The sequence below is a fragment of the Amblyomma maculatum genome, chromosome 2, assembly GCF_055883805.1.
Source record: "Amblyomma maculatum isolate TAMU_Amacu chromosome 2, ASM5588380v1, whole genome shotgun sequence".
NCBI lineage: Eukaryota > Metazoa > Arthropoda > Arachnida > Ixodida > Ixodidae > Amblyomma > Amblyomma maculatum.
Window position 1 is genome coordinate 212,876,020 of NC_139345.1, and position 288,358 is coordinate 213,164,377.

Sequence of the window (288,358 nt, forward strand, 5' to 3'; positions counted from 1 at the left end):
ATGCGTCGGCAGCGCCACAATCAGGTTGAGCTAGACGAAGAATCCCGCCAGTTGGCCGTAATCAACACCCACAAAGGGTTGTTTTGTTTCAATCGCTTGCCTTTTGGAATTGCTTCTGCACCGGCCATATTCCAGAGGCGTATCGAAACTGTTCTGCAAGGCTTGCCCGGGGTACAAGCATACCTCGATGACGTTCTGATTGCGGAAAACCACGATGGCGAAAGCAATCACCTCAGGGCGGTTCTTCAGCGCTTTCGTGAGCATCGCATCAAGCTGCGTGCTGACAAGTGTCGATTTCACGAGACGTCTGTCACTTATCTCGGTCACCGTATTGATGCGGACGGACTGCATCCGACTGAAAAAGCTGTTGATGCCATCAAATCAGCCCCCTCCCCCCAAAATGTGAGCGAGCTGCGCTCGTTTCTGGGCATGGTAACGTTCTAGAACAAGTTTTTGCCTGACATGGCTACGTTGCTAGCCCCCCTGTACCGGTTGCTCGAAAAGGGTGTTAAGTGGGTCTGGAGTTCTAAGGAAGAAGATGCATTTTCCTTAGCGAAGGAGGCGCTGTCCACGGGCCCGGTGCTCACGCACTTCGACCCGAAACAAGAGCTATTTTTAGAATGCGATGCATCACCCTATGGTGTTGGGGCCACGCTTTCCCATCGCATAGATGGCGAACATCGTCCGATCGGATTTCGCTCGCGCTCGTTAAACGCCGCTGAAAGGAATTATTCTGACATTGAGCGGGAGGCCCTGGCTTTAGTTTTCGGTGTGCAGCGTTTTCGAGACTATCTACTCGGGCGGGAGTTCACGCTCATTACAGACCATAAGCCCTTGTTGGGTCTCCTAAAGCATGACAGGCAAACGTCCGTCATGGCAGCTGCTCGAATACAGAGATGGGCCATTCTGCTTGGCGCATACAAGTATAAGTTACAGGACAAGCCTGGTAAGCACATGCTCGTCGCGGATGCCTTACGCCGCCTACCGCTACCATCTCAGCAGCTTCCCGAGGATTCGGAGGACGAGGCAGAGTACGTGTTGACCTTGGACGCCTGGGACCAGCCTGCCGTGCCCCTAAAGGAGTTGCAAGTGCTCACGCAAGCAGACGCAGTGCTCTCGAAGGTCTGTAGGTGTGTCTTGGAGGGTTGGCCGAGGCACTTGGTTATGGAAGGGAGGGAGATGGCGGAATACTCGAAAAGGCGACACGAGCTGTCCGTTAGTCAGAACCTGCTATACTGGGGCCACCGTGTTGTGATTCCGGTAGCAGCCAGAGGAAGATTTTTGAAGTTATTACACGCAGCACACCAAGCGGCTTCTTCCATGAAGACCGTTGCGCGGTCTACTTTCTGGTGGCCCAGTCTCGACACAGATATTAAACGGGTGGCTGCTCGGTGTCAAACCTGCGTTCAAGCGCTTCCAATGCCGCCTACCCACGCACCTGTTAGCTGGCCAGAGACTCAGGAAAGATGGTCGCGGTTGCACATTGATTTTGCGGGTCCTATTCAAAACAAGATGATCCTGGTCATCGTAGACTCGCATAGCAAGTGGATCGAGGCCATACCCCTATCCAACGCCACTTCCTGCACCACAGTCAAGGCCCTCCGGACAATTTTCAGTCAGTTTGGTCTACCCCGCACAGTTGTCTCTGACAATGGGACGCCTTTTATCGGTTGGGAATTTGCCCAATTTATGGAGCGGAACGGCGTGACACACATTCGAACACCGCCGTATCACCCACAAAGCAATGGTTTGGCTCAACGCGCTGTACGAACCATTAAAGATGGACTTAAAAAGGTTCTCAGAAGGGGATATAACGAAGGCCCTGGCAAGAATATTGTGCAGCTATAGAAGCACGCCGCTACCCTCAGGGCGCTCGCCATCCGAAATGTTGCTCGGGTACAGATTGCGCGCGAGACTAGATATGTGCTTCCCGCCCAGTTGCAAGACAGTCGACCAGGCCCAGTCACGGGAAGACGCCGGCTGGAGCTTTGCCCCAGGAGATCCGGTATACATCCGCAACTATAGCAGCGGCGAGAAATAGCAACGCCGGCCGCTGGCGTTTGCAACAGAGACTCAGCTGTTTACAGTCCTTTAGCTGTTTCGCAAATTTTAGCAGGTCCAGAACTGCGCAAAGGTCTGCCGCATGCTTCCTTATTCGCTTCAGATGTATTTCGTTTAGGTTGTCATTGCAAAATTTCTTTCCGCGTCCTTAGCGGCGTGTCCCCGCAGTCACTGTCTTTTATAACCTCAAACTTCCACATTTTGCCCGATAATAGTAGCTCTAGCTTGTTGCTCTTCAAAAGCCCAACGTCCTTCTAGTGGCGTACCTTCGTTCGTTCCTTGTCGAGCGAATGGCTCGGCGTCGGTTATAGATCCCCTCTCGAGAGGCGATCTCGAAAGGCCCTTAATATATTTCAAGATACAATGTTCGGATTCCTGGTTCACCAGTCAGCACATGACATTCTGCTTCAACTCAGCCTCGAGGTACTCACACCTCTCGAGCACACTCACAGTGTGAAGGTGGTTGTAGTTTTATATTTGAAGGGTGCCTTCGATAACGGGAAACACAGCGTGATCCTCGCTCCCCTAAGCAAGAAACACTGCGGATAAAACACCTTTAATTGCATAAAACAAATCTAAATAGACCACAAAGGCTTTATCCTCATTCAGGTTAAGGAGCACGGTCCTTACACTATGGGTACGCGACGAACGCCACAAGGTGCAGTGTTCTCCCCATTACTCTTTCATTTGGCAACACTTCGTCTCCCTGCCCAACTGCCTAAGGTTGAAGGTGTACAGCATGGGCTGTATGCCGGCGAAATCATCCTTTGGGCAACAGAGGGCAACATTGGCCAACTGGAGGACCACCTGTAAACAGCGGCGGGCATAGTGGACCGCTATGCTACGCACTGCAGTCTCCAGTGCTCTCCTCAAAAATCAGAGTTTGTGGATCTCCTCCCCTTGCCGAGATGCAAGACCCGGGTACTTCTCCCTCTGGCTTGTGGACCCCTACACGAAGCCACAGAGGTTGGAGTCCTCGGTCTTTTTATTCGCGAAAATTGTCCTGCTGGCACAATCCTAGCCAAGCTTCTCAAAATTGGCGACCAAGTGGACCGCATGATCCGCTGCGTCTCCAAGAAGCGGGGGGGGGGGGCTCAGAAGAAAGGATGGGTTGAGACTCGCCCACGATTTTGTGACGAGTAGAATTCTTTATTCGACTTCATACCTGCACTTTCGCAAGCATGATGAAGACATCCTGGACGTTACTCTCCACAAGATGGCCAAGAGGGCGCTCGATCTCCCGATCTCTAATCCTTGCATTGCGGGTGGTGAATGCCTATCGGGAGCTATGCAAGGCGCGCCTCACTAATCAATACAGGCGTATTGGCCAGATCGTGTTCTGTCGTCGCCTTCTGAATCGGCTACATATACATTACGACCATTACATTGAGGAAAAGGTACGAGTGCCCGAGCTATGGAGAGGCGCCCTTCGTGTTTGACCCCTTCCTACCAAACAGGGCAGAGAAGACCACAATGGACGGTGTCAGGCGCGGATGACTGCCCTACACCGCCATCATGCTCCAAACGCACTGTTTTCTATGTGGGCGTTGCGGGCCTGCACCCTTTCACGGGAGGGTGGTACACGGCTGCAGTCGTTCCTGAGGAAAGACAAAACGGCCTCACTTTTACGGTACCTAGCTCAACCCACGTGGAGGAGGTAGCATTCGCACTGGCTGCCTCCTCCCACCCTCAATCTAAATTTATCTTATCTGACTCGCGAGGGGCCTACCGGAAGTATGAACTGGGCTGGATAATGCCCACAGCCCAACGCACACTTCAGAGAGCAGCTCGGGATCAGGATCCTATAATTCGATTTCTCATTTGTACTCCAAGCCACCAGGGCCTGCCAGGAACGAGGCCGCCAACTCGGCCGCCCGCGCACTCACTAACCGGACCCCCGACATAGGCCCTACCGATATGGATGAGGACACATATCACCTCTTAACGTTTCAAGACATCTCTGCTTAGGAATCGGGACTGCATCACAGTACCCAGCTCCTCTCAAGGGGCCAGAGAAAGCGGGCGAAAGTAGTTCTTAGACTATTTACTAAGACTTCACTGTGCCCGGAAGTACTCACACAATTCTACCCTTCCTTTTCTTGTCTCTGCCTTTTCTGTGGAGAGGTGGCTGACACCTTTGACATGGTCTGTGCATGCCAGCTAAATCCTTATTTTTCACCCATAACTATTTCCCCTGCCCAAGAGGAATGAGAGGCGTCGCTGATCAGCTGCCTGGACCTACCGGCTCAACAAGCACTCGACCAGTGAGGTCTAGTGGCACCCAAACCAATGGGGTCCTGTAGATAGGGTACTCCATCTAGTATTGTAAGGGAAGCGGGCCACTAGAGGCGGCTTCCCAAGGAAACTCTCTTTAAATATAACAACTGCCTTTCCCCAGAATCACCCGTCATAGCTTTCCTCACCTCAGTTATTTCCCCCGGCATCACCCTTCCACCAGTGGCTTGGAGTATTGGTGGCACAAGATCGCAAAAAGAAAACGAGCATTTTCCTTTGTCAAGTGAATGTTATTTTTCAATGCAACATGAGCTTCCTGGTTTATGTGCACGAACGCATTGGCACAGGTGCCAGGCTGCGTCAAATAGACCCGAAGATGTAGCTTGTGCAGAAAAAGCAATGAATTACGGCCGCGCAAGGAAACTACAGGTGGAAACCGGTGAAGAGCTAGATGTGTGACTATAGATGAGAAACGGTGAGGGGAGCGTGAAGGAGAACAGCGGAAATTGGTTGCTGCTTCGGCTACGGCTTCGCCTGCCGGTGATACCGAACCGATGGACTGTGAGTAAACATCGGCTTGCCTACCCCACGCTTAGTGGGCTCGGCGGTACCACAGAAATGGAGTGCCCTAACTGTCTTCACTTCGCTGCGCAGTTCACCCCACTTTCCTGGTACTGGCTGCTTTCTGTTCTCGGAGTGCTGTCCAGCTGCACACATCCACAGTCAACGCTTTGTCTGTGCTCCCGTCAGCGCATGCATTTGCGGGTGCGAAACACCACTTGCCAGATCATGCTCAGGGAGCCAAGTGCGAGCCATTGCCTGCAAGCGCGGATACTTGGTTTCCGCCGCAGTATCTACAAAGTCCCTGGCCTTCATCACCGCTATCTGAGACAATCGTTGCGCCCTCCCCTGGATTCGGCCATATAACGCCCGACCGAACCATCGCGGCGCTTAGTGGGCTCAGCGGCACCACAGGAATGAAGCGCCCTAACTATCTTCACTTCGTTACGCAGATAATGAACTGTCACAGCCTCTACGCTAAGCGCTCTAGTGATCACTGTCTCTTTGTGCTGCCGGGCCCACGGCGATCTTTATCAATATTCTATCGGTGTTCCTACATGCTGCTGAAACTACTTCTGCTGGCCCGAGATGTAGAAATTAAACCTCGTCTTGACCCTGCTGATAACTCAACTGAAATATTCGCCGCGCTTACAGCTTTACAATGCGGGCAGACAACTATACTTGAGCAACAAGGCTCTGTCAAGTCAGTCCGTGAGAAAGCTTTCGCGTACCTAACCACTAGGCTTTCGAAGAGTGAGTGTGACTTCCAGTCTATTTCCAAAGTGGTACCGTATTGCTCAGCTCATGTATCTTCTCTGGCTGCTTGCATTGACGACCTCGAAAACATGTCCCGTCGAAGCAGTTTAGAGTTCTGTGGGCTTAAAGATGCAGAAAACGAAACTTGGAGTGAATCCCAAAATCTGGTAACAGATCTTTGTCTAGAGCGGCTCAGCGTAACCCTTGAAAATGAGGCTATTGAGCGAGCGCATCGTATAGGCACATTCAGAGACGGAAAACAGCGCCCGATCATAGTCAAATTCTTGCATTTCAAAGACAAAGAACGCATTTTATTTTCAGTCTACAAGCTAAAATCCACCGATTACGCAGTTAGTGAAGATTTATCTACTAACACCCGTCTCGCCTGTAAACGCCTTATTGAATTTGCCAAAGGTAACCGCATGTCTTACAAGCTGCCTCACAATAGGTTAATTTCTAATGGTAAAAGCTACATCTTTAACCACGCAGCCGGGAAAGTTCTTGAACGTACGTCATAGCAGCTACCAGTTCTCCCCAGCAAACCCAAAAATGATCTGTCCCTTCTTGACCCTAACATTCGCAGTATTGTACCCAAACGTGAATCCTTGTGTAATCTTATCAGTTCATCATCTAGTAACATCGTTTTGCTAACTCAATCATGGTTAAGTTCCTCTATATCTGATTCCTAAATCATGTCCGATTTTCCCGAGTTTTATATTCGGGAAGGACAGACTTGATGGCTGCCGTGGCGGGGGTGTTCTGATTGCTTCCAAACGCTCTCTAAATTGTTCCATTATCAACATAGTCATCTCGTTGGAAATGATTTGGGTGTGCTGTCATGCTTCGTCCCCCCGCGTACTCATATATATATGCTATCGACCACTTGATATGGACAGTTGCTTCATAACACTGTTTCACGATTCGCATGAATCGCTTATCTCTTATTACCCCAACACCCCTAGTTTGCTTCTCGGCGATTTCAATTTTCAGTCCATAGATTGGAGCGATATGGCCCAAACACTAACGAAAAGTGACGCATCTAGCAAATTCCTGAACACATGCCTAACTTTCGGCCTGACTCGAATTGTTTCTCATGCAACCCGCACTACTAATCATTCAGCTAGCATTCTCGACTTTGTTTTTGACTACTCACCCTGACGAAATCTGCGCTCTTTTATATATTACGAGCCTTAGTGACCACGTTGTAGTTCATACCACTTTCTCTGCCAACTTTCCCAAAATTACCCAATCCAAAAAAGTACTGACACTGTACGACAAAGGTGACTGCATTAGCATGAATCGTGACCTCCTTGCATTCTATAACGACTTCGCTTCTGCCTATCCCTCACGTTCTACTGAGTCGAACTGGTCTCTCTTTAGATCAGAAATGTTGCGCTTGATAAGACTTTACCTCCCTAACATCAGTATAACAGAACGAACACGCTCGCCTTGGTTTAATACAATACTAAAACGTTTAAATCGCCTTTTCTGTTCTGCCAAGTTATCTAATACTAAATGTACATGCAACAAATTCCATACCATTGCTAAGCAGTACTTCGATCGCACCGCCGAAACTAAACGCCAGTTCTTTTCCAATACTCTCCCTGAAATGTTACGAGCCAACCCAAATCGCTTCTGGAAAACAAATAACCCTGATACAAATACTATTTCGCTATGTCACAGCGGTGGCTCATCAGTAGGCATATCTGACGTGTCGCATGTATTAAACTACACATTCTGTTCAGTTTTTACTAACGAAGAGACTCATGATGTTCGCAACCTTCCACCATTTCCACATCCACCAATGAACAGCATCACACTCAACTCGTATGATATTGTTAATATTATTGACTCCCTAAAATGTTCATCTTTCTGTGGTACCTTGAAATCATTTAGAAATTTTTGAAAAATATTAAACGTGTTTCCAGTCTTAATCTTTCACTCAGCAGTCTTTTGATACTGGTTCCGTTCCACTTGACTGGTGAATTTGGAAGGTCATTCCAGTCTTCAAGAAAGGTGATCGATCATCTACAGGTAATTATCGACCCATTTCGTTAACTAGTGTATGCTCTAAAATCACGGAACACATCATATACTCTATTGTCGCTACATTTCTAACTTCAGTCAACGTCTTCCATCCAAACCAGCATGGATTTCGGAAAGGTCACTCATGTGAAACCCAACTAGCTTTGTTCCTGCGCGATATTCATTCCAATCTTGACCACAATAATCCAACTGATGCATCGTTCTTGGACTTTGAAAAAGCATTCGATAAAGTACCCCATTCCTGCCTCGTATTCAAATACTGTCCGTTTTAAATCTTCACCCGCTTGTCTTCAACTGAATCCGAAGCTTTTCAACAGACAGCGTGCAATTTGGTTTCGCTAACGGCTTCTCATCGACTTACTCGCATGTTCTTTCAGTTGTACCTCAAGGCACAACCTGGGCCCATTACTTTTCTTAATATATATTAACGACTTGACTTGCACAGTAATTTCTATCATACGCCTTTTCGTGGATGACTGTGTACTCTACCGCCCTATAACTAACACCGACGACACTTCGGTCCTTCAAACTGACCTCAATAGCATACAGAAATGGTGCTCAACGTGGCTAATGTCTTTAAATACTACAAAGACAGTGCTACTTTCTTTTCATCGCCGCCGAAATTATTCTCCGCCGGCTTATAAAATCAGCGATTCGGCCGTTACTTCCACTAACTCTTTTAAATACCTTGGTATTAACCTCACTAGCGATTTATCATGGACGTACAACGTCAACCATATAATAAATTCATCTAATCGAACAATTAATACCTTCGTCGTATATCTGTGCATGGCTCCTTCTTCCTTAAAACTATTAACTTACAAACAACTTGTGCGACCTAAACTTGAATACGCTGACGCAATCTTTGATCCTCATCAAACTAACCTTATCACAGTTCTTGAACCTTTCAAACTACTGAAGATATTCTAGCATATCGGCATTAAAGCTTCAAATTCAAATTCCTTCAATCGCTTCCCGTCGCCACATTTCACGCCTCTGCACTTATCACAAGATTTTTTCTAGTTCACCTCTTGACGGCAAGCTCATCCAACATCCCATATAGGCCCTTCTAACAGCGTCATCCCGCGTCGTGCCCGCACTACTGCATCCAAAGTCTCTTTTCGTGTACACAGCTCGCGATTTGAATGACCTTCCCATCAGCCTTGCGCTAATCTCCGACCCTGCTCATTTAAAGACTGCTATCGAAGAAGTCTCATCACCTTTGTAAACACCTTGACTGCCGTTCAAGTGCCCACGTAACGCCCCACCTGGGGGCCCTTGAGGTTCTATTAAATAAACAAACAAGTTCGTCTGCGACAAACATGTTCCATAGAGGCTTTGAAAACCCTCCGTTTAGCCACATGTGCATCGTGTGCGTAGACTGAGCGGGCGGTGCCCAAGTGATGGCCACCGCCAATTCAGTCCTCGCATTGGCCAATGATAGCGAAGACGAATCTTTGGCCGAACAATAAAACTTTATTACCAGCAAACGAACTGTGTGCTATAGCCATGCTGAACAGAGCTTGCGCCCGTGTAACTAGGTTTAACAGCTCCCCTGTGTTTTATAGTAGCAGCTCTCTGCAGGTCTATTTACACCACCAGGAGTGTACAAAGAGAGCAAGTGACCCGGCAAGACGTTTATTGCTAGATGAAAGATGCATGCGCCGAAATGTTCGTCAAGAAGCTGTAATTTCAAATAGTTATCATCAGTACGGAATTTTCGCTGCTCAGTGAACACTGTCGCTTCCTCCTGTGCTACACGGTAGCTACTTTAGCAGCGGAATATTATACAATACATCATTACTTTCCAGAAACAAGTGGATGGTCTCTTGGGCTAAAAGCTACACAAATGCTTGACGAGGCCCAAGATACCTTTTACGAGACAGCAGCATGATGAAAGCAGTGGAAAGCTTACTGTCAACATTAAAGAGAAGAATGTGACAGATTATAACAATAGCTATTTCAAATAATGTAGTCATGCAATGAACTAAAGGAAACCCTTTCAAGGACAATGTAAATCATATCAAATGCAAGAAAACCAAAACAGATTGATGATAACTTCACAAAAAAGAGAATGCATTCCCTCAGCATATCCGTGTTTGTTGAGTGTTGTTGCTTTCTGCTTCTGCTTTATAAGATTTTGCTGTATTCAGCGGAAAGCCGATTTGGTTAAACACGTTATTCCGCAAAACTTGGTGTATGCAGCTTATTTCTGCACATGACCGTTCCCCTGTCCACCATTCGCTAACAAAAGCCCTCAAGGGCTCGCGAAAACATATCTAATACCGTTCAAACTTTTCCGCCGAAGCGAATATCCAGCATGATATTCCTGGTACAAGCCGCTTTTCGCGCGAAATCTTGAAAATTATGCTTCACTTTTCCTTTGGTTAAAAAGGCAAAGCGGGCGCTTTTTTAATCGACCATACAGTGTCTCATGGGTAATAAATTAAGTGCATATCGGATGTATATTATCTAAGGCGGATGTCGGAATGCTACGGCGTGCAGTAGCTCGAGCAGCGGCGCCCCCACGTCGGCGCCCTGTGCGTCGCAGTAGCCGTCCAAGTCGTCCAGTTCGACATCGTACGCCGCCATACAGAGGCCAGGAAATTCGCCCAGCACTCGAGAGATCTGCGAACAAGCACCGCCCAAATGAGTGGAAAATACGTTGTTGAGCACTAATGTAGCCAAATTACATATTCGAGCGATACACTTTCATCATCATCAGCCTGACTATGCCCACTGCAGGGCGAAGGCCTCTCCCATATTTCTCCACTTAACCCGGTTCTGTGCTAGCTGCATCCACTTGGCCCCTGCGAACTTCTTATACTCATCAGCCCATCTAATTTTCGGCCGCCCCCTGCTACGCTTTCCTTCCCTTGGAATTCAGTTTGTTACCCTCAGCGACCATCGGTTATCCTCTCTTCGCACTACATGTCCTGCCCATGCCCATTTCTTCTTCTTAATTTCCACTAGAATGTCAGTAACTTGAGTTATTACTCTGACCCACTCTGCACGCTTCCTATCTCTTAATGTTACCCCTACCATTTTTCGTTCCATAGCCCCCTTGGTTGTCCTCAACTTAAGCAGAACTCTCTTGGTTAGCCTCCACGTTTCAGCCCCATAGGTGAGTACAGGTAAGATGCAACTGTTGTATAATTTCCTCTTGAGCGATACCGGTAAGCTGCTAGTCATAATCTGCGAGTGCTTGCCAAATGCGCTCCATCCCAATTTTATTCTTCTTGTTATTTCCATTTCATGGTCCGGGTCTGCGGTTACTACTTGTCCTAAGTAGCCATATTCGCCTACTACTTTCAGTGCTTCGCTACCTAACGTAAACTGCTGTTCCTTCCCGAGGCTGTTAAACATTACCTTAGTCTTCTGCATATTGATTTTTGAGCCTACCTCTCTAATTTTCTTGTCTAGGTCATCAATCATTATTTGCAGTTCATCCCCTGAGTTACTTAGCAAGGCAATGTCATCAGCAAATAGCAGATTACTTAGGTATTCTCCATCTACCCTTATCCCTAACTGCTCCCATTCCAAGTCTCTGAATACTTCCTCTAAGCAAGCTGTGAATAGTACTGGGGAGATCGTTTTTCCTTGCCTAACACCTGTATTTATGGGAATTTTGTTACTTTCGTTATGCAGAACTATGGTTGCTGTGCAGCCACTATATATATCTTCCAGCACTTTCACGTACGGCTCGTCTACCCCCTGATTTAGCAATGCCTGCATCACCGCCGAGGTTTCTACTGAGTGAAATGCTTTTTCGTAATCAATGAATGCTATGTATAAGGGCTGGTTATATTCCGAGCATTTTTCTAACACCTGATTGATGGTATGGATATGATCGATAGTAGAGTACCGTTTCCGAAAACCTGCTTGATCTTTTACTTGATTGCAGTCTAAGGTCGTCCTGATTCTATTAGCAATTACCTTATACGTAACAGACAGTAAGCTGATTGGTCTAATTTTTAAGGTCCTTAGAGTCCCCTTTCTTATGAATGAGGACAATGTTTGCATTCTTCCATGGTTCCGGCACCGTCGATGACACCAGGCACTGCGTATATAGGGTGGCCAGCTTTTCTAGCACGATACCCCCCCCCCCCCCCCCCCGTCCTTTAATAAATCTGTAGTTATCTGATCCTCTCCAGCAGATTTCCCCCTTTTCATAGTTTCTAATGCTTTATTGACCTGGTCCTTCCTCACTCGTGGAATGTCTGACCGTTTTTCCCTATCGTCAATCTCATTACGGTCCTGACTACTTTGGCTGCTGTAGAGATCTGTATAGAACTCCTCGGCTACTTTGACTATCTTGTCCATATTTGTGATGACGCTGCCCGCCTTGTTCTTTATCGCATACATCTGGTTTTTGCCTATGCCCAATTTCTTCTTTACCGATTTAAGGCTTCCCTCGTTCATTACAGCATGCTCAAATGTCTCCATGTTATACTTCCTTATATCGGTTACCTGGCGCTTATTGATTAGCTTTGATATTTCGGCCAATTCTATCTGGTCTGTTGGATTGGAAGCTTTCATGCTATGGCGTTTTTTAATCAAATCTTTCGTCTCCTTAGACAGCTTACCAGTATCCTCTCTAACTATCCTACCGCCTACTTCTACCGCGCACTCAGTAATGATATCTCTGAAATTATTGTTCATTGCTTCTAGGGTAATGTCGCCTTCCTCGGTTAGAGCTGAATATCTATTCTGTAGCGAGATCCTGAACTTTTCTGCCCTCCCCCTCACCTGTAATTCGTTGATGGGTTTCTTTCTTACTAATCTGTTGCGTTCCTTCCTCAGATTTAGGCTAATTCGGGACCTCACCATCCTGTGGTCACTGCATTGCACTTTCCCAATTACCTCTACATCTTGCAAAATGGCGGGGGTTAAACACAGTATGAAGTCAATTTCATTTTTAGCCTCCCTTTAGGACTTTTTCATGTCCAGTTCCGGTTCTTCCGTTTGCTGAAGAAGGTATTCATGATTCTTAAGTTATTGCGCTCTGCAAACTCAACTAGTAACTCCCCTCTGCGATTCTTAGAGCCAATGCCACAGTAACCCACTGCCTGGTCTCCCGCTTGCTTTTTCCCTACCTTGGCATTGAAGTTACCCATTAGTACAGTATTCTGTGCCTTTACCTTTCGCGTTGCCGATTCTACATCTTCTTAGAAGCTTTCAACTGCCTGGTCATCATAACTACATATGGATGCATAGGCCTGTACAACCTTCAGTTTATAGCGCTTATTAAGTCTAATTACGATGCCTGCCACCCTCTCATTAATACTATAGAATTCATCTATATTACCCGCTATATACTTATTGACAAGGAAACCTACTCCTAGTTCTCGCCTCTCCGGTAAACCTCAATAACACAGTACGTGCCCATACTTGAGTACAGTATGTGCGTCATTCGTCCTCCTACCCTCACTAAGCCCTATGATTCCCATTTCATACCCTCTAGTTCCTCTAACAGCACTGCTAAACTAGCTTCACTAGCTAGTAGCTAGGGTTCTAGCGTTAAACGCTGCTAGGGTCAGGTTCTAATGGCGGCCTGTCCAGCGGAGCCAGAAGTTTTAGCACTCCCTGCTGCGTCACATGTCTGACCGCCGCTGTGGTCAGTTGTTCCGCACACTTTCAATGTTTCCTAAATGGATGAAACTAACCTATTTACAAAGAACTATTCAAGTTGACATTTCTGCGTGTTTGAATGTGACATTTTGATTAGTGGCGGAAAGCTAAAAACCAGTGGCTGCCGGTGTCAGAATTCTGCAAGCATGGGGACACTCAATTCATGTTGAAATTAAAATGCAGTAATATTAGAAGGAGTGCCGCTGCTGCAGCTTTTCTCATTGAAGGCTGGCGAGCTCTTGACAAACGGCAGCTTTGAATTATGGCTCACCTACACCCTGACGCTGCCCTGCTTGACTGCTGGGGTTTCGATAGTCAAAATTGTTTTTCGTGATCTATGAAAGCAGTTATACGGGTTGGGTACATTCCGAGTGCGTTAAAGGGCTCGCGGTGTAAAAAATTGCATAAATGTTGAGCGTTTCTGGCAGGTAACACGGCCGATCACTAACTGATCGTCGACGTCACGAGAACACATGACATGGCTGCCAACTCGGGCTTCTACTTTCAGATGGGTTGGTTGAAAATTGAACCTTCCAGGATCGCGATGAGTGAGACTCTAAGGAGCATTATCAGGAAAAAACGAGCGGAAATGCCTCTCAACGCCAGGGTCCTGCTCCCAAACGAGTCCATGCTCAATTACGTCGAATAAATGAAGTGCCTGTTTCTCCGCGCTGATTACGACATAACAGAAGATAAGAAAGTAAATTTCTTGATGCAAGGTGTAAAAGAGAGTCTGGTCTTGAGAGGAACGCACCCAGAACAATGGCCGAATTTGAAACAGAAGCGTGCTTCATCGAACGCGCCCTCAACGATCGAACTCGGCAGTACGATCCCCTTGAACGCCGCTCCCTGGCCCGCCAAGCCTACGAACGACCTTCGAGCCCCAGGAAATGCGACGCCTGGAAGACGTCCACCAACAACTTCCCGCTGGGCTTGCATTGCGGTGAGGCCGGCTACGTTTTACGGCACTGTCCGTAGAGATACCTCAGCCTACGTGGCTTCGCCATCGACGCCCCACGACCCCGTTCTGGCGAAAGACCTTTTATTTTTTATCTTTTAATAATCCTCTCAGAATTTGACAAAAAAATGTAAAGAAGAAGAGAGGAAGCCCGGACCAGCAAAGCTTTACCAGGCTTAATGCAATTTAAGATAAAAGAAACGAAGCTAAACGCCCAAAATAAAAGAAGAAACGTAATTACAGGAAACAAACATGGATGTAATATATATATATATATATATATATATATATATATATATATATATATATATATATATATATATATATATATATATATATGCGCCCAAATGTCTAAGTGACACCGCTGCTACGCACGACGACAACACGACCAGGCTCCAAGATGACACCGCCGCCAAGCGAAGTGAGGGTGTGCCCCGACCGCGACCTCATCTCACGATGAAGTAGATATCGAACCCTAAAGCCAACATGCAACACGAGGACACGAACAAGTGGACTCTTTGTTGATGGTCGTATGGTTACCGCCTTAGTGGACACCGGAGCCGACTATTCATCAGCAGAGCGTTCTCCGCCAAGCTTAATAAAGTGACGACTACTTGGAATGGCCCACTAATCGGCATCGCTGGTGGTAACCTTATTACGCCGTCCGGGCGATGCACCGCAAGAGTACTTATCCTACGAGCTTCGTGGTCCTACAGAATTACTTGCGAGACCTTATCCTAGGTATGGATTTTCTCAGTGAACATCAGGTGATAATCAACATTCGCTCCAAGCTCATCAACCTCTCGACGGACAAGGCCTTACCTACTGAAACGACATCGACGCATCACATCGCACTAAACATCCTCGACGGACGCTTGACCGTGCCGCCCCGATCAAGCGTCGTTAAAAGAAATACCCAATTGCTCTCGGAACGAGGGAGTCGCATCGCGAGAGGTATCCCCCACATTCGAGATGTATATGCTCAAGTATTCGTAATGAGCTTCACCGAACGGCATGCCATAGCGAGGACACGACGATCTTTTGCTCGACGAGCTAGCAGACATCCGAGACGTCTTTGACCTCCCCGACGAACCTGCGGAAGACTGACCTGACTAAGGCGAGCATGCCACTTTTGTAATCAACTAACCCTATTCCGAACTAGACAAAACCAGATACGCACCCTTCTTGAAAACTACAGCGAGTGTTTTTCATCAGCATTGAAGGTGCGTCAAACTCGACTGGCCAAGCACCATAATATAACTGACTAGCACACTCGAGCTCTTGGTCAAATCCTCTGCCGTGTATTCCCATGAGAATGCCAGGCCATTCAGGATCAAGTTGAAGAAATTCTTCGTGGTAACGTCATCCAGGCATCGAAGAATTCCTGTGTGGCACCAGTCGTTCTAGTGAAAAAGAACGATGGCACACTTCGCTTCTGCGTCGATTACAGCCGCTTGAACAGCATAACGAATGAGGATGTTTACCCTCTCCCCGCGAAATAAAACAAAGCAAAGTAACACTGCCTCTCTGTTGTTTAAGCAATATTTTCATCCAGATTGATGGGAGTGAGCTCACCGCTGTTTATGCTCTATTAGCTGTTTTCTATTCGTGCCGCCTTTTTAAGAGACTTTGATGTTATAAATTCTATTTGGTTTTGTGTCAACATATTTATGATCTACATTGGGAAGTCATTGGTAGAAGAGGTGCCTGAAATGCAATGCACAATAATGCTTGTGCAAAGAATATTCATGCCTGCAAATTACCATCGCAATAACTATCTTGAATGCACCTATTCTAGCTTGGGATCCATATGCTGCTACATACATGCTTTGTAATGAATCTCCGAAATAATATCAAACAATACTGTAGTACTGCTTTATGCGTATTGACCTTGTTCTGGTCTATCCGCTAAACCCCAACCCATAGTATGTGTCCGTCGTTAAGTATACTATACGCTTCATTCGTCTTTCTTACCTCACGATTTCATTTGACATCGTATACCATATCTGCTTTTTCTACAACAGCACGGTTAGACTAGCCTCATTAGCTGGGGTTCTAGTGTTAACGTTGCGAAGGTCCGTTTCCAATGGTGGCTTGTCGGGCGCCAGAGATGTTTAGCACCCTCCTCTGCTTTTAAAGTCTGACCCCCACCATGGTCAACTGCTCCGTATCAGCTGGGGACTTGGGACGGGGGATTGATTTCCCTCTTCCTCGCTCTTCGTGTTTACCTGTTTATCCCTTTTTCAATATTTTCAACTCGTTTCAACTCGTTCCCTGCCCGTCCCTTTCTTGTTTGAATTGATCTTCCACGGAGTTCAACAGATAGAGTCGGTACATGTTTGTAACGGAGGACGGCTTTAAAGGCCTCTTTTCCTTGAGTTCGTGCGTTGATACGCACACCTAAACGGCCGAAACGTTGGAGCTTCTTATCCGCCTTCGTCTACGTCAATCGGGCGCTCTTCACTGTAGCTTTACGCGATCGTTTTGGAAGCCTATATGTTCGATATCTTTCGTGGCAGCCGTCGATTGCGCCTGTTGAGCTTCGGCTGCTCACGTCCGGTAAAAGGCAGAGAAAATGCTCACCTTCTCAGCGACCGTGTTCCTGTCGTCGAACGTGTAGAACACGTAGTCGGTCTTCACGAACCGGGACAGGCACTCGTCGTTCGTCTGCGCCTTGGTCTCGCGCAGGAGGGCGCACACCTGAGCCGCGCCACATTGGCAGATGAAGCTCCTTTCATCTCACTAGTCTTGGATAATCTGAAGACAACCACGCACAGCGCATAGAGCGCTCGTCGTCGCCGCTCTTTGGCAGCTAATTAACATACATGACAGGAAGCTAACGCCTATCGGCGAAGCCCTGAACTACCAAAGTCCTGCTGCCTCCCAAAGTAGACTTCTTTAGTACCGCAGCAGACGATACACCCTTAAAACCTTAAACGCAAATCATTGATGCAGGAAGAGCCGGAGAAGTTTGCACGTCATTCACGCTTTATCATGGACCTGATGAGCTGCGATCACTTCGACCTGCTTACATGGAAGAAATGATAAGACAAAAAAACGGAGCACCCAATAGATAACCTGCTATCTTTTGTGTACTGAACTCGAATGAAAAAAAAAGTACGCTCTGTTTTATGAACGTTCTAATAGACGATATTTTCAATTCAACCCGCATAACTGCCGACTAGCATAACATTTGAATAAAGCGGCATTGCGGAATAAAGCCTACCTCTGATTTCTCTTTTATACGAGCAGCATGACTGATCTTGTCACCGGTGTGGCAGAAGGGCCTCTATAGTGCATCTAAAGACTGAGGGTGGCAGTCAGCAGTTCCTTACGGGCTCGGCCCCGTCCTACAATCGATGGGAAGGCGCATACAACAATAGAGCACGGTGTATGACTATATTGGCGCCAGACACAGCGAAATCATGCGTAGATAATCTCAGAACTTTGGAGTCTCATTACTGCTGCTTCATGCCGTCTGCGATGCGGAGCGGAGCGGCAGACGACTCGAAATGGTGTGATCTTTTTATTTTTTTTTTGTGGCATTTCAAGCTGTGTTTACCCGCTTTTTTTGTGCTGCACTGATATGCGTGAACGTTGTGTTGTTGGCATAAATGTGATGATATAATGTGCGGGCCCAGCTATGCGCTTCTTGACCATGATGTGTTGAGTACTGTTGCGGCACACTCGCGAATTTCAGCCGGATCCAGACGCCGTCTGGATGCGGCCATGAAGAGGTGGTTTGCACATCACTGCAATATGTGCTACTGGACTTGCGTTGATGAAATGTCGCTTCTTAAAAGCTGCGTCAAAATATGCTCGTCGGGAACAGCGGCGCGGGGATATTTGCAGAGCAGATACACCAGGCAGTCATGTTTCTCGCACTTAAAAGCATACCAGCCGCCGCACCGAACCATCTCGCAACAGCACAACCACGGCATTTCCGCGCTTTGACGAGCCCGTTGCCGGCGTCATCAGGGCCAATATCTGATGGCGCTAGTAGGCATCATCACGTAAACAGTTTTTACACTGCGCGCATGGGCGAATAATAATAACACTTGAAACAAGACGACGGCAAGAACTGGTAATCTGGTCGTTATTTCTTGGCGTTATCATTAACACTTTGTTTAAAAGATGTAGACGACGCCATGGCTGGAAATTTAAAGCTGGGCGATGTGGTGTGAAAGTGTATTGCAATGTTACAGCGCCATTTTTAAAAACGAAAGCTTTTACTACTCCCCTCCCTAGCTTCTTCGCCGTATGCGCTTGTTTGACCCTGAACCGATGAGAACCCACGTGACAGCTCTTGAAAATAAAACAAGCGCTGGCCTGAGCTAGTGTGCTCGCGCATGGGCTCGAGCAGATGCTTCCATAAGGGGCGGGAATGGCTGCTCTTGGCCCTACGGGGCTGAGAATGGTAGGTCCTCGCCATTTACGGTGGAGGCTAGCCTATTACCGGTGGTTGTACCTGCTGTAGGCCGTCATTGCATCCGCCACATCTGCGGTGGCGGACGACGGCTGTTGTGACGCGCGTCTTCTCTCCTTTTTATTTCTTTCTTCTCTATATTCTCTTCTGAAACAGGGACAATGCTGCACTGACAACTGACTAATTGTGCACCAACATCCTCTTCCTTCTCCACTTTTAAGCACACACACCACTTCTTCTTTGACGGTCCTCCCATTGATCTAAAAAGTATTTCTCTTTCTTTGATAGGAGGAAAGAAGGCATGCTGAGGCAATCATCGCTAGCTAAAGATATCTCCCAGGCTTCCAAAATTTCTCTCGTTAATCTGTCCTTGTTCTTCCTCAAAACTGCTACTTTATTAAATTCTGCTGGAGACAATTCTTTTACACATAAAGTGCAGTCTTTGCAGTGTGACGCAAGGTTAATCCCGGACTTATCCAAAATCGTAGAGGCATGTTCTCTTATCCTATCATTTATACATCTTCCGGTCTGGCTCATGTTTGGGACTAGCCTTGCGTTACACTGCAATGACTGCACTTTATGTGAAAAAGAATGGTCTCCAACAGAACTTAATAAAGTAGCAGTTTTGAGCGAGAACAAGGACAGATTAGCGAGAAAGATTTTGGAAGCCTGGAAGATGTCTTTAGCTGGTGGTGATTGCGTCAGCATGCCTTCTGTTCTCCTACTGAAGAAAGAGAAAGACATTTTAGATCAATGGGAGGACCGTCAAAGAAGAGTGGTTTCATGATAGAAAAACAGCGCAAAAGACGTGCACGGAGGAGAAGAACGGACAGGACGAGCACGTGCACGTCTTTTGCGCTGTTTTTCTATCATGTCACCATACCAACTCGCCCAGATGTCTCTTCTTTTAAAGAGTGGTTTGTGTGCTTAGGAGTGGAGAAGGAAGAGAATGTTGGTGTTCCTCTTCTGTCAGCACGAGGCAGCGGTGGTGGCTCAGTTACAGAGCCAATAGCAGGTTCGTGCGTTTTCTTTTCCTACTTCCATCATTCGCAACAACACAGGTATATTGAAATAAGCCTATTTTACGAAACGTTTAATTTTTAAGCAAGTAAGAGCTTCTTACCGTCCAAATCACTTAATTCCCAAACACAGCGTCCCCTGTTCTAACAGCGATGCAGACCACACAGCTGGAAAGTTTAGTGGTAGGCTGTCTCGTCTGACAAAGAACCGTTTAGTAACTTTATGTCGCCAAGATAACTCCTCGTTGCATAATCGGTAACGAATCTGACACGGGTATAGTGATGTGCAGCTCCAACTCGAGCATTTTCTATTCTCTTCAGCTGCAACGGCAGATTAGTACCTTGATCCGCTGTGTTGAATATTTTCAGCCGAAAGCCTTTCATGGCTCATACTGTCGTCGACAAAAGCTGCCCGCGCGAGCGGCGCACCTGATTGGTCGACAGAGAAGTGACGCCACCAGCCACCAGAAGTCTTACGCCCAGTGACCATTGAATCGTTACTTAAAAATAAATAAATAAACCTTGTATTCCACCGGGAATTCGACAACCTTTCTCCCTTGGATCCCTAGCGCAGCGTTTTACCACTGAGTTAGCTTTGGCTTCAGGTGATGACATCATTTGACAGCTACAGTGCAACCGAACTAACTAGCACCGACAGTATGAGCACTTAAGGCTTTCGCCCTAATACATATGTTACTATTAAAGTACGTAATCGCTGAGGATAGAGAGAAGCTATCTCGACTGAAGTTAGCTGAAAGGGACAGGTATAAGCTGACCTGCATTGATAACCACGCTACAATCATAATGAGAATGGTCAGTTTTAAAAGCTAAAAAAAATGCAGCAATCGTCGGCCGCACGCAAAGTACCTGCATAGCAAATACCATGGATTCCAGAGCATATATATTACTTTAATAGGTGCATCCTTTTTAATAAGAACGTCCCTGGTTTCAATGCATTTGCCTGCACATGAACCCCTTTACATCCAATATTGTCATCGATAAATGCGTCTTTCTGCTCCCATGAAAGGATCAAAGCAGCAGGAAAATCAATGTATGCTCAATGAGAGCCTCAACAGAGCCGGAAAAGCAATTTCTGCTTGGAAAAGCTATTGGATGCAGTCGTCAGTCTCGCCATGCAAAGTAGCGAGAATTGCTTTCCCTTGAGCTAGCAGTGTCTTTCGCTGAGATCACCATGCGATGGGGTTCACTAGCGGAAACGTGTGACAGCTGAAGGCAGCTCCCCTGAATTCTGAGCAGATCGAAGCTGCCCTGTCGAGCGATCTGAAGATTCAAGAAGCCAGAATTCGTACTCCTACTGTGGCAAATTTCAATTATGACCATGAAAATTGAAACTTATTGGGGCACAAACCAAGTCTGATACCGAAAACATGCCACTGGTTGAATTTATTGCTCTCAATGAAGCAGAGGCAGTGACCGGTATTGAATCACGGTGCTGACAACAATCACATCAACTGCACATAGTCTGTGCATGAAACTCTACTATAAGCGGAGAAGTCCAAAAAAAAAAAAATGTGTCACTCCCCTTACATGCGTTATTCGTTTTTGCATCAGCATGCAGTGTATCTGCCCAATATCGATTAATCGGTTCAGCGGTGCTTGTTGTTGACGCACCTCTTGCAGGCTGGCGTAGTCGTAGCCGGTGATCCAGACGAGGTTCTTGTATAGCGTGTCCACGAAATTCTTGATGGCACCCAGACTGAGCGTGAAACACCAATGGCGCGCCGTGCCCCCCAGTTTCTGCTGGAGGGACCACACGCGCCACAGCTGCTGGTGCTGCGGTGTAATCGGCGCCATCTACAGCCTGGTCACTGCAGCAGGACTTCTCGCACAGCGTCCCCCCGCAAAACGTTCGAATCTGGCCTAAATTTTGCCAGCTCTGCTTGCTTTCTTTTGGAATAAACACCCTTGGCGACTGTCTTGCTTTCGCATTACACGGCATCTTCGTTTTTTTCTGATTTTGACTACAATGTTGTCCGTGTTTGTTCCCTCACACACTCAGCTCTCTTCTGGTCTTTTACATTATAACGCGGTGTATTACACCCTTATTAAGCGCAACTAGCTCTACCGAAACCTTACTGCACAGGCTATAACGGTAACTACAATCAGGGTGCACTCCTACGCTGACAGGCGTGCGCCGTAGAGGAGAGCTCCACATAATTTCACTACCTAGTGTTATCGGCGCGGATTTAAACCGCAGAGTACGTGGGTGCTTTGCTTCCATCGAAAGTGGGATGTCGCCAACCGGATTATCATAAAATCTATACGGTACCATACGAACAGGATGCACTTGCTGGTTGGATGATGGTTAGGGAGTTTAACGTCCCAGAGTGACTCACGCTGTAAGGAGGGTACCGTACTGAAGGTCGGCGGGTAATTTTAACAGCCTAGAGTTCTTCGACGTGTCCTGACATCGCATCACAGTACACGGGCGTCTTGCATTTTGTCTCCATCGAAGCCGGGGTACCATGACCCGTTTGAACACGTGTATCTCCAGGCATGGTGGGCCCTTTACGCACTGAGCCCCTGCAAAATGCCCCGGTGTATTTGTACTCTGCTTTTCTAATACAAGCAAAGCCGCATTACCGCTAAAGTTCTGCCAGTTGGACTGTCAGCTTGCAGCTATGGTGGTCTAACAAGGCTGGTTCGTTGGTTAGCTGGCGCGTCAATATTTTGATGTTACTACTCTAAAAACGTGACTCAGTGCGAGTAAAAAAAGGTCCATAAAAACGACATCGCCACCGTAGGTTAAAGCATGTTAAATACTAAAATGTTTTGCGGGCTACGGTAAACGATATACGTGTTGGTATTAGGAAATATTCTAAACGAAGGTTAACTACAAAAGAAGTGAACGCTCGCTGTGGAACCCTACATTCGCGAGCTATCGTATCAAATCAAGAAGATCGCATGAAGAAAATGGGATTTACCGCATAAAATTTCCCGGTCTGAAAATACCACTCCTACATGTGCCAATGCATCTCGCTCACTTGCCTACCTCCGCCAGACTGCTCATGTCCGCAAACTTGTTTACGCCTACGCCCTCAACTCGAATTGAGTCTTCAATCCATACCAAAAAAAACACACACACACACACACACACACACACACAAAAACATACACAAAGATAGAATCAGTACATAACAGAGCTTCCAGGTTTATCTCCAAGACCTATATTAGCCAATAGAGAATATCTGAAATGAAAAATCAACACCTTCTCCCGCCCGTAGAAACTCGGCGCTCAGGCTCACTTTTCTGTCTGTTGCATGGGTATGTATACACCGATAAGCATTGGCCGCTGCCGCTTAGCACTCTACTACGCACATTTGGGTGCCTACGCACTCAGGTCCATTTCTCAGGCAAATTTGGACACACAAACGTCTTCAATTCATCCGCTCTCCATCGCATCATATCATCGGGAATGACCTTATTAGCTGGTCTTGATTCATTCCGTGAACATGTGCTCAGGTTGTACAGCTGAACTTATCATTCTGCATTATTGCAGTGTGTTACTCCTTCGTTTTATATATATCTTATATATTGTGCCCCACTGTAGTGCTGGTGCTCGGCTACTGTGCCCAAGGATGCGTGATCGAATGCCGGCCACGGCGGCCGCTTTTCGATGAACGCGGATATGAAGGCGCACGTGTGGTGTGCGACATCAGCGCACCTTAAAGAACCCTCCAATATGGCATCTCTCATAAGCTCAATCGCTTTGGGACGTTAAGCACCGTATATTTTGGATGCATCGGCATGAACTACATTCCATGGCAACCTTGTATAAAATATGCTAACCTTCGGAGTTCTGTTATGTTTTGAAAGTGTGCACTGCATGCTCTTTGAACATTGCTATCGACACTTATATCGCAATATAGCCCTCTCGCATAATACTCTTTGGTGCGTGTAAGGTTCTATATATATATATATATATATGTATATATATATATATATATATATATATATATATATATATATATATATATATATATATATATATATATATATATAGGGAGGAAGTTGAAGCTCGAATCGGTCCGGTATGCCATAAACGTAAAGGAAATGACACTGACACAAGATGGAAAAAACAAAACATTAATCAACGTTTCGCCCGGGGTCCGGCCTTTGTCAAGGAATGTAGAAAAAAGCTGTCGGTTCCCGTTTCTTATATACATGCACAATCGAAGAACATGTGATCAGCCACTATGAACAAATAAACATCAAAATATCAAAACAAGATTCCACACGCGTGATGTAATGGTGGTGCAAGGTATATAGACAGAATGACACGTATTGCGCTTAGGTCATGCATCTTAGTATGTTGCACAAAGGAAGGAAGTTATATCACTTAAAAGGTTGTTGTCACTATCAGCGCACAAAACAAAATATCACGAGGTTAGAAAGGGTGGAGTACATGTCACAGTTAATCCTGCAATATTCAGGAGGAGGATGGGGGGATTCATCTACTGAAATATTCTCATTGGTAGCGACAGTAGCAGGCGACACTACCAATGAGAATTACAGTTCAGTAGATGAATCCCCCCATCCTCCTCCTGAATATTGCAGGATTAACTGTGACATGTACTCCACCCTTTCTAACCTCGTGATATTTTGTTTTGTGCGCTGATAGTGACAACAATCTTTTAAGTGATATACCTTCCTTCCTTTGTGCAACATATTGCCGCGAAACCTACAAAACAGTATTTGTTGTTTTTTAACAGCCGCCGGCATACAGGCTTATCACTCTGATTTTGGACCGCGTATCAGTTCCGTAATCTTTGTTTGTTACTGCTCGATGTCGCGAGTCACACCTTTATCAGTTTTGTTGTAGCGCAAGACGCACCGAGATCTGTCTCGAAGGTTCCGGCCACTCGGGTGTCTTTCCACAATGTTCCAGCCCCTGCTGGTAGCTGTTTGCGACGTTATCTAGATTGTTCTGTGCAGCCTTTAAATTGAGCGTCGCCGAGTGTGACGGGCATTCTTTGTTCGACGACCGACGAGCGCGTTTGTTGCTATCGCCGCCGCCGAGTTTCTTAGCTCTTTTGCAGGCGCAAGTCAGCCCAAATAAAGAGTTTCTCTAGTGCAATCATCGACCCTTCATTTGTGTCGTCGACCTCGTCACCACTACGTGACATCTGGTGGAGGTGCTGCCTTTTATCCTTCAAGCGAAGACCCAAGCCGTGTTCCTGTCGCCCTGAAAGACCAGCCTACAGGTCACCGAGCCAGCCGCCGACTTCAAGGCCTACAGCCAGAGCACGGTCTGCTACCTGACCCCATTCAATTTCGGAAGGCATCGACGCAGACAATGGCCCAGCCTACAGCACCGGTTGTTTTCGTCCAACCCCGTGAGCCCCCCTGCTTCCATGGACGACCGGATGAAGATGCGGGAGATTGGATGGACCTTTTCGACCGTGTGGCAGATTTCAATGGCTGGAACGAAACTGCGAAACTCAGGCAGGTCTACTTTGTTCTTCAAGGACATGCCCGAATTTGGTTTGAAAATCACGAGACTTCTTTCAAGGATTGGGAGATTTTCAAAGCACAGTTCTTGATGGCCTTTACAAGTTCTGTCAGAAAAGAAAGAGCTCAGGCCCTCCTCCAATCAACAATTCAACTACCAAACGAGCCCGTCCTGGCCTACGTAGAGGAGATGAAACGCCTGTTTCGCCGCGCCGACCCTAACATGACCGAAGATGACAGAGTGAAATTCTTAATGCGAGGCATTAAAGAATCGCTTTTTGCGGGGCTTGTCCGGAACCCGCCGAAAACTGTGGAAGAATTTGAGAGAGAACCATCGACCATTGAGAAGACGTTGGATACCCGGATGCACCACTACGAGCGACCACTTCAACCAAACTACTCATGCCACTACCCCAGCACATCTGCAAGTGGAGAGAACCTTCGGGACCTAATCCGGGAGATCGTGCGAGAGGAGCTCCGCCGAATGCTGCCATCATCGCAACAACCCCAGGTGTCAACGCTCGCGGACGTCGTCCGTGAAGAAGTTCAGCAGGCGCTGGGCGTTCCTGAAGCGACGGCTGCGACTGTTCCAGCACAAGAAGCAACAGCGATGAACTACGCTGGTGCATTACGTCGCCCTCCGCCCCGACGTGATGACTTTCCCAGCCCTCGCCGCTACCGTCCTGTTCCTGAAAACCGCCCCTTGGCCCCCGCCCGCCAAGCCTACCAACGACCCCCAAACCCCAGAAAGTGCGACGCCTGGCGGACTGCAAACAACCGGCCATTATGCTTCCACTGCGGTGAGGCCGGCCACATTCTGCGCCACTGCCCGTACCGACGAATCGGTCTCCGCGGATTTGCAGTCGACGCCCCACGACCACGCCCAGGTGAACGACCGCAAGAAATCGACAACTATCTGCGCAGCGGTGAGATTGCGTCACCAAGCCGTCGGTTCAGATCTCCATCACCATACAGGGCCCGCTTTGCGTCGCCAGGCCGTAACTACGATGAGAGTATGCGCGGAAGGTCCCCAAGCCCGCGCAGGGGAAACTAAAGGCAGCAACCTTTGGAGGTGAGGTTGCTCAACGGCGAAAAGACGAAGATCCTCCGCCGCCGACGACCACTAACGACGACGCAGCCATTTCACCGCCGCTCTACACGTCATCGACGACAACACGACCAAAGTGCAAGCAGACACCGCCGCCCAGCGAAGTAACAACGGTATGCCCCGGCCATGACCTGAAGAAACGACGCAGCCGAGATCGGACACCAAGGCCCACGTGCAATGCGAGGACGCGAACAAGTGACCTTGAAGTTGATATCGACGGTCGCAGAGTCACTGCCCTAGTAGACACCGGAGCTGACTATTCAGTTATTAGTGGACCGTTAGCCTCTCAGCTCAGAAAAGTTACCACCGCTTGGGATGGCCCGCTGATTCGCACCGCAGGTGGCAACCTGATTACTCCATCAGGGCGATGCACTGCAAGAATAACCGTAAATGGGCGTACTTACCCCACCAGCTTTGTGGTCTTGCAGCAGTGCTCCCGCGACGTGATTTTAGGCATGGACTTCCTAAATGAAAATAGGGCTATCATCGACCTCCGATCCAAGCTCATCAAGCTCTCTGCAGACAAATCCATACCTGCTACGACGACTTCGACGCAACACGTCGCTCTAAACGTCCTCGACGGAGAATTGACCGTGCCGCCCCGATCAAGCGTCGCCGTCAGCGTAGGTAGCACAGACATTGAAACCGCTGAAGGCATCGTCGAAGGAAATATCCAATTGCTCTTGGAACGAGGTATCGGCATCGCAAGAGGCATCGCGAAATTCCGGAGAGGACAAGCTCAGGTGCTGGTAACAAACTTGACTGAAGAATACCGGCATCTAAACAAGGGCACGACCATCGCTTTTCTCGACGAATTAGCGGACCTCAAAGACGTATTCGCCCTCCACGACCAACCACTGGAAGACGCACCGGACCAATTCCGTCAGCCCACATTTGACATCAACCCAGTATTGACCCACAGCAGGAAAAACCAGATTCGCAGTCTTCTTCGAAACTACAGGGAGTGCTTCTCGTCATCATCGAAGGTACGACAAACACCACTGACCAAGCACCGCATTATAACGGACGAACACGACCGACCTCTGCGCCAAAGCCCTTATCGTGTATCGCCGCGAGAACGGCAGGCCATTCGCGATCAAGTTGAGGAAATGCTGCGTGATGACGTAATCCAGCCATCGAACAGCCCCTGGGCGGCACCGGTCGTTTTGGTCAAGAAGAAAGACAGCACACTTCGCTTCTGCGTTGATTACCGCCGCTTGAATAGCATAACGAAGAAGGATGTCTACCCGCTTCCCCGCATCGACGACACTCTCGACCGACTCTGCAATGCAAGGTACTTCTCATCAATGGACCTGAAGAGCGGATATTGGCAAATTGAGGTCGACGAAAGAGATCGCGAGAAGACCGCATTCATCACACCGGACGGCCTTTATGAGTTCAAGGTGATGCCATTTGGCCTCTGCTCCGCACCAGCCACGTTTCAACGAGTAATGGACACAGTCCTGGCAGGGTTGAAGGGGCAAATTTTTTAGGTATATTTGGACGACGTTGTTGTCTTCTCGTCAAACTTTGAAGACCACCTAAAACGGCTACAGACAGTGTTGGAAGCCATCAAGTCATCGGGACTAACGCTAAAAGCAGAGAAGTGTCACTTCGCCTACGAAGAACTCCGGTTCCTAGGTCACATCGTTAGCAAGGACGGTATTCGCCCAAACCCGGAGAAAACAGCTGCAATCGCACAATTCCCACCGCCTACCGACAAGAAAGCTGTGCGCCGATTCCTTGGGCTGTGCGCTTATTATCGACGATTTGTCAGAAACTTTTCGCGGATCGCCGAACCGTTGACGCAGCTTACAAAGGCTGACGTACCTTTTAAATGGGAAGCGCCGCAAGGAGAAGCCTTCGACGAACTCAAGCGCCGCCTGCAATGCCCTCCCGTACTTGGCCACTTTGATGAAAACGCCGAGACCGAAATTCACACCGACGCGAGCAGTGTGGGCCTAGGAGCCGTTCTCGTCCAGAAGAGTGCCGGACAGGAGAAAGTAATCGCCTACGCGAGCAGGTCACTCACAAAAGCCGAAGTCAATTACTCGACGACCGAGAAGGCTACTTCTAAGTTTTGTCCATACCTATACGGCCGACCATTCAAAGTGGTAAGCGACCATCACGCGCTCTGCTGGCTGGCTAATTTGAAAGATCCTTCCAGCCGCCTTGCCAGATGGAGCCTACGACTTCAAGAATTTGACATGACTGTAGTCTATAAGTCGGGCCGAAAGCATTCCGACGCAGACTGCTTATCCCGCGCTCCCGTCGATGCTCCCCCGAAGGACGATGACGACGACGCCTTTTTGGGACCGGTAAGCGCCAGCAGTTTCGCAGAACAACAGCGATCAGACCCTGAGCTGAAAGGGCTAGCCGATTACTTGGAAGGAAAGGCCGCTTCCCCACCTGGTGTGTTCAGGCGACATTTATCATCCTTCACGTTAAGGAATGGCCTCCTCGTGAAGAAGAACTTCGCGCCTAACAAGATCGCGCAGCTTCTCGTAGTGCCTAAAACCCTTCGGCAAGAAATTCTACAGGCGTTACACGATGAGCCCACAGCAGGCCACCTCGGATTTGCGCGCACGTTGCGTCGAATCCAGGAGAAGTATTACTGGCCGCGACTGCCTGCCGAAGTTGCCCACTACGTGAAGACGTGTCGTGAGTGCCAACGACGCAAGACGCCGCCGAACAGACCAGCAGGACTACTAAACCCGATTACGCCCCCAATCCTGCCCTTTCAACAAATTGGGATGGATCTCCTCGGCCCCTTTCCATTTTCGTCTATGGGTAACAAGTGGATCATCGTGGCCACTGACTACCTTACCCGTTACGCCGAAGCAAGAGCACTACCAAATGGTACCGCGGCAGAAGTCGCCAAATTTTTTGTCGAACAAATTCTCTTGCGACACGGCGCCCCAGAAGTGCTCATCACGGACAGGGGAACGGCGTTTACGGCAGAGTTGACGCAAGCCATCCTGGAATACAGTCACACAAGCCATCGACGAACAACTGCGTACCATCCCCAGACCAATGGCCTTACGGAGCGCCTGAACAAAACGATCGCGGACATGATCGCTATGTACGTCGACGCTGAACACAAGACCTGGGACGCCATTTTGCCGTACGTGATCTTCGCGTATAACACGGCAGTCCAGGAGACGACCAGAGCGACCCCGTTTAAGCTTGTGTACGGCAGGGAGCCCACGACGACGCTCGACGCAATGCTGCCGCACGTAACCAGCGAAGACAACCTTGACGTCGCCGCCTACCTGCAGCATGCAGAGGAAGCCCGACGACTCGCACGGCTGCGTATTAAAGACCAACAGCGCACCGACAGCCGACGATACAATTTACGACGACGCCACGCAGAGTACAATCCAGGAGACCAAGTGTGGGTTTGGACACCAATTCGCCGTCGCGGATTAAGTGAAAAGTTATTGCGTCGATACTTTGGGCCATACAAAATCCTTCGCCGAATCGGACCACTGGACTATGAAGTCATTCCCGACGGAACGTCAGCATCACAACGTCGACGCGCACGCCCAGAAATTGTACATGTTGTACGACTGAAGCCATATTACGCGTGTTAAAGAATCTGTGGTGTTTAAACTTTGCAGTGTTTATATTTAAGTTTCTTTGTTTTGCAACATCGAGGCGATGTTCCGGCCACTCGGGTGTCTTTCCACAATGTTCCAGCCCGTGCTGGTAGCTGTTTGCGACGTTATCTAGATTGTTCTGTGCAGCCTTTAAATTGAGCGTCGCCGAGTGTGACGGGCATTCTTTGTTCGACGACCGACGAGCGCGTTTGTTGCTATCGCCGCCGCCGAGTTTCTTAGCTCTTTTGCAGGCGCAAGTCAGCCCAAATAAAGAGTTTCTCTAGTGCAATCATCGACCCTTCATTTGTGTCGTCGACCTCGTCACCACTACGTGACAATATTAAGATGCATGATCTAAGTGCAACACGTGTCATTCTTTCTATATACCTTGCACCGCCATTACATCACGCATGTGGAATCTTTTCATATTTTGAAGTTTATTTGTTGATAGCGGCTGGTCACGTGTTCTTCGATTGTGCATGTATATAAGAAATGGGAACCGACAGCTTCTTTCTGCATTCCTTGACAAAGGCCGGACCCCGGCCGAAACGTCGGATTAAAGTTTTGATTTTTCCACCGTGTGTCACCTACTCTACGTGTATATATATATATATATATATATATATATATATATATATATATATATATATATATATATATATATATATATATATATATATATATATAGACATGGATTGCTTGTTACTAATGGGCCAGAGTTAAATTCAAACAGGGGGTCACACAACTTTCCCGATAGATAATCGGGAAAGTTGTGTGACCCCCTGTTTGAATATATATATATATATATATATATATATATATATATATATATATATATATAGGTCGTGGGTTCGGATCCCACCATCGGCACGTTGTTTTTTCTTCTACTTTGTGTCTAATTATCTTTCCCCTAAACAGATTACATTACTAATTTCTGTGGTTATCGAAGTAAACATTAAAAAAAAAAATAACATAAACATACCATCCCCAACGCTTTCCTTGGCCTCGCCGACTGTTGGCTTCTTTCCTTCATGTATTATAACGAGCACCCTCATTTCCCCTTGATTGATCTGCTTGTAGCTTACGGGGGTCTCGGTTCTGGCAGTCTTGAAGCCATAGGTAGCGTAAGAGGGTTCTAGCACAGCTTTCGCCCTCGCCCTTGATCACGTTCTACGTGACGCTGGCGGTAACAAAGGACGTCCCACGTCCGCCGCTATGGCTTAGGGCGGCGCTGGTGAACACTCTCAAGGTTCGTATACAGACAACATAAATACCCGAGAAAGTAGCAGGGGGGACAGCGGCCGATGTAGCTCAGTTGGTAGAGCACCGGACGCGATATTCGGAGGTCGTGGGTTCGGATCCCACCATCGGCACGTTGCTTTTTCTTCTACTTTGTGTCTAATTATCTTTCCCCTAAACAGATTACATTACTAATTTCTGTGGTTATCGAAGTAAACATTAAAAAAAAATAACATAAACATACCATCCCCAACGCTTTCCTTGGCCTCGCCGACTGTTGGCTTCTTTCCTTCATGTATTATAACGAGCACCCTCATTTCCCCTTGATTGATCTGCTTGTAGCTTACGGGGGTCTCGGTTCTGGCAGTCTTGAAGCCATAGGTAGCGTAAGAGGGTTCTAGCACAGCTTTCGCCCTCGCCCTTGATCACGTTCTACGTGACGCTGGCGGTAACAAAGGACGTCCCACGTCCGCCGCTATGGCTTAGGGCGGCGCTGGTGAACACTCTCAAGGTTCGTATACAGACAACATAAATACCCAAGAAAGTAGCAGGGGGGACAGCGGCCGATGTAGCTCAGTTGGTAGAGCACCGGACGCGTTATTCGGAGGTCGTGGGTTCGGATCCCACCATCGGCACGTTGTTTTTTCTTCTACTTTGTGTCTAATTATCTTTCCCCTAAACAGATTACATTACTAATTTCTGTGGTTATCGAAGTAAACATTAAAAAAAAAATAACATAAACATACCATCCCCAACGCTTTCCTTGGCCTCGCCGACTGTTGGCTTCTTTCCTTCATGTATTATAACGAGCACCCTCATTTCCCCTTGATTGATCTGCTTGTAGCTTACGGGGGTCTCGGTTCTGGCAGTCTTGAAGCCATAGGTAGCGTAAGAGGGTTCTAGCACAGCTTTCGCCCTCGCCCTTGATCACGTTTTACGTGACGCTGGCGGTAACAAAGGACGTCCCACGTCCGCCGCTATGGCTTAGGGCGGCGCTGGTGAACACTCTCAAGGTTCGTATACAGACAACATAAATACCCAAGAAAGTAGCAGGGGGGACAGCGGCCGATGTAGCTCAGTTGGTAGAGCACCGGACGCGTTATTCGGAGGTCGTGGGTTCGGATCCCACCATCGGCACGTTGTTTTTTCTTCTACTTTGTGTCTAATTATCTTTCCCCTAACCAGATTACATTACTAATTTCTGTGGTTATCGAAGTAAACATTAAAAAAAAAATAACATAAACATACCATCCCCAACGCTTTCCTTGGCCTCGTCGACTGTTGGCTTCTTTCCTTCATATATATATATATATATATATATATATATATATATATATATATATATATATGGGAGGAATAAGGACTATTTTATCTTCAACTACGAAGTTTCTGAGATAGCTGGCAAAAATGTCACGTGACTAACGCATTCGTGCGCTACGGTTGTGGTGCTCTCAACCGTGGATTGAGTGAACCAAATCACCTGCAGCCCTGTCTCGACGGCCCAGTTCCAACATTAGGCTGATAAATTGGCGATGGCCGCAGCCCACTCCGCCAGGTCACCGCGCACGCTGGAACTTGCAGAGTCACGTGCGGCGACTGTCTGAAGCGGACGAAGAAACCATCGCAGACATATCGGCCTGCTGCTGCAACAGGGTCGCGGAGACAAGACCGCAAGCAGTTGATGTCGTTCACAAAAACCCAGGTTGAGAGCAGCACAATCGTGGCGCACGAGTGCGCCAGTCATGTGATATTTTTTTTTGTATTTCGCGGCTTTTTTTTAGAGCCTGGAAAAACGATACACGTGACGCTTTCTTCATCGGACATATATGGAATGGGGGTTTCAGAAGGCGCTCTTTAACTTTACATATCATATTTATTGTCTAAAGGCAGTAGTTAGTAAGTTAAAAAAGTTATCCTAATTGCTAATCAGTTTATTGCAATATAGAGAATTGCCTGCTGTAAAGTGGTTCCTCCAGCCTACTTCAAACGTTTCATTTTTTAACCCTCGGCTAAAGTTAGCTTAAACACCTTGTATATATATATATATATATATATATATATATATATACAAGCAGATCAATTAAGGGGAAATGAGGGTGCTCGTTATAATACATGAAGGAAAGCCAACAGTCGGCGAGGCCAAGGAAAGCGTTGGGGATGTTCCTTTATGTCTTTTTTTTTTTAATGTTTACTGTGATAATCACAGAAATTAGTAATGTAATCTTGTTTTTAGGGGAAAGATAATTAAACGCAAAGTAGAAGAAAAAACAACGTGCCGATGGTGGGAACCGAACCCACGACCTCCGAATATCACGTCCGGTGCTCTTCCAACTGAGCTACATCGGCCGCTGTCCCCCCTGCTACTTGCTTGGGTATTTATGTTGTCTGTATACGAACCTTGCGAGTGTTCACCGGCGCCACCCTAAATACAACATAAATACCCAAGCAAGTAGCAGGGGGGACAGCGGCCGATGTAGCTCAGTTGGAAGAGCACCGGACGTGATATTCGGAGGTCGTGGGTTCGGTTCCCACCATCGGCACGTTGTTTTTTCTTCTACTTTGCGTTTAATTATATTTCCCCTAAAACAAGATTACATTACTAATTTCTGTGATTATCACAGTAAACATAAAAAAAAAGACATAAAGGAACATCCCCAACGCTTTCCTTGGCCTCGCCGACTGTTGGCTTTCTTTCCTTCATGTATTATAACGAGCACCCTCATTTCCCCTTAATTGATCTGCTTGTAGCTTACGGGGGTCTCGGTTCTGGCAGTCTTGAAGCCATAGGTAGTATAAGAGGGTTCTAGCACACCTTTCGCCCTCGCTCTTGATCACGTTCTACGTGACGCTGGCGGTAACAAAGGACGTTCCACGTCCGCCGCCTTGGCTGAGGGTGGCGCTGGTGAACACTCTCAAGGTTCGTATACACACAACCAATACCCAAGAAAGTAGCAGGGGGGACAGCTGCCGATGTAGCTCAGTTGGAAGAGCACCGGACGCGTTATTCGGAGGTCGTGGGTTCGGTTCCCACCATCGGCACGTGGTTTTTTCTTCTACTTTGTGTTTAATTATCTTTCCCCTAAACAGATTACATTACTAATCTCTGTGATTATCCAAGTAAACATTAAAAAAAAAAAGATATAAAGTACCATCCCCAACGCTTTCCTTGGCCTCGCCGACTGTTGGCTTCTTTCCTTCACATATAATATATATATATATATATATATATATATATATATATATATATATATATTTTTTTTTTTTTTTCATTTTTGAGCCCCCGCTCGAACAAACGTCTTTATTCCAGCCATAATCTGGAACGCTGCGCGTGATCTTGCGAACACCGGTGAATGATGACGATGCTGCGTATGTACAGTTGAAAGAGGTGAAAGTTCTAGCACCGCGCTCACAAATCCCCCCGGCAAGTAGTAAGCGGCCACCCTGGTCGCTGTTTAGATGGAAGCGGGTCGGCGGGTGTACGGCTTTATTATTTATATCATTATTATTCTTGGTTCACAGGAAGGGAAAGGCGCAGTATCTGTCAAACTTGCTCTGTGGACACCTGAACCGGGCCGTAAGGGAAGGGAGGGAGGTGGGAGTGAAAGTAGAAAGAGAGAAAGAGAGTCGCAAAACATGAACGTCTTCTGAGCGCTGACGCCGATCGGCGACTGTATGCGATGGGACAACGCGGTATTCTATGGGAGATGTTTGCTGGAGCACGGTGTAGGGACCGATATAACGGTGGAGGAACTTGTCGCACAATCCAGGCGTGCGGATCGGCGTCCAGAGTAGCACTTCACCGGTTGAGAAGGAGGCAGTGCGGTGGTGCTGGTCATAGCGGTGCTGGTCGTAGTGGTGCTTCCGTTCTTATCGGGCGGCTTCAGTGTTGCGACGAGCAATTTGCCGGTAATGGGCCATACGTGTAGAAAACTGGTCGCCCAACGATGCAGATGGGGAGGCAGGAGCAGAGAAGGTGGTGTCGAATAGTGTTGTTAGTTGACGGCCATAAACTAAGTAGAATGGGCTGTAACCAGTGGTGCGTTGAACGGCAGAATTATAGGCATAGGTAACGAAAGGCAACATGGTGTCCCAGTTCTTATGGTCAGGATTGAAGTATACATGGATATCATGTCGGACAAGGTGCGGTGAAAGCGTTCGATGAGGCCATTGGCATGAGGATAATAACTAGAAGATGTGTTGCGGACGGTGTTGGCAGCGTGAAGTACTTCCGCCAGGACTTGGGAAATAAATGTCTTCCCACGGTCGCTAATCAAGATACGGGGAGCACCATGACGCAAGACGATCGCTCGCAGGAAAAACTTGGCAACTTCATAAGCGGCACCGAAGCAAAGAGGGGCTTTTTCAGCGTAGCGCGTCAAATGGTAAATGGCATTTACAATTCATCGATGACCAGCGGCCGTGAGAAGTAGGGGGCCGAAAAACTTCAGAAGCAGCACTGGAGCAAATAGGAGGTGTTTAAGCGTAGCGGGTCAGATCGTCAATGGCGGTTACAAACCATCGATGACCAGCGGCCGTGAGAGGTAGGGGGCCGATAATTCAATGGCGACAGAATCGAAAGGCACGGATGGGCAAGGAAGAGGTTGCAGGGGGCCGGCAGGAAGAAATCTTGACCGCTTACGATGGTGGCAAGGCGCACATGATGATATGTATTTGGCGACGCTGGTAGAAAGCCCGGGCCAAAAGTAGCGGCTTTATATACAGTCGTGCGTCTTGTGGTGTCCTAAATTTCAGGCAGTGGCATCGCCATGGTAAGCCTCCAACACTCGATGATGGAGAGAGCGAGGAACAACGGGAACCCACCGATGACCAGTCGTGTGGTATACAGAGCGGTAACGCGTCCCGTGTTGAATCCGGAAAAGGCAGAGCTGACGAAGCAGGCGACTGTTGGGTGCCGGTGATTGACCGCGGAGGCGAGTGATAATTCTGCTGAAGTAAGGATCAGCCTGCTGCAATGCCAGGAAGTTACTGCTCAGGTCCAGCGGAGAGACCTCGATGGGTGCAACATCTAGAGGATCACCAGAAGGCTGACGTGAGGGGCAGGGTGTAGTGGCCGCATGGAAGTTTTTTGCAGTAGAAGACAGCGGGAAACGAGAGCATAGAAGGTAGTAGTAGTAAGGTAGTAAGTGCTTTATTTTCCGTTTGCAAAGTACAGTTGTAAACGGACAGGTTCGAGGAAAAAAAGCTGCGGAAACAGCTTGACAGGTCCTAAAACCCGTTCGTTGGCAGCAGCAGCCGTGCGGAATGGCAATGCTTTCAATACAATAAAGCACAAGCATGAAGAAAGAAACAAAAATAACTAACAAAAAAGGTGAATCTGCAAAGCTACATAGGTTAGTAAAAAAGTAAAAAAAAAATAAAATAAAAAATACAGCAGCATGAAAATAATCTCACACAGTCACAAAAGAGGTACAATTGGCAAGGAACATATATAGTGCTGATTTACAATGACTAACCCAATGGTTGACAATATAAATACACACTCAATATTGGTAGCAAAAATAATTGTATAGAGTAGATAATGAAACATGTAAAACATCAATATTTTCCGAGATTAGTGCATTGAGTAAGGCAGGTAGGGTGTGAGCAATCATTTGCTTACCGTAATTAGTTCGCGTGTGTGTTACATACCAGTATTCCGGACATCGCGTTTGGTAGTGAAGTAGATTTTGCTTAAGATTGGCTGTTGAACGGATGGCAAACTTATTCAATTTGCATTCTTTAATGTATGCGTGTACTAACATGTAGTTGTATAAATTATGCACTTTCAATATGTTAAGCTCTTGGAACAAAGGTTCACTTGGGAAATCCCAGTTCACATTGCATATCGCGCGCAGAAATTTTTTCTGAAGGACAAATAACCGACCTACATTTGTAGCAGACGTGGTACCCCAGACAAGACAGCAGTAATTAAGGTGGCTCATAAAGAGAGATTTATATATAAGCAATTTTACATTACGGGGAAGATACCTAAGGGAAAAAATTAGTCCAACTACCTGGGATAGTTTGTTTACAAGTGATGATGAATGGCTGTTCCATGACATGTCATGGTCGAAAAAAATTCCTAAGCTTTTTACTGAATTCACTAGTTCAATTTTATCCATATTAAGTGTGATGTCTGCAGGTAGTGTAGCATTTCTGTTCTTGGCTTGGAATAATATGGCTTTTGTTTTAGTTGCATTTATTATGAGACCGTTTTTGATCGACCATACATGTAGTTTTTCTAGTGCTTTATTAGCAATTCTTATTAAGTCTGAGGTATCATGAGAACAAAACAGGAGTGTGGTATCATCAGCATAGATGATGTATTTGGTGTCATGATCAATATTAACAATATCATTAACATAAATATTGAAGAGGAGGGGTCCAAGTATACTACCCTGCGGCACTCCTATTCTTATGTTTTTTATTTGAGAGGATATGTTATTGACATGTGTATATTGAGCTCTACAGCCCAGATATGACCTAATTATTTCATGAGCAACGCCACGTATACCATAGTAAGTTAACTTTTTAAGTAGATGTTCATGATTAATGCAGTCAAAAGCTTTTGTAAAATCTATTAGTACACCGAGTGTAAGTAGACGATGTTCAATGTTCCTAAGGATAAATTCTTTTTGTTCCAAGAGGGTAAGCTGAGTAGACAGGTGTTTGCGGAACGCGTACTGGCAGTGAGTTAAGAGGCAATTATCCTCAAGAAATGCAGAGAGACGTTTAAATATTATCTTTTCGAGACCTTTTGAAAAAACTGGCAGAATTGATATGGGCCTATAATTTGTTATTAGGGTCCTGTCACCACGCTTGAATAACGGGATTACTTTAGCGACTTGCATTTTCTGCGGGAAGATTCCGGCATTTAGGCATAAGTTGTAAACATATGTCAACACTGGAGCAATGATATCTAGGATATACTTAATTGGCATTATCTGCAGGCTGTCTACGTCCAGACTACGACTATTGCTAAGTTCAGAGAAGAGACAAGTTAATTCGGATTCATTGGTTGGGTGCATAAATATAGTATCCGGAATGCTTGTTTGTATGAAATCGCAGGCGGTCATACATACGGGAATGTCATTAGTGCTGGTTAAAAATTCATTAAAGGAGTCAGGCAGTGACTCATCGCTTGTCTGTACACCATTTTTAACAATCTGCACAGGTAGTTGGGAACTCGGCGTATGGTTCCGTAAGACATTAAGTTGTTTCCAAGTCTTCTGACTGTCGCCTTCACATGACTTAAACAGGTCGGTATGATAGTTGGTTTTAGCGCTGCGCAGTTCGTTTGTGAGGCGATTGCGAAAGCGTTTGAACTCAGTCCAGTCATCTGGATTACGTGATTTGATAAATTTATCGTATAGCCTGTGTTTAGTTTTTATTTTTTCAAATAGTTGCATTGTAATCCATGGCTTGCGAATCCTGGAAGGTCTCTTTCGCTTAATACTACAGGGGAAGTGTCTATGATAACAAGTGGAGAAGATTTTTAGGAAAATTTCATAAGCAATATCGGGATTTTGTACAGCATAGACATCCGTCCAGTCTGTGCTTTCCATTTCGTCGCGGAAACTGTCCAGCCCATTCTGCGTAATTACTTGTTTGAAAGTGTCATTAGTGGTTGATCGATAGCTTTTGCGGTTTAGACATAAAAATATGGGCATGTGATCACTAAGACCACACGAAAAAACTCCCGATTTAATGCTACCTAATGCAGCACTTGTAATGAACAGATCGATACATGTGGACGTATTACTAGTAGTTCTGGTAGGTGTTGTTATGACATTGAAACAACCATGTGTCTGTATAACTGCCTCAAAACTGCGTTTTGACGGGCTGTCGACCATCATATTGATATTGAAATCGCCACCCAACACAACTTCATAACTGAATTCACACCTATACAAAAAGAGCCGTTCAAGAAACCGAAAAAATGTGTCTAGGTTTCCACTTGGTGGCCGGTAAAAAAACAGAATAAATAGTTCGAGCACACACAACTGATAGAACTTCATAGTCAGCAGTAGTGCAACAAAATTCGTTAATGGGCTCTACATTTATGCTTTCACGAACAAGCAAACTGACGCCGCCTCCGCGCGACGTTTCTCGACTTCTAGTAAAACACTGATAACCAGGGAGCTGCCAAACAGCTGAGTGCTGATCATACCATGTTTCGGACAGCATGATAAAGTCAAACTGAAATGATAAGCCGCTGAAAAAAAGGTCGAGCATGTCATGTTTGTTTCGTACTGATTGGCAGTTTAAATGAATGCATCGAGTAGATTTTTTATGTTCTGGCCCAACAAAATAAAAAAAGTCAGAAGGCGATAACGAGTCTGCAGAAGCCATGCCTAAATCTGCACAACCTACGCATAGCACGTGGGTATCAGTCTACCAATTTTTCGAGATCGGTCTTAGCCTTGATCACGTGAACATCTGCATGTTCTTTCCTGGCCAAAATTTTTCCATGGCGATGCCACACAAATCGGAAATTGTTTTGAAGTGCCCATTCTTTTGTAGTCTTAAGCAGCAACCTATTTTGCGTGGTTAGGTTCTCAGATATAAACATGTCCTTGTCGACCGCTGATACAGCCTTCCTTTTCTCAAGCCATTTGTCTCGTGTCGATTGTTGCGTGAAGCGAACAATCACACCGGGAGTCTTATCTTTTTGTGAAGGAAGACGGTGAACGGCAGAGACATTCTGCTCGTTAAGAGGTTCAAGGTCTAGTTTTTTGGCTAGGTCGTTTACTCTAGTCATGAGGCATTCCTTCTCCTGTTTCGCCATCCCGTGAATTTCGATGTTCAGCTTTCGACTATTGTATTCAAGGTCATTTACTGCAGCAGACAGTCTCTTCAGTTCAGCGTTACTTCCAACTTGTTCGAGCTTTGAAGTTCTTTTGTTGAGAGTCTTAATTTCGCCAGTGTGCTCCGCTATGGTTGCGAGTACCGTATCGTACTGGGCGGACATGTGCTTTATCAGAGCCTCCATATCATTAACAGTGGTTTTCAGAGGAAGGAGCTCATTGAGTTTTCTGTTCATGTCAAGCAGAAGCGCTGTGACAGTACCATTATCAGAGTCATTAGAATTGGGTGCAGTTGTCTTGCCTTTGCGGCATGTTACGCATTTCCAGGACTTCCTATAGTCATCTCCTTTAGATTTATATGTAGAGTCTGACACACCAGAACAAGAACCCAGGTGGTACTCTCCCGAACATTCACTACATGTTATTGACCGGCAGTCAGCTTCTATAGATTCTTCACACTTTTTGCAATCCATGGTAACGGATGTTCAACAATTTGAATAGCAACTAAAGCAACCTATGGGTTATTATGCACAAAAATAGCAACCTAACATGGGCTAAAAAGTAACAAAAAGGGCATCAAATCGCAACAAACAAAAAATTGCAAAAAAAGGGGGGGGGGGGGCAGCAGCAGCAGCGAGGTACATGCCAAAGGAAAATATTTTGATAAGCGCAAGGCGGCAGTCACCAACCTGCAAAAATCCAAGAGCACACTGTGAAGGCGTCCGCGATCCGCCGCTGCTGCTGCCAAATGAAGGAGGAATCCGCAGCCGTTTCTTCTTTTAAGCTTGTCGGTGGCGCCCCGGTAGCCGAGAGATGATGACGCAACACGTGGAAGCTGTCATGATCGCCAGCAGCGATTAGATGGTCGGGCCTCTGAAGCGATGAAAACCGGTGGTATCTTGCGCAGCAGGAGGGCGCCAGGTCCAGTTTGCGCAACTGCAAAAATCCAAGAGCACACTGTGAAGGCGTCCGCGATCCGCCGCTGCTGCTGCCAAATGAAGGAGGAATCCGCAGCCGTTTCTTCTTTTAAGCTTGTCGGTGGCGCCCCGGTAGCCGAGAGATGATGACGCAACACGTGGAAGCTGTCATGATCGCCAGCAGCGATTAGATGGTCGGGCCTCTGAAGCGATGAAAACCGGTGGTATCTTGCGCAGCAGGAGGGCGCCGGGTCCAGTTTGCGCAACTGCAAAAATCCAAGAGCACACTGTGAAGGCGTCCGCGATCCGCCGCTGCTGCTGCCAAATGAAGGAGGAATCCGCAGCCGTTTCTTCTTTTAAGCTTGTCGGTGGCGCCCCGGTAGCCGAGAGATGATGACGCAACACGTGGAAGCTGTCATGATCGCCAGCAGCGATTAGATGGTCGGGCCTCTGAAGCGATGAAAACCGGTGGTATCTTGCGCAGCAGGAGGGCGCCGGGTCCAGTTTGCGCAACTGAAAAAATCCAAGAGCACACTGTGAAGGCGTCCGCGATCCGCCGCTGCTGCTGCCAAATGAAGGAGGAATCCGCAGCCGTTTCTTCTTTTAAGCTTGTCGGTGGCGCCCCGGTAGCCGAGAGATGATGACGCAACACGTGGAAGCTGTCATGATCGCCAGCAGCGATTAGGTGGTCGGGCCTCTGAAGCGATGAAAACCGGTGGTATCTTGCGCAGCAGGAGGGCGCCGGGTCTAGTTTGCGCAACTGCAAAAATCCAAGAGCACACTGTGAAGGCGTCCGCGATCCGCCGCTGCTGCTGCCAAATGAAGGAGGAATCCGCAGCCGTTTCTTCTTTTAAGCTTGTCGGTGGCGCCCCGGTAGCCGAGAGATGATGACGCAACACGTGGAAGCTGTCATGATCGCCAGCAGCGATTAGATGGTCGGGCCTCTGAAGCGATGAAAACCGGTGGTATCTTGCGCAGCAGGAGGGCGCCGGGTCCAGTTTGCGCAACCTCAAAAATCCAAGAGCACACTGTGAAGGCGTCCGCGATCCGCCGCTGCTGCTGCCAAATGAAGGAGGAATCCGCAGCCGTTTCTTCTTTTAAGCTTGTCGGTGGCGCCCCGGTAGCCGAGAGATGATGACGCAACACGTGGAAGCTGTCATGATCGCCAGCAGCGATTAGATGGTCGGGCCTCTGAAGCGATGAAAACCGGTGGTATCTTGCGCAGCAGGAGGGCGCCGGGTCCAGTTTGCGCAACTGCAAAAATCCAAGAGCACACTGTGAAGGCGTCCGCGATCCGCCGCTGCTGCTGCCAAATGAAAATGAGAGGTGTTTTCTACCGGATTTGTACATGATGGTGAAGGTGTACTCTTGAAAACGTAGCACCCAGCGGCCGAGCCGACCTGATAAGTTCTTTAAAGACGACATCCAACAGAGCGTATGATGGACGGTGACGATTGTGAAGTAACGGCCATACAAATGGATCGAAATTTTTGGACAGACCAAACAACAGCAATGCATTTTTGTTCCGTAATGCCGTAGTTACGCTCAGCTGCTGCGAGAGAACGCCTAGCATATGCCACAACCTGCTGTTCGAACGCAGCATTGCGTTGCAAAAGGTGAGCACCGATGCCTTGTCCACTGGCGTCAGTATGAAGAATAGTGGGAGCTGTCTCATCAAAATGTCGAATAACAGGAGTTGAAGTGAGTGCTTGCTTGAGGGATTGGAAGGCCTGTTCACATTCATTGGACCATAAGAAAAGCGCGTCAGGTTCCAGGAGGTTGTGTAAAGGGGCCGCAATAGAAGCAAAGTTTCGTATAAAACGTCGGAAGTACGACGCCAACCCGAGGAAGCTGCGCACTTCTTACTGGCGTTTGGGCTGAGGAAATTTTATTTACTGCTGCAATTTTGTCGGGATCGGGCTGCATGCCCGTCTTCCTAACTACATGGCCGAGGACGTTGATGGTTTTGCTGGCGAAGTGGCATTTTTTAGTGTTGAGCTGGAGACCAGCTCGTGCCAGACATGTGAGAAGTTCTGTAATGCGGTGCAGGTGCTAGGCGAAATCCAACGAAAAGCTGATAATATCGTCTAGATAACACAAGCCCGTCTTCCATTTCATTCGTCGAAGCACTGTGTCGATCATGCGCTCGAATGTGGCTAGAGCAGTACATAAAAAAGAGGCATTGCATTAAATTCATAAAGACCATCGGGAGTTGCAAATGCAGTCTGGTCTTTGTCGGATTCATGCATGGGAATTTGCCATTATCCCGAGCGCAAGTCGAGACTTGAGAAATACTCTGCTTCCTGAAGGCAGTTCAGTGTGTCGCCCATGCGTGGTAGCGGGCACATATCTTTGCGGATAATCTTAGTAAGGGCTCGGTAATCCACGCAGAACCGCACAGAACCATCTTTTTTTCCTGACGAGAACAGGAGAGGACCGGGGGCTGTTTGATGGCCGGAAGATGTTTCGCGCGAGCATGTCGGCAACTTGGTCCTCAATGATTTTGCGTTCTGGTGAGGAAACGCGATATGGGAGGCGACGAACAATGATTGATCCCTAAGTCTCTATGCGGTGGGAGGTGACACATGTTTGGCCTAAATTTGACTTGCACACATCAAAAGAGTCTTTGTGTTTCAAAAGGACTGCGAGCAATGCCGCCGACCCTTCAGAAGTTAAGTCAGTGCTGATGGTTGCCGTGAGTGCCGAGGAAGGTCGCTGAGGTAGAGCATCAGATAGTGGAGAAGCACAGCAACGCATGGCGAGGGGAACAGAATCTCCTTTAAAAAGAAAGTCAACAGTACCTCCTTTCGGTAAAAATAAAGGCTGGGTACGAGTGTTCATCGCCGCGACAACCGCGCAACCGCGGTTGAAACAGGTGAGGCAGGAGGCGCGTTATGCCATCGGAGGTCCACCGTGGTGCTGGCATCACTATAGCATCACTGTCAAGTGTATAATCCAGGTTGACATTGGTGAAGTGCTCACGACCATGCAGGGCTCAAAACGTAGTCAAGGGCAGCGAGCACACGTCGTGGAGAGGAGGCAGATTCTGGTTCGAACTCAGTGTCCGCAATGTGAATGAGGCGGTCACGACAAGAGATAAGGGCAGGCACCGACGATAAAAAGTCCCAGCCTAAATGTTCATGAACGCATGACGGAATCACCACAAACTCAATATGATGCCGCTGGTCATCGATGAGAACTCGCTCTCTGCTTGCCCTATGGGTGTGATGGTGGTACCGTTGGCACCACGGAGAGGGGGACCGATGTACGGAGTTATTACTATGCGGAAACGATAACACAAGTTGCTATTATTGACGGAATAAGCGGCACCCGAATCGATGAGGGCTTCAACTTATACTGCTTCGATCAGTGCTTTCAGCATGTTAGACGGGTGTCCGGGAGGAAGTCCAGAGTTCGTTTGTGAAGCAGCTTTTCCTTCAAAAACTGCTTCTGTTAGTTTTCTGCGCTAGGAAGGAACGATTGGGAGAGCCGTCGAAGTAGGGACGGGCGGCGTAAAGGCAATGGGGAGCGTCGTCGGGTAGAACGAGAGAATCGGGAATTATCCTGGGAATCCTGCTGCGAAGGAGAGCGACGGAAGGAATCTGAGTATAGGATCCTAGAACTTCACGCTGGCGCAGGCGGCCATTCTCGAGTGGAGCATATCCACGCTGTTCGTCTTGTTGGCGCCGGCGACAGACGCGGTAGATGTGACCGCGGATTCCGCAGTAATATACTGGACGGGAAGGACGTCAGGATTGTCGATAACGGGGCGGTTGAAAGCATGGGGCTTCTGGAGCCACATGACCACACACAGGAGCAGGATAAGGAGAATAGACTGGAGCAGGTGGCTACGAAGCCATTTCAGCGTACGTGCGTACGTGGGTAAGCGGCAGGCGGTAGTCGACGCGGCTGGTGCCACGGCGCAGGTGAAGGCGGCCAATTCGTCCTTGACGACGGTGGGCAAATCTGAAGTGGCTGCGAGAGGTTCGAGCTTCCAGTTAGTAGGCTTGCTTGATTGGCAAGCTCCTCTCTTATAATGGCACGGATAATAGTGCGCAGGTTGCTGTCAACAAAATTGCCGTCATTGATGTTGTCTTGCTGCAGGCGGCACGAGTGAAGTTCGTCCAGGCGTTGGCAGGTGGTGGTTATGTCCGACACAGTGAAGGGGTTCTGAACCAGCAAGGCGCTGAATGCGACAATTCCGATGCCCTTAACAACATGGCGAACGCGTTCAGCTTTCGTCAGAGCAGCGTCAACTCGGTGGCAAAAGGCTAAAACGTCCTCGATATATGAGATGCAGGACTCACCAGGCTGCTGAAGACGGGCGGCGAGCTTCCTCTTAGCCAGCTCAGAACGACCAGATGGCGTGCCGAACATTTTCCGCAGCTGCTGGATGAATGTTGACCAATTAGGTATGTGGTCCCCGTGATTGAAAAACCACGTTTTTGCGACGTCAGTCAAGAAGAAAACAACGTTCAGTAGCTTGTGGGAGTCATCCCAGCGGTTGAAAGAACTCACTCTGGTGTAATTATCAAGCCAGTGTTGGACATCGTCGCCGCGATGGCCGGCATAGAGCTGGGGATCGCGCTGGCGGCTGGTGATGATCCAGGTAGAGGTACTGACAACAGCAGGGGCAGACGCCGCGGGCGGGCGGGTTCCGTTGCCCTCGTTAGTACCGAAGGGGTGTGAGGGCAAGAGAAGGCCGGAACGGAGCACCTGGCGGAACAGTAGACAGGTCGAAAGCGAGAGGCTTGGGATACTAAGGGCGCCTCCGCCACTGTGAAACGTCTGTATTTCAGCCACAATCTGGAACGCTGCGCGTGATCTTGTGAACACCGGTGAATGATGACGATGCTGCATATGTACAGGTGAAAGTTCTGGCACTGCGCTCGCAATATATATAGCGGGTCTCCCAGCTAACTTGAGCCGAGGGCTAAAAAAATTATATTTGAGGTAGGTCAGTGAAACCAGTTGCATACAACTGCCAGCCTCCTTGTGCACCGTAGGCAATGTTTTGTTATCACTTAATTAGCTAACTACGTTTTTTTCTAACTTACCAAATTTTCCCCTTAGACCAAAAATGTCAATTGGATAGTTGTAGAGCACATTCAGAAACCCCAATTCCATTAATTGAGATAAAGAAAGTCTCACATGCATCTTTTTTTTAAGGCTCGAAAGAAAGCCCGCGAAATGCAAATACCACGAGACTAGCGCATTTGAGCGCCACGATTGTGGTGCGCGCAGCCGGGGTTTGAGCGAACAAAATCAACTGGAGGTGACACACGGTTGGGAAACGGTAAACTTTATTCTGACGTTTCGGCAGGGGTCCGGCCTTTGCATTTCTGCATTCTTTGACAAATGTCCGGCCACGGCCGATACGTCGGATTAAATTTACCGTTTTTCTATTGTGCGTCATCTCCTTTACGTTTATATATATATATATATATATATATATATATATATATATATATATATATATATTGCCGCGAAACCTTCAAAACAGTATTTGTTGTTTTTTAACAGCCGCCGGCATACAGGCTTATCACTCTGATTCTGGACCGCGTATCAATTCCGTAATCTTTGTTTGTTAATGCTCGATGCCGCGAGTCACACCTTTATCAGTTTTGTTGTAGCACAAGATGCACCGAGATCTGTCTCGAAAGTTCCGGCCACTCGGGTGTCTTTCCACAATGTTCCAGCCCGTGCTGGTAGCTGCTTGCGACGTTATCTAGATTGTTCTGTGCAGCCTTTAAATTGAGCGTTGCCGAGTGTGACGGGTATTCTTTGTTCGACGATCGACGAGCACGTTTGTTTCTATCGCCGCCGCCGAGTTGCTTAGTTCTTTTGCGGGCGCAAGTCAGCCCAAATAAAGAGTTTCTTTAGTGCAGTCATCGACCCTTCATTTGTGTCGTCGACCTCGTCACCACTACGTGACATCTGGTGGAGGTGCTGCCTTTTATCCTTCAAGCGAATACCCAAGCCGTGTTCCTGTCGCCCTGGAAGACCAGCCTACAGGTCACCGAGCCAGCCGCCGACTTCAAGGCTTACAGCCAGAGCACGGTCTGCTACCTGACCCCATTCGATTTCGGAAGACATCGACGCTGAGAATGTCCCAGCCTACAGCACCGGTTGTTTTCGTTCAACCCCGTGAGCCCCCTGCTTCCATGGACGACCGGACGAAGATGCAGAAGACTGGATGGACCTTTTCGACCGTGTTGCAGAATTCAATGGCTGGAACGACGCCGCGAAACTCAGGCAAGTCTACTTTGTTCTTCAAGGACATGCCCGAGTTTGGTTCGAAAATCATGAGGCAGCTATGAAGGATTGGGAGATTTTCAAGGAAGCGTTTCTGACTGCCTTTTCAAGCGTCGTCCGAAAAGAAAGAGCCCAGGACCTCCTTCAGTCAAGACTTCAACTTCCTAACGAGCCTGTGCTGGCGTACGTTGAAGAGATGAAGCGCCTCTTTCGCCGTGCTAACCCTAACATGACTGAAGGTGAGAAAGTCAAATTTTTAATGCGAGGCGTCAAAGAATCGCTTTTTGCAAATCTTGTCCGAAATCCGCCAACAACAGTGGCGGAATTTGAAACGGAAGCGTCTGCCATCGAGAAGACGTACACCCGGATGCGCCACTACGAGCGACCACTTCAACCAGATTACTCATGCCACTACCCCAGCGCATCTGCAAGCGGAGAGAACCTTCGGGACATCATTCGGGAGATCGTGCGAGAAGAGCTCCGCAGAATGCAGCCATCATCGCAACAACCCCAGGTGGCGACGCTCGCGGACGTCGTCCGTGAAGAAGTCCAGCAGGCGCTGGGCGTTCCTGAAGCGACGGCTGCGACTGTTCCAGCACAAGAAGCAACAGCGATGAACTACGCCGGTGCATTACGTCGCCCTCAGCCCCGACGTGATGACTTTCCGAGCCCTCGCCGCTACCGGCCTGTTCCTGAAAACCGCAACTTGGCTCCCGCCCGCCAAGCCTACCAACGACCAACAAGCCCCAGGAAGTGCGACGCATGGAGGACAGCGAACAACCGGCCATTATGCTTCCACTGCGGTGAGGCCGGCCACATTCTGCGGCACTGCCCGTACCGACGAATCGGTCTCCGCGGATTTGCAGTCGACGCTCCACGACCACGCCCAGGTGAACGCCCGCAAGAAATCGACAACTATCTGCGTAGCGGTGAGATTGCGCCACCAAGCCGTCGATTCAGGTCTCCATCGCCGTACAGGGCCCGCTTTGCGTCGCCAGGACGTAACTATGATGATAGTGTGCGCGGAAGGTCCCCAAGCCCCCGCAGGGGAAACTAAAGGCAGCAACCTTTGGAGGTGAGGTTGCTCAACGGCGAAAAGACGAAGATCCTCCGCCGACGACGACCACTAACGACGACGCAGCTATTTCATTGCCGCTCCACACGACGACATCGACGACAACACGACCAGAGTGCAAGCCGACACCGCCACCCAGCGAAAAATAACGGTATGCCCCGGCCATGGAACGGATCGGAAGAAACGACGGAGCCGAGATCGGACACCAAAGCCGACGATACGACTTAAGACGAGGCCACGCAGACTACAACACAGGAGACCAAGTGTGGATTTGGATACCAATTCGCCGTCGCGGACTAAGTGAAAAGCTGTTGCATCGATACTTTGGGACATACAAAATCATTCGCCGCGTCGGACCACTGGACTATGAAGTCATTCCCGACGGAACGTCAGCATCACAACGGCGACGCGCACGCCCAGAAATTGTACATGTTGTACAACTGAAGCCATATTACGCGCGTTAAAGAATCTGTGGTGTTTAAACTTTGCAGTGTTTATGTTTGAGTTTCTTTGTTTTGGAACATCGAGGCGATGTTTTTTTAAGGGGGGAGTAATGCCGTGAAACCTTCAAAACAGTGTTGTTTTTTAACAGCCGCCGGCATACAGGCTTATCACTCTGATTCTGGACCGCGTATCAATTCCGTAATCTTTGTTTGTTAATGCTCGATGCCGCGAGTCACACCTTTATCAGTTTTGTTGTAGCACAAGATGCACCGAGATCTGTCTCGAAGGTTCCGGCCACTCGGGTGTCTTTCCACAATGTTCCAGCCCGTGCTGGTAGCTGCTTGCGACGTTATCTAGATTGTTCTGTGCAGCCTTTAAATTGAGCGTTGCCGAGTGTGACGGGTATTCTTTGTTCGACGATCGACGAGCACGTTTGTTTCTATCGCCGCCGCCGAGTTGCTTAGTTGTTTTGCGGGCGCAAGTCAGCCCAAATAAAGAGTTTCTTTAGTGCAGTCATCGACCCTTCATTTGTGTCGTCGACCTCGTCACCACTACGTGACAATATATATATATATATATATATTGCTGTAATCGACACACAAAGAAAACTCAAAGGAATGCTATCTATACAAAAACGTAAGACTTTTTATGGATTTTCATAGACAACAGGAAACGAAAATTTTTACCAACAGAATGTTTAGATAGTCTATAAATATACTGTTGATGAAATGCGTTTAAATTTTATTCTATATATTTTATTCAGGCAAAATGAACCGCCACAAAACCAACCGCGCCACCAACCACCCCAACCAACCAAACTGACACTACTGATAAGCGTTGTTGCAGCTCTCGTCATACCAAAAGTATAAAAGCGCGTGTACGCACCTTTCACAACGACCCAAGTACATATCAGTAAGCAGCGTTTACCAGCATATTTTCCTAGCGTGTAAATGACACTCTCTCCTTGCATCATCTACGCAGCAGGCTATCATTTATCCATTCCTTGGCAGGGCTAAATAGTTAAAATAGTTGGCCCCTCTTGTGTGGGCCTCCTCACCAGAAAGATGTCGCCCTCGACGGCCTCCTTGTGTGGTTGGTACGGGTTGGGAAAGCGCACCGAGTGCAGTTGCGCCGAGACACGCAGCTGCTGCGTCTCGAAGATCACTTTCTCCACAAGTCTGCAATGACACACATCACTCGCTCAAACAGCCTAGCGTGTGCATAGGCTTCGGGCTATTGGCGGTCACAGGGCCTCAAGCAATGGAGCCAAGCGTTCGTTGGATCGTTTCACCAAGATTGAAAGCATACACATTAAGCACGAATCCACCCAAACCGGATTAAATGACTTGTAACACCCAGAAATGTGGCACAACAAACACACACCCAAGCGAAGAGACACAACACACGCGCACACTACCAACTGTAATATGGATCAGAACACACTTTCTCTTCACCACTCCTCATCTTCTACACCCAAGTACATCTTCTCATCATCCTCTTCTTTGTCAAGGGGATATTGGCACTTTCTTCCCCATAGAACATAAACATCGTCCAAGCATGGCAGTCACAAATTCTACACTCACTTGCTTCCCCACACCTCTGCTTTGCCCAGAAGCTAATACCACGCTAGACAGTCACAAAGTCCACTACATAGTCACATAGTCACACACTAATAACCACCACCACACATGTGCAGTAAGACATGTCCATCCACAACACATCACTTGGGAAGTCCCTATGTATTGAAAAACTAAAACCTGTCAACATGTCCATCCAAAATACATCACTTATTAAGTCCCTATGTATTGAAGAAACTGTAACCTGCCAACATGTCTACGAAGCAACGAAGTCCGTGTACTTGAGCGAAAAAAGAATCTTTAAACTACCATGGCCACAATATGTGAGAGGTGTCTAAGAATAACAGCTCTAGGCTCGATAATAAACTCGATTCTTTGCATTACTCAAGAAGATTCCTCAATAAAAGCAAATTCTTTTCTACGTAAAGTCAGCGAAGCTTCACTAATACGTCTGTCTTCTTTCTTCTGTATTCAGAACGCCTCTAAAATTTCGCGCGCCATCTTACCCCGACTCTTCCCTTCACAAGTGATGTGTTGTGGATGGACATGTCCTACTGCACATGTGTGGTGGTGGTTATTAGTGTGTGACTATGTGACTATGTGGTGGACTTTGTGACTGCCCAGTGTAGTATTAGCTTCTGGGCAAAGCAGAGGTGTGGAGAAGCAAGTGAGTGTAGAATTTGTGACTGCCATGCTTGGACGATGTTTATGTTCTATGGGGAAGAAAGTGCCAATATCCCCTTGGCAAAGGAGAGGATGATGAGAAGATGTACTTGAGTGTAGAATAAGAGGAGTGGTGAAGAGTAAGTGTGTTGCGGTGCATCAGCTTGATATATTCTGGCAACATTTTGAAGGAGCAGCGCTGCAAGGAACAGAGTGAACACGTCAAAAGAAAAGCGTATCGGATCGCTACCTTTCCATCCTTCTGAATGCTGGCTTTGCTACATTGTGATACCATACATACTCACGACGTTGTAGCCAAGCGCAGCCTATCATCGTACGGAAACAAACAAGGCACGTGGCGGCAGTTTGCGTTCTGTAATTATGAAATTCAATCTACCATAACAGCAGTGACAATGGCTGCCGTCTAAACATCCCATATTAACCTTCGATCCTGCGCTACCGTGCTTACTGCACGGCGGTAAAACATTACACAAACCATACAAAGAACAGGAGAAGTAACATTGGAAACCAAGTAAAAAATTTAGCTTTTATTTAAACATGGGTTCAAAAATATGTAAAGCAAAACGTATCACATAGGGCCGGGCTCAGCATGAAGTTTCTGGACCCCGAAAGACACATTTGCCTTCCATTCCAAACAGCACTCATAACACAATAATAAAATAATGAGAATGCAGAATGAAAAAAAAAAAGATACTGAAAGCAAACGCAAATATGAAAAGTTGTGGAGAAAATATTAGGCACCACGCTTCGGCATTTGAAAGTTTCTCATGCATTACGCAAAGAAAATACGACGGTTCTGTAGTTTCACGCGCAAATGCAACAGTGGCATGAGGTAACAAATGTTTACGAAGTGCTTCCTAATTTTCGTTCGCTAAGGCGCAACAAAAGTTTGATAGCTATAACGCGTTTTCCAATGCTATGCTCGGGACTGCGGAATTGCATTTCAGAAAAAAAATCAGTGCCTAATGCCCAAACACAATGAGTGAACATGGAAAAGGGACGATGTGAAGAAGAATCAAGGCCATAAAAAAGCAATTTTGTTTGACAGAAAACCAAGACATCGAGAAATTTATTCCATAGCAGTGATGCGTAATTCTCAGAAGCAATTTTCCACGGGAAACAGTCAACTTCAAGCTTGAGTGAATAAAGAGCTAATTAAATTTCTTACCTCCCGTGGCAATTTGCGCTTGAAAGCCAAGAAAACAAACATCTGATGAGACAAAAAGCCTTTCGGGTACAGAAGGAACTTTTTTTCCCCCGGGGACAGCAGCCTAAAAAAAAAGCGATCAATTCTAAACAATAAGTTCTAGCATTGCGTGCACCCAGTTAGGCGATCAGGCAAGAAGGTTCCTAATGGCTGCAGACGTTACATGTATGCACTGAAAAAAAAAAGATAATTACCACTGAAATTGCCTAATTGAATAAAAATGCCGAAAAGCTATCTCCACTGGCAACAGCAAATATCAGTGCAGACATATGAGGAGACTAGCACAAAGCGCGTGAGCTGGTGCCTTCCTCCTGGGACGCGTATGAAAACAGGCTCACCGAATAATGTAGCAGAAAAAAAAAGATGGGCAACATGAAGCACACAACCTTGTGGATACCAGCACACGAGGGAATCGACGGCAATGAGGCTGCCGAGAGGATAGCCCGAGGGCATACTTTCCGGGCACCTGCGCCAGCTGCCCCAGAGCCATCAAGCCCTCTCACATAGGGGGAACTAACACAATACGTAAAATTAGAAAGAAAACGATACGCAGAACCGCACAAAGACCTCAGCAGACAGGAGGCAGTAACCTGGAGGAACATACAGGCTAGGACATTCCCAAACCTAGCAAAGTAGCACAAACATGCGGTGAAGTCTCGGACATCCTTCACGCAATATGGAACTACAAAGAGCAATTACAGAAATATAAAGCTCGAGCACTCAGCCAAGCGGAGTGGGAGGCAGAGCTGGCCCACGCGGGTCTCTCTGAGCAGCGCAGCCTGCTCACCAGGGCACGGGAGGCAACCCAAGCCAATGGTATCTTGAAGAAAACAACCCACTCTATTCCGTTAAAGAAATAAAGTTTACTCTCTCTCTCTCTATCTGGGCTCGGAAACATTTAACGCAGGTACTTTCCTGACAATGCACTAACGATGCGTCGTTCGAACGTATACGTAGAATCATGCAAATGACAAAAGCAACGAGTCCTTAAAACTGTATACCTGCTCTAATACGCCCTTTTGTTCTGTAGCAACCCCAAGCGCTCTTGACTGCGGGCTCGACATGATTAAGACGACAAACGAAAAAAACGAGATTTTTCGCACAAAAAGACAAATTCCAAAACACGATATTTTCCGCCCAGAAAGACACAAGACTGGGTTTCATACATAGCCTTCAGGACTGCCACATCAAGGCAGAAATATTCTGCAGGCCTGGAGCGCGACAAAGCAGGCATACAACGACGTCGAGTCGGAGCAAAGTAAACGCAAACACAGCGTTCAGATCGACCACTCAAGCGAAGAACCCGCGCAGGCATCTTTTCATTCTCAGTCGCACTTGGAAATATTTGGAGGCTGACGCGAAGGTGCCACCGCTCACGTATCCATTAGCCGAGCTCACCATGGAGGAGCAATTGGCGACCGATGCGAGCGTCCTATGAGCTCCGCAATTGTTCCGAACATTTCAACGGTTCAACGCCGACATCCGTTGCCATTATGGCACGAAGTGCTCAACAACCGATTGACAAAACCTGTGGGAGTATCAACCAGTGAGACAAGTTTGTGCCTACTACGGACCTTTTACTTCGTGGCCGAGGTCTGGAACTAAGCCTCACGGCTGCGAGCGCCTAGGGTGCTCCCTATACTCCCTACCGTGGCTGTGCCACGTTCATAGCCGACATTTCTTTGCTGCGAAGATGCACTAAACAGTCACCGGTACAGACATCACGGCCGCGGAGGTCGGCGACGGCACATGGGCGGCGCTGGAGATGCAGCATCGATACCCCAAACGCCGGTCCAGGAATCGGCCACCAACCAAGCGCAGAAACGCGGACGTCCGCCTCCGCCTACCAACAAACGACCACTTCCTTGCCTGCCAAGCGAAGCCTACAAAATTGTGCTTCGTCCGCAGGGCACCATTGATCTCAACGCCGTCGGACCTGCCAACTTGGCACTCGCCCTCTCCGACGCTGCCGAAATTGACAAGCACCTTGCAGTTACGGTTGATCAAGTCCGTATCCATCCAACAAACAACTCAGTAACGGTGAGTACACCGGACACTGACCGGGCGCGTCTATGCGCCAAAATTAAGGGCATTACACTCGACTCTGTCACCACCACGGTCGGCACCCTCGGCCTCACTCGGCGTGCAACACGATGCTTGCACCGTCTGCTGTTGAGTGCATCTCTCGCCGAAAACAAAACTTGCCGCTTTGAAAGCGAAACTCATGAAAGAAATACGCAGAGGCGTACTTTCCACTGGCGTATGCTTACGGAACGCAGCATTAATTCGGCCTTTCTCGATCTCAATTGCCATACGTTCTTTTTTTTTTATACGCCGCTAGAATCGTGGATTCAGAGCTCCGTCAAAACTCCGTTAGGGCACCGTGGAAAACCAGTGTCTTCGGGGTTGACAAGGCCATGTGATCCGGAGTTCGTTCCCATGGGGAGTTAAAAAGCGGATGGCACGCCGTTAGTGCTCCTTTTCGTGTATTTCATGTTTAGTGTGTAATTATACCTTCAACGCCGATACCTACAACGTCGGATTTCCTGAACAATGGGCAATCAGTTATATGGTGTTAATGTAAAAGCAAGAGCTCAAAAGGCTCGAAGTATTTTTACACTAACGGTCTTGCTATCGTAAAAAATGTTGTTCCGCATCGATGTTAAACCACAACCACGAGAAGCGAGTGAAAGGCCAACCTAAATTGAAACGTTTCGTTGCGCGTCCGAGTTGCCCTCAATACTTCTGCAACATCAACGTTGCATAACTCTCACACAACTAAAATTGATGTACGAAAAGAATTGAATTGGAACTAAGACGGCAGATTGGGGATGTCGGTATAGCATGTTAGTAATAAACACTTGCAATGAATGAGGGTGAAAAGACGTGCGTTCCGTCGTTCTTTTTCTCGTGTCCTCAACCACTGCGCGCTTTTCATTCCTCACATAACTGCAACTTTTTTCTTTGGACCGATTCGTTAATTCACAAACGCACATACTATTGATAGCGTAAGCAAGTCTGCTCTAAAATATCCACCATATTCGTTTCCAGAATAAAATGCTTCTGAAATGGTGATGGTTTATTATTGCATGTCACGGACGCAATTCTTTTCCGAGAGGTGTCTTGCGCAAACGCCCTTGAATTCTGACACGAAATTGGCGCATATTTTGAAGTGAGAAGCTTCACTACACTAGTCAACCCCGCGCTTCGCGTGAGCCGGCGTATGTCGGAGCACAAGTGACGTCACGCATGGCACAAAGGAAGGGAAAGGCGCAGTATCTGTCACACTCGTTTCTGTAGACACCTCACCCACACCGTAGGGGAAGGGAGGAGGCTGTGAGTGAAAGTGGAAATAGAGAAAGAGGTGCCGTGCTACGGAGTAATTTCTACCACCTGGGGATCTTAACGTGCGCTAGAAAACGGGAGAGTTCCTGGCTCTATGGAGCTGGGATAGTAGGTCAACGCCGCTTTCGGCGGGGGCTAGCCAGCCACCGAATTTTTCTGTTGTAGGCCGTCATTGCACCCGCCACCGCTTCGGTGGCGGACGACGGCTGTTGTTGAGGCGCGCGTCTTTCTCTCCCTCTTTTTCTTTCTTCTCTATTTTCTCTTCTGTCCGTACGAGGCAGCGGAGGTGGCTCAGCTACAGAGCCAGTAGCAGACCCTGCATTTTTTTTGCTTCTTCCTGCAGCCACAACAACATCGCACAGCGCACGGACACCTCTTAGTTTCGCCGTCATCGAAACGCAGCCGCCGCGGTCGGGTTAGAACCCAGGTACTCCGGCACAGTAGTGAAATTAGTTCTTGTCTAGGACGCCGCTAGGGGGCCATCGTGAGCGGATGCCTGCAACGACAGCTCCTGCTAACGGTGCGTGCTGTTCCTACCCATTATCTCCTACGGTCACTTATCTGCTCGGAAAGAGACATAAACGCCCAAGGAAGACAAGGAAGCCTACCTTGAGGAAGTCGCCCATTCTGGGCGACATTCGGCTATATATGCGAAGATTGGACTAAGGCGCTCAGCCGCCGAGCTACGCCTAACCCAACTCCGATCCCTTGCCGACAGTGACGATGACACTGGCCGTTACCATGGGAGTAACGGTTGAAGGTCGCACCGTAGTCGCAGAAGAGCTCGAGTCTGGCGACTGGACGCCAGTTATATACAAAGCCTATGCCTCAAGACCAGCCACGTCAACGAGCTTACCTCACCACTCCGGCAGCGCTACAAGCGAGGCACTTCACCTGAACGCTCAGCAAGCGTTCCATGGAGGTGCGATTACAACCGGCAGCAGCAAGAAGGGGGCCCGCCTTCCGCCTGCGACCAAGGAGGCCTACATCACAGTGCAGCGCAGCAAACAGCTGCCATCACTCCCGCCCAATGCTGCTCGAGTAATCGTTCGACCGCGCGGTGAACTGCGACTTCGAGATATTCCAACACCTCGACTCTGGAAAGCAGTGCAGATCGAGCTCAAAATCACACTACCAGAGGACTTCTGCCTGCGCATTCACCCGACCAACAATACGTTCACCGTGGCAACGACCCACATCCCAACACTCGAGACACTCACGACGTTGACCTTCCTTACCATTGGAGAGTGAGCCTACCCATGCGTGGCCTACGTGGCACTCCCACCGGGGGCTACCAGAGGTGTCATCACAAACGCCTATGACGACGAGAGCCCAACGCAACTATATCAAGATCTGGTCAGATGAAATCCAGAGCACATCATACTAGCCGCCCGGCGCATGGGCAAGACGCATTCATTCTAATCATCTTTGACGCAACCACACTGCTGCATTCCATCAAATACATGGGAGCCATCCACCGCTGCACCCCATTCCGCGGCAGCCCGGACGCCTGCACCAACTGTAGAACGCCGGGTCACCGTCACGACGTATGCCCAAGCCCCAAGAACAATCTCTGTCCCCGCTGTGGAACGCAGCATCCGCAAGACCAGCGTTGTACACCCAAGTGCATTCTGTGCGAGGGTCCTCACCTTACCGGCACGGGATCGCGTAAAGGACGCAGCCTTCACCAGCCACGCAAGCAATCAAGCCAGCAACGAACGCAGCTACAAGAATCGGACGCACCCAAGGACCACTTTCCCCAGTTGTGCGAACTCAACCAGCCCAACCAGCATAAGCAGGCCTAGACAGCGCCGATAAAACAAGCTTGGAAGTCTGCCTCTTCACCCTATCAAACATCCATGACACCGACTACCCGTCTACAACACGCTTCAGCGAAATCTCAGGAGGAGGCAGCGGCAGCGAAAGCGGAAGCTACAGCAGCGCGAGCAGAAGCCGCCGCCCTTCGTCAACACATCGCCAGACCGGAAGCCCAGATAAGTGCCATTGCCACTGGATCTAAACTTCCTTCTCCCACAACTACCGCATCTCAGTCTTCCCCACCTAACGTATCCACCGCCGATACCTTGTCCAAAATCTCAAACACTAATTCCCCTCCTGATTCACAAGCAATGGAAGCTGACACGGAACCCGCTACAAATACTACGCCTTGTATAACGACCCCTCACTCAACCCCCAAATCACTAGATGGCTGGACAACCCTACTTGAGTCGTTTGCTGCTCGATTTGAGGCAAAATTACAGGAAGCCATAACTCACATCAATCAGGAATGTGCAACATTCAAAGATGCAGAAATCCGCATAATGCAAGACAACGCTGTTCTTAATCATAAATAAGATGTCCTAATCCAAGAATTCTCTGATACTCAACACTTACGCAACCCGTATTCCAAAGCGCACAAAAACCCAAAGCAGCAGGAGGATAGGAAAATGCTCTCCCTGCTATAGCTCATGAATGCCACCCCTCCGTTTTGAATACCCCTCCGATATGTTCTCATGATGGCATATCGAAACCGTAATCTTATTGTTTAGCAGTGAAACTGCTGGGGCTTTGGCTAGAAGCGTCATGTAGTCCATGAACTGCTGTCCTGCGCCAAGGGATCCGACATCCTTGCTCTACAGGAACCCTCCAACCCCCTCACCTTCTTCGCCTATACACCTATTCTGCCTACATCTCCTGCTCCCTCTCGAGTAGCCTCTTTAGTTAGTCACTCTCTCGCCACCACCTCACATACCCTAGCGATTACCGACATTGATAATCTTCTAATTGTACTTGTGCCACAACACACTCGAGCGAAAAGTTTTTTCATCCTAAATGTATACAGTCATCCTAAGTGCCCTAAAAACAACTATGAACGGCTGTTTACACTTGCGAAGCGCGTAGCTAACAGGTATCCCTTACTCGTTGTTGGAGACTTTAACGCTTACCTGCATACGACACACCTAAAGGACGTCGCTTCTGGTTAGCCGCGCAACAAACCGGTCTCTCTCTTCTCACTGACCCTACCTTTCCTAGCCGCACGGGAACCAGTGTCTGTAGAGACACTACACCAGACCTTATTTTCGCACATTGTCTCCTTCAAGCGACTTTGTGCAATACACAAGAGAATCTAGGAAGTGACCATTATATCATTTAAATTCTTCTAAACATTCAGCTGCCCTGTAGGCCTCCCAGAGGTTCAACTTTCACGAAGTGGGATTCTTTCCGAAAGTGTAGACCAGCCCGCGCCTACGCCCCCATTATTGACATAACTGAATGGTCCAAACAACTACAAAGCGATGTCAAATCAGTAACTTGTCCCCTACCAGATGACTGCCCAAGTGACATGATTGATTCCCGCCTCCTGCATTTATGGGTGGCTAAAGGCAGCCTAGAACGACGCTGGAAACGGCAGCGTTGGAACCGGACACTGAAACGCCGCCTCGCCCGTCTAAACAAAGAGAGACGCACGCAGCGACTCTTTCTCGGCAGAATTGGAATCGAGGTGCAGCGGTGGCGTAGCGGTAGAACATCCGCCTCGCATGCAAGAGGACCGGGGCTCAAATCCTGGTGCCGCGCAATTCTCCACCGGATTAAAAAAATATCCGCGTGTCGATGGAATTGCATAAACAGGTTTCGGGTGCGACCTGATGCCGGTGAACACCTCCGGCAACGCACTCCCTCACCAGAACGGTCAATTACTGCACCAGAACGGCCACCCTGGTGCAGTAATTGACCGCAACCTCTCATAAGTTTCATAAACCCCCGACCCTCAGTCACCAGCGGCTGCGGAACAACTGACCACGGCGGCTGTCAGATCTGTGACGCAGCAGGGGGTGCTTACAATTCCTGGCTCCGCTGGACAGGCCGCCATTGGAAACTGACCCTGGCAACGTTTAACGCTAGAACCCTAGCTAGTGAAGCTAGTTTAGCACAGCTGTTAGAGGAACTATAGGATATAAATAGGGATGTCATAGGGCTTAGTGAGGTTCAGAGGCCGAATGAGGCATACACTGTACTGAAGGATGGGCATGTATACTGTGCTATGGAGGTTTACCGGAGAGGCGACAACTATAGGAGTAGGTTTCCTTGTCAATAAGTAAATAGCGGGTAATATAGATGGACTCTATAGTATTAATGAGAGGTTGGCAGGCATCGTAATTAGGCTTAATAAGCGGTATAAACTGAAGGTTGTAGAGGCTTATGCACCTACATGTAGTTATGAAGGCCAGGCAGTTGAAAGCTTCTACGAAGATGTAGAATCGGCAATGCGAAAAGTAAAGCCGCAGTATACTGTACTAATGGCGACTTAAATGCCAAGGTAGGGAAAAGGCAGGCAGGAGACCAGGCAATAGGTGACTATGGCACTGGTTCTAGGAAAAGCAGGTCGGAGGTAGTAGTTGCGTTTGCAGAGCACAATAACTTAATAATCATGAATACCTTCTTCAGCAAATGGAAGAACCGGAAATGGACATGAAAACGTTCTAACGGGGAGACTAAAAATGAAATTGACTTCATACTCTGTTCAACCCCTGCCGTTATGCAAGATGTAGAGGTAATCGGGAAAGTGCGATGCAGTGACCACAGGGTGGTGAGGTCCCGAATTAGCCTAAATTTGAAGAAGAAACGCAGCAGATTAGTTCAAAAACAACCCATCAACGAATTAGCGGTGAGGGGGAGGGCAGAAGAGTTCAGGATCTCGTTACAGAATAGATATTCAGCTCTAACCGAGGATGGCGACATTACCCTAGAAGCAATGAAAAATAATTTTATAGATATTACTGAGTGCGTGGTGGAAGTAGGCGGTAGGATAGTTAGAGAGGGTACCGGTAAGCTGTCTAAGACGACGAAATATTTGATTAAGAAACGCCAGAGTATGAAAACTTCCAATCCCACAGAGGAGATAAAATTGGCCGAGATATCGAAGCTAATCAATAAGCGCAAGGTGGCTGATATAAGGAAGTATAACATGGAGAAAATTGAGCATGCTGTAAAGAACGGGAGAAGCCCTAAGGCGGTAAAGAAGAAATTGGGCATAGGCAAAAACCAGATGTATGTGATAAGGGATAAGGCGGGCGACGTCATCACGAATATGGACAAGATAGTCAAAGTAGCCGAGGAGTTTTATACAGATCTCTACAGTAACCAAAGTAGTAAGGACTGTAATGAAATTGGGGGTAGGGAAAAACAGTCAGACGTTCCACCAGTGACGAAGGACGAGGTCAAGAAAGCATTAGAAACTATGAAAAGGGGGAAATCAGCTGGAGAGGATCAGATAACTACAGATTTGTTGAAGGACGGTGGGGATATCGTGCTAGAAAAACTGGCCACCCTGTATACGCAGTGCCTGGTGTCATCGACGGTACCGGAAACATGAAAGAATGCAAACATTATCCTCATTCATAAGAAAGGGGACTCTATGAACCTTAAAATTACAGACCAATCAGCTTACTGTCTGTTACGTATAAGGTATTTACTAAGGTAATCGCTAATAGAATCAGGACAACCTCAGACTGCAATCAAGCGAAGGATCAAGCACGTTCTCGGAAACGGTACTCTACTATCAATCATATGCATACTATCAATCAGGTGATATAAAAATGCTCGGAATATAACCAGCCCTTATAGACAGCATTCATTGATTACGAAAAAGCATTTGACTCAGTTGAAACCTCGGCGGTTGTACAGGCATTGCGAAATCAGGGGTAGACGAGCCGTACGTGAAAGTCCTGGAAGATATATATAGTGGCTGCACAGCAACCATAGTTCTGCGTAAAGAAGGTAACCAAATTCCCATAAAGAAAGGTGTTAGGCAAGGAGACACAATCTCCCCTGTACCATTCACAGCTTGCTTAGAGGAAGTATTCAGACTTGGAATGGGAGCAGTTAGGGATAAGGGTAGGTGGAGAATACCTCAGTAATCTGCGATTTGTTGTTGATATTGCCTTGCTAAGCAACTCGGGGGATGAACTGCAAATAATGATTGATGACCTAGACAGGAAAAGTAAAATGGTAGGCTTGAAAATCAATATGCAGAAGAATAAGGTAATGTTCAACAGCCTCGGGAAGGAACAGCAGTTTACATTAGGTAGCGAAGTACTGGACGTAGCAGGCAAATATGACTACTTAGGACAGGTAGTAACCGCAGATCCGGACCATGAAAAGGAAATAACACGAAGAATAAGATTGGGATGGAGCGCATTTGGCAAGCACTCGCAGATTATGACTAGCAGCTTACCGGTATCGCTCAAGAGGAAAGTATACAACAGTTGCATCTTACATGTACTCACCTATGAGGCTAAAACGGGAGGCTAACCAATAGGATTCTACTTAAGTTGAGGACAACCCCGAGGGCTATGGAACGAAACATGGTAGGGGTAATATTAAGAGATAGGAAGCGTGCAGAGTGGGTCAGAGAAATAACTCAAGTTGCCGACATTCTAGTGGAAATTAAGAAGAAGAAATGGGCATGGGAAGGACATGCAGTGCGAAGAGAGGATAGCCGATGGTCGCTTAGGGTAACAAACAAGGATTCCAAGGGAAGGAAAGCAGAGCAGGGGGCGGCCGAAAGTTAGATGGGCGGATGAGGTTAAGAAGTTCGCAGGGGCCAAGTGGGTGCAGCTAGCACAGAACCGAGGTTATTTGAGAAGCCTTTGCCCTGCAGTGGGTGTAGCCAGGCTGATGACGATGATGATTATGATGCAACAAGATACTGAAAATATGAATGTATCGCAGACTTGGAACCTTTTTAGGCACTTTTTAGACTCTGGTAAGACTAAGAAAACCGAACGAGACAACAGGACTATACCATAAATACTTGCGATAGACCTCCACTGGAACTTGAACAACTACGAGATCACTACTTCCCCAAGTACCCTTCTATAATGCAGCACGACTATTCAGGGGCCCCTAACCACTTCCTCGACCAACCCATCATAGTATCAGAGGTGCAGGTTGAGCTTCAGAGGCTTAACACCTCTTCAGCCCCCGGTCCAAATGGAGTACATAATAAGGCACACCAGAATCTCGATTCCCAATCTATTTCCGCCCTGCTGGCAACGGGGGACTCTTCCGTCGCAATGGAAAGAGGCTAAAGTTATGTTTATACCGAAACCTGGGAATACTCTGCTAATTTCAAACCTTAGGCCCATCTCTCTCACCTCTTCGGTCGGCAAATGATGGAGCATGTACTCCAGACCAGAATTTGTCAATATCTAGAAGGCAAAAATCTTATGCCCACCTGCAGGTTTGGATTTTATCGTGGCCTTTCTACACAGGATGCCTTCTTGCAGCTAAAACATCACATTCTCGACTGTCAAACATATGACTCCAAAGCCATCCTAGGTGTGGATCTTACCAAAGCATTTGATAATGTTACACATTCAGCAATGCTTCATAATCGTACATCCCTGGGAGTCGGCGCCAAGTTGTATAATTACGTCCGAGACTTCCTCAGCCAGCGCACAGCCACACTTACCTTAGGCGGCCACTGCCTTCCGGAGATCACGCTAGGTGCACGAGGCATGCCTCAGGGCGCCGTCCTCTCCCCCATACTATTCAACATAGCACTTCTCCACCTACCCGAAAAATTAGCCCAAATTCCCGACATTCATTTCAGCCTCTACGCCAACGACATCACTGTCTGGGCTAACCGCGGCAGTGATGCCGAAATAGGGGGACACCTACGATTGGCACTAAACACCATCGACACCTATGTAAGGGAACGTGGCCTAACTTGCTCCCTTTCAAATTCAGAACTCGTTCTCTACCTCCCCAAGCAGTACGATTTAGACAGTCCGCCTATTTCCCTCAAGCTAAATACCCATTTGATCCCACTAGTATCCAAAATCCGTGTGCTGGGTCTAGTTATTCACTCCCATGGTGCGCACGGAGAAGTCATAAAGACTCTCCATACACAATGTCAACAGACCACCCGACTGATTCGCCGCATAGCCAACCGTCGGGCTGGCTTACGGGAGCAAAACACACTTCGTCTCACCCAGGCTTACATTATAAGCCGCGCCACATATGCCCTCCCACACCTCCCCCTCAAACAAAAGGAGAGAGACCGAATGAACGCGCTCCTATGAAGTTGCACGAAAACGGCTCTACGACTTCGCCCCCGCGCATCTAATGTCCGACTCCTTAAACTCAGTGTAGACAACACTTTTGAGGAACTTAGAGAGGCTACATTAACGGCACAAATAGCCGCCTAGCCAACTCAGTAGCTGACCGCACTTTATTATCCCACTTCAACCTAAGCCCAGTTACACACCACATTGACGGTGTACTCTTTTCTCCTAACCCCCGTTCTAATCTCATCATACCTCCAATCCCTAAAACCATGCACCCTGAGCGAGACCAGGGCCGCAGAAGAGTCAGGGCGCATGCCCTTCACAGACAATATAGCGAGGACCAAGAGGTGGTCTACGTGGACGCAGCAGAATATACGTCAGGCTCCCGTATGGTCGTGGCTGTAGCCGAAAATCAAGCAAAGCTGCTTACTTCCAGCTCTATAATCACCAATTCTACCACAGAGGCAGATGAGGCAACCATCGCACTTGCTCTCATCTACATCTGCCACAAAAATTATCTCCGTCTCCAAATCTGCGATTCTAAATTATGCCAACGGCTATATATCCCGCACCACTGCTCGCATATTACGCTTCTGGTAGCCCCGGCACACCATAAGCCTCATCAAGACGCCAGCATATGCCGGCCTCCCTGGCAACGAAGAGGTCAATTCCCCAGCCCAATGCCTTACATTCCGGGCTAGTGAAACGGAGCCCTCTCTACAGGCCGGGGAGCGCCTTCTCTGTTTCCGTGATATTCTCTTGCACTACCGGGACAAACGAAGGGAATATACACCCCCAGCCCCCTCTCTCACCATAGCGCAGGCCGTACACTGGCGAAGCTTGCAGACTCGGACTGCTCTTACACTTCTACATGCCCGATACCCAGACCAGATTTCCTCATCATGCAGACTCTGCGGCAAACCAGGACACTTCCTACATCCTCCTTACGCCCCACCGGAGTGGCGCAGTGGTTACGTGGCTCGACTACTGGTCCTAAGGACGCGGGATCGAATCCCGACCTCGGCGGCCACTTTTCGATGGAGGCGACAAGCAAGGTGCCCGTGTGCTGTGCTATGTCAGTGCACGTTAAAGACCCCAGGTGGTCGAAATTTCTGGAGTCCTCCACTATGGCGTCTCTCATAGCCTGAGTCGCTTTGGGACGTTAAACCTCACAAACCAAACCAAACATCCTTCTTACATGCCCCACCTTTCCTCATCCCCCATCACCGAACGTCGCAGTGTCCTACTGGGAGTCTCTCATGAAAAGCACTTCAAGTGAAGACCAACGGAAGATTATCTCCTGTGCTATGAGGAGAATTGCTCTTCAAGGACTTTCTTTTGACTTATAAGGGTGTCTCCCATGTATATAGTAAGGGAGCACCCAAGTGCCAAGCAGGGGGCTCTGCCCCCACTGTTTGTTCAATGGCAATAAAATGTTTCTACCACCGCCACCTTATCTAGAGTTCTGATTTATTTATTTATTTATAGGAAGGGAAAGGCGCGGTAACTGTCTCGCTTGTTTTCTGTGGAAACCGCAACCGCGCCGTAAGGGAAGGGAGGAAGGTGGGAGTGAAAGTGGAAAGAGAGAAAGAGGAGCCGTAGTGGAGGGCTACGGAGTAATTTCGACCACCTAGGGACCTTTAACGTGCGCTGACATCGCACAGCCCACGGACGCCTCTTCGTTTCGCCTCCATCGAAACCCAGCCGCCGCGGTCGGGATCGAACCCGGGTACTCCAGCACGGTAGTGAGATTAGTTTTTGTCTAGTGTTCTCACCATCTGCAGTCCAACATTTGAACGCGCGCCAAAGAACGCCACGCTATAGGAGCGATGGTGTACCGTTCAAACTGACCCTTACCGGAGAGCGTGTGACAGATACTGTGCCTTTCGTAATTGCAAGTAGCCCTGCGACAAACCCCGATAAGAGGCAAACGATGTGAGGCGAAAGATAGGAGAGGAAGGGTAGGCTCTCGCCATTCTCCTCTTAAGAGACATCAAAAAGAGGCCATAATTTCGACGTTCGCTGCAAGCGCGTGTTTATCGCGGAGGCCGGCTACCGATTGCCAGAGAATCGGCGTGCACATCCAACATGGAAGCAGACGAGAGTGATACTGCCGACACAGAAGGGCTACCACGGGAATTGGCTGAAAAGGAGCGAAGAATGAAAGGCTGAAAGCTCACCCGAACAACGAGAAGAACATCTCGATAAACGACACAGCAAAGCCGAGTCTGAAATGCCTAAAGCATAATCATACGCTAAACTGTAAGCATATCCATAAGGTAAACCATAAGCATATTCATAAGGTAAACCATAAGCATATCTATGAGTTAAACCGTAAGCATATCCATAGCCTAAATCATAAAGCATAACCATAAGCTAACCCGTAAGCATATCCATGGGCTTTAAACATAAGCTAAACCATAAGCATCGCTGAAGCTTTTCGCTTCGAGATATCCAGGCTTTACCTTAGCAAGCCCTAGCCAATTTTATTACGTCAGCGCAGTGTGAAGGAAGCCCGCGCGGCGTCTGCGTAGAGTAATCTAGCACATAGGAGAAACGTCTCCTTTCCTCGCGAGGAGAGCCCGCAGCCTTGCGAACATCGGCGTCATCCCCTTCTTCTCGCCGGCGAAGGCTGGATTGATCTTTAGCGACAATAAAACTGCTATCTGGAATATCGGAAAACGCAGAGTCTCGCAAGAAGCCGCCCGAATTCCATCAGCTGCAGCTAAAATCGATCGCAAAATCAGCCTAATTTGAGTCCAAGCACACGTGTCCGCCCCCGGCAATGAGGCGGCTCATGATTTAGCCCGAGATCTCTACATCTGTACTTCCTGGCAAACGCGGAGCCGCCCAACTGACAGGAGATGGACGAACGTTTGCAAACCTATAAAAAAAGCATCGAAAATTATAGATTAGGAAGACGTCTGATGCCGCCACCGCATCCTAGCTTAAATAATAAAGAGGCCATAGCCTGGCTGGGATTACAAGCCACAAATTTCCCAAACCCTGTCTGGTTATTTCACATCCAGATAGATGAGAGAAAAAATGATAAATGCAAAGCCTGCTAAGCGAGGGGGACCCTCGACCATATACTCTGGGAATACCCTAAGTCTCCGGGCGCTAGGGACAACAATAAAAGTAGAAAAGCCTGGATGACCCTGCTGCGGAGTGACGTCCCCGCTGACCAGCAAGGAGCCGTCCGCCTTGCGGCTTAGGCCGCGAATAACCAATGTGTATTCGCCAGTCCTTAGTCGCGGAGGTTCCAGCCTCCGTTCCTCAGGCCTGCGTGCCAGGAGCGGGGAGTAGGCGGCCTCCTAAATCGGTGGAAAATAAAGTTTTATTCAATCAATGAATGAATCAATCTCGATGGCGATGGTTGCTCACGCGGCCGTAGCAGCAAACGAATCCCTCTCGAAGGTTGGGCGGAAGCTAACTAATAATGACGCGCGTCTCAGTGGGAGAACAAAAGGTCGCTTGAAGACATGCTTACGTGTATATGCGCGCCGGCCTTGGTGCGTGGCAACAGACTGACGCGGCGCGCCCTATTTATTAAGGCCGCGTCGCTTGTACGAGCCAGCCTGTGTTAGAGCCAGTGTTGTTGCCAGTTGCTCGGCTCCCGCGGTCAACCCGCTGCTCGGCTAGCCGAGGAGCGGTGCTCCTCTACATGGCGCTCCCATCGTGACTCTCCAGACGTCGGTCTGCGACAATGCCCGGTGATTAATTTGATGTTTTTGACTCTCTAGAGTGTTCAGTGTTGCAAATCCTCCTTGTTTTAAGGCGGAAGCCTTTCTAGGCTCATGGAACTAAATCCCGTGTGCAGAGCTATGCGCGAAATCTGCCATATTCTGCGAGATTCCATGGGATTAGTTCTTGTCTAGCATTCCTGTGGTCTGGTAACTGACTGAAGAACTTTATTGAGCAGAGATAAGCGAGGGGGACGGGTAGGTGGAGTCCCTAGTCCGGCGCTCTAGCAGCTGCCGCTGATATCCGCGCGCGAGTCACGAGGGCCCGTTGGGCCTGCAATGCCACACTAGAACACGCGCCAAGAAAACACACTTGCCGGAGAAAGTGTGGCAAAACTGCGCCTTTCCTTTCCTGCAAACCAATTTTAATTTATATGTAGCACTGATTTCGTATCACCGAGCTCACTCAGCGAGCGGCAGACTACGCGGCCCAACTCGCCGACTCGAACTGGGTAGACTGCTGCAATACGGCGGCCAGACAAATGTCGAGCCGGAGCACGTGGCGCCTTTTCCGTGCCCTAATTGACCCGACTCAAACCCGCGCCGAGACACAAAAACATCTCCAACGAGCTATTCATAGCTTCGATGGAAATACATCAAAATTAGCATGCAAACTGCACGACCAGTATCTTTGCACTAAGCAGGACCCCGGAGGACCCGCGTATGCAGGTTCAGATAACGCGGATGTGGATCAACCGTTCCAGTTGCACGACCTGAAGGCGGCCCTCGCTAAAATGAAACGATGAACGGCACCGGGCCGGGACGAGATATCTGTAAAACTGCTTGCCAATCTTCTCGACCCCGCCTACGACACCCTCCTCGCTTTCATCAACTCGATCTGGCTTGGTGAGGCACCTCTACCAATTGAATGGAAGACCGCCCTGGTAACTTTCATTCCGAAAGCTGGCAAAGCCATAAACACAGACAACCTCCGCCCCATCTCCCTCACGTCTTGTGCGGGAAAGCTGATGGAGACCATGGTGCGGGACAGGCTGTCTGGGTTTCTGGAAAATAAGCATACATTCGCAGACACCATGGAACCCCACAGGGCGCGGTTCTCTCGCTATTAGTTTTCAATCTGGCCATGATGAAACTCCCGGCTCAGTTGGCGAAGGTCGAAGGCATCCAGCACGCGCTGCACGCCGACGACATAACCATCTGGGCCAAACACCGATCTGTTGGAGACATTGAGGCCAACCTGCAGCAAGCGGCGCAGATCGTAGACGCTTACGCCCGCCGCTGCGGCCTTCATTGCTCACCGTCCAAATCCGAATTTGTGCACATTCACCCGTCGCCTAAGTGCACCACAAAAATTGAACTATCCCTGGCCAGCTGTCCGATACTCGAACACGATGAGATTAGAGTACTTGGTCTCCTTATCTACAAACATCGACGGGCTGATACAACACTAGCAAAACTGCGCAAGGTCAGGGCAGGTGGGCCGGATGGTGCGCCGGGTTTCCAACAAACGCGGGGGGTTACGGTGCACAGACGCTTTGCGGCTGGCGCATGCATTCGTGACCAGTCGAGTACTCTTCTCGACTCCTTACCTCCACCTGCGCAAATTTGATGAGAACGCCCTCGAAGTGATTCTCAGAAAGATGTACAAGCGTGCCCTCGATCTCCCGATCAACACATCCAACCAGCGTCTTATGGGCCTGGGGATGATAAACACATTCGCGGAGCTCCGAGAGGCGCACTTGACTAATCAATACACAATACTCTCAAAAACGCCGGCCGTCGGGACGCCGCCTATTAGCCCGACTATACATCCACCACCAAACATTTACGGAAGAACGCGTACGCATTCCTGAAATCTGGAGATACGCCCTGCACGTACGCCCTCTTCAGGCCAACATGACACGTGACGACCACAGTGGCAGGCGCCTTGCGCGGGCGGAGGCACTGGCCCGTCACTATGAGAACACGGAATTTTCTATGTGGACGCCTCCGGCCCTCACCGTGGGGGGTGGTACACAGCCGCAGTCGTCCATCAAAAAATCACGGTGAATGGCCTGACGTTCCGAGCTCAAGACATAATACATGAGGAATAAGTTGCCATCGCGTTAGCCGCCGCAGACAAGGACTCACGAGCCATCATCACCGACTCGAGAGGGGCCTGCAGAAATATTAAACAGGAGTACATTTCTCTCTCTGCGCACCGCATCCTTCAAAACAGTGACTACCTCGGGGCCCCAGCGTCTCGAACGATTGTATGGGCTCCAGCGCACATGGGCCTCGAAGGCGATGAAACGGGCGACGCCGCCGCCCGCGCGCTCACTCTCCGGGCAACGCCTTCAGACCCTTATGACACGGATCTCGAACTCAATCCGGCTCTCACTTTTCGAGAAATTGCTGAATTATTACAATTCGGCCATGTAATTTATCCTAAGCCTTGTAAGGGCCTTACAAGGTGGAGGAACGCACACTCCTCCGCCTTTACACCAAAACGCTGCTGTGCCCGGCAGTTTTAAAACACTTTGATCCCGCCTGTACAGGAAATTGCCCGCACTGTGCGGAGAAGTCTTCGGACATCTTCAACATGGTGTGGGCATGCCAGTCAACCCCGAACCACGCCCCCAAACCCAACCCCACCCGGGAGGATTGGGAGGCAGCCCTGCTCGGCTGCTCCGACCTGGCAAGCCAGAAGGCCCTGGTCCATCGAGCCCGAGCCGCAGCGGTCGCCAATGGGCTCGTGTAATGAGGAGCCCACCTAGTGTTTTCGTGAGGTTGCCACACACACACACACACACACACACTGCAAGGAATGTGCCGCAGTACCCGGGTTCGATCGCGAACACCGGCGGCTGTGTTTGATGAAGGTGAAACAGAGGCGTCCGTGTGCTGTGCGATGTCAGCGCACGTTAAATATCCCTAGGTGGTGAAAATCACTCAGCAGCCCGCCACTATGGCTCCTCTTTCCCTCTCCAATTTCCCTCCCATCTTCCCCCTTTCCTTACGGCCAGTACAGGTGTCCACAGTACAAGTGTGTCAGGAGGAGGAGGAGGTAAACTTTATTTAAAGAAGAGGTCGTAGGCGCGGGGTGGGTTGACGTTCCCGTCCCCGCGGTGGGCTCCTCTTCTAGGCCGGACGCCAGGTGGCCGACCGACGATGTCGTTCGGCGACCTCTTCGGCCCGCTCCGCGACTCGGAGTTGAACCTCCGGGTCGGAGCTGAGCAGCGCGGCCTCCCACTGAGATTGGGTAGAGAGCTGCAGACTATGTGATGGTTTGTCTTGATTACATGAGTACAGGATGTGTGGTGTGTCTGCCTTTTGGTGTCCACAGAGAGAACAGACAGGGCTGAACTGCTCTGGGAACTATATGGAGTACATGTACAGATTAAAGAATGTGTCTGTTTGAAGCTGCCGCCAGGTGACTTGTGTTTTACTTAGAGATCGATGTGGTTCTGGGAAGATTTGTCTTTCTTTCTTGAAGTGGGTAGTAATTTCTTTGTAGGTTGTCATCCGCTCCCTGGCCGACCTGAGCTCAGGGCAGCGCACCTCCCGGTTAACTGCGAATCCTCGGGCAAATTGGTGCGCTGCCTCGTTCCCAGGATGGTCCGAATGGGCAGGGACCCAGATCAATGTGATAAGGCGGGTATGGCAGATTTTTTAAGATTTTGATGGCTGCGGAGTGGGCCCTTCCTTCTGCAAAATTTCGAATTGCGGTTTCAGAGTCGCTAAGGATGTATTTGGCAGTGGTGGAGGTAATGGCTAAAGCTATGGCAGCCTCTTCGGCCTCCTCCGGAAATTTTGTTTTATTGATTGTCGCCGATGAGAGGGGAGAACCCCGATGATCGACAACTGCCAGGGAAAAGGCATCTCTGTCCGCATGTTCTGCCACGTCCACGTGCGCCGTGTCTTTCTGTATTGAAAATCTTTCGTGTAATTTTTGTGCCCTAGCCCTTATTCTGTCCGTATCGTATTCTGGATGCATGTTTTTAGGCAGAGGACGGACTATTAATTGCTCGTACACGTGTCTTGGAATCGGCAAAGTGTGGGCCCGGGTTCCTTCATATTGTATTCCTGCCTTTTGTAGGATGAAACGTCCCGTTTCAGTGCTTGATAGTCGTTCGTATTGTGCGGTGAGGTGTGCTTCCATCATTTCCGCTAAGGTGTTATGAATTCCTAACTTTAGTAGTGTTTCATTTGGGGTATGACGAGGGAGGTTAAGCGCAATTTTATAGGACTGCCTAATTAGTGAATCCAGGTCATCTCTTTCTCTAACTGTGAGGGTTACGTATGGTGTAGAGTAGATCCCAGTCGGAAAGAACTACAGAAAATTTTCTGATGGTACGACAGAATTTCTGTGCGGTTTTTGACGGGAAACCTGTTGTGAAAACAGAACATTCTGTAGTAACATCAGAAATTTCTGTAGTTACAACAGAAAAGTGCTACAGAACTACAGACAACAGAAATATACTACAGAAAGACTACAGAACTACAGAAAAGTACTACAGAACTACAGAAAAGTTTGATGGTTACGACAAAACTACAGGATATTTTGTCGTATTTTTGACAAAGTTCTGTAGTTTTTTTTCGACTGGGATAACTCTGCTAAGAACGAAGGGTTCTACTAGTTTCCTGGTCTCAGCTTCTTTAGCTCCTGCACGCCTATTCGCGATTCGTCTGAGGAGGAGGGAAATTTGGTTGACGGTAAGTGTGTCAGATACCGCGCGTTTCCTTTCCTTTGAACCAATTATTATTATTAAATGCGTAGGCGGCACTGGAGGCACGGGCGGCCGGCGATTGCGGTGGTGACAAACGTTTGATTTAAAAGGGGTGAATGTATGCATCGGCCAATTGAAGCTGCGATTTGGAGGCGAGTACGTTGACGTTTCTAGTGAAAGCGGTGGGCGACTTGCGATTTCGGCGTAGGTCATCGGAGCGGCCACCATAGGAGGTGGGCTGGTATTTGTTGTTGTTGTTGTTGTTGTGGCTGTAGGAAGAAGGAAAAGAAAATGCACGGGCCTGCTACTGGCTCTGTAGCTGAGCCACCTCCGCTGCCTCGTGCAGACAGAAGAGAAAATATAGAAGAACGAAAATGAAGGAGAAAAAAGTTGGCAGAGGCTTAGCTTGCTTAAGCCCGGTAGGTTGCGAAATCATCCTTAGCAGTAGGCGGCATCGTAGTCATGCGCACCGCCGTCTCTCACGGACGGCGCAAGTCGGTCGCCGCTTTATACAGCTGTATAACGTCACAACACCTGTGGCGCTCCTGGCGGAGAGAGCGGGAGTTATGCCGCCGTTCATGCGCACCTGCCAGGGCCATTTGTTTAACCTACACCAGCTACACCAGTGTAGAAAATTTCCTATAACTACAATAGATTTTTGCTGCACAGGTGTAGCTAGTGTAGGTTAAAGAAATGGCCCTTCCGACTCTCACGGACAGGGCGAGTTGGTCGCCCAGCTTTGAGGCGTGACGTCATAACACCTGTGGCGCTCCTGGCGAAGAGACCGGGAGTTAGGCCGCCGTTCATGCGCACCGCTGTCTCTCACGGACGCCGCGAGTTGGTCGCCCAGCTTTGAGGTGTGACGTCACACAGAGGTCATGCGAAAAGGTCATTTCTTGTGCACCGCCGTCACACCGCAAAGGCTTGAAAGTGAAAGTAGTATTGCTTTCGCAATAAAAGACGCGCGCCGCAACAACAGCCGTCGTCCACCACCGAAGCGGTGGCGGGTGCAGTGACGGCCTACAACAGATGAAATCGGTGGCAGGCTAGCCACCGCCGAAAGCGGCGGTGACCTACCTGTCCCAGAAACGGTTTGGGGGATTTTGGCGACGAGCATGTGGAATGCGTCCAATTCAATTCCTTTGAGGACATGCTTGATCTGTGCTTCAGTCATAGATGGATCAAGACGTTTACACATGTCGGCAATATCCTCAGTATAGTTTGCAAAATTTTCACCTGGCTGCTGGATGCGAGAACCTAACCATTGTTCGGCGCGAAGTTTCCGAACAGCTGGACGGCCGAAAAGCACCGTGAGGCTAGTTTTGAGTGCTGCCCAGGTGGAAATATCAGCTTCGTGGTTTCGGAACCACAAGCTGGCGACATCACTTAAATAGAAGATGCCGTTGGTGAGCTTAACGTGGTCATTCCACTTATTGTAAGCACTCACACTCTCGTATGTAGTCAGCTAGTCCTCGACGTCGATGTCGTCCGTGCCGGTGAAGATAGGTGGGTCTCGCTGCCGCATTGGTCCCAAACAGATGATAGCGCTGGGAACAAGCGGGACAGACTGGGTCGTAGCGTCAGTCATGATGGTAGAGCCGGGCAAGGTACGACTGCGGAGCTCCAGGTTGGGAACAGGCAACACCTCCACGAAGTGTAATGAAGCGGTTTAGATGGTTCGCATAGCAATGTATTTATCTTACGTAGCAGCCACGAAGGCCGTTCACAGTGACAGCTCGAGCTTCGTCCTCTTTGTCGTCTTCACAACTTCATTGTCTTCGGCACGCGACGTCTCCGTTTTCCTCTTCTTTTATTGCGAAAGCAATACTACTTGCACTTTTAGCCTTTGCCGTGGCGCGGCGGTTGCACCATTGACTTGACCTTAGTTGACCTCTGTGTGACGTCATCTGTGACATCCCGCTCGGCGTTTTTGAATTTTGTGTCGAATCGACGGAACGCATCAAGAGGACCACAGGAATACCAGTTTTTCCGAGGTGGGACTTTGTTTCCGATTTTTTAGGACTTTGTTCGGTGGACTACGTGCTGAAGCTAGGCCTAACGTGGCCTAGCGTCTCGCGGCGCCCTGGGACCGCGGCGGCCCCGTCGGGGACCCACCCCTAGCCTCGTGAAGCTGACTAAAGCTTAAAAAAATGGAAATTGTCGAAGGAACGCCGGTAGATCCGGAGGAATTTCAAGTGCCTGGCCAATGGTATACCACCAAGAAGAAGAAATATGTGCCGCTCGAGAAGACCGTGCAACAAGTTGAGAAGCAGCGAGCTGCTGAGAAGAATGCTGGAAGAAAAATGGCTGCGAAATCGGTGGAAAAGCAGCATGCTCGCCTACCCGATGGCGCCGAGAAAATCATTTTGAGGCCACGTGGCGGCCTCGTGCGTCTGCTCAAGTTTGGTAACGCAATCTTGGCTGACGCAATAATCGTGGCAGCTGGTATCCACCCAGGCGAGGCCGGGGAGGACGTCATCTCGACGAATATTAAGCAGCACTCGATCCTCGTGGCAACTACAAGCGCCGAAAGGAAGAGACGCTACGCGAGCCTAACCCACCTCGTGTTCGAGGGGGAGAAGATTGAATTGACTGCCTACGTGGCGACGCCGGAAGATTGCGGCAAGGGCGTGGTACATGACGTGCCACTTACTTATACTGACGAGATCATCATGGAGAGGCTGAGAATCCACGGCAACCCGCCAGTTTTGGGTGTGCGGAGACTCGGCAAAAATTCCAGAACTGTACTAATTCTCTTTGAAGAGAGAGAAGTACCACGATGGGTTCGCCTGACTCCGATGGGGCAGCGGTGTCAACTTTACCGCAAAAAATATGAGGTTTGCAATGCCTGCGGAAGACTCGGTCACAGGGAGGACGTCTGTCCGGACCCGAGCAACCTCAAGTGCAGAAGCTGCGGAATGGAGAGGCCACCGCAAGGTCACCAGTGCGAGACAAAATGCCAGCTATGCGGCAAGGGCCACCTGCTTGGTGACCGAAAATGTAAGGAAATGTTCAGGACTCCGTACGAGGTGAAGAAGAAGCAATGGGAGCGAAAAGTCAAGGATAAGCCAGCGCACGACAACAGAGGGCGACCGAAAGTCAAGCAAGGAGGAGGAGGAGACTTCCGCGTTAGAGAAGACTCCTTCCCAAGTTTGGAATCCACCGCTAACGAGACGCCACCGCAGCAGCGAGGGCGTTCCAGTTCTCGCTCCATGGGACGCTCCAGGTCTGGGTCCAGGAGACGGTCGAGTTCGAGGGACGCGGCCAACCCATGGACCAAGCGGAACGCCAGCGGAGACCAGAAAAATGTAAGCTTCAACAGCGGGGCCTCCCAGGCTAAACCTAGGAAAGATAAGAAAGGCGACGAAGTCGAAATTCTTAAAAAAGAAATTGAGGAGCTTAAGGGGGTGATTAAAAAGCTAACGCAAAATCAAAATTTGAAACAGCATGCGGAAAAGCAAGGGCCTCCCACTCCCGCGAAGCAGCTGCCACCTGCTCAGCCAGTCGCCCCGCCACAAGCGGCGCCACCGGCGAAAGGGGATGAGCAAATGGCGACTGAGGCGTCTCGCCCGCCCCCGGTGAAGCGCAAAATTAATGAAACCGACCCGTTCCAAGCCCTCGAAAATAGGCTTGACGAAAAATTGAATTCATTCATGAGCCAAATGACCCAATTCATGAACCAAATTCAGAGCCAGGTATAGGCACTTGCAGGGGAAGTGCAAAGAGTTCGAACTGAACTCGTAGCCGTCAACACGTGGCAGCAGAATGTCGAGCAAACGCTAACCCAGCTGCAAAATGGCCAGGCGCGTAAATGAAAACCAAATTTGGCAGTGGAACTGTCGCGGCTTCCAGCGCAAGAGAGCGCTACTGCAGCAATACCTTCCACTCATAACTGAGACCCCCCTCGCAATCGCCCTTCAGGAAACAGGGAAGGGAGCCAAACTAATGGGATACCAGGTGTTCAACAGCGATAGAGGCGTGAAATCGACGGTGGCGACCTTTGTCAAGCGCAATGTAGCGGTGATAGAACACGATTTGAATTCGAGAGATGTCGAGAACGTATTTCTCGAGATATTAACGGGACGAAAGAAGGATCCCAGTCTATTCCTTCTTAACCTTTATAGCTCACCCAAGCAAAAGAAAATTAGATTTAGGGCCCTTATGCGCAAAGCCATCAAGGCGGCCGGGAATAATCCCTTGCTGATTGTTGGTGACTTTAACGCCAGACATCAAGAATGGGGCTATGCTTTACAGGACACCAAAGGTAGGCAGCTATGGGAGGACACGCACGAGCTAGGTCTCACCCTCCATACGGATCCCGATCATCCAACAAGGACGGGTAACAGCGTATGTGCGGACACATCCCCAGACCTGACATTTTCAAAAAACTTACAGGGTTTAGACTGGCAAAATTCTGAGCAAAATTTTGGCAGTGACCATTTCATTATCGTTTCGGTCCTCAAAGAGGGTGTCAAGACGCACAGGGCGTGCCAACCGGCCGTTACAGAATGGGATCAATTTAGAGAAATCAGGGCAACCGCGCAATTAGAACGAATTGAGAACATTGAGGAATGGACGGAGGCACTCAAACGCCACGTTGGTGAGGCGACAAAGACGCTGGTAGGAGACGACGCTCCTGGTATAGCAGATAGCCGACTGCTCCACATGTGGGACGCTAAACAAAGCATGGAACGCAGGCTGAAGAAACAAAAGTGGAACAAGAATCTTAGAAGACGAATCGCGAGGCATAACAAGGAAATTGAAAGCTACGCGATCAAATTGTGCGACCAAAACTGGCTCAGCAGATGCGACGAAATGGAGGGAGGCATGAATCTCTCCAAAACGTGGGGCATGCTCCGGCATCTGCTGGACCCAACAAATTCAAAAACTCAATCGGGAATAAGATTGGCAAAAGTCAGGCACACCTTTGAAGGTGACGATGCGGCGTTTATGAATAAGTTAGTAAAAACGTACGTTGCAGACAACCAGCGTTCCCCACTCCCGAGCTACGGTGGCACGCCCAATGAGGCTCTTGACGCCCCCATCACGGAGGCAGAGGTAAGGACGGAAATTGTAAGACTAAAAACTAAATCAGCCCCGGGCCCCGATGGGATCACCAATAAAATGCTAAGGAATCTAGACGATGACTCTATTAGTCTACTAACGGAATTCATTGGAAAAGTTTGGGAAACGAGCCAGTTGCCAGATCAGTGGAAAACGGCAAACATAATACTAATACCCAAACCGGGAAAACCCCCGCAATTGGAAAATTTGAGACCAATTTCCCTAACCTCATGCGTAGGGAAGTTGCTGGAGCACGTAATACAGACGAGATTAACGTGCTTCATGGAGCAAAACAACCTGTGGCCGCATGAAATGGTCGGTTTCCGACCACACTTGTGCACGCAGGACGTAATGCTCCGACTAAAGCATGATATCATAGACTCGCGATCGAGAGACGCCAAAGTGATCCTGGGCCTAGACCTCACCAAGGCCTTCGACAATGTCACGCACGAGGCTATTCTCGAAGGGCTCGAAGTGCTCGGAGTAGGGGAGAGAACGTACAACTACATAAAAGACTTCTTATCGGGCAGAAAAGCCTGCATGATATTTCAAAATTTAGAATCTCCTACGATAGAGTTAGGAAGCAAAGGCACACCGCAGGGCTCAGTGCTATCGCCTTTTCTATTCAACGTGGCAATGAGAGGCCTCCCGGGTAAACTTAACCAAATCAAGGGGCTAAATTTTAGCATGTATGCGGACGATATTAACCTCTGGATTAACCAGGGGAGCGATGCGAGTACGGAGGAACGCCTGCAAGCAGCGACCGACATCATTGTCGATTACGCGGCTAAAAGGGGACTTTCGTGCTCCCCGCATAAATCTGAGTTGTTCGTTTATAACCCAAAGTACCTCCGCTGCAAGAATAGCGGGGAGTTTCATATTCAGGTGGAGGGCAAACCGGTGCCAAAAGTAGATCAGATCAGGATTTTGGGGATGGTCATTCAATCCCACGGTCACAACGGAGAGGTCCTGAGAAAATTAGAAAGTTACGCGATGCAAACCCTCGGGCTCTTGAGGAGGGTCGCCACTAAAGGAAGAGGCCTCAAGGAGAGAAATTTACTAAAACTAATCCAGGCATACGTAATAAGCAGAATCAGTTACGCCACGCCCTACCTGGACATCAAGGCCGGCGAAAAAGAGAAGTTAGACTGCCTGATTCGAAGATGCGTTAAGAAGGCGCTAGGACTGCCCATGGGTACCTCGAGCGAACGACTGCTCGAACTCGGGGTGCATAACACGTGGGCAGAATTGGCGGAGGCAGTGCGAGTCTCCCAATTAGAGAGACTAAGCACGACCGAGACGGGCAGGGTAATCCTTGCAAAAGTAAGCCTTAACCCAGACAGGGGAGTTCAAAAAAAAGTCACAATTAATAGTGAAATCAGGAATGCCTTGGTAGTCCCCCCCTTCCCTAGGAATATGCATCCAGAATTTAATGTCGAAAGAAGGGCCAAACGAGCTGAAGCTCTAGAGCGACGGTTCAAGAACATGGGAACAAAGGAAGTAGTCTATGTTGATGCGGCAAGTGGCAGAACAGGTGCGGCGGTAGCTTCGGTAGTCGATGGCCGAGGGGCACCGGTATCCGCGGCACCCATCAGAGGCCGCAACATAGAGACTGCGGAGGAAGTTGCGATAGCGCTAGCTTGCGTAGGAACAGAAGCCAAGTTCATAATTAGCGACAGCAAAACTGCCATTCAAAATTTTGGGAAGGGGAGGATATCGCCGGAGGCGGCCAAAATCCTCACCCAAAGAACAATAAATAGGAAAATTCAGTTAATTTGGACACCCGCTCACGCTGCCGTCCCTGGTAACGAGGCGGCTCACGAGCTAGCCCGAGCTCTCTACTTCCGGGTAGCCGTCGAGCCCCCCGAACACTGGGCATACGACGAGCGTCTGCAAAATTATGGGGAAATCATCGACCATTATAAATTGGGACGTAGACTGGTACCCCCGCCAGATGTTAGGCTAAATAATAGAGAAGCTGTCGCGTGGAGGCGGCTACAAACTAATACGTTCATGAACCCGGTCTGGGCGTTTCACGCGCTACCAGACTTTAGGGACAATGATCTCTGCAAACACTGTGGGGCGAGAGGGACCCTCGACCACATAATTTGGGAGTGCCCACAATCTCCAGGGATAGGGCAAAATATTACAAGTAGAGAAGCCTGGGATACCCTGCTGCGAAGCGCGGACCCTGCGATCCAGCACCGCACCGTCCATCTGGCGGAAGAGGCCGCAAGAAGCCAAGGGCTACCTGCCAGCCTCTAATCCGCGGGCGCACGACTCCCCGTTTCCGATGGAAATAAAAGTTGTACAACCAACCAACCGCTGAAGAGAAGGGCGACCGACTTGCGCCGTCGCAAGCCGCGGCGGTGCCACCACCGGCGCCTAACTCCTGCGCTCTCCGCTAGGAGCGCAACAGGTGTTGTGACATTACACTAAAGAGAAGGGCGACCGACTCGCGCCGCCGCAAGCCGCGGCGGTGCCACCACCGGCGCCTAACTTCTGTGCTCTCCGCTAGGAGCGCGATTGTGGCGTTACGCTGAAGAGATTAGGCTCGACTCACGTCGCTAGAAAGCAGTAGCTGTGCCAACCACCAGCGGCTTAACATTGCTTCGCGGCGATGCCGCCTACCACTAGGGAGGCTCGTCGTAATGCGCGTAAAAGAGAGCGACGAGCTGCAGAGACAGAGGAAGAGCATGAAACAAAACTCGCTAAGCGACGTGCCCAGTATGCGGCTTGACGAGAACGTTCGAGCTCTTCAGTAGATGATGGGACTGATTCGCTCAGTGTTATCGACAGTGAAGATGGAGCCAGCTGTAGTCTTAGCACAAGAAACATCAGAAGAGCGAGAATAGCGTCTAGAGAAGCAGCGCCCTCATCAGGGCTGGCCTGATTCAAACCGATGGAGACATTAGTGAAGAGCGTTGTGCTGACTACAAAAGAAGAGTCGACGAGTTTGAAGCGGCCACACGCGAATGGCACAAGCCAGTCGCAACAAAGAAAAGCATTTGGCAAGAGATTTGGTCATTGGAAACAGGTGCCCAGAAGAGAGAAATTTAGCAACGAGTGTTTTAGAGAAGTGTAGCCGTGAGGAAACAGGCAATCTCCTTTTAATGGTCGTCTTATGCTTGGAGAAGCCATACATGTTGAAATTTGGATATCACAGACGCACTTGTGAATGGCATGGTAGGAACACTGAAACACATCGAGTATAATGTACAAGAGGAACCATGCAGAGTTTGGTTCAAATGTCCGCCTGGCGTTGGCATCATAGCCAAGGCGAAGCTGGCCAAGCGTGGTTACGGCCGACACATAAACAACTGGATACCGATTGATTTGGTAACCATGCAGTTCCAATTGGAAGGAAAGCTGGTCAAACATATGTGGGTCAAGCGGACGCAGTTTCCACTAATACCTGCCAGTGCAATGACCATACACAAGTCGCAAGGTGGAACGTTCGATGCAGTCCTCTACGAGTATGCATCCAACCACCCCCAGAAATTGGTGTATGTAGCATTGAGTCGTGCTACAAGTTTACAAGGCTTATATCTTACAAGCAAGGATGGATGCCGACAGTTCACCCATAAGGGGCCTAATCCCAACAAGTTTCTCGTGGCAGAATTTGAAAGGCTAGAAAAGCATAGGTTGGTCACAGCGTTCAGTCGTTGTGAATACTTAATCGCCAACAGTGAGGTCACGGTTGTCACATTGAACGTGGGATTTCTTGCTGCGCATTAACACGACATAGCCACAGGTACACTCCTAATGTCAGCTCATGTGCTACTACTCACTGAGACAGGGTGCTCAGGGGATATTCCCATCTGCATACCTGGGTTCAACTTTGTCGGGGGTGCTAGGCGCGGTAACCAAAGTAGAAACGCACGGGTATGCATATACGTAAGGAAACCCTTGGAAGCAACCGTAGTGACACCCCCAGTGCCCACCAAAGATGGGGAAGCAGTGTGTGTTGAAGTGATTTCTTTGGATTTAGTTGTGTCTGGTGTCTACATCTCGCCGCCAACAGGAGACGATGCTGCTCTCAAAACCTTCGCAAACGGCCTGCCGAAGCGCACTGATAAAAGAATGCTCATGTGCACTGGTGATTTCAACAAGGACCCAAGAAGAGACCCCAAATTGATCAAGGCCTTGGACGAAAAATACTACCTCCAGCTATGCCCTCAGCAGCCAAGATCAACTACTCAATGGGAGACTTGGTCACCTACAGAAATGTAGACCGGTATTCAATAAGAGAGGTACAAGCGAAGAGTCACTTCTTCACGGACCACCGAAGTGTGTTTATTGGCTTGAATAAAAGCGATGAACCACTGTAAGAATGTGTCTCTTGTGTGACTAGTGTGTACCTTGGATTTACCAGGACACTTACCATGAGTGCCAAGCATGCCGTTGTAGCCAGTGCAGCAACAGCAGTTCTACAGTCTGCATTAACGTCACCAGCAACCAAGTATATCCTCACAGCCGCAGCGATTATAGTTTCACTACTAGTTGTACATAGAATAGCCAAGTGATCACCACAGCAGCACAAGGTATACAAGTTTCACACAAGCACCACAACAGCACGACTATCACGTGAGCGAGGGCGTAGCCATGGGTATTGCTTTCGCAAGTTCCCGGCTTAACCAAGTTGAGCCACAACCATGCTTTCGCTGGTCAGGCATCTCTCTTACATTATTTTTATTATGCAACGAACGCCGATCAGAGCCAAATGGTGAGACGCAAATGATAGAAGAGAAAGGGTAGGCTTTCGTCATTCTCCTTTAAGAGACATCTTTTTAGCCATCTAATGTTATTGTGGCGAAAGGAACATTACGTTAGTCTTAGCCATTTCGCGTGGCACAGCGATGGCAAAGCTGCGCATGCGCGAGGAGCCGAGGGACGTCAGAGGCAGCAGCTGGTGTGTGGGAGCTGCCATCCGGCCGCGATAGTCGCCGCGCGCTCCGCCGGCGCCCGCTGCGGATCATTCCGTTGGTTGTGCTGAGAAGTGGTGTGTGGTGTGTATATATAGCTAGGCGCGCGGCCATAATCGAGGGGAGGAGGTGTGCTGAAGGGTGGCTGATCCTGGCTCTGATGGAGCTGGGAAAGGTAGGTCACCGCCGCTTGCGGCGGGGGCTAGCCTGCCACCGTACTTTATCTGTTGTCGGCCGTCATTGCACCCGCCACCGCTTCGGTGATGGACGACGGCTGTTGCGGCGCGCGTGCTTCTCTCCATCTTCTGTCTCTTTCTCCTCTATTTTCTCTTCTGCCCGCACGAGGCAGCGGAGGTGGCTCAGTTACAGAGCCAGTAGCAGGCCCGTGCATTTTCTTTTCCTTCTTCCTAGAGCCACAGCAACAACATAATCGAGAAGGTAGGAGAAGGTGGTGAAGGGTGGCTGATCCTGGCCCTACGGGGCTGGGACTGGTAGGTCAACACCGCTTGCGGTGGGGGCTAGCCTGCCACGGAATAGTTATCGGTTGTAGGCCGTCATTGCATCCGCCAACGCTTAGGTGGTGGTGGAAACATTTATTATATTACATAGAGGTATATACACTAGGTGGGATGCCTAGACAGGCAATCCATTGGCGTTTGCCGCAGCCCGGGCGCGCTGCATTAAGACCTTTTGGGTCTCTAGGGTGCAGCAGCCGGACAGGGTCGCCTTCCAGTTCTCTCGGGTGGGGTTGGGGATAGGGGGCAAAGATATGTTTTTTCTGGCAGGCCCGCACTATGTGGTAGGTGTCAGACACCTCACCACAGTGCGAGCACAGCTCGTCGAATTGCGAATCAAAATGTTTTAGAGTAGCCGGGCACTACATTGTATTGGTGAGCAGGCGCAGGAGCACCCGCTTGTGCACTACGGTTGTTGCGGCGCACAACTTTCTCTCCCTCTTCTTTTTTAAGGCGAATGCCTTTAATGGCTCATGCTGTCATAGACAAAGTGTGTCCCGCCTTTGCGGCGTTCTGTTTGGACGAGGCGGGAGACGTCGCTGCCATCTGCAATGCCACACTTGGACTGAAGGGTTGTAGTTCCTGGTCCTATGGGGCTGGGACAGTAGGTCAACGCCGCTTGCGGCGGGGCCAGCCATCTTCTGTAGGCCGTCATTGCACCCGCCACCGCTTTGGTGGTTGTGGACGACGGCTGTTGTTGCAGCGCGGGCCTTTCTCTCCCTCTTCTTTTTTCTTGTCTATTTTCTCTTCTGTCCCCACGAGGCAGCGGAGGTGGCTCAGATACAGAGCCAGTAGCAGGCTCGTGCATTTTCTTTTCTTTATTCCTACAGCCACTACAACAACAAGAACTCGCGCGAAGGAACGCCACCCGACAGGAGTGATGGTGTACTGTCCAAACTCACACTTGCCGGAGAAAGTGTGATGGATACTGCGCCTTGCCTTTCCTTTAAAGTAATTATATGTAGCACTGCAACGAATGCCGACAAGAGGATAACGATGGGAGGCAAATTATAGGATAGGAAGGCTATGCTTTCAGAGACCCTCTAATTTCAAGGCGAACGCCTTTAATGGATCATACTGTCGTGGACAAAGTGTGTCCCGCTTTTGCGGCAGCTGTCGCGTGGCGTTCCTTGGCGCGCGCTCAAGTGTGGGAGCGTAATTCCGTCTCCTCAACGGTAGGGTCCCGCAACTTCTTTCTCGTCACTGGTTGCCTCTCAGCGGGTTAAACGGCGATAGTTACCGAAAGGTGTCTCTCAACACCACCTAAAGGTAACATACACTCACTGAAGGCAGGAAATGATTATCGTGAAGGAAATTGATTAGTGTTACCATTGTCATGGCATCACTTCGTGGCTCTGTTCACGAATGGTTTTGCGGCTATTAAGAAATAAAAACACTACATATTGCAACCTAAAGGGGAACACTCCCCAGGAATGATCTTGGTAGGTGATTGTAATGTTGCGGATAAAAAAAAAAACGTTGGTCCAAGATTTGAACAGACGTTTTATTCTCTTAGTGCTTAGGTAAGTAGTGTCAATCCATTGCGCCACTGAAACAACGATCACGGTAGTTTTAAACCCCTTATTATTCATTTTTACAATATTTCCGCTGTCTGTCGCCAGGTGACGCTGCTCAGAGGACCCTACCAAATCACGTGGGAATTCCGAAACAGGCAGACGACCATTCACTACTCTCTAATTTCGCAGGAAATTTATAGCAAGATCACAAAAATGGAAATACACCAAGAAGGGGAGTGTAGTCGGAGAAGTGATCATAAACGTATTAGTCTGCAGATGGGACCTTTGATGAAAAGAGATGTAGAACTTAGACAAAACATAAACGCAACATTAAACGACGGTCAATAGCGCAGATAGCAGCAGACATAGAGGAAGCAATAGAAAAAAGCCCCATGGAAGACTGGGATTATGAACAGGTAGAACTACTCATGAGGAGAAAAAGTAAGGAGGTTGAAGTAGCAAGCCGCTAGAATGGAAAGAGGAAGCCACGGAGCTGGTGGAATAAGGAAATCAGGAAAGCTATTGAACAACGACGGGCTGCTTCAAAGGAACACCGAGTGGCAAAGAAAGCACAGGTATCTCAGGAGGAAATCGACCGAAAATGGGAATCTTATCGACAACAGAAACTTGATGTACAGGCCCTCGTCCAAAGTAAAATAAGGCAGTCCACTGATCGCTGGATGGCTGACATACACGATGGCTCTGGAGGCGGAGCAAGAAAATTTTGGAACCATATAAGCTGGCTAGGGAAAAAGAATCAAATAAAGCAGGATCGGATTCAAGATAACGAGAGAAATTGTTTAAAGGGAGACAACGCAGTGAACTACATTACATCAGCTATAGCCGAATCATTTAAGAGGGACGATAGGGTAATATCCGCAAATCAGGAAGCAACACTAGGTAGCAGAATACAAAGCAGCTTAGAACTGACCAATCTAAACTGGCAAAAGGCAGAAAAAAATATGCCTAAAAACACATCTACAGGAATAGATGTAATTCCGATCAAGCTGATTAATGAACTCGGTCCAAAAAGTAAGGAAATGTTGTTAAAAGCTCTGGAAACAGTCATAACGAATAAGCTAATTCCGGACGGCTGGCGGCTGAGTAAAATGAATTTGATTTATAAAGAGAGAGGAGAAAGGACGCACATAAAATCCTACAGGGCGATTACCATAACATCTGTTATGTACAGGTTAGCCATGCAGGCGGTGAAATTAAAGGTGCAAGCATAGGTAGAAAGTAACAAGATACTCGCAGAACTTCAGAACGGCTTTAGAAATGGTAGGCGCTTAGATGATAGCCTGTTCGTGCTTACCCAATGCATCGAAATATCTAGAGTGGAAAATAGACCTTTGTATTTGGCCTTCCTGGACATGGGGCGTACGAAAACGTAAGCAGGGAACTCCTGTGGAACATATTAAAAGAAGACGGTATCGGTTATGAGATAATAGGGTTCCTACAGGAAATATACCGGGATAACGAAGTAGAAATTACATGGGAAGGGATGAGAAGTACGGAAGATGTCAAAGTATGCAAAGGATTAAGAAAAGGCTGTCCTCTATCACCCGTGCTGTTCATGCTTTATATGATAAACCTGGAACGGAGGATACAAGGCAGTAACCTAGGTTTTAACCTGCCATATAGATTAGGTGGAAAGGCGGTAGAGCAGCGCCTCCCCGGTTGGATATATGCAGACGATATTGTGCTGCTAGCTGAGAGTCTGGAAGAATTGCAAACTCTAGGTAAGTATTGCGGAGACGAAGGGGACGCTCTAGGCTTCAGTTTTAGCGCAGTTAAGTCGGGTCTGATGATTTTCAATGGCTCAACTGATCAGGGTCTTAAAATACAAGGCCATGAAATATCTAGAGCAGCAGAATATAAATATCTGGGGGTATGGGTAAACGAAGGATTGGCATACATTTGAAAGCATGAGCAATCACTGAAGGCCAAAGGGCGAAGGAATGCCGGGATAATGAAGCATAAGGCGTTGTGGGGATACAATAGGTATGAGGTTTTGAGGGGTATTTGGAAAGGAATTATGGTGCCCGGACTTACTTTCTGAAATGCGGTTTTCGTGCCTAAAATCAGAGGTACAGTCGACATTAGAAATAAATCAGAGATGCGTTGGACGATTAGCACTAGGTGCCCATGGCAAAACTACAAATGAGGCGGTACAGCGAGATATGGGTTGGGCATCTTTCGAAGTACGGGAAGCTCAGAGTAAAATATTATATGAGGAACGGCTGAGGAAATTGGACAGTAACAGATGGGCACCTAAAATATTTAATTTTATTTTGATGGAAAAGAAACAGAGTGTGGAATTATACCGAAAGTGACAAATGCAGATCAGGAAGGAAGATTTCTTTGATAACTCAAGAGGCAGTGTCCTACTTCTTGAAGCTAGATCTGGGTGCCTTAGAACACGCAGCTACAAAAAAACATTTAACAATGGAGATGACGCATGTGCTCTATGTGGTAACTCCAGTGAAACTATTGACCATATTATACTCGAATGTAATATTTGTAAAATGTTTATTGGAGAACCAAGACCGTAGGCAACGTCCGCAAACCAAAGCGACGGGGGTAGCGTTCGAACCAGCAGTGCATCCCAACAAGGCTCCGGTTCCACTTCGTCTACCTCTTCGGGTTGGCGCGCGAGCTGATGGCGATCGGGATTACTACAATACCCCCCGGCGGAAAAGGAGCCATCCTGGCGACTCATGGTGAGGAAAGGGTAGGGGGATCATAATACGGCTTGAGGCGGTTGACATGTACAGTTTCTCGGCCGCGGAGGCGATGATCTGGAGATGGGTTCAAAGGCTCTACTACGTAATTGACGGGAAAAGATTGTTCGAGAATGCGGTAAGGTCCATGATAGCGCGATATGAGTTTGGATGAGAGGTCGGGTGCAGAGGAAGGCACCCAGAGCCAAACGAGGGCACCTGAGGGATATGAAGGCGCTGGATTTGTAGGGTCCCGGTTATGCTTTTGTTGAGCCTGGTTCTCCGTTGTGAAGGAGCGCGCCAATTGTCGGCATTCTTCGACAAATGTGTGCGCTTCAGACAGTAGAGTGGTCTCTGAAGCGTCCGGGTGGTAGGGCAGGATAGTATCCATGTTGGACGTGGGTTCACGACCATATAAAAGAAAGAAGGGGGAGAACCCAGTTGTAGTCTGCGTAGCCGTATTGTAGGCGTACGTTACGAGAGGCAGCACTTGGTCCCAATTAGAGTGAGCGCTATCAACATACAAGGATAGCATGTCACTAAGAGTGCGATTAAATCGCTCAGTCATGCCGTTCGTTTGCGGGTGATACGCTGTGGTGCTCCGGTGAATGATCTGGCACTGTGAGGAGGGCTTCGACAGTGTCGGAAAGAAACGCACGTCCGCGGTCACTGATCAATTCTTTCGGTGCGCCGTGACGAAGAACGAGGCGATGCAGAATGAACAGAAGCAACATCCCGTGCGGTGGCAGACTGCAAGGCCGATGTTTCCACGTAACGGGTTAGGTGGTCAACGGCTACGATGACCCAGCGGTTGTTAGCCGGAGTGGTCGGAAGCGGGCCATACAGATCGATACCGACACGGTCAAAAGGGCGGCTGGGGCAAGGCAATGGCTGCAACGGAGCGGCTGGCTGAGGGGGTGGATTCTTGCGACGTTGGCAGGCGGGACAGGATCGGATGTATTGACGAATGAAGCGCTACATGCTGCGCCAGTAATATCTCATACGCAGTCGAGAATAGGTTTTCATGACACCTGCATGGCCGCTTGGGAATCGGCGTGGAAAGAGGCGCAGATTTCAGCACGGAGATGTCGCGGAATCACGAGAAGCCACTTTCGCCCTGTAGGATGGTAATTGCGGCGGTATAAAACTCCATCACGAGTGGTGAAGTGGTGGGCCTGACGACGAAGTGCACTTGACGGAGACAGCTCTGCGGGCGTAGACAGGAATGTTAAGAGGGAGGATATCCATGGATCCTTCTGCTGCTCAGATTTCATGTTGGTAATGTTGAGCGGCGACATATCGTAGGCACAAACGAAGCCAACCGTCGAGTCGTTAGGAAGCGGTGAACGGGAAAGGGCATCAGTGTCGGTGTGCTTGCGTCCAGATCGATAGATGACGTGGATATCGTACTCCTGAAGACGTAACGCCCAGCGGGCGAGGCGGCCGGAGGGGTCTTTGAGGAAGGATAGCCAACAGAGCGCGTGGTGGTCGGTAACAACGCTATGAGATGGTCGTATGATGCCCCGTTGAAGCATATCGGCGACATTGTCACGAATGACGCGGCGACACGCGATATGGTCGCTGCCGCACGGGAGCATGAGGACCAGTGTCGATTGCATGAGAAACGGTCAAGGCACGGCCCAAGGAAGGCTGGGACACGTCAAAAGATGCACTGAAGCGCTGAAGGAGGGCGACTATTTGGTCCCGTTGGGCGGACGGAAGGTCGGGCGCGATAGCTTGATGAAGGGCGTCGACAGGAAGCTCATCACTCGTAGCAGCACAAGACATCAGGGCAGCGACGTGAGCAAAAACTTCAGGTTCGGAGCACATAAGGAAATACAAAACTGCGCAAAAAAGACGGGACAAGAAGAACAGAGAGGCACACACGAAGCGCAGAACTTCCAACTGAATTTATTTTTAAGAATCAAGGCACTTATAAAGGCGCTAAACAAGAATTCATTCCTTCTCATCAGCCCTAAACCACTCGTGTACGCGTGTTCCTGACCTACGCAGTTTTTGCGTCTTGATCCTTGTATTATCTTGTTTAGCGCCTTTATAAGTGCCTTGATTCTTAAAAATAAATTCAGTTGGAAGTTCTGCGCTTCGTGTGTGCCTCTCTGTTCTTCTTGTCCCGTCTTTTTTGCGCAGTTTTGTATTTCCTTACGACATGAACCGACTAGCCCAACGTCACATTTTACTTCGGAGCACATGTAAGTGCGATCAGGATCCAGCTTTTCAATGTAGCCGAGGCACTCCCCGTGAAGAACAACCGTCGAGCAGGGAAAAAGGTTAGAAGCATAGATGACACAGCTGCCATCAGAAATCGTTAGAACGGCGAAAGGAAGGAGGCGGTTATGGTGGGCGGAGGCGAGTTTGGGCGTAAAGAGAACAGCACTAGTGAGGGCAGATGTCGAAATAAGGGGAATGAGAACAGAAGGAAAGGGAGGAATGTCGGTGTCTGCAGCTACAAGGAGTTTAGCAGGGCGCAAAGGCGGGTCACACAGGGAAACATTACACACAGGGGAAAGCTCAACTTCAGCACGGGCACAATCAATCACAGCACTGTGAGTCGACAGAAAGTCGTAGCCGAGGATAATGTCGTGGGAGCAGGCGTAAAGCACCATCATCTCGACAAGATACGTACTGTCTTTGATGCAAACTCGTACCGTGCACGCTGCCACAGGGGTGATGCGCTCTGAACTGGCCGTACGAAGCCAAAAGGCAGAAAGCGGCGTCGTGACCTTGCGAAGTTTGCGGCGAAGGGCATCAATAATTACGGAAACGGCAGCACCTGTATCCCACAGCGCAAGAACGGGAAAACCTTCTACGAACACTTCAATGACGTTGGCGGGAGAAGGCGGAAGGCTTAACGAGTTCGTCAAACGCGCAGTTCTTGTCTCCGAAACTGCGGCATTCAGTTTTCCCCTTGCGGAGGGCCCTGTCGCCGGAGCATCGGCGAAATGGAACGTCGGCGAGTCGAAGGCGAACGGCGTGTCGAGTACTAAGCCCGAGGTGGAGACGATCCAGAAGAGACGTTGCTCAAGGGCGGCTCGGGATCGTAGTAATACTGACGGACTGCGTTCTCAGGATGAAGCGGGCGCTGACGGCAAAGGCGAGCGACGTGACCCGGGAGCCCGCAAGCATAGCAAATTGGGCGATTGTCGGTGGTTCGCCATGGGTTCGTAATGCGGCTTCGCGGTAGAGGGATCGGAGACTGAGGGGCCATGAAACGAGGTGGAGCATAAAATGTAGGGCCGTTCTGGTAAGACGATGTAGGAAGCAAACCGCGCGTTCAAGCGGTTACTTGAGCGTAAGTGAGTGGGGCTCGCCCAGGAGCGATGAAAACACTAGAAGACAGCGCTTCGGCGACGTTCTCCTCGATAACTTGGCGGATAATCGGCGAGATGGATGGCGCGTTGGCCGGGGCTAATTGTGAAGTGCAGACGGTCGGCTGAACTGGATGGAGGAGGGACAGCTGGCGTGCAACTTCTTCGCGGATGAAGTCTTGGATATTCTGCATAAATTGAGACTGTTCCGCAGACGACGTAGCCAGTGCCAAGCCAGCAATGCCGGCAGGTGCGGCAGCCCGCCGCGTAGAAGCACGTTGCTTTAGTAGCTCGTCAAACCTCTGGCACAGGGTTATAATGTCGGATACGGAAGTAGGGTCCCTGGCCGACATCATATAGTACGCATCATTAGTGAGACCTTTTAGAACATGTGTGACTCTTTCGGGCTCGGGCATGGCCGGATTGACCCGCTTGCAGAGGTCAGCCACGTCCTCAATGTAGCTGGTAAACGTTTCCTCGGGAGTTGAAGCCGTGCATGTAGGCGTTGTTCGGCGCGGAGTTTGCGTACCGCAGGACGGCCGAAGACATCCGCGAAGTTCTTCTTGAAGACAGACCACGTCGAAAGATCGGCTTCGTGGTTTCGAAACCACAGATTTGCCACGTCCGTGAGGTAGAAGAGGACGTTGCTCAGTTTTATGGAATCGTCCCAGCGGTTGTAAGTGCTGACGCGCTCGAAAGAGGCCAGCTAGTCGTCAACGTCATGGTCGTTGGTACCACTGAAGAAAGGTGGGTCACGGGAGCGTTGTGCCCCGGGACAGAAGATAGTGGCAGGAGTGGCAGGGATGGGCGCCGTTGGTTGGTTGGGAGCGTCCTGCATGGTTGTGACTGAAGGCGATAGCGTGCGGTTCCGAAGTTCCAGGGTTAAATTTGCGAGGAGGACTGGGGCGACGACCGAGACACCTCCACCAAGTGTAAGGTGTTTATTGGAGCACCAATACCATAGGCAACGTCCGCAAACCAAAGCGACGGGGGTAGCGTTCGAACCAACAGTGCAGTGCCAACAAGGCTCCGGCTGCACTTCGTCTACCTCTTCGGTTTGGCGCGCGAGCTGATGGCGATCGGGATTACTACATGGTATCCATCCGGAAGTTGGTGCAGGCGCAATCACTGTTCCTGAAGCTCTGGGGTGTAGCGAATGGAAGAATGATGGGTTAAAAGCAGAGAAGTGACATAATGTTAGTAATGTAGAAAAAAAAAATTAATAAATAGAATGATGGTTTAGTTAACCAATCTAAATCAATAATTAAGATATAGGGAGATAAATGAGCATAACAGCTACTGCTACCATCCCGTTTCAAAGGGGACGCTCCTATATTCCATCCCATCCATCCATCCATACCGTTGACACTTGACAGCCGTGTCGTGCGTACGCGTGTTCAATCGCTCTTAGGATTGCGCGTGGCTACCGGAAATGGACGGGCTGGCGACACCGGCAGCTCCCGAAAAGTCAAACAGATGAGTTCTTTCTTTTATGAACTTTATTTCGCTTTCAGCTAGTAAGGTTAGGTGCAGCCTAAAGAATAGATTTTAGCTCTTTGTCCTAGCGGCCTGGTTTTTCCTGCCGGCAGCTAGGTTTTCTCGGCGTACATTTTTTAACTATTGTGTTTAGATAATATTTTTCTATACTATTGGCTTTCGCAGAATTGATTTTAACGCGCGTTTGCTAGCCGTTTCTTGTGTCTTCTTCTGGCAGTTTGTATGTTCAGAGAATTCGTAATATAGTTCAGTCGATACATGCTTAAGATGTGCAATAAAAAGAAGGTAAAGTGTATTCAGTGTGAGGCGCAGGTTAATCTCAAGGAAACGCGTTTTGACTCTGTAGGTGAAGCGGAAGGCAGCGACTTTTTGTGTCGGTGTTGCGTGCTGAGTGCGCGCTTAGATAGATTTGATCAAGAAAGGGGCGTTGAATGTCTCGTGTGGATGATTTAGAAAATGAAGTACGTTTGTTAAAGGTCCACGGAAACGGCCCCCCTGAAACCACTGATAAACGTGTTCAGTGTGTAGAACACATCCTTTTGAGCATTAACGCAAAGTATAACTCCTTGGAACAAAGCCAGCGATTTATTATTAATTTTTAAAAACAGCGTTTTTTGAAATTCGCGGGCAGAGGGAATGTCTCTTGGCGGTGTCGCATGGAACTATTTCCTAATCCCTTGACGTCACGGGTCGGTTGACTGGCAAGGCTTGCTAGAAGTTGCCATTCGCTGCGGTCACTGCAACCATGACGTCACGAACACACTTCCGGTAGCTGCGAAAGTCGTCTGCTCGTGCGCTGCTCGAACTCTGCGGGCTGTTACAGCTCGCCGCCCTTATCGGTTAGGTGGCCATTGCCCATTAAGTGCAGCAACCGAAGCGACGCAGGGATCGGCAGAACGAAGCTGCATTTACAAATATTTATATAACGTGGTTTCAGGACTATCGGAGTGTCGTCCGACGAGGCGTCAACAGCACGGTCTAGCACCGCACGATGGCAGCACCTCCTTGACCGCCGTAAACATCGCCGCTATGGCCCCTCCTCCCGCATACCGTTGGCGAACCACACGGCGGATCGTTAGCACCGATGTCCGAAATAAAGCGTGCTAAAATTTGTTGGCGTCTGGAATATTGAGCAGAATATCAAGTATGAAGCCCTCGTGAGGATCGCTGACCAGCAGCAAATTGCTGGTAAGAGCGATAGCCGTGATACAAGCTAGTTTCTGCTCAAGCCAGCTGCCGCTGGTGCATTTCGGCTGATCCGATCTGCTCGTACTAGCTCTGCGATTAATGCGTCGGCAGAGTTAATCCTATAATTGTTTTACTATGGCAGGATAGGAATCACTATAAGGCAGTTTCATAAGTAGACGATTTACGACAGCGTTGATCATGTTCCAAAGTGTCGACCGCCGCGGCTTCGAAGCGAAACAATAGGCCTAGCGACGACTAGGGACGGTCACGCACGGCGCCGGCGTTCGCCGCGCTCGCACGTTCCACCCCCGCGGTAATTGTGTAACGTAACTCAGCCTGCTCGCGGCATCCCGTGCTGCAAGCGTTGTAAACTCGTGTACTTTCATAGCTAAGGCCGCGTATTTTTTGGCGTTCTGCTCAGCAACAAGCCGTTCAAACGATACTGTAGGCACGACAAGGCTTCAGTACGCAGTCGCTGCGCTGTCGGCCGTAATCGAAGACATCGGGCGGCACCATAATCTATACATCGATCTTTAAACGTGATACAGTGGGCAAATGAATAACTTTGTGAGGCAGGCCCGCTCGTACGTTTCGCGCACTCGGGCTCCGACGAGTAGCTTCCGTCAACAGACGCCGTCATAACCTCGGTTAACAACGCAAACTGAGGTCGTCAAGCTCGGTTTGCGGTAACCGCGGTTAGTGGTGCAACCATGGTTTGGTCCGCCGTATAACATAGGATAACCACGGGTTCGTGGTTACACTAACCGTCGCTGCGCGAACTGGCGAACTCCTCAGGCGTGTGCAAGCGAGGACGGGTTTGGCGGAGTACGCCAGCGAGCGAGCGCGCGGCAACCGGAAGTTCGTCGAAGTGACGTATGTCTGGGCGGAGCTTTGAACTTGCTTGTATTCTTTGTTTTTTTATGGCTCCCTTCGGCGTACGAGTTGAGAGGGAAAATTGGAAGGGTCATTTTTAATCGCCGATATCTCTGGTGTTGCAGAAGCTAGATCGAAAATTTTTGCGGGAGAATGATGGGTGGTTCAATAACTATCAGTGTTATGGCGTTGTTTACCCTTCTTGGTGACCCCTTTCTGGGTACCTTTAAGGGCAGAAAATCAGAAACTGCTTGGACGGCTTCCTCAAATGTAAAAAAAAAGGCCGACTTTATCCTTGGAACCGACGAGGACGAACATTCTAGTGCGTCCGACGTGGCTGGGACAACCACTGGCATGGAAGGCATAAGCAAAGTAGGTCAGGCGGATCCGAACCGACAGAGCTATTTAGAAGCAGCTACTAAAAGACGGAAAAAAAGAAGTAAGGAAGAATGAAAATCCCAGAGAGGACACAGATAACTGAAAGCAGGAGCCAACAGTTGGGAGAGGGAGAGAGAAGGCCCAGGTGCTTATTGCCGGAGATTTTAACATGAGCAGGTGCAAGATATCTTGGAACGTGTAAAGGGTGATAAGCGAGTGTTAGTTGGAGCCTTCCCAGGGAGCACAATGAGGGCAGTGCTGAAAGAGAGTAAAAATAGGCTGTTCAAAATTCCGCAGAGCACAGTATGGTGATAGTAGCCGCGGGGCTAAACGATGTCCTAAATGGTGACGCTGCAGGAGTGGTGGAAAGTTTAGCTAAGAGAGTTGACGATTTCAGGGGGATAACACAGCAAGCGCAGATAGTTGTATGCACAGTACCGGAGGTGCTAGGATTGAACGGAAAGCTGGAAAAGGACGTGGTGACAGTTAATCAGGACATAAGGATGTTAAGCCTGGAGAAGCGTTTCGAAGTGGTTGAGGTAAACAGGGAGGTGCATAAAGCAGGTTTTGGCAGGGCTTTTCAGCGAGACGGCATTCATTTTAACAGAAGGGTGGGCGCAGAGATCTGCTGGCGCCTGGAAGGCAGGGCTGTAGTTATTTTAGGGTTCTGTGCACAGAGGTAGTTAGATATGAAGCAGAAGAAAGTGCAATAACGGAGGCAGAGCCCCCAAAAATGGCAAGAAGGAGGCCAAGAAAGAAAAGTACAAAAAGAAATTTAACACTAGGATTAGCTACATAAACATGCAAGGAGGTAGAAAAAGAGCGAAATGGCTAGAGATAGAAGAGCAGTTGAAGGATGACAAAATAGGTGTATACGCGCTTTGCGAGACTCATCTCAGAGATCTAGAAGATCCGCCATTTATAGAAGGCTAGGTCTGGGAAGGGTGCAACAGAACGGGAACGGAAAAAAAAAGGGTGAAGGGGTACGTATGTTGATACACCAGGGAACAAATTGGCAAAGAATTAAATCATCTGTTAAGCGGGGATTCAGGCACTGGTAGTGGGCACTGGTAGCGAGTAAGACCGGAGCGGGGGTGGCTCAGCTTGTAGGCAGCTTGTCCGCAAAAAGCACTTCCTCTTTCTCGGCGATCTGTCCGCCTGATTGGAACTTCCTCTTTACACATCTTGTAAAGAACATATCTGGGTATCAGGAACAATTGCCGGCATAAGGCCATGGCTAGGGGTAGTTTATTTAGGAACAGGACACCAATGTAGGCAAGAAAACAAGGATCTTTTTGAATGTCTCAGTGACGATATAAGCCAGTTTGGAGACGGGGCCAATATTATTCTGTTGGGGGAAATGAACGGCCACATCGACGATCTGGATGGATACACGGATTGTAACGGGAAGCTAATTCTAGATTTTTGTGAGCGACACGATCAAGTTATAGTTAATTCAGAAACAAAATGGGCGAAGACCAAATCACGTGGAAATTCCCCAACAGGCAGACGACCATTGACTACTATCTAATGTCGCAGGAAATATATAGCAAGGTCACAAAAATGGAAATAGACGAAGAAGGGGAGTGTAGTCTGGGAAGTGATCATAAACGTATTAGTCTGCAGATGGGGCCCTTGATGAAAAGAGAAATGGAACTTAGACAAAAAGTAAACGCAAAATTAAACGACGATCAAATAGCGCAGATAGCAGCAGACATAGAGGAAGCAATAGAGAAAAGCCTCATGGAAGACTGGGACTACGAACAGGTAGAACTACTCATGAGGAGAAAAATTAAGGAGGTTAAAGTAGCAAACCGCTGGAATGGACAGAGGAAGCCACGGAGCTGGTGGAATAAGGAAATCAGGAAAGCTATTGAACAACGACGGGCTGCTTCAAGGGAACACCGAGTGGCAAAGAAAGCACAGATATCTCAGGAGAAAATCTACCAAAAATGGGAATCATATCGACAAAAGAAACTTGAGGTACAGGCCCTCGTCCAAAGTAAAATAAAACAGTCCACTGATCGCTGGATGGCTGACATACACGATGCCTCTAGAGGCGGAGCAAGAAAATTTTGGAACCGTATAAGCTGGCTAGGGCAAAAAAATCAAAGAAAGCAAGATCGGATTCAAGATAACAAGGGAAATGATTTAAAGGGAGACAGCGCAGTGAACTACATTACATCAGTTATAGCCGAGTCATTTATATGCGACGATAGGGTAATCACGACAAATCAGGAAGCAACACAAGGTAGCAGAATACAAAGCAGCTTAGAACTGACTAATCTAAACTGGAAAAAGGCAGAAAATATTCCTAAAAACACATCTACAGGAATAGATGGAATTCCGATCAAGCTGATTAATGAACTTGGTCCAAAAAGTAAGGAAACGTTGCTACAAGCTCTGGAAACAGTCATAATGAATAAGCAAATTCCGGGCAACTGACGGCAGAGTAAAATGAATTTGATTTATAAAGGGAAAGGAGAAAGGATGCACATAAAATCATACAGGCCGATTACCATAACATCTGTTATGTACTGGTTAGCCATGCAGGCGGTGAAACTAAAGGTGCAAGCATGGGTAGAAAGTAACAAGATACTCGGAGAACTTCAGAACGGCTTTAGAAACGGTAGGCGCTTAGATGATAGCCTGTTCGTGCTTACCCAATGCATCGAAATATCTAGAGTGCAAAATAGACCTTTATATTTGGCCTTCCTGGACATGGGGCGTACGAAAACGTAAGCAGGGAACTCCTGTGGAACATATTAAAAGAAAAAGGTATCAGTTATGAGATAATAGAGTTCCTACAGGAAATATACCGGGATAACGAAGTAGAAATTACATGGGAAGGGATAAGAAGTACGGAAGACGTCAAAGTATGCAAAGGATTAAGACAAGGCTGTCCTCTATCACCGCTGCTGTTCATGATTTATATGATAAACCTGGAACGGAGGATACAAGACAGTAACCTAGGTTTTAACCTGTCATATAGATTAGGTGGAAAGGCGGTAGAGCAGCGCCTCCCCGGTTTGATGTATCAGAGTATATTGTGCTACTAGCTAAGAGTCTGGAAGAATTGCAAACTCTAGTCAAGTATTGCGGAGGCGAAGGGGACGCTCTAGGCTTCAGTTTTAGCGCAGTTATGTCGGGTCTTATAATTTTCAACGGCTCAACTGATCAGGGTCTTAAAATACAAGGCCATGAAATACCCAGAGTAGCAGAATATAAATATATTGGGTATGGGTAAACGAAGGTTTTGCATACATTGGAAAGCATGAGCAATCACTTAAGGCCAAAAGGGCGAAAGAATGCCGGGATAATGAAGCATAGGGCATTGTGGGATACAGTAGGTATGAGGTTTTGAGGGGTATTTGGAAAGGAATTATGGTGCCCGGACTTACTTTCGGAAATGCGGTTTTGTGCCTAAAATCAGAGTGAAATGTGGATTTAATAGAATAGTTGATTGGAATGTCTAGCGCTGGCAGTAATTCGGGCACAGCAGGATCGGAATACCAGCCGCAGGGCACAGCTTCAGCGCGAGAGAGATGGGCGCCGGAGACCAGCGATGGTGATTGCGATGCCGCAGCGTTGTTTCTTCTTCATCTTCTCTACATTTCCCCCGCGTGAAGAAGTCGCCATCCTGGCGACTCACGGAGAAGACACAACCAGATGGTTGTAATACGGTTTGAGGCGGCTAACATGGACAACCTCACGGCCGCGGCGGCGGTGGTCGGAGAAGGGGTGACTGGCTCGATGATGTAGTTAACAGGGGATGTGCGTTCCAAGACGCGATAAGGTCCGTGGTATTTTGTTTCTAGTTTGCCGGTGGCAGGAACCCATAGCCAAACGAAGCTGTCGGCCAGGAACGTCGGAGCAGGGGTATCGCTATCATGCTGATCTTTGCGATAGCCTTGAGTGTTGGAGGTAAACGTGCGAGCTAGCTGACGGCATTCCTCAGCCTTCTGTACAATATCGGACAAAGCACTGTACTCAGAGGCATCTGGATGGTATGGCAAAATTGTGTCCAGAGTACAAGATGGTTCACGGCCGTATCAGAGAAAGAAGGGTGAAAAACCAGTTGTTGCTTGGGTGGCAGTGTTGTACGCGAATGTTACGAATGGCAGTACCTGGTCCCAGTTGGAGCTCCCAGATTTCGATGTAACATACATTGCGAGCATGTCCCCAAGCGTACGGTTGAAACGCTCCGTGAGGCCATTGGTTTGCGGGTGGTACGCGGTTCTAGCCCGATGTATCGATTTGCAAGACGACAGGAGCTCTTGGAATACTTCGGAAAGAAAGACACGACCTCTATCGCTCAGTAGTTTGCGAGGGGCGCCGTGTCGAAGAATGAAGTGGCGCAGGAGAAAATGGGCTACCTCTCGGGCTGTCGCCGCGGGAAGTGCAGCAGTCTCCGCATAACGGGTCAGGTGGTCGACGGCGGCGATGACCCATCGATTATCGGCGGCACTGCATGGTAGCGGACCATACAGTTCGATTCCCAGGCGATTAAACGGGCGAGCTGGACACGGTAAAGGCTGGAGAGGGCCCGCGGGGTGGTGAGAAATATTGCTTTGTTGACAGGCGGTACAAGAGCGAATGTAACGACGTACGAAATTGTACATTCCCCGCCAGTAATCCCTCTGACGAATTCGATCTTAGGTTTTCAGGACGCTGGCATGAGCGCTTTGCGGGTCAGTGTGATGGTGGGCACAAACCTCGCAGCGGAGGTGGCGCGGAATTACAAGAAGCCATTTTCTGCCATCTGAGTTGTAGTTCTTTCGGTAGAGCAGGCCGTCCCGAATGGTAAAATGGGAGGCCTGTCGGCGGAGTGCCCGAGAATGCATAGCCGCGGAAGTAGTGCCAAGGACATCTAGCAGGTTAGAAACCCAAGGATCTTGTCGTTGCTCGAAAGGCATATCCTCAATGGTGAGTGCTGACAGAGATGCTTGAGGAGGGGATGATGAGTTAGGCGAATGCACCGGTGACCGAGAAAGAGCATCGGCGTCAAAGTGCTTGCGGCCAGAGCGGGACACTACACGGATGTCGTATTCCTGAAGCCTGAGAGCCCAGCGCTCGAGATGGCCAGACGGATTCTTGAGAGACGCGAGCCAGCAGAGAGCGTGATGATCTGTAACTACATCGAAGGAGTTGCCATAAAAGTAAGGCCGAACTTCGTTATAGCCCACACGATTGCTAAGCACTCCTTTTCGGTAACGGAGTAGTTGGTCTCGGCTTTGGTAAGAGCACGGCTTGCGTAGGCGACAACGTATTCGGAGAAGCCAGGCTTGCGATGGGCGAGGACGACGCCGAGGCCGACACCACTGGTATCGGTGTGAGGTTCTGTAGGTGCAGTAGGGTCGTAATGGCGAAGGATTGGCGGTGACTTCAGAACATTGCGCAGCGTCGCAAATGCATCATCGCAGGCTGGCGACCAAGAGGGGAGGTTAGGGGCGCCTTTAAAGAGCTGTGTAAGGGGGGCTATGATGGTCGCGAAATTGCGAACAAAACGACGAAAGTACGAGGAGAGGCCCACGAAGCTTCGCAGTTGTTTCAAAGTGGTCGGTTTCGGAAAGTCAGCAACGGCGCGGAGCTTCTCAGGATCAGGCAGAACTCCATATTTGCACACAACATGTCCGAGTATTGTGAGCTGGCGGGCACCGAAGCGGCACTTCTTGAGGTTCAGTTGAAGACCGGCGCGGGTTAGGCAGGTGAAGACCTGGCGAAGGCGAGTCAGGTGGGTCGGGAAATCTGTTGAAAAGACGACGATATCATCGAAGTAGCATAAACAGATGTTCCATTTCAGGCCACGCATTACAGTGTCCATCATTCTTTCAAATGTGGCTGGGGCGTTACAGAGTCCGAACGGCATAACATTAAATTCGTATAGTCCGTCTGGAGTAATAAAGGCGTCTTAGCGCGATGCTCCTCTGCCATGGGCACCTGCCAATATCCAGAGCGCTAATCGAGTGAGGAAAAGAATTCTGCGCCTTGCAAGCAGTCTAGAGCATCGTCGATTCTTGGGACGGGATACACATCACGACGAGTAATTTTGTTTAGGCGGCGATAATCAACACAAAATCGTATGGAGCCCTCCTTCTTCTTAGCTAGGACCACAGGAGACGACCATGGACTACAGGATTCTCTAATTACTCCGCGTTGCAGCATGTCATCGACTTGTTCGGCAATAACACGGCGCTCAGTCGGGAACACCCGATACGGCCGCTGATGGAGAGGTGGGTGAGCGCCAGTGTCAATGAGGTGAGAACGGTCGTCGTGCGGCCCAAGGAAGATTGCGGGATGTCGAAGGAGGAGCGGAATTGGTGTAGAAGGTCAAGAAGTTGCTCGCGGTGGCGCGGCTCTAGAGCGCTGTCCACAGAATGGTCAAACAGATCCTGCTGTAGCGGATCTGAAGCCACATGCCATGAAATATCTAGAGCAGCAGAATATAAATATCTATGCTTATCAACGAGCTCACAACTCACTGATCTCTCTTACCTTGGGCGGCTCCCCAATCCCCAAAGTTTCTCAGTGTCGTGTTCTTGGCATCCCTCTGTATGCCGCAAAAAATGTCCGGGCTCTAAATGCGGCTGTTGCTACCTGTCAGTCTCTCACCCATTCACTTCGCCGAGTTGAGACTATCCCCTGACCTGAGGGAAGTTCATGCCTGTCGACTGGCTCACACGCTGGTTCTTAACAAACTCCTTTACTTTATACGATATCTTTCATTCACCCAGGGCCAGCTAGACGCACTTGCAACAGCTCTTCACGGGTCTTATAAAGCTGCTCTTTGTCTTCCGACAACCATTTCCATCAATAAGCTTTACGCCACCGGGCTTTTTCATCCTCTTCGCAGTCTCCTTTCCCTTCACCGCGACCGACAGATAGCTGCCTCTCCGGCAAAGTTCATCGACGCTGGCTTCTAAACCAGGCTAACATTTCCCCCATCCAGTTAGTCCCTCTGCCAACTCCACCCCCGCCGGAGACTACTGACCTCCGTATATACTTCCTCTTCTAGCCAATATGTCGCCGGTCCTGCATGCTGGCCGCTATATTCTGCTGCCTCTCATCATAGTCCGCCCTTCAATACCCATGGAGTCGCTTACACGGATGCCTCTTATGTGGTTCCTAGCGGATCCTGAAGACAGGTCCTCTTTCATCCTCGTCTATCTGCCCCTGTCATTCACACTAGTAGCCCCTTTCTCCACCCTCCGGATATTAGCTCGCTAGAGGTCCTTTCCATCATTCATGCCATACAGTTTTCATTCTCTTCCACCTGTGCCTCCGTATATTACCAGGGGGCGCTCGGAGCGAAACACTTTGAAGTGGCGCTCAGAGCGAAATACGTTGAAGTGAATCAGCTCCGCCTTGACAGGGCGTATCTAAAACTGTGACCGCGGACTTTCACGAGTACCGCGGATCTATACTTTTAGCCCCAGTCACCAACGCCCTGACAAATCTGGTGGAGGTGAGGTCTGATGTCCCGTACCCCTTCGCTAAGTAGGTGTGCTAGTTCTTTATTCGAGGAAACGCCTGTTCACCGCACCAGCCGCAGGCAACGACCACCCGAGCTTTCCCGATCGAGCATGACTACCGGCAGACAAGACGTCGTCACAATGCCTGGAGCGACCCCCACCTACGGGACGTTTCAGAACTCCCGCCTCCCAAGGACCTCCCATGGGAACACCTATGAAGACGTTGACGACTGGTTGCAGCACTATGAAAGGGTAGCTCCATTCAACCTCTGAGATGACGCTGCCCGGCTTCGAAACGTCTACTTCAGCCTTGACGACGGCGCTCGCACGTGGTTTGAGAACCATGAAGAGCAGCTGCCTACTGGATGGATGGCTGGATCGAATATAGGAGCGTCCCCTTTGAAACGGGGTGGTAGCAGTTGCTATCATGCTCATTTTTTCTCCCTATATCTTAATTATTATTTTAGATTGGTTAACTATACTATCATTCTATTTAATAATTTTTTTTTTTATTTTTGTTTCTACATTGCTAACATTATGTCACTTTTCTGCTTTTAAGCCACAAATCTTCCAGTCGTTTTTTGCTAGCTTCCACCGCCGGTTTATTCACCCGGCCACTGGAATCTTTTAACCCCAGAGCTTCAAGAAGACTGACTGCGCCTGCATCGACTTCCGGATGGATACCATTACATTCGAGTATAATATGGTAATTGTTTCACTGGAGTTACCACATACAGCACATGCATAATCTTCATGGTTAAATTTCTTTTTGCAGCTGCGTGTTTTAGGCACCCTGATCTAGCTTCAAAAAGTAGGGCACTGCCTCTTGAGTTATCAAAGAAGCTTCCTTCCTGATCTGCCTTTTCCACTTTCGGTATAATTCCACGCTCTTTCTTTTCCATCGAATTTATCCAATTGTTACCTTCTGTGTTTTTCACCTTTTGCTTAACGCTCCTTATTTCTTCGTCCTTGTGACCAGCATACTTACTGGTCAGTTTCCTAGTTCTTTTGCTCCATTGTGAGTCAACGCTTTTTAGGTATAGGTATTTAAATACTTTAGCTGCCCATCTGTTATCGTCCAACTTCCTTAGGCGTTACATATAATATTTTACTCTGAGCTTCCCGTACTTCGAAAGATGCCCAGCCCATATCTCCCTGTACCGCCTCATTTGTTGTTTTGCCGTGGGCACCTAGTGCTAATCGTCCGACGGCTCTCTGATTTATTTCTAATGTCCACTGTACCTCTGATTTTATTCACGAAACCGCATTCCCGGAAGTAAGCCCGGGCACCATAACTCCTTTCCAAGTACCCCTCAAAACCTCATACCTCGTGTATCCTCACAATGCCCTATGCTTCATTATCCCGGAATTACTTCGCCCTTTGGCCTTACGTGATTGCTCATGCTTTCCAATGTATGTCAATCCTTCGTTTACCCATACCCCCAGATATTTGTATTCTGCTACTCTGGGTATTTCATGGCCTTATATTTTAAGACCCTGATCAGTTTATCCGGTGAAAATTATCAGGCCCGGCTAAACTGCGCTAAAACTGAAGCCTAGAGCCTTCGTCTCCGCAACACTTAACTAGAGTTTGCAATTCTTCCTGACTCTCAGATAGCAGCACAATATCGTCTGCATACATCAAACCGAGGAGGCGCTGCTCTACCGCCTTTCCACCTAATCAATATGGCAGGTTAAAATCTAGGTTACTTTCTTGTATCCTCCGGTCCAGGTTTATCATATAAAGCATGAACAGCAGCGGTGATAGAGGACAACCTTGTCTTTGCATACCTTGACAGCTTCCGTACTTCTTATCCCTTCCCACGTATTTTCGATGTTGCTATCTCGGTATATTTCCTGTAGGAACTCTGTTATCGCATAACCGATACTTTCTTCTTTTAATATGTTCACCGCCTGCATGGCCAACCTGTACATAACAGATGTCATGGTAATCGCCCCGTAGGATTTTATGTGCATCCTTTCTCCTTTCCCTTTATAAATCAAATTCATTTTAGCCGTCAGCTGTCCGGAATCTGCTTATTCGTTATGACTGTTTCCACAGGTTTTAACAATGTTTCCGTACTTCTTGGACCAAGTTCATAAATCAGCTTGATCGGAATTCTATCTATTCCTGTAGGTGTGTTTTTAGGAATATTTTTTTCTGCCTTTTTCCAGTTTAGATTGGCCAGTTCTAAGCTGCTTTGTATTCTGCTACCCTGTGTTGCTTCCTGATTTGCGGAGATTACCCTATCGTCACTCTTAAATGACTCGGCTATAACTGATGTAATGTAGTTCACTGCGTTGTCTCCCTTTAAACAATTTCCCTCGTTATCTTGAATCCGATCCTGCTTTCTTTGATTCTTCTTCCCTAGCCAGCTTATATGGTTCCAGAATTTTGTTGTTCCGCCTCTAGAGGCATCGTGTATGTCAGCCATCCAGCGATCGGTGAACTGTTTTATTTGACTTTGGACGAGGGCCTGTACCTCAGGTTTCTTCTGTGGATATGATTCCCAGTTTTGGTCGATTTCGTCCTAAGGTACCTGGGCTTTCTGTGCCTCTCCGTGTTCCCCTGAAGCGGCCCGTCGTTGTTCAAAGGCTTCCTTGATTTCCTTATTCCACCAGCTCCGTGGCTTCCTTTTTCCATTCCAGCGGTTTGCTACTTTAACCTCCTTAATTTTCCACCTTAAGAGTAGTTCTACCTGTTCATAATCCCAGTCTTCCATGGGGCTTTTCTCTATTGCTTCCTCTATGTCTGCTGCTATCTGTGCTATATGATCGTCGTTTAATTTTGCGTTTACTTTTTGTCTAAGTTCCGTTGCTATTTTCATCAAGGGCCCAATCTGCAGACTAATACGTTTATGATCACATCCTAGACTAGACTCCCCTTCTTCGTCTATTTCTATTTTTGTGACCTTTTCTATAAATTCCCTGCGACATTAAACAGTAGTCAATGGTCGTCTGCCTGTTGCGGAATTCCCACGCGATTTGTCCTTCGCATTATGTTTATTTACTATGACTAGATCGTGGCGCTCCCAGAAATCTAGCATTAGCTTCCCGTTACAATCCGTGTATCCATCCAGATCGTCGATGTGGCCGTTCATGTCCCCCAGCAGAATATTATCGGCCCCGTCTCCAAACTGGCTTATATCGTCGCTGAGACATTCAACGAGATCCTTTTTTTCTTGCCTGCATTGATGTCCTGTTCCTAAATAAACTACCCCTACCTATGTCCTTATGCCGGTAAATATACCTGATACCCAGATACGTTCTTTACAAGATGATTTTATTCTCTGTCAATTTGTTCCCTGGTGTATCAACATACCTACCCCGCCACCCTTTTTTTCCGTTCTCGTTCTATTGCACCTTTCTCAGACGTAGCCTTCTATAAAGGGTGGATCTTCTAGATCTCTGAGATGCGTCTCGCATAGAGCGTACACAGCTATTTTGTCACCTTTCAACTGCTGTTCTATCTCTAGCCATTTCGCTTTTTTTCTACGTCCTTGCATGTTTATACAGCTGATCCTAGCGGTAAATTTCTTTTTTGTACTTTTCTTTCTCGACCTCCTCCTTGCAATGTTTTGGGGCTCAGCCTCCGTTATTACGCTTTCTTCTGCTCCATTTCTAACTACCCTTGTGCACGGAGCCCTCGCGGACCCCCTAAAAAAGCTACAGCACTGTCTGCCAGGCGCCAGCCGATCTCTTCTCCCACCCTTAAGTTAGAATGAATGCCATCTCACTGAAACGCCCTGCCAAAACCTGCTTTATGCACCTCCCTGTTTACCTCAACCACTTCGAAAAGCTTCTCCAGGCTTAACTTTCCTATGTTCTGATTAACCAGCTTTCCGTTCGGTCCTAGCATTTGCGGTGCTGTGCATACTACTATCTGCGCTTGCTGTGTTATCTCCTTGATATGTCAACTCCCTTAGCTAAGCTTTCCACCACTCCTGCAGTGTCACCATGTAGGACATCATTTAGCCGCGCGGCTACTATCACCATATTGCGCTCTGCGGAATTTTTCAATAGCCTATTTTTACTTTCTTTCAGCACTGCCCTCATTGTCATCCCTGGAAAGGTCCAACTAACACTCGCTTATTACCGTTTACACGTTCCAAGATATCTCGCTTGCACCTGCTCATGTTAGAATCCCCGACGATAAGCACCTGGGCAGTCTCTCTCCCTCTCCCAACTGTTGGCTCCTGCTTTCGGTTATCTGCGTCCTTCTCCCTGGGATTTTCATTCTTCCTTACTTCTTCCTTTTTTTTCCGACTTCTAAGTAGCTGCTTTTAAATAGCTCTGTCGGTTCGGATCCGCCTGACCTACTTTGCTTATGCCTTCCATGCCAGTGCTGGTCCCAGCCACGTGGCCCGCACTGGAATGTCCGTCCTCGTTCTTTCCAAGGACAAAGTCGGCAATTGTTTTTCTATTTGAGGAAGCTGTCCTAGCAGTTTCTGATTTTCTGCCCTTAATAAACGTACTTCACTTTCTAAATCATCCACACGAGACACTAAGCCGCCCTTTTCTCATTCAAATCTATCTAGGTGCGCACTCAGCACGCAACACCCACACAAAACGGCACTGCCTTCTTCATCTACCGAGTCAAAACGCATTTCCTCGAGAATAACTTGCGCCTCACACTGAGTACACTTTACTTTCTTTTGATTGCACATCTTAAGCATGTATCAACTGAACTATTTCTATTACGAATTCTCAGAATATACAAACTGCAAAAGGAAGACAAAAAACGACTAGCAAACATGCGTTAAAATAAATTATGTGAATGCCAATAACCTAGTAAAAAGAATATTTATCTTAATTAAATAGTTAAAGAATGAACGCCGAGAAAACTTAGCTGCCGGCACGAAAAACCAGGCTGCTAGGACAAAGAGCTAAAATCTATTCTTTAAGCTGCACCTAACCTAACTAGCTGAAAACGAAGTAAAGTTAACGAAAGAAAGAACGCATCCTTTTAATTCTCTCGGAAGCTCCCGCTGGCGCTTATGCGCCAAAAAAACGAAACACAACACATTCGGAGGAGCGATGGAACACGCGTCCGCGCCGCACGGCTGTCAACTATCAACACCCTGTCTTGGAGTGAGTTCAAGCGTCATCATGAGGCAACTTACGGTTGCTCAGATTGCCGCGAAAGTGCCGAACGCGCTCTCCAATCTCTGGTTCAAATGCCTAACGATACAGTCGCGGCGTATATCGAAGACAGGACGCGCCTCTTCAAGCGCGCGGACCCTACGATGCGCTACCTCATGCATGGCGTGAAAGAGCAGCTTTTTGATGCCCTGGTCCACAACCCTCCGAAAACTCGCAGAATTTTTTGTGGAAACATCCACGATAGAGAATGTGCTTCAGCAGTGAGCTTCGGCACAGGATCGTACCATCCACGCTGCCTCCGTCTCTGCCGAGTTACCATCGCATGGCATTGACACATCTGCGCTACGGGAGCTCGTACGTTCGATTGTGCGCGACCAACTCCGACTGCTGTATGGCGCACCTCAATCAGGACCTACCTCCATTGCGAGCGTTATACGCGACGAGGTGCAGCAAGCGCTCCGGCCTCTGTTTCCAAGCGGTGAACCTCGCCCTGCTCCTCCTCTTACGCCACCTGAGTATCAACGCCCCACATACGCCGAGGTTCTACAATACTCTCCGCCCCAGTCATCGTCCCTCATTCCTGCTAACGTAGCTGGGCCGACAATACCAGCCCCTGTGATCCAGTAATTCACAGATTCCCGACCATCTCCGCGGAAAGCGGACGAGTGGTGTACCCCCGACCGACGGCCGTTATGCTTTCACTGCGGCGAACCGGGTCATGTCTATTGGCGCTGTCCCTACCATCGAATGGGTCTCGAAGGCTTTTCCGCCGATTCTCCGCGGCCTCACTACGGCGAATGGCCCCGAGCTGTTGAAGATTTCGTCAATGACCAGCGCTGTGGTGTTCCGTCTCGTCTGCGGCAATCTCGATCACCGTCGCCCAGGGCTCGCCCTTCGCCATCTGCTGCGAGGACTTCATGGGCGGCACAGGGCCGATCCCAGTCCCCGGCGGGAAAACTGAAACCAGCAACCTTCGGGGGTAGGTTCGCTGGAGATCGCTGCGTGGAAGACCCCTCATCGACACGGACACGGAAAGACTACGCATCGACATTGGAAAGTCCGCGGTTACCGATCATAACGCCACCTCGACGCTACCACGACGCACCCGCAACGACGACGAATAGAGGGTTTACAAAAGTAAGTCTGGCAACCGTGAGTGGCACGCTGATCCCGCGCTGGCAGCCATATTTTGTTCGCTCCGTCCGTTCGCTTTGGTTCGCTTCGTGTCCGTCCGTCAGCGCCCGCCGTTCTGTCCGCGCTTTTCATGTTGTAACCTAGTGTGCTGTGCATGGACCTCTCTTCTGTCCCTGGCGGTGTCTGTTAGCGAAGCCAAGAAGCGTACTTTGACAGCCGAGGCGTAGCGGTTAAAAACTGCTGTACGAGTCGTGCATGGGCGCCTCGTAGATCCGCGCAGCGTCATTCGTATCCAGGTACAGTATCTAGAGTTTTGTAATGTGCAGATTTTTTTTTTGTCTGTGTGCCTTTGACATTTACTTTAACGACTATGAGAGACGATCGCGGGTTTGCTTGGTTTGCGCATCACCGTCGTTCATCCCACTGGTAGATACTTGTTGGTGAAATGAGCGAGGATGCAAGTTGTTTTGAGATGAAAGAATCGTGCGTAATTTGACATAAGTCTGAATGGCGCTTAGCACTTTCCTGCCTATGCCGTCGACGCAGTTATTGGCACGAGTCTCGGAAATAATCGGGGGCTGCGTAAAAAAAGAAGAAAAATGTGTCATGGTAATTTCTGCTTCCAGTGAGTGAAGATCGATTGGTGTGGAATAGGCGATGATGAGATAATAAAATATTTGTATATAATTGACCAACTGATGAAATAAAGCCAGAAAAAAATGGAAATTGAGGGTTTAAAGATGACAAAATGCTCAGAAGGAAAAATCAGTACTTGGTGATGCTAATGAAGAAAATGTAGAATGTGTAATTGATTGACTGAAATAATTGAAGAATGTGTTGAAAGGTTTCAAATTGCTCAGAATGGAAAGGGGATTGTGCTGACCCTGAGTATTCGTGTATAAAAATATAAAACATTAAATATTATAAAGAAACAAATAGTCGAAATATAAAACAAATAAAAGCTAAAAATTCAAAAAGGGAAGAAAGAAAACGTGTGTGTGTGTGAGAGAGAGAGACAGAGAGACGCTATCGCGTCAAACACTTAACGGCGGCGCTTAAATGTCCCCCTAATGTTTTATAACAGTATTATATAATATAAATCTGACGTTATGAACAACGCCAGTTGCACCAAGCACTGACACTTCGCAGTAATGTGAGCTGACTTCTCAAATTTCTTTTCGTTTCAGCCGAGTTCCTCTTCCTCCGAGTTCCTCGAAGCTTCCCATGACAGCACTTTCATATGAGATTAAGGCTTCAAATATCTGCTATCTGACAGAGGGAATAAACAAGAAATCGACGTATTTACAAAATCTACTGAATTTCAGGTGGCTGTCAATTAGCGAACCATCGGGCGACTGGATAAAACGCACAAAAGTGAAAAGCAAACTTCGTTATTTTATCGGCCGCACTGGCAGGTATGAAGGCACAGAATGCAAACCTGAGCTGCACGTTCTGGACGCGGACCGGACTTCGCATGCATTATCACGTGATAACATCTTTCGAAACGGGATGGATGTGAGTATATTACAACACACTAGTGGGATGCCATCTTCTCCTGCTTTACTAGACGCTGCGGGTTTGGCAGCTGCTTTTGCAGCGTGAAACACGCACCTCGAGCGCACTAGACAGCCGTATTGCTATCTGCACCAAGCACTACAATTTCGTACGACTGTGAAAAGTGTTTTCGGTAATCATGCCCTTGTCTTTAATCAAATACACAATAGTAAATGCAACCTACGTACAAAAGGTTTCAAAGAACGTATTTGAACTATAGCGTTCGGTATACATGCATTGCTCCTTCTCCCGTGTCCTCCATCGAAGCATCAGTTTATCCTTCAAGTTAACAAGGCTCCATAGCACGCAAAACAACCTAGCTGTTTTAGTTGATAGCACGTTCTGTGAGCTAACTCCCAGTCAGAGGGACGTGCAGTAATGCTTTAGATGATGCAAGCGACACATGTAAAGCCGATCAGGATTGCAAACGAGCGGTCGCATACACGCGTATACCTTGTTTCCGTGTGCATCTACGACGGTGCGCTTGCTGCAGCAGAGTACGCAGCAACATGCTGGCATCATTTCGAAAAGAGCTTGGTGCTAGGAGCGACTGCTGTGATGTTAAAAAATGAAACAATCGCTTGTGATCATTACAATGCACCTTGCGGTGCAAGCACCGGTTCCACGAAGGCACACGTTGACAGCGTACTCGATGGGAGGCGCGGGCGGACTGAACAAAACATGGCCGCCGCGCACAGTTTCTGTAACTTTCACTAGATGGCGCTAACTTTTGTAAAGCCTCTATTGCCGATGGAACCGACAACGCACCAATGCACCCGCAACAACGACGAATTGCCGGTGCAACAGATGATGCAACAACGCTCCCGCAACACCGACGAATTGCCAGTGGAACAGACGACGCAGAGCAGCCAACGACTCAGAAGCCTGACATTCGCGAGCAGCTTTCATTGGATATACCCGTAATACTGGATGGTCGCCATGTTCGAGCTTTGTTGAATACTGGCGCTGATTATTCTATATTGAGCAGCAAGTTTGCAGCGGTTCTCAGGAATGTTTTGACTCCGTGGGCTGGCTCACACGTTCGCACTTCGGGCGGTCATTTGATTACTCCTTTAGGCGTGGGCACGGCCAAAGCTCAAATTCAAGAGTCAACGTTTGTGGTAAGTTGCCTTGTTCCGAAAAGCTGTTCGCGTGACCTGATTGTGGGCGTAGAATTTCTTCGTGAATATGGAGCAATTATTGACCTCCGGGATTTTAACGTCTCGTTTTCTACTGAGAGAGTGGTGGCCCTCAACAGTACAAAGCGACCATTCAATGTGCGTCGAGTTTATGCGGACATGGTCGCGCTACCACCCCGAACCAGCACCTTCGTTAATGTCAAATGCAATGCTCTTCATGATGGTGACATAATAGCCGAAACTAACGTCTCGTTACTGTTGACACAGAGAGTCTGCGTGGCCCGCAGTTTGATCCATCTTCACTGTGGTCAGTCACAGGTACTTGTTACCAAATTTACGCACGAGTATCAGCGCCTTTTTCGTGACACTTACGTAGCTTTCGCCGAACGCATCCCTGATGCCCCCGAGTGCTTATCCTCAAAAACTGTGCCATCGCCCACATCCTTCGACAATCTGGATTCAGCTCGAAGCTATCGGCCAGCCAGCGTGAACAGCTGTTTTCATTGTTACTCGAATTCAAAGAGTGTTTTGCATCGTCGTCAAAAGTGCATCGAACTACTATCGCCAAACACCAAATCGGGACGTTCGATGATGTGCGTTCAATTCGTCAGCACCCCTACCGCGTCTCTTCGAACGAGCGTGAAATTATTAAGTCACAAGTTAAGGAGAAGCTCGAAGATGATGTTATCCAGCCTTCAAATAGCCAATGGTCCTCCCCAGTCGTTCTAGTTAAAAAGAAAGACGGTACGTCACGTTTTTGCGTCGATTACCGCAAGCTAAACGCCGTAACCAAGAAGGATGTTTACCCCTTACCGCGGATTGACGACTCGCTCGACCGCCTTCGGCGTGCAAAGTATTTTTCGTCCATCGATCTAAAAAGTGGCTGCTGGCAGATTGAGGTAGATGAGCGAGATAGTGAGAAGACTGCTTTTGTAGTTCTACCTTTCGGACTTTGTTCCGCCCCGGCCACATTTCAGCGGATGATGGACACTGTCTTCGACCGCCTTAAATGGCAGTGTTGCATAGTCTACCTAGATGACGTGGTAGTCTTTGCCGAATCATTTGCAGAACAACTTCAGCGCCTGCGGTCAGTACTCGAAGCCCTTCGATCCGCTAACCTAACACTTAAGCCACAGAAATGCCACTTTGGCTGCCGAGAGCTCAAATTCCTAGGCTATGTTGTCAGCGCCGCCGGCGTGAAGCCCGACCCTGATAAGCTTGCTGCTGTTGCCGCAGCAACCGCGGAATTTCCGATTCCATGTGACAAGAAAGCTATTCGCAGAGTTCTCGGCTTGTGCAGTTACTACCGGCGTTTTATTGATAACTTTGCTGACCTCGCTGAACCGCTGACTCGCCTCACCCGGGGAGACACCCCTTTTGTTTGAACTCACAAGCCAGAAGCTGCTTTTGCACAGCTGCGTCTCAGTCTCCAATCGCTACCTGTTTCAGCCCATTTCGATGAGCAAGGTGAGGCAAAACTACCCACCGAGGCTAGTAACGGCCTTGGAGCGGTTCTTGTGCAACGTCAAGAGGGTGTTGAACGAGTCATTGCCTATGCCAGCCGTACTTTATCGCGCGCCAAGATGAACTATTCAACGACTGAAAAGGAAAGCCTGGCTATTATTTGGGCTGCTGCGACATGTCGCCCCTACCTTTATGGTCGCCCATTTAAAGCGGTCACTGACCACCATTCCTTGTGTTGTCTGGCCAACCTGCATGACCCATGCGTCCGCTTGGCGCGATGGAGCCTTCGCCTACATGAGTTTGACGTCACTATAGTCCGGACATAAGCATGAAGACGCTGACACGCTCTCTCGTGTGCCTGTCGAGCTCGCTTCACCAGACAGGGACGACGCTGACAGCTTCTTCGGAGCTGTTGATGCTTCCGATATGTCTAATCAGCAGGGCGCCGACCCAGAGTTGTAGGCCCTGATCGATTATTTAGAAGGTCGGCTAGCCTCCATAGCTAAGTGCTTTCCTCGGAGCCTCTCAAGTTTTTGCCTGAGAAGAGGTGTACTCTATAAGCAAACTCTAGATCCGAGTCGAGAACCTACCTTCTCGTGGTACCCACAGCTCTGCGAGAGGAAATCCTTTCCGCGTGCCACGATGAACCACCTTCTGGCCACTTGGGCTATTCTCGCACCCCTTCTAGAATACGATAGACAATCTACTGGCCCAACCTTGCCACTGTTGTTGAGCGCTATGTCAAGAGCTGTCGGCATTGTCAGCGTCGGAAGGTTCCGCAATCAAAGCCTGCAGGCCTCCTCATGCCCATAATACCACCACGAGCACCGTTTGATTAAGTCGGCATGGACTGGTCCTTTCCCTCGGTCTTCCGGTGGCAACCGTTGGATAATGATCGCCACAGATTATCTGACTCGCTATGCCGAGACCAAAGTGCTACCTAGTGGTACATAATCTGAAGTTGCCCATTTGTTTGTCCACCAGATCATACTTGCGGCACGGTACTCCTACCTGTGTTATTACCGATAGAGGGACTGCCTTTACTTCGCAAATAATGGCCGAGGTTTTTCATTTCAGCGGTACAGCGCATCGAAAAGGTACTGCTTACCATCCGCAGACAAACGGGCTGACGGAAAGGAATATATGACCATAGCGGACATGCTGGCGATGTATGTCGACGCTCAGCATAAGACTTGGGATGCGATCCTACCATATGTGACATTCGCGTACAATACGGCAGTCCAAGAGACCATACGTTTCATGCCATTTCACCTCGTTTACGGCGGGGAGGTTCGGACGATGCTCGACGCAATGCTCCCTTGCGAAACAGATAGCGAGCTTTCTACTGACGCCAAGGAGTCTGCCCAAGATTCTGAGCAAGCACGCGAGCTAGCACGCGTCCACATCGCCCAGCAACAGGACAAGATTCACGCCGGTACAGCTTCCGCCACAGACGAGCTTCCTACAACACCGGTAACCAGGTGTAGGTTTGGACTCCTGTTCGACGCCGTGGCCTATCAAAAAAGCTGATTTGCCGGTACTTCGGACCATATAAAATCATGCGGCGCCTCAGCGACGTCAATTACGGGGTGGTCCCGAATGGCCAATAGCAAAAAGCCGTCGGCTACCTCGCCCAGAGACAGTTCATGTCTTGCGAATCAAGCCTTATTTTGCGCGGTAACCTAAAAACGGCACCAGCAAACTTTTTTTTTCTCTTTCGCTTCTGTCCGCTTGTGTGCACGGTTGCGTGTGCGTCACGCTTAAGGAGAGAGGAATGCCAGGGGGCGGTCGGAGCGAAAGACGTTGAAGTCAATCGGCTCCGCCTTCGCAGGACGTATCTAAAACTGTGACTGTGGACTTTCACGTGTACCGGCTCTATAAGTCTAGCCCCAGTCACCAACGCCGTGACAATAATATATATACTGACTTCATGGCTGCTATCCGTGCTTTCAATCACACATCATCTGTACACGGAGCTCGAACCCGCGCGTGTTGCACTGCAGCCCTGCCCCGTTTTCTTCCGATGGATCCCTGTATACCCGGGGATTGACGGCAATGAGCTGGCGAACCAGCTCGCCCGTGAAACTCGGAACCGGGCACCGTTCATCTCCTGGCCAAGATCCTTGGAGGGCGGATCGAGACTGTCTCTTCGCGCCACCATCAGCGAATATTACAATGCTGCTCGCTTAGATTGCAAGCTCTAGCGTGACCCTCATCCTAACCTCTCCGTTCGGGAGGCTGATGTCCTTCGGCAGATAAAGCTGAATACCCTCATAACACCTGCAAGGCTATACCTGTGCAAATTCCGTCGTGACCCATCATTCCCCAACTGCCCTTCCCCTTATGCCAACCTTTCCCACTGCCTATTTTCATGCCCGGTTAAATTGCAATCGGGTTTCTTTCAACCCCCTCCCATACTATATGGACCTGGCTTAGTGCTGAGGGCGAAGAAGAACAGCGCCTGCTCGTCCAGCAGGCCATCGATGTATTAGGCACCTAAGCGTTACTACTATTACTATTCTAAGCGTAGCTATACAGCTGTCGCTTTCGCAACTCAACTAGATTTAACCGGAGCTATACCACTGACATTTTTTAAAGCCCCTTTAGTTGTATGATTGGTATGGCCTTTCTGTTAACCTCTTGTCTGTGTAATTTCAGTGATAGTGTGAATTCCTCTGTATCATCTCTTGCTGTGTATAAAGTGTTTTGTTCGTTAATTCTGACTCCGACCCTTACTCTGGCTTGAACCGGCGAAAAGGGGACACAAACGGCGGCCCTCTTCTGTCCCTACAGGTAGCTTAATTCTGACCGAGCTTGCCCGGCAAGTCGAGGACATCTCCTTTGAGACCGGAGCAGCTGCGCCCACTCACTCCAAGGGTATCTGGGAGTGTGCGCACCATTAGTGGCACATCGGTAATAACATTTAATTAACGGGTTTAGTGTTAAAAGTCGCCACCTGTGTCCGCGTTTACGGTGTAGGCTAACGTTAATGAGATATCGGCGTCACCACACGCTCAAATTATTTCCCTACTACTTATACACGCTGCTCCAGTCTGGACGGCTTCAGTCTCGACGGCTTAAGGGAACAGCTGACCGCGTGTATCCTTAGGCGAAAATCCCGTGGCGTCTCATGGAGGTGAAGCTCTTGTCCAGGGCCGCAGGCGCATGCATAAGTACGCCTGAATGTGTCTTTCGAGTGCTCAGGGGAAGCTCCGAAGGAGCCTCGACTAAAGGTCCCTCGGTAAGGAAACTTTCCGTTCGACATAAGTAGGCGTCAGCACATTGGAGGCTTCCATGGCCTCTTCCTCAGCGCTTAAGGTATACCTTCCTGCGTCCTTTCCCCGAGCTGGAGGAGTGATTCACCCCCGCGTGACGCTCGTTTGCTGCTAGATATCTTCGTACGAGCAGTCTAGCTTGATGATTCATCTGATTATTCGTCTCTCAGCCTTGAAGCCAAGCACTTCTTCCGAAGTATGCTATGCTTTGTATTTTGTGTAAAATGTTATACTTTTCCTGCACTACGAGCTAACTTATTACGTGATCCTTTCTGCTCGCCTCGCCAATTGTTTAACTCTCTTAACGTACAACATTCGTAAGGTTCCTTGACCGCTTTCAAGAAATGCTTCTTCACCATCGACGTATAAGAATGGAAAAAAACTTTCCGAAAACGTCTAATCTCCCCATATTTCCAGCTACTAGCCAACCATTTGAGCCTGCATGAGCGTACTTTTCCTTGCGTTTCATTCCTTGCAATCCGATTTGCTTGTGCTGTTGCATCATTCATCACATGCATTTTTGTATTTCGCCTTCATTTTTGTCAGTTCTGCTTACTTGAGTTCTTTTTACGGCGTAAGTTTTTAACGTATTTCGACATGGTTTGCTGTACTTAGTTTGCACTGATTTTATTACCTGATATTTTACGCAAGGTTTGTCAATCTTATTCAACAGTCGGTCTTTGTCTATGCTTATATGCCTATGTATGACCTCTCCATGTCATTGCCTCCCCTTCGCCCTTATGTATAATGTTCCTGATGGGATCTTTAAGGTATGTAGGAATTCGACATTCGCCTCACCCGCACGACGCGGAGGACCCCCCCCCCCCCCCCCCGCCACTTCTCTCATCTTCCCCCTCCTGGCCTCCTTTCCTCGGAGCTAATGCGAAAATGGCTGGAGTGAGAGCAACTGATGCAGCGCAGCGGGTAGACCAAAAGTCTCCATCTAAGAACGTTAGGCAGACCCCTACTTGTCCCCTCCTCTCTCATCTCCGCGGGCCTTAATGTTCGCACGGCGGAAGCTGAGTCTTAATGTTTTCACGTCGTACGCCGGGGATCACGTGACAACAAGGGTGACTTAAACCTATGTCACGGCTACGTATGTCCATAGGTATTGCTGTGCACTCACTGCTCAGTTTTATCTCTTCTGTGTGCGTGCGTGTGTGTGTGTGTGTGTGTCTGTGTGTGGGGGGGGGGGCTTTCATGCATGTCATTTTCAATTAAAATTTATTAATTTGCTTGAATTTGCTCACTGAAGAGTTTTGACTTCGTCGATCTTCGCTCAGTCCTTCTTAGTTATTTGAATTGTCCGCTCTTTACGTGGCAACCCCATATGGCCCGCCCCTCCTATCGAGGCTTTTTGCTCTAATACGTGGAATAAAACGTAAACAAACATTTACGCATCACCCATTTTGTTTCTGCTGGTGTGCTTTGAATATAGTTTCCCTCCAATTGTGAAAGGGGCTGTGCAGAGTACCTCGCGCGGTGAGCAGTGGCAGAAATCAAGCAGCGAGCGCAACGTGAGGAGATCTCACGCCTACGTACGTGCTTACTTGCTTTTTGCAATTTTTTTCGGTTCTCATCTACAATGGCAGGCCGTCAAGACAAGTTGCTGAAACAAAGCGATGTCCAGCAAAGTATTGTTAAAGGCGGGGAGCGTGATACCCCCGTTAGTCTCCCCGAGTCACTGGCAGCCTAAATCTGCCGCCTCTCGAGGCTGCCCATACGTTCCATCTGCGGCAACTAGAAAAGGAGCGGAAAAATAGAAGGGAAACCGAAACTGCACACAGAAGAACCACTGCGCCAGAGCAGCGGTTACCAAAAGCGGGAAAAAATTGCAAAAAAGTGTGGAGAGAGGGAAGGCAGACCAGGACGGCAATATGTAGCCGTGACGTAGGTTCTACGTCGCCTTTGTTGTCACGTAATCCTCTGCGTGCGACGTGCAAACATGGAGTCCGATCCTCTACGGGGAGACTCTGCGGCGCAGAGACGACGACGTGACGTCAGAGAGGGCGGATGCTGCTACGACCGAGGAAGAACATTGGGAACTCCCAATAAACAGCTTTGCCCGCTGGCTGTCCTTCGATGTATCGATCGTCCCCGCCACGGACGTGGACCGAGCAAGAGACGTCGCTTTCGACTCTGAGAGCAAAGCCCGAGCTCCGTTAAACCCCGCAGGTACAATATACGATGGAGGCATTAGGGCGGTGATTCACAGCGCTGTCGTTCGCTGCCTTGCCAGAGTCGCTAGGCCACAGAACGTGCTGCTTAGTGCTTTCTGCCGGGATTTGTGGCATCGGGCGTTTCTTCGATATAAGGTGCCCGCGATAGTATTCCTGATTTGAATGAATACATGTTTTCGAGTAAAACGTGATGAGTACCCGTCGTTGCGAGACGTACGGCAGTCATTTTTTTTAAGAGAGAGGGGCCACAATTCACATTAAAACGCGGTCAATGGAAAGGAATTTTTCAGAGTTTGGCCTCCAGAAAGAGAACCTTAACAGGAAATTTTAATCTCTAAACGTTTGTCCTAAAGTCTAAACCTTTATCTATCATCACATATTCAACTCGTCCCAACAAAGTTCGCTCAATGCTTGTTATGAACGCGGCATGAATAGTATAGGAAAATTCGTGTCCTCTAACGTGACCGCTTTCTTCATTTGCTTTTATCGTTTTCAGGGCTGCGGTCGCTGTTCTACCCTTATAAATAATTTTTTAGTACCCCGGCCTTGTTAATCAATACTTGCTTGACTCGTTGAATTGCAACTGTGAAATGCTTTCTCGAAATTTATGAAGGCTATATATATAACGGTTAGTTGTATTCGACAAGATCGCTTTTATTTTAGTCTCTCCCAAAGTAGCTGTTCCAAAATGCTGCCTTCTCCTTTGGGGCAGTCAAATCTCAAGTCGTTATTTTAGCGCGTGCAACAGCATGCGCTGACTTGAAGTGGTCCCCGTGTCGTTCGATTAGAAGAGGCTGAAGTTGTGGTGCCGACCGTCTCTGGGTGCTCTGGACCTGCTCTCCTGTGCCTTCAGGATTAACCCCTCCCCCCTTAAACCTTCTAGTTACGAGCTCAAAAGGCTACGTGACACTGGTGAAAGTGCGGCCTTGCACCTCATGTCTCGGTCCTCTCGCAGCCGCTCATCGAGTCACAACAGGCTTCCGCTCGTGTCTACACCTGTTCATCGCTGCAGCCGTCGCCTCCGGGGTCTGGCGCCAGAATTTGCTCCTCTACCTGAACCGGCGCCATCCGACCAGCAGTTCGAGATTTCTGCAATGGCCCAGGCAAGCCAACATCATTTGCTGCTTCAGCAGCTTCGTGTGTCCCCAGTTTCCATAGCTTTACTGGGAAGATGTCGACGACTGGACCGACCAGTTCGAGCGAGTGGCAGAATTCAATCAGTGGAGCCCTGCTCAGAAGCTGCTGAATGTCTATTTCGCACTTGAGGACTGCGCTAAAACATGGTATGAGAGTAGGGAAGCCAGTCTTCAAAGCTGGGATTCATTTCGCCAGCAGCTGCGGGATACTTTTGTCAGCCACGACCGCCGTGATCGCACACGCTGCCTCCTAGGAGCTCGTGTACAACTACCTAACGAGAGCGTGGCCGTGTTCGCTGAGGACGTGACCCGTCTTTGTCGGTGGGCTGATCCCGATATGACGGAATCAGCAAAGTTGCGCCAACTGATGCAGGGCGTAAAAGAGCCCCTCTTCGCGGGTCTGGTTCGTAGTCCACCTCAAACCATCGCGGATTTCATTAATGAAGCTACCCTCATTGAGCGAGCCCTGCAGCAACGATGCCGGCGCACTGAGTCTGCTTGTAGTCAGTCCTTCAGCAGTGTGGCCACATTGTACGGATCCACTGAACATCACTCTCTGCGTGAGCTGATCCGCGAGGTAGTTGGCGAGGAGCTCCTTAAGTTTAATCTTGGATCGCCTAATCCGACTGCCGCTGCTGTCATCGACGCCGTGCGTGAAGAACTACGTCAAACATTTTCACCGCCTGAGTCGCTGTCAGAGCCACGTTTTATGAACTACGCAGCGGCTCTTCGTCGGCCTGCAGTGCCTCCTGCGCAACAGCTTGTTTTCGAATCACAGCCGCCGCCCGCTCTGCAGCCACCGTCCTACCAACCTTCCTACCAGCCGCCATCCCAGCAGAGCCCCGTCATGCAGCCACCGGTTCGCAAGGAAGACGTCTGGAGCACTCTTCGCCAACGGCCGCTGTGCTACCACTGCGGAGAACCCGGCCACTTGTATCGTCGCTGCCCATAACGTGAACTCGGTCTTCAGGGTTTTATCGTGATTCCCCTCGTCCCCTGGTCGGTGAACGCCCTCCAGAAATCGAAGGATACCTAGCAACCCGCGCAACCTCTTCGAGCGACCGCGCACAGTCGTCTTCTCCCGTGCGCTGCTCGTCACCCAGCCGTCGCGATTTTGCTGATGCGCCGAGGCGCCGGTCGCCAAGCCCACATCGGGGTAACTGAAGGCGGCGAGCTCAGGGGGCAGGTTGCTGATGATCGAAATCAATGTCCCGAAGACCCCCCCGTGACGACTCAGCCCGATGCTGTGACTAATATGCTGCCGCGCCGCCTCCGCATGAACTCGAAACTCCGAATCCAACTCATGCCGATCACGTTGTTAGCGCCGACCTTCCCGTTCTCGTCGACGGACACCTAGTGACCGCTTTGTTAGACAAAGGAGCAGACTTCTAGATAATAAGCAAGAATTTCGCGGATCGGCTCTCCGAGGTGAAAAGAAAACTGATTGGCTGGAGCCGCAAATTCATACTGCTGGTGGTCACCTTATGACACAGATCGGACGGTGCACTGCCCGAGCAGCCATCGCCGATTCAGCCTTTGTAGCTGTTTTTGTTATCCTGCCGCACTGCTGCAAGGACCTCATACTTGGCATGGACTTTTTACGCGAGCATGGGGCCATTATAATGTTCCTCGCCGTACCGTAACGTTTTCGACGTCTGAAGCGACGCCCGCCGACTTCGAACGACGTCACGCACATTTACGCATCGTTGACCCGGATGTATCCATGCCGCCACGTTCGTCTGCTCTCGTCACAGTCATGTGCGACGACCAGTCCTGTGCTGCCGGCATTTCCGAACAGAACACAGAGCTTCGATTACATCATAGCGTCTGTGTTACACAAGGTATAGACCGTTTTCGCGGCGAAGAGGAAAATAGCCTCGAACCGCAACGCGCTGCGCGGCTCCTCCTGTCTGGTATGTGGGGACGCGGGGATAGCAGCGGTGGCGGCAGGGCATTCTACGGAGAAAGGGCGCACGTTGTAGTCTTTTGCACGCAGAGTGTCTTGAATAGCCGTAAAGTATCTAAGCCGATTAGCTGATGTGAGCGATGGGCTTTCTTTTCCTATGTTCTTTCTTCTTTCGCCCCTTTCTTTCCTTCATTTTCCTGATCGTCTGATTTCCGCCGGCCGCAGTTTAGCTGCTAAGAGCTGCCGCGGTCAACGCAATCTTTATTTCTTTACTCAGTTGTTTGCGTTAACAAAAAGAAAATAACAACCAAAAGGAGATGATTAACAGAGGATAAAAGATTAACAGCGGTGGTATGCGCGTGTGTTGCTCTACACTGTTCCACTTGCAACTCACTCAACTGGGCGAAGACGAGCAGCTTCTGAATTTCAACCGCAACCGAAGATGTTTCGCTTTGGCAGCCTTCCGTGCGAGTTCCAAACACTGTCGGGTAGGGACCGGAAAAACTTAATACCCGTGCAACAGCGGCAGACTTTGGGCAGCAAGCGGATGATATTCCTTGCGGCAAATATTTACGAGATGCCGCCAGGTAAAGAACTATTTCGATTCAGTCACCTGAGGTTAATGCAAGTATGAAAGAACCTGTCCCACTTGAAGACAACGATGTATTAATAAATTGGTTGTCAACTTATTTAGTGAAACAGCGCTAAAATATTTTTTTTTGAAAACAGGCATCTCGTAAGATTTTGCTGCCGATAATAAATGAGAATATGAGCATAGGAATAGGAGCGATTGCTTGCAGTAAGCAAACCTTGCGACGAAAAACGGACTATATAATTGCTGACAAAAGCAACTTTCAATTAGTTCATTATGGGACATAATTTAAGGTTCCTATTCCATAGGTATCGTTTGTCCATTTTATCTTGTATTTTAATATCAGCATGACGGCAGCGTCAGACAAACGCAACTAACGCCCAGTCAGAGAAATTGCAGGATAGCAGCTTCCGCTGTTGACAAGTCATCGCCACTCCCCGCACATACCGGCAAACAGGTGGTCGAGTCATGTATAGCAATGCTGAAATCCGATTGCCTAGTAGTGGACGCTTGAACACCCTGCCTGATTGTCACCCAACAAAAGTAGCCAGGGTAGAGTAAATGGATCCGAAATGAATAATGGATACTTAAGAATAGAACCCCAGTGGAGGTGTGGCAACTTCCGCAGTAGTCTCTCAAGCAGTAAAGTGTATATGAAGGATCGATTGACCCAACAAATCTTGCGCGATTAGCATTGTTCCTAAATGTGACATGAAACGGCTACATTCGCTTTCTTTCTTTCCTCAAATTGTTACGGTAAGCCGTCTCTAGAAATACTTTAAGAATAAAAAGTAGATCGAAAGCTGCCCTCGCTGCCAGTGGTGCGCCGCCGCCTCTCTGTGCCACATAAAAGTTACACACTAATTGTAATCAGGCTTGTAGCCTTCAGCCGACCTGATCAGGATTTCTGACCGAATGGCTTCGCTGCTACTGAAAACTTTTTTTTCTTTCAGCTAGGTACTTTCAGAAAGCAAAAATTTGCATGCGAAAGCTCCAAAATGCTGATTTCCGCTACTTGTCGCCTGTTCCGCGGATGGGACCCCACATACCAGCATGGCGGTTGTTCACAACTCGGCCGCTAGATGGCGCCACATACACAAAATGGCTGCACCCATGATAAAACGGTCTATAGTTCATCTGACCAACGGTCTAGCGCACGTACTGATTACGAACTTCGGAAACGAACGCCCACGCATCGCTAAAGGCACCCCGGTAGCCTACTTTGAAGGTGTCACACAAGCAGCTCACGACTGCTTTGTTCTGGAGACCAACCCATCTGCCAGTCAAATGCCCAACTTCAACCTTGGTGTGAATCCCGCTCTATCGCCGGCAGAGAACAGATTCGTCGAACTACTACTTCAGTTTCAAGATGGCTTCTCGTCTGCCTCCGCCGTTAAACAGACGCCCCTAGCACCGCATAATAACCGACGACCGTACCCGACCAGCCCGGCAGAACCCCTACCGAGTGTCACCGCGGGAACGCGAAGTCAATTGCCCAACAGGTAGACGAGATGTTAAATGACGGTGTCATACAGCCATGGAGGAGTCGCTGGGCTTCACCTGTTGTTCTCGTTAAGAAGAAAGACGGAAGTTTAAGGTTTTCTGTGGACTACCGTAAGCTCAATCAGGTCACAATAAAAGACGCCTACCCGCTGCCGCGCATTGATGACTCATTAGACCGGCTGCGCCACTCGCGCTCCTTTTCATCGCTTGATCTTAAGAGCGGTTACTGGCAGATCGAAGTCGATGAACGTGATCGTGAGAATACAGCGTTTGTCAAGCCCGATGGACTTTATGAATTCAAGGCCCTACCTTTCGGATTGTGCTCCGCTCGAGCGAAATTTCAGCGAATGGTGGACGCAGTTCTGTCTGGTTTTAAATGGCAGATGTGTCTAGTCTACCTGGACGACGTTGTTGTTTTCGCCAACGTTCGAGAAACACCTCCAACGTCTCTCCGCTGTGCTACGGACTATCAGATCTGCCGGCCTCACGTTAAAACCCAAAAAATGTCACTTTGGTTGCGAAGAGCTCCTGTTTTTGGGCCACGTTGTCAGCAATCGAGGTGTTCGGCCCTAAGCCGCTAAAACAGCCGCCATCGCCGAATTCCGCACTCCGCGTGACAAGAAGTCAGTTCGCCGTTTTTTGGGCCTCTGCGCCTATTACCGCAGGTTTAACGCATTGCCGCTCCGGTGACACGTCTTACCCGGGATGATGTCACCTTCACCTGGACAGCCGGACAACAAAACAGACGAGTTACGGCACCGCTTGCAGACAACACCTGTGCTTGCCCATTTCGATGCAAGTGCCGAGACTCTGGTCCACACAGAGGCCAGCAACTCGTCCAGTGGCAAGACGGTGCCGAGCGATTTATCGCATACGCCAGTCGGACTTTGTGCCGTGCCGAATCGAACTATTCCACCACCGAAAAAGAATATCTGGCTGTTGTATGGGCGGTGATAAAATTTCGATCCTATCTTTAGGGCCGACACTTCTGGGTCGTGAGTGACCACCACTATCTGTGCTGGTTAACGAACTTGCGAGATCCCTCCGGATGCTTTGCAAGATGGAGTTTATGGCTACAGGAGTTCGACATGACCATCGTGTATAAGTCTGGACGTCAGCACAAGGACGCCGACTGCTTGTCCCGTTCACCTGTCGAGGCTGCGAGTGAAGACGAAGAACGAGAATTTCCCCTTATCGCAGCCGTCGACGCGCTCACTGTTTCGCAGCAGCAATGTGACGACCCGGCTCTCGCACCCCTTACCGATTTTCTGGAAGCGCGTACGACCGAAGTTCCCCATCTCTTCGCCAAGAGCAGTCATCGTTTTGCGTGCGGAACAATGTTTTATACAAGATAAATTTCGCTCCGACGGGAAGAGCTTATTTCCTCGTCGTGCTAGAGTCTCTTCGTGAAGAAATCTTGCAGGCATGTCATGACGAGCGCACCGCGGGTAACCGGGAGTATGCTCGAACTCTGGCCCGAATTAAGAAGCGTTATTACTGGCCAAACCCTGGGCCGCGGTACGACATTACGTGCGAACATGCCATGATTGCCAGCGACGGAAAACACCGCCTGTGAAACCAGCCGGTTCACTGCATCCTGTTCAAGCGCCAAGAGACCCATTCGAACAAGTTGGCATGGATCTGTTGGGTCATTTTCATAATTCTGATTCGGGCAACAGGTGGATAATAGTCGCTACAGATTACCTGACGCGTTACGCTGAAACAAAAGTCCTCCAGCGCGGCACGGCAATCGAGGCAGCGAAAGTTTTCATCAAAAGCATCGTCCTGAGCCACGGCGCTCCGACAGTTATAATAACGGACCGAGGCACTGCTGTCACTGCAAAGCTACTGGAATCCGTCATGCAGCTGAGCGGCACTACCCATCGCAGGTCAACCGCCTACCATCCACAAACTAAAGCTTGGCGGAACGTCTAAACAAAACTCTCTCCGACATCTTGAAGATCGGTCTTGGGATGACATCCTGCCATACGTCCCGTTTCCGTACACCGCGCAGCAGGAAACAACACAAATGACGCCGTTTTCCCTATTTCATGGCCGCGAAGTTTCGACAATGCAGGAAGCCATGTTACCCCATGACGGCCGTGACTTCGAATTCGGCGCCGAGGAGTTTACTCAACGCACAAAAGAAGCGCGACAGCTGGCAAGGGCACGCATCCGGAACCAGCAAGGCCGAGACGCCCAGCGTTATGATCAGCGCCACCATGTAGTGACTTTCGAACCGGGCGACAGAGTGGGGCTCTGAACTCCAATTCGACGTCGCGGACTAGCTGAGAAACTCCTGAAACTGTACTTTGGCCCATACAAAGTGCTCCGTCAGCTGAGTGACGTCACGTACGAAGTGCTTCCGGACGATTTTTCTACTATTCATCTCCAGCAGAAACAAAAGGTTGTTCACGTCGTGCGCATGAAGCCGTACTTTTCACGGCATACCGCCTTACCACATGTTTCTTGCTTTATGCTTCTTTTCTGCTTGCGAATTCATCAGTTCGAGTGTTTATTTTTTTAGAGAGGGGGTAATGGGTTGCATTTGAAACAGCATGCGCTGACTTGAAGAAGTGGTCCCCGTGTCGTTCGATTAGAAGAGGCTGATTTGAGAGGCTGCTGACGGTCTCTGGGTGATCTGGACCTGCTCTCCTGTGCCTTCTGGATTAACCCCCATTCACCTTCTAGTTACGAGCTCTAAAGACTACGTGACGATATAATTTCATAATTTAAACTTACCAACACCGTTGCCTTACCGTTCAAAAATGAGTAAGCTGAGTGCTATATGTCCGTGACATAGTGTTCCGTATAATAATAATATTATTAACAGCAGCGTTTTTTTTTTCATGATTCCAGCAATCCCTTTATAAGGTGGCAATGTCGTCTCGCATAAGTACGCGTAGTCGTTCAGCAAATCTGCTAGTGCTAGAACCTTACCAGATACGTTTCTGCTTACATTCGATGGAAAACGTTATTTCGCTTCGTCCTTCGTTGCTGGCAACACGTCTAATTGATTCACTCTATTCGGCTTCATTTACGGTGTAAGAATTTACCTATTTAGGTTTGACACTATCTGCCGCGACGGAGCACGAGCAGAAATAATGGCGCATGTACAGCTAGAAGCAGCATGACAAGGAACACGGTAGCAGCACGTGGCAAAGCGCTGCCACCGAAAGGTCATAAGAACCAGCAATAAAGGCGCATGCAAATTAAGTTTGGTCGGCTGCTCTTTACGGGCGTACCTCTGGTGCCAACCATTGTCTTCGTCTGTTGGTGGCAGCGATTTGCAAAATGCGAAGGCCACGCGCTCCCATATTCCCTGTCATATTGTTTCTAGCTGTAGATGGGCCGTCCGTCCGTCCGTCCGTCCGTCCGTCCGTCCGTCCGTCCACACACACACACACACACACACACACACACACACACACACACACACACACACACACACACACACACACACACACACACACACACACACACACACACACACACACACACACACACACACACACACACACACACACACACACACACACACACACACACACACACACACACACACACACACACACACACACACACACACACACACACACACACACACACACACACACACACACACACACACACACACACACACACACACACACACACACACACACACACACACACACACACACACACACACACACACACACACACACACACACACACACACACACACACACACACACACACACACACACACACACACACACACACACACACACACACACACACACACACACACACACACACACACACACACACACACACACACACACACACACACACACACACACACACACACACACACACACACACACACACACACACACACACACACACACACACACACACACACACACACACACACACACACACACACACACACACACACACACACACACACACACACACACACACACACACACACACACACACGCACACACACACACACACACACACACACACACACACACACACACACACACACACACATACTGCTTGGTGCCATTCTTCCTGGCGCTCTTATTTCGTTCGTAATGGGAAACATAATACCGGATGCATTATATGAAGTGTATGTGCATGTGAAAGATTGAGGCTGTGGCCTGTCATGCAATTGAAACTGTAAGTCACAACATTTGTTAGGGTGGTGTTTATGCTTGCTTTACTTTTTTTTACATTTTGTTTGGTGACTCAGTTTGTGCAGATCAGTTTTCTCTGTGACGGATGTACATGAGAAATTTTGTCTTTGTCTAAAGTTCAGAGCCCTTAGGGCTTGCTTTTAAGCTGCATATTATGACTTCTTTAACAATCGTGGAAGTCCTAGCCATTGGAGAGGGTAGGACAAAAAATCATGCCTTCACCAAGATTGGAAACCTGGAAGTGCATTACGAGCAGCATAGTATGGCTCAGAAGTAAACCCCCCCAGACTCAACTTTTGACAAAGGGTGCACGTATATAAATACACACATTTAAGAAAAATATTTCCTTACGTGGATATATTATTGAGAAACCCCACGCCTGGCTTCATAGATGCTGGAATCTTGAAAAGCAATGATAGGTCGTCCGGATGCGTCTTGTGAAGAGCCTGAAAAGGGAGCAATGTATTTTTTATTATACTTGTAGCACTCGCCTTCAGACTGCGACAGAATTTCGGCTATTCCTCGCGGAGTCTGTAAAGCAAGTAGACAATCGTTAAGCTTAAAAAATTCAGGGTGCACTTTGGCTCCCTAAAGTGCTTCAAGGTGGAATCTTTACACGCCGCGCTGCTTAGGCATTGACTGCAAGACTATTTTTAGCTCGGTTAAGGTGTCCGCGAAGAATTGTGACAGATAGTGCATCTTTTCTTTGATGTCAAACAATTTTAAACGCCGCTGATGCCTGCTGTACTGCGTCTATTTCTACATGCTCTGTGGTGCGGCGTTCGAGGAAACGCCAAATGAAATGCGCCGCACGGATGCCTGGATCGAACGCCCGGCGGGGTCAGCTTAATAAATGTGTGAATCTCCTGGTTACGTCATCACCAGTCATCACGTCATGACCGAATGTGACGTCATTATCACTACTGGTGGTTTAGATGCATGTTTCTCATCCTGCATTATCACTTGTTTCGTGTTTTCTTCATTTTTATGTATTTTTATTGTACTACTGGTGTTTCTAGCAATGTTATTTGTCATCTTCTCCCTGCAATAATGCCTTCGTTCGCTGCAGGACTCTGTAATAAATAAACAAATAAATTAGACATAGCCAGATGTGACGTCATGAACACGTCACATCCGGTCATGACGTCGCTTCCGTTGATGTCACCATGTGATGGCGTCATAGTCATCTGCCATTTGACTATACATGAATAATGACTAATTAGAAGTAGTTAATGAGTAGCTATTCATTAGTTAGTACTGTTAGTACTGCTTAGAGACCAGTTAGCCGGTAGTACTCGTTACTGAATTAGCCTGATTGGGCCATTAACTAAGTTAGCCCAGATACACTTTGGGTAGTACCACACCAACCCTCTTAGTTAAGCGATTACTCGCCTAAGTACAATTGGTCTCGTTTGAAATTGGCAGCCTGTGACGTCACACCTCGATCGACCAGCTAAGAGGGAAAACTGGAGGAGGAGGAAGAACATTTATTTCCGCCAAATATGGCGCGGCAGCCACCTACGGGTCCGCACGCAGGCGTCCGGGGAGGCAGTCTGTCGTACCGCGGCCAGAGGACACCCGGCCCCGTTTAGAAGAGGTCTTCAGCCTCAGCCGCCAGTCGGACGGCGAATCGCTGAGTTTTTTCGTCGGAGCTTCTTAGCGTGTTCTCCCATTCATCGCTAGTTTTAACTGCGTTGCGCCCTGGGGCACTAACGCATCTCCATATTATGTGATCTAATGTTGCCACGTGGCCGCAAAATTTACAAATTTCGGTTTCTGCACCGCCTCTCTTCCGCCCTCTGGCACCCGTCGAAATCCTCCACAGGGGCGAAAAGAAATTTCGAGCTTGGAGTCTTCTCCAGTCGTACGATTCCTTTTTACTCAGGGATCTAACCGGTGGCGGATATATCCTCCGGTCTTTCTTCCGGTTGTCGGTTACATCCCTAAACGTACCAATACATTCTTTGGTTTTAGATGTTGTGGAGGCGTCCGCAGCACCCCGAGGTAGCGAGGAGCGGCCGAGCATGTGGGCAGCCTCGTTGCCGGTGAGACCGGCGTGTGCTGGGGTCCAGATTATGGTCACGCTTTCGGCGAGAGACGACTCGTTCAGAATTTTTGCAGCACGATTGCTGACTCTACCTTCGCTAAAATTCCTAACCGCCGCTTTGCTATCGCTGATGACGTGTTTCACGCCTGGTCGTGCAATGACAATGGCTATTCCAATCTCCTCCGCCTCTACCGGCGGTAGATCTCGGTTTCTTTCGATTCCTATGGCGATCCCGGTGTCTAATAGGGCGACCGAGGTTACGTCGCCTTCTTTCCCGATCGCTGCATCGGTGTAGGCGACCGATCCCGGCGGGAGTTTGTCCAATTTGTTATCGAGTACGCAGCTCTGCTTTTCCTTCTCCCCTCGTCGTGTACGGGGTGTATGTTCTTCGGTGTGGGCGAGACGTATAGATGCTTTCTGATTTCTCGATCTATGCTTTCTCTGACACTTTCGCCTTCCCCGGGCGCTAGTAGGTTTACCCAGTCGAGGATTTGCCTACCCGCCGCCGTTTCTGCGAGTCGCTCTCTCTGGGACAGCCTGACCACCGCAGCTAGCTCTTTCCACTCATAATGCAACCCCATTTTCTCTAGAATGTCTTTAGAAGTAGTTATGGGGATTCCTAGAGCGCACTTCGTGCATCTCTTAATTATGGGGTTTAATTCGCGTTCGTCGGTCTTGTTGATATTTAGGAATGGAGTCGCGTAGCACATTCTGCTCGTGACAAAAGCTTGTACGAGTCTGAGTCTACTAGCCTCCGTGAGACCACTCCTTCTGTTGGACGTCTTCTTAAATACTCTGACTACGAGCTCCGCCTGATCTTTTAATTTCTTAATCAGGCTTTTGTTAATACCCCTGCGGTTGATAATCATACCTAATATTCTGATGTCATCTACTTTCGGGACTTCGTTCCCGTTGACTTTAATTTTGATATCTGGAGTTATCTTCCCACTACTGCAGATCATTACCAGGAGCTCCGATTTTTCTGCCGAACAGCATAGACCTACGAACAAGCATCAGGATCTAGATAGCAACCACTACGTGCTAGAGGTAGAACTAAGCAGGAAAGTGAGCGTTAAGCCCGCTGTGTATCGGACGGAAACCCAAGTGGATTGGGATAAATTCAGACAGATCAGAGAACGGGAAGAAATTGGAGATATAGAGTGCATTCAAAATTGGGCCGCCCAAATAATTACCCACGTAAACGAGGCCACCGAAGAAATTAAAGGCGGAGCTCTGCCTGAGGCGATAGATAGCAGACTATTCGGCATGTTCAAAAAGAAAGAAGTGCTAGCGAAGAAGCTCACAAAGCAAAAGTGGAACCGAAATTTCAGGAGAGAGATAGCCAGACACAACGTCGAAATAGAAAAATACGCCCGGAAACTCGAGTCGCAACGTTGGGATAACAAATGCGACGAGATGGAGGGCACCATGAATGGGGCCAAGACATGGCAACTGCTCAGGTTCCTGATAGACCCCAGTAAGTCCAAAACGGCCGCCAACATAGAACAGGTCAAGGCGAGGTATAACTTTAAGGGTACGGACAAACAGCTCATTGACAAGCTCAAGTCCACGTACGTAGCTCCCCCGCCACAGCGCATTACAGAGATTACAACTGACCGGCGAACAGCGAGCTTGACGCGTCCATAACAGTGGAAGAAGTCAGAGCGGAGCTGCACGGCCTAAAAAGACGCTCGTCCCTCGTTAATAACAAGATGCTCGCAAATCTGGACGACGAATCCATCAATGCCCTAACCAAATATTTAAATCGGGTGTGGGAGAGCGGTCAAGTACCCCAACAGTGGAAGAGGGCTAAGATCACTCTAATCCACAAGCAGGGAAAACCACCGGGCTTGGAGAATCTCAGCCCAATATCACTAACATCCTGCGTAGGCAAACTACTTGAGAAAGTCATTCAGAGGAGGCTAACCAAATACACCGAAGAGAATGATGCGTGGCCGGCTGAATTGGTGGGATTCAGGCCCAGCCTCTGTACGCAAGATACCATGCTAAGACTACATAACGATGTAGTCAGAGACTTCAGGAAAACTGGAACATTTTTGTCGACACATTCCTGCTGACAACGATGAGCCATTAAAGGTGTTATAGCGTCAGCAGTGTGTCATGCCAGGCAGTGAACCGCTTTATTCAGTCATCATCATCATCATCAAAACGTTTTATTTCCACCGAAATGAGACTCCTTTTTGGACCCCCCGGCATGCAGGCCTGCGGGAGCCCTACTTAGAAGCCTCGCAAACTAAGGTCTGGTGTAGACACATTGTTGCTTAACTGCCTCAGCCGCCAGGCGGATGGCTTGTTGCTGTTGAGCGCGGTTCTCGCTCCGTAGCAAGGTCTCCCAGGTTTCGCTATATATATTTTGCTCGGCACCCGGGCTGCCAGCCCATTCCCAAATTATATGGTCTAGAGTGCCCCTCTCCCCGCATGTTATGCAATACTGGTCTTTCTCCTCTTTAGAAATTGTCAGGTACACCCAGAAGGGGCTTATATGATTTCTAGCAATCTCCACGCAATTGCTTCCTCGTTTCCGAGGGAACGGTCGGGCGGCGGATAGACCCTCCTGCTTAGCTTATAATGTTCCTTGATCTCGTTGTATGTAATCAAGCTGTCTTTGATGTCTATGCGAGATCGCTTCTCTTCGGCCGCCTGGTGATAGTGAGCTCGGGCAAGCTCGTGTGGAGCCTCATTGCCTGCAATAGTCTCGTGCGCTGGAATCCATATTATTTCTATATTATGTTCTATCGGCCTCGCCTCGAGGACGCGTTTGGCCTCTTCCGAGATTCTTCCTTTCCCAAACTTCCTGACTGCATTTTCGCTGTCACATAAAATTGTCGTGGCCTTGGTACCGACGCAAGCGAGCGCTATCGCCACTATCGCCAGCTCTTCCGCCGCGCTGGCATATCTCGTGCGTCTCGAAGCCACTACCATTAATGCTCCTGCCACGTTGACAACAGCGGATACAGCCGCCCCGTGCTGTCCGCACGCCACGCCTACATAAGCCACCTGGAGCGCCGGTCGCTTCCTCATGTTTCTCTCGCAGGCCTTAGCCCTATGCTCTCACCTTTCTTTGTTGCACTCAGGGTGCATGTTTCGCGGCATAGGTGGGACGCGTATCTTGGCCCTGATTTCTGGCGGGATGTTTACCATCTTGTGCGTCCTACTTTCTGGCCGGATTCCTACCCATTCGAGTATTGTTCTGCCCGTTCAGACAGGCCGAGCCATTCCAATTGGGATATTCCCCCCCCCCCCCCCCCTCTGCCAGCTCAACCCATCTGTTGTGAACTCCCATTTTCTCAAGCCCGTCCGTCGACGTGGATATGGGGAGTCCCAGAGCTCGCTTGACGCATTTCCTCAATATTCTGTCTATCTTCTCTATTTCTGTCTTGTTCGTGTTTGGGTACGGCGTCGCGTAGCAGATCCGAATTATTACGTACGCATGGGACATTTTCAGGGGATTCCTTTCTTTTAGTCCTGTCCCCTTTACTGATACCCTCCTGAATATGCCCACTACTTGGTTTGCATATGTGTCTAATTTCTTTATGGTGTTTATGTTGTTGCACTTCTTGTTGATACACATGCCTAGGACCCTCTTTATTCAGTGCTGGCATCGATATATACTCATGTGTGACGTCACATGAGTAGGAGGCAGCGATAGTCGCGACATCTATACATGCCGGCGTTTTAGCCGTCGTGCTGCGTCATCACACACTGTCCCGCTCAATTAAGTAACACGCCGTCACTCAGTTCTCTTGTCGAAACCAGTCTGGCTGCCTGAGCACACGAGCATTTCTACTTAGCACTGGCGCGTTGGACAAGGGAGCCTCCAAATCATGCGGTGCAGGCTCCGGCTGGGTTACGATGTCAAGCGTTAGGGCTGCGCCACTGATTGGCTCCGATGGAGACAGGAGAAGCCATGTCGGGATGGTGACACCTCTTCCTGTTTGGTCCACTTGACACTTATATCCGAGTGCTGTGGAGTGGAGAAGGGGTAGGCAGCGAACGCGATGGTTAGATGGCATTCTCGAGGCATTGCAGATGAAGCTATGTGATGTTAAGAAGATGGTGAGAGACCGGAAAGCGTGGCGTGACATGGTCCATAGGGTCGCGAAGAGTCGGACACGACTGAACGCCTGAACTGAACTGCTGTGGAGTCGCGCTGGGATCGGCCTGCAGAGGACGCAGGTGATCGGCATGCGTGAAGCGAAGTTCATCGCGCACTTTCACCACGTATGTCACGCACTCACTACCTGGGACACACCTTCTTCCCAAGCGACACACCCACCCCGCATAGTTCTCACAAAAACACGGTCGCCCACCACAAACGCGCGCTCTTTCCCACGAACCAAATAGCCCTGAGCCTTCAATCGCTCCTGTTTCTGCAGCATGGTTTTTGCGAAATTTGGCTTCAGTAGAGAACGTTTTGTGCACAGCTGGCGGTTTAAAAAACGTTCTGCGCGTGACTTGGCCGTCACACTGCTAGATGTGTTACGATAGGCCATGAGGAAGCCATCAATTCTTACTTTCACCGTCAGCTTCTCATCGGATGCCTCACTTTCAAGCACCTGTTTCAGCAAGGCCTTTTTTCACAGTCTGTACCGTTCGTTCTGCAGCCCCGGTGGACGCTGCGTGACAAGGGGGAGGGGGGGGGTACGAACTTGCCTTACGCCGTTGGTGCTCAGAAAGTCAGCGAACTCAATTGAGGTAAACGGGGGCCCATTGTCGCTCACCAATACTTCAGGGAAGCCATAAGCGGCAAAAACACCTCCAAGTTTCTCAATGATTTTTCCTGCCGAGGTTGGCGACATCGACCACACTTGAATCCATTTTGTGAACGAGTCTAGGAGTACGAGGAAACACGGTCTTTTCTTTCTGTGGAAAATCCACCTGCACGCGTGAGCAACTGTGCTCAGGTTATGGCCATGGGTGAAAAGGAACTGGCCGGGAGGTGGGCTGAACTGCTTGGCAGATTGTGCATTTCTGCACGTACTGTGCGATCGCCGCGTCTATCCCGGGCTACCCGACAAAACTTCTCGCGAGCATTTTCATGCGGCTGGCACCCGGATGCTCATAGGCGGTTTTTTGGCCCGACGGCGTGTGATGGGGCCCCGTTTTTACCCAGATGATATGACGTCTCATAGCGCGCAGCGTCCCTGGTGAGAGGAGCGGGAGTCAGGCCGCGGCCGTGGCTATGCGCCGCGCAAGGCGACGGCTTGAGATGGGGCCCCGTTTTTACACAGCTGGTATGACGTCACGCAGCGAGGTCACGCGAAAGGTCAAGCGTAGCTATGCGGCCGCGACATGGCACGGCCTGAGGTGGTAGCTAAAGTAGTATTGCTTCGCAATAAAAGAACAGGGAGAAAAAGATGCGTGCCGCAACAGCCGTCGTCCACCACCTGCGCGATGGCGGGTGCAATGACGGTCTACAACATATAAAAATTCGGTGGCTGGCTAGCCCCCGCCGCTAGCGGCGTTCACCTACCACCCCGGCCCCGTAGGGCCAGGAACAGCCACCCTTCACCACCTCCAACCCTCTCCGTGCGAAAAATGGGACTGGTACACTTGCTCTGGAATGATTGTGACGGCTGCTCCCGTGTCAGTTTGCATATTGAGGGTGTGCCCCTCAATGTTAACGCCCACTTCGTAGCATGATCGGTTTGTGTTAATCAAATGATATAGTTCATGCTCAGAGTCTTCGTCTGAACATTCGAGCAAATGCACTGGATGTCCAAACTGTTGAATGTTTCATTCTTGATACCTTCACAGACGCACTCCAGAGTAAGAATCAATTGTAATCTGTTGTGAACCTGTTCTTGTACCCCATGTCCACCAGTTACACCCATGACACATTTTGTTTTCTTCCGGTCACAGCTGAGCATTGAAAAAGAAACATGGAAATATTGTCTTTGTGACCATCTATTAATTTGACGTGCAGTTTCTTGCCATATGAATACATTCTGTATGGTCATGACAACCCACTCCTGCCCAAGACCTTGCATAAGGTCGGCACTACTTGTAAAATAAATAAATAAATGCGTGCTTTTAGTTTTTTCTCTAAAATTGTGGCACGTTCAAACCGAGTTTTTGTACCCACAAACTTCTCATTAGTGTTCCCTGCCGCATCTTTCACACTTCTCGCTCTTGCTGTCTTGCCTTATCTTGGGCTTAGCTTGTGTCGGCTCGGGACGCTGTCGACCTTCCACTACGTACACTGCTGCGTCTTGTTCTCTTGACTGCATTTGCGCACTGTCTCGCACCGCTATAGTTCTCTGTCAAGGACGATTTTGCATGCGCTTTGAAATGTCAAGTCTCGTTCCGCGAACAGAGCACGTTGAGTGTCTTCATCCCGTATGCCGGCAACCAGCCTGTCTCGGAGGGCATCCCGTATGAAGTCGCCGTAGTCGCACTTCCTGGCTAAGCGTTTAAGTTCGACAATGAGCCCTTCGACGCTTTCACCCACCTGTTGCACGCATCGATTAAACTTGCATCGCTCCGCTATGACGGAACTTTTGGGGCTGTAAGGCTCTTTCAGGAGACGTTTCACTTCTTCATATGACTTTTTTCCCGGCGATGCGGGTACTGTGATACTTCTTAGTGTGTCATAAGCCTCTGCGCCTATTACTGTCAAGAAGACTGAGAGACGGTTTTTGTTGGCTATCTCATTTACCGTTACAAATGTTCAAAGCGCCCTAAGTACGAATTGAAGTTTTGCGTTTTAAGGTAGAATTCTGATATCTTCCCCACTGACGGCATATTTTTAAAAAATTGGTCTGGCTTAGCTTATGGTTAAGCATAGGATGCGAAGCATACTAGCCTAAAAAATTAAACATTACCTGGCTATACCTGGTTAGCCATTTCATAGACAAGAACAACTTGTGTTACTCTGCTTCTTCCTTTATTTTTCTCAAAGCAATAAATACACTATGATGATCAGTCTTCAGCACGCATTTTCCGTTTGGTAGCATTTCGCCGCTCGAATCGAGTAGAAGTACTCGAAGCTTCATCCTTCACCTCAGCATCGGTTGTTGAACGCTGCCGTCTAGCTGCATACTGTGCACGTCGCTTGGCAAGCCGTACTTCTCGTTCTTCTCCCGTTTCCGTGGCTGTTTTTAACTTGCGCTTTGCGGTCTGGCGAGCTGCCCTCTCCCTGGCCGACATCTCGCTGCTCAACTGACTCAACGAGTGCGTCGCCTTTTATACAATTGCGTGAGGTCAGTATCTCCTAGCGGTAGGAGCGGGAGTTAGGTCGCCAGCGGAGGCTGCACGTCCGCAAGCGAGCGCACGAGTTGAGCCCCAGCTTTCACAGCTTTTGTGACGTCATATCACGTGGTGCGCCGATGTAGGTCAAGTGGTAGCTACGCGGCCGCGCGCGGCGCAGCAAGGAAGACCTCGGTTGTGCGGCTAGTATGCTTCGCATAAAAGCACAGAAGTTCGCTATTCATCCTTTTTCTCCGGAGAATGCTGTTGGCGTTCTTTGTGGCCGCTTTGGGCGATGCTGTCCTCCTGGAACGCTGAACGAAGGTCAAGACGATGCTTGTATCCGTGAGAGTCTGCAGTCGGTAGTCGTACCCCGAGAGCACGTACTACTTCGTTCCTTTCTCCGGGAACGCTGAACGAAGGTCAAGGCGATGCTGTCCTCTCGGAGCGCTGGACGAAGATGTGAGCGGCTGCAGGCGGTAGTCGTACATCGAGAGAACGTACTACGTCGTTCCCTTTTCCTGGAACGCTTGCTTGTATTGCTTGTTCCCGTCCGTTCATGCCGTCCTCGCTCGGTTACTCGCCCGCTGGCTCTAACCGCCGTCGGCCGTTACCTACGCAGGTACGTAGATTGCATCGTCGCCAGTTGTATAACATCAGCAGTGAGTCATGTTGTTGTTGCGACTGAAGGAAGAAGGAAACGAAAATGCGCGGGCCTGCTAACGACTCTGTAGCTGAGCCACCTCCGCTGCCTGATTGATTTATTTATAGGAAGAGAAAGGCACTATAACTGTCTCACTTGTTTTCTGTGGACACCTCAACAGCGCCGTAAGGGACGGGAACAAGGTGGGAGGGAAAGTGGAAAGAAAGAGAGCAGCCGTAGTGGAGGGCTCGACCACCTGGGGAACTTTAACGCGCATTGAACCTCCGCTGCCTCGCGCGGACAGAAGAGAAAATAGAGAAAAAAGGAAAAGAAGATTAAGAGAAAGACGCGCGCCGCAAGAGCCGTTGTCCACCACCGAAACAATAGAGGGTGCAATGACGACCTACAACAGATAAAAATATGTTGGCAGGCTAGCTCCCGCCGCAAGCGGCACTGATCTACCAGTCCCCGCCCCGTAGGGCCAGGAGCAGCCACCCTCTCCCCTGCTCCTGACCCTACGTGGCTGGGACTGGTAGCGAGTCATGCCAGGGCGTGAACCCCTTTATTCAGTGCTGGCGTCCATATATACTCATGCCTCCCCAGCTCCTGACCCTACGGGTACAGTGCTCTAGAACCTTGTGGGTTGGTTGTTGTTGTTGTGGCTGTAGGAAGAAGGAAAAGAAAATGCACGAGCCTGCTACCGGCTCTGTAGCTGAGCCACCTCCGCTGCCTCGTGTAGACAGAAGAGAAAATAGAGAAGAAAGAAATGAAAGAGGGAAAGAAAGACGCGCGCCGCAACAGCAGCCATCGTCCACCACCGCTTCGAAGCGGTGGCGGGTGCAATGACGGCCCACAACAGACAAAAATCGGTGGCAGGCCAGCCCCCGCCGCAAGCGGCGGTGACCCACCTGTCCCAGCCCTGGTAGCGAGTCATGCCAGGGAGCAAACCGCTCTATTCAGTGCTGGCGTCCATATATTCTCATGTGTGACGTCACATAAGTCGGACGCAGCGATCGTCGCTGCGATATACACAGATACACAATAAAGCAGGAACCACGTACACAGGACAAGCGCTCACTGATAAGTAAGGTTTATTGATAACTAGGTTACATTTAAAACAATCCACACGCACTCTCTGATACATGAAATCTCGCAAAGTCCCTCATAGCCCGGGTAGTTTTGAGAGGTTGGACCCTATAAACCAAACTAACCTTAGCATTAAAAAAAATTGTGTGGCACTTTGGACCACTAAAGTGCGATAAGGCGAAAGCGTTTGAAACTTTGCTGATTCCTGGTTTTACAGCGGCTTTCGAAAAAGCGCCAAAGGAAAGGCGTCGCACGGATCGGCATGACGCAATAGTGTAAGTTACCAGCGAACATATAAAGTCCGAGCCGTGCTTGCGCGGGATCCATGAATGTAGGCTGATTCTGATATCCCATATGAAAGGAGAGGCCCGAGGGTGCAGCGCCTGCCAAACGTAATGTCAGGAAGCCTATACGTCCAGATAGTGCACGGCCATGCCAGCTACCGGCTCCCATGTAACGAAAGAGTATTATACGTCCCCTTTTTGGACGGCGTGGGCCTTTGACCTATGTGGTCGTCATCTTTTGTGGCATCACGCGAGCTAGGGTGGCCGCAAAGTGTGACACCTTCTGCGAGCGACAATATGAGCGATTAAAGGCTCTCGCCCTAATATAACAGCGGACACTTGAGCTGCGCCGTGAAGGGAGTGGCGCGATATCACAGGCTACCACCTGATCCATCAAAGTCCGCATTAACCCAGTGAACATAACGGCTTAGAATAGCTATAGTGTGCCTGGCTCTTATTTCATAAGCATTGGCAACCCCGCCCAACATTCTGATAGCCTCGTTAGTAGGCACAAACCATGTCAGATACCACCTGTGTGATTTTTCAAGATCCTCGTTACTCACAAATGCCGGCGTTGTGAGCGAAAAATGCCGGGAATGGCGCTAATTGGCCGAGCACTGATTCTCCGAAGCGACGTAACCAGACCACAAGATACCAGGACGTTTTCAAGAGCTACCAATTTGTGTTACTCATTTGCGGTGGAATGAACCTCTTGAATGTCGCGTCAGGCATGCTACACCAAAGCTACGCACGTACTGTGCGTTCTGACGGCTTGGTTAAAGCAGGTCGGGGTATCACCGGCTGTATAGCGTGATACCCTTAAACGTCAGGTTTAAGTCTCAGAACGCACTCTCCGTATTTTCACAGTATACTGGCTTGAAAACTTTCGACAATACGCTAAATGTTCGGGCCTAAGCACGATCACTTGAATGAATACATATTGAAAGCAATATGAGAAGTAAAGAGAGATTGATTTTACCACCGTGTAAATTACACCTGAGCAACACAAATATGGAGAGTGCAAAATACCGATGAAAAAAATTGCATACAAACCTGCCTGATATTTCCGGAAATGGTCGGATCAGTCTGTTCAAGTCGGCACTGCAGTAGGCTCAATACATTTTCGATTACGAATTCTCATTGGTTATCCTTCCGCAAAGAATGTCAATTGACTAATTTTCGTGCTCCCGTTAAGAGCTCAACGAGTAATTTGGCTCGTCTCCATTGTTTACCTACGCGCAGCAAAAGAGAATGGGAGTATACCCAACACACAATCGCTTATTGCATCCGGCACAGCGCAGCGTAAGTCGTTAGTTTAGAATAACACGGAATCAGCTCATGAACAGCAGTCACGCGCCTTCAAGCTTCCTGCCTTGGGCGCCGAATGGCCCAACCTGTTCGTCAAACGCAAGCAGGATATATAACACTTGCTTGGTCAAACTGCACTACAGAGTCCCTAAATCGCCCAGAGAGGAGCAACCAATGTCGAATGAACGACTACACTCTTGCCAAGGTAAAGCGAAAAAATGATTTTCGGGCACCGTACACAAAACGCTTAACCCCAAAAACGCTTGAGGAGTTGTAGCGTATCATATTTGTAACTTTAATCCAAGGAGGTTACAAACCTCCTTGGTTCAACTTAGAAATTAATTGGCTTTGATTATTCGTTTTTTTTTTGGTGGCGTTCATGAAGCGATTTTTCTATCAGGAAAATTTATAATTAGTCCACTACAAAACAAAACTTTACACAGCTTTTCTGAGTAACCATTGAGCAGCCTCTCAAAACATGCTATTTTATTTCAATTTGCACAACTCGCCTGGAGGACATTCACCCTTACAATTAAGCTTGCAATAAAAACTAATGTTAAAAAATCTCCCTGGATTCTTTATCACTTTCCATGGCAATGCTTCGCACAAAGTTTTGTTCTCCAAAAAGTGGGAATAGCATCAGTGTTAAATTTCAAAGTATAATCATCATCATCAGGCGGACTATAGCCACTGCAGGGCGAAGGCCTCTCGCATGTTCCTCCAATTAACCCGGTTCTGTGCTAGCTGCATCCACTTGACCCCTGCGAACTTCTTAACCTCATCCGCCCACCTAACTTTCTGCCGCCCCCTGCTACGCTTACCTTCCCTTGGAATCCAATTGGTTATCATAAGGTACCATCGGTTGTCGTCTTAACAAACTACATGCCCTGCCCATGCCCATTTTTACTTCCTAATTTCGTCATGTCAGTAATTCTAATTATTTCTCTGACCCACTCTGCACGCTTCCTATCTCTTAATGCTACTCCTACCATTTTCCGCTATGTAGAGCCTTTTTCGTTAGCCTCCACATTTCAGCCCCATAGTACAGGTAAGATGCAACTGTTGTACACTTTCCTCTTGAGCGATACTGGTAATCTGCTGGTCACGTTTGAGTGCCTTCGAAATGCGCTCCTACCCAATCGTGTTCTCCTAGTTATTTCCCTTTCGCGGTCCGGGTCTGTGGTCCTTAGTAGACATTCGCCTACCACTTCCAACGCTTCGCTGCCTATTTAAACTGCTGTTTCTTTCGAAGGCTGTTCAGCATTACCTTAGTCTTCTGCATATTAATCTTTAGGCCTACCTTTCTTCTTATCTAGACTAGATTATTTGTCATTAGTTGCAGTTGGTTTCCTGAGTTACTTAACTGGGTAATATCATCAGCGAATCGCATATTACTGAGATATTCTCCACCGACCCTGATCCCTAACTGCTCCCATTCCATGCCTTTGAATAATCTCTAAGCAAGCTGTAAATAGCAATGGGGAGATCTTATCTCTTTGCCTAGCACCCCCATTCTTAATTGAATTTTATAAATTTCTTTACGCAGAACTATAGTTGCTGTGCAGCCACTATATATCTTTCAGTACTTGCACATATGGCTCACCTACACCCTGATCTCACAATGCCTCCATGACCGCTGAGGTTTTGACCTTGTTAAATGCTTTCTCGTAGTCTACGAATGCTATGTGTAGGGGCTGGTTATATACCAAGCAGTTTTCTATCACCTAATTTATAGTGTTGATATGAACGATGGTAGAGTACTCTTTCTAAATCCGGATTGATCCTTTGGTTGATGAAAGTCTAAGGTTATCCTTATCCTATTAGCGACTACCTTGGTAAATACTTTGTACTTAAGTCATAGTAAGCTAACTGATCTGCAATTTTTTTCAAATCCTTAGCGTCCCCTTATGAATTAAGATAATGTTAGAGTTCTTCTATGAATCCGGTACTTTCGATGTCATCAGGCATTGTGTATACAGAGTGGCCAGGTTTTCAAGCACTATACCCCCTTCATCCTTCAACAAATCTGCAGTTACTTGATTCTCCGCAACTGCTTTCCCCCTTTTCATAGCTTCTAAGGCCTCCAAACTGTCCTTCGTTACTGGCGGAACGTCTGATTGCTCTTCATTACAGCCAATTTGATGTTTGTACTGACTACTATGGCTACTGTAGAGGTCCGCACAGAACTCCTCGGCTACCTTGATTAGCTTGTTCATATAAGTAATGAAATTGCGCATCTTGTTCCTCAGTGCATACATCTGATATTTGCCTATGCCCGATTTCCTCTTTTCCGCTTTCAGTCTACGACCGTTCTTTAGAGCATGCTCAATTTTCCCCATGTTATACTTCCTTATGTCGGCCACGTTGTGCCTATTGATTACATTTGATATCTCTGCCAGTTCTATCCGGGCTATTGGATTGAAGGCTTTTATACTTTGGCGCTTTTAAATCAAACCTTTCGTCTCCTTAGGCAGTTTATCGGTATCCTCTCTAACAATTATACAACCTACTTCTACCGCGCGCTCAGTAAGGATATCTCTAAAATTATTTTTTATTGCTGCTAGGCAAAGGTCGGCTTCCTCGGTTAGCACTGAGTATCTATTCTGCAGCGACAGCCTGAAATCTTCTACTTTTCCCCTTACCGCTGATTCGTTGATGGACTTCTTATTCACTAATCTGTTCCGCTCCTTCTTCAAATCCAGATAAATTTGAGCCTTTACCTTTCTGTGGTGACTGCATCGCACCTTTTCGTTTACCTCTACATCCAGCATGGTTGGAACACAGTATGAAATCAATATCATTTTTAGTCTTCATTACGGCTTTTGCATCTCCCCTTTCGGTTCTTCCGTTTATTTAAGAAGGTATTCATGATTGGTAAGTTATTGCGTTCAGCAAACACAACTAGTAACTCCCCCCTGCTACTTCTTATGCCAATGCCATAGTTGCCCACTGCGTTGTCTGCAGTTTGATTGTTTACCTATCTTAGCATTGGTGTCGCCCATCAGTGCAGTATATTATGTTTCTACTTTACCCATTGCCGATTCTACATCTTCATAGAAGCGTTCTAATGCCTGGTCTTCATTACTACATGTATAGGTGCGCATTCTGGTACATCCTTCAACTTATACCGCTTATTTAGCTTAAATACGAGGCCGGCTACCCTCTCATTAATGCTACGAAATTTGTCTATATTACCAGCTATACGCTTATTGATAAGGAAACCTACTCCTAGTTCCCGTCTCTCCGGTAAACCTCGATAACACAGTACATGCCCACCCTCAGTACAGTATATGCCTCATTTGACCTCACTTCACTAAGCCCTATGATATCCTATTGCATACAATCTAGTTCCTCTAATAGTCCTGCTAAACTAGACTTACGAGCTAGGGGTTCTAGCATTAAAGGTCCACGGAAACGGCCCCCAAGAAGCCACTGATAAACGTGTTCAGTGTGTAGAACACTTCCTTTTGAGCATTAACGCAAAGTATAACTCCTTGGAACAAAGCCAGCGATTTATTATTAATTTTTAAAAACAGCGTTTTTTGAAATTCGCGGGCAGAGAGAATGTCGCTTGGCGGTGTCGCATGGAACTATTTCCTTAAACCGTGACGTCACGGGTGAGTTGACTGGCAAGGCTTGCTAGAAGCTGCCATTTGCTGCGGCCATGACGTCACGGACACACTTCCGGTAGCTGCGAAAGTCGTCTGCTCGTGCGCTGCTCGAACTCTGTGCGGGCTGTTACACAGCTCGCCGCCCTTATCGGTTAGGTGGTCATTGCCCATTAAGTACAACAACCGAAGCGACACAGGGATCGGCAGAACGAAGCTGCATTTACAAATATCTTATTTATATAACGTGGTTTCAGGAGTACCGGAGTGTCGTCTGACGAGGCGTCAACAGCCCGGTCAAGCACCGCACGATGGCAGCACCTCCTCGATCGCCGTAAACACCGCCGCTGTGGCCCTCCTCCCGCATACCGTTCGCGAACGACACGGCGGATCGTTAGCACCAATGTCCGAAATAAAGCGTGTCAAAATTTGTTGGCGTCTGGAATACTGAGCAGAATATCAAGTATGAAGCCCTCGTGAGGATCGCTGACCAGCAGCAAATTGCTGGGAAGAGCGATAGCCGTGATACAAGCTAGTTTCTGCTCAAGCCAGCTGCCGCTGGTGCATTTCGGCTGATCAGATCTGCTCGTACTAGCTCTACGATTAATGCGTCGGCAGAGTTGATCCTATAATTATTTTACTATGGCAGAATGGGATTCACTATAAGGCAGTTTCATAAGTAGACGATTTACGACAGTGTTGATCATGTTCCAAAACGTCGACCGCTGCGGCTTCGAAGCGAAACAATTTAATTGGCCTAGCGACGACTAGGGACGGTCACGCACGGCGCCGTCGTTCGCCGAGCTCGCGCGCCCCACCCCCGCGGTAATTGTGTAACGTACCTCAGCCTGCTCGCGGCATCCCGTGCTGCAAGCGTTGCAAACTCGTGTACTTTCATAGCTAAGGCCGCGCATTTTTTGACGTTCTGCTCAGCAACAAGCCGTTCAAACGATACTGCAGGCAAGACAAGGCTTCAGTACGCAGTCGCTGCGCTGCCGGCCGTAATCGAAGACGTCGGGCGGCACCATATTCTATACATCGATCTTTAAACGTGATACAGTGGGCGAATGAATAACTTTGTGAAGCAGACCCGCTCGTACGTTTCGCGCACTCGGGCGCCGCCGAGTAGCTTCCGTCAACAGACGCCGTCATAACCTCGGTTAAACGACGCAAACCAAGGTCGTCAAGCTCGGTTTGCGATAACCGCGGTTAGTGGTGTAACCATGGTGCCGTTGTCAGATGGGAGGAGGTTTGTCACCAGAAGGCGCCGCACCTCAAGGTCTCACATAACCTATCTACCCGTCATCATTCATACATTAACCCCGGCACGTCCCCCCCTCCCGGATGTCCGGGGGGCGGACGTTTTTGTTTTGGGATGACGGCCGTACCCTGGCAAGGGGGCAGTCGTATGGTGACACGCACACAGCAGTCACCGAACACTATGCCAACTGTGTTTAAGGTCCCCGCTGTGATAGCAGGCCAAACATAGGGAGACCGGACCTTCTTTGGACCTCGGATGTCCTGAAGGACAACTGTAACTTTAAAGGGCTTCATATTGACACTGTTATGGTACGCCCAGAAACCTCGCAAATAATCGGTGGCCTGCTCCACATGTCTATGAACTCTTGCTCGCTGAGGTGACGCTGCTCACTGCTTAGGTGAAACCAGACCTCCCTGCGGACTCGTGCGAGCACCTCATGAAGGCCTGGAACACTGATGGTTTGGTCCGCCGTGTAACATAGGGTAACCACGGGTTCGCGGTTACACTAACCGTCGCTGCGCGAACTGGCGAACTCCTCAGGCGTGTGCGAGCGAGGACGGGTTGACGCGAGTTACGCCAGCGAGCGAGCGCGTGGCAACCGGAAGTTCGTCGAAGTGACGTATGTCTGGGCGGAGCTTTGAACTTGCTTGTATTCTTTATTTTTTTTATGGCTCCCTTCGGCGTACGAGTTGAGAGGGAAAATTGGGAGGGTCATTTTCAATCGCCGATATCTCTGGTGTTGCAGAAGCTAGATCGAAAATTTTTGCGGGAGAATGATGGGTGGTTCAATAACTATCAGTGTTATGACGTTGTTTACCCTTCTTGGTGACCCCTTTCAGTGGACCTTTACCGGTTGCTAGGGTGTTTTCCAATGGAGGCCTGTCCTCGGAGCACGAAGTTCTTAGCAACCCCCGCTGCGTCACAGCTCTGACCGCCGCCGTGGTCAGTTGCTCCTTAGCCGCTGGTCAGACATGGCAGTAATTGAATTACAGCAAATAAATTACTGTAAATAAATCACATTTTCCGCTATTGTGTAATTTATGAATTATATTTCTGTGTTGGTAATTTAGTAATGTAATGAATTACGTTTTGGCAGTAATTTCACAGCACAACTAATTAATTCTACTCGAAATTACTTTTACTTAAGTGCCCCACTGCTTTTTCAATAGACGACATAGTATATATAGAGTCCCGCGAAGGCAGGAATGACGTGCGGCAAGCTTGGGCCGGAGTAACGGATCGGCAAAAGGAGAGAGAATTGTGCAGAACAGTGCGTCTGAGACCTGTGTAGCAGGGTCACTTGACTATCCCATGGGTAATTGCAACGATTCGCCGGCCTCGGCGGCCGCTTTTCGACGCAGCCGAAAAGCAAGGCGCCCGTGTGCTTTGCGATGTCAGTGCACCTTAAAGAACCTCAGGTGGTCGAAATTTCCGGAGTCGTCCACTACGGAGTCTCCATAGCCTGAGTCGCTTTGGGACGTTAAACCCCACAAAACCAAACCAAACCAAACCAACCAACAGGACACAAGGCGTCAAAGGGCCGCCGAAGGGATAGATGATGCAAGAAGGGCGGAGTTGGAAACTTGTTGGGAGCGCGGCGCAGTAGACCTCCCAGTTGCGTTGGCTAGAGCGCTGTTGTGCCTGGTTACGCTCGTCATCACGTAGCGAGGGAAAGTTGGGGAGAGAGGGCGGGGGGGGGGGGGGGGTCTATAGCGTGACCATTACTGCGCGCAAGGTGCTGAGATCAGTTCTTGAGACTACGGAAGCAATAAATAACCTTTGGGCCCTTCAAATGGCAGAGACAGCTGCGGCAAGACGCTGGGTTCGCAGCTCATTTGACGACCATGTTTCTGCGTTTGTTGATTTGTTGTGGTTGTCTTATGGCAAGTGCTGCAGGTAGGGGCTAAGGGATATCTCTCTGGCACAGAATTTGGCGGGAAGACGAAAGAATGTGTTTGCTTCGCGTCTTGAGGAAAGTTGTTTTGTTTACTAGCTTTAACTAGTTTTTGCATGGATGAAAACTAGCAAATAATTTAAACATAAGTAATGTACTGAGTAGAAGTAATTGTACTGTAATTTTTTCTTCTGGGAGCAGTAATTAGTGATTTAATTTAATTCCGTTTCAAAAGTAAATTTGCCATTATGCCGCTGGCGACTGAGAGCCGGAGTTCTGTTGGACTAATCATGGAAGGTTGGGGCCAATTACTGAACCAGGGGCGCCAACTCCGGTTCTGGTGAGGGTGTACGCTTCTGGAGGTGTTAACCGGCATCAGGCGGCACCCCAAAGCTGTTTTTATGCAAATCCATAAGCGTTTTTTTTTAATCCGATGGAGAATTGCGCGGCACCGGGATTCGGCCTACGGCCCTCTTACATGTCAGGCGGATGGTCTACCTCTACGCAACCGCTGCCCCGTATAATCACCTCTCAGCTTCAAACAAGAATTACGAAACGCCGACGTTCTAGGTGCGCGGGAGCGCAGCTGCTGCGGTCGTCAAATTGGCGAGGCCTCCGAACCCTGCTCCGTCGTCATCTGTGACTATATGAAGAACCACGTGACTCGCTTAAAGGAGGGAGCACTGGCTGAAGCTACTTTGCCACTGACGACATCTGTCCCGTTGCCGAGAAGCCTGGAAGCGAACCAAGACCGACGCGGCAGCGGTGACTTCACTCGGTTCAAGCATAATTTAACTTCTAAAACTGTAACCATGAGTAACGAAACTTTCGCTTTGTCACTAGGCTCAAGCGAGTTAAACCTGGCCATTTTTCTCACGCAGTATTTCCAACAGCCTACTTGATCTTTCCGACGAAAACCAACAATTATCGCTATCATTGCGATTGTTATTAATAAGCGCCCTGACGCAACGAACGCCATTGACAATACTGGAGACCGTTATTTACGAACACTCGATTATGTTCAATAAAAATACGTTCTAAAATTGCAGTTGATGCTAGCGAAACTGCAACTTGAAATCCTTGTTTTGACACCCTTGATGATGTATCAGTCTATTCGGCATTAGGAAACAAAAATTTGCTGTCGATTCTAATTACTCGGGGACCTTCCGAAGAGGATGAAAATGGGAGAGCCAACTGGCACTCTTTTCGAGTTAATGGATATTTCTTGCTCTTTGTTATTGCTAGCGGATGGTGTAAAGTGGCCTTCTCGGGCACTTTTGCCTGCTGTGGTGAGAGCCGCACCACCTTCTTACGTTTCCTGCTGCCGCCGCTTGCCGGCGACCGACCAGCTGGCGTGGTGGCCTCACAATGACTGAGTTTGAAAGAGGGAGCGCACAATTTCTGCATCCATTTGCTCTTTAGGAGGGCGTTCACCGTGCCACTGTTCGCTCTGAGGTCTGTCAGGCTCAATGAAGGTTGTTATAACGATTCCTTTTCCGATCGAATCCACGTTGTTTAGTGTAGACCTGCATTCACATCTGGCAAGCAGAAATAACCGGGGATGTATACGCACCCGGCACAGTGCGGCTACCCTGTCGACATCGGCCTCGTCGCGAGCAGTCAGTTCGGCTCCCCTCAGTGCGTGGCCAGCAATGAAGCGCGAGGCAGCCAGGATCACGTCGCCTGCCTCAGCCGGGAACAGCCGAACGGGTAACGACGTGTAGCGTTTCACGAAGCCCTTGACCTCGAGGAAAGCCCGGAAGGCGTCTTCGTCTGCGTACCGCCGCTCTCGTTACACGACCCACTCACAACGCTGTGCGGAGTTTTTTTTTTATTTTTTAACCCGACAACAATAAAGGCTTCTTTCTCCAGAAAAACATTGGGTGGTGTCAGCGTTCAGTAGCATGTCTGTGGCAGGTGCAGGTTGACAGGTAACTTCGCCAGGCAGTGATTGGTCGGCGGGTTGTGGACGGCACGAGATCTACTGTAATCATAATCATCATCCGAACTACACCCACTGCAGAGCGAAGGCCTCTCCCATATTCCTCCAATTAACCCGCTCCTGTGCTAGCTGCATCCACTTGACCCCTACGATCTTCTTAACCGCGTCCACCCACCTGACTTCCTGCCGCCCCCTGCTGCGCTTTCCTTCCCTTGGAATCCAGTTTGTTACCCTAAGCGACCATTGATTATCCTCTCTTCGCACTACATGTCCTGCCCATGCCCATTTTTTCTTAATTTCCACTAGAATGTCAGTAACTCCAGTTATTCCTCTGACCCACTCTGCGCGCTTCGCACCTCAACGTTGCACCTACCATTTTTCGTTTCATAGCTCTCTGCGTTATGTTACGCAGAACCCCCTTCGTTAGCCTCCATAGGTGAGTACAGGTAAGATGCAACAGTTGTATACTTTCCTCTTGAGTGATACCGGTAAGCTGGTTTAGTCATGATCTGTTAGTACTTGCCAAATACGCTCCATCCTAATCTTATTCTGCTAATGATTTCCCTTTCATTGTCCGCAGTTACTACCTTGTCGCTAAGTGGATATACTCGCCCATCATCTTCAGTGCTTCGCTAACTATTGGTAAATCGCTGCTCCTTCCAGAGGCTGTTGAAAATCGCCTTAGTCTTCTGCAGAATAATTTTCAACCCTACCTTTCTCCTTTTCCTGTTTAGGATATCAATCATTCATTTCAGTTCATCCCCTGAGTTATTTATCAAGGCAATGTCATCAGCAAATCGCAGATTACTGAGGTATTCTCCATCTACCCTTATCCCTAACTGCTCCCATTCCAAGTCTCTGAATACTTCCTATAAGCAAACTGTGAATAGTACCGGGGAGATTGTATCTCCTTGCCTAACACCTTTCCTTATGGTAATTTTGTTACCTTCTTTGTGCAGAACTATGGTTGCTGTGCAGCCACTATATATATATATTCCAGAACTTTCACATACTGCTCGTCTACTCCCTGATTTCGCAATGCCTGCATCACCGCCGATGTTTCAACTGAGTCAAATGCTTTTTCGTAATCAATGAATGCTATGTATCGGAGCTTGGTATATTCCAAACATCTTTCTATCCCTTGTTTGCTAATATGGATATGATCAATAGTAGAGTACCCTTTCCGAAGCCCTGCTTGTTCCTTTAGAATTAAGACAATGCTAGCGTTCTCCCATGATTCCGGTAACTTCGATGTCATCAGACATTCCGTGTACAGGGAGGTGAGGTTTTCTAGCACGATATTTTAGCCCTCAAATTTTAGCATTCGACCTTTCATCTGCTGTTATCCGGTGAAATTAACAATCCATTTCACAACTATTCCGGAAGTACAGACACAGACTGGGCAAAGCTTAAAGCCCGTAATAAAAAAAAGCAGAAACGGGGAAAAGCGTTGCGACAGCACGCACCAGACAGTATGACAGTAGAAGATTCCTTGTGTTAAGGGTGACATTGGCCGACAAGGAGTATTAATGACAGGAAAACAGCTGTCCAATATTTAGCCGAAATAATGCATCTAAATATATTAGGATACGCCAACAAATGGTAAAATTGCATACCTGTCAGCCATGTGGTCTGTTTGGGGATACATGCCGTGTTTGTTTGCGTGCGCGCGGTTTCGTCCGCCTTTCTTCGCCTCTCCTTAACGGGTGCGCCGTCGGGGGTCGTGAAATGTTGGTCGCGGCAAGGTACTGCTGAGGCTTTCTGCTAAGAGGAAATCCTTCGCTAAAGTCGCTGTGGAAGCTGTAGATTTGTCGGGCAGAACAATCCGGACAAGTGAGACATTTTTGAACCTTCTGAAAAGAAGAAGCTGACTGCGTGAGGGAATAACCCGGTGCCCTGGTAGCAGCACTGTTGCTGGTTATTGCGAAGTTTTTCAAGCTGGTGATATTGAACGGTGGGCGAGTTTCTTTTTATCAAACATTCTGTTCTAGAACCGTCCATACTTATCTCTTCATTACTGAACGTGTTTTCTTTGAGCAGTTTTTCTACGCCTCACTAGAGCACTAGCAAAGCAGCAATGGGGGTTTACCATTTCGAGATTTTTCGCGCTACGATATACACAGATACAAAATGAAGCAGGAACCACGTACACAGGAAAAGCGCTCACTAATAACTAAGGTTTATTGATAACTGGGTTACATTTAAAACAATCCACACGCACTCTCTGATACAAGAAATCTCGCAAACTCACTGAACAGGCAGTGTCACATCCCAACGCACCTACGCTCCTTTATTATCTTTATGTCATGATTTGTTAGCATGAATGATGGCGTGCTTGCGCAATTGTCTTCTGCAGCTTCCCCATATCTGAAACGCTTCTTTTATTTCTCTTTATTTTATTTCTTTTGAACGGCCTAAGATGGTGGTTCCTTCAAATTCTGGCCTGCATTTGTGGTTTGCGCAATGGGGTGCGAGGTTTCCAGGGTTATTGATTTTACCTATATCATTACAGTGGTCCTTTAACCTCGTGTTCAAACACCTGCCTGTCTGGTCTATTTATCTCATTCCACATGATAAGGGAATGTTGTACACAATGCCAGCATCACAATCAACAAATCTTTGTGCGCAATTTCGCATGTGTTGGCTCTGTCTTTCCGATCTTCAGTCCTTTTATGGCACAGGCTCATTAACTTTTTCGGGGCGGTGAACACGAGGCGGACATCATACCTATTAGCTACTTTCTTTAAAGCATGGGATACATTATGCGAGTACGTACGGAATGGCGACCACATTACTAGCTTGCCCTAAATAATTTTTCCGCATCCTTTTGCGGTCACTCAAAATTTGTAGGTGCTTTTCTGCAACAGATGTGCGTCAGGGTATCCACTCGTCTGCAGCCTATCAACTTGTCTCCTGGGGCTGCGCTCTACTTGATGAAAACATGATTTCTTAATGCATTGCGAAAAACTATTAAATGCTAAACTTCTTTTCACTACTTTGGAATGCGCGGAATGATAGCTTAAAAGTTTTTCTCCGTTTTCGTCAGGTACGTCCAACACGTGTGCTTCTCAGTTTCCTTAATCTCCGTGTCTAAGAATCTTTTCATCGAATCCCGTGGAAGCTCAAAAGTGAAATCCAGGCCGGCGAAAACACCACGAAAGGCGTCGAGACCATTGTCACGGTCAGGCAATTTGCTCTTACAACAGGGAAGCAAAACAAGAAAGCATCTACAAATCTAAACGCCTGCAGTAAACCAAATTGTGTCAAACTTGATTTTAAAGTCCGATTCCTTTTGCCATGTAAATATCAGAAATGACCGGCGCAATGCAAGATCCTATGCGAATACCACTCTTTTGTATGTACCATTTTGAAGCGAACTTTACAACTAATGAACTAAGGTATTTTTCCAGCAATTTTACAAAATCAGAGACACTAATACAGGACTCATTCTGGAACTTGACAGCACAAAACTGATCAATTCATTTGATTACTGCAGGCGTTTAGATTTGTAGATGATTTTTGGCTCTGCTTCCCTGTTGTGAAAGCAAATTGTCTGACCGTAGAGAATGGTCTAGACGCCTTTCGTGGTGTTTTCGCCGGCCTGGATTTCACGTTTGAGCTTACACGGCATTCAATGATTAGATTCTTAGACACAGAGATTAAGGAAACTGAGAAGCACACGTGTTGGACGTACCTGACGAAATCGGAGAAAAACTTTTTAAGCTATCATTCCGCGCATTCCAAAATAGGGAAAAGAAGTTTAGCATTTTATAGTTTTTCGCAATGCATTAAGAAATCATGCTTTCATTAAGTAGAGCGTAGCCTCACGAGAGAAGTTGATAGGCTGCGGATGAGTGGATACCCTGACGCACTTTTACCATCTGTTGCAATAAAGCACCCACCAATTTTGAGTGACAGCAAAATGATGCGGCAAAATTATTTAGGGCAAGCTAGTAATGTGGTCGCCATTCCGTACGTACTTACATAATGTTCCCCGTGCTTTAAAGAAAGTAGCTAGTAGGTATGATGTCCGCCTCGTGTTCACCGCCCCGAAAACGTTAATGAGCCTGTGCCATAAAAGAACTGAAGATCGGAAAGACAGAGCCAACAGATGCGAAATTGCGCACAAAGACTTTTTGATTATGATGCTGGCATTGCGTACAACATTCCCTTATCATGTCGAATGAGATAAATAGACCAGACAGGCAGGTGTTTGAACACGAGGTTAAAGGACCACTGTAATGATATAGGTAAAATAAATAACCCTGGAAACCTCGCACCCCATTGCGCAAACCACAAATGCAAGCCAGAATTTGAAGGAACCACCATCTTAGGCCGTTCAAAAGAAATAAAATAAAGAGAAATAATAGAAGCGTTTCAGATATGGGAAGCTGGAGAAGACAATTGCGTAAGCACGCCATCATTCATGCTAACAAATCATGAGATAAAGATAATAAAGGAGCGTAGGTGCGTTGGGATGTGACACTGCCTGTTCAGTGAGTTTGCGAGATTTCTTGTATCAGAGAGTTCATGTGGAATGTTTTAAATGTAACCCTGTTATCAATAAACCTTAGTTGTCAGTGCGCGCTTGTCTTGTGTACGTGGTTCCTGCTTTCTTGTGTATGTGTATATCGTAGCGCGAATATTCTTGGAACTAGAGCCTTCTTGTGAGCAGCCGAATGCCCATGTTGGCTATCACATATGCTTTGACCGCGTGGCAGAATACCTTTACACGCAGTAGGAACTGTTCCAACAAAACCTGCTTCTTTCAAACATCGAAGATGTGTTTTGCCAAGAGAGCAGCGCCTGCTCGAGAGGTGTCACTCGCAAACGGCGCTTATGCAGCTGTGCCCTTTTACTCTGCACTTTCAACTCGGAATTCAAGTGTTTTTAAAATGTTTACATTTAGATGAGATTCGGTCATTGGATTGTCGAGGTCCGCTGGTAAAATTTGCAAAGTAGTTTAGCGCTGGCATTTACAATGTTGGTTGCAATTTCACAGGCAAAAAGGTTAAGCTCCTCCTCATTGCGATGGAGAAACTCATTACGACGTCATTGTTGCCGAAGTTTCAGACTTCCGCTCACTCCACCCACATGCCTCGTCCGATGCTGGTGTCATGGGCTGTGTACATTAAGGTCACATTGGTGTTCTTCTTTCAAGCAGCCCTTTCTTCCCTTGAAGTATAGCGCCGCTATACGCTAGGTCATCGTTTCTGCCTCAATGCGGAGAAGTTTGAACATCTACGCCGCTTTATTCGGCGATTCCATCGGTAATTGACATGCTTGCACAAAAATACATCGCATTCTTTACATGTGTAAATTTTATACACTTCGCACATTTATTCTCGCCGAATTCTTCAGCTTTCCTTTAAAGCCGAATCGGGACGCCACAAGGTCAATACGCAGATGGTGGTGCAAATGTGTAATTAGGCAAAGGGAGATCACCCATTGAGCTCTCTCTACTTGGCCAAGAATATCCAACGACGGAGAGCACGCAATCAGGAGACCCGCTTTTCCACACTGCCTAAACTTAAGGCTGAGCCAGCAAGAAAGTCGTTTTATTCTTTGCTGTGAGTCAATGACATGGCTATTGCGTGTGGCAGAGAGGGTAAGGTGCTGTCGGATTGCAGAGCTTTGAGCGATTGGCACAAGGTTTTTAGAGCGTTGCATTTATTGCCTCATGCGTAGCGTCTGCATAATGTGCGTAAAAAATGTGTCCGTGTATAGCTCATGCCGAATAGCCACACGTGTTATATCAGTTGCATAGGTTATGTCGAGCATAATGCAATCGACTAGTCGTACCTCCTAAGGGCCTAATTTATTACCGCTAATTAACTACGATTAGAAAAGCTTAACGCTACAATATCATCATCATATATTCTTTCTAACTTATATCCTGTACGACTGCAATATACTAATTAGAGGTCCTATTAATTACAGTGAATTAGTTAAATTAGACTAAGATTGAACCTTATGCTGCAACCTCAAGCGTTACATCGTTGAATAGGTTTCCAGAAGCAAAGTCCGAAATGAAACGCTATGCCCCGCAAAAAAATATGTAAAACTGAGCTCGCGCTCGTCCAACTCGGTTAAAAGCATGCAATAAAAACGAGACAGTAGCACTTGATGCTTAAACATTCCCAGTACGTGACTGAAGTGGTCCCGCAAAATTTTTCTTTGCCACTTCGTGCCTTAATTCCCTCGTCCTCCGACAATCCCACTGCAAGGTTGGGAGAGCAGCGCCTCTCCAGGCCACATTGCGGCAAGGGTTTTTCAGTACTTTGCTTGGCTTTCTAATGCACTCCATCGAGGTGGACGGCACTCACCCTGAGCGTACACGTACTGGTGTCCGCGAGCGTCCAAGTCCAGTGCCAGCTCTCCCGTGAACACGGCGTGCGAGCAGAGGCGCGTGATGGCGTCCGCCAGCCTCGAGCTGCCCACTCCGCTGGTGCCGCACACCAGCACGCCCGGGTAGGCGCGCATCGACGAGGCCACCAGCACCGCGTCATGCCGACCGCCAGGAGGATTGAGCGCCACGGCCGCTGCAGAAGCCGCTTTCTGGAGTTATTGCAGTCGCCTCATGCGTGACGTCTAAAGAAAGTGTGCCACGGAGGAGGCAAATATCATATAACCTTATTCTGTATCAAAATTCTGGAGCAACCTTTTGTTGGGCAGCGTTCAGAATGGTATCAAATACAATTTTGTTTCCGACTTTGCATACAACTAGTAGTAAATTTAGAGGTTAGTTTGTGATAGAGATTCCAACCCATGATATATTTTGAATACCTACATTCGTATGCATTAATTTTAAGTCTGTGTCCAGTAATAAGTGAGACGGATACTCAGCTTTTCCTTTCACAGAAACAAGACAACTGTTTGCCTCGCCGCGGTGGTGTAGTGGTAAAGATGCCCGACTGTTGTTCCGGAGTACCTGGGTTCGATCCCGACCGCCGGCGGTTGTGTTTTGATCAAGGCGAAACGGAGAGGCGTCTGTGTGCTGTGCGACGTCAGCACATATTGAAGATGCCCAGGTAGTCGAAATTACTCAAAGCCTTCCACTACGGCACCTCTTTTAGTGCGTAGCACGACTAACCGCATTCACGGATTTCGCCGATGTCTGTCCGAAGGCGCTCACTTTCTCTTTCTTTGGGAACTTTAGGTGGAGAAAGAGAAATTGGCGATGCGTGCGTTGCGTGGCTTGGCATTGAGGAGGCGGAGCGGCCCCAGAGCTGCAGCAAAAACAGCTCTCTCTCTCTTCCTCTCTGTCCGTCTCGCCGTGAACTTGAAGGGAAAGAGAAGATGGCGACCCCCGCATTACGCGACTTAACAGTGAGGGGGCAGAGCGGCCGCACAGATCCAACCAGTGAGAGAGTGGGGCGTGTCACAGTTGCGGACGTCGCAGCCTTCACCAGTCAATGCTGTACAAGCATGAACTAGAACTGAAACCACGCTAAGGACAATACACAGGGAAGTAGTGGCCAGGGCGAGCGCGGACTTACTGTTTCTTGAGACTCATCCTCCTTCCGTCAACGGCATTGTGCATACGCGACAGGCATACGATATCTTATCGTGTTCAGGAACTTAGTTCCTTCTTATACAGATGGACTGAAGCCTCGCTGACACACTTATCGGGCTGATATCTATCAATCTCCCTTCAAAGAAAAAGGCAGGCTTCCAGGTAAGCCACAAAACTGAGTGTCTTGTAGAATGGGAGTATATTGAATGAAATTCTGCTTAGTTGCAGCTCAGTTTATGTGGGACAAACGGGACGCTGCATTAAGCGTCTACAAGAACACCATAATTCGTTATGCTCTCCCAGCGGTATGCATTTGCGAAAACACTGCCTTTCGTATGACAAGAAATGCACGTCACTCTGAGCGTACAAAAATAATCGGAGGTACAGAAGATCAGAAAGCACGTGAGGTCTTCGAAGCCTGGCAGATTGATAGATATGGGCCCGATAAGTGTGTCAGCAAGACTTCGGTCCGTCTGTATAAGAAGGAACTGAAGTTCCTGAACTCGATTAGATGTGTGCTTTTCGCGCATGCGCAATGTCGTTAACGAAAGGAGGATAAGTGTCAATAAACAGTTGTACGTCCGCGCTCGTCCACTTCTTCTTTGTGTATCGTCCTTTGCGTGGTTTCAGTAAGAAGTTAATGCATCAACAACTAGCCCCCCCATTGTACACTCTCAGTTGTACAAGCATGTGTTACTCCGGAGTGAGCAGTCGTGTGTCGCTCGCGCGTCCTCAACGTCGGCATCTCTCCCCTCGCATCAGTCATTCCTCAGCCTTCAAGGCCAGCAGTCGTGCACATGCGGTGCTCCCTGGACCTCGGCTCCGAGCTGCTCGCCGCATCGTGAAGACTCTTGCGCTTACCTCCATGACTTAACTGGCGCTCGCCTTCAAGCGCCTTTCCCTGCTCTTCGGTTACCTTTCTTCGTCCTGGAGACCTTCTTTCACTGCTCGGAATGTGTTGACGCAGAATCTCTGGGTAATCTGTTTTGCTCATTCCCTACATTCTCAAATCTCTCTCTCCCTCTTTGTTCCCACCCCAGACCTTTCAGGCGCAGACCAGCCCCTGCGCCACCCCGGCGGGGCTGGTCTGCGCCTGATTTATTTATAGTTACCGCGCCTTTCCATACCTATAAATAAATCAGGCGCAGACCAGCCCCGCCGGGGTGGCGCAGTGGTAAGACGCCCGACTGCTGTGCCGGAGTTCCCGGGTTCGAACCCGACCTCGGCGGCTGTGTTTCGATGGAGGCGAAACGAAAAGGCGTCCGTGTGCTGTGCGATGTCAGCGCATGTTAAAGATCCCCAGGTGGTCGAAATTACTCCGTAGCCCTCCACTACGGCTCCCCTTTCTCTCTTTCCACTTTCACTCCCGCCTTCCTCCCTTCCTTTACGGCGTGGTTCAGGTGTCCACAGAGCAAGTGTGACAGATACTGCGCCTTTCCCCTCCAGTGAACCAACCAGGCGCAGACCAGTGCATTTCAAAATATGATGCAATACATCGTGTCTACTTTTGCTCATCTCTAATAAAAACCGCTGAACAAGGTGCAAGGAAAGCTGAGGACGGTTTGTGTCGCAATAGATGAAGCCTTCTGGCACTGCGGCGCTGGTTTGCCGTGCTTGATGTGCTGAAGTAAAATGGTTACGAGGACAGCGGGAACGCGGCTCTACTGATTCTGATGTTGCAGCTAAACGTCGGAATAACCTGGAAACACAAACAATGTGGAAGCTTCCGGGCGTGCTCATGCGAAACGAAGCATAACAAAGTGTAAAATGCATAAAAAATATAGCAGGGATAAGCAGTACTACGCACTTACTTCACATATGGTTAACTATGCAAATCAGCTGTAATTTTGCTTTTTCACTTTCACTCCCACCTTCCTCCCTTCACTTACAGCGCGGGTCAGGTGTCCACAGAGAAAGTGTGACAGATACTGCGCCTTCATTTTCCTGGTTTGGTTTGTGGGGTTTAACGTCCCAAAGCAACTCAGGCTATGAGAGACGCCGTAGTGGAGGACTCTGGAAATTTCGACCAACTGGGGTCTTTAACGTGCACTGACATCGCACAGTACACGGGCGCCTTGCTTTTCGCCTCCATCGAAAAGCGGCCGCCGAGGCCCCCTTCATTTTCCTATCAACCAATTATTATTACTGAAGACTAATACTTTGCCATATTTTTACACCGCCAAGCTAAAAAATGCCAAACACTGTTTTCGCACACCTGAATCAGTTTAATTCGAGGTAATTAAAGCCATGCCAATTTATTTATCTAGCACCACTGTTTCGAGGAAAGGTCGACTTGTGATTGCTTTCAACAAAGCGCGATTTGTACACGACGCTTCTTTTGCTGTGCTATACAAAGAAGCGCAGGGCCCCAGTGCCATACAGACTGATGACTAGAAGCCATTTAGTGGGTAAAACGACAGCAGTGTAAACACGTTCCCTTTCGATGGGAGAAAGAGTGCCGTCGAGGCGGAGAGGGAAGGCTGATTTAGCCGTAGCTGGCGTGCCGAGGACACGGAGGTCAACGAAAGACGTAGTTAAGTGCCTCCCTTCACGGTGTACAGCTTACCCGCCCTGTATGGTAGGCAGGAGTGAAATAGTTTCCGCTGCTCGCTGATGCGCGGTTCGGATCATTCATCTCGAGGGCAGAGTGGGAGGCTAATGCACGCTTGTTGAACGAGGCGGAGGAGAGGATCGCTAGATGTAACGGACTACCAGCAATGAAATGCCGTGTAGGCAAGTGTTCCTCACGATCTGACCCATTCGTCGTACGGTACTGCTAGGTTGCTTGGCAGTAGAGCTCTTTTCGGCAGTGTTTAGAACTGGCGTGCCATGGATTTTGCACATGGTATTGAAAGCGCAGCAGTGCAGCAGGGACGATGTCTAAACACAGATTCGGCCGTTAATTGTGGCCGGAACGCGATTGGACCTAAGACCGGTAGCCTGAGTAAGCAGGCGATTCCTCCCGCCAACCTGGAGCAGTCGCTTGCGTAACGCCAAAACAGGATTGGCGCTTCAGAGCTCTGGGCCTGTAATACTAATTTACTAATGCCAATCAGCTTCCTCTGATTAGCGCAAACATCCAGTATGCTAGATCTGGTCAGGAACATCGCTCATGAAGCCTCAATGCCCTGAAGGCTACCTGACTAAAAAAGTTCAACAGAAATTTAGGACCGCCTAATAGGGAACCCAAGTTCAAGGTTCGGCGTGCGACGCCAGCGCCCCGCCTCATTTGGCGGCGAGCCGTTGAGGCTACTGGGGAGAAGTGCGGCTGGCGCTGCCGGCGAAGGCGGCGATAGCACCAGTAGCACGCCCGCGTACGTGGTGTTAGTCTAAGCGGAGAGTAGGAGGGAAGCGGCACTAGGTGCGTGCTCTCTCAGTGGGGGAATTCGTACGAAATGATACAGTGACTTGATTCAGTAGGTTTTAGTTCACGAAAGCTGGTCTCCTTGCCTGTTATAAAGAGATGAGCGGTGAACAAGCGAACTGTTCAATCAAAAAGTGGGAGGTGCCCATTAAATTAAATATAAATTGTTACTCACTTAAAAGCAGTTCTCGTGGGTTGAGAACTGACCCATGATTTCAACGAGGTTGGGAAAGCATGAATGCTTTCCCAACTCGCGGACGAAGAGGTCGAAACATGGCTATTGACCCACTTACTTTGCAATAATTTACATGAAGGCCACCACAGCTTCGTTTTGAAGTCAGTTTAAATTCCAGCTTTGCAAGGGCACCTTCTGTCTCAAAAGCGCAAAATATCAATACAGCCGTAAAACGTGTTTGGAAGTTTCTTAACTTTCTTTTCGCATATGTTTGCGCTGTTATTTACGTGTGCACTGGTTTGGCACTACCGGCACTGAACACTGCGTTTACACAGCCAACTGTGCACACGTAAAGCCCACATTATTACAAAAACCAAACATGGCATGTAAACCAAAATACGTGAGCTGCTTCAAAGCTCGCGTCTGAGATTAGCTTCTATAGTTTAGCCTAAGCTTATAAGTTCCTCTGCTTCACCAACAATTTGTGGGTAATAATTCAATGGATGGAGGACGTGTTTATCTTACCTTCCAGGGCTTTTCAGATACCACTACCATAGAAGAAGGTTTCTCGCACGCAATTCATTTTCATCCCTAAGATAACACGATTACATATGCAAGGATGCCATATGAAAACAAATAATGCAGGCTCTTCATATTACACAGTTGAGAAAATCGATTGGTTGCGTTACTGAGTGCTTCGATTCGTAGTGCATTACAGCTTTCGGTATTTTGAGCGTACACGAAACAGTTGAGGACAGTTAAGTTCTGCTGTTAAAGGTATGACGCGATATTGTTTCACATATTGGGATGGTATTGTTGCACATATGGCCTGCGTCCGTCAACATTCATTGAAGAAGACGACTTTCAATAACAGGAAGACAGAAGACGAAGCTGTAGCAGCGGTGTTTGGTGCTAAGACGGTTATGTTTCCTCGGCTAACCTTCTTGGCACATATTGTCTGGGTGGCTCACAGATAAGCCCATTTAAGCTGAAAAAGCTGGATTTACGCAGTCGCGGCCACCTACCTGGCATCATAATGACGTCAGAAACGGCTACTATGACTTCTGAGGCAGCCCCTACCACCACGAAAACATCGGTTCAGCCCGTCGTGCTCACAAACATTCGCCACCCTCCCATCTTTAATGGCAAAGACAAGTCAGACGTCGATGATCGGTTGGATGAGTACGAGCGCTGCAGCAGGAACGACCACTGGGACGCGACCATCATGCTGGCAAACATCATTTTCCATTTCGCGGGAATAGCTCGTACTGGTTCAGGAATCACGAACAAAAGCTGGCTAGCTGAGACATCTGTAAACAAAAGTTTAAGACTTGTTCAGGAAGCGAATTGGGTGCGGTCTCGCAGCAAAAACAGAACTTTCTTGTCGCACCAAATCTCCCACGGACGCCTACATTCAAGGCGTGTTCGCGTTGTGTCGCAAGGTGAACAGCTCCATGCCGGAAAGTCACAAAGTAGAGCATATCCTCAAGGGCATCGCAGATGATGCGTCAACATCCTCTTATGTAAGGATTGCTCTACCGTCGACTCAGTGCCTCAAATATGTCGAAACCTCAAGCAGGCTTAATAGCGACGTATCGTACATTGATTTGAGCCCCTGGCCTCTTTGTAACAGACATCATATCCAACGAAGTTGACTCAGAATGTCTGGAGAGAATTCGGGGCCTTAACTCCCGCTGCCCGACACCATGGCCACTATACAGGCCGTTGTTCGGCACGAACTTGCCAACGTCGGGCTCTCCTCCAGCCGCGTGCCGCCCTCGTCACCACTGCACCCTGTTCCTCTAGTGGCTGCTGCTACCGCCAGCCAGGCTTCCCCACGTCGCTACCTTAGTCGCAATCCTGCAGAGTGGCGCACCTCAGACGACAGGCCAATTTGCTTCATTTGCTGTCCAGCCAGCCACATTTCGCGTTATTGCCATAGGCGTACCTTGCCCACCCCTCTCTGCTATTACAACGCTGACCGTCAATACTACTATGGACCTCACCGCTTCCCTGCCCGACCAGAGGAGCCCCGAATCGTCTATAATGGACCCGGGCACTTTCTTTCCTCAACCGCATGAGCTTCGCACCGAAACCTTCCCCAATGCCCGTCTCTCCAGCCAATCTCCGTTTCCACAGGCTCATCGATCATGTTCACCGGTTCCTCATCGCAGCTCCTCACCATCATATGCCGGTACTTACTCAGGAAACTAGCCAGTGCAGCGCCCGGGAGTGACGCTGCATTACGGACCTGGACTGCAAACTCGATACTGACCCTCACACCCAAACGTTACCTCATAATATACTTGTGGACAGAGTCCCAGTTTCTACCCTTGTTGACACGGACACCCATGTTTCTTTTTTCAGTTCCTCGCTCCGCCGACGCCTCAAGGATCGCCCTAGCACCAGCTACCCCACCTACAGTTCGTGTTGCTGATGGCAACACAGATACTGCGATTGGTATGTGTACTGCAAGAATTAGCATTGCCGACCGCCACATCCTTGTGTTATTTACAGTCTCACTAGTTTCCCTCAAGACGTTATATTAAGCCTCGACTTTTTAACTGCACTTATTGACTGCTTGTTCTTCTGAACTGCTTCATCTAGACCTGCCTCTCTGTCCTAACAACCAAGCACCTGAGACTTCAACGCTCCGTCTCCGCTCCGCTATATTTACTTGCCTGCCGCCAGAAGCCTCTGTGTATGTGCTCATGTCACATTTTTCCTCCGTTTCAGATGGCGGCTAAGTTGTTTGCCGCATAACCTACTTGACTGTGCAGCGTAAAATCGTTCTCCCTCACAATACCGTGCACGTAGACAATAACCACACTTATATTCCAGTCCTGAACCTCAACTTTTTTTGTTTAAGTTCTTCCGGATGGCATTTCTCTCACCGAATTGACGCCATTGTCTGACTTTAATGTGTCTGCTCTTTACCTGACCCTGTTGCTGAAGTGCCCATGCTACCTGCACCGTCCCCACCTCCCGCATATCAGGAACAGTTGCTCCTGAATTGCGTCCTGATAGTGCTAAAGTATTTTCCAGCCATCCGAGTTCATACAGTGATATTTTGATTTTGGTGGCCACCTCTTAGGTCAAACGTTCCTCATTTCTCATCCCATCGATACCGGCGACACCTTCCCAATTCACAGAAAACCTTAACGAGTCGCAATTTCTGGGGTCGCATCATGCAAGGTGAAGTAGACAAGGTGTTGACAAGAAACATTATAGGAGCCTATGAGCAGCCCCTCAGTGTCGCCTGTTGCGATTGTTAAAACGAAGGGCAATGCCTGGAGGTTTTGCGTTAATGGCTGACAACTCAATAAAATTACAAAGGACTTTACTTACTTCCCAGGATAGGTGATGCCCACGACTGCTTGCATGATGCGACCTATTTTACTTCGATTGATCTACGTTACGGTTATTGGCAGATTGCAGTCGGCGAACGGGACCGAGAGATGACCGCCTTCGTCACTCCCGATGGCCTGTCCCAATTCAAGGTGATGCTCTTTGGCCTGTGTAGTGCGCCCTCAACATTCGAGCGCATGATGGACTCGGCTTCAAATGCACGACGTGCTTATGCTATCTCAATTATAGCACTATATTTCCTTCGACCTTTGAGAGCCATCTCCATCGTCTTGATGCCATTCTTGGAGTCTTCCGAAGAGCTGGTTTTCAGCTGAACTCGAAGAAGCGTAGTATCGGTCGACGTAAGCTCAAGGTACTGGGACACTTGGTCCGGGTCGGGTTGAACGCCACATTCAACTCGACCCTGAAAAATTCGTGCTGTAAGTGCATTTCCTACACCCCATTATACCAGTGACGTGCGTAATTTTCTTGCCCTTTGCTCGTAGTTTCGGCGGTTTGTCCCCTACTTTGCGGAGATGGCTAGTCTGCTCACCATTATTCTGAAGAACGACGTTCCATTTTGCTGGGGCCGAGAAAAAACTCAAGCCTTTTCTGCGCTCATTGCAGCCCTCACCAACCCCGCTCGTCCTGGCTCACTCCTCAGCACCAACGAAGGTGCGCACCGACGCCTGTAGTCCCGGTATTGGTGCCATTCTCGCAAAACAGCACACGGATCCCACTCGCGTCTTTGCTTGCGCCAGTCGCCTCCTTTCTGCGACTAAGCGGAATTAATCGAACACAGAACGCGAGTGCTTAGCCCTCGTGGGGGCCGTTACAAAGTTTCGCTCTTACATGTTTGGCCGCGCGTTCTCTGTCATCACTAACACCACGCCTTAGGTTAGATGTCTACCCTGAAGGCCGCCCTAATGGTCACTTGGGGCGTTAGGCCCTGCGTCTTCATGAATACACTTTTTCTGTCGTCCACAAGTCCGGCCGGCTGCACACAAATGCTGATTGCCTGTCTCGTAACCCAATAGATCCGCCGCCTGGAGACGAGTGTGACGAAGACACCTGTGTGTTGCCCATCTCTGACATTTTAAACATTCGCCATGAGCAGTGCTTAGATACCAAGCTTTGCAGCATTATCAACCACCTCAGCGCTGATCACCCTGACGCTACTCTTGCTTTGTTTATGCTCGACAACGGCACTTTATCCCGGCGGAATATTCGACTAGATGGCACCGAGCTTCTGCTCGTAATCCCCGAACACCTGCATGAAACCGTTCTTGAGAAGCTGCACGACGCGCCCACTGCGGGCATCTTGGTGTATCTCGTACGTACGACAGCGTCCGCCGGCGCTTCCTTTTGAAAGGGCTCTACCGCTTTGTACGACGTTACGTGGCTTCTTGTGACCGGTGTCAGCGACGGTAAAAGCCCTCGGTTGTGCCTGCTGGATCCCTTCAGTAATTCGAAACCCCAATAGACACGTCTTCCCGAATTGGCCCTGATCTTCTCGGGCCTTTCCCTCTGTCTGCTTCGGGGAATATATAGATTGCGGTGGCCACGGGCTATACTGCGCGCTACGCTGTCACACGACCAATGCCCACCAGCTGTGCAACTGACATGGTTGCGTTTCTTCTCCATGACGTCATCCTGCTCCATGGTGCGCCACGCCAGCTGCTCACTGACTGTGGTCGTTGCTTTCTTGCTCGAGTATTCGACGAAGTCCCTCGGTACTGCTCCATTAAGCACTATTTCACCACCACTTACCATCCACAAACGAGTGGACTCACAGAACGCCTGAATCACACGCTCACGGACATGCTGTCAATGTATGTATCGGATGACCACCATGATTGGGATATTACTTTGCCATTTGTAACGTTCGCGTGTAATTCGTCCCGTTACGATACAATGGGCTACTCACCCCTCTATCTTCTATTCGGCCGCGACCCTTCACTTCCGTTTGACAGCGTACTACCTCACACCGCTAATGCCATTCCTACCTTGCCAGTTCCTACGTTCGTGACGCCATCTCCCGAGCTGATGCCGCCCGTGTTATTGCTCCGATGACTGGCTTCCTCTCAAAACACACAAAAACGACGCCATGATACTCGTCATCGGGATGTCCACTACTCTCCGGGCTCTCTCGTCTTGCTCTGGACACCCGCTCGTCGAGTTGAGCTGTGTGAGAAGCTCTTGCCGCGCTACACAGGCCCCTACCGTGTTTTACGGCCAGTCACTTCCGTGACATACGAGATCACCCCTGTGCATCCGCCACAACAGTCCGCTTTGCCGCGTACCGATATCGTTCATGTCGCCCGAATGAAGCCGTACTACTCCAACTGCGGTTCTCCGACATAAATAAAACTTGAAATTTCTCCAACCAACACTTTTATTTTATAAAACCCGACGTTTCGGAGCCGGCTCGGCTCCTTCTTCAGGGGTGCATGACGCGGGGCTGCGTGCAGCTATAAGTAAAGGAATGGTCGAGGGGGAGAAGAAGGTGGGGGGGGGGAGAATGGGGAGGGGATGAGATGTGTGTGAAAGAAATGAGAAGGAAGGAGGGGGTTTAGGCGAGTGAGGGTGCCGCGACTTTTTTCTTTTCTTCTGTGAAGTGGCCAGGAGAGAGCGAAGACCTTGCAAGTATACAGCAGGGAGGTTGCCTATTGTCCGGTTGATGTTATTTGCGGTCGACTGTATGTGCCATGACTCGAGGAGGCGTCTTTTGCGGTAATTGGTCTCGGTCTCCAGGATGAATGTTTCTTCGAAATTTATTCTATGGTCGGAATCTTCTGAATGTTCGGCTACGGGGTTGCGTTCTCTTGAAAAATTTCGTACATCGTTCTTATGTTGCCGAATTCTTTCTTTTAGGTTTTTTGTTTCGCCAATGTAGCTAGCATCACAGTCGGCGCAGGGAATTTTGTAGACAATGCCTTGGGCTCTCCAAGGCATTGTCGCCAGCGAGCACACGAAGTCGCCAGCGAGCACACCTGCACCTGCGGCACCCTCACTCGCCTAAACCCCCTCCTTCCTTCTCATTCCTTTCACACACATCTCACCCCCTCCCCATTCTCCCCCCCCCCACCTTCTTCTCCCCCTCGACCATTCCTTTACTTATAGCTGCACGCAGCCCCGCGTCATGCACCCCTGAAGAAGGAGCCGAGCCGGCTCCGAAACGTCGGGTTTTATAAAATAAAAGTGTTGGTTGGAGAAATTTCAAGTTTTATTTAGTTATCAACCCAACCAGACAGGCAAATCTGTCGAAATGTTTAGCTTTCTCCGACATAGTACGCATCGGTGCTTTTCGCGGCGAGGGTAGTGTTACATGTATGCCATCGCAGAAGGCAGAGGACGAAGTTCACCAACAGAGACAGAAGACGAAGTGATAGCACCGGTTGGTGCTAAGAGAAGGTTGGCGCTGCTGTGTTTCTGTGTGCTGCATCATCAGCTGCTTTGCTTCTTGGACCAATCTTGCCGCATATCAATATTTATATTTATTTAACATAGTACTATTTTTTAGTATTTATTTAACATTTAACAAGGGGCGGCAGAAAGTTAGGTGGGCGGATGAGATTAAGAAGTTCGCAGGAGTCAAGTAGATGCAGCTAGCACAGAACCGGGTTAAGTGGATAAATATGGGAGAGGCCTTCGCCCTGAAGTGGGTATAATCAGGCTGATGAAAAAAAGAAAAAAAAATCATAGTACGTACTGGGACTGTGCCTTATGTTGGGAGGAGTTATGTTACATATATGCCCTGTGTCCGTGAGCATCAATTGGAGAAGACGACGTTCAATAACAGGAAGAAAGAAGACGAAGCTCTAGCAGCGTTGGTTGACGCTAAGAATGTTGGCGCCTACCGGAACATTTACGCAAATCGTCGGCTGTTGTGAGCTGTTGTGTTCCCTGGGCTAACCTTCTAGCCACGTATGAATATTTTTAACTTTTTATTTTTTTGCTCGTCTTTCTGCTTGTATTATTTTTATACATCAATACTTGGCATAAGCAAACAATGACATTCCTTTCGGAACAATTTGATGCCTTTGAACGCATTTTTCATTTTTCTATTATTTGAATCGATAAATTGATCAGTTACATCTCTAAATTTTCTTAAGTAGAACCGTCAAGCATTGCTTGTTTTTCATTTCGAGCATGTTGACACATTTGACCCCTCTTTTTTAATTTTTATTATGTGCCGGAGTACCTAGCTTCAATGCCGACCACTGACGGCTGCGTTTGGATGGGGCCGAAACAGCAGCGTCCATGTGCTGTGCGATGTCACTGCACGTTAAAGAACCCCAGGTGGTCGATTCTGGAGTCCTTCACTACGGCGACTTTCATAGCCTCAGTCGCTTTGGAACATTACACCCTACAAACCATACAAACCACCATTCCTTAATACATCAGATAATATATTAAATACACTGAGTTCATTAACCCGTCATCGCTTGCTACACACCAATCACTAGGGCCCCAAATTTTAATGGCACGTTTTTTTACCAACCCCCGCTCATTTCCGACACGTGGTATGGTATACTGCTACTACTGCAGCAGCGGCGGCTTTTTGACCAAACAAGCTATCTAAGCTATCACACAAAGGTATAATACAAATGACGCGGCGTATGCAAAGCGATCGCCGACTTCCGAAGCGCGCCACTCGTCGTGTATCGTAGTTGTCGACTGTCGGCTTTAGAGAGTACACATTGCCAACGAACTTTTCAACGTTATTCAAGTTCGATTTACGGAAATTAAAAGTCAAGCAACCAGATTTTTCTCCAAGCCCGTCGCTCACGGTACACTGGGATGCGCCGTAGAGGCAGCGCGAGAGCTCTCCACGTGCACGGAAGGAAGCGGAATGGCGGCAATGAGAGGAGAGCGCGCGGCCGGCGAGGCCCTCATCACGGCCGGTCTCGAGGGAGAGGATTAAGCGCCCTCTCCTTCGATAGAGTCCCTAGAAGTATATTTCTAGGGACCCTACCTTCGAGACCGGCCGTGTCCCCATACGCCCAGTTTCTATTTTGCTGCCATAGATGGCGCTCCCCGTCAGGAGCAGCAGCGACGGCACACGACGCTTTCGGAGCCTACACGAGTTTGAACGCGAAAGCTGTGTCGTGCAATGAGCCATCAAGATAAAACCATTAGCGCGATCTCCACTCTTCTCCTATGATGGCGCTGCCCCATTCGAACCTCATCTCCTCCACTTCTCTAGGTCGCATGCATGCCGTCGTCCCGCTCGCTGCTTCGGTGGCTAAACAACGACTGTCGCCGCAGTTGCTATGGCGACCAGCGAGGCATGATGGTGGTTTTATTTACGCTCGCAGCGGACACTTCCTGTCCCCGTGATCCAAGTAAGACTATCGACTTAAAATTTTGCGCTGCGGCTATTTATTTTGCCGCACTGAAATGACGTCTTTCGGGCACGATGCACTCGACAAGAGAAGCGCATGCAATGACTGCTCCAAGCCTATGGCATGCGCGCCCCTGCTTTCGTGCACGTCTTAAATGGTTGAAATGGTCAGTTAAACAACTTACTGTCGTCTGGGTGACCAATAGCTGAAAAGAAACGACACTTGAGTCAGGCACGGGAACACGGGGTTTTGCATAAAATATATGCATTAAGAGGGCTACTGGACTAGGATAGAAGGAATAAGTGCCGCTTCGAACTTATTCTTCTTCCTTTCCTGCACACTGTTTTTATCATAAATATGCAGCTTTTGTTTTACTAACGCCATAAGATAGAAGTTGGCCCAAAGATGACTCGCGAGCACGTAAAAAGAGTAATGAATCAAGCGCGTATAATTCATAATTTAACGTGTTGGCGTTTACCTTTCGTCAATGAAATTATCCACAGGACTACCACTTGTTCTGCGTCATGTCTTTGCTAGTAGGTGGGACATATTCCGCGCTCATAATTCCATCATATGAGTACAATCTAGAGACTCAAAATGCATTTTCGAATCTTTCTCAAATATTTATATATTAAAAAGGAAATTCCCGGTATCCGATTTAGTTAGCCTTCACGTCCCCATAAGGGAGTAGTGGTCACATGTAGTTGTTATATATATTCCTCTTGAGAGTAGTGCTAATCTGCAAGTAATACGCTGATAATGCGTGCCGAATGCGCTTGAGCTTAATCTTATTATTCTAATAATTTCCATTTCAGGCTAGGATCTGCGGCTATTTCTTCTCACTAGACGTATTCCTTTACCATTTGCAGTGCCTCGCTGCGTTTCGCACACTTCTATTCCTTTCCGAGGCTGTTCAACATTACCTTAGTCTTCTGAATGTTAATTTTAAGGCCTATGGTTTTGCTTACCCTGTCTGTCATTATTTATCGTTTGTAATTTATCTCATGAGCTACTAAGCATGCAATATCGTCAGATTGCTGAGGCATTCTTGGTTAATCATTATCCTTAACTGTACCCAACCGAGCCCTCTGAATACTTTCTCAAAGCAAACGGTGAATAGTACTGGAGAGATCAGTCACCTTACTTAACACCCTTCCTTATCGGGATCTTATCACTTTCTCCATTAAAGACTGGGGTTCCTATGCAGCCACTCTGGGTATATTCCAATACTTTCATCCTGTTTTTGCAATACCTACCATACTGCTTAAGTTTCCATCGAGTCAAATGCTTTCTCGTAATCAATGAATGCTATTGATATAAGGGTTGGACATATTACGAGAATTTTTCTGTGACTTGGTTCAAGGTGTGGATATGATCTATTGCAGAATAGCACAAAAGGCTGCCTGTTCCTTGGGTGATTGAAATCTAAGCTTGCTCTGATACTCAGCGATTATCGTAGTTAATCTCTTTTACACAACGGATAGTATGCTGATTGGTGTGTGGTTTTTCGAGTTCCTTGATATACCCTTTTCTTATAAATTAGGATAACGTTAGCATTTTGCACTCATTCCGGTACAGTCGAAGTCATGAGGCATTGAGTATATAGGGTAGCCATTTTTTTCTAGCATGGTATCCTCACGATCCTTCAACGAATATTCAGTTAGTTGATCCTCCACACACTGTTTTCCCTATTTCCACTTCATTCTTTGTTACTAGTGGAACGTCTAATTGTGCACTCCTACCCTTCGCAGTATATAGCGTCCAGACTACTTCGGCTACTCTATAACGTCTACATTACAATAGCCGCTGAAGGTGGTCCATGATTCTATTGACCAGTCTCAACAGCAAACGAGATCAACAAGCGTCCTATCTGTAGCCTTTTGGCTCCCCTGTGGACCGGAAACGGTGTGTGGCTACTGTCATGAAGGGTTCCAGGGAATGGCCGCGAGAGGCACCTCGACTTACCAACATCTTCCGGCGTCTCCACGACAGCTTCTGAAGAGTGCAGCACAAAGTAGCACCATTCAGGGCACTATAATTAAGTTGTGCGCACAAGAGCAAGTAGCGCCAGAGAACCGCTTGAACCCGCTTTGAGAGACATGCACTCGTTAACAGCATGACGGGACTAAAGACCCGAGCGGCACTTCCGCCTAATGGCGGGGGTCAGATGATTCACTCACCTCGGTTGTGGGCTGCTTTCGCAGATACGTTGGCTGCAGTGCAGAGGAGAGAGAACAACTCAAGATGTAATGTGCATTCAGTTGGATATTGCTCCGCAAAGTTGGTGCCCGCCAAAAGCTACCCCCGCGATTTTATTTTTGAGCGCCCGCACCGAGAGCAGAGGTAAGTTTTTGTGGCCCCTTTGTGGTCACGGTTAGCTTGAGAAGTAAAGTTAGTTACGCGTAACTCGCTCTCCCCCCGTAATCCAGAATACTTACTGGTGGTCTCAGGGACAGGGATATCTAAAACAGAACAGGTGCACAAACTGATCAGCCGTAGATATACATTTGACATGAAGAAAGGTGAATTTAAGATTCCATGGTGAGCACCGTAATTTACTTAGAGGGGCCGATGGCAGCAGGCCATGCAGCAAAGAAGGCCTCGATTTAAGATTTCATTAGTTCCTATGCTTAACTTTCTGCCTGAAATTATTATTTATACAAGAATTAAATATACCTCTAGGTGCAAAAGAGGTGTGTGATATATGGTATTAGGAGAAGATTGAATACCGGCGATCCCAATACAGGCGCACCAAACAGGAATAAAAACTTGTACGCATACTATCGCTGAAAATGAGACAATGGACAAAATGCGATATTCACTCGCGTAATGAATGCACCTTTAACTTTTGTTGTCAAAATTTGCACTTTTTTTCTCCCGCGTAATAAACGCACCCCAACTTTAGTCCCTTGCAGTTTCGCGAACAGCTGCTCTGTTCACTAGACCGCTTCACTAGATCGGCCTGTTGGCATGGCAACAGAAGCCCCGTGAAGCCTCCTCTACCTACGGCTCTTTTCCCCTCCCCTCTCTCCTGGCTGCTTCCCACCTATACGAAACTTTCAGCAGCCAGCGGCAAACGGCTGCGCCAGCACGGCGCGCGGAGACAGCCAATCAAAACGACGCTAGACAAGGGGGTAGTCCTAGCCCCACTTCTTTTCTGGCGCTCCGCGAGAACCTGACAACATTGTCAGTTGCTCCGACTTGCTTGTTTTGTTTTGTGCATTTTTGCGTTTTGTGTATACGCGATGCGCAAAACGCTGACAATGGCGCCTGTCGCCAAAGCCGCAAAGCATAGGCGGGCTCGGTCCAGTTAGCCTCTATGCGCACGCGTCGTGTTTTCATCTTTGGTCGTCGTTTAACAGATATAACGCCGCTGTCAACCTTTAGCAATGTCCCGAAAAAATTGCTGCGTAGTTGGTTTTCCGAACAGACATAGAACTTTGCCAGGAACACGTTTGTATTAGTTTCCAGTGATGCTTCACGAGAATGACGGTGGCCGTGAATCGCGGTTTTTCGACGCAGAAAGCAATCAGTCGCACTGAATGACATTTGTTCAGGTTAATATCATTTTTTCGACGCGCTGCTACACGTCCAAAGCTAATGCCATTTCCAAAGTATGGTAACTGCGACTGACATGGAAATGTTGGTGCGCCTTCATTATGTTGCGAAGATGACTGCTCTGTAAACGAAAGCAGCCTTTAAATTGACGTTCTTGTATTGTAACCAACCTGTTGAACAAGACTATCAATTACGAAATTAGCGGCAGTGTCGGCGGCGTTTGTTTACAAAAGGGCACGGAAGGTGCGCACGTCTGCGCTTGACTGCGAAACGCGTACGAGTTTCAACAACGGGTACACTTTGCGCACTAAAGCAAGTGTCAAGAGCAACACGTAGAATAGGCAGTATCTATAGTGTACTGTACGACGGCGCTCTTATAGAACCTTCTAGTATCGCCGAAGCATACTGCAGCCCCGTTTACTCCCGTACGTTACCGCCAGATCGTTCGCTCGGCGTATTAAGACCCGTCGAAAAATGGCCGAGCTTGGCCTCATCAAGAAAGCGCATGGCAAATTCGTAACACTTGCCACATCGGATACCGCGAGCTTACCGCAACGACGCTGCCCGCGAAAGCCGCCGACGACGACACTCTGGCCGTTTGCTAGGCCCTAGTCGCTGTGCCTGAACGCCCAAGCAGTTTCGCATCAAAGCCGTAGCTGGAAGCGCTTTGGAAATAGTAAATTTCATATTCATAAAACTGCCTTAGTATCAGTTCAATTATCTCACAAATTGCCTTACAGTACACGGAAGGTGTAACTTCGGCGACGCCTTTGCAGCGGAGCTAGAGAACGAAATCGGATGAGCTGCGTCACACTGGCGGCAGCTGCTAATAGCTGAAAATTGGTTGTATTGCAGTTCTCACTTTTTCCGAAATCTCGTTCCATAACAGCGATCGTCATTAAAGATAAATTTTTTTATTCCTTTATCAAATTAAGCGCTTATTATTCAAGATCAACAGAGCATGCTTTTCTGAAGGTGCGACTCTGCGGCAGCAGGAGCGACCTGTTCCGCCCGCGCTGGGTGCGGTGGCTACGGATAGGCTGGCAGCGGTGTTTTCTTTTTTTTTTTTCACGATGGTATTCGGCATATTTCACAAACATAACTAGCTGCACAATTATGGAGCACAGTAGTATTTAATGCAGGTGGCACGTTTGTAGTTTATTTTGGGTGTATCTTCTCACCTATTCTCTGGTGTGGAGATAGCACATTTCCTCGTTGATCGCATTTGGATGAGTACCTCAAACTCATTCGATACCTAATGTCGTTTTCATCGAGTGTCATGTGGAAGAAGGCTAGGTCGAGACGGCAAGGTCGAGACTTCAAGGCAAGGGATGCCGTGTCTGGCGCTTATTCCGATAACAACCGAGGCTCGTGCCACCGGTGGCGCCGCGGGATGATGGCGGTGGTATGTACACGTGAAAGAAGAAGATCCTTGAAAGGCTCACACAGTTTTCCCGGGGGGTCGGAAGCGGCCAGCCTGGCCGCTCTTAAGCAACTGCTGCATCGCGGCGCACACATGGTTTCAAGCGAGACACATGAACTACCTCAGTGCCACGGTGACGTCGATCGGTTGGGGGATGAATAGGTGTCACTTTGTAGTTCACTGGGGAGGTTTGGGCGATGACCGTGTATAGACCAAGGTAGTTATCACTAAGGCCAGGGGTGCGGAGAGGTACGTAAAGTAGTACTTCGTCGCCAGGACGGAAGGAGACCTCACGATGAGTTGAATCGTAGCGACTCTTGCGATCTTTCTGGCAGGCATCTGTGTTGAGGCGAGCAAGGTGATGGCATCTGGCCACACGGGATACGAACTGGGCAGGTACTGACGTGGAGGAACAGTCGGACGTAGAGAAGAATGAACTGTCGAGAATTGTGGTGGGAGGGCGGCCATAAACGAGGAAAAATGGAGAGTAACCGGTAGTCCGCTGTACTGCTGTATTATAGGCGAATGTGACAAATGGTAAAATAGTGTCCCAATTTCAATGATCCGGTGTGATGTACATGGAGATTATATCCGATAAAGTGCGATGAAATCGTTCAGTCAGACCGTTAGTCTGAGGATGGTAGCTTGAAGTGGTCTTGTGAAAGGTGGATGATACGTGGAGAACTTCGGCAACGACTGTCGATAAGAAGGTCGTTCCGCGTTCATTTAGGAGCACCCGTGGAGTGCCATGCCGCAATACAATATATCGCAAAAAGAAATTTTCAACCTCTTGAGCCGAGCCAGTGGGCACAAGTGCTGTCTCCGCGTAGCGCGTAAGGTGGTCCACAGCCGTGATTATCCAATGGCTGCCCCTATCAGAGAGAGGCAAAGGACCATATAAGTCGATGCCGATTACTTCAAATGGGAAGGGGGTGTAGGAGGCCAGCAGGTGGAGAACTCGGCCGTTTGTGACGTTGGCACAGGGGGCGGGAAGCGACGTATTTAGCTACATTTGAGAACAGGCCAGGCCAGAAGAACCGTCTCTTCACGCGGTCGTAGGTTTTGTGAAAACCTAGGTGACCTGCCGTAGCTTCGTCGTGTAGAGCCGCTAGGATACTTGGGCGAAGCACACGCGGGAGGACTGGCATCCAGCGGGTTTCCTCAGGGCAATGTACGTAGCGCAGTAGGATGCCATCTTCGAGCTTGAAGTTGCGTAACTATTATATTTTCTCGCGTAACAGCAAACAAATGCAATTTTGAACGAACATCATTGGATGGAAAAGGTAATAAATTTGCTGTGTGGCAGGGCTGAGTGATAACTATGTATTCAGTGTTTTCTGCTTGTCATTGCATCATCCGTGAACACTTCTTGTTTAAACTTGGTTGCCTGCACTGCCGGGAATATACGATACGCATTAGATTTATGAAATGCTTAGCCAGACAATCTTTAGCGTGCATTGAAATTCCACGGCACACGGTTGAATTTTGCGTTTCGCCTCCACTTAAATGAGGGCGGCGCGGTCGACTTCAGTCCCGATAACTCGATCTTCCTCAGTAGCCTGAGCCGCTGCTTGAACCGACATTTTCCAATATTCGCTTTGAAACTTGCCATGCAATTGGTTTGGAGACCAGAGCCAGTGTTCCTGTTGGCTAGCAAGATTACGAAAACATAACATAACTGGAGAAATAAAGCGCGCTGTATTTCTGCAGTTGGGCGCGGGGGTGATACAAATGAAATGAAAATGATACTACAATAATAAAATAGGATATAAAATTTGAGTCTAATATGCCCTTGGGTACTCTGTGATGCAGCTTTTCAGATATTGCCTCTGCTGATATCTCACTCCCACATAAAATTATCTACCCGATCTGCCTTTTTGAGGACAGAATAGGTGAAATCCATTCTGTACAGGCAGTGGTAACGCGCAAGCATAAAAACTCTGAACTCTCAGCTACAGGAGCCCAATATGCACTATTTTTCTGATACTCAGAATGCTGGTTTGCAAGATCGCTGGCTTTTCTTGCCGTCGCACCGGTACGAAACCACTCGCACTTTCGACGACGCTGCCTAGTTTGCTGTAGCAATTTATTGCATGTAAACGAAACAAGCGTGTATCATTAAGCAAAGAAAGAACATTGGTTCATAGGTCAAGGAATGAACGAATTAGTGTGGCGTTGTAATGAAAGCGGGGCACTCAAAATGAGCTCCACTTCGTACGCAACTTTGTTCATGCCAGTCTGCAGGAGACACTTGATGCATAAGGAGGCGATGTAGTTTCAGACGGCCGTGATATCGAACACATGCCTACTATTATAAAGGGCGATCCCCTTGCGGAGACTGTTACCGCGGAAGTGCCCGCGAGGCGCGCACAAACGGCAGATCGCACGCGTGCACCACGGCCACGCTTGCCACGAGGCCCACCTCGGGTTCCGACGGCCGCCGCTACGCGGCTTTAAGCGGGGCCCCCATAGGCGCTGCGCATGGCGTATAGCGTTTCGCCGTGGGCGATGGGCCACATTGTCAGTTACACGACCGGCTTCAAGTTTCAGGCTGTGGAGGATGCAAATGAGCACGGGAATCGTGCAGCCGGTAGGCGTTTTGAAATAGACGAAGTCCGCGTGCGTTACTGGCGGAAGCAACACGATAAACTGCGCGCTACGAATCGGGAGCCTTCAGGGGACCGAAGACGGGAAAGTTTCCTGGTGTGGAAGAAGTCCTAGAATATGCCCTGGTACTGCGAAAAGAAGATTGTGCCGTTTCACACCAAGTAATCAGGACGCATGCGTGAGTCACAGCCAGGAAGCACGGCATCGCGACGCGCACTTTCAAAGCGAGCAATGGCTGGACGACACGCCTCAAGCGGCGCAACGTATTGTCACGATATTGGCGACTAGGGCTAGGCTATCAGAGCCGGTGCAGGTGGAATTATAAGGTCCAAGCTTTAGGTACGTCCTTCTAGTCCGGAGCCGATTCACTTCGTCCTTTTTCTCCGAGCGCCATTTCAACGTCTTTCGCTGCGAGCGCCCCCTGGCATTCCTCCCTCCTTAAGCGTGACGCACACGGCACACGTGCACACAGGTGGACAAAAGCAAACGAAAAAAAAAAAGTTTGCAGATGCCGTCTTTCAGTTACCGCGTAAAATACGGCTTCATGCGTAGGACATGAACTGTCTCTGGACGAGGTAGCCGACGGCCTCTCTGCTCTGGGCCATCTGGGAGGACCTCATAGTTAACGTCGCTGAGGCGCCGCAAGACTTTATATGGTCCGAAGTAACGGCAAATCAGCTTTTCTGATAGGCCACGGCGTCGAACAGGAGTCCACACCCACACCTGGTCCCCGGTGTTGTAGGAAGCTTGTTTGTGGCGGAGGTTGTACCGGCGTGAATCCTTGTCCTGTTGCTGGGCGATGTGGACGCGTGCTAGTTGGCGTGCTTGCTCAGCATGTTGGGCAAAGTGTTCGGCGTCAGTAGAAAGCTCGGTATCTGTTTCGCAAGGGAGCATTGCGTCCAGCATCGTCCGAACCTCTCTGCCGTAAACTAGGCGAAACGGCGTGAAGCGTGTCGTCTCTTGGACTGCCGTATTGTACGCGAATGTCACATATGGTAGGATAGCATCCCAAGTCTTGTGCTGGGCGTCGACATACATCGCCAGCATGTCCGCAATGGTCTTATTAAGCCTTTCAGTCAGCCCATTGGTCTGCGGATGGTAAGCAGTAGCTTTTCGATGCGCCGTACCGCTGAGATGAAAAACTTCGGCCATCATTTGTGAAGTAAAGGCAGTCCCTCTGTCAGTAATAATACAGGTCGGAGCACCGTGCCGCAGCATGATCTGGTGTACAAAGAAATGGGCAGCCTCCGATGCTGTACCACTAGGTAACGCTTTGGTCTCGGCATATCGAGTCAGGTAGTCTGTGGCGATGATTATCCAGCGGTTGCCCCCGGAGGATCGAGGGAAAGGACCGAGAAGGTCCATGCCGACTTGTTCAAACGGTGCGCGTGGTGGTATTATGGGCACGAGAAGGCCTGCAGGCTTTGATTGCGGAACCTTCCGACGCTGACATTGCCGACAGCTCTTAACATAGCGCTTAACGACAGTTGCAAGGTTAGGCCAGTAGAATGTTTTTCGTATTCTAGCAAGTGTGCGAGTATAGCCCAAGTGACCAGAAGTTGGTTCATCGTGGCACGCGGAAAGCATTTCCTCTCGCAGAGCTGCGGGTACCACGAGGAGGTAGGTTCTCGAATCGGATCTAGAGCTGTGCTTATAGAGTACACCACTTCTCAGGCAGAAAGTTGAGAGGCTCCGAGAAAAGCACTTAGGTATTGTGGCTGGCTGACCTTCTAAATAATCGATCAGGGCTCGCAACTCTGGATCAGCACGCTGCTGATGAGACATGTCTGAAGGATCAACAGCTCCGAGAAAACTGCCAGAGTCACCCGTATGTGGTGAAGCGAGCTCGACGGGCGCACGAGAGAGCGCGTCAGCATCTTCATGTTTATGTCCGGACTTGCAGACTATAGTAAGGTCAAACTCCTGTAGGCGAAGGCTCCATCGCGCCAGGCGGCCGCATGGGTCACGCAGGTTGGCCAGCCAACACAAGGAATGGTGGTCAGTGACCACTTTAAATGGGCGACCATAAAGGTAGGGGCGACATGTCGCAGCAGCCCAAATAATAGCCAGGCTTTCCTTTTCAGTCGTTGAATAGTTCATCTTGGCGCGCGATAAAGTACGGCTGGCATAGGCAATGACTCGTTCAACGCCCTCTTGACGTTGCACAAGAACCGCTCCAAGGCCGTTACTAGCCTCGGTGGGTAGTTTTGCCTCACCTTGCTCATCGAAATGGGCTGAAACAGGTAGCGATTGGAGACTGAGACGCAGCTGTGCAAAAGCAGCTTCTGGCTTGTGACTCCATACAAAAGGGGTGTCTCCCCGGGTGAGCCGAGTCAGCGGTTCAGCAAGATCAGCGAAGTTATCGATAAAACGGCGGTAATAACTGCACAAGCCGAGAAATCTGCGAACAGCTTTCTTGTCACGTGGAATCGGAAATTTCGCAACAGCAGTAAGCTTGTCAGGGTCGGGCTTCACGCCGGCAGCGCTTACGACATGACCGAGGAATTTAAGCTCTTGGTAGCCAAAGTGACATTTCTGTGGCTTAAGCGTCAAGTTAGCGGATCGAAGGGCTTCGAGTACTGACCGCAGGCGTTTAAGATGTTGTGAAAACGATTCTGCGAAGACCACCACGTCATCTAGGTAGACTAGGCAACACTGCCATTTAAGCCCGGCGAGGACAGTGTCCATCATCCGCTGAAATGTGGCCGGCGCGGAACAAAGTCCGAAAGGTAGAACTTTAAATTCGTAAAGTCCGTCGGGTGTGACAAAGGCCGTTTTTTCACGATCTCGCTCATCTACCTCAATCTGCCAATAGCCACTTTTTAGATCGATTGACGAAAAGTACTTCGCACGCCGAAGGCGGTCGAGAGAGTCGTCAATCCGCGGCAAGGGGTATACATCCTTCTTGGTTACGGCGTTCAGCTTGCGGTAATCGACGCAAATACGTAACGTGCCGTCTTTCTTTTTAACTAGAACGACTGGGGAGGACCATGGGCTATTTGAAGGCTGGATAACATCATCTTCGAGCATTTGTTTAACTTGTGACTTAATAACTTCGCGCTCGGTCGAAGAGACGCGGTAGGGGTGCTGGTGAATTGGGCGGACATCATCGAACGTCACGATCTGGTGCTTGGCAATGGGAGTCTGATGCACTTTTGACGATGATGCAAAACACTCTCTGAATTCAAGTAACAATGAAAACAGCTGTTCACGCTGGCTCGCCGATAGCTCTGAGCTAATATCGAGGTTGTCGAGGGATGTGGACGGTGGCACGGTTTCTGTGGACAAGCACTCGGAGACTTCAGATATGCGTTCCGCGAAAGCTACGGAAGTATTCCGAAAAAGGTGTCGATACTCGTGCGAAAAATTGGTAACAAGTACCTTGGACTGGCCACAGTTAAGATGGATCAAACTGCGAGCCACGCAGACTCCCTGCGTCAACAGTAACGAGAGGTTAGTTTCGGCTATTGCATCACCATCGTGAAGTGCATTGCATTTGACATTAACGAAGGTGCTGGTTCGGGGTGGCAGCGTGACACTGTCCGCATAAACTCGAAGCACATTGAGTGGTCGCTGTGTACTGCTGAGGTACACTGCTTTCTCAGTTGAAAACGAGACCTTAAAATCCCGGAGGTCAATAATTGCGCCATATTCACGAAGAAAATCTACGCCCAGAATTAGGTCACGTGAGCAGCTTTTCAGAACGAGGCAGCTTACCACAAATGTCGACTCTTGAATTTGAACCCTGGCCGTGCACATGCCTAGAGGAGTAACCAGATGACCACCCGCAGTGCGAACGTTTGTGCCAGCCCACGGAGTCAAAACCTTCTTGAGAATCGCGGCAAACTGGCTGCTCAAAATAGATTAATCAGCGCCAGTATCCAACAAAGCTCGAACATGGCGACCATCCACTATTACTGGTATGTCCAACGACAGCTTCTCGCGAATATCAGGCTTCTGAGTGTTTGAGTGCTCTGCGTCGGTGTACGCGGTATGCTTCACCTGCAATTCGTCGTTGTTGCAGGCGCGTTGTTGCGGTGTCCGTTCCACCGGCAATTCTTCGTCGTTGCGGGTGCATTGTCGTGTCATCTGTTCCACTGGCAATGCGTCGTTGTTGCGGGTGCGTTGTTGCGTCGTCTGTTTCACCGGCAATTCGTCGTTGTTGCGGGTGCATTGTTGCGTTGTCTGTTTCTCCGGCAATTCGTCGTTGTTGTGGGTGCGTTGGTGCGTCGTCGGTTCCACCGGCAATTCGTCGTCGTTGCGGGTGCGTCGTGGTGGCGTCGAGGTAGCGTTATAATCGGCAACCGCGGACTTTTCCAAAGTCGATTCGTAGAGTTTCCGTGTCCGCGTCGATGGGGGGTCTCCCGCGCAGCGATGTCCAGCGAGCCTACCCCCGAAGGTCGCTGGTTACAGTTTTCCCGCTGGGGGCTGGGCGATCGGCCCTGCGCTGCCCATGAGGACCTCGCAGCAGATGGCGAAGGGCGAGCCCTGGGCGATGGTGATCGAGATTGCCGCAGACGAGACGGAACACCACGGCGCTGGTCATTGAGGAAATCTTCAACGGCTCGGGGCCGTTCGCCGTAGCGAGGCCGCGGAGAATCGGCGGAAAAACCTTCGAGGTCCAGTCGACGGTAGGGACAGCGCCGATAGACATGTCCTGGTTCACCGCAGTGAAAGCATAAAGGCCGTCGGTCGGGGGTACGCCACTCGTCTGCTTTCCGTCTAGACTGTCGGGAATCCGTTACGTACTGGGTCACGGGGGCCGGTGTTGTTGGTGCAGCTACGTTAGCAGGAATTAGGGTCGGCGACTGGGGTGGCGAGTATTGTAGCACCTCGGCGTATGTGGGACGGTGGCACTCAGGTGGCGTAAGGGGAGGAGCAGGGTGAGGTTCACCGCTTGGAAACGGAGGCCGGAGCGCTTGCTGCACTTCGTCGCGGACAACGCTCGCAATGGAGGTAGAAGCTGGTTGATGTGCGCCATACAGCAGCCTGAGTTCGTCGCGCACAATCGAACGTACGAGCTCACGTAGCGCCGATGCGTCCATGCCATGCGATGGTAACTCGGCAGAGACGGAGGTGGCGTGGACGGTACGATTCTGTGCCGAAGCTCGCTGCTGAAGCACTCTTTCTATTGTGGATGTTTCCGCAAGGAATTCGGCGACAGTTTTCGGTGGGCTGCGCACCAGGCCAGCAAAAAGCTGCTCTTTAACGCCAAGCATAAGGTAGCGCAGCTTTTTGTCCTCGGACATTGTAGGGTCTGCCCGCTTGAAGAGGCGTGTCATGTCTTCGATATATGCCGCGACCGTCTCGTTGGGCATTTGGACCCGAGATTGGAGAGCGCGTTCGGCCCGTTCGCGGCGATCTGAGCTACCGTAAGCAGCCGCAAGATGACGCTTGAACTCACTCCAGGATGACAGCTGGTCTTCATGGTTCTCGAACCATGTCCGAGCGCCATCTTCAAGGCTGAAGTACACGTTGCGAAGCCGGGCGGCGTCATCCCAGAGTTTGAAGGTAGCTACCCTTTCGTAGTGCTGCAACCAGTCGTCGACGTCTTCATAGGTGTCCCCGTGAAAGGTCTTTGGGACGCGGGGGTTCTGAATCGTCACGTAAGTAGGGGCCGCTCCAGGCATTGCGACGACGTCGTGGCTGCCGGTAGTCATAGCCGATGGGGAAAACTCAGGTGGTAGGCCTCGTTGCCTGCGGCTGGTGCGGTGAACAGGCGTTTCTTCGAATATATGACCAGCACTCCTGCTTAGCGGAGGGGTACGGGACATCAGACCTGACCTCCACCAGATTTGTCACGATATTGGCGACTAGGGCTAGGCTATCAGAGCCGGTGCAGGTGGAATTATAAGGTCCAAGCTTTAGGTACGTCCTTCTAGTCCGGAGCCGATTCACTTCGTCCTTTTTCTCCGAGCGCCACTTCAACGTCTTTCGCTGCGAGCGCCCCCTGGCAGTATACTGCTTGAGGAGGCGCACATCGTTTTGTCAGCGACTGCCTCCTTGCTACGAAGAGGAGGTAGAGGAAGTTCAGAAGTATGTGATATGCCTACGGTGGGACCGAGACTTCCTCGTCTCGCAAATCGGCAACGCCGATCAGAAACCCATCACCTTCGACATGCCGATGAGCCGGACGATCAATGAAAGAGGAGTCCGTAGCGTGCTCGTCTAAACTACACGCGCAGAGAAGCAGCGTTTCGCGGGAATGCTGGCTATCACGGCAGACGTCAGGAAGTTGCCACTCTACGTTATCTTTAAATGGAAAACTGCCGAAGGCGAACTTCCCAACCGGCATACACGTACGAGCCCGTGACAAGGGATGGATGTCGGCCGACCTAACCGCTGATGGGGTCCGGGCTGTCTCGGGATGGCGACCTAGCGCCCTGCTGCTCCGTCTCCATGTCTTCCACAGTTTTCACAGCCACTTGTGAGAGAACGTACGCCGGGAGCTAAATGAGTTGCGCATGGAGATCGCCATCATTCCGGATGGACTCACTTGTGTGCTGCAGCCCCTTTAAGTTTGTGTGTATAAGTCATTTAAAGACAGTGTGCGCCCCTTGTACACAGACTGGATGGCTCAGGAAGGGCGCACTCTGACGCCGACCGGCAATATTAGGAGGCCGTCCATCGAGCTGGTATGCTCCTGGATATTGAATGTATGGCACTCGCTGCCAGCTGACCTGATCTCAAAGAGCTTCAAAAGACTGGAACCGCAAATGCGCTAGATGGCAGCGATGATGAGCAGTCATTGGAGCACGGCGCCGAAGTGGCAAGCGATTTAAATAACGGGTCTAGCGATTTTGACGAAGACTGAGGTATAGAGAAACGAAGATAAGTGAAGTGTAATAAAAAGTTGTTTGCATATAGTGCACGCGTAATTCACTACGAAAGGTAAGCTAATGCATTTTTGCATTACATTTTTTGGTCATCCTGAAAAAGATTTTGTACACTTTAGTCCACATAATAAACTCATCCACCAATTCTGCTTCGGTTTTTCGGGCACACACTGCGTTCATTACGTGAGTAAATACGCATAAGAGCGAAGTAGCAATGAGACAACTTATCCAATAAATGAGGGAATTCAAATGGAGCAGGATTCCGGAGACACGGGTTCCGTTCGTTACTGTTTTCACTTCCTTCAGTAAACATCACCTTGCACCACTCGCTCAATTCTTGACTTCGCGACCACTTGCGCGGAAGGAGCCTCCGTGTTCAGGACGCATGGGACTGCATCCATCACTACCCGCATATCCCGGCGGTTGAGTAACGCAGGCTGTGATCTTGTTATAGAAGCAGTCTGCCTTATTCGCCTTCGTCATAGAAGTTTACCGAATGGTACGAGTCCTCTCTTTTCAGCTGGTACCGTAGAAAAAATGCGGCGATGTCATATTACCGCCATACGTGCACATCGACTCATGGTCCCACCGCAATTGTTTTTCCGGTTAAGAGATATCCGAGTGTCGATAGAATAAATAACAAGTTCCTGCGTGCGGCATTAATACCGGTGGCCACATCCGAGAATGATCTCCTCCACCAGAATAGGATTTGGACACTTTCGTGAAGTAATTGGCTACTACATGATCAGGTAATGGCCAAGTCCGGTCCTCTATCCCCAAGAAGAGCAAATTAGCAATGTGGCGTTGAGACCTGTGACGCCCTCAAGGCTGCTTACGGTGCCTGGCTCCGGACAGGCTACCATCGGCAAAAAACGCACTCAGCAAAGCCGCTCTAGCATGGCTGCTCTAGGAGCTAGCGGTTATAAATGTAATATCGATATGACTTATACTGAGGTACAGTAATAACGCATGCGCAGTATCAAACAGTGCGCGGGTATCATGTAGTTCAGTTTAACGCTGTTGAAGCGAACATGGAGCGAAAGCTTCGGCTGCGTGGGACCAAGCGTTGCATCGAACACAGCCAGTTTTCCGTTGAAAGCATGAACGTACAGTGGCGTTCTATACAAAAAAGCACCTTCCTGTCCTGCGCATGCGATGCCGGCAGACGCTTTCCCGCTTCCCTTGGTCAGCTTTCCGCGGCGGCGCGAAACGCGCAGTGCGGAAACTACCATTCTCTCCGCGCCGGCGCGTGTATCTGCTGCTGGTGGTAGAAACATTTACTGCTAATATTACAGAGGGATGGGGGGGGGGGGGGGGCGTAGCTCTCTATATGGCATTTGAGAGTCCCCTCTATGTACGGAGGGCTTTCTTACAAAGCAAAGGAAAGCCCTTGAAGGGCTATCCGAGCGAGAGCGCATGTAATGATCTTGCGCTGGTCCTTATAGGAGGTACTGGTGAGTAGTTTCTCCCAGTAATTTAGGGCCCCCTGTGGTGAAAGACGATGAGAGAATGAGGGGCAGGTGAGTAATATGTGTAGAAAGTGACCAAGTTTGCCACAGAACTTGCAGGAAGAAGAAAACTGCTCAGGACAGCGGGCGTGGAAAAGGATGGGATATGGGGCTGTGCGCGTTTGTAGCTAGCGCCAAAGGGAGCTTGTGTTATTGTGAGATTCGCGACAGTCGGTGCGTAAGTCCTCCTATTTTCGCGGTGGTAGGTAAGGATGTCACGAAAGGACAGCAGGCACTCCCCGGCATCTGATGAAGACTGTTCGTCCCCAGCTGGAAAGTGAGACCTCGGGCCAGGGAGTGAGCCTCCTCATTACGGGAAGGCCCGCATGCGCGGATGTCCAAATAAGGGTGACAGATTGTCGGGGCTGCCAAAAACGAAAAAGGCGGTGGGCTTTGGGGACACTAAACCATTGGCAAAGTTAGGATAGCTGTTTTCGATTCCGAAATCATTTTCGCGGCGGGTGTGGATGTCGTCGCTAGCGCAATGGCTGCCTCCTCCGCCTCTGTTGTAGAATCAGTGGGAATTGAGCAGGAAGAGAGAAGTTTTGTATGATATTTAGTACCTTACGATGGGTGTTTGCATAAATGGCCGCGGTTACATATGCTACACTGGGGCCTTCTCCATATGGCTGGGTTCATGTTTTTAGGAGGGGTACCAACATTTTGGAGTGATTGCAGGAAGTAATGGGATGCATTTAGATGGTAGTCCTGTTGGGGATATGTAGAGAAGAGAGCAGTGTGCGACCTGCTGGTGCACGCGAAAGGCGCGCCGTCTGGGCTGTCAGCGTGGCTACACGGAGTTCTTCATACGTATTATGGGATCAAGTAAGCGGAGTGTTGAGTGCTGGATGGAAAGCGCAGGCCTGTTTTTGTGCAAGTGCGGAGTAAAGCGTTCACTCGATCGCGTTCCTTGCTAGTGAGGGGTAAGTATGCAATAGCATATGGATGCCGCTACCCAGCTCCTTTCTGCGGCAAGTCACAGGGGGACCCACATGATAGACATGGTCGGATACAGATCATACCAGTTGCGAAGCTCCGCTTCAAAACGTTACCGCTCTCTGTGCGCAGTTTTCTGTTGCTTATGAATTGCTGTGCCATCTGTAAGCGGTCAATAGAAGTTTTCTGTTATTGCCATTATTGTGATCGGTCGAGCTGCGGAGATAGCTATTGTGATCGGACGAGCTGCGGAGACCCGCTTCGGATCTTAAGAACGTCGACGATGTTCGACGACGGACAAAGGAGAGGAAACGACCAATTTCCGGTCCCTTCAGGTGTCGAGCATCGCTAGGGACAGCGGGCCTGCATTCTTGCCAGGGATCCCGCCAACAAGTAGAACACCGGAAAAAAAAGAAAGGAAACGACCAACTTCCGGTCCCTTCAAATGTCGAGCATCGCTACGGAGAGTGGGCATGCATTCTTTCCTTTCTTCCCGTGTTTGGCCAGGGTGAAAGCTTCCGGCTAAATTGCCTTGTTGAATGCCGCCCGGCGACGTCGGGACTGATGAGCCAGCCCAGGTGCAAACACGCGCGGCGATAACCGGCTAACGCCATCTACGCCGTCTAAACGACCACCTCCTCACCCTTAAGCCAGGACCAGTCAGAGGAGCATATCAACAAGTGCGAGCAGCGTTGGTTCGTGTGTGTGAGAGTGCGGGAGACTGAGGTGACAAATACACTTCCTCATAAACTGACCTGGCTCTCATCTGAGGAAGAGGAAAACAGCCCTATAAAAACTGGCGACAAGTGTGTGTCTGTGGTCCGAAAACGGACTCTGTTCCTCTAGTCAGTTTACCACTAACCAACGCTACCATGTAAATACTGTATATAAAAGTTCCCCATCTCAGTTCAAAGTCCGTTTCCAGCCGCCTCGTCTTTGTTCCTGCTCCGACAACCAACTGGTACCTACAACACGCAAACTGAGTCACGGCAACTTAATGGCAGCTGTGGGACGTTCTGCGTGGTGTCCTTGCTTCTGTTTGGCGAGTGTGTCGCCTTCTCTCCTTTAGTTTTGCCAGGCGTAACATAGGGTGTTCTTCCTGGTAAGGAAAGTTGGTTGTAGTCTGTTCGAAGTTGAACATTGCTTTAAATGAACGTACGTCTGAGAGATTTGTGATCACAAATATGGCCAGTCATGGACTGGAGAAAGCTGCGAATAACGGAGTTATCTTTGATATGTCAGGTATTGGGGATTGATTGTGGGAAATCGAAAAAAATGCAGCACATTGTCAGCGTGATTGCAAGCAACGGTTATGAAGACCATGATATTGTGGAATGCTGAGAGGTGATGAACCGCAAGGCGCAGGAGAAGGAGCGAAACTGAAAAGAGCAAATTGAGGAACGTAAAAAGAAAAAGGAAATGGAGCTAGAGAACAAGCGATTGGAGGTGAGGCACAGGCAGAGGTGGCGAAAGTGGACAGGGCTGCTGTTGGGAGCCGTCAGACATCTAAGCCGCATAAAATGAAACACTAGTAGTCGCCTTTCACAATTGGTGAGGATACGTGGCAATTCTTTATCAACTTCGAGCGCATATGCGAGAAAAAAGAAATTACTAGTTCCACCTCTTGACAGTTTTGCCGTACGAGGCGGTCGACGTGCTGGCTCGGCTTACCAAAGAGGAGGCGGACGGTTACGATAAGGTAAAAGCAACTTTGCTTAAGAAGTACCGCCTCTTAGCCGAAGCTTCCCGTCCGGGGTTCAGAAAAGCAGTGAAACGGCCTTCTGAATCTTTTCCGGATTTTAGCTTACAATCTCAGGGCAAATCCTGTCGAATGGCTCAAGTCCGCCGAGGCCTATGACGAGCGTTAAAAGGTCGTCGTTGAGATATGTTTAGAGCAATTTTAGAATTATCTGAATGAGGAAGCGATGCTGTGGGTGCAAGGTAGACCCGAAAAGAAAAACTTGGAATGCGCCGCCGAACTCGCAGAAGAGTTTCTGGTCAGGCGCGAAGGAGGGAGAGAGGGCATGCGGGCAGGCGCAAAGCCTCACAAAGATTTCGTGAGGCATCCATCACGGAACGAGAGCCGAGTACCCGCTACGCGGGGAGAGAAAGGGACAAAAGACGGGGACCGCGAAAACAGCGCAGCCTTGAGAAACGATGTTGAGGAGAAAGACCGTGCTAAAATTTTTGAGGCCAGGAAACTAGCAGTATGCTTTCGGTGTAACGAGCCCGGGAACATCGCGAGCGGCTGTCGAAGGGAAAAGGTTTTCCGCTCACCACCCTAGATTAGGAAAACATGCGCTTGCTAGCGCCGTACATGCGTGAAATGACCGTCAATGGGAAATATTGTCATGTGCTGTGCGACTCCGCCACCACAATGGATGTGGTGCACACCGCGCTCGTTTACCCACAGGATTTCACGGGCGAGTGCGCGTGAGTCAGACAGGTGGTGCAGGAAGACAGCGTTTGCCTGCCTGTTGCACGCGTCAAACTTGAGTGCCAGTTTGGATGGAGTATGCACACAGAGGCGGCAGTGTCAGTGATTTTGCCAGAGCAGGGCCCTTATCTCTTTTCTAACTGCTCAGAGGACCAACTAAAGAAAAGGGGCTTGAGCTATGGGGATCGTTCCGTGCACGCGCTTACGCGTTCTAAAGTCGGCGAAATCGCAATCCAGTTAGATTATTCGGATGTAGGTGAACACCATGCATTTGGTGAGGGAAGACCTGACGTAGATGCCGCGGCGATTCCTTTCGAGAATGTGACGCCTTCTGCGCCGCCTAGCGAGTCCAGTGAGGAATTTATATTCCTCTATATTTCCTCCCCAATAGGACGGCTTACCTGAGCTTATGAGGGTGCACCTAAAGGACATAGCGGCTGAACAGGTGTGCGATGACACTCTCGAAAATTTCAAGTGTCAGGTTAGTGAAGGATTGGCGAGAAGGAAAATCGTTCTGAAGAAGCGCGCAGGAATAATCTACAGGCGGTACAAAGACGCCAAAGTAGTGCACTACGACCAGCTAGTGGTGCCACAAAATATAGAATAAGTATCCTAAAGCTGTGTCACGGAAGCGGCTGGTCCGTTCATCTCGGCATCAAGAAAACAAAGGCTGTGCTGTTGAGAGAATTTTATTGGCCAGGGTGTTTTAAGGATGTTGAGAGGTTTTTACAGATATGTGACACTTGTCAAAGGGTGGGAAAAACCACAAGATAAACAGAAGGCACCTCTGAAACTTGTGCCACTGATCAGCGAGCCGTTGTGGCGCCTTGTGGTGGATGTTGTCGGTCCACTACCTGTGACCGCTTCGGGCTATCGCTACATCCTAACGATCATCTGCCAAGAGACGAAGCTTCCTGAGGCGATTCCCTTGAAGGACCTGAACTTGGTAGGAATTGTAGACGGTCTATTGCAGGTGTTATCTAGGGTGGATTTCCCCACCGAGCTACAAAGCGACAAAGACAGTGTTTTTACGAGTGCGCTTCCTAGCAGCTTTATAGAGAAATGCGGGATTCGCATACTGCACAGCTCTGTAAGACATCTTCAGAGTAACAGAGTAGAGGCGTGGCATTCGGTGCTCAAAAGAGTCCACAGGGTATTGTGCTACGAACATCGCTGAGACTGGGAAGCGTGTTTGCCGGCTTCTATGTCAGCGCTGCGCCCGTACCGCATAAAGCCACTGGGTTTATTCCAGCTGAACTGGTATACGCCGGTCACTCAGGTCACCCCTTCGCATGCTGCGCGAATCCTGGGAGGGCCTGGGCGACGAATATGTACTTAAGCTGCTGGATCGGCTTCATAGTGATGCAGAGAGCTTGTCGAAGCTAACTTGAGATCTGGCCGAGCAGTAAGCCAAACTGTATACTACGACCATGGCGCGCGGCAGCGATCATTTTCGGCAGGAGACAAGGTAGTGCTGCTCGCCACATCCAAAGCAAACAAGCTTGATGTGAAGTGGGAGGGACCAGCAGAGATTGTGGATAAAATTTCTGACACCAACTATGCGGTAAAGATACCAGGTAGACGAAAAGAGGTAAAAATTTACCGCTGCATTCTCATGAAGCCCTATCGACAAGGGAGGCGGTCGTCCAGCTAGCCCTGAATGCACCCGTAGAGGCAGAGACCGATTTTGTATTTCCCGGTAGGGGTACAACCTCTTTCACTGGAGTTCTCGAGAGGATACGTGGTGATTCAGATATCAACGAGCCACAAAAGGAGGACCTCAAGTGGGCTACTTTAGACTTCAAGGACATTGTTCACGGATACGCCGGGAAAAATACCCTTAGTAGAGCATGACATTCAGCTCGCTTCTTAGGAGCCTATTCACTGCAGACCGTATCGCGTATCGCCGAGGCAGAAAGAGATTCTTATTAACAAGATAAGACGCATGCTTAATCTCGGTATTATTGTGCCGGAGGAAAGCGAATACACGTCCCCTATCATGCTAGTAGAAGTGCCCGTAAAAGAGCCACGGCCCTGCATTGACTACCGAAGGTTAAATGCCGTCACTTTACCCTATTCCTAACATAGAGGAGAGGGTGGAAACGGTGAGCAGGTGTGGGGTTTAAGAGGGGGACGGTCTTCCGCCCCGCTCCTACTCCGCAGGTGCAGCGTCCTCGCTAGCGACCCGCGGAGGGGAACAAAGGGACAAAGGACGGGGATGACACATAGTTATACTCGAATGCTATTTATTGCACTTGCAAATAATACAGAGCATGCCGGCTAGCTATACATCAACAATGTTTTCCTGGGAAGGGCAAGACTACGTAAAAAGGACTTTTGACTCACCGGCTGGGGAATGGGGGTGCGACTTCGGTGGCGGACATTTGAACGCGCCGTGAATATGGCGGCCGCGATCTCCCGTGCGCGCCGCATTCTTCGGACGAAGCCATACCACGGCGTTTGCCGCGGGAGGCGGCGAGAGCGTGCGGTATTTACCGGTCGCTTCGCCGTTGGGAACCAGAAGATGGGTGGTCGTGCACGACGGGTCCTCCCGTGTGCGCAGCGTACTCCGTGCCCGCTATCCCCCGGCATTTGCCGGGAGAGGCGGCGGGAGGCGACCGCTCTCGTTGCCGGCTGGATCCAGAATCTCCCTCTCGTCTTCTCGCGGGAACCCGCGTAGACGTCTTGGTGGCGCACCCATCGCTGGTCTCCTTCCCCCAAGGGGAGGTATTTACCTCCTCTCCCAGCCGGCGCTGCCATGAAGCTCGTTGGGGTGGTGGTGGTCGGTCAAGGCGAAGGGGGAGGAAACTGGTTTTCCATATCCCTCCCTCCTTAAATGTTCACCTATGGTTGTCGAGAGCTGCTCCTTGAACGCCATCCGGGAGGTAAACACCAGGCTTAGCCGGGCGATCCAAACGTTGGTTTCATCCGACGCGCGGGAAGGTGCAGGGGCCCCCGCTGTCCAACGGCAGGTCCCAGAAGCCAGCGTGACGGGAGGGTGTTGTTCCCGCTGGCGCGCCTTTGTTGGCAGGTAAGGGTTGGCCTTCTCTCCCGTCAAGCCGGACTGGTTCCGTGAGACTCCAAGCTTCGGTGATTCACGGCCGCAGGGCAGCAGGCAGGACCGTAAACAATGGCGGCAGGTCCAGGCGGCTTCACTTGATATCTGCGCAACCCTCCGGATCTCCAAAAAGGTTGACTAAATTGAGCAAAATGACGATTTGGTAAAATGTGGGCCAATGCGAGTGCCAAACAATTTTATCCGGCACCGCACTGCGTTCCGTTAATCCGAACGAAGCACGGGCATCCGCGGTTCGTTTGCCGGCATAATAATCTGGTTCCACGAAATTTCCGATTCGCCTTCTCAGCCCAAAAATACCAAGTTCATTTGAACGAAGTTAGCTTTCTCTAATTCAGCGAGATGTTCGGCTACAGCGAGGTCAATATAAAACAAGCAAAACGCTTTCGCGCATGCTGTATGCCACGGTTAGACTGTCCTCCGACGTGCGACAGGCAGCTCCCAAAAAGAGCCTTAAGCCTACTCACTCTAGCGCTAAGGACAATAGCCAGAACGCAGCGCCGCGAGGCTGTGCATCTCCGCCAAGGAACCCAGGGTGGCCCTACTCGCTCGCTGCCATCTAAACGCAACGTCTGAGCGAACGGCGCCCACCGCGTCCAGCGGTGTCGGAGCGCCCCGGTGCTTGCCGGCAATCACGGCTGCAATACCAGTCAGCCGATTGCGGCACCTGGCTCCCAGAGCCAAAGAGACAGAAGAGGAAATATTTACAACTATATACAAGAAAAGTAGGGCGACCGTCCACGCTGAGGCACTCACTCGCTTCCGGCGTGCTGTTCTCCGTGGACGGCTCGGTCTCGTGCTCCATGTACGGACCTCGTGGCTGTACCTCTCTAAGGTCTCGGTACACAAACACACACGCACACACACACACGAATAAAAGTGCTCCACACACACACAAATACATGCACGACCATTTGTTCTCGCTGAAACTCCTCCCACCTCGCCGTCAAGAAAGCATATTAGCCTTGCTAGCATAGCGATGTCGGTTCAGGCCTCATGTTAAAAGTCCGGGCAGGCACTCCGGGCCGCGAACTGACTCTCGTCCTTTGTCCCTAGAGAGGCGTAACTAGCTCAAGTGCTTCTGCACGAGAGAACCACGTTGAGGCGCCATTGTGGGGGTTAAAGGGGGAACGGTCTTCCGCCCCGCTCCTACTCCGCAGGTGCAGCGTCCTCGCTAGCGACCCGCGGAGGGGAACAAAGGGGACAAAGGACAGGGACAACACAGTGTTAACACTCGAATGCTATTTATTGCACTTGCAAATAATACAGAACATGCCGGCTAGCTATACATCAACAAGGCTTTCCTTGGAAGGGCAAGGCTACGTAAGAAGGACTTTTGACTCACCGGCTGGGGAATGGGGGTGCGACTTCGGCGGCGGGCATTTGAACGCGCCGTGAATATGGCGGCCGGGATCTCCCGTGCGCGCCGCATTATTCCGACGAAGCCATACCACGGCGTTTGCCGCGGGAGGCGGCGAGAGCGTGTGGTATTTACCGGTCGCTTCGCCGTTGGGAACCAGAAGATGGGCGGTCGTGCACGACGGGTCCTCCCGTGTGCGCTGCGTACTCCGTGCCCGCTATCCCCCGGCCGGCATTTGCCGGGAGAGGCGGCGGGAGACGACCGCTCTCGCTGCCGGCTGGATCCAGAAGCTTTCCTCTCGTCTTCTCGCGGGAACCAGCGTAGACGTCTTGGTGGCGCACCCATCGCTGGTCTCCTTCCCCCAAGGGGAGGTATTTACCTCCTCTCCCAGTCGGCGCTGCCATGAAGCTCGTTGGGGTGGTGGTGGTCGGTCGCGGCGAAGGGGGAGGAAACTGGTTTTCCACACAGGGCAGTGATGTTTAGCTGTCTTCGGCAGGTATAGGAGCAGTAGACGATGATCTGATGATGGTCAGGAGGAGATATATATTTACAAAAGCAAAATAGTATACATAGGCAAAGATACAGCAACAAGTCGCACAGACAACTGTAACTTAAAAGAAAATGAAGACTCTCACAAAGAGAAGTCACTTTACAGGCCCTTACTTTCCTACCGAGCGTTCCGGTTAAAGCCTAGTGGGTGTAAATACGTGCTAAGCACGGAGCCTCAATCTTGACTGTCGAACACAGTCCGAGGACCGCTTTTTGATACCAGACATCAACAAAGACCCAAGGGCGGTCACCTTAGGTGATCCGCCCCGAAAATGAAGCAGCCAATCAAATTATTTAAAAACATGTCACAACCCCAGTGGTTTGGGAATAATCTCAGACCCAGGTCCTTAATTACGTCAAATAAAAATACGACATTCAAACGCACACTATTTCCACTTGCTGTTTCCCAAACCCTCTCACAGGGCGCCTGTCTTTGCCTCCCCTCCTCAGCGTGTTTGCGACGCGACCTTGCAGCGGGCGCCTTTGTGAAAGAAACGCCGCGGGAGATCTGGAGACTAGGCCACCCTGCCGTCCCGTTCGAGGAAAGGGGGGGGGGCACTGTCCCAGAGCAGTGTACAGTCGCCGTTGCTCGGACCCAATGTCTCGCGACACAGCGGGAAGCCGCTGGGCTGATTGCCTACTTGGGAGGGCCAAGGGTCGCGCCTATTGTCGCCTTCTGCAGGACATTTAGTGAGCGCTTGTGGCAGTGCAAAAAGCTTCATGAACGGCGTCTCCCTGCACCCATGCTTGGCGCCACGGCGGGACATCGCTGGACGAGCTGGCCGTAAAGTGGTTCGCTGAAGCGTGCTGCTGTTGTTCCCGGCCGATAAGGATGCGTCTGCCGTTCACTTCTTGGCGATGCCTCGGGGCGACGGGGCGAAACAAACCAGGCCTCCCGCGCGCCCGCGCGCCCGCGCGCCCGTGCTGGTGAAAAGGGGAGAAAAGAAGAAAAAAAAAACAGCGCTCGCTCCTTGGCCTCGGCGCGTGGGGGTTCGACCGCCAGCTCGACTCCACGTGCGAATCGCTTTTCACTGCGGCCTTACAAGGGCCCAGTATGTACCAACTCTCGACTTGACCCGTGACTACTGGCAGGTCGCCTTGACGGAAAGGGTAAGTCCGTACACGGCCTTTATCTCACCCCTCGGCACTTTTTAGACCACGCGTCATGAGATTCGGGCTCAAAAACGCGCCGTTTCGCTTCTCGCGGCTGTTGGATCGAGTGTTATCAGGAACGGAAGCATACGCGCTACCCTACCTCAATGACATTGCCGTATTTTGTGATAGATGGGAAGATCACAAGCGTCACTTGCGTAACATTTTAACTGGCTACTGCAGGCCGCTGGACGCGAAGATCGCTGCCATACGCGATTATCCGAGGCCCGCAACAAACACCGACATACGCGCCTTTCTCGGGTTGGCTGGATATTATCAGCACTATATACCGGTATATTCTGAGATGGCGAGTCCTTTCACGGACAGTTTGAGGAAGGGCGAACCTGTTAAGTTGAACTGGAATGCCAGCAAGGAACAAGCTTTCCTCGCGTTAAAGAGAGCGCTGACCAGTCGCCCCGTGCTGAGGGCTCCTTCCTATGACCGCGGCTTCATTGTTCAGTGCGACGCGAGTGAGAGGGGCATGCCTGGGGGCTGTTCTGAGCCAGCATGATGAGAATGGGGAGGAACACCCCATATTCTTCGTAAGCCGGAAGCTCACGACGCGAAAAGAAGCATACGGCGCCTCGGAGAAGGAGTGCCTTTGTTTTGTGTGCGCTACGCAAAAAACTGCAGTGCTATTTGGCCAGCTCCCGATTCGTAATTGAGACTGACCACTGTCCACTGACATGGCTCCGGAACATGTCTCTGAAAAACGGCGATTTGCTGCGCTGTAGTCTCGCCCTACAGGAGCTTAATTTTGAAGTGCGCTGCCGTAAGGGAAAAGACAACGGAAATGCTGACGGCCTCAGCCGAGGCTTTTTCCGCTAGGCAAAGTGATAGCTTCCAGGCACTCCTGAGTGTACCCTTTTATGCTCAAAGGGGTCGCATTTTCTTGCACATATTACTTTCAGAATTGTTTTTCTTTAACAGCACTTTATCATTCAAGGTTAGTATATGCCTAGTGTAGTTTCATGATGAAGGTTTTTCTCTCGACATTCATGTTCTCAGCCGTCGTCCGGAGATCGCGACGGCAGCTGCGGTCTTTATTTATTATCAGAATTTGATCCAAAATTGCAAAGAGTGGCGTGACTAAATCACCCGTGCAGGTTTGGTCACAAGCTCTATCCACCAGACGCCCGTGGAGTGACAGAAAGGGGAGGGAACTCCTGCAGCCTATAGTTTAAGGCTTGTTCATTGGTTGAATGGCACAGCTCAGGAGGGGGCGGTGCTCTTGCTTTGCCGGGGTGGGGGTATTGTGCAGACATCATCACTAATTCCCTACGTGAGACCTTTTGCATGCAGGCATCTCACTTCTGGATAAAAGAGGGAACCGGAGACCAGCCCAGCTGATGCGGCCTCTTAGAAGGACACCGATCAGATGTAACCCCTTTCGAGGCCTCTGCCTGGCAGCGGATAAGCTATTGTGATCGGCCGAGCTGCGGAGACAGCTATTGTGATCGGACGAGCTGCGGAGACCCAGGTCGGATCTTAAGAACAGCGACAATGCTCGACGACGGACAAAAAAAGGGAACGACCAATTTCCGGTCCCTTGAAGTGTCGAGCATAGCTACAGAGAGCGGGTGTGCATTCTTACCAGGAGTCCCACCAACCAGTAGACGACCAGAAAAAGGAGAAGAAACGACCCATTTCCGGTTCCTTCAAGTGCCCTGCATCGCTATGGAGAGCGGGCGTGCATTCTTTCCTTTCTTTTCTTACGGAAATTCCATATCTGCTCCAGATATGGAACATATGCTGCCAGATACAAATATATAAGGCAGCAAATAAGAGCTTATCTGGGAAAATTAAATCGAAAATCAGGCCAGATAAGGTCATATATGTGCAAAATGTTGCCTTTATATGGTTCAGATTTGGCGATATCATGCAACATATAATCCATATCTGAACGGGTAACAGGACCTTGTATGGCTTGATCAGGGGCATATATGGTATCCTCGCGACCTTATGTGTCCTGATAAAGGGCATATATGGTGTCGTCATGATCTTATATAGACAGACCAGGGCCATATGCCTGGCTTAACAGGACTTTATACAGCCTCATTGGGGCCTTAATTATGTAGGCACTATAGGGACTGTATATTAGCAATACAGTCCTTCGTCTACCTTCTGCAGATATTCAATACTGGCATGATGTGGCCGAGCTTCAATTTTTCTACACTCAGCATGACCTGCATGCTTAGTTTTGACATAATTGTATCTAATTTAGAAAATAGTTACAACTCTTAATGTTTCAATTATTCTGCAGATTTCGCTGCACTATAATTATTACACCATGTGTTCATTAATCCAGGAGTACGCTGGGTTGTGGCTACATGCTCCTCTTTCCGCCTACTAACTCGAATTTTCATTTAAAATGCGGCGGCAGTCCGGTGCACAAAGCATGGTCGGTTAAGTTGAACGATTCAAAATATCAAGAAAATGATGGCAGTTCAGTATACGGCCCCCTCCGCGCTGTCTAGACGGTGACTCATCCTCAGAAACAGCTGGCGGTCGCTGCGTCGCGGGCCGCGCTGGCTAAACCGTGACATCCTCTCCCCGGCGTTCCCCTCTTCCCTCTCAGACAGCGGCGGTCGCTGCGTTGCGGGCTCGCATTTGATCTCCTCGTGAGCTCTTCGGTTTGTGTGTATTTGGTTCCTTCCCCTCCCCCTTTCAACTCCGTGCGCGTCAGCACTTCTTGGTGTCTCGTTCCTTTTCGGTGGCAGACATCGGAGTTCGGTGCGGCTGGCGGGCGTGCTGCATGTTGTGTATGCTGGTGTATGTGCATGTGCCAGCGCCTGTTCGCTATTACCTGTGTGCATGTAACAAAAATGCGACAGCAAACCTACACGAGCTTCAGTCTGACCGCTGGCACAGATGAAATTACTGTGTCCCACTGCAGGTGGAAGCTGCCTCGCCAGCCTTGGCAGCGAATCTGATGGTCGCTTGAGCTCCTTCCCTGGGTGAATTTTGTGTAAACTGCCAGTGGATCATACCCTCATCGTGTCGCCTCATCTTCACGCCAGATCACCAAAACCGTGAGCATGAGACTTCTTGTCGAGAGCTAGCACTTGCCAGCCTCAGGATGTTGTTCACTTTATTATTTTTATAGAAATTTAATTTTCCACTCAGTAAATTAGATTATAAAATTTAATTTTCCACTCAGTAAATTAGATGGTAATAGCCAGTATGTGATATTTTTCGCACCTTTCGTTGCTAATTTTTCTTTCGCTCCAGCATTGATGACCTAATGATTGATGACTTAGACAGGAAAAGTAGAAAGGTAGGCTTGAACATTAATGTGCAGAAGACTAAGGTAATGTTCAACAGCCTCGGGAAAGCACTTTACATTTGGTAGCGAAATACTGGAAATAGTAGGCGAATATGTCTACTTAGGACAGGTAGTAACCGCAGATTCGGACCATGAAAAGGAAATAACAAGAAGAATAAGATTGGGATGGAGCGCATTTGGCAAGCACTCGCCGATTATGACTAGCAGCCTACCGGTATCGCTCAAGAGGAAAGTATACAACAGTTGCATCTTGCCTGTACTCACCTACTAGAGTTCTACTTAAGTTGAGGACAACCCAGAGGGCTATGGAACGAAAAATTGTAGGGGTAACATTAAGAGATAGAAAGCGTGCAGAGTGGGTCAGAGAAATAACTCAAGTTACCGACATTCTAGTAGAAATTAAGAAGAAGAAATGGACATGGGCAGGACATGTAGTGCGAAGAGAGGATAACCGATGGTCGCTGAGGGTAACAAACTGGATTCCAAGGGAAGGAAAGCGTAGCAGGGGGCGGCAGAAAGTTAGGTGGGCGGATGAGATTAAGAAGTTCGCAGGGGTCAAGTGGATGCAGCTAGCACAGAACCGGGTTAAGTGGAGAAATATGGGAGAGGCCTTCGCCCTGCAGTGGGTATAATCAGGCTGATGATGATGATGATGTACTCACCTATGGGGCTGAAACGTGGAGGCTAACCAAGAGAGTTCCACCTAAGTTGAGGACAACCCAGAGGGCTCTGGAACGAAAAATGGTAGGGGTAACATTAAGAGATAGAAAGCGTGCAGACTGGGTCAGAGAAATAACTCAAGTTACCGACATTCTAGTGGAAATTAAGAAGAAATGGACATGGGCAGGACATGTAGTGCGAAGAGAGGATAACCGATGGTCGCTGAAGGTAACAAACTGGATTCCAAGGGAAGGAAAGCGTAGCAGGGGGCGGCAGAAAGTTAGGTGGGCGGATGAGATTAAGAAGTTCGCAGGGGTCAAGTGGATGCAGCTAGCACAGAACCGGGTTAAGTGGAGAAATATGGGAGAGGCCTTTGCCCTGCAGTGGTTATAATCAGGCTGATTATTATTATTATTATTATTATTATTATTTTCACTACGTAAGTAGCTTCATGCTGGATTTGGTTTAGGGGAAGAGCTGTCGCTGTCATGAAAAATGCCATCGGACATAATTTTTTTTGTTTTCTCTATGAACTTCAAAAGCAACCACGAGTTAGGCGCGTTCGCTCATTTTGCACGGCAGTCTCTGCTTAAGGTAACACCAGTACTTCCTGACAGCCTATATGTATTTTGCTAAGGTTTAGGTATTAGCAGCAGTCCCAGCAGTGTGTGGTTTATCGCCATATGGTTTACCGGTACCTTTTTCGGGTATCGACAAGCCTTTAAATTCTATTTCAATAGTCTAGCTAGTTCGATTTCAATAGCCTTTCTCTATTTTCTTTAGCTTCGCAAGTAAACCAGCTCAAACTAAAAGCATTTACTGCTTAAAGCTCTCTGTGTAAAAGAGTAGATTAAAAATGTAATATCTAATTTAAAAGGTTAATGTCTTTCACTTTAGCTTCTCGTGTAGACAGGTAGGTCCATTATTCTGTTCAGATACCTCATTAGTTTGTTATAGTATCGCGCGTAAAGGAGTAGGATCTCAATATTTACTAACGAGTAAGCATGTCTTTGACCCTCAGTATACCACGTAATTCAGGCCCGTCTTTGAGCGATTCCATATAGGCAGGAGAAAAAGAAAACCTGTGGTTTCAAAGCTGTTTTCCTGTGAGGTTTGAAATGAAAGGGGAAATTAAGGTTTCCCTTGGCAAATGATTGAGCATGCGGGAAGTTTAGCTGGAATACTGAAATTTTCTTGTGCATGTTGTAATAAAGTGTTATGTTGATATGCAGATATATAGATCTATAGTTCAAAACCTACATGGCACGTGGGCTAGATCTTTTAAGCAGGAATTGGGTAGATAAGGCATATCTGACCAGATATGCCTTATTTGGTACTCAAAATCAGGAATTGGGTAGATCAGGCATATACAACCAGATATGCCTTATCTGGTACTCCAAATCAGGAATTCGGCTGATATGCCTTATTTGACCCAGATCTGTTTTAATATACCATATCTGCCCAACTCCTGATGTACCTGATCTGGATTTTTTTATAAGTCCAGTTATGGCATTTCCGTAAGGGTTCCCGTGGTGAGCCACGGGGACAACTTCCGGCTAAATTGCCTCGTTGAATGCCGCCCGGCGACTTCGGGACCGATGAGCCAGCCCAGGTGCAAACACGTGCGGCGACAACCTGCTGGCGCCATCTACGCCGTGTAGATGACCACCTTCTTATTCTCAAACCAGGACCAGTCAGAGAGGCACGTCAGCGAGTGCGAGCAGTGTTGGTTCGTGTGTGTGAGAGTGCGGGACAGTGAGGTGACAAAGACACTCCCTCATAAACTGGCCTGCCTCTCATCTTGGGAGAGGGAAACAGCCCTATAAAAACTGGCGACAAGTGTGTGTCGGGGGTCCAAAAACGGAGGCTGTTCCTCTAGTCAGTCTCGCACTAACCAATGCTACCATGTAAATAGTGTATATAAAAGCTTCCCATCTCACTTCAAAGTCCGTTTCCAGCCGCCTCGTCCTTGTTCCTGCTCCGACAATCAACCGGGCCTACAACATGCAACCTGGGTCACGATACCATCATTGCATTCTGGAAATCACTTCATTTCATGTCTTTCATCTTAATTACCTCTACGGTTTTTATTTCTAAGAATTTTCTCCTGCAACCCTTAAGCATGGTGGTTGTGCATTTATAAAAAAATCTGAAAGTTTGTAATTGATATCGCAGTTTCCTTTAACAGCCGTGGGCGACGCCAGTATTCGTAAACATCTGATTTTTGACCAATCAAAACCTCCGTTTTTGATACATGGGTCCTAAGAGAAGCTTCGCAACTGGTAAGCTCTGTTGGATCGACGGTTGGCGCTGCGGTGGAGGTGACAGCGAAGATCAAAGCTGTTTCGGCGACGAGCCTGCCATTAGAGGTCATTTCTAAGCCTGCTTTAACATTCAGCTCTGCTTGCGAGAAGTGGAGCGAAGTGTGACAGAGTATGCCACATGCCCCGCCACGGTGGATCAGAGGTTAAGATGTTCTACGACTGTATCGGACACCTGGGTACGAGTCTGACCTCGGTGGCTGTTTAGACGGTGGCGAAACAGGGAGGCGTCCGTGTTTTATTTGATGTCAGCTAGGTAGTCAGCCAGATGGTCGACATTACTCAGCAGCCCTCTACAACGACACCCCTTTCTGATTTCACTCCCACTTTCCTACCTTCCTTTACGACGCGATTCAGATGTGCACGAAGAAAGTGTGACTGATACTGCGCCTTCCTTTCTAGAACCATACCGTAAGGGTTCATTCTCAAGATCAATTCAGGCTTGGAAAGGACCTCGAACAAAATGGTCAATATCCGTCACACTTTCTTCGTGGGCATCTAAACAGCACTGTAGAGATCATTTCTAAGCGTTATTTACATTCAGATCTGCATGCGAGAAGTGAAGCGCTACGGGTAGGATTGCGATTAACACGGACGTAACGAGAACCAAATAAAATCTCCAACATAAATGGGATGGTAGAGGTTATCGCAATGAATACTAATAATATGTGAATATCGAATGTGTTGGCTGCCTGTTTGCCTATGTACGGTCATGATTCACTAAATGGTCGAAAGCTTCTATGGAAACATAGAATCGGCAACACGAAACAATCAATTATGCTCCACCTTGGAGGTATGACCGCCAACATTAATGGCTCCTGCTCGAGGCTCTCTCAGCAGATCCCTTTTCGCGCGAATTCTCTTTGATATTCGCTTATCCCCATTTCCTTAACTTTCCTTTTTTCATTCAGTCGTCGCACTGTCATCCGCTGCTACGTCATATGCAAGATCACTGGACACACTGTCACGTGGGATGATAATGCTGAAGGCAGCAAATCAATAAAGATTACGATTCCCACTTGAAAACGTCGTCTCGATGCTGACACGGTAAACAGAGAAAGTTAATCATGAACATGAAAAAACTTAGACATAAATGGCGTAATCACATGGCGTAATTGGGCTTTAAGCGCACAACATGCATAATTTGCGCTTGCGCGCGCCGTCGTTGGGATGCTCACGCACAGCGCCATTGGCCTCGTGTCTAGTTGTCCGACGCGGCGAAGAATTTTGTTGTGGCTGAAGCATGGACGTAATGGCTTCAATTTGCCGGCGAAGCAAATTGGCCCCAAAACCAAAACTCGGACTCGGATGTAGCCGGCGTCGCGTCATCGTGCTTGTGGCGTCGTGTGTCGTTTATCTTAAATGCGCAGCCGGGGAAGTCTTCGGGTCCTTTCTGCACACTGAAAAAAGTGGAGGCGTCGAGGTTATCCTTGTCTATGGCATGCAGCAGCAATGCTTCCAGCGCTGTTTTTGGTCTCTCTGCCGTACACATGGGGTCGACCTATTTGCCTCCTGGATGATGGTATTGTAGGCGAAAATCACGTAGAACAGGATAAAGTCCCGGTTCTTGTGCTCGTCGTCGACGTGCATGGCATTCAAGAGACACTGCAGCGGCTTTCAAATGTGCCAATAGCAAAGATTTTTGAAATAGGTTATTTTTTTATCATGCCTGTGAAGTTATTTTTTCGATTATGCATAAATCACCTACGCAATCGCCGAGTGAAAGCGCGCAATTCAAATTTGCCGCGTACCGCACGACTGCTACAGAGGAGGAAAGCGGAGAGAGAAACCTCGCTTCTCCGTCCGTCGTGACGTCACCGTGAGGAGCTGGAGGCATTCAGAGCCAACGAAGGGGGCTTTCGGCGTGCGTTGTTCCTCGTCTTGCGTGCGTTGCGGACGTTCAAAACACATCAACTTAGTGTTGTGCACCTGATACAACACAAATCTGCATGTATTTGGATGCACTCACAGCTGTGGACGCGACAATGTAATCTTCCATTGTGTTAAAAGCTCGCAGCGCAATGCGGCGTTGCTGAGATGAGAGATAAATTCAAGCCGAGCGAACGAAACATTCTACTCGAAATATTTTTGTGACTGTGACTACATGCAGTTTGTTCCTAATGCGATTTCTATAGGTCTTTGACAAAAAGGCATGGCTGAACCATGACGTGGTTCCTTCTATTTTCTTGCGCAAAAGCGTTGGGACAGTCATCATTTCCTAGAACCGCAGTTATTAAAGCAAGAAAAGGGAGGTAAGGCTTGTACTTCGTAGTTCAATTACTTTGACTACTCAGGTCTCATTTGTATGTGAACCATTGCGTTTAGCGTTGACTGCGATCCGTTGATAGAGTGGAAACTCGCGATGGGACGGGCAGACAGCATCGGCGCATGATTGAATTCACGTGTCTCGATTTTTTTTTTTTGCGCAAAAGCTTCGCGCTACGGCTTCTGTGCTAGACATGAGCAACTCAACAGCGCGTGCTCCTGCGAACTAGCAGATGATTAAGAAAAGCCCACTGCTGTGTCGCAGCTTGGTTGGGAAGGCTTTGCGGGATTCTTTCTAGCACAGCACGTGCCTGATATGTTCGTGGAACCCTTACGAGAGCATTATTAGAAGATAAGGAGTGTACCGCTCAGAGGGTATGGGCGCTTTCGGGTAAGGAGCGCACAGAGCGAGGTTTCCTTCGATGCGTCTAAGAAAGCAACTATCCAAGTTGTTCATATATGGCCTTGCGATTTTGCACCCATTGCTGCCTCGTCATTTTACATAGTCCTGTCTTGTTTGAGGATGCAAATTAAGTTGGAAATGAAAACGACGAGGCTCTTGTGAAAACGCATTTCGGAACATGGTTTTCCTTTGAAGGTATTGGTGCGGAGGAGCTGCAGCTTGGCTTTCAACATACGTGAGCCGTCAATTCACTAAACGTGTATTGTGAGAGTACGATAAAAAGAGAAAGGTTCTCTACGTCTGCTAAACCTCGTAGGACTCAAGCAGCATTCTGCGCGCATTTGACTTCGTCTACAATGGCCCCGTCAATGCCTCGCATGCATTGCATGCATTGCAGAGCTCGGCCACCGCGCTTCGCTTATTGTTCATTTGTCTGGTGGCAGCTGTGTACTTATTCACCCTTTCTATAAAATTCTGCGTTTCCCCAAGGTACGGCGACTGGCACTTAAAGCAGGATTTGGTACACAAAGCCTTGCGTTCATTTTTCACAACAATGACCTTTCGTGTGGGGCTCATTGAGACGGAGGTAGTCGGCTAGGGCATTGTTCGCTGCCCTTCCTTTCCACGAATATACGCGCCGAGGTTTCCCTGAGGGCCATGCAGTTTCTTCTAATAACGACACACTACTTTTCAAAATGCCTTACTCTAACCAAAGCAAGTTTTCATTCCAAACCTACGCTCCCCACAACGGAAGTGCTGCATCGTTTGTGGGCGCATCTGGTACGGGTATATGCGGTGAAAATGCCGATGGTCATTCGTGTGGAAATGGCATGTCATAATGACATTCACAAAGCCGCAGAGAGTTGCGATCAGCCCACAGCGCAGCGAAGGAGCCGCATCGGCAGCTTCCCCGGTCCTCCAAATGTCGTCACCCGACGTCTTGGCCAATCACAGGCGGCGGCGCGACCCGCGGTAAGCCCCGTCGCGCGGGCTGCGTATTTCTGCTGAAAAAAAAAGGCTATTTCTGCTTTTTTCTGCCTAATTTCATCCTGATATTCGAGTTCGCAGCATGAAAAACTGTGGGTTTCTGCTGAAAGCTCAATTTTCGCAAAAAGTGCTGTAGTGTCCCTTTAATGTCTGCGATAGTCTTGTTCAGACGCTCTGTGAGTTCGTTCGTCTGAGGATGGTAGACGGTCATCCTCCGGTAGATCGTTTGGGCTCCGCCGTAAATGATGTTCTCCTGTCCGTGATGAGCACATCGGGGACTCCGTGTCGATGGAGAATTCGTTCGACAAAAGACTTAGCAACTCTTGCGCGATACCTTTAGGCACGGATTGTGTTTATGTCATAACCGGCCATGATGATCCACTTGTTGCCTGTCGATGAACTTAAGAAGGGGCCGAGGAGAGCTATTCTAATTGGTCGAAAAGGCTTTGTCGGGGGCGGTTCCGCCGTAAGGGCACTGGAGATAAGATGTCTGCATTTCGCTGGACGTTTAGACTTGTCACTCGCAGATGCTTTCTTCCAGTGCGCTGCTGCCTTGCGGCGCAGCACTGGGGCTTGTCAAGGGCGCTATCCGGAGAAGTTTGGCATTCGGCTTAGCAGGAATCCGGGTAGCTTGCCCGGGAAAACAACGTCACCCCTTGTCAGCTGAATCAGACGTTCTTCAATCAGTCAGATTTACACAAATTGTCTCAAAGAACTTAGAAACGTTAAAAAACACCAGTGGTCTTCCACATATCACCTACGAACAGCTAAGTAAAGAAATGCGCAGTTGTCATCGCCTTTCTTCCTTCTGTGCTCTCGGTGTTGCGCATCTTCTCTTCTTTTTTCAGATCGATTTGTTGTTTGTCGCTGTTGAAGTATGTACGCCATTAAATAGTGGCGAGATTTGAAAGTAAGCCTAACGCATGTCTTCTCGGAAAGTTATGAGTCGTGTTTTAGGCAACACATTACAAGAGGCACGTTAAAATTCACCAGTGGCCTTCCACATACCCCCTAACGGAGATGGGACCAGTAGATGGTTCGTAATAATATTCGGCAAGCGGCACAATAAACTGAGGCCGCAGTAAAAGGATAACGAAAGTGATGCCGCCATTTTCGTCGTAGAATTTACAGGTCTCTGATTAGATGTTTACTTACTTGTCGGTCGCTTCGGATCTGAAATAAAAGAGCGTTTCATCCGCCTTCGCGCAAACAGAGGTCGGTGCCGTCATGCCTAATTCACTCTGGCAATGGGTAATGTTACTTGCCAGCGTTTATGTGAAATTCCCATAAAAAAAGGTGTTAGGCAAGGAGGCACTATCTCCCCAGTACTATTCACGGCTTGCTTAGAGGAAGTACTCAGAGACTTTGAATATAGGGCAGTCAGCGATCAGGGTTGATGGAGAATACCTCATCTGCGATTCGCTGATGACATTGCCTTATAAAGCAACGCAGAGGATGAATTGCAAAGAACGATTATGGCCTAGACCGGAAAAAAACAAGACGTTAGGCCTAAAATTAACATGCACAAGACAAATGTAATGCTGAACAGCTTACAATGGGTGGAAAAAAACGAAGTTATAGGCGAATATGTCTATTTAGAACAGGTTACAGTAACCGATAATCAAGAATATGAAAGGGAAATACAGTTAAACATGGTTATAACGAAATTGTAAAATGTCCGCGATCTTTTGTTGCATCCTGGTCTTTGTTATATGCAGTTTTCGCATGGAGGCCCGAAAGGACAATGCAGAACGGAAACCAGATGAAGAATTGATTGTAAGGGCAACATCTTGAAAGTGTTTACAGTTAATTAGAATGAATTGAAGAGACTGCTTTGTCTGGCACGAAGATGCAGCGTCGCTGCTGAAACACTGCGCGTTGTATCAACTGCAGGTCGCTCGTTGCTATACTAGACGTTTCTCTCACTTCAGTTCGTGTATTATAGCCCTGAAACGGGCGGAGTTCGGCCATATTGTCAGTAATTCAGAACTAGCTAAGAGACAGTCGACGCTGCGAGCTCGTTCTATCAAGATCAACCCCTGAAATATGTTGGTTACATGGAGTTTTCAAATTTATGTATTTATTTTATTTATTTATTGAATCCTCAAAGGCCCCATTTAAGGGGTATTACATGAGGGGAGGGCTTGGAGTACGGCGGTTACGATAAAAAATGTATTTCGATGGCAGTCGTGAAACGATGAATGTCGGTTAGTGAGGCGATGTGGTCGGGAAGGTCGCTCCATACTAGGGCAGTGCTGAGAAAAAATGACTTTTGGAATGTTGTCGTATGGGCGCGGTGGGGGTAGACGGCATTGGAGTGGACATGACGAGATGACCAATGGGCTGGACGGATGAACACGTTGTCAGGTGGCAAGCTGTGATAAAACTTATGATAAAGAGAAAGGCGAGCTAGTTTCCGGCGTAACGCTAGATTGTGAAGTTCAAGTTTGGATTTTAGTACGGTAACACTGGTGCAATAGGAGTAATCTGAAAGAATGAAACGTGAAGCTCGATTTTGAGTAGATTCCAGTAAATTGATCAGATTAGTTTGGTGAGGATCGAATATAGCATATATACATACATGAATATACATGCACTTCAATGGGGGCGGCGTTAGGAAATTTAAAAACTTGGGAATTCGCTACATGAAGGTTCGTTACATAGAGGTTTAACTTTAGATAGGGGAATATGATTGGGATGGAGCTCATTTGGCGAGCACTCACTGATTCTGACCTGCAGCTTACCGGTATCGCTCAAGAGGAATACGCAGAGGGCTATGGCACGGAAAATGGTAGGTGTAACTTTACGAGATAGGAAGCATGCAGAGTGCGTTTGGTAAATAATCGAGTCAATGACATTCGAGTGGAAATCAAAAAGAAGAAATAGGCATGGCCTGGGCATCTAGTGCGACCGATGGTCGCCTAGGGCAACAAAGTGGATTCCAAGGGGAGGAGAGCTTAGCAGAGGGTGGCAGAAAATTGGGAGGGCGGATGAGGTTAAAAATTGCTGCATGAATCATTAGTCATATGAAATGAAAGTGTCAAGTGATGCAATTTATGAACCACGTGATTCATCAGTCATGTGAGGCATGGGTCATGAGACCAAAAAGCTGAGTCACGCCACGCGGGTAAATAGATGTAGAAAGACGTCGGCTAGGAGCTACCAACGTCGCATCAACGCTAAAGCTTTCGCATTCTCTCAGTGGAGTTTCTGCAGAAAGCTTTCCTTCTGCCGATGTCCTCACCACCGGAGACGAGGTGGTAGAGCAGCAGGCTGAGCAGCATCACCGACAGCAGCCCGGCGGCGATGATGTCCCACGACCAGCGTTGCGGCGCCGGAGCGTCGTGGTGGAAGCCCCGGTGCCTGCGTCCCATAATGCAAATTCAGCAATGGAGTTTTATGTGCTCCATGCACACAGGCCTGTTCATCGGATAAGCTACTGATGAAATGGGTTATCGGTTAGTTCCAATGGGACGGATGCAGCACGCAGTGAGGACAATCACAACGCGCGGGGCACAAAAATGGTCTTACCTCAGCACAATCAGTGAATCGACAGGCATGTCGAACCCTGGGGAAAGATCAGTCTCTGGAAATAACAAAAAAAATGTCCAATGTTTATTTGCATGTTGCGCTCTGTAAGGCGTGGAGAATAAATGAAAGTGACGAGCAAAGTCCTTCCCAGAAAGCTGTGCTATAGTCCACGCTACGTGCAGAGAAGATGCAGTGACTGTTGCTTACTGCCATACCTGTTGAATGCGTCAAGTGTTGGAGCCATGCAGCACGCCCAATCAGCAGTAATATTACAAGCTCTCATTGTCTTTAGGCAGTCAGAAAAAGAACTGCATCATTTAAGATACCTGGATCATGCAGTAGACGGCTAAAGCTGAGGGCTGCATTCTGTTCCGTATTATAAACTGCTAATAAAAGCTGCGTAGCCCTCTCATTGGACACGCCTGGTAGATCTTATTCTACGCGACGACAAATCAGGCCGCTCTATTTATTGTCATTTGCCAGTTACTCTGTGTACGAAAAGCACTTCCAATGACAACGTCGTCTAAATAACCGATTATGGGTATGGCAACACATGCATCCATGTAGCCCAGGCAATATTCTGATTTTGGCACTGGCGAATGAAATACATTTTCGTCTGATCCTTTAGAAAGCATGAGCTTCTTCGCTCATTCCTCAGTTCCGTGGCGACGTCGTGTGCCATAGCATTCCACAGCACAAGACAGCAGATTACCAATGTGGACACCCAAGAACGCGTAGCGGTCACTCAAATGGGGGGAGAGCAGGGAAGCACAGTCGGGGCATACGGGACAGGGTCAGGAGCTAGGTGATGAGAGGATAAGTGGAGCGGATGAAATGGAGCGAATACAATACTGGCTCAGGCGTACTCTCAGTCATGAGACCCAGGTGCCATTTGTACATGGCCATCAAAAATGGAACGAAATGCATCTACTCTATCCACACTATAATCTGGCGTTGTAACATCAGTGCATGTAGTCCGTGTCAAACTCGTGCAAGCTCGAGAAGTCACCACTTTGCTGCTACAGATGCAGCGAGAGGAAACGAAGCACATAACTGTTGGGCGCGCCCTGTGTGACGTGTACGTCAAGGCGTTGACGCTGCGCAGTGTAAAGCCTACCACCTTCTGCGCCATGACGATTCTCCCCTGATGGGAGAAGCACCGCAAAAGCAGTAGCCCTCTCTATGATTGTCCGGTCTCACTCAGTAGGCGTCTGCCAATCTGCTTATCGCAATAATCTCCGCAGTTAATCTTGGAAATGGTGCGGAGCCCCACATGCCCTTCTCAGCCGCCGCAGGTTCTCAGTGCGGCGAAGGAAATAGCATCTCTCACCTGGCTATGGATGCATTACCCCACCGTAACATACACGCTTACCTGCTGCACTTGCAGTCCGACCAAGAACGTAGTTTCGCGGTTGTCGTCTTCACTTCGACTTTTGCCTTGAGCACGCGCGTCCGCTGGTGCTGCTGCTGTTGCTAGACCCGCCATAGGTATCGACTGGCCATGACACGTTACAAAATCTTATGGGATGTATAAATTCATAGTGAGAACAGCGCAGGAGAACAAGACGATCGAAGAAAGACACAGCACAAGCGCTGACTCACAACTGACTTTTATTCGAAGAACACGTAATTTGGATGCTGCCCTAGCCAGGAGGACACCAAAAGTAAAGGAGGACAACAAAAACTACTGATCGTGCGTGACGGTGACAACAACGTTTATAGATATAGCATATCTATATCAAGTATATCTATAAACGTTGGGTGACAAGACACACACATCATCGTCATGGCGTATGCACTTGAGAGAGTTGCGAGTCAGCGCTTGTGGTGTGTCTTTCTTCGTTATATGTATATATATATATATATATATATATATATATATATATATATATATATATATATACATATATATATATATATATATATTGTGAGCCCTCCACGGATCGTCTTTCATTGTACATACCATGATCTTCTTCTGCCTCTTATACATACCATCATCATCGTTCCGCGGCGCCGGCTCCGGCACGTGCTTGGGTTTTCTTCATCAGATTCAACGCTGACACGGCATACCTTGCCTTGCCTTTCCGACCTTGCCATCTAGACCTGGCCTTCTTTCACAAGTGGTGGAGGTGAAATTCGATTCCCTTGCTGCCTTGTGCCCTGCCTCTCGCTGGAGCTACGTTCCGGTCGCCGTTTAACAACTACCATCGTCATGTCAACCGACAGCAGCCCCGGCCCGGCCGAACCGTCTACCACGGCTACGCTGCCGCCTCCGATGGTGCCCACACGACAACACGACCCGCCGCTGTTCGCTGGTCGTCGCGACGAAGACGTTGATGGCTGGCTTGACACTTATGAACGCTGCAGTGCCTACAATTGGTGGGATGATGCTTTAAAATTCCTGAACGTATCTTTCTACCTTACTGAGGTCGCCAGAAATTGGTTTATTAACCGTGAGCCCCACACCAGAAACTGGCCCTCCTTCAAGCAGCAGTTCCGAAAGTACTTCGCCGACCCGGCTGTTCGGACGGAGATCGCAAGGAACAAGCTCGCTTCCCACCGTCAAGGTCCCGATTAGTCCTATGCATCATACATAGAGGCCGTGCTTGCATTCTGTCGGCGTATCAGTGCCACCATGCCGGAATCTAAACGTGTACACCATGTCTTGAAAGGAATCAATTCAATGGTTTATAACACCCTAGATGCCCAGAATCCATCAAGTGTTGGTTCCATTATTGCGACCTGCAAACGCCTCGACCAGCTACAGTCCTCCCGATTGCAGCCCGGCTTCACACTGCCCCGACCTCTACTGACCTCGATCTACGAGCCATGATTCGAGTGATAATCCGCGAGGGGCTCCAAGCCCTCAGCCCTTTCTGCCGGCACGGGTGCGCTCATTCGTCTCATCCTTCTAACGACGCCGGCCTCCGCCACATCATTAAGGAAGAGTTGGCCACTATCAACCACCCTGTCACACCTGATCCTCCTGCACCTCGCCCAGCACCGACTTACGCTCACGTCGCTGCATCCCCTCCTCCTTTTGTTCGCCCACCCCAAGCACCGCCCTACAACCACATCAACGCCTGACGACGGCTCAACCAACGCCACCCTATTACGCACCTTGGCGCCCCTCTCGCCCAGTGTGCTATTATTGTGGAATTAGAGGACACATATCTCGTTTTTGTCGCCGACGCATTCAGAACGAGCGACGTGGTTATGACGCCTTCGAAAGTGACATACCTGCATACTATCAGCGACGACCAATTCCCAGCCCTCCCCCAGGTGGTCTAAATTTCCGGAGTCCTTCACTACGGCGTCTCTCCTAGCCTAAGTTGCTTTGGGACGTTAAACCCCACAAACCAAACCAAACCAATTCCCAGCCAACCTCGTCGATTCTCTCCACCACCGGTATCCGCGACTGAACCAAGTGGGGCTCTTGTATCCCGACGCCGGTCCCCTTCCCTATACCGCCGCTCTGTTTCGCCACTTCGACCAGCAACAACTCTCCCTGTCCGTAATTTTGAAACTAAGCGATGCAGTTTCCGGAGGTGAAACTGCGTCGACACCATGGTGAAACGACACCATATGATGGACCTGAACTTCGTGGAGCGAATGGCGTCCCTCTGCACCCTTCAGCAAAGTGTACAGTTCTAGTTGCTATACACGGCGTCCGCCATCATGTGCAGTTTGCTGTGCTTTCACCGTGTGCGCATTTGATGATTTTTGGAGGAGATTTTTTGTCAACCGCTTCAGCGTTAATTTCTTGTGGCGAACGTGTCATCCATATGACAGACAGTGATTTTTCATCTGACGTTTTTGCACGGCATCATTCCCTCATTGCCGCAGCTGATACTGTATTGCCTCCACAGTGCGAAATACTTCTTAGCGTTGTTTCTGAACACATCACTGACGGGGATGTACTCATCGTACCATCTCATCACCATCTTGCACGTGGAATTGCCTTGCCATCAAGTCTTGTACGATTCCGCAGCAGCTCAGCGATAGTAGCTGCCACGAACACTTCCCGTGAATCCCTCGTGCTGACTAAAGGAACTTCCCTGCCATGCATAGTTGATGCTCACCCTGTATCCATCATGGTGCTCACTGCCCCGCTACCTCGCAATTTGATTCATCGCAAGTCTCTCTTTCCATGGTGTCGAAGACAATCAATCCGAACCTCATGCCGCACCAACGCCAAGAATTGCTGCAATTGCTTCAAGCCCACCAAGCTATTTTTGATGCCACTTCCCCACCACTGGGACGGACTAGTGTTGCACATCACCGCATCCTTACTGAGAGTAACTCAATTGTACGTCGACGACCTTATCGGCATTTTCTCTCGGGACGAAAAGTAATTGAAGAAAATGTCAATGGCATGCTCCGTCACGATATTATTCGCCCATCAACAAGCCCATGGTCCTCACCAGAAGTTAGAGTTAAAAAAAAAGGACGGATCGGTACGATTTTGTGTTTATCATCGCGCACTCAACAAAATTACCCGCGAAGATGTCTACCGGATGCCGCGTATTGATGATGTCCTTGACTCTCTCAAAGGCGCCGAATATTTATCGACCTTGGACCTCCGCTCAGGTTATTGGCAAATACCTATGCACGAGGACGACATAGAAAAAACCGCTTTCGCATCTCCCGACGGACTTTACGAGTTTAATGCTATGCCCTTCGGCCTTTGTAACGCACCCGCAACTTTTGAACGAATGATCGATACTGTACTTCGTGGCCTCGAATGAAAAACCTGTTTTTGTTACTTGGATGACATTGTTATCTTTTCGTCAACTTTTACCGACCATCTCACGCGTCTGAATGAAGTCCTCACGTGTCTTGCTTCAGCGGGCCTTCAGATCAACACCAAGAAGTGCCACTTTGCACAGAAGGAAATTAAAATACTGGTACATCTGGTTAGCCATGACGGCATTCGCCCAGACCCTGAAAAAATAATCGCGGTCTTGAACTTTCCTCGTACGCAACGGACTACAGATTTTCGCAGTTTCCTCGGCCTTACGTTCCATTTCCGGCGATTTGTAAGGCATTTTGCAACTATTGCTGCGCCACTTCATGAACTACTTAAAGCGCGCAGCCCTTTCGTGTAAACTGAACAGTGTTTTAACGACCTAAAGCACGCCCTCACATCAGATCCCGTTCTTGGCCACTTCAGCGACAGCGCTCCTACCATCCTGCACAATGATGCCAGTGGTCACGGTCTTGGCGCTGTCCTTCTGCAGCGCGATGCAACTTCGCGTGAGAAAGTGATTGCCTTCGCCAGTCGGACCTTGACTCCAGCTGAGAAAAACTACACCATTACCGAGCGGGAATGTCTTGCCGTCGTCTGGGCTGTTCAAAAGTTTCGCCCCTACCTCTATGGTCGGCACTTCGCAGTTAAGACCGATCGCCATACTCTTTGCTGGTTCATCATCATCATCATCATCATCATCATCATCAGCCTGATTATACCCACTGCAGGGCGAAGGCCTATCCCATATTTCTCCACTTAACCCGGTTCTGTGCTAGCTGCATCCACTTGACCCCTGCGAACTTCTTAATCTCATCCGCCCACCTAACTTTCTGCCGCCCCCTGCTACGCTTTCCTTCCCTTGGAATCCAGTTTGTTACCCTCAGCGACCATCGGTTATCCTCTCTTCGCACTACATGTCCCCTGCCCATGTCCATTTCTTCTTCTTAATTTCTACTAGAATGTCGGTAACTTGAGTTATTTCTCTGACCCACTCTGCACGCTTTCTATCTCCTAACGTTACCCCTACCATTTTTCGTTCCATAGCCCTCTGGGATGTCCTCAACTTAAGTAGAACTCTCTTGGTTAGCCTCCAAGTTTCAGCCCCATAGGTGAGTACAGGCAAGATGCAACTGTTGTATACTCTCCTCTTGAGCGATACCGGTAAGCTGCTAGTCATAATCTGCGAGTGCTTGCCAAATGCGCTCCATCCCAATCGTATTCTTCTTGTTATTTTCTTTTCGTGGTCCGGATCTGCGGTTACTACCTGTCCTAAGTAGACATATTCGCCTACTACTTCCAGTATTTCGCTACCTAATGTAAACTGCTGTTCCTTCCCGAGGCTGTTGAACATTACCTTAGTCTTCTGCATATTGATTTTCAAGCCTACCTTTCTACTTTTCCTGTCTAGGTCATCAATCATTATTTGCAGTTCATCCCCCGAGTTGCTTAGCAAGGCAATGTCATCAGCAAATCTGCGATTTGCTGGTGACACTGCCTCGTCTCATCAGCCGGGCATTGCCTCACGTCGTCATCAGCCGGGCTATTCCAACTGCACGGCGAAGGCCTCTCCCATAATCCTCCAATTAACCCGGTCCTGTGCTAGCTGCACCGCTTCACCCCTGCGAACTTCTTAACCTCATCCACACACCTAACTTCATGCCGCCCCCTGCTACGCTTTCCTTTCCTTGGAATCCACTTTATTATCGTAAGCGACCGTCGGTTATCCTCTCTTTGCCCTACATGTCCTGCCCATGCCCATTTCTTCTTCTTGATTTCCACTAGAATCTCAGTGACTTGAGATATTTCTCTGACCCACTCTGCACGCTTGTTATCTCATAACGTAACCCCTACCATTTTTCGTTTCATAGCCCTTTGTTTTTTCCTCAAAGGGAAGCTGTAACGGTTTCAAATTACTTAAAATTCGGTGGTTGGAAAGAAGGGGTTTTGTAATCATGTGTGTCAATTTTCTTTTTCAATTTTATCGATAAGGAAAACAAAAATCGCTTGTTAAAAAAGTGCCCCGGTCACGCCCTCGTCGCTACCGGGAGCGGCGGGGGCGGGCCGCCGAAACTGGGGAATTTCATGCAATTTGAAAAAGTGCCAACGTAGTTCCTCTATACAAAACTGGCGGCAAAACAAAACCTGTAAACTACACGCTCTTACAAGAGTGATAAGCAAATCGCTAGAAAACATCATTTACACAAATTTATTTAGGCACCTCCAGGAAAACGTTTTTTGTCCAATGCAATATGGCTTCAGAAAAGGATTTTCTTGCGGTACGCAGCTGAGAGAGTTTGCTCACGATGTCGCTTTCTCAATTAACAATAGTAACCAGGTTGGCTGCATATATTTTTTAGGTTTTCAAAAAGTTTTTGATTCTGTCGCACATAATTTATTATTACTGAGACTGTATACCCTCAAAGTTCCACCCACCCTAATGCAATGGTTCGAAGCGTATCTCGTCGGTAGAAAGTAACGCGCGCGTTATTCTTGAAGGCACAAGTTCATCAGATATTGCAGTCTTATCGTGTGTTCCCCGCGTATCAGTTTTGGGCCCTCTTTTTTTAATATTTATCAATGATATAGCTTACCGGGTTTCCAGTCGGGTCAGACTATATGCCGACGATTGTTGTATTTACCGTGACGTCAGTTACCGCGCCATCATTCTGGTCAACAAGCTGCTACGGGCATAAGGCGCTTCATAAGCCTTTCAACACGCCTAGCAGCCTTCAGTATCCACCTGGGCTTCAGCCTGGAGTGCAAAACGAACAACGTGACCCCAAGATCACTAAAGCTTCGTCGACCTGTGAACACCGCCTTTTGACGCCAGGTTGTGATGAAAGTAGAGCGACAGCTCGTACAAGCCCGCATCAATGAATGTAAGTGCACCCTAAAGTGCCTACAACAAGAGGCTTTCTTTGCGAAGTAACAGCTGGAGTTCCGCATGCCGGAAGCCTATACCGAGATACAGCTTGTTGTCAATCAAGAAATGAGGCGGACAACGGGAAGGCAAGAGATTTTTCAGAAAAGGAAGTTGTGCAGTTTGCTGAATAAAAAAGGGACAAGTCTCAAGGACCAACCTTTAAGGTTAAAAACCTGTCATCTTACACCATGACTGCTACTGAAGGACTGGTGCTGAGCCGAGGCTTGAATGTCAATCAGAGGAAGCCGCCTGATACACGGAAGATAATTTGTGCCGTGGAAAAAGGCGTTAGTCTTCTTGATCAAGATGCACAATAGGGTGTCAGAGCAAACGCTGTCGGCGTAAGCGCATTCTTTCCGAAGGTGAAAAGAAAGCTCTCGAGTCGTTGCCGAAAAACGAGGATATTGCCATCCTCCCTGCAGACAAACGAAATGCGACTGCTGTTCTTGACAGGTCTGCGTACCACTCAAAAATGACCGAGATGCAGGCGGATGCGGCAACCTACTGTAAGCTCGCTAAGGACCCTACATCAAAAATGCAGTCTAGTCTACAAAACATCCTCTCCGACATATCCAGTTGTATTCCGCCTTCCCAAAGAAATCTGTACTTCTTTGCACTAACGGATCTGCTCCCGCGATTTACGGCTTCCCGAAAATTCACAAGAGTGGAACTTCACTAATGTCTCGTCTGTCCGGCTACCTGCACAAAGTTTTGGCTCCGTTGGTGGAACGAACAGCGACGCATGTCAAGAATTCGCCAGACTTTATCGAAAAAGTCAAGGATATCGTCCTCGTAGAAAACGATGTACAGGTGCGGACAGATACAACGTTTATAGATATACTTGAGTTTTGAAACTCCCCGCAGCGCCCATAGGGAGAAGCCGGCCCGCCGCGGTTCCTGCCACCGCGGCGCTGCGGTCGAAGGTGAGCTATGCAAGCAGGCGTCGTCTGCTAGTACCCAGCCTTTCGCTAGCACAGAGAGCTCCTAGATCGCTTGTACAACTGAATTTTGTTTACTAACCTTTTCGATTTGCGGTAATTTTATCATGCGGCGAAAAGTTCGAACTTTGCTGTCTTCGTTGGAAGAAGTACACAATCATGCTTACCAGCTTTCGTCGTAGTGGAGTGCGCTCGGTGCGTTTTTCAGCGCGGTGGCTTTCGAAACTGCACTTCGATACCAACATGCGATAATACGCATTATGGCGTCTTGTAGAACAGTTCTGCATCAAACAGCGGCTTCAAAGCCGCGGGACGCTTATGTTTTATCGGCGCAAAAAACCGTGCGGCTCATTAAGCGCGTCACGCCTGTGTAGGATGGCGGACGACTGCGTTCGTTTTCGTTCCTATAATTAAAGTTCCGCTCTTGTGGCTAGGGACGCGCCTCAAATTATATTCTTTCCAAATGCGGTAGTTGTTATATTCATTCCCACATGACAAAATGCACAACGAGAATTTCATATTAAAATCTAGGGTGCCGGTTGCGGTCGTTTGCGCTTACCGCAAGCGCGCACCTCGAGGCGAGGTAGAAGTCGGAGGTGAAATGCTTTGCAGCTGACGCCCTCCGCAGCCCACCTTCGTTCTGTAGCCTTTACTGTGCAGCCTTCTCCATGCTTTACAACACTAATATAATGTGCGCAATGCACCAAGAAGCGTGACACCAAGAACAGGGTGAATTATGTTCGAAATGAAAAGCAGTTTATTGAAATCCTTGAAGAAAAAAAAAATAAGAGCCTTCGAGAACTGTCACACAAGCTTCGCCTTCTTTTTTCACGTTGTGCCTTCGCTGCACAGTCATTCTCTTGGCACTTTTCACGTGCAAAAAAGTGCATGCGAGAGACTAAATAAAAATGTATCAGTTCGGCAGTAAATTCATCACAGTGCTGTGAGCAGCCAACAGTATTCTTTCCAGTTCCAGTTAGCCTGTCCAATATCTTCCAAAAAAGGTCACCAAATGCAGCTAGTTTTCTGGCTTTGCTTATGGTATTCTCTACAGTGTTCACACACGCAAACAATTTTTTAGATGGATAAACCAGACAACCTGCCACATGTGCACGCTCAATTACGAGGAGTGCCTCAGGAGGAAAGGCATCTTGAGAGCCCACTGCATATTTCTTGCAGTCCATGCAACGTGCAGTTTTCTTTATCTTAAAAGCAACCTAACCAGCTAAGTAGTACAGTGCTGTCGTCTCTGGAGCTTGCACATTGTAGACGTGATCACTGGGTATTTGCACAAGTCCTCGAATGGTATGGATGTGAGTCGATTCCACACCTCTTCTTTCACCATGTTGTTTCGAGTAAGTGCCTCACGGCGCTTTTCAGCAAGGCTTGAAAATGCACTTAGCAAAACGCGGTCATCGCCTCCCTCACAGTTACCCTTGACAGCCAACTTCACTGGTGTGTACAGCGAAAGCAGGCGGAACAGTTGGCCGAAATTCGTAACTGTCGGGTGATCCTCATCACCTCCAAACGACCTCACAAGTCCAAAGAACCTCTGCAAAAGAAAAATAAAATGGTGTCAGCACTGCCCTGATAAGACGGGGGAAATAGCACAATTACCTCAAGTGGATCTTGGTTCAAGCTTGCCGTAAGCACGTAGCTGACACCACGGCTGAGCAGAAACTCGATTAAGGATAGGACCGACATTAACGTGACACGAAAAGACTCCATGGTCTGGTAGGATGCAAAAAGCTTCAAATTTGGGACTGATTCTGAGTCATTCATCATTTGCAGGAAGTCTTCTAAGACCTGCAAGCATACAGAACCACACAGAACATCATGATGAAACCGTTCATAATAATAAAAAAATAAGCGTAATTTACACCTCACTTCACTTTGATTCACTAGTTGACCAAGTAATGACAAGTGCACATGGGTTTAGAGAGCTTACCTTAATCTTTGGAGAGTCACGTCTGATTCCAGCTGCAGGAACTTTAGCATTCAGGATGTCAAAAACATCATTCAAAAGTTTTGTAAAGGTCTCTGTTCCAGCGCTGTCACTGAAGCCAGGAACTTTAAGTTGCCTATACACCTTGAGGCCAATAGCGACCATTCGGCTGAAAAGCTGAAAAAGAATCAAACCAACAAATGATGAACTCAATAAAACAATTGCATTTAAGACCAATGAATCAAGCTGAAAACAATGAAGTATCTTTCATTGTTGTCGATCCTGATCGCTTCATGAAAGCATGCAAATGAAGAAAAATGTTCTGAGCAGAGCTTTGATAAAGTCAGAAACATGGAACAAAGGTTACAATTTGCATATTTGTCAAAGGAGATAGGCATGCAGTACAAAAGTTTGCAAATGACTCACATGCACGTGGTAAACTTGAAAGTGATATGAATAAAAAATGCTGTTCAAAACTCTATACCTGAGTAGCTAGACGAACGTTCATCTTATGAAGTGCCTGAGGGTTAACATGGTATGCAGTTAATTTTGGAACCACTTTTATGGGGACTTTCTTTTCAGCCTCAAACATCCGCACATAATGCTCATAATTTACTTGGCAGTCTCCTATCTGAAATGAAATCATTGCATAGTGAGAAAACAAGGTATGGCAGCACAGTACAGTTGTAAGAAAACACCGAGCCGCTGAGTGGTAAAATTTGTTGTAACATACCTGAGCATACTTATGTTTCATCAGATGATTCCTAATGCACTTCACTATATGAGGAACATCACATATGAAATGAAGTGATGCATCTGGAAGGCAACGATGTCCTATCTTGCACTTGGCACTTTTCAGTTTGCCGCTGACTCCTGAGTATACCTGAGTAGCTAGACGAACGTTCATCTTATGAAGTGCCTGAGGGTTAACATGGTATGCAGTTAATTTTGGAACCACTTTTATGGGGACTTTCTTTTCAGCCTCAAACATCCGCACATAATGCTCATAATTTACTTGGCAGTCTCCTATCTGAAATGAAATCATTGCATAGTGAGAAAACAAGGTATGGCAGCACAGTACAGTTGTAAGAAAACACCGAGCCGCTGAGTGGTAAAATTTGTTGTAACATACCTGAGCATACTTATGTTTCATCAGATGATTCCTAATGCACTTCACTATATGAGGAACATCACATATGAAATGAAGTGATGCATCTGGAAGGCAACGATGTCCTATCTTGCACTTGGCACTTTTCAGTTTGCCGCTGACTCCAAGATGTGTCCACATAGATTTATTGCTTCCTACACCGTCACTGATAACTGCTATCACATTGGCACGTACCATACTCAAATAGCTTTAAAACTGAACTCAAAACTATCTTCGCTAAAATTCATCCTGGTGCGGCCCCTTTCGTTGCATATGTAGCTACTGGTTGAATCCAGGACTGGAACATAGGATTAAACATCACTACTAATGCATGGTCTGCCAGCAGGTTAGAGTCTTCATTGGAAATGTCCCCATAGTTGACGAAGCCATCAAATTTGCAAGAAGCTCTGTTGAACTCGGTTGTTTCTCTCAACTTGATTTCATCAATGATGATTGAGCCATATGTAAGATGCTCTGGCTTTCCATTCATGTGTAGCTTAATACTTTCCAGTGCAAATTTATTCATGGGAGGCCCCTGAGAAGCTGTACGAGGCGGTTAGTGCTTGGAAGAGGGAGGATCTTCATATCAGAGAGCGTCCTGTAACATTTCGGGCTTGTTAGCCTCAGGAGCAGACACACCATGAGCCACTGTTGTGTACCGGCGTCCACGAGGTGACTTAGCTGCTTGCTGCATGACAGCGGCACGAATGGCCATCTTCTGAGGCGCAGGCAAATCTTTCACAATGTCATCTAAGGCAGTTGTGAAAGCATTTTTTAGCTTAACACTAAGCCGACTTACTTCTGCTTTCTTCCATTCTCGTGCAGCAGTGGCTCGAATTAGACGTTTCCTTAGCACACTGGCAGCTACAGGCACTTTCTTCCTGGGCTGTTTTGATGCAGCCTTTCTCTTTAATGTCTTCTTCATGCTGACACACATGGAACATACTCCTTTGTCAGCATTTGTCAGAACTGTACAATCCTTGTGGTACACAGTTCTAGTTCTGTTTGACGAGTTTTTGGAACCACTGACATCACTCTGGGCACATCCAAGGCAAAACCTCATGTTGTGAACAATTTGCACTATCGCTTTCACGACTTTTAGCGCGCGCATCGGCACTTCGACAAGCGATCTTTGTAGCAGTTTTCCATTTCCTGAGATTAGGTATGTAAGGTCCTCCCTTATCGCGACGCTTTTGAGGATAGAGAACACACCTGTTTTCATGCCTGCTTCATAAAAAACCACTTGCCGAGGGTCTCCAGGCTTCTCTTGCACAACTAAAAATTGCCAGTTTTGAGGCAGTTGCAACGACGTACCATTCTCGATAATGCTTGCAATGTCAGTCGTATCAAAATCATTAGGAAGCTCCTGTGGCACTTTGTGAGGGGACTGACAAGCCACAGGCTCTGCACGTACCGCAGCTCTGCACCTCTTCTTCGGTGATCGCCGCCTTTTGGGTGCTGAAGACAGGTAACTGGGCAAATTGGGAAATAGCGTAGGAATGGCACCACTTTTCAGCGCCCACGAACCGCGCTCTATCTCCACAACCTCACCGTTTATTACGTGCTTATACGTTTTGTCTATATCTGACGGCTGGAAATGAACGTCGCAGACTTTACATGATTTGCCGAGTAGCTTGTCAGCGCGGGGGATCGCTCTAGCCCACCTCTCAACAAGCTGCGGGCCCGATATGGTGGAGAAAAAAGCGCCTCTTGTGGTTACTTCGGTAACTGCTCGTACAGCTAGGCACGAAGCAGGTCGGCATGCTGAAAAACCGGAGCTCTTGGTGTCAAGAAACCAACGCAAGGAACGGCTGGCCAGCGGCAGCCGGCTGGGAAGGTTGACGACTTCGCAGGAACACGGGCGACGTCTAGCGAAAGTCACGAAGTATTCTTACATCCACAGGCATGAAATAAAATGAAAACAAAGCTGGGACAGCTGTACTACTGGAAAAAAACTGCGGCAACGCAGCCACCTGCACACACTGCACACACGACGCAAGTAACGCAAGCCTAACGTTGGCGCAAACGTCGACTGCAGCGCCCTCACACCCCCTAGGAGCAAGTCGCGCCCGGCTCCGGCGGGGGAGTTTCGAAACTCAGACAGAAGTAAACGGAGCGCCCAGCCGAAGAAAAAACTGAGGGCCAGCGCCGCCTAGCCGAGCCGGCTGAAAGCAGGAAATCGTGGCGCACACCTGCATACTCCCCGTCGGCGTGACCCTCGCTTTGCTCCGTATGCCTTGTCACTGTCCCGGCGTCAGGGTTGCGATAATGAAAATCGTGATCGGATGGTCGCGCTCTTCGAGGCGAGCAGGCATTTAAGGTGGGCGGGCCGCTGCCTTGATAGCAGAACCCGCGTGGGCTGCGCTACATTTAAGCTGCTTCGTTCAGACAGCAGTAGATGCATTTACGCCGCAGATGGCAGCGTGTCTTGTATTTCGAACGTTAATTGCTGCCGGGATTCATATTTATCTCACTGCCGACGAGATTTGCTGGAACTCGACGTGTCGGCGCAGATTCAGGATAGTTTATTAGAGTTACTGTCAGTGCTTGGACTTTAATACGACCGTGGGGCGGAAAGTACCTCTATATAAAATATTTCCGCAGGAGGTGTCCACATAAAATGAAGATTGATAGGGAGTTAATCGGTAAATACTAATCGGTATATTAATTCGTAGCTACGGTAACTCATTAATGACTACCAAATTGATGTGGCCACACCGAAAGTTTGGCAAACTGGAGTCTGAAAATTTGACATAGTCCGAACTTCAAATTTGGTATCCAGCCTATTTGACAACGACCAGCTCAGTAGTGCCCTCGATCTTTAAGGATGCTAACCGCAAATATTGACCACTGGTCTCCTATATTGAACGTACCCAATTTTCGGCGGCACCTCACGCATTTCGAGCAAATCGACAGGGATATACAAATAAATGGCGGCACGAAACAATGTTCAAAACACGCGAGCAATCTGTAGCGGAAATGCATATACCGCTTTCTAACGAAGCGGATGAATTAGCGCAGCCCCAGCGAACTATGATGTATCCGCGCATCTAATATGCCGGCTCGCTTTGAAGAGCGCGACCATCCGATCATGATCATCATTATCGCGACAATGACACCGGGGCAGTGTCAACTCATGCGGAGCAGAGGGAGGGTTGTGCCGGCAGGGGACGGGCAGAGGCGCGTGACGAGCTTCTGTGGCGCTGACACTCAGTTGTTCTTGGGCTGGGCGCTCCGTTTACTTCTGTCCGCACCTGTACTCGTGTCTGTTCGTATGTTCGTTGCTCAGATGTCTCTCAGTCGACCTCGCAGTGGAAATCTGCAAAGATTTGCTGAAGAACGACTCGGCGTTTCCCGATCGGACACCGTTAAATGTCAACGAGATCAGCGACCTGCTTAATTTCTGTATTTTACGTATCTTACCTACAATGGCATGGTATACAAGCAGATTTTCGGAACCGCAATAGTGGCGTCTATTTCAGTCACGGCTGCCAACCTCACAATGGAATCAATTGAACAAAAAGCCATGGACTCGTTCACACCACGTCCAAAGGTGTTCCTAAGGTACGTTGATGACTACTTGTGTATTTTAAACAACCAGCATCTGCAGAGCTTTCTTGAACACCTCAATGCCGTAGAGCCATCCATAAACTTCACTCTGGAAGAAGCGAACGGTAGCATCCCGTTCCTGATTGTCCTCGTCAAATGTAATGAGCGTCGTTTGGTCGTCAGTGTTTTCCGGAAAGCAACGCATACGGGAAGATACCGAGATTTTGATTCGGCTCACCCTACGCCTCGCAAGCGTTCAGTGGTTGCATAACTGGTTAACCGTGCAAAAAACGTGTTCCGACCCATTCAGCCTTGGCAATGAAATGAATCTGATACAGCGCGATCTTGACCGAAATGGTTACCCAAGAAATGTTGTCAGCAAAGTGACGAAAAAAGTTAACCTCACGCGAGGAGCACAACAGCTGTCAGCAAAAAAGATGAAACGCGCTGCGATTCCCTACGTGCCTCAGATCAACGAGACCCTCTCTCGTATCTTCAGAAAACACGCAGTGCACATTGCCCACGAGCCAAAAAGTAAGCTGCGAGCCGAAGTTGTCAATGCGAAGGACCCGCGCTACTACGTGCCAAGTTCCCTGGGGTTGTTTACCAGATACCATGCAGCTACTGCCTCTGCGTCTACATTGAGGAAACTGGAAACTATCAGCGACGCATAAAGGAGCACCAGGCCGAGCTAAGAAAAAAGCGCTCAGCAAAAAATAAAATTGCATAGCACGTGCGGTCCACCGGCCACGAGATAAACTGGCATGAAGCGGCAATCTTGGCGACCAAAAGAAACACATCGGCAAGACTATACTTAGAATTCCAAATCATCCAGACGACAGCCAACACGCTGAACAAGAATCAGGGCACGCTTCATAACATCTATGGAAAACGATTACGGAGCATACTGAAGCAAATACAAGCTTTCCCTTCTTCTGTGACAATCCTATTGTGAACAAGAAACCCGAAACGTCATTTAAATATTTGACTTGGTCAGTGACCCAACCTTCATTGTTATGTTGTAATAATGTCACTTATGTAAGTTACTTCTATCGATTGCAACTGTCTGAGCATGGTGCGGAACATGACATTAAATATTTCAAAATGTAAAGTTCTGCAGTTAAAAAATAAGCAACTTTACCTACCCAGTACTCTCTAGGCGACAGAAACTTATCATTTGTTAAAAATTACAAGTGCTTAGGTGCTTTCTTCGCACACAACCTTTCTTGGAACGACCACGTAACCCATATTGCTGCCAAAGCTAGCCGTGTGTCAAACTTTTCAAGACGCAGCTTCGAGCAGGCACCTGTTCATTTGAAGGAGACACGCTACTTGACAAATGTGCGCGACTTGTGATCCGGAAACAAAAACTTATTAGTGAACTTGAACGAATTCAAAATCGTGAAGCAAGGTTTGTGTCCGCGAACTATGATTTCCAGAAAAGCGCCTCTCAGACGTGCAAAAATCTGGGGTGGCCTGTATTGCAAGAAAGATGCAAATACCTTAGACTTAAGCTTTTTTAATATTATTATAGGCGCAATAGATTTATATAAAGATTCATACATGAGAGCTCCCAGCTATATATCCTCCCGTTTAGATCATTCTCTAAAGCTTCAACGATACCAGTGCCGCATAAATGTTTTTGAAAACTCATTTTTCCCAAAACAGTGCATTACTGGAGCAGATTGCCAGAAGAAGTTGTCTTAGCACCGCAATCTTCGTTTGAAAATGACCTGTCGCGACTTTTATTAAATTAACCTTTTTTTTCTTTATGTGCTGTTCGTTTCCTAATCGTTTGTATACGATTGTATCATATTACAATATGCCATGTTTTTACGTCTTTCTTGTTTTCATGATTCTTTTGTTGTCAGTTTGCTCACTATTGAAATGCGTTGTATTTTTATTATTTTTATTGTTCTTTGTTGTTGTTTTTTGCAAGCTGTCATCTGCATGACGATGTATACTTTGCTACTGTATCCCTCCTACAAAATGCCCTCAACGGGAACTTTAGTAGAACAAACTCAGTTTCACAGCTCCTCATACGGGCGACACAAATTTCACAGCATCCTGCACCGGGGACGGTTTCTCGCTGCAGTCACGTTCATCTAACTCACATGACGCCACCGCTAGACAGCACGCGTAGGTCGCGGCGGCGGCTGCTCCAGCGGATTGCTAATGTCGTCTGCTTGTACGCTGCGCGCCGCAACGCAGCCTAAGACAGAGCTCAAGCTCAGACCTTTCGTAACACACTAGCTAACCTTTCTCCGCCGAGTACAGCCCAGCCCACTTATAACGAACTTGATCGTCACGCGGCATTTGTTCGTTGTATCCAAAGTTCCTAGTAAGTGGACCACCTATGATACGTGCAAAAAGAGCAAGCGAGACAAAAGTTGACTTTATTTTTGAAAAAAGTCCGTGATGCATGTCTGCTTCTTCAAAGCTGATCGCATCACTGCCGTTTCTTGAAAATGTTTCCAGCGCGGTAGTATGTTCATCGCCAAGGCCTCTGCTGCACACGAGTTCCTTAAGCGACGCGATGTGACCGATCGCGGTTGAAGCGTTCACAGCAACCGGCGGTATAGAGCAGCATCCTCGTCATCGTCCTCGTCGGTCTCTGGGCAGTCAGGAAGGGCTCGCACTTCACGCACAATAGCTTCGTCAGTGCATGGCTCCGCAATGTCGGCGTCGTCATCAGCAGAAACGAAATCGTCCCAGGCAACGTCAGGTCCGGCCAGCTGCGTGTCAACGACGCGTTGCCACAAGTCCTCGTGCGACCGGCCTTCCGGTGGGTTATCTATGGCGTCCTCGGTGCCTGGGCCCATAAAACCCGCCTTACGGAAGCGATTTGCTATGCACTCCGCGGTGAGTTCCATCCGCGCCGCTTTCAGCATCTCCACGGCGGCAAGTAAGCTGATGCGAACTGGCATGGCAGCATCAATTGCGGTCAACAAGCGTTGGATGACGCGCCACCGGTAGCACACCTTGAACGCATGAATGATGCCCATATCCAGCGGCTGAATTTTGCAGGTTGCATTGGGAAGCAAGAAGAGCACTGTCACCGCACACAAGGAAGGCTGCACATGGTGCGCCGCACAGTTATCGAGCACGAGCAGGACCTTCCTGTTTTTTCGTGCCATGTCGCGGTCGAACACGACAAGCCACTCGGCAAATAAGTCACGACTCATCCAGGCTTTTGTATTGTTCCTGTAGCATACGGGCACGTAGCTACCAAGGCATCGCGGTTTACGTGACCTGCAAATGACAAAAGGCAGCCGCCGGTCACTGCCGTCCATTTGACACACAGAAGAACGGTAATGCGCAACTTGCTGTTCTTCCCTCCTGCGCACTTGTCGCCTTTCAAGGCATGCGTTTTAGATGGCAACATCTGATAAAACAATGCAGTCTCGTCGGCATTGTAAACGTCCCGTAGAGCATAGCTCGTGATTGTTGGGAGGTTGTCGGAAAGCCACGCATCGACGTTCTCGTTGTTCACAGACGCGGCCTCGCCGACGACCGCCTTGAAAACAATTCTGTGGCGAGCCTTAAACCGGTGGAGCCATTCATTGCCTGGGCTGAAATCGGGACAAGTCCAAAAGGAAGGCGAAGTCTTTAGCCTTGGAGAGCGTCAGCGGTCCACTGATCGGAACGTTGCGAGACCGGGCGTCAGCGAACCACTTCAGCAGTGCGTCCTCAACGTCCGCGTAGGTCGCCTTCAGAAGGCGCTTTCTAGTCGTCGGGTCGGCATTCACGGTAGCACCAAGAATCTTTTCCTTGCCCTTAGCAGTGGTTGAAATGGTCAATTTCGACAGTCCGTGCTTCTTGACCAGCTCGCAGTTTTTTGCACCCTGGGCTAGTTCATTAACAATGGCCATCTTCGTTGCGATGTCGACAGCTTTCCTTTTAGCACCTGAAGAGGTCGGCGTACAGTCCTCCATTGCACCAGGCGCAAGTCAAGCCCTTGGGCTCGCGCGTTGAGGCAGCCTTCAACTCCCCGATCTGGGAAAGGCACGGATGCGGCAGCGCTGTCAACGCAGTGCCATCGCACAGAAAGAATCGACGGCGCAATGTTGGCAATGCCCTCAGCGCGGGGTGGCAACGGAGCAACAAATGGAGAACCGGTTTGCGCCGGTAGAGCAGGCGCCTGACTTTCCGGATTGGCCGACGCAGATCACGTGGATGCATCACAGCGACGCGGGCGGCGCCACTTTCTCTTTCGTCACCACGCGCGCGCGCTTTTTCGTTTTCATTTTTCAACGCGCGCGTTTTCTTTTTTTTACTTTATTTTACCCGCAAAGGAGCGCCGGGGGACGCTTTGTGCGCTCTGTGTTCGCGTCGTGTCAGGGTAACACAAAGTGCGCGAAATTCGCCTGCCGCGGGTTCGCAGTCGAGCGAAACCACGCCTATCACCGCCGGCTCGGTCAACTACGGGGGCCCGACAGCTTTGAGTCGAGCGAAACCGCGCCAATCACCGCCGGCTCGGTCAACTACGGGGGCCCGACAGCTTTGCGTTCGCTCTAACCGCGTGTTGAGGACACAACAGTTCGTTCTATGTGCGACACTGTGCCATTGCCCCAATATATATTTTGACGGTAGCACCGGCCTCGTTCGTACTAAGCGAGCGGTCGTTATATCTGCGGCTGTTATACTCCTTCGGGCTGGACTGGACTGGACTACTCCAATCGATGGTTAGAACGTCCTTTTCTCTCATTCTTTTCTTTCTGCGTTCATTCGTGACGGCGCACAAGGACGTCTCGACCAATTTGATACCACTGGTTGGCGCCGCCTGCTGCGACCCGGTTGCAGCAGCGAAATGCTTCCTGCAACCTGGTTGCAGGAGCAAAATGCTTGCTGCAACTCATGACGTCCTATCCGGTTTAAGAAAAACGTCAAATCCGGCTATTGTTTAGAGGGTAGGTGTAGGTGGTTGCTTTTTGTAGCAAAATGGCTGGTCGTCGTCCTTCATGGTGGGAGCCATGAGAGCTGTGTCGCCGTGTCAGCCGTGCGCTCTCGTGTTGTACGGTACGTAAGCAATTTTTTCTATTCTTTAGATACTTCAGTATGCATGTATTGAGTCATTACCATCTGTCTGGAGTTCTACATTTAGTTTTCAACTTCCCTGCGCCCGAATGTTCTGTGGACGACCATTGAGCCTGCTTGGCCGGCAGTGGGCCCGAACGCCCCAAAGGTGTATTATCGAAAGTTTCAATCGAACAATCGAAAGCTCAACGCAGTTCGACACTAAGGAACATGCGGTTAAATACCGTTTATTAGGCCAACCGCACGAAACTCTCAGTCATGTAAAGCACGCCTGACGATCAGTCTTGCATGCGCTTGAAAAGGGCGGGAAACTTGGGTAAGCTTTCCTCAGCGGTCTGGGTGAACAGTTAATGATTGTAACGTCTCTGAGCTGATAGAGGGACTTTAGGGTATACTAGGACATGACAAAACAACGCGTAGAAGCAGTAAAGGCGAGGATCACACAGGCCTGTGTGGGAAGCTTTTGTTTCGATGCACCACGACGTACCAACCATTTGTGCGACGTACTATCCTTTTGTGTGGCCCTCGTTGGTATTTATGACTGCGCACTGTGAAATGTATGCAGGGCCGCTTTCTAATTACGGTGATGTAAGCGATTTCACCTTGTGTTTAAAGTGCATCAATATGTACTTGTCTTAAATTCAATTTGTTTGTGTGTGTTAAGATCGCTTATAAGCTGACGTCTAATATTTGGTACGCAGGGACCTTCCTGATATGTGTTTTGGAGTCTAGCATGTCCTTGCTGGTTGCTGAGGATGAACAAATGGGACTATGAAAGGCGGAGGCAGCATATGCTCTATCGCCACAAGGGGAGCCCTGTACTTAATTTCAAAACAATTGCTGTGCCACCGCGAGTGGTCATTCGTTTTGCATGGGGAACATGCTTGGGCACAGGCCACCAGTTTGCATAGAGTGCATGAATGAATCAAACAAGCAAGCAATCCTGCAGCCGAAGTGTCCAGCTTGTAGTTTGCAGCCTTTCTTTCTCAGTTGCATTGCAAACAGTGTGCAATGTAACAGTTGATTCAGACTAAGAAAACCAGACTACCTCCAAAAACAAACAAATGTTTGCACGAGATGGAAGATCAAACCACGCTATATTGTCTTCTGAATTCGCTGTGAAAAACTAGCAAAGCTGCCTTCTTTAACGAATAATATTCCTGCACAGATTGGTTGCGTCGCTTTTTTGTGTGTGTGACAAAGTTGCTGCAACAACTTTATAGCTTTGGAAACCACTGTGAAAGATAAAATGAGGTCTGCAAGATTAGCATCAATGGCTTGCAAGATAAGCAGCACAAAATGTACACCCTGGCAATTATTTAACAGTATTTATTTATTTATTGAACCTTACAGGCCCTGATGGGCATTGTGTAAGGGGGGTTACAATAAGAAAAGACTAATTATGGGCGAAACAACAAGCAATACATGATGGAAAATCATAACACACATCCAAGAAATTGCGGTATAAAAGCATGGTTACACAGAACAAAATACATGAAATGCATACAGAATATAACAACAAAGCCAAAGATATTCCGAGGGGGTTATCTAACAATACAAGTCGAGCACGTGTTTACGGAATGGAACAAGATCAGTTAATCAAACAACTGATTCGGGGAGATCATACCAGAGTGATATGGCGCGAGGTAATGCTGATGAATTGAAGGATTTTGTGTGTCCAAAGATGCGCGAGAAACTGACATGATTGTGTAAGCGCCTAGATGTACGCAGTGGAGTGTTAAGTGGAAGCGGCGAAGGCCGATCGCTGTAAACATACCTGTGCAATAGGCACAGAAGTGCAACTGAGCGCCGGCTAACTAAGGGTGGAAGAAGATGTTCTTTTTTCATTTCAGATACACTGGATTGGCGACTGTAGTAGTTGGAAATAAACCTGGCAGCTCTGTTTTGTATTGACTCCAGCTTAATCTGCAGGTAATTCTGTTATGGTGACCATATTGCAGATGCAAATTCCAGTTGAGGTCGTACATATATTATGTACGCAAGTTTACGGACATGAGCAGGTGCTTTCTTAAGGTTTCGGCGGAGGTAGCCAAGTGAACGGGATGCTTTAGCACAGACGGAAGTAATGTGTTCGGACCAGGAAAGGTTTGATGTTAATTGAATACCTAGGTACTTGCAGGACGAAATATTAGTCACTGGTACTTTATTTATTAGGTAGGGGAAATTTGAGTTAGTTCGCTTACGGCTGAGAGTCATTACTTTACATTTGGTGGGATTAAGCGTCATTATAGCCAGTTTTCACACCACTTGTGAACACAATTGAGGTCCTGCTGAAGAGCGAGGTGATCATCGGTAGATTGTATTTTACGGTAAATTATGCAGTCATCAGCAAACAAGCGCACACAGGAAGAAGTATTAGTTGGTAGATCATTTATATATATAAGAAACAACAACGGTCCGAGAATACTGCCCTGTATAACACCTGAGGTGACATAAGCTGTTGGTGAGGAGTAATCATTAACTAACGTAAACTGCTCGCGAAGGGTAAGGAAATTTCGAATCCTTGATAAGGTTAGAGAATCAAGGCGAATGGCTGAGAGTTTGGATATTAGGCGGCAATGGGCTACACGATCGAAGGCTTTTGAAAAGTCAAGGAAGAAGTCAGTCTGTTCGTTTTCATCCATAATGTAATTCAGATCAGTTGTTAGTTCGAGTAGCTGTGTATCGCAGGAGTAACCTTTCCTGAAGCCGTGCTGGTTAGGAAGGTATCATGGTATATTCTAAGATATAATGTAATGTAATACGGAAAAGAGTGCATTGTTTCCTGCTGCAATACAGGCTATGTATTCTGCAATGAAAAATATCAGCTTTTTTCGGTGCGAAAAGATGTCGAACGACTTCAGCTATGGTGATCGGCATACCAAGAAAGGACCGAGCTATACAGTCACTGTTTGTGAGGGGCACTTGGAGCCCAGGTTCGTGTCCAAAACATGGACGACAGAGTTAAATGGGCATGGTGCTGCAAAGCGTTGCGCGTTGCTAGCAAAGGAAGCGGTTCCCACGATATTATCTGCCTACCTTGCCTACCTTTTAGACATCCTAAAGTAGAAAGCGACCCACTGAAAGGCAGCCCCAGAAACCGAAAAAATAGAAGATCGTCAAACCTTATGTAGAAGCGTCAGGTGAAGGTAGCACGTGCTTCACACGACACTGTGTGGGCATGGACAGGCCCAAAAGCTTGGTGCGGCTTAACCCACGGGCCGTCTGGGCCGACACATGAACATTTTTGCTGGACTCGGGGTGGGCTTAAACGTATGGGTCTGAGCCGGATTCAGGCTTGTACACAGAGGGCCGAGGTCCTTTATAGTCCCTTTGTCGGAGTAAAATACACATCTGCGGCGTCGCTGCAGCGAAATGGATGAAATAACCATGGTACGCTCCGAGAAAAAAGTTTTGTCTTCTTAGCTTATTTATTTACTTATTACGGCACCGCGGGGGCTTAGTCATTAAAGCTCTCGAGTACTGAGCTGGGATACCCTAGTCTGATCCTATTGGGAGACAGCATTTTGGTCGAAGCTGAAAGCATGGCAGGCATATACTTAACGATGGCAGTTTCATTGAAGAATACCAGGTGGCCGATGTGATCCGGACGCCTCTGCTACGGCGTCCTCACATTTTGAGCCGGTTTGGGACCATTGCTCCAGAGACATAGCCCCTTTTGTTGTTTTTGTGGCGTCATGTACACTTTTTTTTTTCTCCACGTGAGAAAATTCAAAACCAAATGTGGGTATGGTTTTCATTTTAATCTGTTGATTGGAACGTCTCATAACTGAAACAGCCGCAAAGGCTTGATAGAGTTTAGAAATCTCCTTGACGATGAAATACGATAAATCTTGAATGAGCAATTTTTAAATCTAGTCAATCAGTGTCGTAAACAATTAGGCGTGCGCCGGCCACATTGAACGATACAAATGAATATATGAAATTGTTGTTTTCATTTATTTAGAACATACTGCAGTCAATATAGGCCAAGCAGGAGGGCAATACAGGACAAAAGAAAATGCATTTCAGCGCCACTATCGGCAAGCAAAAATATAAAACGAACAGGGTACAGTGCAAACATATGATGAGAAAAAAAATTGAATTAGCAAATAGGGAAGCAAAAAATCAAAGCAGGGCTTTTCGTACACCTTCTTCAAAAACTGTTACATTATTAGCGGAGAAAACATCTTTTGGAAGTGCATTCCACTGGGAGACAGTGCGCGGAAAAAAAGAGTTCTTGAATCGGTTAGTACGGGCAAAGATTGGTTCCAGGTTGTGATGATGGGAGTGTCGGGTTGGACGACCCACGCGTGGATGAATGAACAATTGTGCATTGATATCAAGTTGGTGATTGCAAAGCCGATACAGAAACCGCAATCTGGAAATCATTCTTCTCGTTTCTAATGTCAAAATGTTGTTATCACTCATTAGAGACGATGGGGAATCTAATCTGCCATATGCATTGAATATAAAACGAACTGCTTTTCTCTGTACCTTTTCTACTTTAGTTATGTCTTTTTTCAAGTACAGGTCCCACACCCCACAAGCATACTCCAGCTGAGGTCTGATAAGCGTATTGTATGCTAGCAGCTTAACATGGGCAGGGGCTGACCTTAATTTAGAACGAAGAAAACCTAGTTTCCTGAAGGCTGATGCACAGGTTTTGTTGATGTGGCTGGTCCAGTTCAAGTTTTTAGTTATCGTGACGCCTAGATATTTACACTCATCCACCTGAACTATTGGATATTCGTTGATGTTATACAAAATCTGAAACGGAGTTTTTTTGTTAGTTACGCGAAGAAGAACGGATTTTTCTGTAATTCCATAGACCAAAGGCTGCACCACTGGTGTACAGCATTAAGGTTATTGTTCAAAGCAATTAGGTCATCTATGCAACGAATAGTTTTGAATAGAACACAGTCATCTGCGAATAACCTGATACTAACAGATGTGATGTCAACTGAGGCAGCAATGTCATTAATGTAAATTAGGAATAAAACAGGGCCCAGGACACTTCCCTGAGGTACTCCAGAGCCAACCGGGAGGATTTTAGAGGAGCAGCCATTCACGTGGACGAACTGTTTTCGGTTACTGAGGTATGCTTGAATCCATTTCACCATTGGTAAAGGAAGACCAACGTTCTGAACCTTTAGGACTAGTTTGTTATGGGAGACGCGATCAAATGCTTTGCTAAAGTCAAGAAATATCATGTCTACTTGCTCACCCTTATCAAGAGGATGCCACTTCGTGAATGGTGGTTACCAGTTGGGTAACAGTTGAAAGGCCTTCCGAAATTCATGTTGGAAACACGACAAAACATTGTTTTCTTCGAGAAATGTGATTATGAAGCTGGATACAATGTGTTCTATGAGTTTACATGTACTAGAGGTTAATGAAATTGGACGATAATTTCTAACATCAAGACGGTCACCTTTTTTGAAAACTGGAATCAATCGGGCAATTCGCCAATCGTCAGTAAGAACGCAGTCCCGAAATGATAACTGGAACAGATGAGTAAAAATATGGGCTAGGGGTTCTGCATAGCGACGCAGGAATACGTTAGGTACATTATCAGGGCCAACAGAGGTCTTCACTTTAAGGTTGGGTAACATATTAAAAACACCTTCGTAAGTAATGAAATCGGGTGATAGATCCGAAAGGGAATAATCAAACTGGACGTCATCGCGTGCCGTGGTTGCTCGGTGCAGCGTGGAGTTCGCCTAATAAATTAGAGTAGCGCCAGATGAGGCTGTTTCAGCTATCAGCGAGCACAGACAGTCTGGTTTGCGATAAGGCGCTTTCACATATGGTCAGTTTTATATACCACTAAAGGCCAGGAACTGGAAACCTGATACAAACCATTGGGAAGGTCCAACATTCGAACGCTTGATGAGGTGCGATCTTTTTCAAGGTTGGTGTTCAACACTCATGACGCCTCAGCCACAGATACAGTCTTGCTGCCGCAGCGGCGGCATCTTTCTCGAAAGGGGAAATTGAGGGCAAGGGGGACCTTCTACATGCAGAATCAGCGAAGAGCATTGCAGCCAGAACACGTGCCGGCCCTGGCGGCGGTGCTGTTGTGAACTGTAATATAACGGCACCTCTCGCACACCACAGGGCGGGCACGCCGCCTCAGCTTCTTGTCTTTCTTCGACCACCGTCGCCTCCAGTTCACCGATACATTAATTCGAGAAGAATATTGGCTTTCTCTTTCTTTGACGGAGGTGGTACCTACGCTTGACGAACGGCTGTTTTGGCATGGCGTGAGGGCGACATACGCACGCTATTGGCTACTTTGCGTTTCCTCGAGATTTTAATCAGTTATATTTTGCTGCACGCGATGTCTAAATATTAAAGCATCCTCGCAAGAAGTCCGATGACATATGTTTTTTTTTTCTTTCTAATTGAATGCGATTTCATGAATTGAAATCATGGCCAAACTGGTTGCTTTTAAGGGGGACATGGCTCTTAAAGGTATTTTTCCTACGTTTTTCAACAAATTTGATAAAACCTGGTATTCTGATTTAGTTTATTCCCCTGATTTCAAATAAGTAATTATGTTTCCAATTGGCCAATTAGTTCAAAAGATAAATGAAATTGTTCATGAAAAAATAACCGCACTACTAAAAATTCACATGAATACTTTGCTAGGTACTAGAAAGCATAACAAATATAATGTTGGGCGCACCTTTGTAAAGCAAATATTACCGATGTTATAGCAGTTCAAAGTTCACTGTTCCAAATGTGAGTGCCTTCCTGTCTTATTTAGAGCAAAAGTGAAAACTTTGAACTGCTATAACGTCGCTAATATTTGTTAAACAAAAAAGTGCTCCTAACATTGTGTTCATTACGCTTCTAGTACCTAGCAAAGTGTCCATGCGAATTTTTTGTAGTGCTGATATTTTTTTATTGTTTCTGTAAATTATGAACACTTAATTTCATTATCTCTTGAAATTATTGGCCAGTTGGAAAAATGGTTACATTTTTGAAATCAGTGCAAGAAACTGAATCAGAATGCCAGGTTTTATCAAATGTGGTCAAAAATTGGAAAATAATTTTAAGAGCCATGTCCCCCCTTAAGCAGAAGCGAAATGCAATATAGCTGACATATTTCGTGGTGTGTTTGGAGACTGTAAATGGCCTAAACTAATACATTCTTTTTCAGTGGATTTCTAACAGTCTAGAGTTATCATGGGAAGACGAAAGAGTCACACTGGCCGTACTGCCTGAATCCGTCAGTCTCACTGCCTGTTGGAGGTTGGGTACACTACGAGCAGTGGCGCGCCGCGCCAGCGCGGCTCGTTCATACACAACCCTTCAGACACCACGCTCCACATCATGTTCTACTTGGCGCTTGCTGTATTGCATTTTGAACCGGCCAAAAAAAAAACGAGACAGAGAATAGAAGCGAACGAGATGAGGCTGGCTTCTCTGTCACTAGTCTTTTGGCTGGCTTAAAATGAATGATTACCAACTCGCCCAGTCGTTAACCTTGTTGCTGTGTTTACAGGGCATTCCCACGTCTGCTGCTGCGGTTTAGTTGAGCACTGATGAAGGCTGTCTATCTTGGGATACATGCAACATAAATAGCTTTAAAGTAAAAGATTGCACAGCCATCATTGTAGCTAGTTTGTAAAGCATGGGATGCATAATGTGCAGGGCTCGGGCCTCAACGGTGGCATGTTTCTTGTTTTTGTTTTTCTAGTTTGCAATGAGTTATTTTTCATTTGACAGTAGATACACTGCTAATTACCGTTCATCACCAATGCAGATTTTTTTTTTATTAGTTAATTATATGCTTTCCTCAATTTCATTCTGTTGGTTTGCATACCTGTGTCGTAACATAGGCTTTATATATTTTTACTTTTCTGCTAAATAGAAGAGCATGAGCCTCTCATAGCCTGTGTTGCTTTGGGACGTTAAATCCCATAAGCCAGACCAGCATGAGCCTCGTTTCTGGCAGTCGGAGATCTATTTCATTGAACCTCTTGGTAATAATAAGCTTGCCATACATACGTCAGGCAAAAACATACAGTATTATGGGTGTGACAGCATGAAGGTGTCAATCATTAGAAATGTCACAAGTGTTGGGCAGGCATGGAGGGCCCATCATTAACGTGTTAAAATTAAGGAAGCTCCGGGGCCACTCAAGCGAAAACGTGAGAAGCCACTGACAGAAGGCCACAGAGTAGGGCATCTGAAGGAGGAAAGGGCTACCTTTGAGTGCAGTCTATCCTCACTGAAGGGATTACTGACCAGTGCCTTAGAAATTTTATCAGGACAGGCATGGATAAAAAAAAATTATATGCGCAAGATAGGGAGTGGAAATCTGCTGCTTATTGATGTGAACTCCGAACTAGTCCAGTGGTGCTTGAGCACATCATAGTGGTATAGTCCACATTTATCAGGCTAAAATAGTCATGTTCTTAGTCAAACTTATCGTTCGGGCATCAAGTATAGAAACAAGCATTGTATTTTCTGCTAGTTTGTTCCAAATTGTTGCTAAGGTCATTTGTGTTATTTTAAACGTCTGTACATGTTTTGGCTGTTAGTCTTATATCTTCAGCAATGCATTGATCTTTAAATAAAAAGGAATCGAATAGGTTATTTTGGTATGTCATGTATAAAATATTCAGCTAATAAAATCATTTGACTTTAGAAACGTGCTCCAAAACAATTTAAATGCTTCAAAACTTCCGTTTTATAGCTTCAAAGTCCTCGAGCCTGCTTCCATCTCTCAAAGTTGGTTTGTGGTTCAGGTCATTATGACAATTCTGCATGACTGAATTGATGTCTTCAGCTTGGAGTTTTGGGGAGGGTTGCATCCATTAGGAAGAGTGAAAACTGCTGGCTGAAGATAAGGAACGCTGCATTATGAAAATTCCGATTGCTATTGGGCAACCATCTCATGGATGATGGCACTTGAAAGCGTTTTGACTGGAGGTACTCGCACTGCTTGGGCTAGGCCAGTGCAGCACTTCATCTTACAGTAGCATATGTACCTAATTTTAGTTGCATTTTGCTTGTTAACAACATGCAAGACATTACTCTGTACAGATCATCACCTGACTTTTATCTTCAACCGCTAAATAATTTATAATTGATTTTTTGTCTTATCTGTTTCAGGGTGTCTATACTCCATCAACACACTGAATGTTAGTAGTGCTGCTACTGCACTGAAAGTCAAGTGTTGGTCTCTATTTGCAATATTTTTTAGCGGCTTTGAGAAGTATGATGCTCATGGACAGCCTCCTTAACAACAAGAACTGGTGTATTTATGATGAGGACCGTATATAAAAGACAGCCAGAGGTTTTATGATGCTGGCATTGTAGCAACTGTTGTGGTGCTGCAGTTCAGTGAGCGATTTGGCCATCTTGTGGTTGTTGCCTGTTTGCTGTGGCCACCCCCAAAGTAAATAGCTGTGATCCCGTTACACAGTTTGAGAACTTCTTGTTACTTGTATGGAAACTACTGTTTGGCACAAAATGACTTGTGGCTGCCATCATGTGCGTTATAGAGGGCGAGCGACTACATTTGGGTTGAACAGTTCCTCATTCTTTTTCACAGCCCATAGGAAGGATTTCGCAAGTTTAGAAAATGAAAAGTCCACTGCTGAATTAGTTGCGATTCTGGAATCATGCTCTGTAGTCGACAAACGCTACAATCCGAGAGCAACGCATTTCGTCTAATGAACAGTGCAAGCGAAACTTCTTGGATGGAGCAGCAAATGAAAATGTGCACACATGGTTTTCAAGATGTCTCAAACTTATTTATATGCTTCACAAGCTACCAAAGCCCGCCCGCTTGCATTATACCAAAGCACAATCAGCTGTCTGTTCTGATGTCTGCGGCCAGTGTTGATAACTTCATATCAGTTCTTTACCATCCACGGTTTCCACTTCTGCTGTGCAGGTGCACTGCCGTGATACATTGTCGCACGCATGCAGAGCGCACTAATACTGGCCCTACTTAGGGTAACCGCTTCGCTGTTTTGGCTTTTCTCATTCTTGAGCTATGCTACATGGGGCACACTTTTCTTTTGGTCTGGTTCCTTTGACAAGTCATGAATTCAGCATTTGTGCTTCTTTCATTTTTGAGGGTGTAGTGACCATATGCAAATCCACTATTAGAATATATGAGCTGCTGCATAGTCTGCAGTCCTGTTATCTTTTTATTTAAATTTGGTACGTCTCTGAATTACTGTGAGTGTTTTGTTATTGTTCTGAGCTTGCATACTTTTGCTTTTTCTCCCCATGACAGCCGATCCTGCACGTGACTGATGCTAGTCGAGAGATCACAACAGCTGCCCATCTTTCAAAGCATGGCATTCCCTGGTCCAAGTTGACTGCTCCCTGTGCTACTGGCTCAACAGTGTACTCACAAGTCTGCACTTCACTTACGAGCGTAATGGCAACACACACACGTTGGCCATAGCTTCTGTGTCAAAATAAAGTATTCCTACTCATGTGCCTTTTCATTCATTAATAACGCACATGATTGGAGTAATAAAACACTCCAGTGCCAAAACACCATGTTGACACACACATTTATGTTTAGACTGCCTACCTTCTGCATTTCTTCCCTTTTGTAGCCTGCCTAGAAAGGTAAGTATTTACTGTGTCATAGAACCACATGTATTTCTGTTATTCCTTTTGAGACAGGAAATAATCTGCAAAACCAGTGAAGTAAGAAAAGTTCACAGATATGTTTCGTAGACATTATTTAGAGGTAAGCCCAATGAAGATGCTTGGAACTGCAGACAGGGCCTGGTGATGGAAAGGCAAAGTGGGCGGTGTTTGTTGAATTGCATAGGAGTGGTTTAATTCAATATTTTGCAGATGAGCAGCAACTTTCTTAATTGCAATGCCCTTGTCTTTGGGATACTTACGCCCATACTGTTACCTCATGTAATGCTCAAACATTTGGCAGTGCTAATCACTTTACTAAAATATTGCAGTCTTGGCCCTTCAAAGTGAATTGTGTTCAATAGCGAGGTGACATGCTTGTAGCAATGAGATTCTAGCCTTGGATAGCCTCTCAATACGCTATTGCTGTGCCTCTATGTTACTGGGATGGTGAGGCAGCATACTAAAAGGGCATAAACAAAAGCATGTGCAGTAATTCTCGCCATGTAACAATAGTTGAAGCCCTCGCCTAATTTAATGTGACTGCATTAAAAGGCCATATTTACCAAAAAGAGCAATTTGAGCGACAAGGATGACTGGCAGATGGTATGACTGGATGGATTGGTCTGCGTGATGTGGGGACCATGGTATGGTCCAGCTGCCTACCCAAGCAGCTCCTTTGACATGAGAAAAACATCCCAAGTCAGATGTGTGAGCTGCGAGTTCATTTACATCATGTGGTAATTAGTAAACTTACAGATTTGTATGTGATAAAAGCGCAAACTAATATCGGTGAATCAACAAGTAGCCAACTAAATGTACAGGGATGAGGATACAGGAGTCGTAAATGCTGTGGCATGTTTTCCTTAACAGCGGTGCTGAAGTGCCCCCGAAATATTTGTTGCATTTGCTCAATGTAGGTGTATTTCAGTTTCTGGTATAACCTTTCCCACACCTTTAACCTTTAGAAACAGTAATTGTAAGTTAAAACAGCAGTTTAAAAAATAGCATTGTCAAGATGACAGCGTTCCAAAAAATTGAGAAATAGTAATTAAGGTACGTATAGCAGCAAAAGTTGCTACACTGTACCATCAGCATACATGTGTGATATCAGCCATTTTTGAAACCATAAATGCGGTATTAACTTCAGTAGTTTATCAATTCAGTTTCGGACTATCCTCCACGTTTGACAAGATTTTAATGATGAAACCTTCAGCTTAATGCCTCTAGTAGCCCGAGTATTCTGAAGCATAGCAATGCTGCCTTACTTAATTGCTTGGCATACTTTCGAATTTTGCAGTGAGAAATTTTCTTAGCCTAAAAAAGTGAAAAATTTGGCAGTACTCTGTCAGGGACTAAGCAAGCTTTTGTGAAAGGAAAATAAAATAGATGTCTCTGAGTGGACACCCCATGTACACTGTGAATGAAACTAATGAGCAAAAAAAGCATATGCTTTCAAGCAAAGTATTGCAATGCTTAATATTACATAAAATTCCTCCTGCCACACATAGACTTCATATTTCAAGCTGCCAGTTTCCATCATGCAAGGACGACATCTGCTAGCTTCTATACAGCACCTTCGTGCTTTCGCACTGGCAAGCCACGTTTTGCCAGAAAGTACATTTCTAAGTGGACTCAGCCAGGCTTAACCTGATTTCCATGAAATATAATGGAAGGGTGCTTAAACCAGATGCTATCAGGATTTACGTATACCTGCAGGTAAGGGCCCTGCCAACTACTATGTTTAATAAAGAAAATTTGATATATCTAGTCGTCACTTAGTGTCACATACTCCCTCAAGCACAAATAATAGTGGTCTAATCGAGCTGCTTGGTTGATACTAAAAATGAAAACGCAGCACTGACACCAAACATGGACGGGCTATATACTGCTCAATTAAAGCGCCTGGAGAGCGCAACGTAAGTAAACTTAATCGCTTTCACTGCTTTCTTGTTGACTGCAATGTAAAATATCGGCAGCACTTGTGCGGTGCTCACCTTCACAAACCAAGCATGCTATACGTCTGGTCATCGACTGGCAGCTGTCGGCCGGCGCATCGTCGCCGTCGATTCTCCCAGCGACGCCACGTCCTCCGCGGCACGGATTGACCCCACTTTCAAGTTTGGTATGCTAATGGCCATCGGTTTTCGCTGATTATTGCACTAAGCACGTAAGCCCAGCTCTACTAATTGAGCACATAAATAAAATATTTTATCGAGTTTAGTTTACAGCGCAGCTCTATGGCAGTCGCGTAACCGGCGAAACGAATAAAGAGCGCATCAGAGGATGAAAGTTTGGCGATGCACTCTGATGCATATCTTACGCACTGGATTTGTTAGAGACCAACATGGAATAATTTGAACAAATTGTTCGATATACACGATCATTTGGCTGCTGGATATGCCATTGCTTGTAAATCCAGCCGCGGAAAATATATAGTAAAAAATTGGCTTCTTTTTCCACATTCTATGTTCACAGCAAACATATGCATAACCACGCACTGAGATCAAGCACCACATGAAAATTCGCACTTCCACTAACAGTTCGAATACTTAATAGCTCTCGAGGACAAATGTTCGAATGAGTCGCGTTACTATGCTGTGTATGCGAGGTGGGTACGTGGGGGACGAATCAAACTGCACTGCAAAAGATGGTTTGGTTTGGTTTATGAGGTCCCAAAGCAACTCGATCAGGCTATGAGATACGCCGTATATAGTGGAGGGCTCCGATAATTTCGACCACCTAGCCGGGTTTTTACCGTGTAAGCTGACATATCGCGCAGTATACACGCAGGCGCCTTGTAAGTTTTCGCTCCCATCGAAAAGCAGTTACCCCAGATAGGATTGAATCCCACACCCTTGGACACAAAATTCGAGTGCGCCAACTGCACCAGCACAACGAGGGAGGCGAGGGGGGGACACTGCAGAAGACAGTGTTGCGTTGTCGGATGCTTGGTTTTTCCCGCGGCTGCTACGTTTTTGTGGCATGGCCATGCAGTCCCGTTCCACCTAGCTTCCACTGGGCCATCGCAATTCAATTTCGACCTCTTATAAAATCGCAACCATGCAATTCCTGGCACGAAGTCACCTCCTGGTCGAATTAGCATGGCTTACCCTGAGTCGCCAGACAGTTCGTTTATACACGCTGGCCAACAAAGACGTACGGGATCTGTTGGCTCTTAATTGATCACAACGGTGCACTGCAATGCCGATCGACGCCACGTAAACGCTTACGGGCGGCATGCAATTCGTTGCAGCCTCCGCTGCTGGTTACGCGGGTGCGATTCGTGAAAAAAGAAACTATGTCGGGACTGCGGGCATTGCAAAATTAACATGAAGCTTCACGGGTTGGTTCGGCTGGAGGCTTTTAATTGTGCCCGCGTATGCGGTGCAATTTCTGTGGAGGTGTGGAGCAGGCAATAGGTAACACGTGGTAACGATTAATTAAGCAGGCGCTGGAATATAACATAATACTTTTTAACTAGTCATGTGCACTAGCGCTTCATTTACTAACAGCTGTAGGTTTGTATAGGTGAGGTTGCAATGTTATATTATCTATATCAGTTTTTTAATTTTTGGAAACACCATTATCGTCCCCGCTTTAGCATATGAACTTAGGCCGCGCATGGCAGAAAACGAAGCCTCTCGGTCGAGGATAATTTAGTGCGCGCGGCATATATATATATATATATATATATATATATATATATATATATATATATATATATATATATATATATGTACGGGTGTACGTTGTACGATCGCTTCGCTAGCCATTCCTCCCGGGCGCTCCCGAAATTTATGAAAGGAGTGCCACCCGCGGTGGTGCGTGGCGCGTATTGAATGGTAAAGATCAGCATGCATGACTAGCATCGCGATTTGAGCTCACCCGCTGTATAGTTTCGGTTTCGCCTGTGTACGGCCGAAACTACCCGAGCAGGTAGCGTAGATGACAGCGTACTGCTCCGAAGTTGTCACTTGTTCCTTCGTAGCGCCCAGGAGGGACGGCAAGCTTCGAGAGCAAGGTATATATGAACCGGGCTCATAAGAGTGCTGGGTCAAAAAAATAGAGGAGGCTATGACCAGGTACGCGCTCGATCATCACAGTGGTTTCAATTTAGCCCGCGCATCAAAATGTCTTGCGCTAAATACGGCAACAGAATTATGTTTTGGGAAAGTTTACACTGATATAGATACTGACATGGGCGTCGGCATGACCCCTTGCATGGTGCCAACAGATTCTTATTCACTGAAACTGCTCAGTCAGAACACTTAGTGACATAATTTGTTCATTCTAGAAGGCCTCGTGGAAGTTTAAATTTTAGGGCTTGTGTTATTAAATTAAGGAAAAAAGCATGGGAGATGGAATAAACCCCACCCTTTATAGCCCCCTTACTGATACATCATCACCAGGTTTGATTTGGTTGTTTAATCTGACGCAAACAAATTCACAAGAATAGCGATAAATGGACAGCAGAAGACAATTAAGTTGTTCAGTTTGGTAGTTAAAATCTTAAGGGTCACTGTATCAAATGCTTTTTGAAGGTTAAGAAAAGGTAGCGAATGTTATTTGAGTTGAACATGCCCATGCTTCTCATTTAGTGAATCAGTATATGCAAAGCATTCCTCTTCACCTGATGGGCCAGCTCATCAAGATACTTACAGTAGTTGCTTAACTGTGGCTGCTTCCTCTTTGTATGAAATGAAAAACCAACTTGAATTTGAGGGAAAAATTTCTAAGAAAGGAAAAGGTGCGATACTGAGTCATCAAAAAGTGCCTTAAAATTGAGATACTCGCTTAAAATCAAAAGACTTATCTGCAGTATATGCAGCCAAAGAAGAAACAGAAAAATGCTTTTGAAATGTGAAAACAAGTGATTTTAATAGCATCCCCAAAATTCAGCGAGATTACTGGGCAATTTTAGAGTGTATGATTAAAGCAGAATTCATTTTACCCAAATTTAATACTCACCTTGGCTGTTCTGCCAATGCCAAATTTTTCTAAAAACTTGCAACACTTAGAAGCACAACATCTTGTACAAAAAAAGCCTAGCCCTGAAGGCTTTTGCTTTCTTTTCTAGAATGCATTCATACCTTCAGTTAGAATTGTTAAGGTATAGAAGCACGATCAAAAGCGACCATTCAGAGCTTCATTGTAACTATCCAAAATATAAGTTATGAACTGCAAAATAAAACGACCCAAGTTTAAGGTCTAATTGTGCTTTTTAAGTTTCGCTCCCAGCTATGCTGGTCCCTGTAGACCTTTCCTCAACTCTTTAAACTGTACTTCAAGACCTAGTAGAAGTAGTAGTAATAAACTTTATTTGGCTATAAAAATGAGTGTCAAAGAGGTTTGCAACTTGTAGAACCAGGGCCATCTGTCACTTCGACATGGAGGACTCCAGCCAGGTACACCAATTAAAAGGAGGAGAGTCAAGATAAATGGGGGACTGAATGGCAATGGTACAAAGGAAAAGCAGTGTTCTAGGTTAATGCAAATTGGAGATAGTTGGGACAAGATGCTTTAGGTGGAAACGGTAAAGAAAGAAATGCACTGGGAGAAGGAGGAAGAAACTTTAATGACACGGAGTATTAGGCACCGAGAATGTCCTGAGTACGGGTCACCAAAGCCAACCACTCCGTCAGCTGGTGGAAGACTAGCCAAGCCCACCAGGTCGGGAAACAAAAGTGCGGAAAATGAAATGTGCCGGGATGGTGAGAAAATTTGTTCCCTTATTACGTTTTACATGAGGTTCAGTGACAGAGGAAAGGAAGAGGTGTCAAAAGAAGAATGAGATAATCTCGAAAATGCCTGGAAAGCAGCTTTATTCATCAAACTGACAGGTTGAAAGAAGCCGGCTATCCGGAACATGGTGTCATCTCAGTTGCTGAAGGAACCTATAAAAAAATGAAAACAAACAGCAAGGAAGCTATGCCTAACACAGCGTACAGAATACAACAACAAAATCTGGTTGCAATACCTTTCTGCACAGCATATCGCATGATTTGAAACGAATAGGCAAAAAAGTAAACATCAAGGTAGTTTTTACAGCTTCGGAAACGTTATCGAAGCTTTGTAGGATCACTCAAACTTGTGGTGTGCAGCGACGCGCATGTAGCATAAAACACCAGACTTTATTTGTACCCTGCAGCACAGGTGTGGTATATGAGATCCTATTAAGCTGTGGGAAACGTTACATTAGACAAACGGGTAGATGCCTCAATGAACGCCTCTGAGAACACAATTATACTTATGAAAAACTTGCAAAAAAGAAACATCTGCGAAGGAAACGTTGCTTTGCACTGCAGCAGGTGCACAGTTTCAAAGCCCTGGCTTCTACAGGGCTTAAAGCCAGGGGGTCTCGGGGTGTCAGAGACCCCCCCCCTCCTCCCGTAATATTAAAGAGGGGACCGATACCTCCATATGCTTGAATTCAAGCATGAGGACTGTAAGAATACAAACCTGGTAACCATTGTTTTGTTCTTGTCGGTGGTGTAATTGGAAGATTTCTTCTCTGTCGTTTCAACAGTTTCACATTGAGTATTAATATAAACCAGAGATGGAGAAAAATAATGATTTCTCCCCTTTCCATATAACGATTTGCAAAACAGGCAACCAGCCACTTTCTCTCTTTATTTCCCTTTCCACCAGTGCTCGAATCACTACAGACCCCCCTTCGATGGAGCCAGACTTTAAGCACTGGGCTTCACAAAACAAAGATTATTGGTAGAAGCAACAAGCAGATTGCAAGAGAGATTCTGGAGGCAAAAGTCATCAGACAGAAAAAGGGCTTGTGCGTCAGTGCACCTTCGATAATGCTCAGTGAAAAAGAACTTGAGATCCTGTAAGTAGTGTAGGTTTACTCAAAACGCTTACTATGTTATATTTTTTCTTGTATGGCAGTTTTCGGTTCTATATCGGGTGGTTTTTAAGGCTAACGACACGACTTAATCCTGCTCATTCATACTTTACATTTTGACAACGGAAGCCCATAACCTGGATTTTTCATTTGTCTTCATCGAATGTTTAGCGGTGAGGCATGTGCTTGCTCATGGTGTATACTACTTCACTTGTGTTTTGGATTTTGGTGATAATTCTTGTTTATTGTTACTTTTTTTTGTCAATGCTTTGTTAGGAGAGAAAACTGGTACATGTGTATATGACGTTTTGACTTCGGCTGAGTCACATGTTAAGAAAACATGCATAAATTCCTCCTTTTTCCAATAAACCTAATTTGAAAGTCGGTGCTGTGTTCATCTCTCTACCTCTGACCACATCTATCTCAATCTCAGAGACCTCATTCCAAAAGTAACATGCACAAGTATTCATACAGCCATAAATTTATTGCAATGAATAAGACTTTGCTGTCAACCATGATGAACTTGACTTTCTGCAACATCTAATGTCAAAGTGAAAGTGATCGCTCCTTCTGCTTATATGCTTCGCTTATTGGTTTAGACCTCAAGGCAGAATATTAGTTTAAATAGTTTAGTCAAACAAACAAAAAAACATGGAAAAGAAATTATAACCGAGTTTTTTCTTGGTTGAAGCGCCGTACAGAGGAAGAAAGTAATCATATTTACACAGGTGGAAGCAGGCTCAAGCATTTTAGAACAGCTCAGGGAGCAGTAATAAAGTAACTTCGGAGCAGCTTTGAAGCAATAAAACGAGAGTTTTGGAGCAATCTTGGAGCAAGATTCTAGACTCGCTTTTAATAATAGAATTCTAGCTTCCTTACTTAACCCTTTGACTGTCAAATATTCCGAGAAAAAAAAATCACCTCTAGTGTCGAACTATTTCAAACGTTATGCGTTTAGCGCTAACCCGTACTGCAAAAACGCCGCGGGACGGCATGCGGCCGCAACACCTGTACGGCAAAACCAGTCAAAGGGTTAAATCGCAGCGAATGGAATGCTGCCTTCTACACTTTATAATTGAGGATCGTTTAACTGAGATTTATACTGTTTTGTAAGATTCAAAGGTGGACTTTGATGCACTCAAGTATTGCCACTAGTTCGAAGTTCACATCAATGAACAGTACATTTCTGCTTTCTATTTTGTGCATATTCTTTTTGATCCGGCGCCTGTGCTGATTAATTTCTGGGTACTGGCCAGTAACGCCTTCAGGGAAGATAAGTGGCACTTTAAGTATAGCCTTTTTCCCTTTCAAATTCATTAATTTATGGCCTCCTGTGGCTGCTCAAATTATTGCTTGAGCTATCTCAGTTTCAACACACTGGCGATAGGCCCTGTATGACTTTCCAACACTTTTGAAAACACATTTAGTGACTGGCACCTAAGCGGCATCACCTCCATAAGAGTTCCAAGTGTGCTTTTGTCTGTCGTAGGCATGACAGGCTAGATGGGGAAGCACCTGCTTGTATTCACAGCAGAATCACTAGAAACAAACCGTATAATTCGTTGTAGCTGGACAAGTTTCCAATGGCTCGTAGTCATCACCATCGGCCAGATTATAACAACTGCAGAATGAAGGCCTTTTTCATACTGCTCTACCTGTGCTAGCTGCATCCATTTTATTCCTGCAAACTTTTTAACCTCATCCGCCCACCTATAACTTTCTGCTGTCCCCTGCGACGATTTGCTTCCCTTGAAATCGTTTATTACTCTTTACCCTAAGCAAACATCGGTCGTCCTCTCTATGCATTACATGCCCTGCCCATGCCCATTTCGTCTTCTTGATTTCCACTAGAATATAATTAACTCAAGTTAATTCTCTAACTCACTCTATGCGCTTCCTATTTTTTAACGTTACACCTACCATTTTTCGTTCCATAGTCATTTGCGTTGTCCTCAACTTAAATAGAACCCTTTTCGTTAGCCTCCACGTTTCAGCTCTATAGGTGAGTAAGTGTAAGACGCAACTGCTGTATACCTTCCTCTTGAGCAATACCGGTAAGCTACTAGTCACAATCTGAGAATGCTTACCAAATGCACACAATGCCAATTCTTCTAGTTATTTCCCTTTCATGATCTACATCTGCGGTTACTACCTGTCCTAAGTAAACATATTCGCCTACCACTTCCAGTGCTTCGCTACCTCGTAGTAGTTTGGTGTGCCTGCTTCACTCGCTGATATCATTTCCCTCACCACAGGCGATTCAAAAGGCTGGGAGTAGGTGCTATATCAAGTGCACAGAACATTTTCCGTAACGAATTCCTCAAATTTGCTTATAAGCAAACAATATGCTGCATACTTTTCTAGTATCAAAATTTTATACGTATTAGGCTCGGGTGAGATGCATTACACCTCTGCTACCGGTGTGCTGCCATCGTTTTAACTACACCAGACACATACCCTGTATACAGAACTCACAACAGACCATAGCCCAGCTGCGCTTCTCATAGTCGCTTAACTTGTCTCGGATTGCGGTTCTTGCTGTCAATACCAGTAATGGCCCACTGTGCGGCAAAACCGTGCTCCAGTCAATTTAATGTCAGAACATTGATGCAGTCGAGTTGGAGCAATTTTGGAGCAGGGAAAGCAGGTTGGAGCAGAACGAAGCAAATGGAGCAGCACTTCCACCCCTGCATTTAGGATGGATGTAAGGAAAGGAATACTGCAATCAAATTCTAATTTCAAAAGGCAAGCCACCATGTCAGTGTTATCACTCAGTATCTTAATTTCTAAGTTCAACATCACAGGAAAGACAATTGTGCTAAGCTCAAGCTGAACACCGTTCAACATGGTCCAGTTACATATATATATTCCTGCCGAATATGATCACAGTTCCCATATTGTAAGGAATCTTTATCAACCATGCTTTTATTTATGTGTTTATTGATACCTCAGAGGTCCTAATGCGAGACTTGCAGAAGGGCTCGTGCACAGTGATAAGTGGCGACAGGCTAGTGGTATACATGGCTATGATTAGACAGATTTTTCGATGGCAGTATTGAAGCTTACAGGATCACTGATGAGGGATGATTCCAGTTGTGAACAGTGCTCGCAAAGAATGACTCATGAAATGTATTTGTGCGGGCACGCGGGGAAACGCCACATTTACGATGACCTGTGCGAGGTGTTCTATACACTGGTTAGCCGAGACGACTGCCATGAGGTATTTTATGAAAAGCTTGTGATAAAGGCAGGGGCATGAAGTACAGCGATGAGAACAGAGACTGTAACAGATTTCATGGCAGAGATACTGAAGGAGTATTCGAGGGAATGAAACTGGTGGCACGGTTTTGAACAGGCTCATAAGGTTCAGTAAAGTTACAGTAGTGTGGATCAACTATATGATTGGTATATTAAAGTTGTGATCACACAAGGGTTTTGTAATCTAGTAATTTTAAACAAGAAGGTGCCAGCCATGGGTAGGTTACGATAGAGGTATCCAACGGTTCTATTAGATTAATTAGTTACATGGCTTACAAGGCAAGACAATGTTAAGCCATTAGTGAGGTGAACACCAAGGTACTTAAACGAATTCTTTACAAAAATAGTACTAGTGTTAATTTTGTATGTAGGATGTGTTGTTTTGGCAGTGGTGAGAAGAAATCAAAACAGTCTAAAGCTTCTCAGAGATGGAGGCCACATAGCACATCACTATTGTATGCGAATTAGATATAGATATAAGGCAGAAGCGTCGGACGAGTTGGTTACAGAGCAGCAAAGTACACAGTCATCAACTAAAATGTGGATGGCAGAAGTTACTGAAGGGAGATCGTTAAGAGTAAGGGACAGTGCTTTGTGGAACACATAGCTGAAAGAAAACTTTGAAAAAAAGAGGACTGGCAGTAACAAACCGCGCGCGGTCGGTCAGAAAGCCTTGGATCAAACTAGTGGATAGAGGTTTGTTCAATTCAGGCAGCTTCAGCAGAATGCGGAAAACGTGAAAAATGTGTGCACACAGGCGACGCAACTTGGGAAAAGCGGTAAAAGAAAATCGAGTACCGAACCTGCTGGATATATTTTTCGAAGTTAATATTGGGATATATTCAGGGCGAAAGGCACCACTTCGGCTCCATCTTAGTGCCCTGTGCGATTCAGAGAATTTAGGAACGGGTGAATGCTAAATATTTTTTACACACTCTTGCACACTACGTGAACCCGCATACCTCGTGAATAACGCGAAATAGAAGTGTCCTTTCGCTAAGGCAGTTTTGGAAAAATTGCTCGCAGCTTCGAAAAGACCTATTTTATCTGGAGTGCCCGGCATTGCAAAAGAAAAAGCACATAAACGCCCTTTCACAGTCAGCCAAGCGATCACATACGGGGATTACATAAACATCGCAACCTTCAAACGAAATCCAAGACCACCTACACGTTGAGAATATTCTTCCATGGCAGCACAAACCAAATCACGATCCCCATACACAGGCCATTTGCATACGCTCTTGGTTTCTAGTATGCCACACTGTGCACCATTCATACTTCAAAAATAAATCCAAGACGCCCTGTTTGTGAAGCAACACGCAAATATGATTTGTTGCAGAACGAACGAAGATACCGGCGGGGTCCGCAGGTAGGAGCACTCTTTCAACTTCCGTGGATGCACGAAGCCTCTACTGCGTCTATGGCCTTTGTCGTTACTAACGTAATCTATGAAGAAACTGCAAGATGAGCACTGAGGCACGAATAGTGCACGGCGCAAAAATCGCGATTCACACGACCACACATTCCGAACGTCGTTTACAAACACACGACACGTGATCTGCCTTGGGCTTTTCTGCAAAAACCCTAATCCGAAAATAATAAACAAAGCCAAGCCAATCCATGGGTTGCAATAACAATTTGCTTATTTTCACCGAAGTGTCAAAGGTACGTCCGACGTATCCATTCGATTCTCGTAAAGATACGGTGGATGTCGATATACAGGCTCATGGCTATATGCACGTCGAACGCGGCCACATTCCGCTTGCTACGCGTGAATGAATCTTATCCTCTATGATATCAGCTGGCCGCGACTCTCGATGAGGTGCTACGAAGAGTGCATCCGTTCTAACATAGGTCTTCACTTAGGGTTGTGTACGGCAAGCATCGCTGTCACGCACATAGCTGCAGGCGATCTTCTTCTTCTTCCTTGATATTTGGCACATACCCACGAAGGGGGATTGGCCAGGGTTCAGTGCGATGCTACGTACTGCACCAGCTCCACTAACTGGCATCGAGATGCGCACATTCAGGAGCAGCTTTCGCTTCGCACTAAACTATCACCTCGATCTGCCCGTAATGCGAGCCAGCTATTCCTAGCATTTACGCTGTCTTAGGTCCTGCATCGACCTCCGAAGATCTAGCGCCGGCACAACACACACACACCTCGCCGTGCAGAACATTCGGCAGTCCAAAGTATGTATGTGAAATGGCATTATGCTCGTTCCTCACATGCAGACCGAGGAAACAGGATGTTTCCAGCTAAATTCTTCGTTTAAATTCTACCTCAGAGCCGTGGCAAAAGACATGCCGAATCTACTAGACGCCTGCGCTGCTACTGCGGCGAGCTGCACATCGACTCGTCGAGGCGAATACCTACTGCACTGCACCGCAAGAGTGCACAACCGGAAAGCCGGAAGCGCGAATGATCCGAATTCCCTGTGAACAGCAATGTTCTTTGGTATTTAGGGGAAGACTAGACTTAAGCGCTTAGCCTGCATCTTTTTCTTGACGTTGAATTTTGCGTACATATAGTTTAAACCCCCGCATGCTCGAGGTTAGCGTGACCAGACTGAACGGCCGCGCAGCTTTGAAACGATCGGGATCGATATGCATGCATCGCCGGACTTAGGTACGCTGTAGAAAATGTGCGCTGCACATTTCGTTGCAGAAGCTGACTCTTGGAATTTTGCAGAGTGCGCCATGCAAGTGATCGTTGCTACAACCATGCATCCATGTTCCAACGGCTGGCCCACCCCGAGGCGCATAAATGTTCAACCGTGGACGTATCAATGATCGAAGAGAGGACAGATTTTCACAATATTGGGCGCGAAATCGATAGCTACCAGTGCTCAGTGTTAGAGAAATTCTGCCTTGATCATGCTCAATTCAGTGTTTCAGGTGTGGTCAGTAGCTATAAGTTTGAACAGTTCGCTTGTCAAGCCAGCGGCGCCAGCGATGGACTGGCGGAGCGATTTTCCACGCTACACCGCTGTCTTGCTAGAAAGCCTACCTAGGCGGCGTTAGACATTCAGCTGTTTTTTGTGGGCCCCGTAATTGAAAGCAACGCCTTCAGAAATGCATTAAATGTTCAAAAATGTATTCTCTTCAACAGTTTCACTCCAGGCTGTCAAAGCAGGCGAACGTTGATAAAACAGTTGAGCACTCCATTCTTTAGAAATCTGCAGAATCGCCTTCAGTTTGTAAAATTATTGGAATAGGTCACTTTCCGATCGCTGGGACATAGACCCTCATGACAGCGCTTTCACGTGAATAAGGACCAAACCAGACCGAAAGCTTGTCTCATATAACATAGCTAACCAAGGTATACCTTACAGCATTGTGTTGATTTTTATGGTACATAAGCGACTAATGCTGCCATGCACCAAGAACAAGGTTTAATGTATTTATTTTGTGTGTAATGACTAAAATGTTCTTTAGGATGTAGCTTGCTTAAGAACATTTTAGCAAACCAAAAATGCAGGAAATTTGCACGTCTCTCCTAGGATCATGCTGGGATGGAAAGGGATCTGTTGCAAAATTGTACAAAATGTTTCCTCTTATTTTCTCGACTCTGGCTCACGTGTAAGATATGGTTTATTGTTAGTTCATCTCCACACTCCTTGCATATTGGTTTGTCCTCATTCATAAGTATGAAGCTGTGTGTGAGGTGTGGGTATGTGTTTTGTGAAGATGACCTAAAATGGCCTCCATGTTGTGTTTTTGATTACTGCATGATTTCCATTCCTTAATGACAGGTTTGACAAGTATAGTTTGTAGTTTATTTCAATGTTTCAAAAATCCTGCCATTTCACTCTCACTTTTCTTTCTACAAGCTTCTTGGTATCTTCATGCAGCATATTCACCCTCTGTAATTTAGCATTGCGTCAAGGTAACCTGGTTATTTCTTTTCATCACCTTTCAAGACAACTGTCCCGATTTCATAAAGTGTAGGGTTTCTGACGACAGGAACTCCATGGAAGTCATAGAAATAAATGAGATCCACAATCATGAGCTATCTAGGGTATGCATATACATGTCCATCGCTCAGTGGAATGGTGTCAGTACACTGTTAGAACAGGCCTTGTGGTAACAACAACCATTGTCTGAGGTGGTTCTTTAATGGGCATTGAAATGATATGTAACTACAGGTACTGATAGAACTCTTGATGATGCGATCCTTGCATGCATATAGGTATACATTTCAGAATCTGCAGTGCACCACTTGACCATTTGCCACCAGTTTGTGTGAAAATGTATATTTCATGCATGTTAACCAGTATTTAACAGATGACCCTGTGCACAAGCCAAAAGTGCCACGAGCCAAATGTCACGAGGCCACACGACAATGGTAGGAGCTGTTAAGTCAAGCTTACAAAGTTATATTTGAAATATGTTCTGGGACATTTCGGCTCCAATTAAGAAAGGTTGAGGCTTACAGAGGTCTATGCCAGGTTGTCTATCACCTAACAGGGCAGCCTACGACCGTATGCTAATGAGTATATCTGAGATAACAGAGACATAAATTAAGGAATTAGTAATTATGTCTGTAGCAAAGGGCATGTAAATTAACGGGAATCCACAGTGGGATCTGCAAACAAGAACCATTAACGCTGGCACACCATACCCTTAGAGGTGGAGATTAGGAGTCTCCCTAATTTTTTTTCTGCTCAAAACTTGTCATTTCCTTCGTTCTTCCAGATGAGGAAGATGTGAAAATGATAGCATCGAAAATTCCAGAGACCGTCGTTAACAAGGATGCTGATCCCAACAGCGTAAAAAGGAATTTCAGAAAAGATGGGTGACTAGTAATGCTGGCAACAGTTGAAGTTAAGTGGAAAGGCATGAAATTGAAATGCAACATATGCAGAGATATCTTGCGAGACGACCAGTCTGTGGTGTGCGACATCTGTCTCCGTTAGTTTCATCAAGTGATTGGCCAAAGCAGATGGGGCTTGTGGTTTTGTGATAAGTGCAGTGTAGTAGCATAGATGCAACCTTGCCCATTAATAATTGGAGTAGAGTAAGTGCATTGTTTTGTTTTTGTAAGATGTTCATGGTTTCCATGCAAACAATTTGAGAATTTTTTCCTAGAGAATGTTTGCTAAAATGTGAATATAATGTGCAATAAAACTAGTGTTTTCTAGCTATTTACTTTTCCTTGTATACATTAGTTCTGTGAAGAAAACCACAGGCTAGAAGGAAATGCAATGGCATGCATTTTGATACTTGGCTCCGTTGTGCTGTAGTTAGAGTGCTTGGCTACTGAACCCAAAGATGCAGATTTGGTTCCAGCCAGAGCAGGAGCATTTCAATAGAGGCGAAACAATAGGCCGTCATGCACCGTGCGGTGTCAGTGCATGTAAAAGAACCCCAGGTGGTCGAAATTATACCGGAGCCCTCAACTATCGTGTTCCTCATAGCCGTAGTTATTTTGGGATGCTAAACCAGATATATATCACATCATACTCTGAATAAGACGCTATTCATGGTCAGTTAATCATACACTAAATGATCATTTTTTTTTGCATGGTACAGCAGCTGTTGTACAATTTTACTTTAGCCTTCATGAAGAATATCACACTGGCTCCACATGGCCTTCTGTTGATCCTTGATATGCGTCACAATCACACACCCGAGTATGTATTTGTCTAAGGGCACCTATGCATGCAAGAAGGGGACCGTTACTTTCCATTTGTCAGAACTGAAATGCACGATCCACATCATTTCATTTCATTTTATTTCCTTAAAGGCCCCAGGAAGGGGTACTACATAAGGGGTGGGAAACATTATAAAAACATAGTTATTGTACATATTTTTTGACATTTTCAAGGAACTTGGATGAGCAGGTGATAACAGCGATGTCACCTGGAAGGCCGTTCCAGTCTGCAGCTGCGCGGGGAAAAAAGGAATTCGAAAAGGTAACGGTGCGTGACAATGGACGGGCGACGTGCAGGCGATGACTGGTGCGGGGTGATATGCGTGCTGGGGGAAGAATATAAGGGGCGGCCCGCATGGGACTGTTGAATATTTTATGGAATAAAGAAAGGCTTGAAGTGCAACGACGGATAGTGATGATAAACCTAAGGCTGTTTTTAGGGCAGAGACACTAACATCATAAGAATACAGGGCATGGATGAACCTGGCAGCGCGATTTTGAACGGACTCGAGAGAATTAATGAGGTAAGCTTGATGGGGGTTCCAAATGGGTGACGCGAATTCCAGTTTAGACCTGACGAGTGAATTATAGGCTAAGAGTTTAACATGTTGCGGCGCGCAATGTAGATGACGTTTTAAGAATCCTAATGTTTTATTGGCCGATGATATTGTGTTAGTTACATGCAAATTCCAAGAAAGATCACTAGAAAGTGTTACGCCTAAATATTTATATGACTGAACAGGTTGTACGGGCACTCCAGAGATTACGTAGGAAAAAATAAGAGGATTACGACGACGGTGGAAGGATAAAAGTTTACATTTATGTGGGTTAAGTTCCATTAGCCAGTGGTCACACCAGTTATGTACAGCATTAAGGTCATTTCGTAGTGTTTATTGATCAGTGGGACCAGTGAGAGTACGATAAACTACACAGTCGTCAGTAAACATGCATATGTTAGAGGTTACATGTGTTGGTAGGTCATTAATATATATAAGAAAAAGTAGGGGGCCAAGTTCTGATCCCTGGGGAACACCTGACGTCACCGGAAGGGAGTTAGAGAACTTATTTGTCTTTGGTGTTTTTCAGTATTTTAGTGTTGATATTGTCGATACCGGCAGATGATGACAGCTTCATGTTTTCTATCAATGATAAGATTCCTGCAGGAAAGAATATTAGGGGAGGCATAGGGTGTTGAATAAATGTCTGTTGTGCAGGAAGAGCTGGATCACATTCGTTAGTAAATAAGGATGAAAACGCTTCATTAAATATGTTGGCGCAGTCTGTATCAGAGATTGTTTCACCTGACTCATCAGCGAATGAAATTGTACGCGCATGTTGTGGATTAATGAGTTGCCAAAACTTTCGAGGGTTAGTGGTCAGCATTTTAGGTAAATCGTAATGAAAAAAGGTGCGTTTGGCTTCACGAATTTTCTTTAGGTATGCTTTCTCGGCCTCGTAATACTTGTTCCATGAGTTGTCAGTGTGTTGTTTTTTAGCTGAGCGGTAAAGGCGTTTCTTTTTGTTTTCCAAACGTTTTAATGTGTTGGTGAACCATGGGTTTTGTTGGTTGTTTCGTACGGCCATTTTAGGAATAAATTTTTCAACCAATTCTTCAATTTTTCTTTTGAATAGTGACCAGTTGTCATGAACTGTTCTTTGGTTATAGTTTGACTCAAAAAAAAAAGTTGGAACGCGCGAAGACCGTTATTATTGGCAGTACAGTTTCCCTTATCATATAGTTTAATTGTTTGCTTATTGATTATGCGAGAAAGGGGTTTAATGGTGAAACATGCATGTATTATTTTGTGATCACTGATACCTGGATGATATGTGACAGATTTAACATAATCAGGACGGTCCGTCAATATGAGATCGAGGGTATTAGCGCAGTCATGGGTTACACGAGTTGGTTCGGATATTATTTGTACGAGGTTCAAATTAAGGCAAATATCCAGAAATTCGTTAGCATCGCTGTTACCCATAGCTGTTAGAGTCTCCCAATTGATGGTAGGAAAATTGAAATCGCCAAAGAGTAGAATGGTGGCTGTGATGATGGTGATTGTGGCGAGTGTGCGGGTGGCTCGAAAGGAAGTGAAGTGTGGCCGCGTGCGGGGCGTGCCAGTGCGCGTGAGTTTGTTCCGGCAAGCGAACGGGTCGGACGTTCCTGGGCGTCGCTGGCGGCGGAGTTCATCGTCCTGGGCCTGGCGTACAAGGCCGGCTCGCCAGCACCTGCCGGGCACCTGGTCCGGGTCTGGTACTGCCCAGCTCCATCGTGCCTGGCCGCCGCACTTGTGCTGCCGCACTGGTGCCGCACTTTGCAGTACCCGGGCGTGACGCGGTACCCCGCGGTACACCGCGGTACCCCGGACTGTGAAGCAGACGCCGGACACAGACGCCGGAGCGTGGCCTGCCGCGCTACCGAGTCCTCGGGCGACTGGCGTGAACGAAGGCCGCGTCACAACCCGGCCGCTGGTCTTGCCTCAACCGGACTCGCCTGCACCGGCATCTAGTCCACGAGCGGAAAACCAGAAGTAGGACGGTTTTGTGTTGGGACATATCCTAATAGGATAAGCTAGGCTGTATGCATGTCTGTTGCCAGTTACGTTAATTGGTCAAGAAAAGAAAAGCGTCCGTGTGTCTGTGAACCTGCTCTGCTACCTGCCCAGAGCTCCTGAACGGACCTGGGCCCATATATAACATCACAATTTGGCGAGCCTGCCAGGATCCTAGAAATTAGTAGATTCAAGGAACTAATCATTCAGAGAGAGGGCAGAGAGTCGAGGACGGGTTCACACGCATCGCGACGTTTGAGCAAAGATGGACCTATAGCGTCTAGCCGCGTTGGGCGCTCAGCTGGGTTTCTCAGGCTCCGAGCTGAGAGACTGGATAGATAAGGAACGCGCGGAGCAAAGGGCCGAACGTGCTGCTGAAAGAGAGCAAAGTCGCATAGCCGCGGAGAGAGAGAAAGAAATCTTGGAATTGAGACTCAGACTCCAAGAAGGAGCGAGGAGCAACACGACAGATGATATCGAGCCCATAGTGTCAGCGCCACAAGTACAGCTTTTCAACCCTCAAAACCTGCTACCCCTATTTGACGAGCGACGAGATGACCTGCATGCCTATTTGCAACGGTTTGAACGTGTGGCAGTGGGACAGGACTGGCCTCAAGATAAATGGGCGATGGCCGTAAGTATGTGCCTAACTGGGGAAGCCTTGACCGTGATCGGCAGGATGTCAGCTGCAGATTCATTAGATTATCAAAAGGTCAAAAAGGCTCTTCTGCAGCGCTTTAAATTCACGGCTCAAGGTTACCATCAGAAATTTCGAAAAGCTCGAGCAGAAGATGGCGAGACGGGAAGGCAGTTAGCCGCCAGGCTTTCGGGTTACTTCGACCATTGGATCGAAATGGCGAGTGTTCCCAAGACATTTGAAGACCTGCGCGATCATGTGATCGGTGAACAGTTCCTGCGGTGTTGCCACCCGAAACTCGTTGTGTTTCTGAAAGAACGGGAGTGCAAGACACTCGACATCATGGCAGACGCAACCGATCGATACTTGGAAGCTCAGAACTATTCGAACATCGGTAAAGTCCCTGACGAAGAGAAACCTCATATCAAGAGTTCCGTCAGCCTGCCGAATAAACCCCAGTTGCGGTGTATGTTATGCAATCGTCCAGGACATCGGGCTTCCGATTGCCGCACGTCCACTAGACCGGTGCTCAAGTGCAACTCGTGTGGAAAGGTCGGACACAAGGCCGAAAACTGCAGGAATCGACACCAAGAGGAAGAACAGAGTGCCGCATGCTCTGCAATTCAGGCTCCCAAACGTGCTGATCATCTTGACTGGCATACGGCCCGGAGCCCATCCGACTCTAGCAGTTGGACGCAGGTCAGTAAAGACGCACCTCAGAATTCAACAGGAACAATGCCCATTGTAGAAGGGTTTGTGATGGGGAAACAAGTGTGCGTGCTTCGAGACACGGGTAGTAATGTCGTTATTGCCCGCCGGGGTTTGGTCCCAAAGAACTGCTTCACAGGGCAGACCGAGAGGATAGTACTTGTCAATGGTACGGTAACCCAGTTACCGGTGGCAAGAGTTCCAGTGGACACGCCATATTTCAAAGGCGAGGTGACCGCGCTTTGCATGAAGCGGCCCTTGTATGATCTCGTGCTTGGGAATATACCAGGTGTCAGGGCCCCAGATGATCCCAATCACGACTGGATGACCTCAAGCAGCCTAGAGCTTCATACCTCGCAAGATTCCCGAGAACAGGAGCGACCTGTGAATTTTAGACGATGTGTTGCAGCCTTGGCCAAGCCAACAGAAAAGAAAACACCGCTGTGCGTGCCACCCATTCTTCTGTGTGACATGACAAAGGACCAGTTAGCAGAAGAGCAGCAGAAAGATGTATCCTTAAAACGGCTCTTCCTTAAGGTAGATAAGGAATTCCGATCAGGTAAAGGTAATTCGTACCATTTTTGTGAAGAAGAGGATATTTTTTATCGATATTACTGTATGACATCGGGAAGGATCTTCAAGCAGGTTGTTGTTCCACAAAAACTCCGGCAATCAGTCTTACAAATAGCACATGAAAGTATTATGGCCGGACATCAAGGGATCAGACGTACTACTGATCGTATACTTCAGGACTTTTATTGGCCTGACATACATGGAGATGTTAAACGATTCGTTAAGTCATGTGATAAGCGTCAGAGAACAACACCGAAAGGCAAAGTTGGCATTCCCCTTTAGGCAACATGCCACTGATTACCACTCCTTTCGAACGAGTGGCCGTCGATCTCATAGGACCTTTCTCACCTACGTCTGATAAAGGAAATCGATATGTGCTCACCTTGATTGACTTTGCAACACGGTACCCAGACGCCGTCGCCCTTCCAGCTATTGATGCTGTGCATGTTGCTGAAGCGCTCGTTGAGATGTTTTCCCGCATTGGCATACCGAAAGAAATGGTGACCGATCAAGGAGCCACGTTCACCTCAGAGCTCATGAGTGAAGTTGGTCGTCTTCTTTCCATCAAGCTTCTGAAGACATCACCTTACCATGCCATGGCAAATGGTCTTGTGGAGAAGTTCAATGGAACATTGAAAACTATGCTGAAGAGGATGTGACAAGAAAAACCTTGGTCTTGGGATCGGTATCTGGCACCGTTACTGTTTGCATACCGAGAAGTTCCACAAGCAAGCCTTGGGTTTTCTCCTTTTGAGTTGATTTACGGCCGTCATGTGCGAGGACCACTAACAGTACTGAAGGAGCTCTGGACCAATCAGCATATCGATGGAGATACTCGGTCAACGTACACCTACCTCGTCGAGCTCAGAAACCGTTTGGAGGATACGTGCCAGATTGCTCACGAACAACTAGCACGAGCACGTCAGAAACAGAAACTGTATTATAACCGGAAAAGTCAGCCCAGAAAACTGTTACCAGGTGACAAGGTTCTGATTTTGTTACCGACTGAATCCAATAAGCTGCTCATGCAGTGGAAAGGTCCATACGATGTGATAGACCGTAGAAACTATGTGGACTACATCGTGGACCTAGGACATAAAAGGAAAATTTTTCACATTAACATGTTGAAGAAGTACGAAGAACGAAACCCTCCGACTATTCATCCAGTCTCAGCAGCTGCTGAACTCGACTCCACCTCACTGGACATAGAGACACCTGAAGAGGACTCAGTAGAACTACCTTCTGTGAGCTTGCATCGAACGCAGTGCGCAACGGACGTCAAGTTGGCGTCAAGTCTCTCGGAAGTGCAAGCTGAAGAAGTGCGTGGCTTGCTCCAAGAATTCGAGGGGATTTTCTCAGACTTGCCGGGAAAGACCACATTCACAGAGTGCGCTCTCAGATTGACATCTAATGAACCCATACATATTCCACAGTACCCTATTCCATTTTCTCTACGTGAAAGTGTAGAGAAAGAGGTGCAGGAAATGTTGAGGATGGGGATCATTGAGAAATCGAAATCCCCCTATCATGCTCCAATAGTAGTCGTAAAGAAACCTGACCAGACACTTAGACTCTGCATCGATTTTCGGGAGCTGAACAAAGTATTAATTTCGGACAGCGAGCCAATACCACGCATTGAGGAAGTTCTTACTCTTGTCGGCACGAAGACTTGCTTTTCCAAGTTTGACTTCACAAAAGGGTACTGGCAAGTGCCAATGGCCTACAACAGTCGTGAGAAAACAGCGTTTTCTAGCATGTCAGGACTGTACCATTTTCTATACATGCCGTTTGGAATCAAAACTGCCCCTGCGGTGTTCGCGCGACTCATGAGGACTGTGCTGGGCGATGTGAAGAACGTTTACCACTACTTCGATGATGTTGTCATCGCCACTGACACATGGCAGGAACATATGGAAACGCTGAAAACAGTATTCGCGAGGATCAAGCGGGCACACTTGACCATAAAACTGAGCAAGTGTGAAATAGGAGAGCCGTCTATCTGTTTCTTAGGTCACCGTATTGGAAACGGCAGGGTAGAACCCCTCCTAAAGACCTTAGACAAGATATTAGGGGCAAAACGGCCGACAACAAAGAAAGTTATGCAGTCGTTTCTTGGATTGACTGGTTATTACCGGAAGTTTATTCCTCATTATGCCGAAATCACCAAGCCCTTGACAGATCTCATCAGGAAAGGACAGCCTAATGCCATTTCTTGGCAACCAGTGCATGAACATGCGTTCACAGTCCTGAAAGCAAAACTCAGTGAGACTCCTATTTTACAGGCTCCTGATCTCTCGAAAACCTTCGTGCTTCGTACAGACGCATCCACCATAAGTCTCGGAGCAGTACTCTTGCAAACGGGCAACAATAGTATTTTACATCCAGTTGCCTACGCTAGTCGCAATCTGCTGCCCCGAGAAACACGCTATTCAACGATTGAGCGAGAATGTCTAGCTCTTGTCTGGGCAGTGCAGAAGTTTCATATTTATGTGTATGGCAAACATTTCACCATCCAATCTGATCACCAGCCGCTCCAGTACCTGCAATCCGCGAAGCATATGAACAATCGAGTGTTGCGGTGGAGTTTATTCCTCCAGGAATACAACTTCAGCATAGACTACATAAAAGGGAGCGATAACGTTGGTGCCGATTACATGAGCCGTGTGTGAAAGGTGTAGTAGTGTGTTTTGCTGACTGGAACGGGATTTAGAAAAAAAAAAACGAACTCGTGTGTTGCATTGTGGATTGTGAATGGTGTGTGGATTGTGACGAATTTTTGTGTGTTTCTGCTTTGTGGTTATTTGTGTAGTTTGTGCATTTATTTCCCGCCACGTCTCCCCCCTCCCGGCACCAGAACAGTTGCAAGAAACTGTCTTGGAACGGGGGGAGGTTGTGATGATGGTGATTGTGGCGAGTGTGCGGGTGGCTCAAAAGGAAGTGAAGTGTGGCCGCGTGCGGGGCGTGCCAGTGCGCGTGAGTTTGTTCCGGCAAGCGAACGGGTCGGACGTTCCTGGGCGTCGCTGGCGGCGGAGTTCATCGTCCTGGGCCTGGCGTACAATGCCGGCTCGCCAGCACCTGCCGGGCACCTGGTCCGGGTCTGGTACTGCCCAGCTCCATCGTGCCTGGCCGCCACACTTGTGCTGCCGCACTGGTGCCGCACTTTGCAGTACCCGGGCGTGACGCGGTACCCCGCGGTACACCGCAGTACCCCGGACTGTGAAGCAGACGCCGGACACAGACGCCGGAGTGTGGCCTGCCGCGCTACCGAGTCCTCGGGCGACTGGCGTGAACGAAGGCCGCGCCACACCCCGGCCGCTGGTCTTGCCTCAACCGGACTCGCCTGCACCGGCATCTAGTCCACGAGCGGAAAACCAGAAGTAGGACGGTTTTGTGTTGGGACATATCCTATTAGGATAAGCTAGGCTGTATGCATGTCTGTTGCCAGTTACGTTAATTGGTCAAGAAAAGAAAAGCGTCCGTGTGTCTGTGAACCTGCTCTGCTACCTGCCCAGAGCTCCTGAACGGACCTGGGCCCATATATAACATCACAGTGGCATTAGGGTGCTTGATTCTGATTTCATTCAAAGCATTGTTAAATTTACGAGGGAAATCTGAACTGTTATTAGGGGGTTTGTAGCAAACGCCAATGAGAACTGAGTGGGGTAAAGAGTGAAGTAAGATCCACAATATTTCGATATCTGATGACAAGTTAATGTATGTGCATGATAGCTCCTGCCTAGTTGCAATGAGTACTCCCCCTCCCCTCTTGTATTTACGGTCTTTGCGGAAAAGACGAAAATTTGGCAAGTCAGCTAGGACCTCCCTGTCAGAGATGTCAGAGTGTAGTGACGTTTCTGTCAAGATTAGTAAGTTGCTGGATGATGATAAGACCAGATTAGAAACGATGTCGCGCTTTGAAATAAAAATGCGGATATTAGTGAAAATTGCTGATAAAGACAGAGTAGGTCGCGGTGCATGTTTAGGACTGTTTGCCGAATGTTGACGGAGTGACTGCTATTTAATCTCTTTTATGGTTTGTGAAGCTTCGTCGTAGGTGTAACGCTTAGGACCGATGTGCAGGGTTTTAAAACGCAAGGCGAATTTATCTGTTATTGTTCTTGCGTAGGTAACTAGCTGTTTTCGAATGTTACGAACCGCAGGGGAAAAGTTCTCACCAGTGCTATAATTTGTGCCTTTAAGCTTTTTGCCATAAGAGAGGATGGTTTCTTTGGTTTTGGATGATGAGAACTTTACAATGATTGGCCTTATGCGATCTGTGGAATAACGGCCGAGACGGTGAGCGCGCTCGATTTGATTCGGGTCAATTTCATAATCTAGATGCGTGGAGCAGTGGTGAATGATTGTTTGTTCTGAGTCCTGATAGTTTTCGGACGCAAGTGTCAGGGATATTATAAAAGATCAGATTGTTGCGCCGGGAACGATTTTCTGCGTCATCAATGCGTTCTTCTAGTTTGATGATCTGCTGGCTCAGTTCAGTTGTTAATGTTTTCAGGCTGTCTATTTCAGAGTTAAGGGCAGAAAGAGTGGCGTAGTGCGATTCGAGGGTAATCATGCGTTTGTTTAAATCGGCTAAGGTTATTTCAGTTGTTTTGAGCTGTGCTTTGATGTCCTGCAAGTCGGAAATTAGCGTTGCTTGTCCAGTTGTCAATTTCTGCAGTTCGAACAGTATAGTCTCAGTTCTCGGGCCCAGGGTTGGTCTCCACATCTCCGACAAGAGTAGTAGTAAACGAATGGCACGTGAACAATCAACAACAACACTAGCGCAGCACTGCAGGCTCGGCAGCTGTATTAGGAGGTAATTACTAGTTTTTTTAGCGAAAAGAGAGAACTTGTTACCAACCTGCATTATGAAGACAAACGAATTAGTAGTCTGCGCTTTTGCACAGCTACCGAGCCCACAGAGCGGCGGCGACAGATGCGGCACATTTATAGATGCTTCAGTCGATGATGGTTGTCTCGCTGGGGATGGCCTTGCACGATCCAGGATGAGGTAATCCGGCGGCGGCGGCGCATGCAGGTCTGGGGCCGGTGACGTAGCAGGCAGGAAAGCTGCATTTTCATGGTGGCGAGTGGCCACGCTGAGCGGGGGACCGGGTGAAGCATGCAGCAGGGTAACGAGCAGCAGGTGAACAGTGACTGTAAGCGCCTGCATTATGAAGACAAACGGATTAGTAGTCTGCGCTTTTGCACAGCTACCGAGCCCACTGTAATTGCACAATGCTCGGGCTGTGCACAATTTGCACAGCCGAGCATTTCTGTAATTCAACTGCCTGCTATTTGAACTGTCCAGCATTGATGCAAGTTTCAAAGAACTGCAATTAGCAATTTAATCCAAGCAGAAAACCATGCCAAGAACTTCTTCGGTTTCATTTTTAACAACTGTTTGAGAACAAAAATTAGCCAAATGTTGCAAAACATAGATGAGAGGTTACAAAGTCTAAAAAACAATGCAGCCTACCTGTGGCATGTGGGGTTTCACATCCTAAAGTGATATACGTAGCTATGAAAAATACCGTAGTGAAGTGCTCCAGACTAATTTGACTGCCCGGGCTTTGTACTTTGCGTTGACATCTTGCAGGAAACAGAAGCATTTGCATTTGACCTGCACTAAAGTGCGACTGCCATCACTGGCATTAAACATCACGACCTTGGGGCAAGTAGCCAAACGTGCCACTAAGATGTCGCAGCGTCTACGTACATGCTATACACGTCAACCTTTCTAGCATTAAAGCTGTCCCATGCATGGCAGATATTCATGTTCAGCGTTGGACTGACAAATGTACTATTTGTATTTGTCTAGCATGAAAAACAAAGGAAACTAAGGAAAAACGAAAAAAAAAATGAACATATGTTGAAAAAGCACTAGCCATTACCACATAAAGCATATTCGTTCCTTTATTAATGATAAAGTGGCCTTCAACAATAGTACAAAGCCTGAACATTTAGGAAGGTGCTGTGCCAGGCAGCTATTTTACTGAAACCTGAACCATTTCACCTGTAGTAATGAGCATCCCGGCGGTGTGGGCTGGGCACTTATTTTTCGGTCCACTCCAAGATGCGAAAACTGCATCATGTGCATTCCCATTTTCCGAGTTTTGAGCTCTGTAGTGCAGGCTAACAAATTGTCGATGACTTATTTTCGTCTGATTGTTGCGCAGTGCGTGTAAACAAATTACCACTGCACCTAATAAACACTGACATGCACGTGCAACATCGCCGACAGTGTTGCCAATTTAGCGGTTTTCCGGCTAAATTTAGCGGGTTTTTACATTATTTAGCAGGCGAAAGTCTTGTACTGCGGGAGGCGGAATTTTTAGCGGTTTTTAAGCCTTTCTGGCGATTTTTTGGTGGTTGTTGGTAGTTCTATAGAGTTTATTTCTGAACCGTAAACGTGTCTTAAAATTCTAGTCGCGTCTGCGAGAAAACGTCACCATGTGAGCGCATGACGTCGCTGGGATGCCGCTATGCTACAGTGGGGAACATTGGAACACACCATGACTCGATTTCTGCGGCACTTTTGAATCTAATCCTCGAACCTGCAGGGTAAATGCTGCTCAGACAACGAACTGCCACCAAATGTAGTTCTAAATAACGGCACGATGGAGGCGTATGCTGCCAAAAGCGGAGGAAGCCCACCTGTACCTGGTACCAGCAGTACGAGTAATCAGTCGCTTGCAGATGAAGCATCTTTTTGTGATTGTGCCTGCAGTCAGGCAGGACTCAGCAGTGTCTAGTCAGTACTTTCCATTTCAGAAACTTAAAGAAAGAATAGTTTTTAGAACTTTAACGTATATTATCATGTATGCAGCCTCTAGTCGATAAATAATATGTTCAACGGTTTTTAGTCGGAAATAAAAAGTGCGTTCTTTCTTTTTATATTATTAGTTATATTTGTTTGCAAACTGAATAAAATGCACAAAAATGAACTTTTTGGCTCAAAAAAATAGATTTAGCGGCTTTTAGGGGGTTTTGGGAGTTCTTGTTGCGGTTTTATTTTTGAGTTGGCAACACTGATCGCCGATCATAAACGGACACACTGATGTTCGTCCGGACATCGGCGCACTCATCACAGCACTCTCCGTAGTTTGACACAGCACTCCAGTAGGACGTAATCCGTACATCCCAGCATCTCACGGTAAGCACAAACCACACCTCCAACAAACACGAATGACTCGATGCTTGGGTTAGAGACACGCCGGCGGCACCCAGCTTTTTCAGCGCCGCTTGTATATGTACTACGTAGAACTTGCAGCACCAAACCTCAATGCGAGCAGAAAGCGATGCGTTACGTGACGCATCTCATCACAGATGGAAGTGAGGAAACTTTGAAGAATCAAAACTACATAACTACATAACGACCGTCGAAGACGTTAATCCACATGATAACGAGGACCAAATGAGCGGGCGTGCAGGCCGCGAGCTGGCCGTCAACACCGCGATTACATGCGCTTGCGCTCTGGTCGTGCTTGCCACCCTGCCGCGGTCCAACTCACGTAAACCTATCGTCATGCCATCACGTAGTATATCACCCATTCTAGGCACTAATCTTGCCACTGTACTATTCTTTGTAATTTCACATTTCACGCATGCAGTATGTAGTACATACTTCTTGCACCTCGCACGTAGTACACCTCATACCAACTTCGATTTGGCTACATATGGCTACCATGTTGTTGCTGCAACCACATCTGGGGATCTCGGATCCGTCTGGCTTTCCCGACGGATCCCAAGGCCCATATCGAAGAAAAATGCGTTGGGTCCGTCGGAAGAACCCTACCGATAGGGTCCGTCCGCCGTACCTCTGAAAAACATTTCCTGGATCCGTCCGTCGTATCCCGAAGAAAAACACACCGAGTCCGTCGGACGTACTTTTAAGACCATTGATCGGGTCCGTCCGACGTACCTTTAGCCACAGCCTATTTTCACCCGGTTGCACCAGGCTTCTAGCTTATTGCAACCGGGTCGCAGCAACGCCGGCCCTACTGGTCCAATTCTTACTGAGATGAAGACGTCCTTGCATGTACCTTGCGGCTCTGGTTGTGCGCCCGTTGTTACTTTTTTCGTAAATTCTGGCTCCTTCAGTGAAATAATATGTCAACATGGTTTCAGATCGAAGAAATCGTCAACACCAGCCGTCACAGAAATTTTGTACAATGACATTTTTACGTATAATGGAAACAGTTTGCATACATTAATTCTGTTTCCCTGTCTCACGAACACAACCATGCATTGCTAACTCAAAAAAACAAAACAATGCCGTATCATATTTTTTGTCAATAACAATGCTCCAAGAAAGAGCCATAATACAATTTTAAGTGTTGCGCCAAACATTTTTAACAGCTGACGCGGATTGCCCCAACATCCTATACTAAGACCATTACTTATTTATTTTATTTACAGATACTGCACTCCACGAGGGATTTTAGCAGGGTGGGAGTATAACATTGCGGGAAAACAATGTTCGTAGGCAACAGAGCGAAGTGAAGAAAAAGAAAGCACTGCCATATGAATACAAAAATATGAAGGAAAAAATGCACTGTCAGGTAAATACAACAAGCGTCATTTTTAAACACAATGCACTGTTTGAAAACAAAAGAAAACAAAACGAAAAAGCATACTTGAGCTTTTACGTCATCAGTTGAGATGGGCGGTAAAAAAAAGACAAAGAAGGTTGAGTCACCGTTATGTTAGTTAAGCTATTCCAGTCATTTACAATTCTGGGGAAAAAATATTTAAAGCTATCATTTTTTACACGGAATGATGTCATTTTGTTGATGCCTCTGCCTGGTGGCATATCCAGAAGTGTAACTATTGTCACGTGGTGGTGACCAGGGTCGATGACACAAATGAATAGTCGGTGATTCCACTGAAGAAACTCTTTATTGGGCTGACTTGCGCCCGCAAAAGAACTAAGCAACTCGACGGCGGCGATAGCAACAAACGTGCACGTCGATCGTCGAACAAAGAATGCCCGTTACACTCGTCAACGCTCAATTTAAAGGCTGCTCAGAACAATCTAGATAACGCCGCAAACTGCTTCTGGCCCAACCTGGAACATTGTAGAAACATAAGCAAGTGATCGGAATCTTCGAGACAGATCTCGGCGCAAATTTCGCGACGAAGATAATCATAACGCGTCGTATCGCGACAACAAGCATGAACAGGCACGGGATACAGTATTGATATGCTTGCCAGAATCACAGTGATAAGGCCGCATGCCGGCGGCTGTTGAAAAACAACAAATACAGTTTTGAAGGTTTCGCGGCACTATATCAGAGATGTTAACGTTGTAGTGTCCATTTACAATCTGACACATGATTTTAACCCTGGAAAGTCGATTACCTTGTGTTAGTTGCGGCAAGTTGGCTCGTTTTAAAAGGTCTGCGACAGAAGTCCTACGGGAAAAGTTATTGTACATAAAGCGAGACACCTTTTTCTGCACATGTTCGAGCTTTTTGATGTTGGTTTGTGTAAACGGATCCCAGATAACTGTTGCGTAATCAAGCATCGGAAGTGTAATTGTGTTATACGTTAGTAAACGGACATTGCTTGTTGAGAGTTTTAAATCTCTTCGAAGAACAAAACAATTTACGACAGGCGTCCGCGGTTACTTTACCAATGTGGAGATTCCATTTGAGGTTGTTGATTATCCACAATCCAAGGTATTGTATTTTGTTAATTCAGAGAGAAAAATGTTCTTCGCTTAGTAATTGAAGTTAAGCTTACTCTTTTTGTGAGTGACACATATATAAACCGTTTTTGTATTTTTCAAAATTTAACGCCATCTTCCAATCCTTGGACCCGGCAACAACCTTCTGAAATCCATTATTTAACAACACTTGATCTGAGGGAACAACTGACCACGGCGGCGGTCAGACCTGAGACACAGCAGGGGGTGCTAGGAATTCCTGGTTGCGCTGGACATGGACAAGCCGCCATTGAAAACTGACCCTGGCAACGTTTAACGCTAGAACCCTAGCTAATGAAGCTAGTTTAGCAGTGCTGTTAGAGGAACTAGAGGGTATGAAATGGGATGTCATAGGGCTTAGTGAGGTTAGGAGGCCGAATTAGGCATATACTGTACTGAAGGTTGAGCATGTAGTGTGTTATCGAGGTTTCCCGGAGAGGCGAGAACTACGAGTAGGGTTCCTTGTCAATAAGTATATAAGTTCAGTTCAGTCGTTCAGTCGTGTCCGACTCTTCGTGACCCTATGGACCATGTCACGCCACGCTTTTCGGTCTCTCACTATCTTCCTAACATCACATAACTTCATCTGCAGGGCCTCGAGGATGCCATTTAACCATCGCGTTCGCTGCCTACCCCTTCTCCGGCGACCCTCAACCTTTCCCAACATCAAATCTTTCTCCAGTCACTCCTCTCTTCTCATCAGATGACCAAAGTAGCTGAGCTTTAACTTTAGAACTTGATCCTCCAATGAGCAGTCAGGGTTTATGGTCGACAATATCGACTGATTTGATCTTCTGGCACTCCAAGGAACTCTCAAGAGTCTTCGCCAGCACCACAATTCAAACGCGTCAATTCTTCGGCGGTCAGCCGTTTTCAAAGTCCAACTCTCCCATCCATACATCACAACTGGAAAGACCATAGCACGAATTATACGGATCTTGGTTGGCAGATTAATGTCTCTGCTCTTTACTAGGCGGTCAAGGCTAACCATTGCTCTCTTTCCCAGAAGCAGGCGTCTCCCAATTTCATGGCTGCAGTCTCCTTCCGAGGTAATCTTGGAGCCCAAGAAAAGAAAATCTATCACAGCTTCCACTTCTTGTCCATTGATGCTCCAGGACTTGATAGGGCAAGACGCCATGATATTTGTCTTTTTAATGTTCAGTTTAAGCCCCAACTTCTCGCTCTCTTCTTTTACGCGCATCAGAAGTCTCTTGAGTTCCACTTCACTTTCTTCAATTAAAGAGCTATCATCCGCATATCTAAGGTTGTTGATTCATTTTCCAGCAATCTTCACTCCAGCTGAAGACTCGTCCAGACCGGCCTTCCTCATGATGCACTCTGCATATAGGTTAAATAGGCAGGGCGACAGTATGCAGCCTTGCCTCACTCCTTTCTCAATCGGAAACCAATCAGTAAGACCATGCCCAGTTCTGACTGTGGCCTCTTGCCCTTCATACAGGTTCCTGAGGAGACAGATGAGGTGAATTGGAACACCCATCTCTTCTAGAGCTTGCCACAATCTGCTGTGATCTACGCAGTCAAACGCTTTCGCATAATCAATAAAGTAGAAGTAGATGGGTTTCTGGAACTCTTGCTTTTTCCATGATCAAGCGAAGGTTGGAAATTTGGTCTCTAGTTCCTCTGCCCTTGCAAAACCCAGCTTGCACGTCCGGAAGCTCCCGATCCACATACTGCTGAAGCCTACCTTGGAGGATTTTCAACATCACCTTGCTAGTATGCGAACTAAGCGCGATCGTGCGGTAGTTGGAACAATCTTTGGCACTGCCTTTCTTTGGAATGGGGATGTAAACTGACCTCCTCCAATCCTGTGGCCACTGCAGGGTTGTCCAAATCTTCTGACATAATGTATGCAGAATGTTAACAGCGTCATGGTTGAGGTTTTGAAGCAACTCAGCTGGAATGCCAACAATTCCACTAGCTTTGTTCTTAGCAAGGCTGGCTAAGGCCCATTCAACTTCACTCTTCAGTATGCCCGGCTCGAGATCAGTACTCACAACCGTCTTATGTTGGGTTTGCACATTCGGGTCCTTCTTGTACAGTTCCTCTGTGTATTCCTGCCACCTCTTCTTTATCTCTGAGGCTTCAGTGAGGTCCTTGCATCGTTTGTCCTTTATCACGTCCAGCTTAGCACAGAAGCTTCCTTTGATATCTTTGATTGTCTTACACAGAGCTCTTGTGTTCCTTAATTGGCTGTTGTCCTCAACTTCTTGGCACTATATGTTTAGGAAGGCATTCTTATCTCTCCTTCCTATTTTCTGAAAATCCGCATTGAGAACCTTGTATCTTTCTCTTTCCCCCATAACTTTTGCCATCCTCCTTTCCTCAGCTATTCGCAAAGCCTCTTCCGATAACCAGTTTGCTTTCTTGCATTTATATTATATATTATATGCGGGTAATATAGATGAATTCTATAGTATTAACGAGAGGGTGGTAGGCATCGTAATTAGGTTTTATTAGCGGTATAATCTGAAGGTGGTACAGGCCTATGCACCTACATGTAGCTATGATGACCAGGCAGTTGAAAGCTTTTATGAAGATGTAGAATCGGCAATGCGGAAAGTAAGAACGCAGTATCCTGTACTAATGGGTGACTTCATTGCCAAGGTAGGGAAAAAGCAGGCAGGAGACCAGGCAGTAGATGACTATGGCATTGGTTCTAGAAGTAGCAGGGGGGGAGCTACTAGTTGAGTTTGCAGAGCGCAATAACTTAAGAATCACGAATATACCTTCTTCAGCTAATGGAAGAACCGGAAATGGACATGGAAAAGTCCTAATGGGGAGACTAAAAATGAAATTGACTTCATACTGTGTTCAACCTCCGCCATTATGCAAGATGTAGAGGTAGTCGGGAAAGTGCGATGCAGTGACCACAGCAAGTTGAGGTCCCGAATTAGTCTAAATTTGAAGAAGGAACGCCACAGGTTAGTAAGAAAGAAGTCGATCAACGAATTAGCGGTGAGGGTAACGGCAGAAGAGTTCAGGATCTCGCTGCAGAATAGATATTCAGCTCTAACCGAGGATGGGGACATTACAATAGAAGCAATCAACAATAATTTCAGAGATATCATTACTGAGTGCGCTGTAGAAGTAGGCGGTAGGATAGTTAAAGAGGATACCGGTAAGCTGTCTAAGGAGACGAAAGATTTGATTAAGAAACGCCAGAGTATGAAAGCTTTCAATCCAACAGACCAGATAGATATCAGGCCCACATATTAGGCCGAGATATCAAAGCTAATCAATAAGCATAAGGGGGGGGGGCGGATATAAGGAAGCATAACATAGAGAAAATTGAGCATGCTGTAAAGAACGGCGGAAGCCTTAAAGCGGTGCAGAAGAAATTCGGCATAGGCAAAAATCAGATGTATGCGCTAAAGGACAAGGCGGGCGACGTCATCACTAATATGGACAAGATAGTCAGAGTACCCGAGGAGTTCTATACTGATATCTACAGCAGCCAAAGTAGTCAGGGCCGTAATGACATTGGCGGCAGGGAAAAACAGTCACACGTTCCAGCAGTGACAAATAACGGGGTTAAGAAAGCAATAGAAACTGTGAAAAGGGGGAAAGCAGCTGGAGAGGCAGATAACCATAAATTTGTTGAAGGACGGGAGGGGTATAGTGCTAGAAAAACTGGCCACCCCGTATACGCAGTGCCTGGTGTCATCGACTGTACCGGAACCATGGAAGAACGCAAACATTATACTCATTCATAAGAAAGGGGATGCTAAGACCTTAAAAATCAGAGACCAATCAGCTTACTGTCTGTTATAAGGTATTTACTAAGGTAATCGCTAATAGAATCAGGACAATCTTAGACTTCAATCAAGCAAAGGATCTAGCAGGGTTTAGGAAACGGTACTCTACTATCGATCATATCCATACCATCAACCAGGTGATATAAAAATGTTCGAAATATAACCAGCCCTTATACATAGCATTTATTGATTACGAAAAAGCAGTTCACTCAGTAGAAACCTCGGTGGTGATGCAGGCATTGCGAAATCAGGGGGTAGACGACCCATACCGGAAAGGGCTGGAAGATATATATAGTGGCTGCACAGCAACCATAGTTCTGCATAAAGAAAGTAACAAAATTTCCATAAAGAAAGGTGTTAGGCAAGGAGACACGATCTCCCCAGTACTATTCACAGCTTGCTTAGGGGAAGTATTCAGAGACTTGGAATGGGAGAAGTTAGGGATGAAGATAGATGGAGAATACCTCAGTAATCTGCGATTTGCTGATGACATTACCTTGATAAGTAACTCGGGGGATGAACTGCAAATTGATGATCTAGACAGTAAAAGTAGAAAGGTAGGCTTGAAAATCAATATGCAGAAGACTAAGGTAATGTTCAATAGCCGGGAAGGAACAGCAGTTTATGTTAGGTAGTGGAGCACTGGAATTAGTAGGCGAATATATCTAGATAGGACAGGTAGTAGCCGCAGATCCGGATCATGAAAAGGAAATAACAAGAAGAGTAAAAATTATGACTAGCAGCTTACCGGTATCGCTTAAGAGGAAAGTATACAACAGTTGTATCTTACCTGTACTCACCTATGGGGCTGAAACGTGGAGGCTAACCAAGAAGGTTCTACTTAAGTTGAGGACAACGCAGAGGGCTATGGAATGAAAAATGGTAGGGATAACGTTAATAGATAGGAAACGTGCAGAGTGGGTCAGAGAAATAACTCAAGTTACCGACACTCTTCTGGAAATCAAGAAGAAATGGGCATGGGCAGGACATGTAGTGCGAAGAGATGATAACCGATGGTCACTTAGTTTACCAAACTGGATTCCAAGGGAAGGAAAGCGTAGCAGGGGGCGGCAGAAAGTTAGGTGGGTGGATTAGGTCAAGAAGTTCGCAAGGGTTAAGTGGATGCAGCTAGCACAGAACCGGGTTATTTGGAGAAATATGAGAGGCCTTCGCACTGCAGTGTTTATAGTCAAGCTGATGATGATGATCCGAGGGACTTTCTATTACTGAGTACTTGACACAGTCATCTGCATATAATTTTAATTTTACAGGACCACCTTTTACAACATCGTTGATGTAAAGGAGAAAAAGAAGAGGCTCAAGAACCGAGCCCTAGGAAACGCCAGAGTCAATGGAAAGTTTTTCAGAGTCTTGAGTTTTAAAATTAACAAATTGCTTGCGTGCGGTAAGGTAAACCGATATTCAGTCAATGAGCTGAGGATTTTTAGGAATGTGTTTAATTTATGCAGTAGTTTGTAATGACAGACTTGTCGAAAGCTGTAGAAAAATCCATAAAAATGGCGTCTGTTTGTTTATCGTTGCTTATATATTGAGTTATTGTTGAGTAGCCATTCCGAAATCCATGCTGGTCAGTTGTTAGAGAATGATGTTCCTCAAGAAATACCAAAATATGTTTATGACGTATGTGCTCCAAGGTTTTACAATCAATTGAGATTATTGAAATGGAGCGGTCGTTTTGAATGTGCTGCTTATTTCCTCCTTTATGTAGTGGCTTGACTCTGGCGGTCCTCCAGTCTTCCATATATTTTTGTACGGTATGCCATCGAATATGCCGGCGATTCAGCTGTGTTTTCTGGCAAGCAGAGTTATTTTAAAACAACGCTAGAACACGGACAGATACAAAGAGGCAAACACACATTGCATAAAACTGGGATTTTTATCCATGAAGCATTTCTTTTTATAGGAAGCGGCAGATGAAAAGTCAACAAACAGTCCTGTCACATGTCCTAATGCTTTATCCTCTCTCTTCAAAAAAAGCCCTGTCCTTGGCTTGAAGTGTTAGGGAAGTGCTGCTTACGCATGTTTCTTTAGAAGCTGCTATGTTTACTGCCTCAACATTTTCTCTTAATGTTTGGTCTCGGTTTCGGCCTATTACTTCCGTCCTTTGGATAGCACGGTTCACACAGGCAGTCCTGATGATGGTTGACAGGATTCCCGTTCCTTTTTTGGTCTAAATTTTTTCTTGTGCTCACGGATCCTACTATTTAAACAGCATCCCGTTCGACCAACGTATGTCTTTCGCATGTCAGCAGAATCCTATATTCAACTTCTTCACTCTGTGCACACACTGTCCGTGTTCTAGCGCTGTTTTAAAATCATGTTCAACCAACTCGCACAACAAGCAACTCTGCTTAAGCAGAGTTACCATGTAAAATGAGCGATATGCAATAAGTGATTCAATGCCTTCAAATTACGTCAGATTTCTCGAACACAACCTGTAATCACCACACCAGACACTAAACATAAGCGTTATTTAGGTTTAAGGCAACACGAAGTAGCAGTCAGCAAAGCAGAAATTTCGGCGAGTTCTTAAGTATTCATTTCACTCACAGTGCAGCAAGACGATTTGTTTTGCTTGTATGGTTGGGTTTTGTCAGCTTCGTTTTTCGTTCCGTTTTGGTGGACCGCGACTGTGAGCGCAATACGTTTATCATGGCTGGCGGTACCGTGGCGTTCAGTATTTTACAAACTATTATTGTTTGTTTGATCGTGGCGTTCCGTTTTAATTTGGTTCCCTGCACTTTCTGAACATTTCACAAAATGAAGAATGTGTTCACTTATTTTAGGATGTTTTTTTGTCTCATGTTGTTTCTGTGTATTGCGGACGGGCAGGTTCATGAGAGTTTTTTAGTACTGTTGCCTGCACCAGCAACCAAAAATCCTTTAATTGCTCAGAACAAGATTTTGTTCCTAGCCTTTCTTTTCTGAAATAATTTAGAAAGAACGAGTAAACATTGGTTCTGAAATATTCTGTGAAAATCCGTGATTTAATTTTTTATTTATGTACAGTACATACTGCAGACCATTGGTGAGGTCCAAGCAGGAAGGGCGACAGCAGTGAACAATACAATAATGTAAAACAATGACATACCGGATAAGCAGACATGAATTGGCAATGAATATTAATAGTGAAAATACAATAAAGTGATTTCAAACCTGGCTAAAAAACACAGGTTAACTATGTTCAAAGCTGCGATGATTAGGGTAGCGAGTTCCAGAAGTTGACGGTGAGGGGTAAAAGGGAAATTTGAACAAATTGGTTCTTGAAAAAAAAAATAAAGTGTTAGAAGAGCTTTATCATAGTGTCGTGTATTTCTTGCTGGCATCGGGTAAAGATAAAGTGAAGTGTCAAGCCTAAGTTTATTGTTCATAAGTAAAAGAAAATCTAAATGAAAATTTGGCCTCCTTACCTATAGTTCAATACCATGGGCTAGCATTAGTTCGGTTGGGGAGTTTGTGCGGAGAAACTTTGAATATATAAAGCTAACTGGTTTTCTTTGTATTCTTTCGAGCTTCTTCATGTTAGACTTAGTGTAAGGCTCCAAAATTATGCACGCGTATTCAAGCTTGGGTCTAATTAGTGTATTATAGCTTAGGAATTTAACATCAACCGGAGCGTTGCAGTGCTTATGTCTGAGGTAACACAGTTTTCGGAATGCAAGCGAGCAGATATTATCGATATGAGCGTTCCAAGAAAGGGTTTTAGTAAGTGTTACCCCCAGCCGGGGTGGCGCAGTGGTTACGGCGCTCGACTACTGTTCCCAAGGACGCGGGATCGAATCCCGGCCTCGGCGGCCGCTTTTCGATGGAGGCGAAAAGCAAGACGCCCGTGTGCTGTGCGATGTCAGTGCACGTTAAAGAACCCCAGGTGGTCGAAATTCCAGGAGTCCTCCACTACGGCGTCTCTCATAGCCTGAATCGCTTTGGGACGTTAAACCCCACAAACCAAACCAAACCAAACCTGAGTACTTTACTGACGCCACTTGCTTCACTAATGATGATTCGAGTTTGTAAGGGATGAGTAGAGGGTTTGTCTTGTGAGTTATACGGAGAAAAACACGTTTTTCTGTATTAAGAGCCACGTCCCATCTCTTGCACCAGTGTACAGTATAGTTAGGCTGTCTTGGAGATCAGATTAATTAGTATTATTAACTTCCCTGAATAGAACACAGTCATCTACATACAATCGAATTTGTACTCCGGGGCAAACGTCATTGACAATATCGTTTATATATATAAGGAACAACAGTGGCCGGACACTCCCCTGCGGCACACCTGATATGTGACTGGGAGACAGCCAGAGTTACAATCTCCAAGTGCAGCGTACTGTGTGCGGTTTGTTAAATAATCAGTTATCCAGAAAATAAAGATGCCTGAAAGGCTAATGCTTTTTAGTTTTAAAAATAGACTGTAGTGAGGAACTTTATCGAATGCTTTACTCAAGTCTAGGAACATTGCGTCAATTTGGCTGTTATTATCAAGTGCGGCTGCAAAAGAATTGACTACGGTAAGTAGTTGAGTCACTGTGGAAAGTCCTTTGCGGAAACCATGCTGGAAGTTTGTCACAATATTGTTGTGATCTAAGAATTCATTAATGCTAGTAGCTATGATATGTTCCAATAATTTGCAACAAGATGATGTTAAGGATATAGGTCGATAGTTTTTTCTACATGACGGCGGTCGCCTTTTTTAAACACAGGCACAACTCAGGCTGTCTTCTAGTCATCAGGTACTTCTCCTGTTAACAAAAAAAAAAGTACGAAAAATGATTACTAGATATTTTGCCCGTGCTTCCGCGTACCTACGAAGAAAGGAAATTAGGAGTTCATCGGGTCCTGAGGTGGATTTAGTATTTAAGTTTAGCAACATGGAAACCACACCGTTATACGAGATAAAGCTAACCTGTGAAGGATATGCTGCTGTTGGGCTTGACTTGTCAACTGGCTTTGGTTCTGAAAATACACTGTGGAAGTTAAAACGATGAGCTATAATATCCTGATTGGTAACCACAGAATCATCGGCTGACATTTCAGATATGGGTAACAATTTCTCTCTAATGTGGCGCCATAATTTACCGGGGGCATTTCGTATGAAGTTTGGCAACGTCGTCTTGAAGTAATAATATTTTTATCAGCGCACAGAAGGTGCAAGATCTTCTCATAACCTACCGAATATGCTCTGGGTTGCATGTTGTTTTTTTAGTCTTTTAAATCGGCGTTTTGGGCGAATGATATTCCGAATTATCTAAGGCGTCTGCGTTCGAATGGATTTGTATTTTTTAGGTAGAAACTTGTCTATACAATAGTGAAATGCTGTCTTAAATTGGCTCCACGGTGAGCATGCGCCAGTGCCATAAAATTCCGCGATGCACATTTCAAGATGTTCGATGTTTGAGGCATCATCCGCACATGTGAAATTCAAAACGCGATGTGTTGCACACATTTTTGGTCTGGCAAGCGGGATTATCGGTATAGAAACGCTAAATTGGGGTTGATCCGAAAGTTCATTGATAACAGATAGAGTGCATTCATGAAAAACATGGGGGACAAATGCTAAATCTAGAACTGAGCTGCTTGTATGAAACACGCGCGTCGGTTCATGAACCACTTGGGACAAATTGTATGTAAGCATTATATCGAAGACAATATCCACGTCTTTATTATACCCTAACCGTGGCTGCAACCTTTCCCAGTCAACGCCGGGTAAGTTAACGTCATCGAATAACATCTTGTTTTTTTTTTTTTTTATTTCGACATGTGCAACTGTGGCTTAATTAGATAATCATGTGTGACGTTAGGAGGCCTGTAGATGGCATACAAGATGAAGCAATGTCCCCAACAAAACAGCTTCAGACAAAGGCATTCAAGATTAAATACGTCTTCCAGCAAGACAACCTGTATATTGTTTTTATTAATCATGGCTACTCCACCCCTCGAAGACCCATTTTTTCGAAATTCTCTGTACGAGGGGGGGGGGACAAGGTCATCAGGAATTTCGCTGTGCTGCCACGTTTCTGTAATTATCATGACGCGAGGATCATGCTCAAGAAGGAGGATTTCAATCTGCTCAGACTTATTAATAATGCTTCGGCGTCGACGTTAATTCCTCTGAACCGCTTTTCTTTCTCCACGCTTTGCTAGTTTCCGAGAACGCGTTTATGACGGGGAAAATCGGTATTCAGGAGCTCGAGCATTCTTATTGTTTCAAATTCTGTGGTCTAAGTTGTTGATAGAGCCAGTGAAGGCATGGGAGAACGTGGTTGTTTTTCCGATAGTTTTTTTTTTCAGAGGCACCCTATCGTTCTTATCATCATCCCAGACGTAGGAGTGGCTATTGATAAATAGTTTGTCGAATGCTAGTGAAACTTTATAGCCATTATAACGGTTGGGCTTAGCACTGTCGCACAGCGTTTTTCTTATCTCTCTAATTTTTCGGGAAAAATATTCCCCGATCGATACTTCAGTGTCTTTTAGTTTGCGTCCTTGTTTCAACATATCTGTTTTTTGACGAGAGTCTAGCAGATTGAATACAACGGGCCTAGTTTTGTTTTCATCAAGCTTTCCCATATCCGTTCAATATTAGCCGGTGGGAATTCAAGTATGTCTTTGATAATTTATTTGTTAAGACTCGGAAGTTTCGTTTTCTCCTTTTCAAACCCATACACAATTAAATTTGATCCACGGCTGCGGTTTTCGAGGTTCTGAATTACACGATTCATTGATGTTAGTTGGTCTTGACAGAGAATGATTTTAGCTTCAAGTCTCGATACAGCGTCTAATTTAGTGTCGATGTCAGATATCTGATATCTGCTGCAATTTCCTCTAGTTGCATTCCAAGTTGTGCATTGTTAGGACCGGGATTGGACACAATATCACCATCCAACAAGAGCAGTTCTTTCAACTAGAGGGCAAATCGATAGAAGAAACAACACATCTATGGGCATGGCAGCAAAAATAGGAAGGCATCACTAGAATGTATACATATTCCAAATTCTTTCCTCACCTGCTAGATGAGGATAAACGGACTAGGTGAGCACATCCTTGAATTGCCGCCGTGTCCAGTGAATGTGCCGGGCCAAAGCGGTTATTTATAGGCGGGTGGTGTAGGGGAGCTGTCATGCGCGTTGACATCTGTGTGTGTCATCGCTGATTCCTTTATCGGTCGATCCCAGCACGCCGGTAGACGCACAATATCCACGTCAAAGCTCGTTAAATTCAGGATGAGCTCATCATTTGCCGGCATAAGGTGTCCAGCGAAGCTGCTGACAGTAGCAAACAGCATGCCGATCAACATATGTGGGAGGAGGACAAACGGATTAGGTGACCACATCCTTGAATTGCCACCGTGTCCAGTGAATGTGCCGGGCCAAAGCGGTTATTTATAGGCGGGTGGTGTAGGGGAGCTGTCATGCGCGTTGACATCTGTGCGTGTCATCGCTGATTAATTTATCGGTCGATCCGAGCACGCCGGTTGACGCACAGGATCCACGTGAAAGCTCGTTAAATTCAGGATGAGCTGGTTATTTGCCGGCATAAGGTGTCCAGTGAAGCTGCTGACGGTAGCCAAAAGCATGCCGATCAACATATGTGGGAGGAGGACAAACGGACTAGGTGACCACATCGTTGGATTGCCGCCGTGTCCAGTGAATGTGCCGGGCCAAAGCGCTTATTTACAGGCGGGTGGGTGGTGTAGAGGAGCTGTCATGCGCGTTGACATCTGTGCGTGTCATCGCTGATTCCTTTATCGGTCGATCCCAGCACGCCGGTAGATGCACAGGATCCACGTGAAAGCTCGTTAAATTCAGGGTGAGCTGATCATTTGCCGGCATAAGGTGTCCAGCGAAGCTGCTGACGGTAGCAAACAGCATGCCGATCAACATATGTGGGCGGAGGACAAACGGATTAGGTGACCACATCCTTGAATTGCCGCCGTGTCCAGTTAATGTGCCGGACCAAAGCGGTTATTTATAGGCGGGTGGTGTAGGGCAGCTGTCATGCGCGTTGTCATCTGTGCGTGTCATCGCTGATTCCTTTATCGGTCGATCCGAGCACGCCGGTTGACGCACAGGATCCATGTGAAAGCTCGTTAAATTCAGGATGAGCTGGTTATTTGCCGGCATAAGGTGTCCAGCGAAGCTGCTGACGGTAGCCAAAAGCATGCCGATCAACATATGTGGGAGGAGGACAAACGGATCAGGTGACCACATCCTTGGATTGCCGCCGTGTCCAGTGAATGTGCCGGGCCAAAGCGCTTATTTATAGGCGGGTGGTGTAGGGCAGCTGTCATGCGCGTTGACATCTGTGCGTGTAATCGCTGATTCCTTTATCGGTCGATCCGAGCACGCCGGTTGACGCACAGCTTCCACGTGAAAGCTCGTTAAATTCAGGATGAGCTGGTTATTTGCCGGCATAAGGTGTCCAGCGAAGCTGCTGACGGTAGCCAAGAGCATGCCGATCAACATATGTGGGAGGAGGACAAACGAATTAGGTTACCACATCCTTGGATTGCCGCCGTGTCCAGTAAATGTGCCGGGCCAAAGCTCTTATTTATAGGCGGGTGGGTGGTGTAGGGGAGCTGTCATGCGCGTTGTCATCTGTGCGTGTCATCGCTGATTCTTTTATCGGTCGATCCCAGCACGCCGGCAGACGCACAGGATCCACGTGAAAGCTCGTTAAATTCAGGGTGAGCTGATCATTTGCCGGCATAAGGTGTCCAGCGAAGCTGCTAACGGTAGCAAACAGCATGCCGATCAACATATGTGGGCGGAGGACAAACGGATTAGGTGACCACATCCTTGAATTGCCGCCGTGTCCAGTGAATGTGCCGGGCCAAAGCGGTTATTTATAGGCGGGTGGTGTAGGGCAGCTGTCATGCGCGTTGTCATCTGTGCGTGTCATCGCTGATTCCTTTATCGGTCGATCCCAGCACGCCGGCAGACGCACAGGATCCACGTGAAAGCTCGTTAAATTCAGGATGAGCTGATCATTTGCCGGCATAAGGTGGCCAGCGAAGCTTCTGACGGTAGCCAACAGCGGAGGACAAACGGATTAGGTGACCACATCCTTGAATTGCTGCCGTGTGCAGTGGATGTGCCGGGCCATAGCGGGTCATTTATAGGCGGGTGGTGTGAGGGAGCTGTCCTTTGCCCATGCGCGTTTACATCGGTGCATGACATCGCTGATTCCTTTATTGGTCGATCCCAGCACGTTGGTAGATGCACAGGATCCACATGAAAGCTCGTAACATTCAGCATGAGGTGATTATTTGCCGGCATTAGGTGCCCAGCGAAGCTGCTGACGGTAGCCAATAGCATGCCGATCAACATCTGTCGGGATGAGGACAAACGGATTAGGTTACCACATCCTTGAATTGCCGCCGTGCCCAGTGGATGTGGCGGGCCAAAGCGGGTCATTTATAGACGGGTGGTGTAGGGTAGCTGTTGACATCGCGCGTTGACATCGGTGGGTTTCATCGCTGATTCCTTTATTGGTCGATCCCAGCACGTTGATAGACGCACAGGATCCACATGAAAGCTCGTTGTATTCAGGATGAGGTGATTATTTGCCGGCATTAGGTACCCAGCGAAGCTGCTGACGGTAGCCAGTAGCATGCCGATCAACATCTGTCGGGATGAGGACAAACGGATTATGTTACCACATCCTTGAATTGCCGCCGTGCCCAGTGGATGTGCCGGGCCAAAGCGGGTCATTTATAGGCGGGTGGTGTAGGGTAGCTGTCCTTTGCTCATGCGCGTTGACATCGGTGCGTGTCATCGCTGATTTCTTTATTGGTCGATCCCAGCACGTCGGTAGACGCACTGGATCCACGTGAAAGCTCGTAACATTCAGGATGAGGGGATCATTTGCCGGCATTAGGTGCTCAGCGAAGATGCTGGCGGTAGCCAATAGCATGCCGATCAACATCTGCAGGATGAGGACAAACGAATTAGGTGGGTACATCTTTGAATTGCCGCCGTGCCCAGTGGATATGCCGGGCCAAAGCGGGTCATTTATAGACGGGTGGTGTAGGGTAGCTGTCCATTGCTAATGCGCGTTGACATCGGTGGGGTTCATCGCTGATTCCTTTATTGGTCGATCCCAGCACGTTGGTAGACGCACAGGATCCACATGAAAGCTCGTTGTATTCAGGATGAGGTGATTATTTGCCGGCATTAGGTGCTCAGCGAAGCTGCTGACAGTAGCCAGTAGCATGCCGATCAACATCTGTCGGGATGAGGACAAACGGATTAGGTGGGCACATCTTTAATTGCCGCCGTGCCCAGTGGATGTGCTGGGCCAAAGCGGGTCATTTATATGCTGGTGGTGTTGGGGAGATGTCCTTTGCTCATGCGCGTTGATATCGGTGCGTGTCAGCACTGATTCTTTTATCGGTCGATCCCAGCACGTCGGTAGTGTAGTGTTTGTAATCGGCATCTAGCCGAATGTTACCACTCTGTTGGCCACTGTGGGATAAAAACATGGCGGCTTAACTTACAGGCTCGCTTCATCGGTGTCTCGCCCAATCTAATCAATCGGACCTCATCACAGTCTCCGGGAACACTAAAATGGTGTAAGAAGTGCTCTTTTATCTCATGTGAGTACCACTACATCAAGAGTCAGTCCGTCCAATGACCTATCAGCAACAAGCGGCTACCGGCAATCGTAGCCATGGCACATGTGCTCCCTGCCTTCCCACGTTTTGACCTGCGCGCTGCCGATGACAACAATATTGGTCACGAATGGACGAAGCGGATAGAAACCATGGATAGAAAGGTTCGAAAACTTTCTTTTAGCTTACGATATCTCGGCAGATGCACGCAAAAAAGCGATCCTCCTGCACTACGTCGGTGAAGAAGTCTAGAACATATATCGCTCGCTCCCCGAGAGCGCTGTGCAAGGTGCGACAGCTACAAGCACGACCCAAACCACGCAGAGTACATCGACGGCAGAATACAATGCCGCTCGAGCGAAACTGAATGCATATTTTGCGCCGCGAGTGAACTCAACATTTGGTATCTCTAAATTTTGTCCAGCTCAGCAAAACGTTGGTGAGTCACTGGGCGCCTTCTACGAGCGCCTCCGGCAGCTTTCTCGCCACTGTAACTTCGAAAACGTCGACTCTGACTCTGAAGTCAAGAACCAAATCATTCTCGCCACAACGTCGTCTCGCCTCCGATAGTATGCTATGCTTCATTCCCTCAGCTTACCGGACTTACTTAAGCAAGCAAGAATGCTCGAGGATGTCGAACGGGATGTGTCCGAAATCGAAAAGCACGTCAATAACAATGCGGCGGTGTTCGCAGTACACAAGGAAGGACAACACCATGGCCAACACCTAAGAAATGAACGACAAATGCCACGGCAAGCCTACACACCGCAGCGACCTCTTGTCTCGTCAGCAGATTGTCCCAATTGTGGCGGCAAGTGGCCTCACCAAGGCGGTCGAGCCTGTTGTGCTGCATGGGGCAAGACTTGCAAGGCATGTACCAAGGTTGGTCATTTTGCACGATTCTGTCGCTCAACCAGGGGCGACACAGTACCCGCAGTGGACTGTGACAATGACTCAGACACACATTTAGCCTGCAGAAGCAAGCAGTGCTGCTCGCCCACAAGGGTCATCAAGGGATTGTCAAAACAAAACAAATGCTGAGAGAAAATTTTGGTTGCCAGGCATCGACAAACTAGTACACACTTTGATTAAAAGCTGCCTACCATGTCAAGCAGTCGTTCCCCAAGCAAAGCAAGAACCACGTGCCATCACTGAACCACCCAATGGTCCCTGGGAGTAAGTTTCGATTTACTTTTGTGGTCCGTTCCCAGATGGAAAGTACGCTATGGTGGTAATAGATGACTTCTCGCGATACCCAGTAGTACAAGTCACACATTCCACGAGTGCGAACAATTTGCTCCCCTTGCTGCGACGAGTGTTTTGCCAGTTCGGAATGCCTGCACAGGTAAAACCTGACAATGGACCACCATTTCAAGGCAGAGAGTTTGCTGCACTCTCGAAAGAGTTAGGATTTCGACACCATCGGATCACACCTTTGTGGCCTCAAGCTAATGGTGAAGCTGAACGGTTCATGAGAACATACATGTCATACAGATCTTCCAAACACCTTACAACAGGAAGATCACCGTATGAACTGCTGTTTGGCAGACCAATGAGGAACCTTCTGCCGTGCTACCTGAAGCTCCTTCGCACAATGAAGACTTAACAAGGTTAAAAACAACCGCGTTCGAGATAAAGGCATACAACAAACATCATGCTGACGCACGAAGACATACTCAACCACATCGCTTCTCTATCGGTCAACGAGTCCTGTGCAAGCAAGAGAGATGCAACAAGTTCACTCCATACTATGATCCAGACCCTTATATCATTGTAAGCATTCATGGATCACAAATCAAGGCATCGAGATGAAAAAGAGTAATAACGGGCAACTCACGTTTTTTCAAGGATGTCTCTGGCCTCAAACAAGCATCAGCCACAACACCACCCTACCGTGATGACATCATACATCCACCACCTGTAGTGAACGAGCCTTCACCTCATATATTGCACCCGCCTACACCGCCTGCATTGCACCAGAGTTCTCCAACACGGCGCTATCTAAAGAGAAACAGAAAACCTCCACGTCATCTGTCTGACTTTGAGACCTGACTTTGTGACTGCCAGTGAGAGACCTTTCTACAGTGGTCTGTGACAGTGTGTGCACATCCATTTAACCTTCCCCAAGGAGGGTAGTGTAGTATTTCTAATTGCCATCTAGCCGAATGTTACCAATCTGTTGGCCACTATGGAATAAAAACATGGCGGCTTAACTAACAGGCTCGCTTCATCAGTGTCTCTCCCAATCTAATCAACCGGACCCCATCACAGTCTCCGGGAACATTAAGGGTAGATGCACTGGATCCCAGTAAAAGCTCGTAACATTCAGAATGAGGTGATCATTTTGCCGGCATTAGGTGCCAGCGAAGCTGCTGACGGCAGCAAACAGCATGCCGATCCATAATTGCGGGATGAGGACAAACGGATTAAGTTACCACATACTTGAATTGCCGCCGTGTCTAGTGGATGTAACGGGCCAAGGCGGGTCATTTGTAGGCGGGTGGTGTATGGGAGCTGTCCTTTGTTCATGCGCGTTGACATCGGTCTGTGTCATAGCTGAATCCTTTATCGGTGGATCCCAGCATGCCGGTGGACACACATCATCCACGTGAAAGCTCGTTACATTCAGGATGAGGTGATTATTTGCCGGCATTGAGGGCCCAGCGAAGCTGCTGACGGTAGCCAACAGCATTCCGATCCAAAACTGCGGGTAAGGAGAAACGGATTAGGTGATCACCTCTTTGAATTGCCGCCGTGCCCACAATTATGATTCCCTTTACGCGATATGTCACTCCTAAAATATTGTTCATAGGAGAACATTTTCTGCATAGAACTTATATTACTTTGTGTTTGCGTGTGCAGTATATGTACATGCATATGTATACTCCGTGAAGAGGAAGAAGTGCATGAAGAACATTCCAGTCAGTGGCATCGTGATCGCTGCGCGTGTTGGACCTGACTGTGTTCGCTGTCGCTGCTTTCGCCGTTGATCTGCCCTGTCCGAGTACCTCAATAGACCCCCATCTTACATTTGGTGGAGGTGCTGGGTAAGATTTATCCTTTCGCCCTAGAACTCCTCAGCCTCTCGTTACCACCTCCTGCGATGTCTGAAGACAGCAACTACCCAGCCGTACAAGTTTGCTCGCACATCAACTGTCCCGGCTCTCTCCGCTACCGAGAGTCCGCCATCTTCAGCCGCACTGACGACATTGACGTCGAGGACTGGCTCACATCCTATGAGCGGGTGAGCGCTTACAACGAATGGGACGCGGAAACGAAGCTAAGCAACGTGATTTTCTATCTTACCGGCGTAGCAAATCTGTGGTTTCGGAGCCATGAAGCGGATATTTCATCATGGTCCATGTTCAAAGCCAGCTTCTCTGAACATTTCGGCCGTCCGGCTGTGGGGAAATTCCGCGCTGAACAGCGCTTGCGTGCGCAGTCTTAGCAGGTTGGCGAGAGTTTTACAAGTTACATCGAGGACGTCATCGACTTGTGCAAGCGCGTGAGCGCTCAGACGTAAGAGGCCGACAAGATGAAGCACATTCTGGAAGGTATCAACAACGACGCCTTTCAGATGCTGACGGCTCGAGATATTCGCACCATCACGGAAGTTGTCACACTGTGCCAAAGGATTGATGAACTGCGCAAAGGGTCATAACTCGCGCGAGCTCCCAGTTTGCACCAGACTATTCAAGAACAGGTAGCTGAATCTCTTTCTCCAGCCCTTCAATCCATGCCTGTCGCAGCCCCGTTGACATATGCAGCTGTTGCTGCCCGACCACCACATACATATGCTCCACCGCAACCTGCCTACGCTTATGCCGCCTCCTGGTCCTGCTCGAGAACCTGCGCAGTTTACTCGACCTGGTCCAAGGCCACGCAATCCCTGGCGCACGACAGATAACATGCCAATTTGTTGCACTTGCGGGCTGGCTGGACATATTTCCCGTTGTTGACGAAACCATCTCTCAGTGTCAGTACTACCTACTCATGGTTCTAGGTACTGGTCTTCGACGCCACAGTATTCCGCGCCTACTGAGCCTCCAGTCAGCCGTCACTTCTCCCCAGACGGCTCAGCCATGTCCGACCGCCGTTCATCGTCGCCGCGAGGCCGGTCTTCTCCGATGCGACGTCGACAGAACGCTTCACGTGAGGAAAACTAGAGGCCGCAGTTCCTGAGGCGAGAACTGCGACCCCGTCGAACTTCCCAAGTCCTGATCTGTCGCCAGCCAACCTTATTGAAGTTTTCGTCGAGGGTGTTGCTGTCATGGCTCTAATTGACACTGGTGCTGCGATTTCGGCTATGGACGCAAAACTATGTAGCTCTTTAAAGAAAGTGAAGACGCCAATTGCGGGGCTTTCGTTGCCAACGGCCAGCGCTCAACATATCAAGCCTTTTTAGCAGCGTGTACCTTGAGTAGCGATCCAGAATTGCCTTGCTGCCAAGTTGCTCACACGCTGTAATTTTAGTCTGGGATTTCCTATCGCGTCACGCTGCTATTATCGATTGTGCTCGCGCTGAAGTGGGGTTCTCGACTTTGCACGACGCCTTATTAGACGCTGATCCACCGAATTCCTCCCACTGAGCACAGAATATCTTGTAGCTGTCTTGATATGTCTATATTGGTCACATATATCTTGAGCTATCAAAGACATCTACAAGACGTCGCTTGGTGCTAGTCTAGAAGACATCATCGGCAAGATGTCTGGAATCTGTCTAGTGAAGAATTTTTATGTCTTCAGCTACGCAAGACAGTTATTAGCCGGCTTACGCCAGATGTCTTCTAGAGTTCTGCTTCAGAAGTCTACCATACTTCCTAACAAGACGTTTCAGGGTCACATATGCGCCTATAGTGCAATATGTACACAATTTAACTGAACGACACTGTTCTGCATACTCGAAGTATAAATTGTCGAAGGTTTGTTCTAGCAATTTTTCAGCTTGCAAAATACTGTATCCAAAGTGCCTACGCTTTTGAATTAAGCATGCAATTTGGGCTGTTTCCAGCATGCAGGACCAATATGGCACCATGAAATGCTGTTTAGGCGATGGGTATCTGAACATAATGTACAAAAGCCGCTGACACCTTCATTTCTGCAGCCGATAGCCACACGCGTACTGTGTTCGACCTCGCTGGGCGCAGTCCAGTCCGCCGGAAGACTCCAAACTCCGAGTGTTCACAACGACAAAGTAAGCTAGCGATGTATCCGTGTGTGATAAAAGCCAGTAGTTCGCACAGAGGAAAGATTTGCTGCGCCGATGTTAATACGGAACGCCATTCCCAAACTTCGCGCGCCGTGGCCTTTTCGCACCCCTCCTCTTTACAGCGAGATAGAAAATAGTGCGCCAAAATAATTACGCAAGACGCAGGTTGTATTTACCGTTTTGAAACAAATACGTCATAAGCAACAGTTACATTTTACTTGTATAGCTTGTTTTATGAAATATATTTCAGATTTCTATTGTTTCTAAAGTTATTGTATCAATGCGCTGCTCGGCGGCTGGCCATTTCAAATTTTCGTCGTGTCTAGTCGTGTCTGCACGTTAGGCCGTTGGTTTGTATCCCGCACAGCGGCTGCTACTTCTGGCTGCAAGGCAATCTTCGCTGGGTGAGTAAGAAATTGTTTCTTCTAAATGAGTCACTTAATGGAGCAGTAAAGTGACTGAGTGTTTTCTTTTTCCGATAAAAAGGCTGCAAGGACCGTTGTTTGCATCCGCCGGCGCAGGCTGTATGGGCGAGCAAGATAGCGCGCGCGGACCGTTTAGTCAGTACGAAAGGCGGTGTTTTATGGCGCATCTACAGTTTTGTGCATTCAGGAAGGTTTTTCGCTTGTAATTCCACTCGCCGCGTTTCGTGAACTGCCATTGGCGGCGGAACCTCGCGATGTAATTCTTCAAGATGAGCTTGGCGATCCGACGTCTTTCGTTGATTGCCGCTGGTTCTAACACTTTCCCAGGAAACACAACTGAGCACGAAAGTCTGCATGCTTAGTGTGGCCTTCACTCTGCAGCAAGATACAGAAAATACGCACCGTCGAGTGGAAGCCGTGCATTGTTTGTCAGCCTTAAAGCCGGTCGTGGTCAGCCTGCAGAGCTCTATACGCGCTAAGTTATGCCGCGGTTGCGAAAAAGAAAGAGAACGATCTCAATAAGCCGCCTTAGAGGGGAGGGTATGGTGCATTCTGGCCACAGCGACTCTCCCAACTGCTAGCAAAATACTCTCGGCCTGTTCACAGGCACAAGTTGAAACACATAGCGAGATAGGAACGGCGTACAAACATTCTGCAGTGATTTAATTTTAATAGTTCATAAAATGTTTACAGTCAGCCATTACATTGCCGTGATTAAGTGATTTTACATTTTCATATAGTCAGAAAGCACAATTTAGTTCTTTTTAAGTTCCTGAACTGTGATGCTGTGTGATGTGCTGGTGCTCTATTTGCTTTGGTCCTCAGGTTTTTTGTTTTTTTTTTATTGGCGGAAATGTTTTAAGAAATTAAGCTTCAGTTGAATTGGTACAGAAAGAAATCGAAAGCAAATCTTTCGGACGGACCTCATATAACGAAAAGCCTATTATAATACACAAAAAC

General features: G+C 48.0%; 1 protein-coding gene, 2 non-coding genes and 2 pseudogenes across 3 annotated transcripts; 2 read left to right on the forward strand and 3 right to left on the reverse strand.

The window, feature by feature from the left end:
• Window positions 1-9,602: 9,602 nt before the first annotated feature.
• Window positions 9,603-206,518, reverse strand: LOC146201245 (uncharacterized). The gene is made up of 9 exons (XM_084593005.1): window positions 206,490-206,518; window positions 206,203-206,321; window positions 154,170-154,385; window positions 147,475-147,674; window positions 126,913-127,007; window positions 49,667-49,787; window positions 21,326-21,487; window positions 16,832-16,948; window positions 9,603-10,287 (listed from the first exon to the last, which is right to left on the reverse strand). The coding sequence occupies exons 1-9, from the start codon at window positions 206,516-206,518 to the stop codon at window positions 10,132-10,134; spliced, it is 1,215 nt and encodes a 404-aa protein (XP_084449131.1). The 3' UTR covers window positions 9,603-10,131.
• TRNAS-UGA (transfer RNA serine (anticodon UGA)) lies at window positions 33,385-33,457 on the reverse strand. The gene has a single exon. It is a non-coding gene; the product is annotated as a tRNA-Ser (tRNA).
• Window positions 33,579-33,651, forward strand: TRNAS-UGA (transfer RNA serine (anticodon UGA)). The gene has a single exon. It is a non-coding gene; the product is annotated as a tRNA-Ser (tRNA).
• LOC146201248 (uncharacterized) lies at window positions 56,164-57,776 on the forward strand (annotated as a pseudogene).
• On the reverse strand, window positions 134,725-135,373 carry LOC146201249 (uncharacterized; annotated as a pseudogene).
• Window positions 206,519-288,358: the final 81,840 nt, after the last annotated feature.

What these genes read in the sequence shown, in the direction of transcription:
- LOC146201245 (XM_084593005.1), bottom strand. Translation starts at nt 206,518, where the DNA reads ATGCCTGTCGATTCACTGATTGTGCTGAG. An exon ending in CTACCACCTCGTCTCCGGTG is followed by an intron (nt 154,386 to 206,202) that starts GTGAGGACATCG and finishes CGGCTTCTGCAG; the next exon opens with CGGCCGTGGCGCTCAATCCT. An exon ending in TCGAGGGCGACATCTTTCTG is followed by an intron (nt 21,488 to 49,666) that starts GTGAGGAGGCCC and finishes ATTACACCGCAG; the next exon opens with CACCAGCAGCTGTGGCGCGT.